The 288,358-nt window shown below is 43.9% G+C and overlaps 4 protein-coding genes and 2 non-coding genes across 10 annotated transcripts in view; 1 reads left to right on the forward strand and 5 right to left on the reverse strand.

The window, feature by feature from the left end:
- WWOX (WW domain containing oxidoreductase) overlaps positions 1 to 40,137 on the reverse strand; it is a 901,973-nt gene extending 861,836 nt beyond the window's left edge. For 2 of the 5 annotated variants that reach the window (XM_031458017.2, XM_064488936.1), the window contains exons 1-4: positions 39,652 to 40,131; positions 35,233 to 35,297; positions 34,334 to 34,391; positions 31,873 to 32,051 (exon numbers count right to left, since the gene is read on the reverse strand). In XM_031458017.2, coding sequence (XP_031313877.1) covers positions 31,873 to 32,051; positions 34,334 to 34,391; positions 35,233 to 35,297; positions 39,652 to 39,758 — 409 coding nt within the window. In that variant the 5' untranslated portion in view covers positions 39,759 to 40,131. Of the gene's footprint in view, positions 1 to 31,872; positions 32,052 to 34,333; positions 34,392 to 35,232; positions 35,298 to 39,651 lie in introns of all 5 variants that reach the window. The other 3 variants (XM_031458014.2, XM_064488938.1, XM_064488937.1) reach the window with 3 other exon arrangements.
- Positions 40,138 to 53,038: 12,901 nt separating this feature from the next.
- CLEC3A (C-type lectin domain family 3 member A) lies at positions 53,039 to 61,455 on the reverse strand. The gene is made up of 3 exons (XM_010983372.3): positions 61,268 to 61,455; positions 56,500 to 56,583; positions 53,039 to 54,668 (listed from the first exon to the last, which is right to left on the reverse strand). Exons 1-3 carry the CDS (start codon positions 61,380 to 61,382, stop codon positions 54,277 to 54,279), a joined length of 591 nt encoding a protein of 196 aa, XP_010981674.1. The 5' UTR covers positions 61,383 to 61,455; the 3' UTR covers positions 53,039 to 54,276.
- A 20,520-nt stretch (positions 61,456 to 81,975) lies between these two features.
- Positions 81,976 to 206,284, reverse strand: VAT1L (vesicle amine transport 1 like). Its single transcript, XM_010983371.3, has 9 exons — positions 205,945 to 206,284; positions 181,280 to 181,409; positions 176,661 to 176,876; positions 144,556 to 144,698; positions 138,698 to 138,801; positions 136,493 to 136,548; positions 132,754 to 132,948; positions 86,903 to 86,986; positions 81,976 to 83,181 (listed from the first exon to the last, which is right to left on the reverse strand). Exons 1-9 carry the CDS (start codon positions 206,175 to 206,177, stop codon positions 83,083 to 83,085), a joined length of 1,260 nt encoding a protein of 419 aa, XP_010981673.1. The 5' UTR covers positions 206,178 to 206,284; the 3' UTR covers positions 81,976 to 83,082.
- On the forward strand, positions 177,552 to 177,713 carry LOC116155005 (small nucleolar RNA SNORA15). Its single transcript, XR_004139040.2, has one exon. It is a non-coding gene; the product is annotated as a small nucleolar RNA SNORA15 (small nucleolar RNA).
- Positions 206,285 to 217,090: 10,806 nt separating the features above from the next.
- Positions 217,091 to 217,165, reverse strand: TRNAG-ACC (transfer RNA glycine (anticodon ACC)). The gene has a single exon. It is a non-coding gene; the product is annotated as a tRNA-Gly (tRNA).
- A 29,066-nt stretch (positions 217,166 to 246,231) lies between these two features.
- Positions 246,232 to 256,639, reverse strand: NUDT7 (nudix hydrolase 7). Its single transcript, XM_010983370.3, has 4 exons — positions 256,511 to 256,639; positions 254,262 to 254,415; positions 249,708 to 249,866; positions 246,232 to 246,912 (listed from the first exon to the last, which is right to left on the reverse strand). The coding sequence occupies exons 1-4, from the start codon at positions 256,543 to 256,545 to the stop codon at positions 246,544 to 246,546; spliced, it is 717 nt and encodes a 238-aa protein (XP_010981672.1). The 5' UTR covers positions 256,546 to 256,639; the 3' UTR covers positions 246,232 to 246,543.
- Positions 256,640 to 288,358: the final 31,719 nt, after the last annotated feature.

Raw genomic sequence — 288,358 nt, forward strand, 5'->3', positions numbered from 1 at the left:
AAGACGGCGTCGAGAGGAATGTTTAAAGCTAATAATATAAAGAAAAGGAAGGAAGACGTTTTAAAACGATGGGCAGCATCGGTACTCCAGCACTTGCTACGTCCAGTCCAATCGGGAAAATTAAGTGGCCATGGAGGCTTACTATCTCCCCAACTTGGGTTTCAAGCTTTGCACACAAACATTAAAGTACCAGAAAAGGGAAAACATACCGAAAAATACTAAATACCTGCTTATCTTACGCTATTTTTCATTCTCTAGAATAGAGGTTACAACTATGATCACAGGGTAAATCAACCTTTCAACTTGTTTCCTGGAGCCCACGTTTTGCCTCCCTCCCTCCCTTTCTTTTCTTCCTTTTTCTCTCTGTTCTTCCCTCTCTTTCATTCTTCTTTTCTCCCCTCCTTCCTAATATGAATTACTTGCCCACACTAAAAATCCAGGGCGATTATATATCCAAAGGTAGATGCTCAACTTCTCTGTAAAAGCTTCCAATCAGACCACACTGAGGCCCCAATCCCACTTGGTGAGACATGGGTTTAGGTTCTCCTGTTGGCCATGGTCACCACCTACGATGTTGACATCACCTACCAGGCCACTGCAGACATCTGATGTTCATCATATGGGGAAGATCCCTGCAGGAGACAACGGCTCAAGCCTCACCACAAAACCACCTCAGTCAGGACATTCACATGTCATCCACCCAACTGCAAAGAACACTTCACGCTGACCTGCCTGAGATCTTGTTGACGCCATGGCAAATCCCACTCTGTCAAGCAGGAGATCAGGATGCTAGCTATGCCTTGGAAGACCTGGCAATCGCGCTTGGCTCTACACAGAGAAATCCAACAGGGACCTGCAGAATTTGGATACGTGGTACAAGTGCCTTTAGTCACCTGCTCTGCATTTCCCAAACGTCACTGAGTGGTCGCAGGAACTCAGGACTGACAATTACAATGGGACCAAAGGAATAAAAAGCAACCAGCCAAGCAAAAAAAAGACTGGGTGCATGGCAAAGGACTGGCAAGAATTTGCACACAGAGTAGAAGTATGCTGCTGCTGCTGCTGCTGCTGCTGCTGCTGCTGCTGCTGCTGCTGCTGCTGCTGCTGCTGCTGCTGCTGCTGCTGCTGCTGCTGCTGCATCATCATCATCATCATCATCATCATCATCATCATCATCATCATCATCATCATATTATATCCATTTAAGATACCTCTGGGGGTCATGCAGAAGATGGACTGTCCAAAGATACTGAAACCTTGTGACCAGCCAGGAAGGATGAGGTACCTTCTTATACTGAGCAGCTAAGGGGAAAATGTGAAAACAACTGGGAAGCAAAAATCTACAAAGCGGGAGTCCAAGTTTGAGGAAGTATCCAAGGGATGCCTTCGGGGCCATGGGTGAGGCTGCTGATTGGTTTGCCCAGACAGGGAATACAGGGAGGAGTGGGTTTGCACCTGGTAGTGGATGGGGGTGGAGCAGGGGCCACACACAACGAGACTGTGTGGTAGGCTGGATGGATGCGGATGGAGCCCCAGGTTCCCCAGGCAGAGAGAACATCACGGTGGGAACCCCAGGCCCCACAGTTAGTGACAAAGCTCCCTCTGAAGCAGGAGCTAAGAACAAGGCCGTTTCTTTCTCCAGTGCTAGGAAGGTTCCTTCTGGTTTGAGTTTTTTAATTTTCTCCATATTGTGGATTTACTTGGGCAGTGTCCCCATTTACTGTAAATTATGGTTTTAATTATCATTTTTATTAAGATGCCCAAAGGAGCTGGGGCTTCCAACAACAGTAATTTCTAATGGTTGTTATTATTAATTTATAATTGTGAAGCACTGGAGACAAATGTTACTTGTAACTGCACACAATGAAAAGGCCACAGAGACGGTGATTCCTCCCCTCTGCACCATCCCCCCTCGGCCCCCAGAACAAACCATGAAAGCAATCTGGACAAACCAATCAAGTTGTGCAGTCTCCCAGTACAAGGCATCTCTCCCCATCCCTGGAGATCTGCCATCACGTACAGAGCAAGAAGGTGAGCTTAATGTCTTTCACGTCCCCAAGTTAGATTTGGGGACGATTCAAATTTGGGAACAATGTTTATGTTAATAAGCCACTAGCTTTAAGAATTCGAGTATCTCCTACATTCTCCTATACATTTTACAAACTGATCTGATTAACGTAAATGAAGTTATGATGATATGACATTGACCATGATACGGAAATCCAACTCTCCCAGGACATTTCAGATGAAGTTCTAGGACACGCAGTCACTATAACTCTAAGATCAATACCACAAATGCAGTAAACAGATAATCCAAAGGGTTAGAAGTCATGCTCACTGAACACCAACCACACATTCCAACTCTTAAGAAACTGCAAAACTACACACATCTCTCCAGAAGAAGGTAAGTCACAACCAGCCCTGCTTTTAAGTGTATGCATTACATACAGCTAGGGACAAGCATCACACAGCAGCTCCTCCAGACCCCTCACAACAGAAATAAGATCCTGAGCATAAATATTTACCAAAGAACAATGCCAATTCAAGAGATGAGAATAGAGAAGCAGGAATTGGCCAGTTCACTTGGAATTTTTTTTTTTTTGAAACATCAACAGGCTGCATTTACACACTCTGGGCAGTATAATGTGGATGCCATCATGTTTTGGAAGCTCTATTTTAAATTCCCAGTGACTGCCCGGGATCTCCCAAGAGGCAAGACTGACCCCAGGCTGCCTATGAGTGCTGCCACTGAGCTGGTTGAATAAGTTCTCATCTGACCTGCCAGTAACAGTCCAGATTCTGGTGTGTCAGGAATCACACTGAGGAAAGGCCCCAAAGATTACAGTTAACACGGTCCTAGGCAGCCCAGCGAAGACAGATTCTGTAAGGGCAACTGAACTGGGCAGTGTCCGTGTGGGTAAGGGTGTGGGGGGAAAAGGCAGCCTCATAGATCAACAGTGGGGCAGGGAGCAGGGATGGAATATAAAATGGCTCAATACCTTTGGGGGCAATTGGACTATACCTGCAAATATGCCCTTTCACCTAACTGTTCAATATCCAGAAATGTAACCTGTAAATGTACTTGCCCACCTGAGTGAAAATGTGGGAGGAACAGTCAATCAGCAGTGTGTGTTAACAGCCAAAAACCTGGAATCAACCTAAACGTCCATCAATTAGGTTAAATGACATGGCACACACACACAACATAACGAGGTGAAATGAGACAGAAAGACAAGTAAACGTCCACGTTTTGTCATTAAGGAAAAAAGAATCAAAGTACAGATAGGCAGGCAGGTATGATCCCCCTAGTGAAACAAAAACTGGGGGGCGTGTGCACTTAAATATGCAGTCACATTATTTCTGCAGAAAAGCTACCATTCATTGGTCAGGGGGCAAGGAAGACTCATTTTGCATCTGATAACATTTATGCTACTTCCATTTTCAACGTGTCTGTATGCCTGTTAGGGTAAGAACCAAAACACAAAAAACTGAATGCTACCCAGTTGATCATTTCTTAAGCCTATTTTATAAACATTAACATAGAGAAATCAAGGCAAGTGAGAAACGAAAAAGAAAAACCTACTCCAGTTGCCAACAATATGATTTCCGAGCATCCAGACTATCAGCAAAGACTGCAGAGAAAAGATGAGGGAGAGGGCCTGGGGGGGGGGGGGTTACGATGCACTGGGCACTGGGCCAGGGGCCTTATGAGATACATCATCTAATCAAAGGTTCACTTCACAAAAACCCTGTGAGGTGTCACCGTCATCATCTCGTAGATGAGGAAACCAACAGTCCCAGAAGCTAAGGCACTCACAAGATCAGAGAGCAAAAGTGGAGGATTCCCTGGTGGTGTGGCCTCAAAGCAGGTGGGCCCTGAAATCACGACACTCTGCACGAGGTTAAAGGCACAGACCAGGAGCTCCTTGAGGGCAGGAAAAACCAACTTGGAGCACCGCTCACCAGCCTGTCTGCCTGCTAACTGTGTCTGGTAAATACGACTTACAGAATAAGATATATATTCCCCGTGGCTATTATGAGGTATTTTTACATTTTTAGCATCTGCATAATGTAAGCTAAACTAAGCAGTTGTCCTTCTGAAAGAGACAGAAATGGTCCAGATGCCATGGGCCTCAATGTCACCAGCCTACCCACCACCGCTTATTTCTTTCTGTTTCATCGCATCGTGTTGAGGCAAAAAATTTAGGCCTCGTCAGCTACTTTATTAAATAAACGTACTTACTTTATGGAATCTGTCCCCAAACTGTGAGGCATTATCAAATTATCTTCTCTCTTATTTAATATTTCATCACAGGGCCCAGAATTCACAACATCCTTTGCTTTAACACACATTTCTCTGCGTAAGGCCTATGAGACGGGAAAACTAATCCACAGAAATCAAGTTTCTCTCCACGTTCTCCAAGGTCAATAACTTAAAAGTACGGACTTAATTTAACCTTCCCTTTATCCTTTCAACCACTTAGCTGTTTTACAAGGGACGATCTTAACACCATGGCTGTTGTAAGTTATGCTCACATTTTCTTCCTCATTTTTAAAAGGCTTCAGTGCCAGACTTTAAAGGACTATCCTTATGAAAGTCAAACATACAGACCACACCGTCGCCCCCCATAAGAAGGCAGCAACGCCAGGCTGGATTTCTTAACAAAGTACACGGCACTTTTACAAACTTGGCCCAGGTCCTTAGGAAGAAAAACAAAAACAGGATAAAAGAGAAGAAGGGAAAAAAAAATGCTTCCCAGTAAAAAGACAAACAAACAAAAAAACTTCCAAGTCCAGCTTACTGGATTACTGGACGTAGAGATCACTACGTATGTGAAAGCCTCTCAACAAGATAAAGTTTCTTTCACTCGCTGCCATTAACACAGGACAGAATACACTGGCTCTGTAATTCCATGCCCAGCATATGCTGTTTGGCTCAAATTATGCTCCTTGGAAGACAAGTCTTTTTCTGTAACTAACAAATCTTACACACACACACACACACACACACTATGGTGTCACCTTTTATAATTCTGCACTCCCAGCAGCATCTACGAAGACAAACCAAGTGTTTCTACGTGGTTACAAGTGGAAAGGTTTTACCCTGAAGTTTGGCCTTCTTTACTTTGATGGATGAATTTACAGCCACATCAAGAGGAGAGGAGGACCCAGCTCTGAATTTGCAAGCACGCTTGTATTATATTACCGAGCGCCTCGTTGTTTTCACAGCTGGGCCAAGATTTCCTTTCAGGACGGCAGCCGCTGTTACTCTGCCGTCTGCTCAAGACAAGGTTCTTTATGGTTTAGAGCAAACGGGGCGGCCGTGGAGGTTCTGTACCTGCACTTGTCCAAAAAAAGACCCCTTTCTTTCACTTTCTTAACGACCAAGTGGCCAAGATCAGCCCGACTCCCGACATATTTTCCACTCCTGTCAATTAAGAAGTGATCTGGATAGAATTGTTAAAAAACAGAACACAAAAAAAACCTCCACTCCATTGAGAGCTTCCAGAAATGCAAAGCCTGGTCCCTTCTACAACTTCAATGTGGCAATGTAACTACTTTCCTAGTTCTAGCCTTTCTACTTTTAATAATTCCTGATGGACCTTGGCTCTCACTTTCAAAAAAAAAAGTGGTATAGGACTTCTCCTCTTGCAAAGATTAAATTCTTTATGCTCCCAAAGTCATACGGAAGTGCCCAAAACACCATGCTGGGAAAATCCAGCACTTTTCTGAGGCTCATTTAGAAAGGGCCCAAATTGACTTTTCATTTATGCTCCAACACATGTAATTTTTTAAACTGCAACTTCTTAGAGTTACAAATTAAATTCGGTCATCAAAGCTAGGTGTGCGGAGAAAGGATTCCATTAACTTTGTGCTCTCTGGGTCCATCGGGATCTGTCCTGAAATTGGTGACTACTACAAAACCCTCTTACGTGGAAGCAAAATCTATACATGGACATTTACTGAGATTAGTTAAGAAGTGGTAACTACTGAAAAGATACAAGAAGGAGACAAAACATACAGCACTTTAAAGCAAACTGAGTTTAATGCAAAAACACTTCATGGAAGGGTAACCCTTACCTTGTAGTCATTAAGAAAAAAGGATCCCTGATAATCTCTGTAACGAGACCCCCCCCTTCTATGACACCCATAATACAATCACTTTTTTAAGTTTTATGACATCTCAGCGTGGCCTGGCTATGTGTGTTTCTGTTGTTGTTTTGCTTTTTTACAACACAAATGCTGACAGCATCTCAATTCAACTTGAAAATAGCAACAACAAAAAAGTAAGTTTTTGCTTCGGGTGAGTCCTCGCTCAATAGTTAGTCGGTCCACAATGATCCGAGGTGGAAGCTACTGGCGACACAGGCTCTCAGAAGAGGAAGTAAACAAAACCCTTCACTTCCTTTCACAAGCCAAGGTGCCCAGAACTAAGCACAGAGACTCATGACGGGTCTGATGCTTACGATTTGGTGCAACATACTCAGTGGTTATGATGCCTCGGTCCCCAGGGGACATATAAGTTGTAAGATTCTCCATCCCTTTTTAAGCTAAGAAGATCTGCCTCAACAAAATCAGACTCGCTGGAAGTAGGGGAAGGAGTTTTTCATTTTCAGGTTGATAGCATGTTGTTGTGGCATACCATGACGAGGGACTGGCAAAACACACCAATTCTGAAATCTACAGCTCTCAGGAAACATGTCATCTAACCATCGGCCATGATCAGGCACCTGCTTGGTATGAATGGCAAAGATGCGTGGAATGCCTTCCAGCTGGGGCGGATTCTGCCCGACTCCTGGAGGCACTGCAGGTTTGTGTTTGGCTCCCCACTGCAGCTGTGGCCTCTGGGCCAAGAGGGTCATGGTAGGAGTCCCCACACAGGTCATGTGCAGGGTTAGGGATTAAGCTTAACTTTAATTCAAAGACGAGTGAGTACTCTCTGAGTCGGAGAAAGGCATTCGAGCCCTAACAGAGGATTCAGGCTTGCACAGAGCTTCCGTTCAAACTGCCAGCACTGGTTGCTCTTGGACTTGGGGAGGTTTCCCTCCCAGATCACAGAGCGTGAGGGAGCATGCTCAGCTCAGTTTCTCACTTGGCTCAAATACGCAGACTGCCCTTGAAGCATATAATGTTTGGGGCTTTTGGGGGGGGGGGGGGCGGTTGTTAGGTTTATTTATTTATTTTTAATTTTTTTTAATGGAGGTACTGGGGATTAAACCCAGGACCTTGTGAATGCTAAGCACACACTCCACCACTGAGCTCTGCTGCATATAATGTTTTAGAGGTTCTATAAGGCAACATGGAGTAGATTTTCTTCAGTGCTTTGAGACATACAGAATAAGAAATAAACACATAATCAAAGAATTTCTTGGAGGAAAAACATATGAGGGGCCACACTGGTTGTTAGAGGACAAACTTTTCCCTTAAAATTCGTATGTGGAGGCCTAACTCCTGATGCGACCGTATTAGGACAGTGGGCCTTTAAGGAGGTGACTAAGGTTAAATGAGGTCATGAGGGTGGGGCCCTAATCCGATAGGACTTACGTCCTTCTAAGAAGAGACACGCCAGGGATGTGTGCCCACAGAGGAAAGAGCATGTGAGCACACGGCAAAGACAGAGGCCTCGGGAGAAACCAACCCTGCCGACCCTTGATCCCGGACTTCCTGCCTCCACAGCCCTGAGAATTAAATTTCTCTTGTTTAAGCCACCCATCCGTGGTGGTCTGTTGTAGCAACCCAGCAGAATGACACAGTGGCGCTTTCGACCAGATCAGCTTGGTCTAAAAGGAGAAAAGGCAATGTTCCCTCAGCTTGCTGGCCTCAACCACCAGGAAGTAAGATCAAAGTATTTACATCATCCCTGCATGACGCCAGTAACTGAGGTGGAGACTTCTGTTTGCATTCTAACTTCTTCTCCCGGGAGTTTCTCTTAAGAAAATTGAGAAGGAAAGAAAAAGGAAGGGAGGGAAGGAGGAAGGAAAGATAGAGAGAGTGAGAGAGAGAGAGAGAGGAAGAGGGAGAGAGAGATCCAGTTCCCTGCTACTCTAAAAGTGGCACCTGGACCACTGACCGCAGTGGCATCACCTGGGAACTTGTTAGAGATGCACATTCTCAGGCCCTGCCCTGCCCCCCACCCCCACCAGCCCCGACCTGCTGAATCAGAGATGCTGGGTGGGGCCCAGCACTCTGCGTTCTAACAAGCCCTCAGGGGTGTCATGCTTATTCAAAGTGAAGATTCTCTGGTCTTGTTAATGCCCAGGACTGACCTTCTCCAACAACACACATTGTCTAGCACTTCATATGCATATACTCTTTGTCCATCTGTCCCATTTACCCTCAACTCCACATATTCCATCCTGTTATCCCTACTGTACAGACAAGGAAGCTGAGGCTCAGGAAAAGGTGAAGTCAGACAGTACACGGAAGGGTAATGAGTGGACGCCAGGACCTGATGCCTCGCAAAACCCTTACAGCCTCCTGCTTGGGACGCTAGTCACTTTCTCCCTGAGGGCTCTCCCTAACACCATCCTGTAAGGGCTACTCTTAGGAGTCAGACAGACCTGAGTTAGCATCCTGTCTCTGCCACTCTCTGGTAAGTTCTGAGCCTTAAGAAGGATGCTGCGTGTTCTGGGTTGAATTCTGTCTCCCACCTCAAAATTCTTATGAAGTCCTAAGCCTTCAGAACGTGACCTTATTTGGAGGCAGGGTCTTTGCAAGAAGTTAAAGTGGGGTCACCGGGGTGAGCCCTAATACAGTATGACTGGGGTCCTTATGTAAACAGGGGAAATTCAGACATGGAATACACAGAGGGAGCACACCATGTGAACACGGACATGATCATCTTCAGGCCAAGGAGGCGTGGATCAGACCCTTCCCTCACAGCCCTCAGAAGAAACCAACCCTGCAAACACCGAGATCTCAGACATCTAGGCTCCGAACTGTGAAGCAATACACCTCCGCTGTTTAAGCCACCCGGCCTGGGGTACTTTGTTACAGCAGCCCTGAGAAACCAACATACACAACTTCTGTGAATGTCAGTTTCTTCGTCTGTAAGGGGGAATATTAACAAAATGTATTCTGACAAGGCTGTTAGGAAAATCAAATGAAATAACTAAGCTACGTTCTTGGCAAGTAGCAAGTTTTCAATTCATTAGGCTTTTTATTAATACAACATTTGCTAAAACGCTCTCCGTGTGATTTACATCTCAAACTCTCCTATGGAAATCTATACTCTGTGCAGGGCACTGAACAGAATAAAGGAATCTTTGCTCCTCTTGTGGCTGTGCTATTCAACGACTAATCACTGGTGCCCCAACTCCTCCCAAAAAGTCTTTAAAGCGCTGTACAATAAACACTCACATGCAACACAGAAATTAAAAATAACATGAAAATTGGTGGTTGCCTGGGGCAAGGTAGGGGGAGCCTGACAAACTGCCTGGGGCAAAGAATCAGGAGGGAAATTTCTATGGAGATGTAAGTATTTTCTATGTTGGTTGGGGGAATGGTTTACCTGGTGTACACATTTGTCAAAAGTCATGCATGTGAACAACTAAAATGTATGAGTTTTATTATATGTAATTTATACTTGAAAAAAGTTAATTTAAGAAAAAAAGGGGAAATATGTACCCATATTAAGAAAAAGAAGTTTTTTGATCCACCGGCAATCTGAGATAAGCTAGTTTCTTACTTGAGCATTTAAATGTTCCTTCTGAGCTTCCTGGCAATCCAGGTACAGAAGGGAAATAGAAGACTTTACAGTGCCCTCTTTATTAAATGAAAAAGAGCAGACCAATTCTTTAGGAAAGAGGAGCTTTTTTCCTTAACAACTCTGAAATTCTATCAGAGGAATCTCCATAAGAGAAACAGAGGTGAAAAGAATAAACCAGGGGTTGGCAAACATTTTCTGAACAGGCCCAGATAGTAGATATTTGGGGCTTTGCAAGCCATATGGTCTCTGTCACAGCTACTCAATTCTGCTGTTGTAGGCATGAAAGCAACCACAAATAATAAGTAAATGAGTGAATGTTGCTATGTCCCAATAAAACTTTATATACAAAACTAGGCGGGGGAGGGCTGGATTTGGTCCATGCACTGTAGTTTGCTGACCCCTGAAACAGAAAATGCACTTTTAACATTCAATTCTAAGCTGACCTGAAACCAAACAAGAACAAAGTATGGGAGGACACGAAGGTGACCTTGACCTGCAGATTTTCTATGAAAGAAAATGTTAATAATTACAACAGCCAAGTTCGGAACCCATGTGGATAACAACCACAGAGAATGTCATTTCAGACAGTGTACGAGATTCTATAAAAACATCTATGAAGACAATCTCATTTAAACAAATAAAAAACAAACTTTTTAAGTATTCAATTTGCATGAAAATCTTATTACACTGTTCGTTTCACTCTGAATTTCATTCAACTTACTGTAACTGCAATGGCTTTCCACTGCAAAGTGGGATATTTAACTATAAACTGCATCCTGCCTCTCCCTTTGTGTGTAAAATTGACAAATGTGTTGTTTTTGGATTCCAGAATTCTGGAGGAAGCCAACCTAAATGAATTAAGATGACTAATGTGTTGATTCTGTTTCCAATCCAACAAAATGTTAATGTAAGAACCCATGTCATATGATGCTCTGTGTTTTAGTTCAAATTTAACATCAAATATTGAATAAGGCAGTTTCTAAGTAAATTACTAAGCTAAAAATATTCCTTCAGCGTAGCAAGAACTCCATCTTGCTTAAATAAATGGAAATTTGAACATCTTTGCTCAGATCAGTCTAAGTAAGTAATTAGAAAAATGCAAACCTCCATTACAGTCAACAATATTGATTTCATCTTTCCGTGGAAAGTAGCACAAAATTGTGTAACAAGGAAAAGGATTTGTTTAGTGATTCACGCATAATCGTGACGTCAAGCAACGTCTTACATGCAACAAACACTTGGGCAAAATGATATTTTTCTGGTGTGCCAAGTAATGAATCACACCCAAGGTGAATGATCACCAAGACTCTAGGAATACAGCTGTGCAAATGACAACACACACGTCTTTGAACATCAGCTACTACAGGATATCCGGCATTCCTCGTTCTTCTGTAGCATGAAACTATTCTTACAAATGTTTTCATTGCATTCACTTAACGTGCGGCGGAGGAGTTCCTGTGGCTGTAACACACTGCTACACAGTTTTGTTTTAAGTAAACTAACATTACTTTTTCACCACTTAATACCTGAATAATTTTTTACTCCCACAGAGGCAATAACTATGATACATTTAAAAGCTGTTGGAAGCATTGCAAGGCCTGAATTCAATTCCATAAACATTTACCATGTGTCTGCCACGAATAAGATGCTACATGTCAGGTCTTGCATGTTCAGCTAATTCTAGTATCAAATCTTTCCAGTTTGCTGAAATCAATTACATTTACTGACCATTGAAAGAGGAGTTTTAATAATTATCTTCAGTGTGAAAGTCAAATCTAGGAAGCGATTATAAAAAAGAAGGAAATCAATAATTAGTGGGGTCCCATCTTTCAAAAAAAAAGAAATTTAAAATTTTAGAAGGGAAAAATTTAGAAATCCAGGATCTAGAAATGGAAACTACATAAAATATATGTATTTTGCCCCTAGGTTTTAGATTCAACTATGACAGCCTGTCAGTAACTGAATTTTTTTTTTCATTTCCTGCCAGTTATTTAGGAAATTTCCATTGTTTAGCAAAGAGTAATTCTGAAATCAATAATACTTCATTAATTACATGCTGATAAATTTCTATCAGAAAAGCAACCATTACAATAAAAAGTTAAACTTCTGTAGGCAAAATTTTATTTGTAATTCTACTCAATTCAAATTTTTTTAACAAATAAAAGCACTCTCAAGCAAGTATGTACATTTAACTGCTACTGATGATTATAATTCCTGAAAACTAACAGAACTTCTTAATTCAGGGTCCACGGACTATCCTTCCCTGCCCCGAAACCTGCACAGAAATGTCAGGCTATGAATACACTGATGTTCCCCCATGGAAGAGGCCAGAGGTCCCACGATATTCTCAAAGGAATATAAGGTGCAAAAAAAAAAAAGGTTAAAATCCAATGGCCTGGAAACACGTGGGGGATTTTTTAAGCAGAAAGCTCTGAAAACATTTTGTTTGCTCCTCTGAAAGACAAACAGAAAGAAGTCAAGTACTGTGTACTTGACAAAACACACAGAGTCTCAGAACAAGTCCATCCACACAATCCGACCATCTTGGCGTTAGAAGGAGACCTTAACCATTACGAACCCAAAACCCTGCCCAGCATTTAAACCTCCTGTGTAACATCATCAGCAAGCAGATACCCAGCCCACGTTTCACTACCTCTGTGACCGCGAACTCATTTGCTCAGGGCAGCCTGTTCCACTTCTGGAAAGGAGGCAATTCCCTGCTTGGTTTCTAACAGGAGATAAAAACAAGACAAGAGAACAACTACTGTGGAAGATCGTTCACCAGGAAAAGTAAGTTCCACAGGGGCAGGAATGTTCTGTTCACTGCTATATCCCCAGGCCCTAGCATGGTACCAAGTACACAGGAGGCGCTCATTAAGTGTTTGTTAAAAGAATGCCTTGTTGAATGACTGACGTTCGTCTGGGTAGCATCAATGATAGCAAGTAATACCACTTGTACAGCACGGTTCTCATAGTCTGAATTATGTCACTCCGAAAAAAGAAAAGTGGGGGGAAAAAAGGTACATTGAAGTCCTAACCCCCAGAATCTCAGGATGTGCCTTTATTTGAAAACAAGATGTTTACAGAGGTAATCAAGTCAAAATTAGATCATTAGTGTGGGCTCCCTTCCAATCTGATTGGTGTCCCTCTAAAAAGAAGACAGAGATAGATGGAGGGCAGGTGATGTGAAGAGACACAAGGAGAGAACCGTGTGGAGACGGAGCAGGAGACTGGAATTCTGCTGTCACAAACCTGGGCCCATGGGAAACTAGAAGAGGCAAGGAAGGATCCTCCCCTACAGGTTTCAAGGGTAATGTAGCCCTACCAACACCTTGTCTTTACACTGCTAGCCTCCAGAACTTGGCCAGTGGTAAATTTCAGTTCTTTCCACCACCCAGTTTGTGGTTATTTGTTCATGCAGCCTGCGCAGATTGATACAACAGTGGATGAGGTTAGAGCCCCAGAATTCATCCCCAACTGGGACTGATTTATATTCCTGACAGAGAGTCTTTTAACCATTTAGGGGCCCCTGTGATGGACCGTTCGTATCAAGGCATAAGGGACCTGAGTACAGTGCCAGGGACTGCCCTGGGCACCTCTCATACCCACTTCCACTCTCCCAGTCCATCTCACTCCAGTTACTGCTGCAGCCCCCATTCCATGCCGCGGTCAGCCAGCCTCCCTGGGGGCTGCACTAAATATCTCCACTTTCCTTCAGTGGGGCATTTCCGACACCACAGCATGGCATGCCTGCAGAAACCTGCCCATCCAAGCGCAACCCCAAAGGGTGGGGCATTAGTACCTATGGGGCTACCCTGATCTAATGGGGATGGGTGCCAATGGCTAAAGACGTTCCCCTCTCTTTCTGCAGGCAGGCAGCTCAGGGATGCATTTCTCAAGTCTCCTCCGAAAGCCCCTTAGACTGTGCACTAGTGGTCCATGGCACTGCCCAACTCAGTTTCAGATCACCTCACTGTCTAACCCTCCCTCTTTGTTCAATCCTCCATCCCTCACTCATGCTGAGATCACATCCCAACTTACCTACAAACAAGCCTTTGTTTCAGTTGCTGCTTTGCAGGGAAACCCAAGTTAAGACAAAAACCCTTTAAAACATTCTCAATACAGAGAACAATCTTATGAGCTCAGTTTTTACAAAGCTTGCATCGTTATAATAGATTTTCCCCACTCTACTCCCCTGAACACTGCTTCCTTGTAGATTTCAGTCCATTGGTCCTGCTCCCATCCCTTGAAGGAAGCCAGGTCCATCTCTCTCCTGTATAACTTTTCCAAGAACTGAAGTATGCCGACCTTCCCTTCCACCAGTTTACTAATAGGTGCTCCTAGGACGTGATTTGATGACTTTGCCAGCCCTTAGCTTGCTCATGCTCTGTCCAGAAACAAACACAATACTCTAGATGTAGTCTGATCACTTGCACTGTTTACCTTTCTTTATCAAAAAAAAAAAAAAGCTTCAACAAACCAAAGGTATAAAAAGATTACCTGCATCAGAGGCTTTATTGGGGCGAATGTTAAAGGTTGCAAGAAATGTTGCCAGGTGGAAAATTTTTGAGCAGCTGTAGGTAACAGAGATGCCAAATGACGACGGCAATTCAGAAGCCCTGTCTTCAACACGTGCCCCTGTTCACATCAGTGGAGGGCACATTAAGCACTTCACTGTGCTCCCCTGCAGTGTGGAGCACATGGTCTCTGCAAGCTTGATCACGGTCTAGGCAGTTGGGTGATAGCTACCGAAGGCAGGCAGCTGCCTGCTGACTGCTCAGAGTGGGCGCCCCCAAATGTGTTTTACTATCAGATGGGGAAAAAAAGGATGCAACCATTTTTTTAAATACCCAGTGAAGAGATAACAGATTCTTCTACCTGGATTTCTTGGAAAAGTTCAATTAAACCCAGAGACATTTACTTTTTTTTTTTTTTTAAACTTTTCCTCGCTCTCCTGTGACCAAGGCAGGAAGACTGACACCCATAAGGAATTTACCCTTGGGCTGTACTGAAGAGTAAGGGCCGGATTCAGGATTCAGGCATATCCTCCTTTCCCCTTCAGTGTTTCCATCCTTACGGTGAGCTCACCCTATCACACTCGCCCTAAATGCTCAACTGATTCCAATCAAGCATTATGAAAAATAAAACAAATTAGTTGCGTGCTGTGAACATTCAGTGGCAATACAATAGCATGGTTCTCAATATGAGTAAATTTAATAAAATTTTAAAAGAATACTTTGTCAAAGACAAAATAATTAAAAAGCCTCCTCTGCTGTCAACAAAACTGGGTTGGCTCCCTCGGTGTAATCAGATGGGGTGGTCTGGCTGTGTGATACTCTGTAATTCTTCTCCAGCGAGCACTACTAGCAGCATCTCTGCAGACGGTGGAGCCAGCCATTCAGACGGTCGGCCAACAACCATCTTCCAGACAACTTCCATCCTCGCCGCCACTGAGAAATAACTGCCCCCTCCCTTGAGCGAGGCACACTCTCCCAGTACCAATGACTCACTGACCTGCTCCAAGCTTTTCACCATGTTCACACGCTAGGGAAAAGGTTTAGGTTTGAACTGAATAGATATGGAAAAAGTGTGGATTTTTGTAAATCCACGGCTTTCTAAAGCTTCCTTCTGCTCTTCACTGGCAGTCATGTACACTGCCAAGGGCAGTCGAATAAAATCGGCAAGTATTCATCAAATGCCCAATGTGGAACAGAGACCATGATGAGCGAAGCCGTCCCTCAGCAGGCTGGTTCATGAATTTAAAACTCAAGGGAGTTTTCCTCCCTATTTCATACAAGGGTGCACCTTAAACTGGTCCCTCTTCACCTCTTAAGAAAAAACATATTTCTCTCTGTGCTGGCGTAGGTAGGAAAGTGCCCACAATAAACAGTTAAGAAAGTGAATTTAAAGCTGAGTTCTAGTAACAAAATGATAGATAAGGAAACTCACAGAGAACAATACAAGGTGACAGACATCGTGCTGGGGGCTCTCATTCTGTCTCACTGACGTCTCACAACCCTACGAGGCTGGTGTCATGGTGCCCCCTTCCCAGATGAGGAAACTGACACTCAGGGGTGAAGAACATGGGAGGAGGCCCCAGACTTGGCAGGATGGAAAGTATAGAAGCTAAAAGGAAAGGGGGGGGCTGTCTAATTATCTAAGAAAGAGGAAGGGCTCACAATCTAAAATAAAAAAAAATATAAAAATGTATATGGATAACTAAATCACTATGCTGTACACCAGAAATCAACACGACATTGTAAATCAACTAAACTTCGATAAAATAAATAAAACAAAGCTAGGTAGTGGAGCCCACCTGTGTTAACCCCTTCTTCCCCTCGCTCGCTATTTGGAAACACAGGGGTGAGAGGTGGGCACGCCCAGCCTGGCCCCACCTCTCCTCTTACAGAGAGAGCCACCCTGCTCTGCTCTGCTACTGTGCCTGCCTAAGGGGTGGGCTCTGCCCACAGGGTGGTCTGGGGGAACCCAGCAATGACCCGCTCCCCTCTCTAATGCTGGTGCTCAGGACCAGAAAGCCCAACAGCCTCCAGGTGTAAACCAGGCTCTCCAAGGTCAGCTCCACTAGTCGTTAAGGTGATGTTTTCGCCCTCCGTTAGCCTTGCGGTTTGTCCTGCTTCTCAAGGAGCTCACAACATGGAGAGGGGGAAATGTGTTATCTGCTGGACCTTCCAAGCCCCAGCACCTCCTTCCCAGGGATCTGACAGAGCTGAGCTCAGATTCCTCTTGTTCCAGCCAAACACTCTACGTACCTCGAGTCCCTGTAATTTCAGAAGAGTGTGGCGACACATTTCAAATCAGTTTGGAATTTATAAACAGATGGGCTATAACAGCACACTATAAGGTTCCGACCTCTAGACCCAAACAGTTCACAAGTCATGTGATTAAGGCTGCTCGTGTGAGGTCTAAAAAGAGCCAACACCCAAGTGTACACTCAGGAGACGAGAACTGAAAGTGGCCCCCCGCCTCCTGGGAGCCGAGTGAGCCTAAGTCTGAGTCTCTGCGACAAGGGAATCCCTTCTTTCGGCTATAGGTTGCTCCTTGTTTCACTGTATCACCGTAATTTTTAAAAAGCAGAGGCATATCATGAAATCCCATGCTTTGTAGAAGATTCCATTACAAGAGTAATCATTATTGAACCTTTTAGCCCAGATGTAATTTCTTACATGTTACAACAAGTTTGGCACGCATTGTGAATTTCAGCCAAGGTTGATAAAGTTCAATAACTTGGCTAACCAACCATGTGTACTACTCATTATAGAAGTAATAAATAGATTCATCAAAACGGACATGAAAAAGCCATAAGAAAATCGGGTGCCATTTCCAGCCTGCCATCATAAAAGCACCTCTTGGACTTCAATATAATTTTATATACAGTTATCACACCCCCCCATCATTCAATACCAGGCACATATAAAACAATCATCTACCCGCGTCTGCACGGGGAATAAATTCCAGTTACAAAGGTGAATTCTCTACCCTAGAGATCTCCAGCCTCATAAATGTCCACGTGCTGGGAGGTTCAGCTCCTAAAAGAATTCACATCAAGGAGAATCAGACATGCCCACAAATGTCATTTTCCCTCTTATTATCTTTTTGGATCAGTTTTAGTGGAAGGTTTTCTTTTTTTTTTTTTAACTTTTTCCCCCAGTAATACTTTGTCTAATTATTCTTTCAGCTTCTTGATAATTGAAAAATTTAGCAGAAAGAAAAGGTCTGATTTAGATCAATGTCATGGATGGAAGAAAGAATCTCGGTTCACAGAATGGAAGAGACTGCTATGATCAAACGGACAGGAGTCGACAGAGCTGGCCCCTAGTATCTGAACACAATTAACACAATTTCCTTTATTGGGATAAGAAAACCTGAGACAGCCTAGGGGAAAATCCAAGCTCTCTCTCTACTGCGGTTCTATTCTGTGCTTCTAAGAGGAAACTCAAACACTGTTTTGGACGTTCATTTTCAAGGAAATGAAAGCCACCTGCCCCCTTTCAGAAAGAAGGCCTCCCCCACATCTGGTCAACCACGCTGGACCTGGCTAGTGTTCGGCTCTGAGCTGGACGTTTAAAGTCATGCTGCACATTTCAAACGCTGACCCGTCCCTCCTCATCCTCTGCTGGGAAAATGACTACTTCTGAGTCGCTGCACTTCCAGGAGGAGCTTGAGCCGAGAGTCTGCACCCTCTGTTTCTCAGCAGGGGCGGATCCTCATCCAGAGGGCAGTGGAGCTGGGTGTGCCTACACCGCAGGGTTTGCGCTCCCCAGCACTGGGGTGTTTCTGTGTGTAGGCCACACCTCATCCCTCTATCTGCACATCACTCCGAGCCTCGTCCCTCTGGCTGGGCCAGCGCCCCGTCTACCACCAGAAACTGTCTCCTGCTACAGTTCAACGCCTTCTTCTGAATTTTCTCTCTGGCAGACGACTCCACAGTCGGATCCTTGTGTGACAGTATTATAAATATCCTCATACTCTCCTGGTTCTTTTCACATCTACCGTGGAGAAAAAAACATGATCGAGCTTTCTAAAACCAAAGTTACGCTCCTCACAACAAGGAAGCTAGTCCCTGCTATTAATGACAAATGGCACCTAAATCACCACGACCTGAGCCAAATGACGTGATTTTTTTTTTAACTTGGCATAAGTGGAACATCCCAATGGTGGAGTGCTTTATTTTCTCAGAAAGTTGGCAACTGCCAGACTCTTTTAAGAGCTGAAATACCATAATGACAGATACTGATGCACGGAGAGATGAAAGTAAAATATGAAACTAAACAGAGAATGGACACATCAGGCCAGAGATGGGCTTTGAATAACAGAACTGAAGAAAAAGAAAAATCTCACAACGACTGTCATAAAAAAAAAGGATTAAGGAAACGAAGGAAAGAGGATATAACGGCTCCACAAAGACGTAGGGATTAGGCAAAACTCAGCAAACATTACATGACTATGGGCACAGAAAACTGGTTTGCAACATCCATACTATAGTTTACTGCAATGTCCAGAATTAAAAATATGACTCCATTTCTCAATCAAGATTTCTCAGGGCTATAGAGAAATGCCACCAGGAAAAGCAGACAGTTTTCTATCACAGGCTTTAAAACCAAGCCATCCTGAGAGCATGCTGACTCTGAATTCTAGTATTAATATTTAAGCAAACGGTTAAGTCAACATGAACCATGTTTGCTGTTTCTTATTTGTCACAAGAGTTGAATCTCACAGCCAGCGTGAAAACACACACACACACACACACACACACACACACACACACAGAGCCATACAATATAAAGCCATTCTTAAAGGGAACCGTCAAGGAACATTTAAGAAAACACACAGGCCTCGCTAATACCAGGACAAGGCATACAAGATCTGTTACCTTGGAACCGCTTATTTCTGTATGTGACAACTTCGTCACATTTCATTCCCTTTCCAGCTCAGCTCAGCCTTGTAAGCACACCCCTTGCTTTTGTAAGCTCGCGTCCCTAAGGTGAGCCTCCTATGCAACCTGGAAGCTTCAGGAGTTCAAGCTTTATTTAAAGCCATCAGCATTTCTTCTTCAGGAGTTAGTTCAAAATTATCTAACTTTCAGGTACTCTTCTACAGACGGTTTCAACAGAACATATGGTAATTCGAGTGGTAACCTCTGAAAAGTTAAACAGAAAATTCTTCAATCCAAGCAAGACAGCTTTATAGTGCCTAACAGATGAGATCTACAAGTCACTCCTTGAAGACCAAGTGTGCCACTCCAAAATTTCAGCTAACATTTAAATTTTGCAGAATGAAAGATAAAAAATCTGCTTGGAATTTGTATATCCAAATACGACCTAAAAGTCTGCCCACTTTCCCTGCAGCCTTGACAGAATGTAAAAACCCAAAGTTCAGGTGGAGAGTCTTTGGAGACGATCCATCACCTTCTGTGGCAGCTGAGTAACAGTCCCCGAAGACGCCCATATCCTGGCCCCCCTGACTCTCACCCTGCACGGCAAAGGGGACTCCGCAGATGTGATAAGGATAGAGGTCCGGAGATGGGGAGGTGATGCTGCATTACCCATGTGGACCCCATGTTATCAGAAGGAGATGAGTCTACACGGGAGGGGCAGGTGATGCGAGGGTGGAAGCACAACGCAGAGGGACCCTCTGAAGATGGAGGGAATGGCCACTGACTGCGCTTTCAAAGATGCAAGGGAACAGACTCTGCTCAAGAGCCTCAGGAAGGAGCCGGCCCTGCCGACAGCCTGAATTCAGCCAGGGAGACCGATTTCAGACTTCTGACCTCCAGAACGGCAGGCAAGTCAGCTTGTGTTGTTTTCATCATCAAGTAAAAGAATATGTGTGTGCACACGGGTGAGTGTCAAAGCCCCACGACAACGGCATGCCGGCAGCGCTGGTCTCCTCTGGTTAAGTGCCTCCTCGGTCAGGCCACAGGCAATAAAAGGCAACACCGAGCAAGTAGCAATGGCCAGGCTTGGTAGAGAAAGGCCCCGGGGCACAGCGACCGACAGCTCCCAAGTCAGCTTTTTCGGGCTGGAGTGATGGTATCTGTTGCCAAAAGCCTGACTCTGCTCCCTGACTGAGATGTTCCCCCGTACAAATCTGTTAACAGCCTTCTCTGCCTTGTCAAACACTCAATCTGGCCACCATACATGGACTCAGAATGGAAACTTCCTTTGCTAACAGATAAAGTTATCGTGGCGGTTGTCTCTTTTTTTTTTTTTCTTTTTCTTCCTGTGATGCCGTTTGGAACATAGGGACGCTCTCTCGGCCGACTGAAGCTGCTCACACCTAGCTGCTGAATGCAGAAGCCAGGGCCGCCCTACGGGACCACGCAGCCATGCAGAAAAGCTGAAGGCAGTCAGGAGACCTTAGACTGAAAGATGCGAGAAGTTCTGAGATTTCATCCTTACAGCCCATTGGTGGCTGACAGAGCAGTCTCTCCGCTTGAAAGAGATTGATTGTTTTCATTCTTTTGCTCCATGTGATCACCAGGCAAACAGTTTTCCAGATTCGAGATGTTGCTGGCAATTTTGTGGCTGTTATATAAGCAAACAGCACCCGGTTCACTCTTCCCATTTGCATCTGTATCAGCTCCATCTGAGCAGCTGAAACTCAAGGCGACCAGAAAATGCTCTGTCCAAGAACCGACAGTATTTCCACCTATGAAACCTAAACGCTACAACCCACGGCCGTTTCTGCCTCCGCACAGACGGCCTTCTCGTCATCCCAGGTTTCTGCTCCTGAGTACCTGGCTAGAGTCACAGCCTGCCACCTCTGGGTGGGACAGCCTCCGTTAAAACTGTCTAGTCATCGCCACCAAATCAAGGGCCCCAGGCTCAACAAAGGTACCCGACGCCTGGTTACCTTTCTGAACCCTGGAGAAGGTACCTGCTGAAACCTCTCAGCGTGTCCTCACAAAAAAAGATCGAGAGATCCCACTTTATTCCATCCATCAGGGAATCAAGTTACTCCCTTCCTCCTCCTCCTTCTAAACCTAAAGCCTCCTCCTGTAGGATTCTCTTTTCTGACAACCGTAGCTGATTTTTTTCCCCAGCTGCAAGCAACCACATAAATCCTCAGTACTCTTCATTACCATATTTACACGTTGTGTTTTATTTCATCCATATACAAAATAGCGGGCGACCAAGTAAGATCCCCTCGATGTTACAGATGAGGGAAGGGAGGCTCTAGGCAGTTAAGTGGCCGGCCTCAGGTCACACAAGTTAATGACAACCTGTCTCATAGCCAGTTCTCTTCCTAACACGTCCCAGGGGTCTCCAATAAAATTCATCATACCTTTTCAAGTGCTGATAAAATTCTATTCAAACACGGATATGTTCTGCAGGAGGACCAAGCAAATGGGGCAGCTAAGCTGGACGTTTATATTGTAACACACCAGGCAGTTCTATAAACCACCACAACTCAAGTGGACCAGAGCTCTGAGGCCAAACTTTCGTCATAAAGATGCTATCGTAAAGCATTCATTTAAGGTTTAATAGTTGCCCTTCCTTTCTTACCCCCAAGTTTAATCTATCTTTTTTCTTTCTTGGCTGCAGCAAAAAGAACCCTGTCCTTTTCTTTTACTTTCTTTCATGTGATTCTCTTTTCTGGATGAAGCTACCCTGACTCCCAACCAAAAAAATCTCTAAAATGTTTCTTTTCATACCAAAGACAAGTCAATGCCTAAAAGTTATTTAGAAAGGTCATTTTAGGACAAACTCCCAGATATTACGGCTGCCTTTGGAGTAGCCGAGAACCAGGAAGCTGGGAAAATACCAAACTCACTTCGGTAACTCTACCGCCTCACCTCCCGTTTCTGAAATGACTCGTTTACAAAGTGCCTGCAGTGTGGAGCCGAGTTCCTGGGGCGTTCTGGAGTTCCCGACTTTTGCAAAGCAGGAACGGTATCCATGTTTCAGAGATGTAGAAGTGTTCAGAGGAGGCGGGCTCCTGAGCCCAAGTGCCTCACAGGAACGTGGTTGGACCAGGTTTCGAAATTAGGTCACGTCTGCCTCCAAGCCCCTATTCCGTCCCCTGCACCCTGCTGGCTCTCCAGATAGAAACCTGCTACCTATCAAGCTTCCCCGGACGGCAGAGCTATTTTCAGCAGAGGGACAATTTCACCAAGCAGGAGCCAGGCTCATCAAATGAGATAATGCATAGAAAAGCTCTGAAGCAGGGTGACTGTCATTAACAGAAGATCTGGGGGGAAATCTACGAAACCCAAAGAACCTACTGTCGCCTGCTGTACTAACTGGGGACTCAACCTCCACTGTAACCTGGCCATCTTTGAGTTTTCTGGGGTGCTCCCTCCTTAAGTGTAAGTATTAGGAGGCGGTGCCCACAATTTGAGTTGCAGCTGGTGTAAAAGACAAGACATATGCCTCAAAGTTTTTAGTAAAGCGAACTGGAGAGTGAGGCCAACTTCCTTCTCACAAATTCCCTCTTGATCACCAGATTGAATGTGTACTTAAAGTCATAGACACTTTATAAGACAAATTAACTTCTAAGAGAAAGGGACATTTGGAAAATTATATTATGCCACATGAATCAAGACATCAATTAGCAATCAATACATATCCAGTATTTATGCATGCAAGATGGAAAGGCAATTCATAAAAAAATAAATTCAAATGGCCAGGCACAGGAAGAGCTGATCACTCTTACTAATAATTAGAGACGTGCAAATTTAAGTGATACTGTTTAAAAGATGCTAAATGTCAAGACTGGCAAGGATGCAGGGTAAAGGAGCGTTTAAATTGGTACAAGCTTCCAGGGAGGTGGTTTGACAAAACAAATCAAGGTTTTAAGGTTAGGAAACAATTCCCCTGATTCAGCAATTTCACTTCAAAAGATAAAGACTAGAGAATAGTCACGGATGGGTATGAACATTTAATTACAAAATGTTCATCTCCATTCCACAGCAAAAAGCTGAAATGCACCCAAATGTGCCACAGAGGGAGAATGGCTAGAACCATGTGATGCTTTGTCACCACTTAAGATGTTGTAGGATATTCAACGGCAGGAAAAAAGGCTCATGACCACAGTTAAATAGAAAAATCACAAAAGGAAAGAAAGGGAGGGAAAAATGCTTAGAATCGTGTATGCTACTTATTAACAGCTAATTCTGGTTACTAAGAATTTCCAGGAGTTTTTTTTGTCAATGTTGTTAATTGCATTTATTTTTATTTTTAGTGATCTGCCTTTTCTACGTTTTCCATAAGAAACACATGTTTTTTAACAGTAACAAATAATTTCAGCCTGACACCTGGCATGTATGTGAACTTGACAAACACCCACCCCTGTTTCCAGTAATTTTTCCCCAACACCTAGTTTACATTAACACCAAAGAGGGAATTTGGGAAAGTGTCAGTGTACTAACCCACGATCGTAAAGCAGTTTAGAGCTCACATCGGCCACAGCCCTCCCTGCAGACACCACACTCAGCAAGCAGCCTGGCACAGAGGGGGCTTTCAGAGACTTGTTAAGATCAATTTGTTTATTTCAGATGGACTGGATAAACTGCTTGGGTAAAGCTTGGTCAGAACTATGCCTATCCCTCGGAACAGGGCAGCAGCAAAGAGAAGGAAGAGGGCCCCAGGCACGGAGTCAGAAGTTCCCTGGTTTAGATCTACAGATGCCCACCGCTCAAGAGCTGTGTGATCTCAGGCAAGTCACCGCACCTCTCTGTGCTTTCACTCTGACACTTTCAGGAGAGCTGTGAGTGCTGGGGTGAGAGTTAAGACAACAGGTACAGAGTATTCATAAATTCTAAAGAGCTATCGATATCAGACAGCATTACAGTGGCCAATAACTACTAATCCGGAATAATTCAGCACATTTCAGAAAGGAGGGTGAAAAAGAAAAGTATTTTACTAGTTTTAACTTCCATTTCCATCAACTACACAAGAAACTTCTTTGATTCTGATTTTGTTCCTCTTTCCCGGAGGTAATTTGTTCATATGAAAGGCCCACTGCCATCCACCTGGCAGGCCATCCCACCCCAGCACTGGAATGAGTCCCCCCACCATCTCACACACATGAGCACTCCTGTCCCCCCGCCTCTCACCCGCTCTGGCTTGAGCACACTATCTTAGGTCTCCTCTCCGAGTCTAGGGAGGAGACTTTGACTTGCTATCAGAGACAGCGCCACCTGAATATGGCTTCTAAAAGAAGGATCCAGAAAGCCCAGAAGCAGAGGCTGGCAAACAAACAACACAGACCCGGAGCAATGAGGTCAGACCCTGTCACACAAGACAGTAAGCGGGAGGCCCCTTCCCGGTCAGCTCCTTTAGGGAGGCCTGTGCAGATAAAGACCAGCCCTCTACGAAACCCAGTGGAATGTGTTAAACTAAAGGAAGAAAATTAATTTGGGCAAGAAACTCTAGTTTTTGGCATGTGCTTTTTGATAAATCTACCAGAGACTTAAGAGACCTCTGCAAGAGGGCCCTTTACTGACCCCCAGGCCCCGAGTCGTTCCTCTGGGGAAGGCTGAGGACTCGGCTCTGAGCGCCTGACTGAGGGCTGCAGGCCAGCAGGGGCCGGTGTGCGCCGTGCCCCTCTACAGGAGCGGCCGACTGTCATGGGGCTTGCAACCCTCGGCACGCCTCTCATCACAAAACCTGCAATAACTCCCACGACGGCCATCTAGTTGTAACAGTTTTTATTTGATACACAATGAACGACCAAAACCCCTTTACTCTAGCGAAGTAGCTTTGCAATATTAAAAGTATATTCAAGATGCTTTCTGCCTCCTTCGTTTCCAAAAGAGGAAAAGAGTAAGTTGCTGCGAAAAAAAGTAATGTAAATAAAAGTATGTAACATGGTGTATTCATTTCGTCCCCATTTAAAATTTGAAAATAAGTTGATTTATAAAGCCAAAAGTGTTTTCTTTTCTGGGCCAAATTTCTGTTTGAAAGCTGAAGCATACAATGAATGTGTTTGCGGCAACTTCAGTTAATAGAGTCAAAACACAAACCACCCTCCCTAAGATCTTGTATGTGCAGATACTGGCTATTTGCTTCATAGTTAAGTATTGGGTTTAATATGCTCTCTCTTAGTTAAGAAACATACACTAAGCCCAAAAGGACAGACTTTCTTCTAGTCCAAGAACATATCAGTATTAAACAACCTAACTAGAATAAGTTATATAATACTGGGTAGGTCGGGGGGGAGGCAGAGAAACTCAACATTCTTTAGAAAAAAAAATTTAGGATCACCAAGGCATTCTAAATGAACTTTAAACAAAGGTATTAATATTTAAATATTACAATTTCCACTTAGAAGAAAAAAATCACATTATTGATACGCCAGCACACACAAAACCAATAATGTCAGGAAAACACATCCCTTGTGTAATTTGGCAGAACAGGCTGCTCCTTGAATACAATGGGTCTTTTTATTAAATGGGTCTCTTTATCCTCGGTTTTTATACCAGGGGGAGAAAAAAAAAGAGGGGGGAAGAGAAAGAAAAAGAAACAGACTTGACACTAGTAACGGTCTTCAGTCTGAACTCTCTCACCAAGAAGTACGAGATTTAACAGATGCACTGGAAAAGTAAAAGGCAGTATTTAGCAAAAAAGAAAGCAAGACCGGAGAGAGGGAAAACTGTATTGAGAGATGCCACCACTTTTGTTTTACTGTATCAAAGGGCAACAGAGCCCTCTAGTGGAAAAGAGATATACAGCTCTACGAAGATACTGCTCCTTTAGGTTAATTTACAGAAAACAGGTAGAAAACCCTTTTGTGACAACTGTATCACGTGACAGCCAAAGACCAACTTATTTAAACTGGGAATGACGTAAAATAATGGCCAAAATTTTCAAATCTGATAACACATTTTATATGTCAGGGCATAAATATTTTTAAATATTCTTTTAAAATTATGATTCTGAACCACTCTGGCATGAACAGCAAGCAGCTTGTATGATCCATATTTGCTAAGCTGCTATTGTAGCAAAGAGACTGAAATCTAAATGTACATGCAGGTAGGAAATTCAACGGACTTCATGTGACAAAGAAGTTTCAGCTGAGATCTAAGGAGGCACGTACATTATTTATGCACCATTATATATTATATACACACATTATTTGTTTTTAACTAAGTTGTTTAGATGTGATTACCAAAATTATGAGATGAGGCTCATTGGAATATTTCAACTGATCTCTTCCTTTAGATACAGTGTCTCACTCTGATTAAGTGATTTCCCTAATAGTTAAACGTAGAATAGTTAGATGTAGAAAAGGCTGTTTAATTCATAAGGCACTAATTCTCAACTTTTATATAGTATCATTCAAAGACTTCTTCCAATTCTGTCCAAAATCTCAACAATTTCTCTGAACAAAATTATTTCAAAATCATTTTACTTACAGTATCTGGTATACTTTAGCATAAAAAGGAAGTGGTCACAAATGTTTTTAACTTTAAAAAATGGGAGTTTGAATTCCCAAAAGATTTCGATTATTTCAGAAAAGTTTCTTCTATTTAACGAGCACCAGGTTCTTAAAAAGAAGATAAATGTCCAGATCCCACGCATTTCAGTCTTGTTGGCAACCGGAAAGGCAGTTGTAATCAGGTGTTTCAAGATCCCAAGTGTAACGATCCCATATGAGTAAGTTTTAACCAAGAAAATGACTGTAAGTTAGCCTGTGGCCTTAAATTTACAGGATCTTTTGGAATAATTGGTTTTAAAAAAAAAGTCAATGGCATGGTTTAGACTAGAAGGTAAAATTTCGTGACAGTAGGTGTGGAAAAAAAAACAAAGGTCGGAGGGTGTGGAGGAAGAAAGTCTGGTTCATAGTTGTGAAGCAGGGGTTTAAAATCTTAAGAATGAATCCACTTCTCTACATGAGGAAGAGCACTTTCCCTGCATCGCTGTCGAAGCGGCAGAACTTACACCAGGTATGACTTCATCGCGGTGACGATCTGTAGGCTAAGAGAACATGGCAACCACGCTACACACTGTAATTTCAACGTAAGATTTAGGAACAAGACCCCAAGCTTTAAAAAAAAAAAAAAAAAACCTGCTCTCTAAGCCAAAACCACCAATTTCAACATGACATGACAACACTTTGGGATTCCAGCACGGAAATCCGATGCCTTCACTTTGTTTCAAGTATAAATTTGGGGTTGACTTTGATAGTTTGACCACACACTTTTTATATCTCGAAGTATATACATTTTGGTATTTAAGTGTGTGCATACATGCACACACATTATTAGACTCCCCCCACAATAAACCTTAGGGAGGTGATTATGTAACAGAAGTGCCAACAGAAAATTGAAGTGTCGGTACTAAAATACATTTTACTGGTATATTCCAAGGTGGCCACAGCTTGTTATTTGTTTGGGGGGCAAAGAACAGCTTTTTCTTGTTACTGGGCCCTCTGACTCAAAAATCGAAACCAGTCAAGGCTGTTCTAGATCTAAAGTCACGACACTGCGGCAGCCCAGTGTTAGAAAGGTTCAAAAGGTCAAAGGAACTTTTTATCCTGACCACACTCTGAAAGGGACTTAAGAACCAGATGTTAACGACTACTGATTTAACACTTGAAGCTAGGAAGACAGTTTTATCATCAATGCCAACGAAGATTATTAGACTGAAATATTTAAGTTGTGCGAACTTGTTGATAGCTTTTAAATGGATGCTTGGCAGAACCTGGGTTTCACTCCTGACATGCAGGGTTGAGAAGTCTGCTCCCTGCAGCACTCTGCGTGACTTTCGGCAAACACCCCCGCTCCCAGGAGACAGTGCACGGGGTGGGCACTGCCCCACGTTCAGGTGCTCGGTTAACCCCTCAGAGAAGGCTCCTGCCTTTCAGGGGCACGTGTCGGCCCTCAGAATCAAGAAGGCAGCATCTTACACTGAGCTATTTCTAGGCAGAGCTGAATCAGAAAAGATGTTACAGGAACTTCCACTGTGGGAAATCCCTTCGCCCAGAACCCCCTCTCCTGAGACACTGCAATCAGGTTTATATCTAATGATCACCATGGTGAAGCCACTTCCATTCTTTTTTTTTTTTTTTAACCAAATCAGAGCCATCGAGCCACTGATTCAGAAGAGTTGTGAACACCTGCCCCACCCTGCCCTGCCCAGCATTACACTGAGCACCCACAGACACGAACTCCTCCCTGGTCTCTATTGGGTGGCAGCCGGGACTGGTCTGTGAGGAGAGGTGCTGGGTGAAGAGGTGACTCCCCCGGATACCAAGATGCTGATCTCCACACAGAGAGAGGTCCGCAGGCTACAGCTTTCAAGCTGCCAAGCTCTCCGGGTTCAGAATGCCAGGTGAACAAAGGTCAGGGAGAGAAGAGAGTTGGTTTCTGAAGGGGCAACATCCTAAAGCTTGCAGCTCCCTAGACAGAGGGACAGAGTTGAGACAGGATTGGATGTTGGCGGGACGTCCCCAACAGACACATATAATGTGCTGCCAAGCCCTCCTGTGGCCCAGGGCTTCCAGTTTATCCAAATTTTGTCTAAATTCTGGCTGATTTAGAGAAAGTTGGGGTCACCTTACTTTGAAAGGGATTAGATCACCTAAACGCAGGGTTTGGCAGATGTTTCCTATAAAGGGCCAGACAGTAACTAGTTCAGGCTTTGCAGGCCACAGGGTCCCTGCCCCAATTATGCAATTCTTCTAGTCACATGGGAACAGCCACAGACAGAACGGACATATGTGGACATGACCAGGCCCCAATAACACTTTACTTGCAAAACAAGGTCGTGGTCACATTTAGCCCATGGGCCACAGTCTGCTGTCTCCCCCAGTGGACGGCTGAATCCAGTCAACAGCAATATCTTGCTACAAACATCCACGAACTCAAAATGCTATATTCTGACATCTCCTCACAACCCTTTTTCTACCAGAGCCACCCTGATCTTTTGAAGCTGAATTAAGGCCGCCTTAGGAATATGAAACACCCAAAGTTCAAAATACAGCTTTGGGTCACTTACAGCCGGGGAGGAAGGTGACAAGATGAAAACTGTGGAGGCCACTTCAGAGGGGGGTGGTGTCCCAGCACAATCCCCCGTCCATCAGGGGAAGGTGTCCCCTCTCACCACCCGATGTCCCCCTCCATGACAGGGAGGCTTCCAGGCGGCAAGACCAACAAAGCGGTGCCTTGTGGGGAATTCAAACCAACAAGGAATCACCGGAAACACCGCATCTGTAAGGCAACCTCTGAAAGGCCCGTTGGGTTCCTTGTGTTTTCTGTCGTGCGCTCATCACCCTCAAAAGAAGCAGCGGTATGTTCTGCTCCAGCCCACTCTGCTTCCAAGAGAACACTCACGGGCTGACCGGACAGCTCACACAGCACGCAGGGAAGTGCCCCGTGAGTGACAAGAGGAAAGGGCGCACCCACACCACCAAGGCCTCGCAGAAGATCACTCCCGAAGGCCGTGAAGCGCTGGAAACGAAGGCGCCCGATTCACTCCGCGCTCCGCAAGGGGCAGAAACGGGGTGGTGACAGCAATTTATAAACTGGCACGATTCAGAGTTCAAGAGCAGGAAGGACTCTACTGGGAGCCACAGCCGACTTGGGTGAGGACACTTTGTAAGGCAGCTGTTGGGACGTAAGAGCTGACAGTGAGGACAGAAGGCCATGTGCTGGTCTTCAGTTCTTTCCTTTCAGCCCGATGCCATGGCGGCAGACTCAGAGTTACCTGCGAGTATTTAACTACCTGGAATGCTCGGTACCGTATCATTTCAAAAACTAAGCATATAAATATCCAGTGCTCCCCTAGACTGAGGCTTCTCAAGGGGGTGGGCAACAGGGTGATGAGGGAGAGCTGAAGGCAATTTCTGAGGGAAGGTTGGAGCTGGGGAGATGGGTAGGGGTACCCTGAGACCTGCCCCTGCATCCCTTCCGGACAGAGCTTTAGGATTCGCCACCACGTGCGACTGGACCACAGGCACCAACTTGCACAGTCCACGAAACAGATTAAGGATCTCAGGAAAAGGCAGTGAGAGCTGTAAGGAGGTACAGAGGTTGATCAAAGATGTCCGAGGTCCGATCTGATCAACAATGCATTCACTCTCAGTGCCCCAGAGCCACCACCTCCTTTCTGACCATGATTAAACACCCAGCCTCACACAGCTCTCTGCACATGGGTCCTGGCTCACGGTCATCAGCCCGACATTACCCATCCCCCACAGAGCTTCAGCCAGACCCCTTCACATGTTAGACAGAGCCAGTCTGAACACTTCTGCAGGAAACCCTCAGTCGTCACATAATTTCCTAACAAGAGGAAAAAACTGTCCAGCCTGAAAGATGAAGGGAATGAGATCTTTCAGTTAGTTTTCTGGTTAACAGAGTGTTAAATAAAAAGAGATAGTTTACTTAAGTCCTTATTTGTCCTTAGTTATTCTGCACTGTCTTGGTCCACACCCTCACACGACAGTAAATGCCATCAGCACAACACACTTGTTGTCTGGCTGACTGAGGATCCAGCCAGTATTTTTAATAGAGCATCATCAGTTTTTTTCTGTCGACAATTATAGAGAATTAACCCCAGTGCAGTTCAGAAAATTGTACTGAACATATTCTGAGCCCAGGATGAGGTCTGAGAGTAGATTTTAAATAAACCTCTTTCAATTTTTAAAAAAAATCCCATGGGATTCTTTGCCTTAAAAGACAGGTACGGTCACAAGTCCTGCTCTGGGACTGCAGCTTGTTAGATTTTAGACCCTGTGCTATGGAACAGCTGATCCTCTAAGAATGCATTTCCCCTCCTGGACTTGCCCCATGAGACCAGGGAATGTTTCTGGAAGGTCAAGGAAGGGTCACTGGAAATGAAGAAAGACAGAGAGGAGGAGGACAGGAGAAGCACAAAGGGATGAGGAGACAAAGCTGGTGAGAGAGAAGGCCGGCGAGGGGGGTTCTGGAGGGGGCTGTGGTGCAGGGTCAGAAGGACAGAGAACTTGCCAGAAGACAGCTAAACGCAACGCCATTCTTTGTCTCTCTAAATTAAACTGAAAATGTGAATCCTTACTCAAAGCAGCTGGTTCTTATGGATTCAGAAACTGATGTAAATGGACCAAAACAATAAAGAATAAAATCATATGGAGAGTGACCACTCGAGCATCTGCTCTGTGGCTGGTTCCTTCCCGGCCCCCTCCGGCCCGCTCCCCCCGGATGGTCACCGGGGTAAACACAGGCAACCACCAGGGTTAATTCAGAGGTTACGACACGGACTGATTCTCCCGCTTTGTAAAGAAATAAGATCCTGTTCTCAAGGGAAAATGATACTCTCGGTGACCAACTGACACCTGCAATGCCCTCTGTTCCAAAGCCCTGCCTCGCTGCTGCTGTTCCCGACAGTCCATCTCCAATCAACACGGCCGAGTAACCCGGGTCCCTGGGATACGTCCACGCAGCACGCTGACCAGGTCAGCCTCTCCCCCACGGAGCTGCTGCCCGAACCTCAGATCCCAGCTCAGTGTTCAGCTTTCGGAGAATTCAAGGTGGTCCCCTCTGTGGCCTTCCCTTCGTGATAACACCAGGATGGGGAAAGAGGCCAGGATTTTAACCAAACGATAGCACAGAGGAGAGAATCACTAACCAGAATTCCATCAGAGCTCAACTGTGGGGGCTTCACCACAGCAGAGACAGAACTAGGACTAACAGTGACAATGACCGCCAGCTCCCGGCCTACCTATTCCTGAATTGGCTCCGGTGACGACGACCACTTTGCCACTGAAGTCCCGGCCCTGCAGGATCTCCATGGCAGTGGTGCTGCCGTCGTAACGCTGTCTGGCGGTTGGCTTTGTAGGGTTATCATCCACGGTGAACGCCAGCCTTGGGTCCAAATAGGTAGTTCTTTTATTGATGTGGCTGCAGAGAAGAGGAGAAGGCGGTGAACCTGCCGTCGTGGACATAGGCACTCACAGCCACGAGACAGTCTGAGAGGGCAGGCCAGGCCAACCCCGTTTTTCACGTACCAGAAAGGCTTATTCTTAACCCAGCGAAGACCTGGGGTCTGTTTAATCTGTCTTCTGGCCTCCAGAAGGATTCTCTTCCTGCCTAGAAAGGCAGGCATCGCATCCTTTTCTTCAGTACTGCCTGTAAAGCAGGCTGCAGCGCACAACAGGCACTGCCTTGTAGCCTCAGATCACAACAGTGCAGGAGGCTTCGGGGTTTTGCTTTTGTTTTTGTTTTTGTTTTTTGAGGTGGGGAGGTAATTAGGTTTATTCACTTATTTTAATGGAGGTACTGGGGATTGAACCCAGGACCTCGTGCATGCTAACTAAGCATGCACTCTACCACTGAGCTAGACTCTGCCCCGGGTTTTTTTTTTTTTAATTCATGTAAATGTGGCCATAAGATCTGTCAGGCACTCTCTTCAGTAGATTTCAATTAAATCTCTTACGTACAAGGGCCTGAGAAGACCGACAGAGAAGCAGAAAACTCAAAATGATAAAAAGTCCCAACAGTAAATATGAAACTCTCCTGCGACTAAAATTCTAATGATTTTCATTTTAAGACTGCACTCTCACACACACGCTAGTTTTGATTTGGAGTCACTATAAATCCTGTGGAAACAATACTAAAATACACTGGTACATACACATTAATAGGTTACACCTTATGTAACAGAATTTATTTTTTACATTTTAAATGTAACCCTGGGATTTGAGACAGACCTCAAAATCTCTTAAAAACTACTGAGAGCTCTTCAAAAAGAAAGAGATGCGATTTTATGACTTAAAATGTATTTGTAGTACGTGTGTGTGGAAAATTACATACAGTATCAAATCTATCCTCATCACCCCATAAATACTAAGACCCAAGAACAATCCAACTTTCATGTTGATTATGACCACAGCTGCCAGGTCAGCATTTTGGCTCCAGTGTCATGCAGACGACAGAGAGATGCCGGAGCCAAAAGCGCAAATCTCTTCTCAAGTCCTCAGTAGCTTGAAATAAGATATGGTGAAAGTATTTACACCCCGGCAGCAAATCCGGGCTTTTTCCCCTAGGGAAGCGGTTGTTAAGCATTTATCAGCACACCACTGTAACAGGGTCAGAGAAGGAGGTGACCGGCCAGGACTGTGCGTGCCTGTTCACCTCCCTTAGGGCATTCTGGGGACTGAATTAGCCAATACTGCAGGTCAGACTCACACCTGGCTCATGCTAGGTGCTAGACAGGTGGTTACCACTGCTGCTTGTTATTGGAAATTATTCTAAATTTTATAGAGAAGGATGCCCAAAATGTTATTTATCACTACGGCCTTCCTCTGGAGATACCACACTGCAGGGTCAGTTCCACACCAAAGCAATTGCACGGTAAAACGAGTCGCACAAATTCTTTGGTTTCCACACCAATGCAATAAAGTGAACATTGCAATAAACCGAGTCACACTTCTCTGGTTTCCCAGTGCACATGAAAGTTATTTTTACACTATACTGTCATCTATTAAGTGTGCAAAAGCATCACATCTAAAAAAAAATCCATGCCTTAATTAACAAATACTGTATTGCTAAAAAAAGGCTAAACATCGTCTGAGCCTTTGGTGAGTCACAGTCTTTTTGTTGGTGGAAGGTTTTGAATACTGTGAGAATTACCAAAATGTGACACACAGACATGAACTGAGTAAACACTATTGGAAAAATGGCACCAACAGACTTGCTTAAGGTAGGGTTGCCACAAACCTTCAATTTGTTAAAGAAAAAAAAAAAAAACCAAACACAGTACCTGCAAAGTGCAGTACAACAAGGTCTGCCTGTATGGATGCCCCACCAAGGGAATTTAACAACATCAAAGCCCAGGAGGTAATCTGATAAATTATCATATATCTGTACAAAATAATACTACATAGTTGTTAAACATCATTTTCTTGAAAAACTTATAAGGATGCGAGAAAATGCTCACAAGAATTATGTGGGAAACACATTTTACAAAACAGTTCACGCAATATATTTTGTTTTTTTTTTTAAGCATATATAAAGAATGGAAGGAAAAAAATCCAAAAATTGTTAGAAGGAGTTATCCCTGCTGTTACGACCACACTTACACACTATATAATACTTTTCTACAGTCAAGGTATACTCCTTTTACCAAAAAATTCCTAGTCAAAAGCAAAATGGTTGAGAATAGTTTCTTTGGAGACACTCACTCGACGAAAAACACTTGTCCGTTCTCATCGGTTTCTTGCTCCCATCCGTAGGGCAAATCTGAAATACAGGAAAGAGGACAGGTCAACATGGAGAGGGGTGGGGTGAACAGAGGCCTGGGCCCCAGGCCAGGAGCAGAGGCCTATCCTTCCAGCCGCAGCCCCAGGCCTCCCCCCACCCCCACCCACCCAGACCAATAGTCACGCGTCCCAGCTGCAGGAGGTTCGGAAGGCCCATGACCCAACCTGCCTTCTGCTTGGAAGTACAACTATTTCATTCCTGATCCTTCTTAAACCCTCCAGTCAGCTCCTGCTTTTGACAAAAACCTTACTAGCGGCTCCAATCAAGGTGAATTCTCCCTTGAATGAATTCACAGGACATATCTCTACCATAGCAGGCAGACAACACCAGGCACAGGCTGACTTGGGATGACTCTTACACGGTATTACAGAGCAGTTTCATGTTTTTAGCATGGGTACATGTTGTCTTTTCAAATAGACCCCAAACCTCTGGAGGCCAGGGACCTTCCTACGTGTCTACTCTGTGGATCACACACTTACTCGGAAGGATCTGTAAGTCACAACAAGCTTTAGGAAATTCTGGTCTGTTTCATTCCCAGAGAGGAACCAAGAACAACTTTATAAACAGTGCAACTACAGAAAAATCTAATGAACTGTGAGTGAAAGACCCCAATTATTTTAATACTTTTTAATTTAAGGCCAGCAGGAAGTCACCCTCACCACTCCATCCCAAGATCATGTCACTTCTCCCAACGGAATCCCATCCACTTCCCGGAGTCAGAGTCCGGTTCCTTGATGGCTTCTTCTCTTCCTGTGACTTTCCCCATCTAATTACTGCTTCAAATACAAGGTTCTCTGCTTTAGGACAACAACATACAAACCTCCTGCTATTCTCTTTCTTTTTCCAGTTTTCGGATGTTCCCACTGAGTCTTCTCCTCGGTATGACTGTCAAAAAAAAAAAAAAAAAAAAAACCCACAAAACAACAATAAGTAAAAGTTACACTTCCGAAAGTTATTCAACTGCATTAAATTTTCTCTCTCCCAAACAATCCTCTTCCTCACAAGTAGTAAAGTCAGATGTTCAGAAATATTCAGAACAGGTTACCGCTTGCATCAGATCCAATTCTCTGGGCTGGAAGAAACAGCAATATGTGAAAACCTCCTGAGAGCCTGCGTTTATCAGCCAGCTGTGCAACAGGAGGAAATGGACCTCCACCCCGGCTGAGGGTCAACTTGAGGAATCACACTGAATCACTCAAAACATCTAGAGATATATTCTCCTCTGTATTTTAGTCTTATTCTAGGAGAGACTGAAAGATGTCAGCCTAACTTATAATGCTGGTATGTAGAAATCCTCAGATAGAACCTTAATCTTCTTAAATGTTTATTCTTTCCACAGATACAACTTTAAAGTGTTTTTTAAGGACTGATTCCTAACTGTGTCCAAGAGGTCACTAAGAAAGCAGTCCAGCAACCCCATAGGTCACCTAGCCATGTGCCTTTGGGTCAAGTCACTCAACTTCAGAGCTGCAATTTCCTCATCTGCAAAGTGGAAATAATCCTAGTGTTGACCTCAGGAGAATATTATGAAGATACTGTATATGAAGGGTTGAACACAGTACCTGGCATATAAAAAGCCCTCAAAAATCCTGTTATTTTGAACAAATTAAATATACAAACTAGTCTGACTTCTGTGCCAAACATGCATTTTAGCTCCAAAGAGCACACAGTTATAATTAAAACCGTGAGCCAATAACAGACTAGAGACACCTGTCAACAGGTGATAAAGAGTTGAGAAAAACATAAAATTACGTAATCATGGGAACAGCGGGATGTTCCAAGAGGCAAAGGTCGCGTGCTCACGCCAACAGAGAAAATAATCTTTAATCACTGATGACCAGATTCCCTCCCTCTCCGTTATTTTACAGAGAATAAACACAGAGAGCATGTAAATGCTCCGGTAAAAACGTTCCAAGTCAAAAGTAGGGTCTTCCCAGGAACCACTGGCTTTCGGTGTTTCTGCAGACTCTCAGTGGCCAGTGCTGGGATGCCGTGGACATTGGACTCCAAAGGCCCAAGAGCTGAGCTCCCGCATGGCCTGGACTCAGTGAGCCAGCCTCCCAGGCATCATGCCCATCGCAGAGAGCAGCTGCAAAGAGACAGCCTCCCTGGGATGGCGGCTGTACAAACGGAGGGTATCCAGCAAGGACCAAGTCCATCTACCACCATCAAATCCTGCCTGCACAGAGAGAAGCCCTGACTCCCCAGGACAATCATCCGCCTCTCCGCACTCCAGTACGTGCAGACCATCCTAGGCATCGGCGGGTGATAAGCAGCATCTCTGGTCTCTACCCACCAGATGCCAAAAGGGCTCTGGTGACAGAAGGGGTCTCCAGACACACCAACCGGCTCCCGCAGGCACAGGGTCCCCAGGGAAGAACCCGGGCCTCGCAGAAGAAAGCACAACGTGGTAACGAGGGTTTCAGAGCCTGAGGCCCACGTTTCCTGGTTCTCTCACTCACCGGCCATGTGTCCTTGGAGAAGAAGCTGTTCAAACTCCCTGTGCCTCAGTTTCTCCATCCATGAAAAGGGGGTAGCAACAACAGCCCTACTTCTTGGCATAACAGAGGACTGAATGAGTTAACATGTGTGCAGAGGTAAAAACTGCGCCCTTCACACAGGAGCATTATTTTAAGCCAATTTTTATATAAAAATTCATTAAAAGGTGTTCCTTTTTCATTGTAACCTACGATGACTTTTTAATGAACAGAAAATTACACCACATGTCCCCAAACTGTTATCTTATTCTCCCTTAAATATAAGCCCTCTTTTATTTTTCTTTTCTTTCAGTAAGCGTTTTGTCATTTAAAGAGATAATTAACAGTGATTTTAATTTAAGCCACAGGGATCAAAATTAAATTCACATCACATTACACGGATATCACTTTCAAGTAAGCTCTTCTAAGGGTCGGTTTTTTTTTGTAGGGTTTTTTTTTTTTTTTTTTTCCGGAAGCCTAGTCTCTTGAAGTTAACTAGGAGATCCAGAGCCAACTGTGGACAAGGAACCCATCTCCCAATGGGGCCGGCCAGTCATCCCTCTGCTGCCAAGAAGCCTGGCCTTCAGAAGAAAAGCAGGTGCGAATGGAGGTCCCAGCAAGGCCTAGGTGACTGCAGCCACAGCCCCCAGCACCAAGACCTTGTCCTTCTATCCCCACCCCCTGGGTAAGGCTCTCTCTGGTGACAGGTCTGCCCCCAGCAGCAAGAAGGTCCCCTCCCTGGGAGCCCAGTCTGGGGGCCTTGAGTCATGTGACGTGTGCTCCTTTGATGTCTGAGTGTGTTGTGGGACATGTAGGGAAGCCCCACACAATAAAAGAGGGGTGAAGTCATAGGAGCATTTCCACAGGACCCCAGAGCTCTCATTGGGAGCTACAGCCTCTGTCCTTGGCCGTGACCCTGCCACAGTGGGAGGAAGACCATTTGGAAAAAAAAATCTTCTGAGAGCCCATTAGCCAAGTTTCCCAAACCCCAAGGGACAAGTGACTTTCCAGAATTAGGACAGAAAAGAAGGACCAGATACTTGCAGGTCAGGAATGATCAAGGGGGATGCTGAGAATCCAGGGTCAGGATGGTTCAGAGGCATCCTTCAACCCCAAGCCAGTAGGCTGGTAGGGCTGAAGAGAGTGTCTGGAGAGAGGCACCCCTCAAGCTGGGAGCCCACCAAGCCTTGTCACCACAGACAGTGTAAACGATGGGCCCAGACATTGCTGGGGTCAGGACTTTTCAGAGACCACATACGCACGACTGAGTCCCCGGCCATGGGCTCCCTGGAAGCTCTCAGAAGGGCTAGCTGGGGCATGCAAGACAAGCCCCAGGCCCAGACAGTGGGCACCACCTACGAAGGAAGCAGAGGGGAAAGGCCACCGAACACAAAGGGAGGGGAGGGGCAGAGTGAGCACAGGAGAAGGTGCCTCCAGCCCTAACTCAGGGCTCCAGGTGAGCTTGAAATGAGGTCAGGAGCTCTGAAGGCAGCGGCCAGAACAAGGATGGGCCTCACCCAGAGCAGGAGCAGAGGAGCCCAGAATGCTGGATGCAAGCCATGTGCATCTGCGCATCCCCAGGGCTGAGAATGCCGCCTGCCCAGGGAGCCCAGCAGGAAAACTTCGCTTGACGGACTCATTTACTCATTCCCCCATGGACTTGTTTTCTGGTCCTGGCTGCTAAGCACTGGGGATTCAGAGGGAAACAAGGAAAGGTCCCTGCCCTCCTGAAGGTGACAATCTTGGGAGAGACAGAGCGCAAACAGGGCAGAGGAGTGGGTAGATACCGGCAGACAAGGATGAGTACCACAGGGCGGTGAGGCTCTAAGAGGCGGGTGCAGGGCCGGTACCAGGGCACGCTCTCGTGGGCAGTAACATTTAAGCTCAGCTCTGAGAGCTGAAAGAGCCCTTAGGGCAAAGACTGAGGGACCAGCAAGTGCCCATTTAGGAATTACCCTCCTGGTAATCTGTCTCACCTGAAAGGCTTAAAAAGCAGATTCTCTATGTTGGATGCGTGCTGCGTGAGGGTCTCTGGGGAGACCCGAAATGGAGATTAGTATAGTCCCCAGGTGTCTCTAATATCTAATAACGCCTAGAAGGTGCCGTTAGAGCTGCAGAAAAAGCTAACAGCTATCCAGCATTGAGTATTTTTAGGCCTCTGCGAACTTTACATACAGTGCCTCAACTAAAGCTCTATTAACCGATTTTGCAGGTGGGAAAACCTTGACGGAAAATTTTTCCAGTGGTCCAAAGTCACACAGTAAGTGGTGAAAGAAAAGGTCTGCTGGTGTTTGCAAAACTTTCCCGAGAACTACAGTAAAGCTATATTAGCTATATTTTATATACAAGAACATACACGTGTACACACATAGCTATACCAAGGTATTTGTTTAAAATACGCACTCCTAGGTCCCCACTCCAGACCCCTGAGGAGGGAGCTGTATGTCGGCATTTTTTTGTGATTTTGGAGGGGGAAAGGGATAAACCTGGCCTGCCATCCCTGCACCGTGCAGCGCTGCATCCCAAGCAGCAGACCCGCGGGCCCGGGAGGCCGCCAGGTGACTCCTGCTGGACCCAGGCTCAGAGAGGGGGCCGGCCTGTCCTCAGGACCCCGGCAGCTCTTCAACAATTACTGCCGCCTTGGCCGTGCAGGCCAAGTCCGAGCAGGGGCCCACGGCCGTCCCCGCGTAGGTGGCATTCGGGGGTCAGGGCTCCAGGTGCATCCCACGCGAGGTGTGTCCCAGGCCCGGCGGCCCTCTTACTTGGCATAGTAAACCCAGCCGTCCTTGGTGGTTCTCTGCTCCCAGCCCGGGGGCAGCTCGTCCTCGCTGTCCGTGTCGTCCAGGCCAGCGTAGCGCAGGGCTGCCATGGCTGCAGAGGAGGCACCCGGTCACTCGCTTGCTCGGACGCCGGCTACCGCCTCTCCGCGCCCAGGAACTCACTCCCGCTTCAACCGAGCGCCGCGCGCCGCGGGTCCCAGACGCTCGCGCCTGCGCACTGCGCCGCCCGGAGCCGCTCAGCCGATTCGGCAGCTGGAATCCAGTCTCCGCAGTTTCGCAACTGCCGGAGTGAAAGGGGGCGGGACCTGAGTAGAACGGCAGGGAAAGCCCAGACGAGCGCGCACGGCCGCTCGGCTGGAGGTAAGAGCCGGTGAGCTCTCTATGGGTCTGGAGAAGAAGACGAGTTTCGTCCACCTCCAGGCTGCAAGCAAAGGGCGTGGACGTCCAGTCACGGCCCAGGAGTCCGCTCGTTGCTGGGCGACCCGTAACCACTTCCGCGTTTTCCTGGCCACTCCTGCAGGAGCTCCAGCAATGGGGCATTCTGGGAAGTGTAGTCCACACCTGACTGAAAAAGGAAAGTTGCGGACGCTGGCTTTCTATGTTACAGCCTCTCCTTGTTAGGGCATTACGGAGAGTGAATGTTCCTGCGCAGAAACCTTCTAGAGCGTTCCATGACCCAGGCTGTTTACAAACTTTACTGTGCATATAAACACAACGCAGCAAAACGTGGCAAACATTAAAAACCCAAATTCCCACATCTTCTGATGATCCAGTCCTGGAAAAGTGTCTCCCAGCCAGAGTGGTCTCTATCAGAAGGTTAAAGAAGAAAGACATTCAGGCATTTGGGGAATTGTGTAAGTAAGCCTGCCAGATTTGAGGATTTATAATCTTTTCGCTTAATTTAAACTAATTTTTTTTTAAGTTAGGCTTATTCCATTGCAAGCAACAGAGGTTTACTGAAAAGTTTATGATCAGGGTGCAAATGAGCTAAGTTAGAATGTTATCAGGGCCTGCTGGAGCCCAAGGACAGACCTGTGTTTGTTTTTTCTCTCATAGGTTTCATGGTTTCCTGCCCCCATCTCTGCTCACTGGCTACCTTTTTCTCTCTCCATACTGGTTTCCTCTATTCATAGTTTCTGATCCCTTGGACTTCAGCTTGAATGTGACTTTGACTTTGAATCTATCCGAGGGTGAACCCTGTTTAGCTTGTAAGACTCTTATGAGCTGGAGGAGTCTTAAGCTTGGGAATGAGCCGAGGTTTTTAACATGTCCTTATGGAAGCCCGAAGAATGATTTATTTTCGTAAAGCCAGCTGAACCACATTGATAATTAGGGAGGAGGTTAAAAAAAAAAAAAAATTCAACATGTAGTTATAGAACTACACACCAGATGGCACTATCCTCCCACAATGTTAAGGCTAAAGCCCAATTCCCAAAGAGGATTTCTGCATTTGAACTTTTCTTTTTGATTGATCACTTCTGCAATAACTAAAGATTTATGAACATAATATTGATCAGTTTTTTTGCTGAAAGCAGTTTGGCGTCACTCATGCGTGGCTACGTTTCTTTCGTTCATTGTCATTACCAGGATGCTGGTGGTTTCCCTTCCTCTCAGACACACAAAAGCCCCAACAATTCTGCAAACCTGCTTTAATTTAAGCCACTGTTCCTTGGGAAATTAAGCCTCATGCTTTGGTGTCAGACTTAACATGTTAAGGAGACCTGGGCAGCATCCTGGCTGATAAACTTCTGATAAACTTCTCATGGAAGGTAACCAAAATGAAGAGTATCAAACAGGTTTCTCTTGATCAATGTGGCCTTCCTTAGCAAGTGTCTTTGTATTTCCACTATTCATTCAAACACATGAGTGAAAAAAAATCTGTTATATTTCTGAGAAAAGCCAAGAAAAATCAAACACCTCCTGCATCAAGAAATCAATCAAATAGGATAAAACCAGTAAACACACAATAAACTATGGCTTGAAGGTTCTGAAAGAAGTTCTAACTAAGACCTATAGGTGTGCAGAGACAGAGGAAAGTTTTGGTGATGGGTTTTCCTACCATTTACTTGGAAACCAAACACAGCTAATGTCACTTACAAGCTGTGGCCAAGTCTCTTAACATTACTTTGTTCCATTCTCATCAGCCCAGTTTTTACAAATAAGGAAAGTGGGGCACAAGGAATTTAAGCAGCTTGTGCAAGTTCCCTCAGTGACCAAGAAGTAGCAGGGTCTGGGATGGCACCCAAACAAGGGCACTAGCCCCAAACTCATCCTCTCAACCCACTGCCCCACGAGCTGCCTTTCCAGAACAGGGCTCCCCAGTGCTGGGCCTCTGATGGATGCCCAGGGGTTTTCATTCCTCCACAGGAAAGTGAAAAAAAAAAAAAAAAAAGATAACTTAAGTTTTTTTTTTAAGTGAATTCTTCATAAAGTTAAATATTTTCCACTTAAAGTCCTGAGTTTTAAAAAAAAATTTCTATGAGATTACATCTATTCTTTTACTTATTTTCTGTTGATCTATTCTTTTCCTTTATCCCAACCTGTTATGTTTTGACATTTTTCAAACACCCAGAAAAGTTAAGAAAAGAGTACAATGACTAGGGAAATTTGGTTGCCTGAAACATTAGGAGAGAGTGATTTTGTTTTATTACGAAAATCCTCAGGACCAAGTAAGAATGCTCATTTTCACCTGGGCCACAGGTACGCCCTCTCCCCTGGTGAGCCCATCATATCCATTGCAATGACTTCCAGAAACCTGACTCTTACATTTGGAAACTTCATTCATTTCATTTATGTGTGAAGACCCAAAGCTTCCGTGTAGCTTTATTGTCTAGCTGCTAACTTGCTAACATTCACAAAATTCTATTTCAGCCTAACTGCATTCTTGGCTCCTTTCTGTCCTGCACGGAGAGGAACCACCCTCCATGGTGGGTAGTCACATTGTGGTGAGGAGTCCATCCTGTTTAAAGTCTTCCACCACCTGTTGAGAGGGTCTTATTTTGGTAGCCAAAGCTTCCAAGATGTCGCTCTGATCCACAGCTGTCGTGATCTTGCAAAGGAGTTCTTCTGAAGACTCAAGATCCTGAAGCCCAAGATTCACCGCCAGATCCTGCCAGACAGACGTAAACAGGTAAGTATATCCTGGCGGGGGGTGGGGGGGTGGAGGGAGGGGCGGAGTGAGGGGAGTGGCAAAAACACTTTCTTGGCTCAATTGTAGCAAGCCAGGCAGCTAAATTTCTCACAAATGGTGCTGGTTAGGAATCAATAAATGCTGCTTACATGTTTTTATATAACAGCAGTATGGATGACAATCTTTATTTGAAAATAAAAAACACACAAAGTGAAGTTTAAAGTATTATAGAGTTTCGTAGATGATGAAAAACAAGTTATTTCCCTACTGTGTTCTCCCAGTACTTACCAAGGAACTGAGAATGTGACAGGGAGCTCTAACTACTTTGCAGTCAGAAGCTGGGCATGTCAAAATGATATCTTAGGGTCAGGAGGCTCCATAGATTTTCAGGTGGAAGCTTAGCTGTTTGCCTGCCTGATGCAAGTTTGGAGATTCCTTCACTGCAGAAGTGACCTCCATCCTGATCTCGTAAGCTGAGGGGTCCAAGCACAATCTGTGGTCCTGGATTTCTGGTGTGGACACTTAGAGGGAGAAAGAAGGTTAGGAATGTGAATGAAAAATGTTGCCTGCCACATCAGTAAACAAAGGATGCTGCAGCCATCAATAGCCATCCCATTTCAGCCGCCTCTGACAGTGAGCCCTGAGGGAACTCAGGATGGAGACACACCAGCTGCCTGCTGCCAGAGGTGCTAGGAGGTGAGGACTTTGGGAGATGATTGTGTCATGAAGGCAGAGCTTTCCTAAAAGGTAAAAGATAGAATTCCCCAGAGAGTTCTCTAGCCCCTTCCAGCATGTGAGGATACAATTGAAGGGGGCAGCCTGCAATACAGAAGAGGGCTCTCACCAGAACCCAACATACCGGCACTCTGAGCTTGGAATTCCAGCCTCCGGAACTGTAATCAGGACATTTCTGCTGTCTGTAAGCAGCTCAGTTCTTGGCATTTTCTTATAACAGCTTGAATGGACTAAGATATCCCTGAAGTACATCCTTAGCTACACTCGCTCCCAACATCAGACTTGTGCCTCTGAAGCATCTTGGCTTAAGGCCCTGGGAGGGAGTTCTTCCACTGGGGTCTCAGGAGTCCAGAGTTTTCGAAACAAACTATGAAATGGAGGCTAAAGCTTCCCAGTAGTAACTCTGCTTGATGAGAAGTGTGGACTCTGTCCGGTGGTCTGGGATCACAGGGGGAGAGTCTTTCTGATGACCCTCCCTGGCTGCTCAGCTCACCTCACTGCCAGGAGAAGAATCTGTAAACCCTCTCTTCCCCAGCAGTTGGGCTGTAAAATGCAAAGGGTCATCTGAGCAGTTTAATAAGAACTTTCCTAGATTGTCAGCATGGCAAGCATATAAATCTTATCCTCTGGGAGTTTTAAGTTGCTTGTTAGGACATAACTGAGCCTTCAAAGATCAGTGCAATTGAACCATCTGCACATGTTTTGCCGGAAGTCCACAGTAAGTTGAAAAACATCTGATATGGCTACAGAGTTTGGATTTGGAGTCTAAATGGATTGGAATAGAGGATTCTAAAGTGGCGCTGACACTGTGTGCCAAGTGGTGCACACACCTGTTTTACGGGAGGAGGACTCATGCGTCCTGCTGGGTTTTGTAAACCCCATAAAATGCAGGACCACTGGTTTAATTTTTTTAAAAAAAACTTTCTTTTTTTCCTCTTTTGTTATTCAATGTCCTCCTCTTGTTCTTTCCTGATTAAAAATTGGTCCTGGGTTGATAGTTAATATGAGTCTGGGAACTCTGTTGTGTCATGTGGATAAGAACATGTTTAACACCACATGTTTGGCAATTAGACCGCACTTTGGTGGTCCAGTTCTGTTCTCTGCTCATCTGAGAGTTTTGTATGATGCTGAGAGCTTTTGCTTTGTTTTAAAATAACTGTTTGTGCCTTGATCCATCTGACAAATGTATTATACCAGGCTATGTGCAGGGTCTCTGGGGTATACAAAAAATAAGTTATCTATAATTTCAATAGACCTCCAGTTCCTTTGAGGCAGCGGAAGTGAACACTTACTGAGCAATTTCTTTGTGTCAGTCTCTTAAAAACATACGTTACCCTATGTATGCATCCCATCCTACGTTACCCGTTATCCTTACCTCTGAACATTCTGAGATTGCTATTCCATTCCCTCAGTTGACTTTAAAAAAATAAAATAAAACCAGGGAACAGAAACTCAGAGAATTTGAAGCCCGTATCCCTGGTCACGTGGAAAATCAGTGGTGAAATGTATTCAGTAAGTGCTGTGGGCACCCTTGTCCTTGTTGATATGGTTGGGCACTTCCTCGTTCCTGTCTTAAAGAATTCTCTGAATGGTGAAGGAAGACCCTGAAGACTTCTTTTAACTTTAGGCATTGAAGAGAGGGGCTGTCCCTATCTCAGGGAGAGAAGCATCAGAAGAGGATGAGGGGGAGAATAGAGGACTGAAGAGGGACTTTCTGCCCCCTCCCGCCAGCCCACCCCACCGACTTTAAAATGAGAGGTCAACTCTGACTCGCATGGCAGAGTTGAAAGATCTGGGAAGGCTAGTCAGATTTCCTTATTTTTTCTGGGAAGAAAAATGAAGCTAAGAGAAAGGGACTGCCTATCAGTGCCACTCGGTTAATTTAACAGTCAGCGTAGCTCCTACGCGTCACATTCTCAGCCTGCCCTGGTGTATTGACATATGTCCAAAGCATCTTTCTGCCTGTGCTGCCTCTTTAGTCCTGGACTTTCAAGCCTACCGCACTATGACTACATGATTACTTGCTGTGGAACAAGCACACATACTATGTTTGTGGGGATAAAATGACTACCTTCTGCCTGTGTTTCCACTTACTGAATTATACTGGGAGCACCCTAAAGGTGCACAGTCTGCATAGGAAGCCCTCAGAATAGAGATGCCCTTAAACCCAGTGCCAGGAAGTAAACCAGTGCTAACTAAGCACCTTCCTTGTGCCACACACTGTACTTGACACATCCACCCGTCTCATTCCATTTAACCTTCCCACAATAATCCTTTGAGCTTGGTGCCAGTATATCCCGTTTTCAGGGTTATCTGAAACCTAGTATCTGAGAAGTTAAGAAATTGGTTTAACCTCACCTGGCTGTTAGTCATTAGTAGAGCTTCTATGTGAACTCACATTGACTAATTCCTACTCGTTTGCTCTCCATCAGGCAACTCTCTGGAGTTTGTCATAGCAGGTGAGCACACAGGATTCAGACTCTGAGAATCTGGCCACAGGGGAGCTGAGAATTCCCTCCAGGGGCCTGGCTCATATGCTGGCCCCCTTGGAGAATCCAGCAGATGCCTAGAGTACAGTGTGTGTGTGTGTGTGTGTGTGTGTGTGTGTGTGTGTGTGTGTGAGTGATGGATAGGGCTCATCTCCACGGTTGAGAAAATGTGCTCACAATGGGGCAGCACAAACAAAGAAGAGTAAGAATAGCTGGCATCCATTGCAAACTCAAAGATATCTGGTAAGGAGCCTATGGACATTGCCTTACTCAGTTTGGTCAATAACCTGGAGATATGGGTACTATTATTATTCCCATCTACAGACGAGAAAATATGCAATGCACCTTGCAGAAGTTAACTTGTGCTGGTTAACTCAGACAGGTTTTCTAGTTAACTAGGAAGTAAGGATCCTTGATTGGAACCTAGGTCTGTCTCACCTCAGAGCCTTAATTACTTTCTTGCACTGCATCTCATATCCAGAGTGATTGTTCTTTCTGTGCCCAACAATTCAACAGCTGCTAAACCACAGAAACCTTTTATTTCTGGGAAGTTCAGCCAAGTAAATCTGAGTGTCTAATGACACAGCTTTTTTATTTAGAGAGATGCCAACCTGAGATAACCTCCCTCTCTCTTTTGTTGGTGGTTATTCATTCATTTGAGGCTACTGTTAATTTTAACGAGTTATTTGACTTTTGACCCCCTATAAAGTTCATCTGATGAAAAAACATTTTTTTTCCTTAAGATAGAACATTACCAACAAATAGCAAAAGCTCTAGATCACCAAGCCAGACAGGCTTGAATACATACCCACAGAGTTCAGGAAATATCTCCTTGTGCCCTTAGCATTTGTAAAGAGACATTTAAAACTCCAACACAGTCTTTACTATCATTAGGTTATTGCTAACACACCAATTTTAACCTGACTGACAGCTTTGATTTTTCTGCTAGCAAAAGAGCAACTTAAGCTTTTCACATATTCTGCATTACTGGTACTACACAGATCTCACTCCATCTCTCTCTCTCTCTCTCTCACACACACACACACACACACGCACACACACACACACACTCATACTTTCTCAGCAAAAGAGACTTTTAAGAGGCTAAAACAATTTTAAAAAAACCCACTAAATGCTCTAAAACACAGAAAGGCAACAGAAACCTTCCACAATGGACAGCGAGGGGTGGGGGTGCTACAAATACAGAGAATGTAAATTAGGTATAAAAGTGGAGTTGCCCTCTCTGAAGTTGGAGAGATGTTATTTGCCAAGAATGTCCTCTGAAGATGCCTATGAATAGGGTTAGTTTCTTCTCTGGTAATTTTTTGGATTCAGGAAAAGAATATATTGAATTTTTAAGTTTTACTTCCATAACTTTTTTGCTTAAATCTCTTGACTGAGCTTTTATTCTTTCATGATGAATGGATTGCTGGGCAAAAGTAACTTAGTGGAAAATATTTGAAAGAAGTGGGAGGAGGGATGTATAAGTATGATGCTGTTTTGCTTCTGGTCAGAATTTCCCTACAAGATTTGTACCTGAGTTCTTTTTGCTCCACTCTTCCTAGGCTGAGTCTCCACAGTCATAACCCACGCCCTACCCTGGAACTTGGGGTGAAGGCTGGTCTTTGGGTATCAGATCCATGTTACTGGCAAATAAAAAAGTTCTTAAGATTGAGTTTCTGCTTCATGGGACTATTTTTCTCTTTCTTTCTCTTTGCCCTACCCCTTTTCTTTGAATTGGTGGACATACTCTGATAAAAAAATGTCTGTTTTTCCTACAAAGTGGGCTGCAACTTAAATCAATGGAATGGTTACTGAAATATTAAGCTCTCAAGTGAGTTAGTAGGGCTGATTGTAAGATGTGTTTCACATACACCAAGGTATCAAAATTAAGTTGGTCCATTAAAATCCCCTTACATATACAAAACATTTTTCTCAGGTTAAAAGTAATAGATGCTCATTTTAGAAAGCATGCAAAATAACAAAAGGGAGGAGGAGGAGAAGGAGAAGAAGAAGAAGAAGAAGAAGAAGAAGGTAAAATTCATGCATAAAATCCTGTTGTCCAAAGGTAACAGCTACTAACAATTTAATACATTCTCTTTTAATCATGTGTTTTGGACAATGGCTGCATGTCTAAAAATCTAGACCAGAGCCCTATATGTTGTGAATTTAATAAATATTCATGGTATGTGGACAAAATGATTTGTGCACTTCATGTGATCAGAGTCTGTTTTGTTTCTGATTACTGTGAAAGTTCTATCAGTTGCAGCTATAAGCAACATTAATCTGTTGTAAATTACTCCTGCTTGATTTTGCTGGGTGTTTGACCTTGAAAGTCTGTTCTCTGACTTATCTACATAAGCCTGGTAGTGCCTGTTAATAGTGTTAATAGATTAATTAGATATTATAGCCACATGTTAATTTTAATTTTAGTCTATGGTATGCCACTGGAAGGGAGTAGTAGATGTGGTGTTAGAAAGAGCACTGGCCCCAGAGTCATTCAGACATGGATTTTAATCTTGGCTCTGCAACTTCCAACCTTTGTAGCCTTAACAAATTAGTTAATCTCTTTGAGCCTTAATTTTCTCATTGCTAAAATGACATAGTAAAAACCCACATCATATGGTTATTGTGAGATGAAAATATATACAAAGAAAAAAGGAACTAGATAAATTTGAGTTATCACGCAATGGGACTTGGAATTTTTTTTTTAGATCATGGCTTATCATGACACCTAAGTTTTTATAAGTGAAAAATCCATACTTCTATAAGTTTAAATAACACCCTGAATTCCCTCCCCCTGAAATGATTTCATGCTAAAAGATAACAGACATTAAAATTAAGTGTTCACTCCACAAAAGGAAACACGAGGGCTGATTTTACTTGCTTATTCTGGCTAAATTTACACTTCGAAAAAAAAATTCTGTCATTTTAATCGTCTTCTCATTGTTCTGTGAGTACTCATGAAATTTCTTTCCTTGGAGCCACCTGATATTTGATTTTTGAGCACTTGCTTCTAAAAAGATGAGGGCCCTTCTCTTGGAACTTCTTGGAACTCAGTTTGCAGCTGGAAATGATAATTTTCATTTTCTAAGCATCTCCTATGAGCAACAGACTGTGCACTACCCTTCTGCCTGCACCATCTCATGAAATTGTCACAAAAACTTTAATGAGTTGGGAATATTATTCCGCTTTCTAGATGCTCTCAAATATTACTCGCATTTTACAGACAGAGAGATGAATCAGCTTGTGAGTTCCTTGCTCCTCATCAAAAAGCTGGTTTGATAATTAACTTTGCCATTACAAGGCAAGGAGAGAGGACAGTCAGGCCCATCAGCTGTCACTGGACCCCTGTGGTTAGCTGATGTTGGGAGTTGGGAGGGTAAGAGAGGGGGTAGTCTATTTTACCAGACCCCTCCTCACTTTGGTGCCTAGAATGTGGAAGCCAAGCCGCTACCCCTTCCTCACCAGGAGGCTGAGCAGCTGCTTCTGGAAGACGTCGACCTAGATGAAAGAGTTGCCCTTGTGCCGGCAGCCCTCTCTGTTATTGAAATCCACTCCCAGAGGCCAGAGGAAGCTGATGCTTTCAGAGTCCAGCGCAAGCTGCTGCTGGTGCGCGCGCATCCCGCACGGTCAGCTTCAGCACCCACCCCGAGTGGACAGCGACCAGCGCTGCTTCCGAGCCCACCCGCCAGATGCCGCTGCAGCAGGTCCTCGGCCACTTGGACGGCCACTAGCAACAGCACAGCCAGTTGTGTGCCCAGCGCCGCCGCATCCAGCGCCAGCACCTAGGCGCCGTCTGGCCGCGCAGTCCCGGTGCCCGTAGCCCCGCGCTCCCTCCTTCCCCTGGCCTGCCTGGGGCTGTCTCCGTGCATTCTGTGCTGCAGCCACTCCCCGGGACAGGACCCAACCCTTCTGGCTCGCCTTGTCGCTTCTCTCTTGGAGCTCCTAGGGATGTCAGCGGGAAGGCAACCCAAACACATAAAAAATTTCCAGAAGTGGATGCTGATAAGTATACACCCTGCGAGTCTGCATTATACGTTGACCAAACCTCCCCCATCAGCAGGAATACCCGTTCAACCACAAAGAGCAATATTCTCCTAGAATCAACAAGACAACTTAAAAGATGACATTCCTCCTTGATCTTGTAAGGGGTCACATGACCCACCAGGATGCCACTTAGATATGGATTATGTAAACTGTCAATAATACGTCATTTGAGGTATAGCCCTCTGTCTCAAAAAAAAACTTGTGGAACTGTGCCTTGATTTCTAACCGATGGAACAGTTTTCAGAGCTTTCTGAGATGCTCTTCCCAGGTTATAATCCTCAAGTTTGGCTCAAATAAAATTTTCTGTTTCTTTCTTAGATCACCTAATTAATTTTTCATCAACAATATCTTTATTTTTAGTTTGAGAAATGTTTTCCAGCAGTGTTTTAAGGAAGATAAAGGACTCAGTGAGCCTTGAGATATGTTCTCCTTCAAATTACTAATTTGAGTCTCAGTTACTAGTGTTTCCTTTAAATAATTGATTTTTACTTAGCACCTTGTTTAATGATATGGATGGAAGCATCAGTGATGGGTAGAAAAATTGCTCTCAGTATTGTTCTTCCTGCAGATGAATTGTAGATCCTGCCCTTGACTTTTGAGTTAAAGGGGAACAAAACTTGGAATCAGCAGAGACTGTGGGCACGTTGCTACCACTTCAGACCCTTGCTATCAGACTGTGTGTGGTCCAGCCCTGTTGGTTTCCACTCGATGCCTTTAGAAATGCAGAATCTGGGGCCTCATAGCCCAGACTTACGATCTGCAATTTGATAAGCTTCCCAGGTGTTTTGTAAGCACCAAGAAGCTTGAGAAATGCTTTCTAGAGACTAGAATCAGCTTTCTGGTAAATCTTGTAGGGACTTGACTGTAGGGCTTTGAATGCAACTTATTATCTGCAGGAAGCTAGGTGTTTATCCAAGTGATGCAGGAAAACAGATGTGGGGTATGAGGAGGGCCATGTCCCAGGTCTTGGTGGAGCCCCAGGATGTGCCCCTCCTGGTGTGGGTCCTTGGCTTCACGCAGGAAAGAATTCAAGTGCTAACCACAGTTGAGTAAAGGTAGATTTATTTAGAGGGATACACACTGCATAGAGTGTAAGGCAAGAGAAAGGCAAGGAAAGGGATGTGGGAATTGGGTGCTCAGGTTAAAGTAAATGTAGGTACATACTCCATAGACAAGAGTGCGGGCCATCTCTGAGGAGGAGGGAGTGATAAACGGCCGCCAGGCATGGTGTTGCCAGTTTTTATGGTCTCAGTAGCTTCACAGGCCTACAGGTGGGACCATTCCAACTGCCCTGGGGGAGGGGCTGAGATTACCAGGAATTGGGCCATGGTCCATTCTTTAGCCTTTTGCAGTTAGCCTTAGGACTGTCGAGTATATTATGAAGCTCAAGGTTTACTAGAAGTCAAACCTCCTCCCATCTTATCGTCAAGGCCTCAAGGGAGTTGAATCTTCCACCATTTTGGTGTTAAATTGCTGTCATTCCTTGAATGGCTCTGCCCTGCCCTCTTCCCTCCCATCTCACTAGGAATGATGATTAGGTGGTAAAAATGTTGACATCCTCCTACCATGAACCTGTAAGAAACATTGCTAATTACTCATGGCACTCTTTCTACCAACCTTCAGGATGCTTCTCTACATTATAGTCTGGGTAGCTTTCATGGAGACAGAAGAGTTGGTTTAAGAGTTAATATTTATTTTGGAAATTAGCCCCTTTTTGGTCAAAATTTGCACCTCTTGGGGAGTGATGGAAATATTAGCTACTTGACTGTGGTGGTGGTTTCATTGGTGTATACATCTATCAAAATTCATCAAACTGTATGTCTGAAATATGTATAGCTTACAAGAATCATACAATAATAAAGCTGTTTAAAAGAAAAGAGCTACTATTTATTTATCAATGGTGCCCGAAGACCATTTTTTTGCTATATAGTGCCCAAGAGGTAAAATAGACCAAAGGGGAGTCTGGGTTAGTGAATCTTGTGGGTGGGGCTTTTAGCTGATACATTAGCTAAATTTTAAAATCAAGGTTATGAATCTGGCCCTGGGCAAACTAAATAATCTCTTAATCTACTCCTTCTATTCTGGCTCTGCCTCCCATCCATTTGCCCTCTGTCTTGTTAATTCATCTTGATTTCACCTCTCTAACCTTCATTAGTTTCTTTGAATTAAGCTTCTTTTCCTGAGCTTTCTCGTTGGGGCATTCAGGGGAGGATGATCTTATCTAACCCCGTCTCAGAGGGACCCAGACTGTGACCCTGACTTGTGTGTGAACCACAATTGTCTTCATTCAGCCCTTTCGAAGGAGCCTCAGACTGAATGCCTCATCAAGGTCAGCTTTTTGCCCAAGTTGTTACCCCCGATGAGGGAACCGGGAGAATGGATTGCAGTCCAATTCCCATGCCTATTTGTGCAGGCTTGACCTTGTCTCAGGTCCTCCAGAGTTGCTAAGGGTGTAGGATCTGCATCAGCTTGTGGCATTCTGGTCACAACTCCACTGCTTCCTGGCACGTGATTTAGGGTGAGTTACCGCATCTCTCTTCTTCAGTTTATTTTTCTGTGAAATGAAATAATTCTAGAGTCTAATTCCCTGGGTTGTTCTGAAGATAAATGAGAATTATGTAAAACTGAGCACATATCTGGAATATGATGAGAATGCTCTATTCATTAATGTCTACAAAATTCATTATTGTCATGATCTTTAAAGAGACGGTGGTTGTGTTGGACTAGGGAGTTGGCCAGAGTTGACCAAAAACAATTGCAGGTATAATTTTTTTTTAAAGTTCTCCTCCTCCACTCAGACTTTACTCTTTATTGTCAAGTAAAACTATACATCTAACTCACCAATTTGATCAAATTCAGGGTATTTCCCCCTGAATTTTGCCAACATAATTTGAATAACTGTAATCAATACCCACATACATCCATATTGATCAGAATTCAGGCTTTATTATTGTGCAACATAAAGAACTAAAACTTAATTCCAAGCACATGTAATTAGAGTGTATAGAGAAGGATTTTGTTCCCAAAACACATTCAACATTTAAGGAAGAGGGGAAAAAGACATTTATTTAAAGCACAGAATATACTTAGAATTGTTTGCCTTTAAAAAGCCCATTTCCCCGAAGTCTTAAATTTGTAATTTCATGGTAAGCCGTGACATTATTCTACACAATCTAGGTGAACAATTTAATGGGAACAGCATTCGGCAGAATGAAAAATAGCACAGATGTGTGACTCCAAAATAATGTTATTTAAATCCAATTTTCAACCTCCAAATACAGGTAGTTCCTAATAGAATTAAATATAAGATAGTTAATAGATATGTATGTAAAGTATGTTTTTTAAAAAGAAAATTAACATATGTAGTGTCCACCCTTGATTTCATAAAGGGGGATAAAAATGCTAAAGCAGGGGAAAGCAGACTTTTTGTTCTTGTTGTTATTTCTTTTCCATACAATCTGCGGCTCTGTTCTGCCTTAGGGGTACCCATTCAAGTCGGAAATTGTAACATAATGCTGGGAGTAAAAATTGACCAAATTACTGCTTTATCTTTCCTTTCAGATCTTAACTGGGAACTTCCAAAAAGGAGATGTGTATATGCCAGGGAGATGGGGATGGGGTGGGTTTGAAGAAAACAGAGTTTAATCAGAACCTGTCTGAGACAGTCATGTCTTAGGTGGAGAAGATGCAAGTCCCACCAGGGGATGCTGCTTCTCAAAGAAAGGCTGATGGACTAATAAGATACTATCCCTAGGATGGAACAGATTGAGCATCAGACTGAAAGGTTTCTGGATTATATATATAGCACCTAGAATCTCTGGTTTAGAGAATTCTCAGCAGTCAAATATATACTAAACTTTTAAGGGAAAAATCTTCCAGGTCGCCTAAGCTTGCATTTGGCCATTGTACTTTTAAAACGCACTTGGTCCATACAAATGAGAGGGACTAGGAACGAGAAACGTCTGATAGCCTGTTTTGCAGAAGCTGCTTTAACAGTGTGCACATGGCTGGATCCTTATTATCTGATCCCTCATACCCCATGGCGTGGGGCAAAATCACAATAAAAAGTGGTAGCAACATTGGCTGACTCTTGTGTTCCTATGGACACAGCCTCTCATGTGATAATTTTGACTCATTCTTGGGAAACATCAGCCTATAAGTCATGACTGATCTTGTCTGGAAGATGTATCCGAGGAGGGTCAATTAAGGGATGATGAACTCACATATGTACCTCTTGCTGCTACGACAGACCTCATCACTCCATTTGCCCTGAGCTGACTGGGAGAAGAGGGCACAATTTTCCCGCTTGCCACCGTTAGGCTGTGCACTGTCCCAGTTGAGGAAGGAGATGGCAATTCCATTGACGTCAACAAACTTGCCTTCTGTGACCATGTCGTTGATGCCTAGCCAAAAGTCATTGACACCCGGCAGGCTCCTTTTACCATAGTCTCGGAGGGCGTTGATTTCATCAGAGCTTCTGGGGATAACCAGGGTCCCTCCCTTGGAAATGCAGTCTTCATTAGCTTCGTGGAAGTGCTTCAAGCCTTCTGAAGCAAGGTAGCACTTCTTGTGAACTTTTGTGCCTCGGAGACAGACTGTAAAGATGGGAAATGTGACATAGTAAGATGTTCTTTGAGTGTAATAATCTAGGGCTGGACCTGGCAAGTAGCAATAAATAGTTGTGGAATGAATGACGTACAATGACAATGTGTTAATATGGTGTCAAAGATGTTGTATGAGTCAGACACTGTGCCAAGTACTTTATGTGAATAAACTCATAAAATAATCACAGCCATCCCATGAAGTGGGGTTTTATGACCCCTATCTTTACACAACAAGATAATGAAGCTTAAAGAAGTTGTTACTTATAACAACTTAGCATATCAAAAAGTAACACAGATAGGATATAAAAGCACAAGTACAGAAACCCAGGTCTGTCCCACCCTTACAGCATGGTCTGTAGACTCTTGTTGCTTAGATAGACACATGCTTGCTAGTTTGTGTAGCTCCATTATGTGATGAATTTCCTTGGGACTTTTGGAGCTGGACGGTACACAATCATTATTAAAAAAAAAAAATGAAAAAGTCTGAGTTTGCTAATGTAGGGACAGTGGCTTTTCTATGCAGGTAACTGAGCCCTGGTAAGATTATATAGGTTCTCTAGCATAAACCAAACATTCAGATACTTTTGAAATATAGCATTGGAGAGTCATGCTCCAGGGCCATAGTGCCTGGGCTTGGGTGTCAGCCTTGGACAAGTTACTTAATTTCACCGTGCCTCAGTTTCCTCACCTGTCAAATGAGGAGAATCACAATGATACCTATATCATAAGTTGTTGGAGGATTAGTATGTTAATGTTTATAAGGTATTATTATAGTTCTGAACTGTGGATAAAGAGTTAACAAAACTCTTTGCCCTTCTGCAAATTCATTTGACCTTCCTTTATTATTATTATTTTTTAATGGAGGTCATGGGGGTTGAACCCTGGACCTCATGAATACTAAGCATGTGCTCTGCCACTGACCTATACCCACACCCCCGACTTTCTTTTAACTTTCTATTTCTGTTCCCCTGGAAACCTGATAAAGGGACCTGTCACCAGTGTTACTAGGCAACAGTGCTTATGGTAAAAATGACCTAGGATGGGTAACATACGTTTAGCCTGGGAGTTATAAATACTTGATGGAAAAGCCATAATTTCAGTCTTCCCTGTAGGTGGTGACTCTTGCAATTGGCCAGGTCTCTTGTGGACCCTCAAAGCTCTGCTGTGAAAGGTTTGGTTCCTGAGGGTTTGAGCCTTGCAATCCAGAGCTATTCCTGAACCCAGTGCAGCTCTCCTTTCCCACCCCTGGGAGCCAAGGCCTCCCAGACTGCAGTGTGTACAGCTGCATAGGGAGCTCAGAGCTCTGCTCTACAAAAAAGGAATTCTAGATGCTGCCCTCTGTTGACAAGCTGTGGTCCTAACCACAGTTATTCTGAGTGCGTCTGATGCTCATTGTGGCTGGAGTGAGTCCTGGGACCCTGTGTTTAGTTCACCCTCACCAGATCTCCCCTTGGATGCTTAGTAAACATCTAATGAATGCTGATTATTTTAGCCAGTTAATACTTGCTTCAATTTTGTTTCATGGCCCATTAAAGAATTATGAACAGATTTTTTAAAATGTCACAATGAAATGCCTGTTTTTGTTTCTATACCACCCATTTATAAGAGAAGGGAGTGAAAAATCAGGCTGATTTCCCCAAAACAATTTTCTCCCCAGCTTTTGCATCCTTTCTCCGGGACACATCTCTGGTTTGTCAATATCTCTTTTTTAAAAATTTCACCTGGAACTCAACAGGTGCTTTCAATTGGTCTGAATGGCTGGCCAATCATAACTTCTTTTCCCATCTTTTTTGAGATGAGGATCAATGAGGTGGGGTCTCACCTGTCTGCAGGGCTTGAATTTCCTTCAGGACATTGACCTCTCTCCAGAGCTTTTCTACTTGAGTCTTCAGGTCTCCATCATTTTCTGAGGATGTTTTAGGGCAGGGGGTGGGGAGGAAGAACGAAAAGCACATAATTAACGTAAGATACAAAGAAATCAAAATAAGATAAAGCTTTGGAATCCAGAATCTAAGGTGAGGATGATCTTGATGCAATTGAGCCCAGTGTACATGAAAAATAATGCGTGAAATTAAATTGGCTGGGAAGAATCATAAGGGCTTGGTAGGGGTACTGGAAGGTCCTTCTGTGAGATGGGGCTCCTGTCTCTCTCCGTAGACCCATCCTGTGGGACTCTCCCTCTGTTACTAGACTTCAGACTTTCTGACTTTCCAAAGCATCCTAGAATGAGCTGTCTCATCTCAGCATCCTTACTTTGTGTTCTTTCTGCCTGGAACACTTACTCCAGCCCTTGTCCATCTCCTTATCAAGTGTAAGCATCTCCTCTTCTGAGAAGACTTTTCTGATCATCCTGTCTACATTAGCCTCCCTCTGGCTGAGTGCTTTCTTTGAACCTTTGATTTTTTTTTTTTTCCGCACACTTTCTCCTGTCTGTAATCACTTTACTTACTTAATTTCTTCTCTCATATTGTTCACAGTCCTCCTGAAGTTTACCAGGATGCTTGGCCCATAATGAGTCTCATACTATTTGTTGGATGAATAAACACTTTATGGGATACAAAATACTTTTATGTTATTTTCATGTATTCTTCAAAATATAGTTATGGATGATGGAAAATGAGATGTCCATTGAATGAATGAGAATGAGCTCAATGAGCTGAATGACTTGGCAGGTAAGTGGTAGAACTCACAGCCAGACCTATTTGGGTCCCCAAGTCCCCTGTCGCTAAATATCCCCACTCAACTGATGTCCGACTATGGTGGCTCCTAACAGGGTTAAGTGATTTTCAGGGAGAAGCAGGGAAAGGCAGTGATAAAGGGCCATGTAAAAATACTTCTATATCAGGGATTAGCAATTTATTTAGTCCTGAATGTCCCTGGATGAGGCTAATCTTCATGGCTGTCCTTTACCAACCATGGCTATAAGTAAGTAGTAGGAAATTAGCAACCTTGACTAAATGAAAATTCTGTACCTGATGGGGACTGTCTTAGAAACTGACAGCTTGTGAGCTCTTCAAAGGCAGGAATTATAATAAATCTTAATAAACATTAAAAAAATATTTAAAGCCACCATATGCTGTGAGCCAGGAACTCAATTCTTTCAGTATCACTATGAAATAGACACAATCCTTTCACAAAAGAAGAAAGAGAGGCAGAGAAAACTGAATTAACCTATAGAAGGCCACCCAGCTGGCAAGGTGTAGAGTTGGGATTTGAACCTGACTGACTTCAAGTCTGTCTCTTTCCACCCCTCCCATCTGTTTCTGCACAGTGACTGCTTTTACCTGTTTGGTCCCTAGTACATGGCCTCTAACAGCTAAGATCCTTAAAGCCTGATATGGCAGTTCCCAGCTGCCTCTCTGTGGGGATGCCATAAAGAGAATCTGCGTTCTGTCCTGGGTTTTTCAGGACAGTCCCAAATCCAAACATGCAGACTCACTGTCCTTTTAAACACATGCTTTGCAAGCCAGGTGTTTCCACATTTGGGTTAAGAAATGCCTTCTGGGGTATCTGGGGTCGATCCCATCTCTGCTTCACTTTCTGCAGCCCATCAATTCTCAAAGCATCCAATAACTCTGCTCAGAAGTACAATAACCCAAGGGTTTCCTTAATGGGACCATTCAATCCAGAATAAATATAAGGGTACATTCAGGAGGCAAAACTGTCAGCTGCTGGGGGCCAGACTTGCAAAGACTGCTGAAGTTTTCTTCCAAGTTATAAGTTGTGAACTATGCAAATATCATCCCCAGTCCCTCCTGCTCCTGCTCTGGCTTCCTGCTCCATTCTATTTAAATCAGTGGCCTCCACAGGGAAGGTGTAAACATTGTAATTAACACGAAGACACATGAATTACTATTAGGCTCCTGGGAGATCATTATGGAAGTCATTATCCAGGTGGCTTGGCTTCTGCTTCTATCCTTTGTGAGAAATGTGGATGTCTTTTGTCCACAATGAATACAGGCAACAACTATTTCACTATAAAAATTATATTTTATTCATCACTGCAACATCATTGGCGTTACTCAACATAATTTGAATACCAAGGAAAACTTGTTTTGGAGTTAAATCGCTCAATTGCCATTCTGATTTTTTTTAAAATGTGTCCTTTCATTTTTTTATTGGTGTTCTCCAAAAGTAGGTACAGGATAGGAATGCAAAAATAATTCCCAGAAGAAATGCCCCATAAACATATGAAAAATACTTCAGCCTTAGTAGCAATCAAAGAGATGCAAATTGAGAGATCTTTCTTTTTTTTTTTTTTTTTTTTTTTCTTTTTGTTAGGCTAGCAGGGCCTAAACTGATGATATGATGTTAGGTATTCAAGGTGTGAATGAGTGTTCTCATACACTGGACATGAGACCGTGGTTGATGCTACCATTTTGAGAAATAATTGCAAAGGGTGATGAACCTGTGATTTTACTTCTGAAAGTATATTATCACAACTTTCTAGCATGGAGATCAGGATCTGTGTACAAGCAGTTGCCTGAGGCATTGGGTCAAAAAAGGATGGATTTTAAAAAATTGTTTTGTTTTGTTTTTAAAATTGGGGAGGAGGTAGGTAATTAGGTTTATTTATTTTATTTATTTATTTTACTAGAGGTACCAGGGACTGAACCCAAGACCTCGTGCATGCTAAGCACACCCTCTACACTGAGCTATATACCCTCGCCCCAAAAAGGGATGGATTTGATGAGCACAAAAGTTCACCAAGAGAGAACAGATTAAGTAAATCATGACCCATCCACACAATGGAATATTATGCAGCTGTTAAAAGGGCTGAGGTATACCTTAATATTGATAATTATCCAAGATTTAATAGATAAAATAATTAATTTGTCTGCCAAATACTTTGAATAGCTAACTCTCATTTTGTTAAAAATATCCATTTTTCACTGGGCACTGAAGAAAACTCTGGGAATATTGCCTCCTAACCGTGAATAGTGGGTAGTTCTGTAGAAAGGACTGAGGGAGAGAAAAATGGCTTTCAATTTTGATTTCATCAACCTTGGCATTATTTCCAGGTACTTATAATATTTTTTTAGTGGATGGGGGGAAAGAAGTGTTTAGCAAGTTTAGGCTAATGGTTTCACTTACTATAGAATCTACTTTCTTGGACCTCATGGCAAAAATTAGCCACACTATTTTGGGAGGATGATATTTAAGATGTGTAATGTACTCAGTCAAATAAAAAATGAACAAAAGCACGCATGTGTGCTTGTGTGTGTGTTGGAGGGGAAGCCGTGATGACCTGAACTGCAGTTACTTCAGAGACATCCGCACAGCCCACAGACACACATTCACATACTCATACCCCTCCCCACATCCCTACTGGGTGGTCACCACTTCCCCACCCCACCCTCCATGGTGAAGAAATGCTGCCAACAAAAATTTGCCACATCGTCCAGTATCTTCTCTCTACCTCCTTCCCCTGCCCTTGTCTTCCATAATATACCTCATCATTCATGAGAAATATCTTAACCTTTCATTAAAAGAGGTAACAGGGAAGTGTAATATTTTATAAGGAAAAAAGATTCTGCTTAAGAAAGCTTGCACCGTACCTGGAGTGTATAAATCAATGTTCCTGCAAAAGGGCCCTTGATTGTCTTAAAAGCACGACACAGCAAGAAAAGACCCATTCGTGTTGTGTTAAATCAAGACTTTAATTTTGTTGGTATTTTGTGTGTGTTTTGTTACTAATGAAGTGAAATGGATAAGGAAATAGTGTCTTCATATTTTAGCTTGAAATACCCTGATATGAAAATGACTCAGGATGGGATAAAACATCGCCCCATGTCTTTCTTGATGCTTTCCCCTTTTGATTTGGTTTCAGTATATTGCAAATACATCGCTGTCATCTTTGTTCTTTGCAAGATTTAAAAAAAAAAAAACTCTTAACCCAATTCAAGCCACCCCAAATTTGGTGATTGCTTGGAGATTCAGTTTTGCATGAAAATGTCTTCAAGTGCCATATGACTTTGTCTGTCGAAATATTTTTAAGTGAGAGAGAGGTTCAACTTCTCTGTGATGTGAAAAGGCTTAACTATATAGTTTAGACTGTCCTATATAGTCAGGGATATGAAAATATGCCTCCATAGTAACCAATGATGAAACAGAAGTCACATTACCAATAGCTCTGCCCTCTCTTGCACATTTAATAAGATTATACTTATCTTACAAATATATTTGAGCAGTTATACAATATCTGTGAGTGAAATGGTGTACTTAATCAATCTGTTCTACCTAATCCCTTATTCCTAATACCAGATAGCATATCCAGGTTATCACCCTCTGAAAACCATTGTCATGTCTAAGCTCACCCAACAAAGGATATACAGTACAGAATTTTTTTTTTTTTTTGCAAGAGCCTCTCTTGTTCTACAGAAACAAAGCCCTAGCATATGGTTCGTTTAAATATCAAACTGTCCCAGAGAATTAAAAGGCCACTCAGTCCCCTGGAAATGCCTTGTCCCCAGGAAGTCATGGCACTGTCAGAAACAGTCTCTCTTGGAGGAGTTTGGAAATGAACATTGTCCAGCCCCTCCCCACACTGAGCAAGCCGAGAATTTAGCTGGACTGAGAAGCCCCGTTACCTTTCACTCGGCGTTTGCTGTGCTTCCTGGCTTTGAACTTGGACGTGTGACTGGTGGTCTGGTCCAGGAGTAAGGTGATAACCAGGATGTAAATTACAAGTCCACTCTTTGCCATGGCTCTTGGGTAAGTCTGACAGCCACTCTGCCAGCTCCTCTGATGTCCTAAGGGACGAGTAGACTTCACAGCCACATCTTGCTCTAAAATGCCTGGGGCCGGCTTTATAAAAGTGCTCAGTGAAGGTTGGCTGGAATCCTGCTGACGAAATGTTTGAATGCCTCTGCTGGCTACAGCATAAGGGGGCCCCTGTTCTCGTCTCATTTAGACTTAAAAAAAGTTGTTGCTGCATTTCCTACTTGACTTGCCTTTTCAGGGCATATTTAAGGACTAAGTGTTTCGCCTTTCTTTTCTTTTCTTTTTTCTTTTTTTCTTTAATTTAAAGTCCAGGAAGCTTGGGTTCTCTCTGTGAAGACCCCAATATTTAAGTCTTCGGTTTAGATGTCTGAAGTGAACTTAATGTGCTGGAAAATGTATTCAATGGCACGCACACAAATCTGGAAAGTTACTGTGTGTGTGTAAGATGCCAGAACAGTACCTTTGTGTCTACATACACTCATGCATCTGCACAGCTCAAGGGGAGCTTGGGGATGGCTTACTCACAGAGGGTAATTAGATGGTCGGAGAGGAGGGTCCATAATAAAGTATAAGGCCTCCTATTAGGGTTTTGTGGATTCAGCAAGAATTAGATTCTTGGGAGAACATAACTTAGAATGAAAAGAAAACAGAGATGGTGAATTTTTTCCATAAGAATTAATGTAAAATATCAACTATCATTATCTTGCAGATCTCCCCCAACCTACACCTTTTTCCTTTGAAATTATCCCAAACACTTAAAAATCACTCTTAAAGGAAATACAGAAATAACAGAGAAATATAATGAATAATTATAATCTTGGCGGGAGGTAATTAGGTTTACTATTATTATTGTTGTTGTTGTTGTTGTTATTATTATTTTATTTGACAGAAGTACTGGGGATTGAACCCAGGAACTCATGCATACTAAGCATTTGCTCTACCTCTAAGCTATACCCTCCCCTCCAACTTGATATAATTATTCTAACCTTAACAACGGGCTTTAAGGAAAAGTACTGAGAAACAAGTAGGCTTTTGTGTCAAAAGCAAGGGAATTCCATGGGTATGTCAGAGATGGAGTGAGTTAGACCTGTAAAGGAAAGGTCTCTATGGACTGACTCCATCCACATGGCTATCTGGATGACCATGTGCAGATGGAGGGCAGGGTTTGCAGATTTTGGAAAGTCTGAAGGACCAAAGCCCCTTTTTTTTGAAACAACACAGGAAGAATCAAAGGGTGGTGGATTCCTTCTTAATCTTAGTGAGGAGAACCACATTCTGATCCATCTTCATTTCTTTCCTGCTAAAGCCACTTTGTAGCCTACCCACATATAGACATCAGAGTAAGACCACTTATATAGGAAAATCAAATCTAATTTTGCAATGTAAGTGTGAAATAAAAAAATAAAGATTTTACCTATAATGTAAATTCCTTGTTCAGATGTAAGCAATCTGTATGTAGGCATCTTAGAGCGTTATGGAAGCAAACTGAGCTGGGTTCACATCCTACTTTCACCTGTTTAACGGCTGTGTGATCTTGGGCAAGTCACTGAACCTCTCTGAATCTTTTCTCATCTTATTAATGGAAATAGGAATGCTTACTTTACGGCACTGTTGGAAAGATTAAATGATATAATGGCTCTAAGCACTTAGCACACTGTCCAGTGCTTAATAATAATAATGATGATGATGATAGTAATAATATCTGTAATATCCTTACCATTAATTATAATAGCAGTGCCAGATATTTTTAGTCTTCACAGCAAGCCTGTGGGATAAGCATTTTCTCCACTTTATAGATGATTGAAATTGAACTTTAGAAAAATTAATTGGTTTTATTCATTGTCACTCAGATCCCAAGAGTGAGAGTAGAATTTAAAATCCTACTCTTACTGACCCCAGAAGATCTCTCCCTTGACCTGCACTATGAAATGTGCTTTGATTTGCAAAGGGAAAAGGATCAATGTTTTACAATTATCTTATGATTGATCCCATAAGCTTTCTACCAGCTTCTCAAATCCTTTACCCTGAGAAGAGATTTCAAGTTACAGAGGAGTAGCGAAAAGCTCTTGATTCTTCTTAGATCTTGATCTGGGCTGCGTTCAAACCAGGCTTCTGAGAACATGGTGTCTTTTCTCCAAAATTAATCTCTATTGTTTTAAGCTCTTTGCCCTTTCCAGGAAAGCCTCTGACATTTTTTAAATTTTTTTTTTCTTTTAGCCAGATCCTAAAGCCCATGCTTTCTTCTTTTGAAATTAATAGACTTTAATTTTATATGTTTTAGATTTACAGAAAAATTGAGCCAAGAGTATTAAGTTCCCATATACCTCCTCTCCTCCACCTTGCCACCCCTGCCCCCAGTTTCTCTTATTACTAACATCTTGCATGTGTGTGGTGTATTTGTTATAACTGATGAATGGATATTGATATATTACTGTTAACTGAAGTCTATAGTTTACATTATGCTTCCCGTTTTGTGTTATATAGCTCTGTGGGTTTGGGGAAATACGTGTATAATGTCACTATCCACCATGACAGTAGTACACAGAGTAGCTTCACTGAGGCCCACAGTTTTTGTTCCAGTTAAATATTTGAGTATTCACCTTCTTGACACCTCTACTGCTTGGTACTCCTTAGGACTCCCTCCTGGCTGCTCTAATCTCCTGTTCTCTCTTTAGATGGTCTTATTCCTTCTCAAAGCTTCACATTCTCTGTCTGGGACTCTCCCACCTTTACCTCCCAACTTGTATCTCCTCCTTCAGACTCACAGTTCCAGGTGCCCATGTGATGCTTCCACTTGGATGTTTCAGAGACAGCTCAAGCTTGTGATGGCTTAAATGCAGTGCTGGATTCTTCCCCTATTAAGATCCCATGAATTTTAAGACGCCCTGTTCCTCCTGAGTCTTCCCCATCACAGTTCATGTCTCCATCCTCCACTCACAGGGTCAGACCCAAAACCTGGGGGTCATCTGAGCCCTCAGCACCCACCTTTGCCCTCAACACCCCTCTCCACAACCTCGTCAACAGAGGATGCTGTGGTTTCTACCTCCCCATCTATTTGTCCTCTCTCCTGCCATCATCCCATCCTAAGTCACCAAGAGCTCCCATCCTAACCCATCTCCTCCCTGAGGGCAGGAGCCCAATTCAAACGAACAATCTACACATCACTGCTGCGGTAGTCACCTTCCTACTTAAAACACGTCAAATCTTTCCGGGGTACTTCAAACAAAGCCCAGACTTCTTATCATGGCTTCCAAGGTCCTCCTACCTGGTGAGACCTTACCTGGTTCTTGCTGACGACTGTCTCCAGTCATGGAGATCTTTTGTCAGCTTTGACTCATCTTCAGTTCCCCCCCCCCCAACCTGTGCCTTTCCACAGGCTTTCCTCCATGTCCCCACACCCCACCCCTTTCCCAAGACCTCCTGGTGTGTGCCCAAGTTAGGGCCACTTAGTGTATGGCTAAGTTCCTTCTTACCCTCCAGGTCGGAACTCAAAGAGCACATTCTCAGACGTGTCTTCTCTGACTGCATAATCTGGGAAGGTCTTATTCTGTTTTCTCCATCAAAATACTCTGCTTCCTTTATAGCCTTTGTCACAATTTTGTACTTGTTTTAAAATGTATTCACTTCATTGATTTACTTGCTGGATGTCAGTCTCTCCGGCTAGGCTGTAAGCTCCCCGAGGGCAGGGGCTGGGTTTGATGAGCTCAGCTGTTCATGTAGTACAGCACCTGGCACATAGTATTTGCTCAATAAATACTTATTCTTGTGGGGTGAGCAGTTTTGTTTTACTTCCCTCCCTTCCCACCTCTGCTCTGAGGCTCTAGCAACAAGGCACTTGGCCAGAAAACAGCATCTCAACTCATAGAAGAATATTAATTAATGATGCTTGGAGTCCCACTAAGAGGTTTTTCTCAGCCCTACGGAAGCTCTGATTTTTTTGTCAGTGCTTGGCCCTGAGGCCAGACAGGGATGGGAACTTTTCTTTCCTCCTGGAGTGAATCCAGGTCATCCTCCTTCAGGGAAAAACCGTGGAAACTCAATGTCTGTGTGACTGGCTAGGAGAGGACGGATGGGAGTCGGGGGGTAGAGTTGCATCTGAAAATAGTCTCGAGGTAAGGATTTTTGTTCCTGTCCCAAATGCTGATTAACATCAGCCTACTCCTTTGGGTGACCCCCACCAACCCCAAAACCTCAACAGGAAAGGCAGGAAAGGAAATAGCAGTGATCTAAATACAAACAAAGAAGAAACAACAGCAAGAACTACACATATGTCAAAGATAACAGGGAGGGGTGGGGACAGAGACAGTTAACACTTTCCCCACCTCACCCTTGGAGAAGGCACGCCTCTCTGGGTTTTCTTGGAAGCTAAACAATTCCTTTTTTTGTGGAGCAAGGATGATGTCACCAGCTTGTCTCCTGGGCTGACCCTGGGCTTCTGACAAGTCTATTTAAGAAGAAGCCCACATTTATAGCCAGGGAAGGGGAGCTATAAAAATATCGCTTTTCTTCAAAAAGTGTTTGGTGAGGATTTTAAAACTGTCCCCAGGATTTTATTTTCTTTAATAAATTGCTGTTTACAACACATCCCCTGACCACCTGGGTTAACTGCTGTGTTGATTCCACACATTGCTATTTTCATGTTGCTCCCGGCTGTTTTCCAGAATGTCAGAGTCAAACAAACACGTCCACCTGGCCTCGTTGCTGCTTGTCTATTAATACTCAGGGCTGAACACATTTGAAGGCTGTTCTCAGAGGTTCTGCAGCCGCATTCAGGGGAAGCGATGGGACTGACCTTGGAGACATCACATGAGAGGTTGAAATGTTTCAAGGGAAGACTGCTTATGATACATGTGCAAGTTACTGTCTCTCTACTTAGGGCTGTTACCTGTAGCTGTGAATGGTGGAAGTGTCTGGGAATTTGAAGAGAAGGCTGGGGACATGTTTGGGGGATGGCAGAGTTTCTTCTAAGATGAGGCAGCATTGAATAGAGGGAAAGAAGAAGGACTCTGATAGTTTTGGAGTTAAAACTTCAGATCTGTCACTTATCAGTGTGACAGTGGTCAGACTTGCCCACTCTCAGAACCTTGGTTTCTTCATCTGTCTTGCGGGATGATTAAGAAAACCAGCATGTGTGTAAAACATGCAAACCATATCTTGTCACAATAGGTGATTGATCAAAAGGCTTTCCTCACTACCATGATGCAGATGCATGAGGCATCCTACCCACACACGGTCCTCAGCCTCATCCCTGCCCTGAACCCAGCCCCACAGACTGGGTCCCATTTGTACCCACACTGAACGTACTTCTGCCGTAGAATTTCTACACACTTCATACTTGTGTTTGTCTCCCTCGCATTTATTATCTTGGGCAGGGATCTTGTCCTATTCTCTTCTGACTTCCTAGACCAGCTCTGTCTGATGGAAGTGTTCAATAGCCCCTTGTGGCTAGCGGCTGCCATATTGGATAGCACAATTTTGATGCCTAAGAAATGGTTAATGCTTAGTAGACATTTATAAATGTGTATTCTATGGAGCAGCTCAAATCAAGAAGATCTGGAGTGAAGAGTTTAGCTGACTTAGATTCAATTAATCTTATTCAAACTACTGTGCTGAGGTTTTTCATCTAAGTCTAGTAAGGAAGGCTTTGTTATCCTGTTTGACAGAAGATGAGATTTAGCCTTAAGAGAGTGAGTGATTTTTCTTAGAATCTTCGACTCCTAAGTGTTGGTTGAACTTCGATCCCCCACTCAGAGCTCAGCTTAGGGATGAGGCCCGCCTGGTACCGAAGGGGGATGTGGGGCTTCGTGGGCTTACCTAGGAGGCCAGTGTGAACATTTCTGTGGAATCTCAAGCTTAGGAGAGACATTCTGTCTTCCATTTGAACGTGATCCTTACATCTCTGATGCCATTTCCCTATCAAATCTGCTTTACACACTTCTCATGATGGAGCGTTCACTACCCAGCAAAGTAGCCATTTCTGCTGCTAGAAAGTTCTGCTGTCCATCCCTCCTTCTCCTCCATGTCTTTTCCCATCCTGTTGTGACTAGCTTTCTTTCTTGGCAGTCTGTCAGGAACGATTCCAGCTCCAGTTTAATTCATGAAGCCTCCCCACCCTCAACGTTGCTGTGTCCGACTTGCCCTGTTTCTATGATTCCTCCATCGTTCCAAGTACGGCTGTGGCCTCTGCCTGAGTGCCTCTGCTCTGCTCCAGGCCTGCAGTAATGACTCCTCTGAGCCAGTGTCTGGTGTGTGATCTCATCCTGAACTAGCTCCCTCCCCTCTTCTAGGACCAAGTGTTCTTCTGGCTCCATCCCACCCTGCCTTCTGGCGGGGCCTCTTGGACAGTGGCTGAGGCCACTGCATCCTTGGCCACTGAACACTCAGACACCTCACTTATGTCCTTGCTTCCCACGGCGACATGCAGTAGTGGAAAGTGCACAGACGGTATTGTACAGACCTGGGGCTGAACCAGGGCTCTCTCAATTGCCAGCTCTGGGGTTTGTGTAAGCTCATGAACCTCTCTGACCCTCACCTTTCTATAAATTGAGGATCATAGTAACTATTTGCCAACAACATTGGGAAGATTAAAAAGATGCCCTAAAAAAATCAATAGAGTGGTTGATACAGAAAAGATACTTCCTCTGTGGACTTACTATGAATAAACTATTCGTCATTATTGCCATCGTCATTATAATACGGTCCCAGCCCTTAAGGACTTCACCCTGAGGTCACTCCTATCCAGCCACCCGACCTGCCCCCCTCTGGTTACCCCTGCTGCCCCATCCTCCCAGCACTCACTCCAGAGAACTGCATTTTTCAAGGAAGGCAAACATTCTGTTGGGCTGTTTTTCCTAGGTGTACCGATGTTTCAAATTTATTGTGAGTTGTGCCTGGCCCTGCTGCCAGGAGAGTTCGAGAATACAAATAAGTCAGTATTCACCTCCCATCCACTGAGAACAAGGTCAGTCCACAGCGGAAAATTACTCTCTGTGGGCCTCCCAAGTTTGGACCTGGTGGAAAGAGTTTTCAACCTTCTGGTGACAACAGTGAGGTCCTTGTTCTTCCTCAGAATTCAGATGCTTGTGACTCTGCCTGTGCCCCCAGCAGGATCACTGCAGGTCGCAGAGTGAACCGTTGAGAAGGTCTGCCTTTCTGGGTATTAACTCATGTCCCAACTTTAAGTCCATGACCATCTCCCTGGTGGAAATTTAGTGGCAGATCTCCAGTCATCTTGTGTTCCCCTTGAGTGGGCTCAAGTAAACAGCCAAGTTTTTCCTTTTGGTCCAGATGGCATCAAAAGGATGGCCTTTTGGTCACCTTTCTAGCAAGTGCTTCCTGGGGCTGTGTCCCTAAATGGGGAAATGAGGAAAATGCCGTTAATGGGTAGACCAAGGAAATGTCCACAGTATCTGTTTCTCAGAAAGACTGGAAAAAGGAAACAAACAGTTACATGAATTAGATGTGAGATGCATTCCTGATATTTCTCTTGACTCTGATTAATAATGAGAAAGAGGAAGAGAAGCAGCGAATGGGGAGGATGGAGGGGTTGAAGCAAGTCTGACGTTGGACAAGTTGGTTCTCATGGGACACTCAGCTGTGTTTGCCTAGTTGACGACTGGAAATTATGGTTGGATACTTGAATTAGTTGGGTAAGAGAGTTCCATCAGCAAATCAATCATTTGTTAATAGAGAATCAATGACATATTAATAGTGGGAAACTGATGATGAGGATGAAGCCTGGATACTTCAGATGGTGAGAAGACAGGGATCAGAGACAAATCCATGAAGGGGAGGTCCTGGGTATTTAAGGGGTGGGTAGAGACAGGAAACAGCTTTAGTGGTCAGAAAAGCCAGAGAAAGACTGAATTTCCCTTTACTGGGTCAACAAACTTTTTTTTTTTTTTTTTTTTTTTGCACCTAAGACAGAGATTCTTAGGGAAGAAAGAGAAGACTGAACTGGCAAATATGTCAAAAGAAGTAAAATAGGAAAAAGGCTGAAATAAGCATTGAGCCTGAGAGTTAGAAAATGGCTTTAAGCAATTTCTGTAATGCATTAGACATGGAAGCCAGTTTGCAGTAAGTAGAGATTTTAAAAGTTAATTTTTTAGCAGGTGAGGGTATAGCTCAGTGGTAGAACACATGCTTAGCATGCATGAGGTCCTGGGTTCAATCCCCAGTACCTCCATTAAGCAAATAAATAAATAAACCTAATTATTTCCCCTCTAAAATTTTTTTAAAATAAAATTAAAAATTAAAAAATAAATTTTTAAAAAGGGTTAATTTTTAATAGGCTTTTTTTTTTAAGTGTAGTTTTAGGTTCACAGCAAAACTGAGCAAAAGGTACAGAGATTTCCCATATACCCTGTACACATTGTTCTCTGCTGGGATGGATGTTGGGGGCAGATGGGTAGGAGGTATTTATGTGCAAGAGGGTGGGGGATCTGTCCTTCCCTCCACAGTCTCCTGCTCTAGTCCCTGCTACTCCCCTAGCCCCTGGGCCACCCAGCTCCAGCCCCACAATCTTGTACATCCTCACTCTCGATGCAGGAATGTGCTGGCCACAGGGCCACACACATCCACATCTACATCCACACCCACAGGCTGGTGAGCAGAGGTGGCTCCCATCACAGGCTCTGTGCTGGAGGGAGGGGTTAGGTGGTTAAGGCCAAAGACTGGAACCAGATGACCTTGATATGAACCCTGACATTGACTTTTCAGCTTTGTGTCATTGCTGCATGAGAAGATGTAACCAGAGAACCTACCTCTTAGGGAGAGACTGAATCAGTGAAGACGCAGAAAATGCTTAGAACAGTGCCTGTCTAATGGCAAGTGCTAGCAATGCTTATTAAATAGACGGGGATATTGGGTGGTTCCAACCCTGAGTTGAAGTTTTTGTCTGTGAGGCTAATTGTCCACTTAGTGAGTTGTCTCAGAGCGTCTGCTGGGAACCTGGCCCCCTGGTTCTCGCCTAATATTATAGGGGCAGTAGGAGGCTGGCTGGTGGCTTGGAGAAATCCTGCTCTCTGTATCCTGTAGAAGCCTCAGGTAGGTCTGCAATAGCTGCAGGTTTGCACCTGTTAGCCTGCTGACAAGCCAAGTTATTACACGTTGTTTTAATGGATACACAAGATTTCCTGTACTTTGCTTTCCTAAACCTTCTCCAATTGTTTTAGTTTCCAATTTTTCCTTTATGATAAGATGAACATCCTTGTGTGTAAATCTTTTTCCCCCCCTAAACTCAGTTATTGTCTTAGGACACACAGTTGCATAAGTGCATTTCCTGAAAGGCAGCAGAGTCTAATGTTTAACAGCACAGACTGGAGTCTGATTGCCTGGGATCACATCTAGGCTCTGCCACCAGCTCAAGAACCTTTCCACCCTTTGGTTTCCCCATCTTTAAAATAAGAGACAACAGTAGTACTGAACATACAGGGTTATTGTGAGGCTTAAATAAGTTAATACTTGTAAAGCACTTGCTTAGAACGATGTTTAGCCCATAGTGAGCAATAATAAGTAATAATTATTATTACTGGACCAAAGGGGATGAATATTTTAAGGTTCTTGATACATGTTGCTAATTATCTTCAATGGGAAAGAGGAGAAGGTCTCAGCTTGTCTCCTTCCCAGGAGGAAGGAATAGTGGTTGGACTGGGTCCGTTTTAGAACACAGATTGGGCCAAGTGGATCAGCACATAGGGTCACTGATTCTTAAAAAGGTTCCACATGGAAATAGCCAGCTCTTTCTTTTTGCCTCTTCCCGTGAGCATCCCTTCTCATCTCTTTGCTCCTCTGTAATTTGCAGCTAGATAGATGGTGGTAAAGTCCTGAGATCTGAGTCTGGGCTAAGGAAGATAAAAAGGCTCCTAAGTTTGGTGCAAGTTTCTGTGTTTCAGCCAAGAACACTGTGGAGTCCTCTGTAGTGGAATCTGAGACAAAAACACTATACTAACCAGGTTGGTTCTTGTCCATTCACCATTGTCCCTCATGCACAGGGAGTAGGGCTGGGTGGGCCAAGGCAGGATTCCAGTATTTCTGTGCCACAATATCATCCAATAAAGCCCAATGCCATCATCGAGCATAATCCTACTTTAAAGGGATGTGCCCATTTTCCCGCTAGGAGAAAATATGTTAAGAGGCAGATTTCCATTTTATGTATTTTTTAGAGGTCTGAAGAGGTCCTTCAGGTTAGAGAGCAAGACGGCAGGCTTGATGGAGAGTCCTGTTGGTGTCTAGAAAATACTGATCTTTTTCTCAGTGGCCAAAGTCTTCAGGGACTTAGAATATGAACCAGCTTTTCTTTCCTTTCATGAAACCACTAGCACATCCGTTCTGAACGTCTGGTAAACAGCAGACGAGTCTGTGTTTTATGAGTGTCTAGTTTTCATCTCAGGAGTCTTTTTTAGCTTCTGCTTTTCCCTGATGAACAGAAGGGCCATCCAATTTGCACTGGATGCTGTTTCTTGCGGAACAGTTCCTTCCAGTGGAAACCAGACAGGAAATCTTCCCAGAGCCTGGCTGGGACAGCAAGTCCGGGAGACAGGCCGATGTCTTTGAAAGACCCACATTTACCACACCTGCTTCCTCCTCTAAGTTATTTCTCCCCAAGGTGACTAGGCCATCCTCCAAAATATATACCAGATAGCTGGGATTGTTGTTGGAAAACCCAGTGCTTGCTTTGACTACCCCTTATTGGGAAAAGAGGAGCAGAGTCTCTGACTTGGGTCTCCTGACAGTAGTTTAAGAGTAAGCAAAAGAATCATTTCTAATAACCAAAAATTGAAAGAGGATTACTCAAAGGGGATTAATCTGTTAGAATTCTAAGCCATCATTAAAGTTCTGCTGTAAGAGAATATTGACTGACATGGAAAATTCCCATAGTATGATTCCAAAGGGGAAAAAGAAGTTATAAAACGGAGCTTAAGGGGCGGGGAGAAACAGGTAGAGGGATGTGTGTACATTATCTGTATGGATTAGGAACAGGTCAAAATAGCAATCGTGGTTACTTGTGGGTGTTGCGATTTTTTTTTCCCTCTTGTTTCCTAAGTCTTCTGCATAAAATATATATCAATATTTGAAATGTAAACATTTTATTGACGTGTAATACACATACAGAAACCTGCCCAAATTGTGAGCATACAGCTTTCTGATTCTTCATAAAATTTAAATGTGGCTGTGCTGCTAGTACACAGACAAAACTAACGGGACATTCCCAGCAGCCCAAATGCTCCTTTGTGCTCAGTCCTAGTCACTCTTCCTTAAAGGGGTGACCACCGCAGTGGCTTTGGAAGATGTCAGCTTAGCCCGGCTCAGCTGTGTTTCCCTAAATTCCCTCCCTGAGTGTTTTGGGATGTGATAGGGCACCGGCTTTCCCTGCAAGACACCCCCATTGCCAAAGTAGGTGGCAGTGAGATATTGATAGGGGTTCTGGGTCGTCATCCTGGGGTCTACCTTATCCTCCTTCACTCCCGTTTTACCTCCATCTTCTCTTCCCTACGGCCAGCCCTGGGGACCTCAAGCTCCAGCCTTGAACTTGGAGACGACAGCCTTACTTACAGAGACGGTGTAACCAACTTCCACAATTGCATGGGGTTCTTTCTCTCTGAACACAAATCACTGTCATTTGGGTAGTTTGTTACTTAATAATGCACATATCTCTTGTTAGACCCCACATCTCATGATTCATGCCCAAGGTTGCAGGGTCTGGCACATGTGACCCCAAAAGGTTCATTCTCTTCCCTGACTCTGCCTTCTTGCTCGTTTCTGCTATTTATGATCCATAGAAATCACTGTGAGAAGTCAGATTTTTTTCCAGTTTTGCACTGACTTTTACTTATAAATCTGTCCCAGGGACGTTCAATTGACTTGTTGGGCATAACTGTTTAATGAAGCAAGATGTTGGACATTTAGCAAATGGAATGTTCTGCTACGAAGGAGAAGTCCCATGACAGGGGAATTGGCTTTCTCCTTTACTTTATTTAACTGTCTGACAGGGCTTGATTAAATATTAACCAGACTCTCCTGGAAAAGGGGCCTGAGTTTAGTGATATAATTGAGGCTCATCTTCATAACGTGGGATTCATGCTCCTCACTGCGTCCTCGGAAATTATAATGCCAACAATGCCCCAAGGCTTGTCAAGTCAAGAATAGATGGAGAGGGGTGGGGAGGTGACACGTGTCGGACCTGGTTTGCTGGACCGTGGATGGGAAAGACCACTGATTAGTCCTGACTGGAATATGGCACCTGTCTGCACACCTCTTTCAGATTTATCCATCTGTTACGTACAGGTTGGGCCTGCTGTGTGTCAGGAGGTATTCTAGGGGCAAAAATATAAACAGTAAACCACACAGACAAAAGCTCTGTCTGCAGAGAACTTAAATTCTACTGCTTCCTGATGCCTACTCTTTTGAGAACTGTTACATGTATTCTCAGTTAATGCTCACAATTACCTGTGAGATACAATTTGTTATCCCCCATGATGGACATACACAGATTTTTTTTTCCTGCCTGGCATGCTTTTATTCTCTTAGTTACAAAACCTCTGTGGCAAGAAACAAATTCTTTTTGGTTTGAGTGGAGATGAATGCTCCCATTCTCGTATTCCAGAATTAGACAAGTTAACCAGGTACCACCAACCAGAAAATCTTATCTCTAGGCCAGGCTAGAGTCTTCGCTGCGGCTTAACCACCAAAATTATTGGCAAGGCTTGATTTCTCCCTGTTGAGATTACTAAAGGGATAGTCAGTGGCAGACAAAGATTTCTGTGCTATTCCCCCTCCCCTCCCCCTCCCCCCGCCCCGACTGCACCCCACAAGAGTGAAGCAGTCTTACCGCCATCCTTTGAGGTTCTGTATTCAGTTGTGCTAAAGTCAAATATCTTCCAGGCTGACCTGCCTAATTATTGTTTTTGTCTCTCATTTCCTTTCCTTTCTCCTCCTCTCTCTCATCTCTCCAGTTTTCAGTAAATATTTACTGAAGACTGTTTTAGTTTCCTACAGCTGTGGGACAAATTACCCTAAACTTAGAGGCTAGGCTTATTTATTACAAACATTAAGTTTATTACCTCAGTTTCTGTGGGTCAGGAGGCTGGGCTTAGTTAGCCCTCTGCTCAGGGTCTCACAAGGCTGAAATCAAGGTATCAGCTAGGCTATGTGCTGAACCTTCTTCCAAGCTCATTCAGATTGTCAGCAGAATTCACTTCCTTGGAGCTGTAGGACCAAGGCCCCATTTTAGTGCTGACTGTGAGCCAGAGGCCATTCTCAGCTTCCAGAGGCCACGCAAAGCTCCTAGCCAGGTGGCCCACTCACAGACCCCCGCTCAGCATGGTACCTTACTTCTCCTAAGCCAGCGAGGGGGAAATCTCTTGCTGTAGTTTGCTAAGAAGGCGTCTTATACCATACAACCTAATCTTGGGAGTGATGCCATCAGATTTGTCACATTCCATTGGTTAGAAACAGGTGCCGCTCAAGGGGAAGGAGTGATACAAGGGTTTGACTCATTGGGGATCACTAATGAGTGTGTCTGCTGCAAGTTCCTACTTTGCATACCAGGCACAGTGCATCACACAGGGGAACACCAAAGTGCAAAGAGGAAAAAAAGACTTTCTGCCTTCTCGGAGCTTTCATCCTTCTAAGCTTGGAGTTTGTTAATTATGTGAGGCAACGAAATGTTCCCTATCCACCAGTTCTGTTTTGTTTGGTTTTTTGCTCTTAAGCTAACTTGAGTTCTTGGCAGCAGAAAGAATTCTGACTGACACAACTCCATGTTGTAGATGGGACAAGTATGTAGGTTGTAGAAGTCCAGGATCCTGTCTCTGGGCTCTTTCCCTGGGCCGCTAACCATGGAACGGGGTATGATTTGGGGTGAGGTTTTTTTTTGAGATTAATTGTCTTTTATCTTGGCTGCACTGTTTAGAAACTCTCTGACCTCAGGCAGACACTTCACCTTTTTGAGTCCCAACTTCCTCATCTTTGACATGAACATAGTTCCTGTCCATTATAGGCCTGCCTATGTTGAATGGTTCACATGTGACAGTTCTTCTGAGAATAGTTATAGACAGAGGTAAATATCGCTAATGGTACTTGGAGACCAGCATTAAGCTCACAGCTCTATAGGATGTTTCTGTGCCAACTGGTAGTTTACCTGGACTGTCCGAAAGTAAACATCTTGAGAGTGAGGACTCTCTTTTTTTTTTTTTTCAATATTTACATCTGTAATTCATTTTGGTTTTATTTATTTTCTTTTTTTCTTGAAGCATAGTCAGTTTACAATGTTGCGTCAATTTCTGGTGTACAGCATAATGCTTCAGGCATACATGTACATACATGCATTCCTTTTCATATTCTTTTTCATTGTAGGTTATTAAAGATAGTGAATATAGTTCCCTGTGCTCTACAGTATAAACTTGTTTATCTATTTTATATATAGTAGTTAGTATCTGTAAATCTCAGACTCCCAATTTATCCCTTCCCACTCCCTTTCTCCCCTGGTAACATAAGTTTGTTTTCTATGCCTGTGAGTCTGTTTCTGTTTTGTAAATAAGTTTGTATTTTTTTTTTTAAGATTCCACGTATAAGTGATATCATATGGTATTTTTCTTTCTCTTTTTGGCTTACTTCTCTTAGAATGATAATCTCCATGTCCATTCATGTTGCTCCAAATGGCATTATTTTATAATTTTTTGTGGCTGAGTAGCATTCCATTGGCTTATTAGTTGATGGTGGTTGAGCAAAGCACTCTGGAAGGCAACTTGACTTAGGTCTGAATCCTGGTAACACATAGCTGGTCATGGAACCAGGGTGAGTCACTTAACTTCTTTTAGCCTCAGTTTCTTCATCTGTAAAATGAGAGTGAACAGTGAGAGGATTAAATGAAATAATCCATGCAGAGTGCTTAGTGGCATCTGCCCTGTGGAAAATGATAAATAAGTATTATTGGGGTTGATGGTGGGAACCCCTAAAACCCTTCCCAGCTCCACAGTTAAACACTCGATGGGGACTGCTGTGGTTTCCTTTCCAACACCCTTTGGTCCCACTAGAATTTAGCACTTTCAGGGTACTGGGGCCATCTTGGGTGGCCATTTAGGGGGTTCTACCTCAATTTGGGGACTGCAGGTGCTTGACAGCTACAAATGGGCTGTAGGAGTGGCTGCCAGATGGTTTCTCTTTCCATCTGAGTTTCCTGGATTTGGAGGAAGCAAAACTTCTGTTGATGATTCATTGTTGAAGTTGGCTTTAGCCAGTATTTAAATAGAAACAGCTGGCTGTAGAAAATATTGTCACCACCCAGAAGCAAGATCAGTTTCAAAACCCTTGTGAGCAAAGCGGATTTCTCATAGGCGAAACCGAGGTGTTAAGTAACAGGCACTGGTGTGTCTTCTCAGCCAAGTGCTTGCAGGAAAATCAGACTGCCCTGGCCTCCCACCTCCCACCCCGCCTCTCCCTGGCTTCCAGCTGCCCAAGAGATCAAAGCTTCTCCAAACCTTGTTTGCTGAGAGCAGGCTTCCCTAAAGTTTCATATTCATAGCACTGGAGCACGTGCATTAAAGAAGGTTGAGTGACACAGTGAGAAAGCTTTCCAACTCCCTTTAAATCTTGATGGTGGTGTCCAGGAGACAGTTTTAATTTCATGTTGATACGTCTTGTAAAATCTTTCTAACACTCACTAATCTCTTTTTTGTTAACAAGAAGCTGGCCTCAAGCTCGGAGACATTCATAGACAAAAGTTTTTAACTGGACTCTACTAATAATGTTCCATTATATTAATTTTGTATTTTTCTTTTGGTACCTTTTTGTTTTGATATAATTTCCAACTTAGAGAAAAGTTGCAAAAATAGTGTAAGCAATTCCTTTATACCCATTACCCAGATTTACCTACTTGTTACACTTTGGTCCCTGTATGTTATACTTTTCTTTCTCTCTCTCTGAGTACTTTTCTTTTGATCGTTCAAGAGAATTTTGGAGGCATCATTCCTCTTTATACCTAGGGCTTTAAATGTGTGTTTCCTAAGAACCAGGACATTCTCTTGCGTAGACACAACGCAATGATCAAAACCAGACGACATGATATTGATGCAAACGCTTTATTCGAGGTCAGGCGGCTGATGACTGTAAGAGTCAGGATTCAAACTCAGGACATCTGACTTGAGAATCCCCGCTTTTGACCACCATGCTGTTAAGTAGGGTGCAGTCAATTCTCGGCAGGCCAGACCTAGCGTGTCCCTTCAGTGCATTCCATAGAGGCTGTCTTATCCCTTCCCTCAGTCTCACCTCTCTCCCAGTTTTGCATCCTAGAGCACATTGCCTCTCTCCTGTTTAGGCTGCTAGCCTTGTCCTGGTCACTGGTGTCCCTGTCTCACTTTGCCAGCAGTGGCCAGGCTGTGTTTATCTCTGAATCCTTCACAACATGTACAACAGGGCCATACAAATAGGCAAAGGCCTGGTAAATATCTGTAGAATTGAACTGAGTCACTTTAATAACACTTACCTTAGCACAGATAGGTAGGTAGCATAGATAGATAGATAGATAGATAGATAGATAGATAGATAGATAGATGGTAGATAGATAGAAAGAAAAATCCCTAGTGAAAATGGGAGATTTTGATATACTCTTAATCCATCTAATTAATAATTAAATACTCGATTTGATGGTGCACTGACTTCCTGCCCTGCTAGTTGGTTAACCTCAAAGTATCATCGGGGTATCTAGACTTCTGCCCCCAAAGATAATAAACAAACCCACTCTTAACATCAGCAGTCGACTGAGTGTGGGCCTGGGCTCAGTAAATAGGCATTTATGCTTTTTTTGCAAAGTATGAAGAGATCGGCTGCACTGAGATGGTGTGTGTTGGTCTCTCACTTGTTTCACAGCACAGCCCTTTGACGCATCAGGGCCACTGGGCCCATTCCTGCTGGCCTTGGGTAGAAGGTGCCAGGCTCAGGAAGACAGCAGTCATCCCTGCTCACTCTCAGGGCAGGCTTTTGAAAAACTGAGAAGGGCTGGCCCCAGCAGTCATTTTAACTGACACTAGCTTAGATTTTGGATAATTCTTTCCAACTTCTTAAGTGGCATTACGCATTTTTTCAGTGACGTGGGCATTAGAGAGAGTTTAGCCCAGATTCTGGAAGCTCAGTTGCTCTGTGTAGTGTAGGGGCATTATTTAGCTTTTCTGAGCTTCATTTTATCCTCAGCAAAGTGGGGATAGTATCACTTACTTTATAGGGGTGTTATGAGCATCTGGCGGGTTAATACATGCAAAATGCTATCTTCTTTTGGGTTCCCCCCAAGTGGCCCCTCAGATGAGGATGTGGGTGCAGGTAGTTTATTTGGAAATTGATCTCAAGCAGGCATGAGGGTGTAGGGAGAAGGAGCTAAGGAAGGAAGGAAAGCCATCTGTCCTGCCTCCCAAGCCTGGACCAAGTGAAATGGTGATGTTCATTTTGGGAAGATTTCCCCTGGTCTTCTCTTACTTGAGAACATTCTCCAGCAATTACGTGATTAATCCCTCTGCTTCTAGTACAAAATTCAGAACTTCTGAAGGGATATTCATGGATTTCTATAATCCAGTACTCATCTTTCATCTCCTCTCTTGATGCAATGGCTAAATGGACCATTTCATGAACCTACCCTGCACTTTCCCACTAATGTGCCTAAAGAAAGTTGCTTCTCCATGTACGCTTTCCTCAACATCGTCTTCCATCCCAGAGTTGGCTCCTCCCTACTCTGTACCCCAGTCCACCCCTAACATTGCCTCTTTGTATCCATGCTGCGTATCTTGGTGTCCATTTGTGCCCTTCCTCTAGACCTGCCTGTCCAAGATGGAAGCACTAGTGAGCAGTGCTCCTGCGCATCTGAAATATGTCTAGTCCAAATTGAGATAGACTCTAGGTGTCAAATACATATTATTTCAAAGTCTTGGTATGGAGACTAGAATGTAAAATATCTCATTCATCATCTTTATGTTGACTCTATGTTGAAATGATAACATTCTATATATATATATGGGGTTAAATGAAATATTACTAAAATAAAATTTCTTTTTACTTTTTTATGTGATTAGTAGAAGATGTAACTTTGTATGTGGCTCATATTTATATTTTTATCAATAGCACAGTTTTAGACTGTGAGTTTCTTGAGGAAAGGTCTGTGTCTTACAGGCAGATCTCAGAGATATTGTGGGTTTGGTTCCGGACCACCTCAACAGAGCAAGTATCACAATAAAGCAAGTCACATGAATTTTTTGCTTTCCCAGTGCATATAAAAGTTATATTTACACTATACTGTAGTCAGTCGAGTGCACAATAGTGCTATGTCTAAAAAAAAGTATCTACCTTAATTTAAAAATAGTGCTAAAAAATGCTAAACACCACCTGAGTCTTCAGCCAGTTGTAATCTCCCCACTAATGTGAATTCCTCCTTCGTGAAATCTTCACCTTTGGAGATTCACTTTTGTGCATCTCTTTGATAACCTTGAGGATATTGGATCGTGAATATGAAAATGGCTGAGATATGTGAGTTTTAAAATCAGTACTTCACTGAACATTTGAATGGATTGCCATATTTAAAAAAAAAAAAAACTTCTTCATATGCATATTATTTGCTACAAAGCCAATTTACAAACATCCTTGAAATCAGAGGAAAGAGGATCCCTGAACAATTTCTAGTGAGCAAGGGATGGTAATGTAAAATGCACTGTATTTTACACTTATTTAAGCCAAGAAGCATGGTGGGATGGTTAAGAGCATGAATTTTAGCTTGGCTCCAGATCTTGGCTCCATCACTTACTAGTTGTGTGATCTTAGTGTGAAACCTCAGTCTTCAATGCTGTCACCTATAAAATGGGTGTAATGATAAACCCCACTTCTCGGGGCTGTTGGGAGGGTAAGAGAGTCTGTACATTCCATTTAATAGCATATCATAGGTATATCATAAATGCCATTTTAATTATTGTTATTATTATTGTTACATGATGTCTTTAACAGTTCTTTCATTTAGTGATTTCCCTTTCTTGCATGAGGGAAGCCATATGTCTTCTTAAAGACTTGTCTCTTCTCGACTCCCGTTTTCTCTATGTAGCCTTTAGTTTCTCATTGGCAGATTCTTCTATGACACATTTTTCATTTCTCTTTCTAATCACCCATTTCTTGCATTTTAATAGTGGGGCCACTTTTCCAACAACTATTTATGTGGAGTAACTGATGCCAAGCGAGGTTATGCTATGCTGAATACTTTATTTATATTTTTTATGTAAACATAATTTGCTTTGTAGGCACAATATAACAAAAGCTCTAAAGCCACGAATACATTAGACAATGTTTCAGTTCACTCCAATCCAGCTTAAATTACAGAGAAGCCTTCACAGTTCCTTTAAGGCAAACTGAGACAATCTCTACCCTTCCCTCGGAAAAACAATCACATGACAGCAAAGGAGATGCTTCAAACGAGAGTGTGCGAAATGGTTAATTTTGAGATTTTACTTTTTTTCCTAGTCTTCATGGCATAAATTGATCTCACTGGTCAAACTCTAGTTTTCACCTCTCATTCTGTATCCTGAGGAAACAAAAGGGTTTCCTTTACCTAACTGGCATAATTTGTGATTACTGTCTTAAAGTTATAGCTGGAAAGTGGATTTGGGGAAGAATGCTTTTCCATGCTCCTCCTCTGGACATAACAAAGGCCACTTGGATTCTGAATGGAGGGCTCCCCCTGGAAGAGGAAGGCCCTGATATGGCCAGTGGGTCTTTGCTCCCTCAGCCCTAGAAAATGCCATTTCTGTCCAGCTTACCAGGAATGTCACTTGGGTAGTGGTTCTTCTTAAGACCTCACTGTCATCTTGGTTATGGGCAAAACATGACCAATAATGCAGCGTTTAGCAAAAGTGTTGGGGGGCCTACAACCTCCACATTATCTTCCTAAATGGCCCTGAACTGGAATATCGGCAAGTCCCGGGGTAGGAAGACACATGGATGTTGGTGTCATCTTTTGAGATACTCTCATCCCTTTGCTCATCAGGTGGCTTCCTTACCTTCACAGCTTACAGGTACATTCACAATGAGGACACTTCCTTCAGATAAATATTTGGCATAAATAAGTCATCATCACAAGCTTAGGATAGGGAAAAAAAGACCATGATTAATGAGGTGACATTGTTATAAACAGACTTAGGGACTAAAAGAGGTCACTACTGAAATGCATTCCTTGCCATCACTTGGGGGAAGAGTGAGGTGTACCCTGAGGCTCATTGGTGGAGAGATCGGGCAATGCAGGAACTGTAGGAACCCTCCGATGTCTTCTAGAACGCAAGTGAGTTAGGGTGCTAACCATGCGTGCTCCTTGTGTCTCCAGCTTGCCTTATGAGTGATGGAGTCCACCCTCTGGGCCAGTAGGACTGGGGGAAACCTCCATGGAGACACTGGGCCTCTTTCTCTTCCTCCAGAGGAACTGTTCACCTCAAGCCACGTCAAGTAGGGTGGGAGTTGGGGGTGGGATTCTTATAAGGGTTGAGGAGCTGGAAAATTAATCAAGGGTGTACAATCAAGTAATCTGGTCCCTGATTTCCAAAAAGCAGGGCCTTGCAAAGAGTCTGCACCATAATTTTATATTTCAGAGGAAAGGAACTGCACATTGGGCATCAGACACTAAACATCGACCTTCTGTATCATGAGAGTTTGTTACATGTTGGAACCTGCTTTGGCAAGAAAAAGAGATACTCATTGATTTTTCCCCCCTCAAATATGGTCTACAAAGGGGGAGCCAAGGTAAAGGTGACTATTCAGTACCAAGAAATGAAAAGAACAAAATTGGTCATGCCAATGGCAAGCAAGCAAACATAGGCGTGTCTTGAGTAATGACTTCTGAAATAGTCCCACACCGGGTGAGTTTTCTTAAAATGAAAATAGACTATATATGGCAGAAGGGGGACTTTGCTCATGAGACATGGTTTCAGAGGAGGAATCTCTGGGGCTGGTCCTCACATGTGGGTAGTTGACCCATCTTCTATCCTTGAAAATTCCACATCTCTTTCCCCAATGTTTTTGGCTAAGAACCAGTGAAGGGATTCAGAATCAGAGGTTGAGAGGAGGATGCTTCAACCTTTTGACCATGAAGCAACTGAAGGACTGTAGGGAGGTTGCCTGTTAAGTGGGAAGAAAGGAAATACTGCTTGGAGAGATCCTAAACTTAAGGGCTCGTGGAAACATCTCCCGGCCTACCCTCTTCCTGCCAGCCAAATTGGCAAGTGCTCTTGTCCAAAGCATGGGTGGCTGGTGGCAGAAAGTGTCATTGGCCTGAAGAACTCGAGGATCTGGACAGTGCTCTGTGATAACACCTCTCCTTCCAAACTTGTCTCTGCCCGGGTCTGGCCTCTTAAGCACTGGACCTGTGGGCTCATATTAATTTGCAAGGCTGTTCTGGAACTGTCGAGAAGGACCCAAAGATGGACGGTTTTGAAACAGGGGAGCAGGTAGTGTCACACACAGATCAGGGAGGGACATAATACTGCATGGAATGGGATTGGCACTTAATTTCAGAAACAACGGTAATCAACAGCTTTTTAGCTCAGCTGACTGCAGACAAACACAACACTCACTGGACTACAACATTTGTTCACTGGGGCACAGGAGAGCTTTCTCAGCCAGCTCCTCTTCCTCCAAACCACCCTGCATGTCCTCCTGCCGAGGTCCTGGGTTACTGGATGAAGGGCATCCTTTCCTTGTTCTCGCTGTCACCCTCATGGTCCTCCTCCTCTTCTCCGGCCTCGCTGGTCTCCGTGCTGTCATTGGCCATCTGTAATTCAACAGAGGATGCTTGAGAGGGCTCTGCAGTCTGTCTCCTACCTTCTTCAAGCATCTGATGAAGCCCTTTGGGTAGGACTTCTCTGAGGACTAAGCCTAGGGTCGCCTGCTTCCCCAGGAAGGCAGTGTGGTACTAGCTGACTTATGTTGCGCACCCCCAGAAGCAAACTCTGAGATAGCATTTGAGTGCAAGTATTTAGAATTAGGGAGATGATTCCAGGACTTGGGAGATGACCCCAGGGAGCACTGGTCAGGAGTAAGGAAAGGAGACAGAAACGGCAAGGAAGCCAGTACAGGATGTGTTAATACATAGCTCCTGCCACAGGCAACTGGGCTCAGTCCTCCGGGGGACCACTAGGGGGCAGTGAGGGACATGCCTCTCGGTTGCCCCACATGAGCCAGGAAGGAGCCAGGGAGGGCTGAAGGTGGATTATCTCCCTGGCATTCTGGCCAGTTCTGTGCATAACCCAAGCATCTCCTGTGGCCAGAGGAGGCTCTCAGGCAGAGAGGGCCAGGGGCCAGGAGTAGCATACCGCCAGTGTGCAGGGGAATTGTGAGTGCTGAGGGGCATGGGGGGTACTGACAGCATCCACTGAACAGACCGTCCAGGGTTTAAATCATGATACTGTCACTTGCTACAATCCGGAAGAGCAATAGAACAATGTTAATAAATGTGTATCTCCTTTGCTGTCTATATTTCCCCACTGGTACATCCTTTCTGTGAAATTGTGGGACTCTTTCTGGTCCTGTCTATCTATCTATTCATCCATCCGTCCATCCATCCAACTATCCATCCATCTACCTACCTACCTGTCCTCACCAGTACCTGGCACAGCTCCATTTCCTCCACTGTTACAATGGGGATAAACCCACCTTGTAAAGTTGTCTTGAGAACCAAGTGAAACAGGTAAATGATGTATCTGAAGCATCTGACAGATGCTTGAAACATCCTGGTCCTAACCATTTACAGCCCCCTCTATGAACGGTGCCTCAGATTTCTTTTCTGTTCCTGGGTCCTGATCTAGGTAATTTACCTTGACCCCCAGACCTCCCAAACCTGGGTCCCTTCCTGCTCTCACAACTTATTCTTACCAACAGGAATCAGCCCCTGAACCTTAGTCCCACCTCCCATCCTCCCCACCCACCCACCCACCACCAACCACGTGTCTGACCTGGAGCTGGACCTCCCCTCTTGGCCACTGCACACACTGTGCCTTCTTCCTTAGGCACCATCTCTTTATCTTCCTGCCTACTGAATGCCTGCTTGTCCTTTAGCACTCAGCCCACTTCCTCGGGGAAGCCCTCCCAGACTTCCCTAGTGGGAACAATCCCCTACTGTGAGCCCTTCTTTGTGGCACGAATCCATAGCTGCAGTGCCCCATTTATCTGTCTGGTTTGATGACTGATGTCCACCTGCCCCCCTGTGGGAATGGTACCCCATGGGAGATGACCTGGTCTCCTGTTTTCCTCCAGTTTTAACCCTGCAACTAGCACAGTGCCTGACCACAGTAAGTATGCAATGCATACTTTTAGAATCATGAATACATAGTCATAAGAGCTCTCCCTTATTAGCATGTATTCCACATTCACCAATGTGCAGGGTGGGTCACGCCCATCCCTCCTTGTTCTCAACACTTAGGACATAGTAGCAACAGTAACCACTACTGCTGTTTGTTCTATTTCACAGCAGTGCAGAGGGAGACTCAGGTGCTGTAACCGAAGAAGCTGTGGGGCAGCAGAGGTCAGCAGCCTGCGGAGAAGGTCACCATCGTTCTCCCAGGCACTGGTCAGATGGCCGGGACCGGGGCAGGGCTGCCCTCTGATACAGTGGGGTTGAGAGGAAGCAGCCTCTTCTCGGCTCTGACTCCATGCATGTTATAAGAAGAGCCCAGCTCTGCTCTGGCCCAGCCTCATCCAGAGAAAGCCCCAGGCTGAAGAGATGCTCGGGTGCCTCCTGGCAAATCCACTTCCAGAGCCGTCAGCAGCAATTACCTTCCCCTTCCCCTTATGCTGCCCCCACGCCTCACAGCCCAGAGAGTTTCTAGAGGCGGGTGTGTGCCCTGCGGCATGTTCAGTTTTGCAGGTTCAGGGCCCTTGACTCAGCCTGAGCTCTGAAAGTGGTCATTCCAATGGGAGAAAATGCCTCTGGGAGCCCCTCGCTGCCTCCTGTGCCCACATCTGCTCAGTGGGGAATGACATGTTCCTGCAGAGCCTTGACCTTGTGCCTTGACCCTTGCCCATTTGCTGCTCACCCTAGAAATGATCTGACTACCTGCTCCCTCTCCTTTGAGCCTAGTCTTCCAACCAGATGGGATAGGGTCCCTACCACCAAGAAATGCTCCAAATATCACAGATCTGATTTGGGCCATTTTCCATCATCATTAAGTACCAGGGGTCAAAGCCTTCCTGAGATCCAGGAACAAGGAAAGTGACATATGCCAAGGCAGGGTCTAGACTCTCACCCTGAAAGGTGGGCTTTTCAGCTCCTGCTCTGTTGAGAATCCCTGTGTGGTCAAAAAGGACTTCCTACCAGCCCTCAGGTCAGCAGGACCTCATGTGTAGCGGACAAGCAGGAAGCCAGTACCAACTATTTTGTTTGGAAGCAATAAGCTGTACAAGATGGCTCAAGACCCTGTCTACTGATGGGGCTGAAAGAGACTTGGTCACAAGAACAGAATGCAGGTGCACAGAAGATCCAGGATCCCAGCCCCCTTCTCCTCCCTAACCTCGACCCCTCATCTGCCTTCACACATTTGCTGGCCCAGTCCTGGAGCCTAGCAGGCATTACAAAATGTATCCATATTGTTACCTTACTTACACTTTGTAAAACATCCTTTCATTAAATCGTCCTTCATTGCGTAACGTGGCCATAATACCCAAACCATATTCTGGTTACAAAAGCTAAGGGACACTTTTGAAAAATTACACACGTTGGCCTAAAACAGGCCAAGATTATAGTTCTTCCTTTTTTATCAACCACTGATTCAGCTCTAAGACTAAACTTGTGAGAAAACAAACCAAAAAACACTTCCTAGGTATTTTCTTGGTTAAATCTTTCCTAGAACTTAGTAAGTAGGAGACAATGTTTTGTGCATGTCATTCTAAGTGATTTATGAGAATGTATCCATCTCCAATTTATAGACAGGGGACTGAAGCCAGAGTGGCAAAGGAATTGCCCAGGTCACACACAAGGGCTCGGAGGTGGGCTCTGGACTCATGCAGTCTGTGTATTGACCGCCACACTGCAGAGCCCCCTCACGGGACCTTTGCAAGAGTGTCTGGGATATGAGTGCTACATTCCTCACTCCTGGTGTGGGTCCCTGCATGTAAGGCTGTTATCCTGGTAAGACAAAAGCAGGAGGCATCTCAGAGGCAGTTGGCATCATTCTGTTAGGTACCTAAATATGGATTTATTAAATTTCACCAGGAATCGCTCCCACTCGTGGCAGCCGAGAGAGCGTGTCTAATAGTCATTGTTTCTGTTCTCTCCCGACTGCCCCCGGATTGTTCTTGAAACCTTCTCACTGAAGCATTTTCCTTTCCTTCTTAGTGTTCATCCCCTTTGTGACTAACCCCTCGTTGCACAGTGGTTTGATTACCGCTGGTCTCCTCTAGCAGCCCTGGTCCAGCAGAGACATGCCTGTATTTCTCTCTGTGCCACCTGATGGACCCTCTGGTGTTGAAATGAACGGATCCCTCTGCTTTTCACTCACCAGTGGAGTCGGGGTCTTTTCCACGTCCAGAATTAACTTGCCGATGTTTCCTCGGTCGTGAATCCGCTGCATGGCCTCCTTCACCTGAGAGACAGGGAGAGAAAAACAGTAGCACCGGTTAGGGGAGATGTCGCCCAGGTGAAAATAGGGCCTGGAAAAGTCAAACCACCTGCTGCCCACCAGGGGGCGCTGCGGTTCAAGTTTAGCAACTAAGCTGGCGGTGCTTTCCAACAGCGGGTGCAAATAAATTCTGGTTGTCACTCACACTCTCTGATCTTATGCAAGCAACTTGGTTCCCTGGGTCTAAAAAATGAGAGTGACAGCTGCAGAAATAAAAGATGAACATTTCTTTTAAAAAAATATCTGGGAGAGGAGGGTCCTGCGGCGTTCCAGGAGTTACATGCTGCTGAGAGGCAGGACACATTAGCCAGCGTAAGTTTTGAACAATAAAATTATTTTTCGAGGGTCATTTGTCCTCAGCTTACCTAAATGTTATATAACTCTGATTCATGGTTTGGCTGAAATGACCCATTACCCCAGCTGAACTACATTCAGGAAAATTCCCGTGGTTCCTGGTTGTTGGGTGGAATTCTGTTTTTCCATCTAAGTAGAGATTTCCCCAGAAATAGCATTCTCCCCAGTGAAGAGGACCTTCCGCTTCCTTTTGAATGATGGGAGTCTGTCAGACCAGTACATAGACGCCTCCTGGGACTTTAAAATAAAAAAAAGCAAGTGTGTAATGTAATCTAATTTATGCTTTGAACATTTCATTCTGTTGCTGTGTGGAGAATGAACTGTAGGGGGTGCTATGAGGATTAAATGAGATAAGGAAAGGGCAGCAGAATGCCAGTGCTTGGCATGGGTAAGTCCTCCACATCTCTTCGTGAAATCTACCTGGAAATACAACATCCCTTGCTTAAAAAAAAAAGTAATAATAGATCTAGTAGAAATATTTTTCCCAAAGTCTCAGAGTTTTAAATATTTTTGTTTACGCATTCATTCAGTCCAAAAATATTCACTAAGTGTTGCTTATAGGCTAGATGCCATGGTTTAAATTTAAAAAAAAAATTTTTAAATAAGCTAAGGTGTGCATTGAGGAACTCAATCTGGGGCTGATGGATCAGTGTTTGCTTATATAAAAAACAAAGCCATCTTCTCATTTGAATAAAAACTTGACAGAGCCATTAAAATGTGCATACTCAAAGTGCTTTTCTGGGACTTTATCCTAAAGACATAATTCAAGTTATGGGGCAAAAAACTAATCTGACAAAAGATACTCAGTCGCAGCGTTGCTTTCAGTGACAAAACATTGATGCATCTTGTATGTCACTGAAGAAAGGAATGGTTAGGTAAACCACAGCTCTTACATTTATCTACTGAGTGGAAATGTTATGTAGTTGTTAAAGTGCTAATTATAAAGAATGTACAGCAGGATTAAATGCCTTTATTATATTGTTAAATGAGAAAATGGAGTTTCATATTCCTATTTACATCCTCATAAAAACATGGACATCCTAAAATAACTAGAAAAACATTGAGAGATGTGAAGAAACATTATGTAGGGGAAATGGATGCCTTTTCACTCTAAGGTCCAAACATTGTTATTTGGTAACATGTTATCAAACCAGTATTTGATATAAATTAAAAGTATCTTTAAACGCAGTCTTCAGACAATCTGGCACTGGTTAGAATGAACCTCCTTATAGAGTGATAGTGTCATATGATTGTTAAATTTCCTGACCCTGATGCATAATCCAGGAGATTTCTTCAGTTTCTGTGCTGAATGTCACTTTCCAAGTGCTTTTGTATTTGGTCATAACAATAGCTTCTATTGACTGAGAATCTTTAAATATCATGGCAGACAGCTTCTAAAACGGCTCCCAACTACCTCCTGATACTCACACCCACGTGTAGTCCCCTCCCCTTGAATGTGAGCTGAACACAGCGACCTGTTTCTAACCAACTGGATACAACCAAAGTGACGGGTTGTCACTGCCAGGATTAGATTATATAAAAGTGTGACTTCTATCTTGCAGTCTCGCTCTTGCTCTGACTCTTCTTACCTTCTTAATCTGATGACACAAGTTGCCATGTTATCAGCAGACCAAGGAGAGGACGCATGGCAAAGAATGGAGGGAGAACTCCAGCCAACAGCCAGTAGGGAACCAGCATCCTCAGTTCAAAAGCCCAAGAGGCACTGGATCCTGCCAACAGCCAACGAGAGCACTTGGAGGCAGGTTCTGCCCTAGTCCAGCCTTGAAATGAGACCACAGCATTGTATGACACCTTGACTGAAACTTTGGGAAAGACCCTGAGCCAAAACACCCAGCTAAGCCCTGCCCAGAAACTGAGATCATAAATGTTACTTCAAGCCAATAAGTTTTAGGGATAATTTGTTATGCAGCAATAGATAACTAATGTGTTCTTACCCTGAATATATTGTTCTTACCCTGCAAGATATATATTGTACCCATTTTACAGATAAGGACTTTGAGGCTCAAAGATATAAACAATTTGTCCAAAGCTTACATGGCTCTTGGCAACAGAATTGTAGTTCAAACTCAGGGTTGTCTTGAAAAACCGATGCTTTTTCCCAGTTCTGCCCAGACTGTGCTGCTTCCTTTGGTTCTCACATAACACTTTCTCAGAATTCAGTTGTTTATAACCCTGGCAAGTTATTAAGCACCTGGTAACTCCCTGGAGATTAGGAACAGTTTTTAAGCTGCTTCTCCAATAAGGTAGAGCCCAGGGTAACAGAAAAGCTGTTTTCTTACCAGTTAAAGCTTATTGTGATGCTGGAAAATAATCCCCTGCAGGGCTGGCTCTGATCTGCATATTTTTTAGACATTTCTTTCTGAAATGAGCTGACTCCTTGAAGTTCCTTACGTGAGGGGTGGAGAAAGGGTTAGGAGTCTGATCCCCAGTTATGCTGTTTGAGTTTATATCCTCTTGGGCTGCTCTTGGAGATGTGAGAGTCTTTTATGACAAGTCTTAGAAGGAAAGAGACTACCATATTGTGATCAATTCTTTATGAGGCACAGCATGAGGTGTTTTACATGTGTTGCTTCATTTTATCTGCACCTCAAACCTCTCAGGTGAGCATAGGCATCACAGTTTCAACAGATGAGAAATCCAAAGATGAAAAATCGAATGGGTCTGTCACAGGTTGCAGTCAGGACAGTGTGGGAACCCTGTGGGAATCACGAGAGCAGTTTGCCCCTTTCAGGACTCTGGAAAAACCCAGAATGGGGCTCTGCTGTCTGTACCCCCAAACTCCCCTCCGATAACATCATCAAAGGGTCCAGTCTGCAAAGAGAGATTTGCTCCCAAGTTACCAGTTTATAAACTCAGGTGCCTGGGTCGATGACAGCACCCAGCAGAAGGGGGGTGACAGCCTCCAGAAAACTAGTTGTCTCCCTTGTGGCTACCAGAGAGATTTTTCTAAGGCACTTTTCTGCTTGGAACTTTTTCCCATCGCATTCAAGAGAAAAGTCGGTATCGGCTGCACCAATTTTACATACCCACAACAGTATGGAAGTTCCTTAAGAAACTACAAATAGAATTACCATATGATCCAGCAATCCCACTCCTGGGCATATATCTGGAGAAAACTCTAATTCGAAAAGATACATGCACCCCAATGCTCATAGAAGCACTATTTACAATAGCCAAGACATGAAAGCAACCTAATGTCCATCAAGATGACAGGATAAAGAAGATGTGGTATATTTATACAATGGAATACTACTCAGTCCAAAAAAAGAATGAAATAATGCCATTTGCAGCAACATGGCTGGACCTAGAGATTATCATATGAAGTGAAGTAAATCAGACAGAGAAAGACAAATATTATATGATATCACTTGTATGAGGAATCTAAAAAAAAATACAAATGAACTTATTCACAAAACAGAAATAGACTCACAGACATAGAAAACAAGCTTATGGTTACCCAAGGGGAAAGAGGAGGGAGAGATAAATTAGGAGTTTGGGATTAATAGATGTGCAATAGTCTATATAAAATAGATAAACAACAAGGACCTACTGTATAGCACAGGGAACTACAGTTAATATCTTGTAATACTCTATAATGGAAAAGAGTTTGAAAAAGAATATATATATGTATATATCTGAATCACTTTGCTGTACACCTGAAACTAACATAATATTATAGATTAACTATACTTAAATTATAAAAAAAAAAGAGAGACAAGTCTAGCAGACCTAGCATTGCCTAATATAGTTGCCACCAGCTGCACGAGTTCACAGAGGAGCAGTAGTGGTGGTCATTCTTATTTTTCTTATTTTTGTCTGTAGTGGAACTCGGAGAGGTGGGTTTCTAGAAGACCAGGAAGACGATGGCGAGCCAACACCTATGAGATCCTCCCAGGTTTTCCAGGAGACTCAGACTTGAATCATCAAGGAATGACTCAAGTAAATGTAAGATTGCCGTTTGAGAATTCTAAGATGGTGTTGATGGTGTTATGAGGACATGAATAGGGGACTTGACCTGGCTGGGAAGATCCAGAAACACTTCTCTGAAGAAGTGATCACTGGGCTGGCATTTAAAGGATGAGTAGGATGTAGCTCAGACAAGAGGGGAGAGAGGACCATTCCAAGCAGAGGGAGCAGAATATGAAAGGGCATACTGCAAAAAGGCTAGTGGGCGTGAGGAAAATGAACGAAAGTGAATGTGGGGCAAGATGCTGGGAAGGTTGGTTGGAGCCATTGCTTCTACACTCCAAAGAGTTTGCAAGGATGCAGTTGCCGATAGCAGATCAGACAAATCTAGACTCTCCAGTCACCTTGTAACTGAGTGGTCAGTTACTTCACACTTGAGTAATGAGGGTTAACAGTGCTCAGCCTTTGTTTGGGGGGGTCTCATTTAACATTTCACCATACTCAATTTCCTTTTGAATGGTGTGAAAGGCACAAATTCATTAGGGTACAAATGCTACCACTTAATAACCAAAGCATTTGGCTTGTGCTCTGAATAGTAATAAGCCTAGCCACCTAGAATAGGAAAAAAAAAATAAAGACGAATTATTTCACGGATCACTGTACCTATTAGATGATAAATTAAAAGCTTTGAAAAAGAAGAAATGAGTAATACTCTAATAAAGAAGCTCCTCTACCCAAGTCGTCTCTGGAAGATGAATCATATTAACGATGTCCATCTTTGGGAGGGATTGATGATTGCTTAAAATCCAAGGTGAGTGTTGAAAAGTAACACACTCATTGCAGGTAGATGTGAAATCTGGAACTTCTGTGCACTAAGTAGCTGCAGGAGTCTAGAGTGAGAGAGCCCCGAGATTTTGATCTACGTGGAAGAATGATGGAAAAAGTAAAATGTCAGGGACCATGGATTGACCCACTGAGAAGGTAGACACAACTTCTTTTGAGATTAGTTGCCTATGGGTCTTTGCAATCCTGTACAGTGTGGACGAGAGTGGGGCATTTAAAGAGGCGATCAATCTCAGGGTCATTCCAGTGGTGGTTCAGCCCCTGAGAGTGAGCGTCTCCATAAATTTTGTACCCAAGTCACCTCTCTTGACCCATTCTAGTTCTGGCCCTGCATGGATAGCTGATACTTTTAAAGGAATGAAACAGTAAATTGCTATTTTAAGAGAAGTATCTGCGTGGCCACAGTACGGCCAATGGGGATTTTTTTAGGGGCAAGGGGTAGGAGCGCTGGCTTAGGAGAACAAAGAACAATCGGAGAGTGAGGAAGAGGGAAGGCAGAAAATCAAGGCAATAGAATCTGGATGAAGTAACTGGTCCTTTTCCTCTGGGTACTTGGATGACGCTGACTTTGTTGATTAAATATGTATCACGGTCATGATGAGTTCAAATGAACTAAGCACTGAACCAAAAGCCAGAATGTTCAGCAGAAATCTACAGTCCACATTTAAGCCAAACTATATATTCTTGTCCAATTGTATTTCGAACTGAAGCAAAAGATGAAAAAAAAAAATCTAGTGAATTGCCTCCAGTGTGTGTTTTACTTTATTTAACAATAGTCCCCAGTATTGAATTTGCATGATAGAGTAGAATTGAAGTGAACACTCTGTGGATGCTTATTCCAAAGTGTGAGTTCTGAGGGGGAGGATTAGAAAACGCGTGAGAGGGTGTCCGTTCCCTGCAGAAAAATGCATACGGTACAGTCTTTAAGAGAGATGTCTGAAGTGTGATGGACACAGAAAGAAGCAGCTGGGGTTGGGAGAAGGATGAAAACCAGGGAAAACTACCAGCAGGAAGTAACTTTGACATGGAGGCTTGAAGCTCTAGTAGAAGTTAGTCACTCAGCAGTAGAGAAGGACGTAGACATAATCTGAGGAAATATTGCTCTACTCAGAGAATGAGTCATCGATGCCACAAGAGCACAGAGAGTGATGATGGTCATTACGCTTTGAAAATCCTCTTGAATTGCTGAAGAGCCTCAGGTCCACTGGAGATGGGTTACATCCTAACATGAGCTCCTGCCAGGTGACAATGGTGGAACTTACAGAATATAGTTTTCGGCTGATTCTTGCCTTCAGTCCTTTAGCAAAACCCTCCAACCAGGGAGAGAAACTCTTATTTTTGCTTGGAGGACTCCAGTTCCTTCCTAATGATGTAACTCCCCTGCTTCCAGACAATACTGGTTTTATTCGTTCCCAGACTGATAACGATTCAATTCCACGATGCCTGAAGGTTTTCACCTGGAACTGTCAAACATGAGAGCTATGCAAAATGCTTAGAACGGTAAGGAGGTCAAAGACTTTCAAAGTGTTGAAAGTTCTCATCTTTTCGAAGGGATGACAGCCAGACCTGCTGACAATTTTGAAAGTACGGTTAAGAAGGCAGAGGTGACCTTTCCTTAGGCTTCGAGAGAAAGAGCTTGTTTGCAGGTGTTTGAGGGTATTTTTTAGTGCCTAAGAGAACTGAGATAACATTGACTGTGTCATGTAGACATAGCTGTAATTTAGACAAGGGTTAGGGTGCCTTCGGTGCAAAATCAGAGGTGGCCAACAGAAGAAGATCTGCCTGGGACAAGATGTCTGGGGACTGTGGGATGCTCTTAAGTAAGGAGTGGAAATAACAGAGTGGTTGTGTTTGTTTAAGAGACATTTGCAAAGTGCTCCTACAGAATGCTGGTTCTCCATCACTTTGACTGAAGGGGGGTTTCCTGTGGATCCTCCCACTTAGACAGGAAGGAAGGGGAGGGCGAGAGGCTCCGGACCTAGGACCGTAGTGATTTGAGAGTCACCACCTGCCTGTAGGTTCTATTAGAAGAAGGGAAGTGTCTCAAGGAGAGAGCCGAATCTAAAAATCAGGTACATTTAAAGGAAGAGGCAGAAGTGGTACCTCCAGGGGGTGGTGGGGGCCATTGCTCATTATCATCGCAGCAGCTAACATGTGACGCAGGCTTAGCAAGTGCCGGCACCGAGCCAAGCACCTCCTCTGTATGATCTCATTTCATTACATCAACCCTGTGAGGTCAGTGGGAGTTTGTCAGACTGTCAATCAGGGCCGCTTCAAAATATTCTACCCTTTCTTCCTGAGTCCCTGTTGCTCGTGGAGAACAGTGGAGATGAAACTGAGGTTTAGCAAGGTTAAGTGATTTGCCCAAGGTTAAACAGTAGGATTTGGAGAATCCAGGCTGCAAACTGATCTCAGTGGAACTCCAGGGCTTCGTGCACAGTTGCCAAGCATGGAGCCAGGGAGGGTGCGGGAGGTGGAGAGGTAGGGAGGTATGGGGTCCTGCGTACTGCTTTGTAGAACTCAGAATGTGTGATTTCCTCTGTACCTCCACACACCATGACTGTTCCTTGGTTATAACACTTATTCCATTCTCTCTTGAAGAGTCGCTCCACCTAGGAAGCGTGGACTTTTGGGTCAGCTAATTCTCAGTGGGGGAGTATATCTGTGGTAGCGTTATGGCTAGTTTTTGTTTTCTCCATTACACTTTAGTCTATTGTTTATTTTATTTATTTTGAAAACCACTTTATTAAGGTATAACTGTCATGTGAAAAGCTGTACCTAATTAACGTTTAAAACTCAGTGAGTTTGGAGATAAGCACCATCACCAGCAAGGCCACAAATGGATCCATCACCTCCCAAAGTTTTCTCTCCCCCCTCCTTTATTTTAGTTATTATATTGAGGTAAGAACACTTCACATAAGCTCTGCCCTCTTAGCAAATGTTAAGAGTACGATACAGTATTGCTAGCTATGGCCACTATGCTGTATAACAGATCTGCAGAACTTACTTACCTTGTATAAAACTTTGCTCCCTGTGACCATCCCCTCCCTCGTCCCCTCCCCCCAGCCCCTGGCAACCACCATTCCACTCTCTACTTCGGTGAGTTTGACAGTTTAGATTCCACATAGAAGTGAGACCATATTTCTCTGTGTTTTCAAAAATGTCCAGACTGAGCATGTGTTCATGCAGAGCAAGCTTTAACACTGATGGCGGTTAAAGCACCAACTCCACTTTGATCGTCACAATAGGGAAGGAAGGTCACAGAGCAGGGACAGGAGGAAGCTCGTGGGGGGCTGGGGACTGGAGCCTTTCCCAGGGTTGTGACTTTAAAGTAAAGCGAACCACCAGCTATACAAGAGAAGCCCTGTGCTGTCGACCAGCAGCCAGGTGTCTTTCCTCGGATGCCCCATCAGAGGATGCCTCATCAGAAGATTCCTCATCAGAGAGAGTCCCATCAAGGACAGTCCATCAGAGGACATCCCGTCAGAGGACGTCCCACCAGAGTACGGCCCATCAGAGGATGCCCCATCAGAGGACGTCCTGTCAGTACTGTAAAGACAATGTCTCTAAGAGGAAACTAATTATCTCACACCTCCTCCCCTCCATTAACTTCCTCTCTTCAGGCCACCAAAATCTAAACTCAATCTTTAATTGTAGAAAACACCTGCCCCGCTACAGCTAGTCAGTCAGAGGAGGTCTTTGCTATCTCCACTCTCCATTACTGTCTAGCTCAAGACATCACCTCCCTCCAGAGTGATTTTTCCAGCCTCCTGTTTCTCTGGGGCTCCAGTTTATTCAAACGCCAGTCTGCTCTCTTTCTACTGCCAGAGCTATGGTGACTGATGGATTTACTTCTATGTCTTTCATGTCCCAAATGCTTGGGACTGTGTTATAGATTCAGTAATAATAGTGATCTTAGTGGCTACCACTGACCACTTAGCACACAAGCTGGGCACATGCCAAGTGTCAAGTTTTCTGTAAAACCGTCCGTTTTCACCTCTTTAGAACCCTGTGATGGATGTGCTATAATTATTCTCATTTTACATAGAGAATGCAAGGATCAGGGAGGTTAATTAACCTGCCTAAGATTACAGACATAGTAGGGAAGTGAGCTAGGATTTTCAACTAGACTGATATTGAAATATTGACAGAAGACATGATATCATGTCTGGAATTTGCCTTAAAATATGCCAGAAAAATAGTGGGGGAGGGGAGTCAACAAAGGAAACAAATTGGCCAAATGTTCATCATTAGAGAGGCTGCGTAGGATGGGTACGTGGCGGGGGCGGGGGGTGTCAGCATTCTACTATTGCTACTTTTGAATATGTTTGGAATTCTCCAAAAAGGTTATAAAATAAGAACTTTGAGCGTTATTCCCCAAGCAACAACTGTAACAACAATTTCAGCCCCCAAATGCTCAACTGTATATGTTTGATGCTAATGGTATCAATGAGAGGTTTGGGTTCCTTAGGAGTTTGGTGCTGGAGGCCAAGGTGTTATTCCATCTTCCCAGATGGAATAATGTACCTGTTTCAGCAAATAACCCAGCTTTGCGAGGGCCATAACTTCCAGTACTGGACACCTAGCATGGACCAGGCAGCATTCAGGGAGGTGAATGCACTCAGCCCCTTCCCCAGACAGACCCCCAGGCTGTCAAGGTGGGAAGACACCTCCATCCAGGAGGGAGAGCGTGGGAAGAGCTATATTCTAGGTGTGAATGGAGAGGCAGGCAAACCCAGGGGAGGAAATGACTCATTTTAGAGAAAAACGGCATTTGCCCAGGGCTTTTAAGGGTGGGAAGCGCTTTCCAGGAAGAGAAAATGCAGTACAGGGTCCTGAAAGGGGAAGGGCGGCTCATGAAGGGGAGTGAGCATTGGTGTGGGGCGCATTGTGCGCAGGAACGCTGTGGGCTGGCTGGGCTCTCTTCGGCGGGGTTGGGGCTAGGAGATGTCTTCACTTGGATGTAATCAGAGGCGTGTCTTGAGAGGAAGGCCTGGAGATGGATGCCTGCAGGTGGGCAGGGGACAGGGAGAAACAGGGAGACCATGGAGAACTGGGATTTAGGGGGACTGTGGAGGGGGAACTGACAAGCTTTGATGATGAGATACCGAGAGAGGCTGTCAATCCCACTGGCTTCTGAGATCATTTCAGGCTGTTTGGAAGCTATATAATTCCCCAAAGGGTAGAAAGCGCCTCTAAAAAGACCTATGTTTTGCAAGATTCTCCATCCAGCAGAGATAAGAGCTGAGATAATTTGATTTATCTTCGTCCATTTTAATTAGCATTGGAAACTGGTGACTTTGCCTGCCCTGGAACCTTCCTTCTGTCAGCGTCTGTGTGACTCTAAAGTCGAATTTTTAATTATCTCTGCGGGTTTACAGCGGCGCGGAGGGGCTTCGGAGGCTAACCTTTTCTTTCCTGCATCTTCCTCGCTGTCTGTCAGCTGAGTTTTTTCCTCTAAGCACCAAGGAGTATCTATTAGCCTTGAGGTTATGTTGCCATGGCAACGAGACAAAAACAGGCTCAACACAGAAGGGAAAAAAAAAGTCAGTGGATGAGGGAGGTTTTTTCTTCCAGCCAGTTTCCTGCTCAGGACCCCTCTGCCTGAGCCGTCAGGGCCACGTGTTGGGGATGGAGTGGCTGGGCCACTCTTGTTCCAAACGGGCTCACAGGGTGGTCCTACTGGACTGATCCTGGAGGGGCCCCTCTTGGACAACTCTGGAGTCATGGCGGAGGGTAGACCTGGGAAGGTCCCCAAGCAGACAGAGTTTGGTAGAAGTTGGGGAGGCAGTTCACCAACATTAATAAAAATCTGAAGTCATAGCCACACCAAGTAGTGTAGGAAATGTTTGCAGAGTCTTTATGAGGTCTTTAAAACACCTTGCAAAGTCTTGAAAATTCTCTGACCTAATAACTCCACTTTTGAGAATATAGCCTAAAGAAATAATCCTACATCTGGAATACTAATGGGAAAAAAAGCTTCATATCCAGAATATTTATTGCAGCTATCACAATAAAAATTAAAAAAACCCCTGGATTCCAGGGGAACAGTTGAGTAAACCCTGACATACTCATTTGTTGGAAGAATACATGGCCATGAAATTTAAAATGCTGAAAGGGTCTATAAAACAGGGAAAAAGAGCAGCTTGCAAAATTTTTTACAGTCTGATTATAATTTCTACAAAATGTCAAACCCTCAAACAAAAGAAAATAAAAACAAACCCCCAAATGCCCAGAAAGAAAATATTGGGAGAAAAAAAACAACAAAATATCCACAAGCATTATGGTCAGGTGATGGAAAAATAGATTTTTTTACGTCTTTTTTTTTTTTAATCCATGACCAGTGATGATGAGACAAATCCTTCCTTTTGTTTTAAAGCAACTCACCCTTTCTACTTGGGGAGGTGGCCCTTTTTTCAGCCTTCTCCCCTGTGCAGAAGCTATCTTTTAATAAAAAGCTTTAAGAGCGGGGGATAAGTTGGAAGTTTGGGATCAGCAGATACAAATTACTATACACAAAATAGATAAACAACAAGGTCCTACTGTAGAGCACAGGGAAAGATAGTCACTAACTTATAATAACCTATCATAAAAAATATGAAAAAGAATATGTGTATAACAGAATAACTCTGCTGTACACCAGAAACTAACACAGCATTGTAAATCAACTATACTTCAATAAAAAAATTAAAAAAAAATCTTTGCTTGCCTAAAAGTCTTGTGAAAAAGATATATTCATTTCTATGGTATTGCTGTCCGAGAATCTGGAAAGGACCTGGTAACAGAGCCAGTCCTTGCTGGTCCATGAAAGCTGACTGTGTGCATTTCTGCCGCAGTCTCGGCTCAGTGATGTCTGCTTGGTTGCTTGAAATTGGCCATGGTGGGAATATTTACAGCATGGACATTGGCAACTGCTACAAATCAGCGGGTGATGGCACATACTGCTTGAATTTAAATCTGTTTGCTTTAGCAGCATGGGAGTGGGAGCTCCCACAGGAAGGGAGTTAACTGCTAATGTTGCCTCTGGGCCTTTCTGCCCCCAGAAGGCCCTACAAGCCTACCCGAGAGGCTGGGTCTCATCTTCTGAAGATGCTTAATTGCAAGTGACTTTGGCTTCATCCAGGTACCTCCTCCTAGTATAAAGGGCATATTTCGTAACACGTTTAAAAGAAAACTCTGCACAACTTCCATAAGTAGAGGGGGCGGGATCAGTATTATTTGCCATTAAAAGCTAAACATAGTAAGTAACATAAAAGGAAAAAATCTTATTACATACCAGCTTGATGCCATTGCCTGCCTGACCACCTGAACCTGAGGTCTGCTCTTTTGTTAAAAAGGGAGGGGGCGAGTGATCGAGAGGTGTTAATGGGTATTAGCAGCCGCTGACTTTACTCTTGACCTAATCACAGGATGAGAGAGGAATGCAAAGGAAATACGTTTCTCATTGTGTGACTCAATGTGAAGTGATCCCATATTCAAGCCCTGCCCCACGTCATCACACGTGAGAATAGAGCTCTCTTGGGAAATACTGTACTAGATGATGCTAGAACATTTGAAGGCAGAAAGAAAACTATTATATTTTTTCTAATCAAGAATGGATGTATCATTGCGCTGAACGCAAAATGCATATTAATTTTAAAGCTAACGTCATGTTGAACATCTCTTATACCAGTTCTTGAGAATTCTTGGTTAAATTTTCAAGAATTTAGCTAATCAGTTGACAGCAGGTTCTTCACGGCCAGGGGGTGGTGGGGGGAGCTTTTACACCGGAGATTAGCAAATGCTACAAATCAGAGCTTTCAACCCTCCCAAGATCTGACTGTTAAAACGTTCATAAGTATGTCACTAATTAATGCTTTCCATGCCATTTTGAACTTGTTTAAACCTCTTCAGACTACAGCCTTAGACTGCTGAGAATGTTCATTCCCTGTCTCCTGCCGTGGAGAAGTCGTGTGGAAAAACTTGAGATGCACTGAGCAACGTCCTTAATTCTGATGATCTCATTTCCATGACTGCATCTTAAAGAAGAGGGATAGAAACCACTGCTGAGTACACTGGTGATCCTTCTTTCCAACCCACGCTCTTTAATGAGCTATTTTAGTGCTGGCTCTGCTAAATACTTGGAATTTATAATGCCCTAGAAACTCACCGATTTCTAAGAGAGTGATGACTATTAGGAAAAAACAACACCCCCCTCCCCGCCCCCAAGATACAAGACAGTAAATTGAGTGCAGCAATGTTTCACCCTATGTAATCCCTGTATGTCACCACTGTCTGTATTATTCCAAGCCTTTCCGTGTCTCTTTTTGGTCCAGAACCTCAAGTCCTTTGGTTTGCACTTGTTGCAGGAAACAAGAGGGGGACCACACCCAGGTCACCAGGGGCTGGGGAAAAGGTGGGGGCTTCATAATTAACCTTCTCTGTGGCGCGCCTGGCTTGTGTTACCGTTGGTGTGATGGTAAACATTTGTAACGAATCTCGGGAATGGAGGGGAGGGGGAGCCCTGATTGGACAACTTGCTGATTTCTTGGTGGAAGGACTCCCACGACAGCTGATTCTAATCTACCAGGCAAACACGTACGTACGTAAGGACGGACGCAGGGCCGGACGCGCTTGCGTAACGCTGGGCGCTCCGGAGGGCGCGGGTGCCCGCGGGCTGCGCCGCACACCAGGCCGAGAGCGGCTCCGATAAAGCTGCAGTCCTTTCGGCAGTCCGCAGACCTGGTAAGTGCTCAGTCCCAGAGAGAGGTGCAGACAGTGTCCACCTCGGAAACAAAACAGCCGGTTATTTTACCAGCAAAATGGGTTTATTCAGGAAGAGCTGAGAATTGCAATTTGAGGGGATCAGGCGGGCTGAGGTGAAACACAGGCAAGTCTGAAGAGACCGTTCCTCCTTTTTAGGAGGGAATTGGGGAGGGTTGTTTTGAAGAAAAGTTGACTGGACACTCGGGTTGCGGGCTCAGAACCTGTGGCCAACGCCGCTGCCAGGACCGGGGGTGGGGGCGGCCTCTGTTTTCCTCTTTTCAAAGCTGTTGGTCTGATTTAAAAGTTCATTGTAGAAGAATTTGACGTTGTGAGCGCTTCTCATTGGCTGTAAGCCGGGGTTAGAGGTTGTTGGGGGCAGCTTGCTGCTTTTCAAAGCAGGAGCGAAAATTCCCAGGTGAAAACTGTCGTCCCTGGTCGAAGTAATTCTCATCTTCCTTCTCCCTGCTGGTGAGGCCGGTTGAGTGGTACGTGTTGGGAAAGAGCTCTTTCGCGTCTTCCTGACTACATTTAAAACGAGGTTTGCTTTACTTATTTTCCCAACAGGCACTTTGCCAGTTAGAAGCTAGGAGAGGTGGTGACAAATTCCAGCCAGCAAAGGAAGGGTTACTCCCCTGTCCTCGGTGGGCAGAACCCTAGGGACCTAGAGGGGCAGCGGTGCCTCAGGCCAGGCAGCCTCTAGAAGTAGGAGGCAGGTCTGAGCAGCCCTGGGTGGAGAGGGGGCAGAGGTCTGAAGCCTCAGCACCCAGGGACACACCTGAACCCACTCACCCCTCTGCCCCCATCTGCCACTCCTGTTCCCACTTTCCTCGTCTCTCTTTTTTTTTAAAGCATCTATCACCTTTTAATATAAAGTGGAAAAACCAGTTTATTTAGGTTTATTGCTTATTATTTTCCTCCCTGACTCATCCACCCCACACAGTAGAATGTAAGCACTGGAGTTTTTGTTTTTGTTTTTTTGGTCAGTGTTTTGACGTGTGTAGCTCAAATGCCTAAAACAGCCTGGCAAATAATTGGAACTCAATAAATGTCAACTGAATGTGGATCTGGTAGGCAAGAGAGAGTCAGAAGATAGAAATTAGAGCAGAGGTTCCCACCTTGCAGTGGGTATGAAGGTCGCCAGGGAGCAGATCACGTGGAAGACCCCAGACCCTTCTCCCATCACCTGTGATGTGCTGGCTTGGAGGCAGGGCTCAGGAATTGGCCCCGGGGGTGGGTCCACACCTTGAGAAACCCAGCCTCCGTGTTCTAGAGGGAGCAGTCGTGGCTCCTGCTCATAGGAGGAAGGCTTCTGCCCTTCCTGCTCTTACAGTCACCTTTCCCAGGTGTTGGCACGAAGTTGGGTGGACCTGCCGGCTAGTGCTGGGGCAGGGAGGTGTGAGCCAAGCTGTGGTCTTCTCGCTGGGTGGGTTCAGGTTCACTTCAAGTATCAGCGGCTTTTCCAGTGCCTGACTGGGTCATGAAATAGGTAAACATCCCTCCTGTTCAGAGCTTTGCTTTTTATTTTTGCACACTTTCCCAGTTCCTAAACTTTCAATGACTTAATATCTTCCTTCAAGAGATTATAGTTTTGTCTCCTGTGTTTGGGCTGATTTCCTTAGGTAAGTGTCAACTCTCCTTAACCTTTGTCTTAACAGCCTCTTTTGAATCCTCACCTGGTAGGGGCTTCGGTGTGTCTCCTCGATTCGTGTGAATCTAGAGACCCAACTTACCCTGTCCAAGAGGTTTTTCTCCTGGTCTCAGAACTTCGCTTCTTCTCTTTTGGCTTTTACCTGAAGGTGGGAGGTAGGTTCTGTATGGCAGAAAGAGCTGCTTGCATCCTAATTTGGGAAGATTGACTCCTTTTACTGAACTTTGTCATTCTGGGCAAGTCAGGAAGCCACTCTGAGCCTCGGTTTCTTCATCTCTAACATGGGATATGTATTGTTCTGGAAGATTTTAATGTGGAGAAAGTATGGCTACAGAAGTACAAGTGTTTTATAACCTTAAGTCTCAGGATATCCCAGTAACCGGGAATATCCAGGGTTTGGAAGCTCCCACCCTACCCATGACGTCTTTCCCCCATCAGTCCAGGGACTTAACAAGAAAAGTCATCAGTGCTGCGATCTCCCTACATCCTTACCACACTTCCTACTTTCTTCTTACCTGCCTTCCCCTCACCCAGCCCCATGTCACTGACCCTTGGAGGAGGAAATCAGGAGGGGTCAAGAAAAAGTGGGAGAGGCAGAATGCTCTGGAGAGTGACCTGAATATTCATTAGGCATCTTTGATACTTTAGACAGTGCCGGGCACTTTAGACACAGCATTAGATCAAAATTCTCAACAGCCCTGCAAACAGGTATTGTTAGAGATGGATTGAAACACTGAAGCTTCAGTTTCTGGTCGGCTTGATTTCACAGCCAGTACTGATTTCACTGAGCGGTTCTGTCCCCAGCAGTGATGACTGTAGACACAACTCAGTAAATCTGAACCTGTTACCCATGCTTCCCACTTTCCTTTCTGAGCCTTATTCTCTCTCTCTCCCCCGCTTCCCCTCTCCATGTCTCTCTGAGATTTGGGATAAGGGTAAGGTTTTCTTATAAACATTATTGAATGACCAGTGGAGGAAGGACAGGGTTCCAGGGTCCTTCTGATTAGAAAGTGTTTAAAAAAAAAAACTCCTGGTGCCTGGAAGATGTTGCTTACCCCCGACTTCCCAAAGAGATGTCATTCTGTAGAACATCATTTCTGTTACCTGCCAATTTACTTCATTATCTGTAATAAGCAGTAATGACACTTCTTAATTGCACTCCATAAAAATCTCGGTTATCACTTGAGAATTCTACCGGATTAGACGAAGAGACATCTCATACCACTGAGAAGAAATTTCACTCTTGAAATGAAACTTTTATCATTTTTTTCAGAGATGCCATACACTCTGTGAATCATTTGGTTGGTTTTGAATGAGAGTCAGAACCGAGTGAAACAATAACCTTTGTTGGGGCAGAGGTAAGAGAGAAAAAAAGTTGGGCCTAAAGAAATGTTTTGTGGCCATAAGGAAACAGAGCACCTTGATGCATTTTTCTATCACTCAAAAATGAAAGCTAGATCAGAGTCCCTTTAGAGGTGACGTGAGAGGTGGGTTCATTAAGCTGCCATGAAATTGTTCCCCAGCTTGTGAGTTTCTCCATGAGACCTGGCCCTGCCTGTTGCTCAACCCTATACCTCCATCGTCTGATGCAGGACCTGCTGTAAATTGGTACCTTCTGCCTGGCTTCGAAGCTCTAAATCCCACACAATTAAGTACGCTTCCATTTGACAGTCCCCTCTGCTGTCATTCCTGGTTTTTCATGGTGGTTAATGTTTAGTGTCTTACAGGTTTCAAAGGACTGTTCCACACACCACTACATTAGTTTCCTCTTTCTGCTGTGACCAGTAACCCCAAACTTAGTGGCTACACCCAACACAGATTTATTATTGTGCAATTCTGGAGGTCAGAAGTCCAAAGTGGCTTTCACTAGGCTCAAATCAGGGTGTCAGCAGGGCTGTATTCCTTCTGGGGGCTCCAGGGAGAATGTGTTTCTTTGGATTCCACCTGCCTTCCTTGGCTTGTGGCCTCTTCCTCCATCTACAAAGCCAGCAGCATCTTCAAATTTATCTGACTCTGACCCTCCTGTTCCCTCTTATAAAGACCTTTATGATTACACTGGGCCCACCTGGATGATCCAGAAAAATCTACCCATCTTAAGATCTTTAATGTAGTCACATCTGCAAAGTCCCTTCTGTCACAGAAAGTAACATATTCACAGGTTCCAAGGATTAGGACATGGACGTGTTTGAGGGCCAGGATTCTACCCATCACAAGCCCTCTTCATCTGTTTTTCAGGCCAAACATCTAGGAGTTTTTTTTAATTATTATTCTCTTCTTCCCCTCAGTCTTTACATCCAATCTGCTATTATGTCTGGTTGACTCAATAGCCAGACCTCATCTGACCATTTCCACCTCCCCTTTTTGACCACTGTCATCCTTGCTACCATCATCTTCTGTCTGAAAGACTTCCGGAGCCTCCCCATCACCCTGCCCATATCTACTCTTGCTCTCCTCTTCTTGACCGTCTATTCTACACGAAGGACCTTTCAAAATAAAAAAATCAGACTGCGTCATTCCCCTGCCTGCAGGACTCTACTGGTTTCCTTCCCATCAGAGCTAGGAGACTCCCAGCTTCCTACTGTGCCTCCCACCCAGACTACACACCCTCTGCCTGCTTCTCTGAGATCCTCTGCTGTTCCTCCCCTGTCTTAGTCCTTATGGGTTGTGATGACAAAAATACTGTAGACTGGGTGGCTGCTAAACATCCAGAACTTCACTTCTCACGGTTCTGGAGGCTGAAAGTCCAAGATCATGGTGCTGGCAGATCGGTGTCTGGTGGGGGCCCACTCCCTGGTTCATGGATGCTTTTTGATGTGTCTTCATGTGGTGGAAGGAGCAAGGGAGGTTTCAAGGCTTCTTTCCTAAGGGCATTGATCTCACTTAATGAAGGCTCTGCCCTCGTGCCCTAAGCACCTCCTAAATGCCCACCTCCTAAGGCTATCACATTGGGAGTTAGGTTTCAACATCTGAATTTTGAGGGGGACACAAACATTCAGACCACAGTACTCCCTGACTTAATCTGCTACACCAGCTGTATTTGTCTTATTGGTGCTTAAAAAAAAAAAAAGGTTCCCTTCTGCTTCCCACCTCAGGGCCTTTGCACTTGCTGTTTCTTTTTCCTCCAGCTCTGCTTAAGATTGCCTTCTCTCTTCCTCAGATAGGTGTTTAATCAATATGTGAATGAATGAGTGGGTTTATAATTTAAACAGTCCTCGCAACAGCCCTGTAAGATACAGCTTTTAGAGTCAGGCACATACGGGTTTGATTCTAACTTTGTCATTTAGGTGCTGAAGGACCTTGGGCAAGTTACTCAACCATGCTGAGCTGGAGCTTCCCAATTGAAAATAGGAATTAAGATATATTGCAAGTTTCTTATCAGCTCAAAGGAGATAAAGTAATGACACAGCAGGATGTGATACCTGAAATATTCCTTCACATTCATTTCCTTTTTTTCTGTTGGCCCCTAAAGTTTTTGGGAACTTAGGGGCTTGAGGTAGGGACACGTGTGCTCCCCACATCCAGTTCTCCTCTCTTTGCTGGACACTCAGGAAAACATTTCCTGGCCTCTGTGCTGTTAGGTGGGACCATGTGACCAGTTTTAGCCAGTGAGATTTGTGTGGGAGAACACCCCCAAGTCCTTGGGGTCCCACCACGTTGTCTGTCTGTGTGGAGTCCTAGCATGATTCCGTCCTAACAGTCATTCTCCTATATGCTAACTCAGCACTCCTGGGTAAGACAGACCCCCTTTGTGTTTTCCCTTTGGATTTCTGTGAATTCATGGAAGCAAACAGGAATGCAGGTTTGTGGGCAGAGCAGAGAGAAAGAGAAGCCTGGGGCTGTGGCTGCACAAAGAGTAAACCATGCGATCTCAGGGATTGTTTCATTGGTAGGAGGCAGCATTCTTTACCCCGGACACCCTGTTTCTACTGGGGGGTCTAAATGATGAAGCACTGTCCTATTCTTCCCCCCAGTTTGAACTATAGCATCGTGAGGATTTGCCAATCTGATGATGAGATGCACCTCTATGTTTGCAAAGAAGTTAGTTTCTCAGACTGTGTTCCATGGAACATGGGTGCTTCAAGAAATTGTATTAAGTGATGGTATTAAGTGAGCTACAAAGAAAAATGTTTCCCTAGTCCAATAAGGACAGTGCAGTCTCCTTATCAACAAGGAGTCCTGCAGGAGAGAAACCTGTTGAACTTTGTTTCACCCAGCATTACTTACTCTTACTCTGTTTCAAACATAGAGGATGCATTTCCTGATTTCTTCGCCCTGCCTTGCAGCAAAGGAACAAGAATCCAAAAATTGCCTTGCATTAAATGCCCAGGTGTGGACATTTGTTTTTCACATTAGATCGGAAGTTTTCTTATCAAAAAATAGCAAGTTAAAGTCCACATAGCTGCGTAGGTGTAGAAGTTGGCTTTTTCCCCCTAACATTTTGAACTTAAATGTATGACTACTACGCCTGCCACGAGTCAGCGTTCACACAGCTGCATGATTTCCGTATCCCTGCAGGGGCTTGTAAGGTATTACTGCATATCCAGACTTCACGATTTCCACCAGGATTCCATTATATGACATTCTGCATTTGCATGTATACATTTATTCCCTCTATGAAGTCACTTTCTAAAAAGTGGTGAAAAGTACTATTTTGCACAAAATTTATGACACTGGCTAGGTCTCATATAACCCGTGAATTCTGCACACCAGCAAATATGATATTAGACCCCAGAACCCTTCTCTCCCTCTTCCCTGATCCACCTTTTCACATCTCCCCAGTCTTACTCCTGGATGGACCACGTGGTGGAAAATCTCATGTATAAGTTTATTCCATGTAGGCTGCTGTTTGTTTCCCAGGCATAAAATGTGTGGTCTTGGCCAAGTTACTTCCTCTCTCTCAGCCTCAGTTTCCTCCTCCATAAAAAAGAGCTATTGAAATAATTAAAGCTTAGAACTTTTTGCTTCCAGCATCCTGTCATTCTGTGTGTGCTGATGTCATTTTGAATGAAGCTAAGCTACTTAACGCCTACTCACCCCCTCCAATAGAAGAATGTTCTTATGAGGCAATAATTCTGATCTGGGAGGCAATCTAATAAGAGGATTAAGCTGTTGGTCTCTGGGGTACAATGACCTCAGTTTGATTTGCACAGGCTGTGTGTTTCTGAGCAAGTGACTGATTTTTTAGCCTCATCTGTAAAACAGGCAATGTCATTATCCACCTCCAGAACTGTGAGGTTCAAGTGAGATCGAGTTTAAGATACTTAGTCCAGGGCCTGGCACATGACAAACGCTCCGTAAATTACGTTGAAGATTATGTCTTACATTGGGTCAGCGTAAGCCAGACAGAATGTGTCCAGAGACCAGCCCACCTTTCTCGACCTGCTCTTTCTAAAAGGACACACACACTGGGGAGGAGAGAGAAGAGCACGCACCTGCATGTTGCCTTGGGCAACTCTGCAGTATCGGGGGGCAGGAGGAGGTGTGCTTCTCCTGGGAGCAAGAGTGAAAGGTTTTCTTAACAGTCAAGGCTTTTGATGCCCTGAGAGTCATATATCATCCAAGGACCAAAGAGTGACCCGTGCCTTATACAGGATTTTATTGGTGTCAGGGAACTCACCCTGAGATGCAAGTGAGGCCAGAGCCCTGGACTCGTCTAGAATACTTGGTCAGAATTAGGCATGAGTCACTGGATATGACTGAGCAAGTTGGCAGCTACATGATACTCCAACTCCTTCCACCTCCACCCCAGAACCTGTCTCACCTGCCAGGGCAGAAAGGCATTCAAAGGACAAGGTCAGACTAAACTCCTGCTGGCCCTCCTCCCTGTGGTGAGAGACATGACCCATGGATTGGGTAAGGGGAAGTGGCCACTGTGTGGGAAACGACTGAGCAGGGCACTCCAAAGAACCCCGGTAGTGGTAACAGTGAGGGAAATCTGATGGCTACCACTGAGGCTGTACACTTCTGGGAAGCAGAAAGACTATAGGCTGGGGGCAGAATTAAGTGGTTCATTCCAAGAATGACCAGGAAAATGGGCCTGAGGATGGGTTAGTGATTCATCGCAGGAAGAAAGTGAAAGGAATGTGAGCTGCGGGTATTGGTATCAGTGATTGATTCCAAGGAAGAGAAGGAATTTGGACTTGGGAGGGGAGGTGTTGGTGGCTCATGCCAAGAAGGATAAGGGCTGTGGGTGGGAGGAGGGGCTGTGTTGGTGGTCCCTTCCAAAAAGGAGAGAGGGTATGGGCTTTGGGTGTGGGTTGGAGGGTCGTTTGGAAATATGGTGCTTTTTCTGGAAAGGCATGCGGGAAGGAGAGTGCATTGTGCTGGAGAGGATGGTGGCTTGGAGGGCAGATTTTGAACTCATTCTGCTGGCTTGAAATCCCAGTTCTATCGCTTGCCAGCTGGGTCTTCTCAGACAATGTGAATAACCTCTAATTCCTTAACTAAAAAATGAGTATGATTACAGTCCTACGTCATGTCACTTAGTGGGGGTGAGGGTGGCCTTCGCTTCATTCTGTAAGGGGTCTTCATCCACCAAAGCGTTCCCTTCTGATTCCCTACCTACCGCTGTCTGCATTCTGAAAATGTCAAGGGGTTGAGATATATTAACTCCTTGGGAAAATGGAGCTCTTTTCCTCCATTTGAAATTTCCTTTTAGATTTTAAATGTTTTCTGGAACCCATCTGCGGTTTGCTAGAGCTGAGACTTGCTACTAAGGCTTTATTCATGAAGTATTAAACACTGAAAGAAATCCAGCATGTCTGGAAACTCCTTAGGGAAAAACGCAAATAGATGTTCTTAAAAACACATGCACAAAGAGGTGGTAGAACTCTTGCTTCTACCAAAGTAGAAAAAAATGTTGCTGATCCTTTCCTCACTAATGATCGTCGTCTGGAAGATGTTGAGGTGGCCCTGAGCCAAGCAACTAATAATGGAAGGAGAGGGGATGATCTCTGGAGACAAAGAAGAACGTCATATTCTATCCATCTAGAGAATTGAGAGCTCAAATACAAAGCATTCAAAGTACGTCAGTACACGCAGCATAAAAATAACAGAGCACCCTAGCGCAGCAACCTGCAAAGTTCCAAACACTCGTTTAAAAGTAAATTTCTTGCTTTCCTGACTTGTCTATCAATCCACATAAGATGTTTTGCACCACATTTGGTTTTATAACTGACTTTGGTGAGTAATATGAAACGAATCATTGAAGAGGGTCTTGCTTTCAGATCTTATTCCCTTGATCGTAACTGTTTCTTTACTTGTTAATATGGTGGGGAGAGTGAGGTACAAATGCTTTAAGGGGAAAAAGTTGGATGTAAGAACCTAAGATTTTCCAGGTTTCCGAGAGGTCAGTAAGGGAACACTTGGATGTGACTTTTGTCTCACATGTAATACGGTGTTATCAGAAGTCTCAACACTTGACGCGTAAGCTTTTACAAGCTGAGAGACAACCTCCCTCCATCCCTGAGTCCTCTCCCGTCCCTGCTGGAATAATAGTAAGGGAGAAATGTTAGCAGTTACAACAGTGGGATGAGTGGACAGTGAGTTTTCATAAGTGCTGGGCACTGTGCTATGTGATGATATAGTTTTCCTCAGTTAGAATGATCTGACACTCATTTGTCAGAAAGGAGGCTGGTGCCTGGGGAGATGATGGCTTCCCCAGTGCCTCATGGGTAACAAATAGTCCAGAGCCAGGTCTCGCTATCCTCAAGCCTTCACAAAGGGAGGCCAGCTCTGGGATTTTTGAACCTAACATTAAAATGACCTTGTCATTAAGTACTGACAGGAAAATGTTCCTCTTGAGTGAAACAGAACCCAGCAATACAAAGTGGCTTTATTACTCTGATCGTGCAAAGAGGAAGCATCTCATTGTAAAGGGAAGGATTGAGCTAGAGGTCAAAGGACTTTTGATTTTCGTGAAAAGAGAGGAGTCAGAACCATATATCAGAAATGCTAAGAATTTGAAAAGAATTTTGAAAACTAGTGGGCTGTGGCAATTTTATTTTCTGAACTGCAAATTAAGACAGATGGCCTAATGGGAATTCATGGCCATACCTAGGGCAACCACAGGGAGATGGCACATATTTGTGGCTGAGAGTGCAAACTCCAGAGATGGACTCATTGATTTCGATCCTGGTTCCACCTCTTACTCACTGTTCAACCGTCAAGTTACTGAAACTTGCCGAGCCTCAGTTTCTCCATCTGTAAAATGGGGATGATAACAATACTCACTATATGCAAAGCCCACCAAGCTGTGTGATGGGTGTCAAGTTCTCAATAAATAGCTCATGCCCGTTACATTGTATTGCACATTCCTAAGCAGACAGGTAGAACATGTAAATGTGTAAAGGTCCTCGAAAGTCTGGAAGATGTGATTGGTTGATTTAGAACTTCAGGGGCAGCCAGCTTGGCATGGCCTAAGGAGACAGAGTCCCGTTCCAGGTCACGTGGAGTGAGATGTACCCCCGCAAGGGAGACTGCACGGAGACTGAGGCAGGGCTGTGTCTTGGGGCTGAAAACAAAGGCTCAGCCAGGGCTGTAGGTTGGAAATTGCACAGTCAGAAAAGCCGTTGGGCGTGGCGGGAGGAGGGGATGAGGAAGGCTGTGAAGCCAACTTTATTTTTTATTCTGAGACACTTTTTGAAAGAAGAAACCTGGCTGCATTTCCGTGTGCTTAATCAACCAGCACATCTTTGAGTGTTCTACTTTTTCTCCCATTATTTTTAAATGATGAATCATTGGCAGGAAAGGATCAAATGAATGTGTACCATTGATCATCAAAGGACCAAATAAAGCATCTAGTCAGTTTCATGGTCAAGGACTTTCAGAGCAAGAGGTGGGGGAGGGAATTCAAGAAAGATGATGCTTCCGGCTTTTTAGTGTTGTCTTAAAGATTTCTCAAAGGGCACCGTCTTGTGATCCAGCAATGACTCCTTAAGTCCACGATCTATTTTATTTCACCTTTTCAATTTCCTTTAGTCTCTCCTCTAGACTTTACATCATTCGCAGTGCTGGGGGAAAAGCAAAATTGATTTTAGGAAGGGAAACTGAAAAATGGTATGGGTTAGTCTCATCTCCTGCTGAGTTCATTTTATTAAACGAAGCAGAGCAAACACTGGAACCTGGGAAGCTGAAACGGTCCCTTTTTCTTATATTCACTCTGGGCAGGGAACAGCAGCATTTACTGAGTCAAGCACTCTGCTCATATGGACACCAATAATCCCCTCCACAACCCTTTACATTAAGGGGTTGGAGCCCAGTTTTATAACAAGGAGGTGATCCATACCCCCACCCTCAAGTGCCCCTGAATCGCAATCAAATTTGCCACAGTTCAAAATGCTGAATGTGTGTGTGTGGTGGGGCAGTAGGGGGAATGGTGGGTGTATTGTGGAACTCAGTGACAGTGCGGAGTTGATGCCTGCGTGGTCCCTAGTGAAACAGAGACCCTGCCCACAGTCATGAAGAAGACTACCGGGTCAAAAGCTCCAGGAAATAGCCAATATTGAAGAGTTTCAGATGTTAGCTAACCACTGGGTTGGTTGGAGGGTCTGAGTCAATATGGCTCCTGAAGGGGAAAGGGGGCCTCAGTGGGCATCCGTCAAATGTACAAATGGAGATAATGAAGTTCAGAGAGGTTGAGGCAAGTGCTCGATATCACACAGCTGGTCAAAGGGTAGGATCCAGCCTCTGGTGTGTCTTGTTTATAGCTACATGAACGGACGTCCTCTTGTGTGCTGGGGAAAGGGAAGGGGGGAGGGCGGGACCCAAACCAGGAGGGAGACAGCAGGGCTGGAGGTGAGACGGCCAGCCTGACAAACAAGCCCAGTACAGGCTAGCTGTGGCCACTAAGATCATAGTATCTGCTCCAGATGGTTTTCTTGGCGGTCATTTGTTTTTTGTTTTTCAGTGAAGTCAGTGTGTTTTCAGAAGCTGCATCTGCGAGGTTGGGTAGAATCTTTGAGTGAGAAGGAGACTTGGAGGATGTCCCTGCCCATTGCCCTCATTTTACTGGTTGGGAGGTCAAGGCCCAGACCAGGTGGGGCCTGGGAGGATGCCAAAGGGATTCTATAGAAGCCCAACAGAAAAAGCTGGACAAGTGAGGAAGTCTGCTTGATTTTGGTAAATTGATCCTCCCAGGGACAGGGATTTGAAGCCCTGATTCTGGGCCCCTGAGGCTGCTCCTTTTAACGCATGCTGTTGGTCCCCTAGCCAGTCCCCTTTCTCTGGCTCCCTACTGTCAGCTGAGAAACTCACAGCTGCCCCTTAACCAGGGAACTGCTCTCCAGAAGCTGAGGTCCTGAGAGTCTTGAGACTGCACGGCCTGCTGCTGGAGGAGGGCGTCATGAGCTGGGGGAACTTTCCAAAGCCTCTCTCTGACAAGACAGTGCTAGCTCTGAGCAACCACCAGGTCTGGTGCAGTGGTTCTCAAGATGTAATGCAGGTAGAAATCAACCAAGATGTGTAATTGATGGATCTGGTCTGGGGCCCCAGAATCGGCATCACAAAGCTCCTAGGAATTTCAGCTCAGGTAGTTCTCAGACCATGCTTTGAAGGGTGTGGGTACAGTGCAAACTGGATGGGCTGGGAAGCCAGGTAAAGCTAGGTTGGGCTCTGCCTCTGACTTCGAAAGTCCTTGACCATGAAATTGACTAGATGCTTTATTTGGTTCTTTGATGATCAATGACTATCATTCATTCATTCATTCAGCTCCTCCTTCTCCTTGGTCTTCCTCTCTCCCCCTTCCTTGTTCTTCTTTTTGATCCAATTAGAAATCCAAAATTTGTTTATTTAATTTTTTTATGGAGGTACTGGGGATTGAACCCAGGACCTCGTGCATGCTAAGCATGCGCACTACCTTTGAGCTATATCCAACTTCCCCAAATTTATTAAAAGAGTTGATCCTACCAAATGAGAAAAGGGTGCTGACTGTGTGTAAGCTTCCTCACCCATCACACGGGAAGTGTTTCGAGATGTGGGAGTGTAATGAGAATTGTGGAAAAAGTGCCCAGCACAGTGCCTGGCACAGGATAGGCACTTCCTGACCACGAATGCTCTTCTCCATCTTGGCCCCTATTTGAGAGGCTGAATCCCTTTCTCCGTCTCCCCTACCTAAGGCTCATCCCCGCATCCCAGGCCAAATCACCACTCTCCTCCACGCACTCCCAGCTGCGACAAGCCACCAGCAGCTGCCTGTCTTTTCATCCTAAGGAATTAATTTCCTTTCATTCTGAGACCAAGGGATAAGAAATGTTCCCTTGCAGCCATTAATAAGCAGTGCATTTCTAACAACGGCCCAGACTCTTTGTTCAGTTGAAACATGTCTAGCTCGGCTGCCTTGATAGAACTGGCCTTGGTAATTACTATAATTCCGTGGCTCTGAGTAGCTCATCTTGAAGACTGTGCCTTTTAATTCCAAGACATGATTAGAGCCATGTGTATTTCGCACACACACAGCCACATGCAGACAACCCCCCACCCCCGCAACACTTTTTCTTTTTATCAAATACAGTCTTCCACCTGCTTGAATTTTCTAGGTAGTCACGACTTGTCTCAATAGGAACTAATCCTAAAAAAAAAGTTTTTCTAAAATCTGCGTGATTCCCTCATTGTTATTTATTCAGTTAGGATTTGGGGGAAGTTAGAAAAATGCATGCCTTAAAGTCTCAAAGTGATCAAATTAGGACAAAGTGAAAATATTAATGGAGTTATAAAATTAAGTTGGGGGTAAGATGAGCAGGTAAAATACATACAAAAGGCCCTGTACAGGTTTGTGGGAGAGCCCACATCTGGCTCCCGCAGCCACTGCAAGAGAGGCAAGTGAGTCATTATAGGATTTCATAGGATTTGTGGTCCCGGAAAGATCAGAGCCGTCTTAAGAAAAACAGAGTTCTGTTTCCCACTTGGATATATTTCTCCCAGGTGTCCTCATAGAGGGGAATCTGTGGAATGGATAAAGATCTTTTAATACCCCTGTGAGAGACACAGTAGAGTATCTTATTGTAACATCTCCTGGTGCAAGATAGGGAAATGTCAGCACAATTCAGTAGAAGCAATTCAATGAAGACTTGGGCAAGAGAGTCTGGATTTACAGTGTTCTCCAGCTCTGACTTGCTCCAACTGAAAAAGAATAGGAAACCTGTCACCCCTGGCTTCCCTCCCAAGTCCAGTGATACACGTATCACCTATAAGTACAGCCTTTCTTTCTCCTAAGATAAGATTTGGGCTCAGAATCCTTCCTAACACAGGTTTTCAGGTAGCTACTGGCAACTCACTGAAATTGATAGATGAAATAAAATTGATTTGCCACTGCTGATGTAGAAGGATGGATATTTGAGTTAACTTCTGATGGATTCACTGTGTATGTGTGTGTGTGTGTGTATACACACTATATATACATGCACACATTCATATACATACACACATTATATACATAGAATACATACAGACATGTATACACTCATATATTTAGATACTCAGTCTTCTGAGGCTCTAATACATACATTTAGATACTGTATTCAGTCTTAGAAGATACAAGATCATCATTATGATTGTCAGGTAAACTTTAACTGTAAGTCAGGGGGGATTTTCAAGCACTAATGAGGTCCATGGAGTTACTTACTATAAGTGATGTCTCTGTATTGGGGAGAACTTTGGGCAGCTTTTGGGGGGGTCTGCTCTGCTTTTTCCTCCCCCATTGCTTGGAACAGGCTATCACTCTGGCAGTTACGTGGACCCACCTCTGTCAGGTTCCTCCACCTTTTGAAACTTCACATCCCACAGCAGACCAGATGAGAAGCAGCCAAGATGTGCAGTGGTTAAAACTGCATGAAAAGTTGAAGTCCGCAGGAGCTGAACCAGGTCTTGCCTGACTAGGGCGTATGCTTTGGACACCTCTGTGTGGTCCCAACAGGGATCACTTTGTCCTTCCTTCTGGACTTATGGCTGTATCCGGGATACGGTTTACTTTTTAGGTAAACAGTGAATACTGAGTACTGAGCCTGACTTAATAGTTCCACATATTTCTTGCTTTCTGCACTCTTGCTCTGCGCTTCCAAGAGCCAAGGAGACTTAGCTATTTAGGGATATTTCATAATATCTTTCTCTCCATCACAGTGGCCTTTCCTCTTTTTCACATAGGGGCTCACTTCAGCTCCTGATACATCAGAGCCATCATTGGAAGCACTGGGATCCGAGAAAGCAGCTCAAACTCACCTGAGAACACTCACGCAGCCCCACATCTGTTTACTGCATCCCAGCCCTGTGAAGCAGGGAAGTGGGGTATTATGGGGTGCCACACATCCACACCTCTAACTGATTTTAAACAGGCTGCCTGGCAACGCTGTTGCCGAACACTCCTCTTCCCAGCTCCAGACTCTAGTTCTGTTAATTAGAGAATGTTTTGTTTCAACTCATCAGCCCAGCATCCTTTACAATCAAAACAGCATTCTGGTCTAGGCACAACACCCATCAGCAGAGGGCCTGATTGGGCTTGCAAATCGGGAAACAAGCGGCTTTCTGTTTTCCTCTGGATACCCAGGTTGTAGGCAAAGTGCGCGCCTGCGCGCGCGCACACACACACACACACACACACACACACACACACACGCGCGCGCGCGCGCGCACACCTCTAGAAGCTCTGAGAGACTTTTGGCCTTTAATTTGCGGCTGGTTGGTTGCTTTCAGCGCTCTTTCTGTTCCCTGTTGGCACAGCCTCTACTGTGAAAGGAAACGGATGCCTCAGCATTGTTTATCCAGCCAGGGATCTCTTACATAAACAAGGAGCCAGATAGGCAGGAGTGATGGATGACACTTATTTCCCAAGCAACTTCAATTTTAACTAATAGCCATGTTAGACGGGAGAGAGAGAGCACTTATTCCACTGAGCAAACATTTAGCCTATCCTGGGTCAGATACTGTGCTATACATTCTGAACCCAGAGGTGAATAAAGGAAGGTTCCTGCCCCCAAGGAGCCCAGAGTTGGATGGAGGATAAAGACAAGCAAAGTCGGAGTTATGTAGCATGGTAAGAGGTGAAGACAGAGGAAACGGGTCCTGGGAACATGGTGGTAGGATGGTTGGCTCTTGTTGGGGAGAAAACAAGGAAGGCTCTCTGAAAGAGGTGATGTTTGGTTGGAGAACAGGATTTTCTTTCTCTTCTTGTGCCCTTTTTCCCTACCCCTCCTCATCCAAGGTGTGTGTGTGTGTTGGAGGGGGGTTGCCTCTGGGTTAGAGAGTAGAAAGAAACAGGCACCTTATTTGAATGGTAATAGATTGAAGTTGTATTCTGGGGAGGGTGTCCGTGTCAGTAAGTTTGTTTGTCAGTAAGTGTGTTTAGCTTGTGGATGCCCTGTTTGTAGAGTGGGCAAGGCTATATGCCTCTTTGACAACACAGCAGGATGGAGCTGGGGGTGATACGTAGGGGTGCTACTCCAGGACGGAGCCAGGGTCCTGGAGGGTGTCAGGAGAGGGGAGTGACCAAGGAGACTGTGCAGTTGATGGAAGACAAGGAACCCCTGGACGCTCATACCAAGGGGACCATTTATGGACTAGAAGTTTAAGGAAATGTGTCCGCCATGCTGTGAGATGCATGTTTGTGACCAGCTTGGGAGGGCTGACACACTTCCTCCCCATTCTAAGCCCATATTTTTGGGATGGAGCTGGATGTTGAGAAACAATTGGAAGAGGAGATTTTCCATCCTCCCCACAGCTCAGGTCAACCAGGTGCACCAGCGGTAGCTCCTAAACTCCCAGCCGGCATCTGGACCAGACATTCTTGTGTTGGCCACAAGGGGACCAGAGGTCAAAGGGACAGAGGCGGGGAGACATGTGGCCAGTGAAGTAGTCTAATTGAGGGGTAATGGCAGGTGGGATTACAGCAGTGGCTGTGAAGAGAAAGTACCAGATTCTAAGAGAAATTTAGCAGGAAGAATGGACCAAATATGTGTTTGAATATGCCTCTGTGGAGGAGAGATTTCTACCAGGGCCACTTGTGTGGACGGTAGCACCCTTAACTGGTATATCATGAGAAAAGCATTTCCAAAGGTCTGAACCAGGAGCAAGCTTCATAGAGTCACTGTATCACCTTTTCCTGGCCTCGGAGACAACACAGGATAAACAGTTTGCTGGGCCAGCTGGCGTGGGGTCAGTGAAAGAACCTTCCCATTTCTTTAGCCAATTAGCAAATTCCTTAATGCTTCCACTTTGCATCCCATAACTCCCCAGTTACATGCTTGCTGGGCCATGAAATTCTTCAAGATAGGACTTTTTGGTAGAAGAGATTAAGGCTTACGTCTGCTCTTTATTTCCCTGACTGGTTGGGTGGCAAATAATTGATTGTTTCCTAGGATGATGGGAAGGGGCTGCCTAGATCTCCAGGGTCTTATAGATTGAGAACTTCAGTGTCCAGCTTTAGTTGATTTCCATTCCCGGGGCTCTTCCAAGTGTGAAGATGGGGCGTCTGGGAATTCAGACTCCTTCCCACCCATGCGTCTCCCACTCAAAGGCAGAGCAAATCATATACCCTCCTCATGACTTCTTAGTGTACTTCTATAATAATGCCTCCTACAGTCCAGGAAATTCATTGGAGCCAAAAAAGCAAGACAGCATGGTGGAAAGACTCTTTGATGAGACAGAAAGGATTGCAATCTCCCTCCACCCTAGAGCCAGCTTTTTGAGCCTCAGTTTTCTTATCTCTACCCTTGGGAACTGCCTATTAATGGAAGCTGCAAATAAAACAAAACAAAAAGAAAATGGGGTTACATCTCTGAGCTGGATGGAAAAGTGCCTTCTTCATTGTGATGATTTCAAGTCAGACAGGGGTCTTTGGGACTGCATTGGGATGAATTTCATTAGCTCTGTTAAAGCTGCAGTGGGGCCCACCTAAGTCCCTTTACAATTTTTATTATCCAATATTAAAGGTGATGGGGTTCAAGGAAGTACTTTAATAAAAGGTAATATCATTGAAATTACAAAGCACAGATACGCCGTTCCCCATAATAGCTGCATCTTAGGCTTCAACATGGCTATACCCTCCCTTTTTCATCTTAATTCAATTTTTCTCCCCTTTTGATTCCACCTCCCATCTTCTGTCTTAATACTAGAAGATGAGCCTAGGTTTCCTCTAACCCCGTTCCTTTATTTCCCTCTCGTCAGCCCTCCATTAGTGAAGTGAGGTTTCCAAGGCGACTCTGAGACTCAGGTGATTTTTCAGAGGCTCCATTAAGGCCAAGGAGATGAATTACTCAAGAACGTCTCTTAGCTAAATCCTTCAAGTGCTGGTGGATGAATAATAAACTTTGATTCACTGAAGTAATACACAGAAATGATTTTTTATCAAAGCAGCATCCGTTAGAGCTCGCTCTTCCATGACTGTGACTGTGAGAATGACTAATGTCAGCAAAAGTGCAATCACCACTAATCATAGGATGCTCTCTGCACAGTATGCCAACAACAAAGTAAGAAATGGCAGGGGTCACTGTGAAGATACGCTTGTCTTTAAAAAAAAAACCAAAACAGAATCCAACATGTCATAAGAAGGATCCCTGTAGGTGTCAGTAAAAAAAAACAAAAAAAACCCTAAAAAAAAAAAAAGCCACAATAGTTGCCCCCTAGGATGATCCCTGAGGGAACTCAGGATGGAGACATGTGGGCTGCCTGCTGCCAAGCCCACAGCCTCTGCAGCCACCCCCAAAGGTGCCCCAGAGGGGATTCAGGATGGGGCACTGACCATAGAGAGCTAAGGTGCACATCAAAGGATTTCCGTAATTTCCATGAGCCCAGACTCTTGCATCTTCCTGTACAGAGAAAAGCGCTACGTTCCTTAACTTGGGATTTTCTTTAATTTACAGTCATCTTTTGATGTCCCAACTACCTGGCTTTTGTTGCAAAAACTCCTATATATCCTGGCTCCTCCCCTCCCTCTTCAGAGCAGTCCCTCAGAGCGATCTGAGAGGCTACCTCCCGGGCTTGAAGTCCTCAGAAAGTCCACTGAATAAAACATAACTCTCAACTTGTAGGTTATGCATTTTTTTCGGTCAGCGGGTCCCTAAGTTAATCCACCCCCAAGCGATCTTATCCTCTCATCATCCAACCCCTGGAACTTGGCACCAGGGGATGTGTCCCAAGGGAGTGAGCTCTGACAGCTGGTTGTATGCGTCTCTTCCCACCTGTGTGTGCATGTCAGTTACTTGACGTTGGTCTTCACAGAGGGCGTTTAAAACTCAGAAATGGGCAGATGCTACATATCAGGGCATTCTTTTCCGAGGCCAGTGAAACATTTCCCAGCATGCCACTGTGGGCACCTCCATCTGGGAGCTTTCCATGCTGCCTCTTGCAGGATGTACCACTTGCCAGGTTCTCTATCTTATTTGTCCAAAGGAACTTCATATCCATTGGGTTGGACACCTCTTACCCAGCACTTGAAATCTGGATCGCCCTCAGTCTCTAGCTACTGCTGCAGGCACCTGGACCACGCACACAGACCAGTGTACTAGGGTACACCTGACAGTGCCTTGGGCCCTGCCTATACCCTGTAGTGTCCCTGATGTGGAAGCGGGGGAGCCCATTCACATACGTGCACAGCTCAAAGTACTGGGGGTTGATGCCGGGGATGCGGGGCATGTGGACTGATGGGGAATGACAGTGCCAGTGCTTCCCTCTTTGGTTTCCCAGGAAGACACTTCTAACATGCATTTCCTGAGTCTCCCCAAGAATTGAGCTCTCTACCTGTGTTTTCTCATACAGTCCATCGACAGTCAGCCTGACTTCGGCAGGTAAGGAGATGAAGGCTCAGAGAGTCAGTGACTTGTCTAAGATCATGTATTTTGTTGGTGGAGGAGACGAGATTTGAACCCACATCACAGGGACAGTGCATCTTCCCATGCTGCATATTGCCCCTGCCTGTCAACCCAGTCCTGCCAGCTCACCCTCCCCTCCCTTCTAGGAGTGGCTCCTCTGGATGCGACTCAGGCTCTTGGAATTATACAGCTGGAAACCACTTACCATAGTAATAGCTGCCTTTGATAACAGTTCTTTCTTCGTGTCCTAAATGCTCTCCATCTCTCTAACTTTTCCTCCCTCGGATCACTTCTCATGGAAGTTCTTGCCCCTGAGCCTGTATCCCAGCCTCTGCTTTGAAGGGATCTCAGCCTAACACATCATCTCACTGTGTCTGCTAAAGTCTTTCCATCACTCACGTGACTCTCCTGTCATCATAACCACAGCGATGAGCAGGAAGTAACCTGGTAATGGAGGACCAGGTCAAGTGCGGCCAGCCTCCTCTTTGAAGCCTTGCCCTGGTTCCCCCAGCCCCAGTCTCACTTTGCTCCCAAGGGAACTGCGTCATACTGGAATTGATGGATTTGCTTATCACACCTCTCTCCCTCCAGACTCTGGAAAATGATACATTGGGACATTATTTTCTTCCTCTCATGACATCCCCCAGCAACAGAGTAGGTAACAAGAAACTTTTTGAAGAGTGAATGCAGAAAGCATTTTGTTTTTAAAGTTTACTGTTGAGCACACCTGGAAAGAGTCATTCATTCAACACTTCTTGTTGGTGGAAGACTGGGGAAAGGAATTCATGATGTGAGCCTAGGCCATCCAGAAATCATGGAGCGATGGTGAGAAGAAACGTAAACAATAGGCCAGGACAAGTGAAAAATTAAACCTGTAGTAAGTAAGTGAATAGGAGCCTGAACTTCCTAGATCCAGTAAAAATGCTTGGAATATCAGTAAGAGACCCAGTAGCCACTGCTTTTGACTAATTTTTATGACTGTTTTTTAAAAGGCATGTTTCTCAACACTGCAGCAATAAGCTTAGGAGCACGTCGGGGGCAGCCTCAGCATGGGTGTGGAGAGTTCCGGCAAGTGAGTCATGTTTGTAGTGCCTTGAGGAGGAGCCCGTAGCACAACAAACCTCAATTGCAGCTAATGATATAAACAGAGACTAATGATTTGGGGAAGCCTGCCAGCCTAGAAGAGAGAAGAAAGTCAACCTGTGGGTGAATAATAAGCAGCTGAGGACACTGAAAAATGGCCACCAAATGGAAACCAGGAACCAGAAAACAATATAGAAATGGATTCGAGCAGAAGAATGGTGGTAGCGGGGAATAGGGGCATGCTCCCTACTCACTCTCAGAAGCTTTCTCCAAGGACAATCTGAAGAAACCTGGTCAGATTTTTCAACACGAAAAAGAGAGTCTTGGACAGTGAGAGTAATTTCAAGCGTCTCATTTTAGCAATTCCCTCTGCCCTGATTCTCCCTCACCTCTTTCCTTCTTTAGAGACAGTGAAAGACAAATTTAATGCTCCCTTTCTGTTTTTCATCAGAGGAAAAACATTTCAAGATTTAGAGCACCTGAACATTCAACTGTCTTACAAGTTGCCAACCAGAGGCGGAGAAGTCAAGCCCTGAATCCTGCCAGGGAGGGTGCAGTTTATGAGGGTCTCTCCCCACCACAGGACCGGTCAAGCAGAGCTGAATTCCTGTCACTGGCCGTCAGTATTTCTCACGGACACTTCTGTAATGGAGCTTGCAACACGCTATTTTAATCGTCTGTCTCCATGTCTCCCACCAGCTGGTGTTCTCCTTGAGGGCACTCTGCTGCTCTGTCTCTCCAAGGCCACCCTCTGGGCTTGGTCAGTAGTAGGTGCTCAGTAAATAAAGTCTGTTTACAAATGAATGAAAAACTATGACGTGCAACCACATGCATGTTGAAAAAAAAACTTAAATAAAAAAATAGATCAAGGAAGGAGTCCCAAACAGCACTGAAAACACACTTCTTTACTCCCAAGTTCTGACATTAGCTAGAAAGAAAAGAAAATGATTGAGCTAAGTCTCTCTAGGGAATTTAGGAACTGAATGTTTGTGTTCCCAGAAAATTCATAGGTTGAAGTCCTAACCCCACAGTGGTCCAAAACCAACACTTCCTCCATTTGTTGTGGTCCCATGTCCCTTCTTAAACAAGCATGACCCACTGCTAATGTGCTCACGCGGGCTCACAAGTGATCTGTGCACTTAACCACTGTTGGGGGGAGGTGGGGTGTACAGGAATAAAACCTGGAGTAGGGTACATTAAAACTGTTGTTTCAGGTGGTGCAATTATGGGTGACCTTTTTCTTTTTTTTTTTTCTGTTTTCTAAATGTTGTCTCTTAAAAATGTGGTTCTATTTATGTCATTTATTCTTTTACTTGTGAGAAAAAATTATGCTGAGGAAAAAGGCAGAACAAACACATAAGCGAAGTACACACATGACACACATACAAACACACAAATATTTACACACACACACACAAGCTCCAGAGTAAAAACCTCACTTGGACTCCTGGTTCTACCACCTTATACAAATCACCTTCTTAGTCCCTCCTTTTAAAAATCTGCGTAATGAGCACTGCCCCTCACCTGCCTGTCCCTGTGCTCTTACCGTGCAACTCAGTTCTCACAAGACGAGTAAAACTCCATGCAGAAAGAAGGGGCCTGGTGGGTGCAGCCTCTGGGAATTGTCACCTCTGCATGTCCCACCACAGCCTTGGATGCAGTGACTTGGTTGGGACAGATGAACATCTGAAACATGTCCAGTTGCCAGGAGGAAAAGTGCAGTGAAATTAACCCAGCTAGCTCATGATTTGTAGCCACTGGGTTAAAGCAGGGCGGAGGGTGGAGGGGCTCAAGTACTGGCCTGGGGGGTCAGAGAACTTGTGCTGCCTTTTGAACCCCGTGTTTTGGAAGAGGCTCGACTCTCCTCACCTGAGTCTTCTCATCTGAACTGTGGGCGTTGCTACAGCTATCCCTGAGAGCTGAGGTGAGCATCCCAGGGCTGTCAGCTGAGTCACCACAGCCCCATCCTCACCCAAATGCTGCAGGACAACGCGTGGGAGTGTGCCAGGGAGCAGTGAAAATGATACCCGTTTGGGAAAAGACTCGGATAGGAGGACACAGACTCAAGTTGTGTTAAGCACTCACTGTAAGGCTTTGTACCCAGTGCACGGTTTACAGCTCACACACAGCTACGGCCGACTTTAACACGGGCAGGAAGAGCAGAGGGTCATTAGCCCCATTTTACAGAGACAGAAAACTAAGGCTTGAGATTTAGAATCACCTGTCTGCACTCAGAAGTTAGGGACAGATGGACCTGTGTTTGGAAACCAGTCTCCTTGACCCAGGATGCCTCCAGTCAGGGAAATGGGGCAAGCAGGGGGTAGGGTGGGGGACACTCCCCAACCCCGTTCCTGGAGGGGCTGAGGTTTTGGTTATGAGCTCAGCTCTAGGAGAGAGTCAGCCTTAGAGTCCAGGTTAGGCTCCCCCACTTCTTGGTGTGTGACCTCATCTAGGCCATTCAACCCTCACTCTGAGCCTCAGTCTCCACATCTGTAAAATGGAGAAACAATAGTTCCTTAACAGATTGCTTGAGTCTAGACAAGCCAGTGCTCAGTAACTGTTCAGCACAGCCCCTGGTTCAGTGTCAACAGCAAACTTTAACCACTGCTGTTACTTTGTCATTTGTCCAGGACTCCCAGCAGCTCATTTAGAGTTTATTAAATAACTAATCAGAGATGGCACTTTCCTGGCAACATTTCCCCAAACAAGCTGACAGTTTAGTAATCTGAGACTTAGTGGGTGGAGACTTGGAGGATCCAGACACCAGCACATGTTGATCATTTGTGCTGCTCTGAGCTTCTGTTCCTGGAAGCAGCTCCCACTAAGATCTCAGTGTGTAAGGAGAAGCATCAGGCAAGGGCGTCCGTTAGCCTGTCAGCATCCCAAAATGGCAAGTCAGGGAGGAAATTGACCCTGGGGGGGTTCACCTGCCAGAGAACAGAAAGACTGGGCCCCAGCATTCCACCCCTCAGAGATGATGACAGAGGCCGACTTTTTCTGTGGGCCAGGCCACACACCCCGCTCAGCCCCCTGACATTTTCACAATGATTGACCCCTTAGAGGAGGCACTGCTGTTACCCCATCTCACAGACGGAGAAAGCACGGCCTTAAGAAGGGAAATAACTTTCCCAAGGACTTGCAGCTGTAACTGGAGGACTTGAACTTTTTCTGGAACCTGCTCTTCTAAGCCTTATGCTAAATTTTGTCCCTTCAGCCCTTCATGGTTCAAAGAATATTTTCTCTTGTGATTTTATCTGACTCATCTGCCATGGATTAAACTGTGTCCCCTCCTCTCCTCCTCCCTCCCTGTGAATTCATATGTTGAAGTCCTAAGCCCCCGAACTTCAGAATGTGACCTTCTTTGGAAATAGGGTCGTTGGAGATGAAGTTGATTGAGTTCACAGTGGAGTAGGGCCTTCGCCCTAGATGACTGATGTCCCTATAAGAAGGGGAGATTTGGAGATAACGCATACACACAGAGAACACCATGTGAAAATGAGGGTAGAGGGAGAGGGTGCTGCTTCCATAAACCAAGGGTCACCAAAGATACCCAGCAAACCACCAGAAGCCGAGGGCGGGGCCTAGAACAGCCCTCAGGAGGAGCTAACCCTGTTGACACCTTAATTTCCGACTTCTGGCCTCCAGAACTGGGAGCCAATAAATGTCTCTTGTTTACAACCACTCAGTTTGGGGTGTGTTGTTATGGCAGCCCTGGGTACAAATACACAACTGCTCTGGGAACCTGGGTTATTTGTTCCTATTTTGTAGGTGAGGAAAAGGAGGCTCTGAGAAATGAAGTGTGAGAGGCCAAACGGCCAAGAAGGGGAGGAAGGTTCAGAAACCCAGTGCATTGGTCTCCTGTTCAGTGCTTGTCCCATCTGACTGGAGCCGCTCCTGCACGTTGTAATATGCCTCTTATTGGCAGAGTGGTTTACAGTTTACAAGGGCTGAACACATACGGCCCAATCACCATAAAATACTTTGCGCTAACAGGGAACGTAGGAGTAGCCCCATTATCAATGGATGAAAGGGACACTGAGGGAGGAGGGTGGATTCCAGAAGGTAGAAGCGAAGCCAACATCCACAGCATGTTTACCTGCTAGGATGTGACCTTTGTTCACGCATTCTCTGATCTGAGTGTCTGTTCTACTGTTCACAAGATCTCGGTCTGCAGAACCGTCATTTATCCCTCTTATCTGGTCTAGTGAATAGGCCAGAACCTGTGATGAACTCATCAGCCCAGAGGCTTCGGAAAATATTTGACAACAGTCCTTCTGATGCCACCGTGTAAATAAGACGTATAAAGGGATTTCTCCATCGCCTAGGAAGGCAAACGGAAGCAAATAGACATTTCCACTTCCAGCCTTTGGAAGCAGCAGAATCTTGTCTGGGTCTTTTAAAAACACAGCCAAGAGCAGCCTGTGCTGACTCTGTCCCTGGCTCACCAGGAAATCCAGTTTTGTGATGAGTTTTCAGCCAAATGACAGGTGTAAAGGTGAGGGCGATCATTTTCTTCACAACAGAGATGTCTTCAGAGCTGAGCTCCTGGACGTATAACAGGGAGCCCTGAGCTGGGAATGGTGCTCTTCCTGCAACTGCCATGGTCTCTGGGGAGATGGGTTTGTCTGGGCAGGGCCCATATGGCCGGTGCTGCTCCAGGCTGGTTGAAGCGCCTGCCCTGAGGCCCGGAGAACCTTCTGCCCGGAGTACCCTGTGTTCCCTTATTTGGTATCTTGCCCAAGAGTCCCTGACTCCAAAGACCTCAATTCCATAGGGGACACATTGCAACACGCTGTAAGAACAGCTAGCCAGCTCTGACTGTTGGTCCAGCATTAGGTTCAACACCTTTGTACATTAGGTCATTTAGTTCCTCCAATTAGGAGCTGATGGAAGGTACCATCATTTTCACCATTTTCAGGGGTAACTGTCCATGAACATGTCAGTGAGGGCAGCAAACCCATGGGACCTGAAAGCAGGAGTTCCCAACTGGGGGTAGGGTCATGGCAAGAGAGGGGGTGTCAGGGATGCTTTAGAGGAGCCAATGCTGTCCCTGAGTCTTGGCAGGTGAGTAGGAACTTTGCAGGCCTACAAGGACAAGGGAAGGGCACGATAGGTGGAGATAACAGCACGGATAAAGGCACGGAAGCAACAGACTTAGGGTTTTGAAGAACCACAGTGGGTCCAGTGAGGCTGGAGTGATGGGTATAGTTGGCAGTTGGTAGGGGTTTCTAATGACTCTACCTCATGCCAAGGCCTGCCTTCCTGGCCTCCCCATCATTCTGTGTTCAGCCTATGCACCTTTTTCTCCCCCCTAGGCTTGGATGTACCAACCTCTTGTGTCTCTCCAGGTCCCCAGCCTTTGCCTGGGATATGGTGCACAGTGGGGTCACACCTGCACCCAGCTGTCCTCCTCCAGGGTTCACTTCCCGCTTGTGTAACTGTCTAGCTGTTCTTTGAGAACAGTCCCAGCTCTTCTCACTTTTTAAAGCCCAGCCTCTGTTAAGTATTTGTTGAATGGATGATGTATTAGTTTCTAATAGCTGCTATAACAAACTTGGTAGCTTAACACAACACACATTTCCTTTTCTACAATTCTGCAGGTCAGAAACTTGAAATGGGTCTATCTGGGTTAAAATCAAGGTGTCTCCAGGACTGGTTCCTTCTAGAAGCTTCTGCTTCCTTGCCCTTTCCAACTTCTGGGGACCACATGCATTCCTTGGTTCATGGCCTCACATCACATCACCCTTTCTGCTTCTGCTTCCTTGGTCACATCTCTTCCTCTGAGTCTAGCTCTCCTGACTCCCTGATAAGGATGCTTGTGATTACATCAGTCCCACCCGAATAGCCCTGGGTAATCTCATCTTCAAATCCTTAGTTTCATCATATTTGCAAGATCCCTTTTGCCGTATAAGGTAACGAATTTGGAGACTTCAGGGATGAGGGTGTGAACATCTTGAGGGAGCCATATCTAGTCCATGACAGATGAATCTGTTGACCCAAAGCTGTGACTAAGTTTGCTTGATCTGTCAGGTAGCTGGAGCAGGTGAGGGCAGGGCAGGGCAGGGCTTGGGGGCACGATGTTCTGACGCTGCAGGAAACTCACGTGGCCAAGGCATGCTGGGAGAATGTGCATGGAAATTGGGAATGTGTGTAGAGGGTTGGTGATTATGTTGAACTGAAAAATCTAGGACTCCACTTGAAAAACAAGGGGACATACAGTGAAAAAGAATGAAGGCTGAGGACATAAAGCAAACATAGTGGTCATTTTGGAAGCCTCAGTTTCCCCATCTGAAAAACTGGGAGAACGGACCAGCCTGAATGTGTGGTTTTACAAGGCCAAGCAGCAGGGAATAAGGACTGAGGCCAGGGATCTGAGTTCCCAAGCTGTAGCTCCTCCCCGTCTCCCAAGTCCCATTATCCCAAACTTAAACAGTGATTTTTCTCTCTCTCTCCCTCTTTCGGTATATGTGTGCAGGTGTGTATAATTTACTGAGGTACAATTTGCATAGCATACAACTCACTCATTTAAAGTGTACAGTCCATTGGTTTTTAGTGTATTCACAGAGTTGTACCACCATCATGGTCATTCATTGTAGGACATTTTTTATCTCTAAATAGAAATGCTGCCCCACCCCAGGCCCTAGGCAACCACTCACCTACTTTCTAAATAGCCCTTCTCTGGACCCTGCCCCTCCTGGCTATTTTCGAGATCTTTATTCTGCTCAATGCCAAATAGGAGGCTTATGCTGGCTGTCAGCCTGTCCTCCCCACGCATTCTCTTCCTGACCCTCTGCATTCAGACTTCTGCCCTCATCATTCTCCTGAAAGCCTCTCTGAAAGGTCGATGATCACCCCAGGGCCAAATTCAAAGGCTTGCCTTCCAGGTCCATCCTGATTTGTCAGCAGCAGTTGACATGAATGACCTGTCAGATGGTCAGATGGTCATAGTGCTCCCTTTATGGCTGCCCTGTCCATCAGTGCCTTTTCTTTCGCCTGACGGGGAGGGGTTGGGGGATAGTGGGTTCTGCCTGACCCTCTACCTTCTGCAGTAGAGAAGTCAGTGCCCATGGTCTGAACGCCAGCTTCACCACACACCAGCTGGGAGAGCTCAAGCCCCTTATTTCATCTCTTTGCAAGTCCATTTCCTTATTTGCATCACAGGAATTGTAACAGTACCCATCACTTGGGGTTATTACGGAAATTGAATGAGTTAATTAGTGGAAAGTACTTGGAGACCCACTGGGTGCAGAGAAACATGCTATGCTAAGTGTTTCCTAATATGATTATTTTGTTTATTATTTTGTTCTATGAGTTTATTCATAGCTATTTCTTCAATAACTTCTAGACATCAGACTTCCCTGGGGTTCAGATTCCATTCAGTCATAAGCGGGGACTTGGGGCAAGTATAACTTCCCCAAAGCCTCTTTTTTGTGACCTGTCAGATGGAGATAATAGTAGCTGGGTCTGAGGGTTGTTAGAGAGCTGAAACAAGTTCATGCGTGCAGACAGGGAGAACAAAGCCTGGCACATCCAGAGAATTTATATCCAAAAAAGACTCGCCTCATTCTCAAAACCATCTCTGAACATTGATTCTTCCTTAACATCATTCTGTCTTGTTTCCAAATCCAGTAGGACTTGAAACCAACACCACGTGATCGAATATTTATTTCCTCGTTTCATAGGTCTTAGTGTTGTCTCAGTAAGAAAATTATAAAAGCAAGGCTCAGGATATGCATGACTGGGACATTGTGCTGTACACCAGAAACTGACACATTGTAATTGATTGTACTTCAATAAAAAATAAAGTAAAATAAAGACAACGGACAGAAAAAAAAAAAGCAAGGCTCAGGGAACACGTGATCTATCCTTTCTGTAAGTTTGACATCGTAACATAGTACAAGTACATAGTAGGTGCTCAGTAAAATCACTGCTGCTTTGTTGACAGGTCTAAGTATTTTTTGTCCCTTCCCCACATCTGAACTGATTTTCCAACTTAATGTACAGCTGCACATTTACTATCTGGAGCCAAACCTGAGGCGGCAGGGTATCATCCACTCTGTGTATTAAATTTACAACAAAGTCAAAGATAGATGGCTTAAAAAAAAACCCTAATCGCCTCTGATATTATTAAATCTTCTGGTTTGAGTTCTCAGAGAGCCCATGAAAATTTTCTTTTAATCCCTGTAGGCTTTATATTCCACAGATGAAGTTATAAAGCTGGCCTGAGAAGCAATTTTGTGAAATCATTTACCAGAGGGAAGAGGGGAGAATCATTACAGTCGCCCTTCAGAGGTTTGCAAGTAATAAGCATGCTCTCTTCTCTTCGAGCCCAGAAGAGCTGTGTGGGATTGATAAATAGCCGAGTTTGGCCCAACCGCAGCTCCAAAGAGATGTCAGTAAATACTGCAGAGAAGAACCATCAGAAAGTTGGTGGGTGTTCCTGACGAGTGGCTGTGGATGCTTCTGTTGGCAAACAGGATAGCAGCCGTCTGTCTCCCCTCCGTGCTGCTAGGACCTGTAATTCCTTTGTTTTCCTGGCGGCTGTCTTACCAGACACGGATTCTTTTAAAGCAGTGGTTCTCAACTAGGGAAGATTTTGCCCCTCCCGCCAGCCCACCCAGGGACATTTGATGATGTCTGGAGGTATTTTTTATTGTCATAGCTGACGGTAGGGGATGCTACTAGCATTTAGTGGATAGAGACCAGAGGCTCTGCTTAACATGCTGCTAAACATCCTACCATGCGTGGGGCAGCCCCACTCATGCCCTCAACAAAGGATTAGTCAATCAAAATGTCCATCGTGATCAAGTCATCTTACAGTGTTTTAGTATAGCTTGTTAGTTCATTTATTCATTCATTCAGCAAATATTTATTGGTAAACTTAGAAAGCATCCAAGTAGTCATACGTCTGTGTGTTGGTGAATTCATTAATTCACTCATGTGATGCATGTTTATTGAGCTTCCTAATTCTGTCCCTTGAATTCACCAAGATCGTCTTTCTTCATCCCTTTGCTTTTGAGGGTCTCTCTGCCTTGCAATGCTCTTCTTCTGGTGCCTCACTCCTTTCCTGTCCCAGCTCAAACAGCACCTAGCCTGCCTTCTCTCAAGTCACTCTGCAGCATGCATTCTCAGTGGGAGCAAGACCACCTCCAAAGGGTAGAAAAAATTGTTCTTGGAGGATTTTTAAAAAATCTCACTCTTTTAATGTATATGAAATGCAAATATACATACAGAACAAACAGATAGATGATAGGTAGGTAAGTAGGCAGATGGTCTATCTATGTTACTAAAATTGAAGAGAAAGTTGATTAAGGGAAAAAAAAAAAGTCTAAAAAGGCTCCTTAGGGGGCAGTCATGAAATAAGGTTGAGTAACACTGCTCTGTAGAAACTGCCTCCCCGCTCCACAGATTTGCCAGTATAGACCCTAATTTAACTCCTTCCAAGAACTTACTGCAGTGGGAGAACACCCTGCTTATTTTTGTTCACGTCGGTATTTTCTGCTTCTTCTCACCCCTTTGAATGTAAGCTCTTTAAAACCCAGGGATCTTGGCCATCTGTTTGGCACTGTATCCCCAGGACCTGCACAGTATTGGGCACAGTAGTTACTCAGTCCCTTTTTGGTGATTCAATTGCACTGTGACCAAGGAACCAGTTAAAGTACTAGAACGAGGGACCACTTGGGGACCCCTCTTTCATTTCAGCTCTCACTTTGGTCTACCAGATGTGTTGGGTCCTTGTGGGCACTGAGTTTAAGTCCCCTTTGCTCTATGGTCAAATTAATCTCTTTGCCCTGGTCTTGACTGTCCCTGGTTTTCTCTCCTCCCTAAACTCTGAGAACTGGTCACCTTGCAGTCCAGAGCCCTTCCCTATTCCACTAAGATACAATGAATACCATATGGATGTCTGACTCATTAAATTCAAAACACTTTCAAGAAAAGGATTACAGTAGGCTCGCCATCTTGGAAATTACACAGCAGAAGGAATGCATGTTACTGGATTTGATTTAGCAAAAAACTGAATTACTGTGAGCATCTGTGGTAGAAAAAAGACCGGAAGGAAGCACACCAAAGTGCTAACAACGTTATCCATCTCTGGAATGTCGACTTGCAGTTTATTTTCTCCTTATGTTTTTGGTTAATTTCCTATAATAAGCGTGTCTCTCTTTTACCATAAGAAACAAGGGGTTTTGGTGGTTGGGTTTTAGAAAGCTCATTCGTCGTACATGATACATATACAGGCCTGAACCGTGGATCCAGGACTCGTCCTATTCGATTACATGGTGACCCCCACAGAGCTTTATGGGGGATTTCTGTGCTTAGGAAATCCACTGGATTGTGGCCAACGTAATTCATTAGGCAAAGAGTGCTGGCTTTCTTGCCAGGATGAGAGCTGCCATCTGTTCCACAGAAGTTTATATTTGTTCGATTTTTCAAAGGTGTCCATGACTCCCAAAAGTACCAAAACATACTTGAACTGTAAGGCGCTTACCCATGCAAAATGCAAAGACCAAACAGCAAAAGTCACACTCCCACATCTTTTACCGTATTTCCCAGGGGATGTCCAGGTCACGACATCCTGACCTAGGAAGGTTTCTAAGTGAAATGCCTTTTGAAACCTAGACCACATGTCTTCACTTTCTCCTAACAGGAAGCTCCAATGACAGGCTTCCCAAATGTCCCAAACTTCCCTTGTCCTGAAGGACTTTCTAGACCCTGCCTCCTCCTAGCACATCTCACTTGAACCACTACAGCCAGTATCCTTAAAGAGGACCCAAGGGGTTCTTAATTGTGTCTGATCAAGGAATGCTTTCAAATACTAGAACTTTGGGACAGATTCGTTACTGAAAAGACTCCGTCAAACACTAGATCCAACAATTTGTTAATAATTACAGTGCGCATCATGACTGCTCACGCCTGAAAGAGGCCCCAAGCATCTGGGCTTTGCACACAAATCACTTCTACTCTGAGCCATTTGAGCCATTTGAGACCTTGATCTCACATGCCCACAGGGTGAGGATATCACTGATGCTGCCGCAGTGTCCGCGCGCTCTTGTAACCAAGGTAACCAAGGCAACCCATCAAAATTTGGTGACCTACCTGGGAAGGGTTCCTGGCACAAATGGCACGGTGAGGCACATGATTTGAGAACCACCATGCAACTTAAAGCATTTCTTACGGCCAAAGTGCTGTATACTATAGGACAATGACTTTTAGGACCCTCATTGAAAACAAATAAGCCTGGAGAATAACCACCGAATAAAAGATTGGAACTGGCTGCTCAACCTGCCAGGACTAAAAAGAAGAGATTGTTTGCTGGCGGCATACACCGTCCTTACCTCCTCCAGGGCCCACAGGGAGTCCACCACGGGCTTGATCTTCTTCTGGGTGTAAAGCCCAATGAGTTTGTCCACCACTCGTTGAATGAGGCCAGCACGGCCCTGCTTGAAGAGCAGATTTAAAAGGGAAAACCCAGCGATGACTTTGTTCTCTTCATAGAGCTTGATGGGGTTCACTTTCTCGACCTGCCACCACTGGAAGGAGAGAAGGTGCAGGTTACAAGGAATCAGTGCAGGGCCACGTTTGCAGCATTGCAGGGAGAGAACGGGGCTACAGTTGGGTGGATGCCAGATTGCCAGCTGGCAGCTCCTTTTGGTGTATTTTCCTAAGCGTCTGTTTGGCTGAGTGTTGCTAGGAGTGCACAGTGATGCTTCTAAGAAGAGCTCAGGGTCCAGGTGGGGGAGAGCCCTTTACTAAAACGACTGCTAAGCCATGTGTGATTGGAACGTGAAGGCATAAGGTTATGATCATGAGACCGGGAGTTGAATCCTGGCTCTACGGTTTGTTCCCTATTATTCTCTGTGCTTCATTACTCTTGGAGACATACAGTAGTAGGACATTGCGTCCAGGGTTTCCTGGGAGAGTTTAGTGTCAAGCACTCGGCTTGGCGAAGAGTTGTGGTGATAATGGGGCTGGTGAAGGCAGCAGAGGGGTAGAGAAATTTACCAAGGGACAGGGATGCAGTGGGAGTGATGACTCTGACTGCAGGCGTGGCTTTCCTGGGGGAGGAGCGGCACGACTGGAGAGGTGGGTGGGAATGCATCAGATGAGAAAGAGTGAGGAAGCGTAATATAGGAAGAACGAACAGCATGATGGAGCAGTGAAGCCGCAGTGCTGGTACTAAGTCTGTGGTTCTCAACTGTGGGTTCTTCCCCCACTCACAGGACACTTGGTCGTGTTTGGGGATGCTCTGTGTTGTGATCACTGAAGAGGGAGAATCAGCTGGCATCTAGTGGGAAGAAGCCAGAGATGCCACTAAAATCCTGCAGTGCACAGGAGAGGCCCTCGAAACAGAATTCCCCAGCTTGAAGTGTCACTAGCACTCAAGTCCTGAGTGTGATACATACACCTGGCAGATATGGCTGCCCGACTTCCCGTCTCTCGTCTCCCGCTCCAGACATGCATATAAGTAGCTAGTCCATTAACCAACTCCAGAAATGGTTATGCACCTGCTTTCTTCTGAGTTCATTGTGTTTGCTTTGGTGCTGGTTAGAATTTGGAAATTCAGAGTTCCTGTCTCTAGAGGGTTCTAAGAGATTAAAATGGTTGATAGTTTAATGTAGAAGGCAAAGAGGAATGTGCTGGCTACTTAGAAACATTTATCATATTTATGTTATCAGTGTGTTTCCTTTATATCTGGCCTCCTTCCAGGATTGAGGGAGCTCAGAAAAGTAAAATGTCTTGATTTTTTTTTAAGTGGGGAAACCATATTGTTGGAAAATAAGTGTGAGAAAGGTTGAAAACAGGGATACATTCCATGCACTATATATATATATATATATATTTTTTTTTTTTTACCAAAATACGTTCCCCAAGGGTCGGGGGGCCGGCGATAGGAGAGATGGATTTGGCCATGAGCTGTTTCACAAAAGCTAAGGGAGAGAAATGATTAATAACTTGATTCAGAGTGTACTTGCAGTGCTTCCCCAAGTGTTTGTGAAATGAATGCTTGCTGAATCTACAGTTGCTGCCTAGTTGTGGCTGAGTTCTAGAGCTGAACACCTGGTTTTGAATCCCAGTTCTACCACTTACAAGCTGTGTACCTTTAGGCAAATCACTTAAACTTTCTGTGTTCAGTTTCCCTACTGTACCCCATGGGGTCGTCATGAGGAATAAATGTGTAAATTCGTACAAAGTGCTTAGCTCTATCAATACAAAATACTTTGATCACCTTAAGTTGGAAGGGATGTTCTGGATTTAATGAGTAAGAAGAGCTCTGAATTTGCTCTCTAAATGTTGACTTCATCTGTTAATATCATCATCGTCATGATCTAAAAGCAAATGGCATGTGAACGCAGGGGTTTTCGTGGGAACATCATTAAAATGGCTGAGTGAGTAATTCCTGTTATGATTCCAAATATGCCTTTAATCTCTAAGCCTCTCTCCAATGTATAGAAGAAAATCCCTTTCTAGAACCTTCCAGAATAAAGTCATCATTCCACTCCTCAGCAGGCCCTGCCTTCAATTTGCTTCTAACTGACCAACTAATATTGCACCCGGCATCTGAAAGGAAGCAATCTTCATTCTTGACCTCCAACTATAAAGCACCCTGGTAATTGGCACCCTTGCTTTGGGCAAGAGAATCTTACCCACCACCACCCACCATCCTGGCTGTTTTTAAGAGTGCCTTCGTTTGACCTGGGTGCACTGCACTTATTTCGTTAACGCTGTGTGTTGTGAGTGTGCATTTAGAGGAGAAAGGGAAAACACTTCTTACAATTGTATGTAATTTGAGACCAATCTGTTTCCCCACAGCAGGCTGTCAGCATCACATTAATTACATCCCCAGCAACAAAACAGCTGTGAGGGACACAAAGCCTGTCTTCAGGGGACACGCTCCAGGCAGCATCCTTCATTGGACTCCATTCTTGGTCCCGTTTATCCCATAGCTGTGATGATCCTTGACCTGAACTTTAAAGTTCCAGCGCAAACAAAAGCACTTTCATTCTAATCTCACAGGCAGGGTAGTACTAATCATTCCAGAATCAGGGAGTGTTTGGAGATGAAGCCTCTGGCCGCAGTGTTGGCACTTTGGGGGCATATGAATACCCCTTTCCATGGCTTCCCCAAGCACCCTATTCACAATGCCTCCACTCCATCCTGCTTTTCAGAGATTTTATGACGATTTATAATCATCTTAATATGTGTTACTAATTTCAGTTCGTCTCCCTTGTTAGAATGTAAATGTCTCAGGCCCCTCACATACGCCAGTCTCATTCGCTGTGGTACCCTGGTGTCTGGCATGATGCCACAGATAGTGCTCAGAGATGCTTGCAAAGGTACTGAATCCATCAGTGCCTCACTGGCTGCTTAGGAGGCTGAAGAGAGAGGACAAAGGCTAGCTCTGATGAGACGCAGTGACCCCCTATTGTGGGGAGAGGGGTCAAAATGGAAGTTCAAGCCCAGATGAGTTTAATTCTAGCAAGCGTGGCCCTAGGTGGGAATGTGGCCGGAGTAGGTTTGTGGTGGGGTGAATGAGTAGAGATGCGACTTCTCAATTGCAGACAAAATAACTACTGTATGCAGAGCATGAGTATCTGAGTGTCTGTGGCTTCACAGACTTGCCCATGTCTACAGATCACCCCGCGAGCTGGCCATTTGTGTCTCTAATTCGGTAGGATGGGGATACAGAGAAATCTTAAGCAGCCCTAGAGGCTTGGTCAGAAAGTGGCCAGACTGAAAAGATGGTCTCTCCATGGACCAAATAAAATGCATTAATGCTAAATTTATTTCTGACCAATGATTAGAAGCACCAACACTTAAGCAATCTCTGCTGAAACCAAAATAAAGCTTTCTGGAGTTTCTCTGGCACTCCCACCTCCACTTCATTTAGAGAGAAGCAGCCTATGTCACAGTCTTATGCAGATGTAGTGGGGATGCAGGTTTTCTGGAAGATAAATGAGGCAGGTGAAGGATGAACAAGTCTCAGGTTATCAGATCCACAGGCTTAGATGGAAGAACTTGCAACATGCCAAACACTGCACCATCAGAGAACATTAGACGTGCACAGATACTTACTGATTTTGCAAAGCTAAAGAAGCTCTTGGTCTCTCCGGTCACCATGTTGGATGAACCTGCAAATGGAAGATTCCCAAATCAAGCTATTGCTAGTGAAAATCACCTTCTCTTGGTACACATGGAAGATTGGCAGTTGTTTGGCCCAGAACTGTCAGGAGCTTGAAAAGAAATTTAATTCAGCCCTGGAAAAAGGAGGGCAATGGAGGGGGTGGTTGGTGTCAAGTTGACTTAAAGTTAACTAAGTGCCACTGGCTCAGAGAGGAAGTAACATTTCTCAAGGTGACCATTTCATCACTTTGGAAAGTTGGTCATGTGGCAAAAATGTGATTTAAGCCAACATTCTAATAAAATAATGAGTTGCTCAAATGTCTCATTGGTTCTGTTCTTTGAGCTGGAGAAGGGATTCGTACGTGAGCTTGTTTTATTGTTTGAATTTGATTCCTCGGCAAGTGAGGGGCTTGGAACTCTGACCTTGGCTGGGCATTTAAGTCGTGGAGAGGTGGGGCTAAGCTAGCATTTAGATGGATGGAAAAAATGGGGTACAGAGGAGCAGAAGAGGAGGAAAAGATGTTCAGATGCCATGGAAATGGTATGCCCTTGTGTTGGCTCCAAAGAGGTCTGCACAAGAGGGTGGAAACCACTTGAGACCAGCGATACAAGAGACTGAGCTTTGCTAATCAGAACAAGCAGTATCTAGAGGGAGGTGGAAGTGGGAAAGATGTCTAAGATGCTCTTACAGAGAGAAAAGACCCCTTTCTGGGCTCCTGGGTTAGGGCACGGTGAGAGGTGCTATACCATATGGTGCCTTTCCAACGACTTTTCTGCCTTGTCCCCAAAGATTTGGGAGCAACTTCCCCTCAGAGAACTGTTATTTAATGGAAAAAGCAATGGCTATTTTAAACTTAATTATTTGGCCTGGGTACACTAGTAGCCAGTTAATCATTGCTCCTACCTTTATAGGGCGACTACCACTAGGCACCACGGTACTAGGCTTTGATTACTTAGCAATCAAGTAATCAGTGTAATGAATTAGATACTTGTGATAAGACTGAGCTGTATTATGTCAAAACGACATCGTGGATCTGGGGCTAAAATAGAACCAGTAAGTAAGAAAGAGGGAATAAAATGTTCATCTGCATTTGACTCCTTTGTTAGTCATATCCAGTATCCCTGTGTTGTCTCTTGACGTTTGTAACTTCTCTTATCAGTGGTAATAATTTTAAAATTATGCACCTGCCCCCAAAGACTTTCAAATATGTGGCCACTAGTGACACTGCCTGAATACTCCAACAATGAAAGCTTATTGCTTCTCTTTCTGTCATAAGGATCTGATGACAACAAAAAGATGCTTGAATATTTATATATACCTCTCAAATAACCCTTTTATAAGCTTCTAAGCTAACAGCAGGGAAATCAGTTTTTTCTGAGTTGTACAGAATTAAGGCTCAAGTTTGTTTTCCTTTCGTGTGACAGAGATGCCAGAAATCTCAAATGTCGAATAACCCCAATATCGTTTGGCGTTGGAACGTGACATCTGGCTTCAGATATGCTTCTTGGACTTTGTGGAGACTCATGTTTAGATTGGTTTGCATTCCTATGACAGGCAGAAGAAGAAAGTGAGGAGGCTCTGGGGTCTCATCCTGCTGAGAAAATCTGCTCCTGATGTCTGTCATAAGCCCCTCCAAACCCAAGAGCATCAAAGTGGACGTGGAAGCAGACAGGGGCTCCTCCGCCCAGGGCTTCTGTCTTGGTTGGGACATACAGGAGTAGTTTACAAGACAGAAAATGTGCACCTTGCAACTTCATCTCCCAGAGTGAAGAGCCTCCCTGTTAAAACCCTGGCACCCTAGCCACTCCCCTCCATCCTCCTGTGGGGCCTTCATTCCTTCATTTTTGGAACTTCCTTTGACACTATTAGTATATCCCACCTGTGCACCTTCTGTGGGTCAAGTCCTGTCCCATCATTATATTGGCTTGGCCTTGCTTGATTTTTTTTATTTTTAGGATGAGACATGCTCATGGGAGTCTAGGGCAGTAGGCACGTGTGTTACTTTTAAAACTGAAAACAATGACAATAGCAACATTATAGGAAACATTGAAAATAACCCTTATCTCTTATCCAACATATCAACACATCTCATTTTTCAGAGCCTTTGTAAGCTCTCTGTCACTGATCAATATCCTCCACTTCTGTTTGTCACTCACCATATAAAATGTAGGTTCCCAGTGGTTTGAGAAGGCTGAGACCTTTTCCAGTGTTGTCCCCACAGAGGCAATCCAAAACAATGTCCACTCCTTCAGCAGAGATTCTAAATGGTGAGAAGATAAAATAAAATACTGTAACTTGTCAGGGACCAAACTGTCAGTTCCTTCCCCTTCTTGTGTCTTATTGTTTACTCCCAGAATCGGGATCAAAGAGAGCTCTGGGAGTCACAATAAATAGGCCAGAAGCCAGGGAGGTCGATGTCTCCCCCTGAGTCCAACTCTAAGAATTTCACAAAGCTGGTGGTGCAGCTAAGAATCTGGCTGGTGGCTGATAACAGGAAGCAGCCCGAGATGGGAGAGCCAGCATGGAACCTCGCAGTCAGTTCCAGCTGCCTCGCTGAAAGATCTGTTTTCTGCCAAGTTTGTTCTCTTCTGTGGAAGTGCTTCTACTAACCAGCCCTCCTGGACCGTGAGGTCTTCCCTGTGAACTTCATTTCCCCATGATCCCTCCCCTTGCCTGCAGAATGCCTCCTGTGCTCAGGGACAGCCTCCCTAATGCGAGGCTGTGCACACCTTCCAGGACACCCCCGATGGCCCAGTCCTACTCCTCACTTCCTGCCTGATGCTCCTCGTATCCACAGTCTGCTTCTGGGTCCACATTCTCTCCTGCAAGCTGCCAATCACATCTCCTTGCATGAGCTGCTGGCCTTGGCCTGTTGCTCTATCCTCTAGACTCTGGTTCTGCAGAAATTCTGGGCCAGTCCACAGCAGCAGGTGACTGTAAGCTCTGCCCACTTCCCCATCCTCACCTCCCACTTAGCATTCCAGACAGTCTGACCTTCTAGCTATTCCTAAAGCTGTCGTACCTCAGGGCCTTTGCACCTGCTGTGATTGCTTCCTGAACAGCTTTTCCTTAGGCCTCTGTAGAGCTGGCTCCTCCTCAGCTTCAGGTCTCACTCCCGTGGGACCACCTCAGAGAAGCTGTAACTAACCTTGTCACCTGAAAAATGGCAGCCCCGTCCCTAAATTATCTCTATTTTAGCTCATTTTATGCTTTAGTGTCTATATAAGAGAAACAGGATTTCTTTTTAGTATCTATCATGGGCTATAATTATCATACCTATTTACTTTGTCACTGTCTCTTCTACCCAAAGATAAGTCCCATGAGACAGGGATTATGTGATCATGTTTGTGCTGCTTATTTTTGTACCCTCAGCTCTTCTCATCATGCATGACATAGCATTGACTTCAACAGATATTGATCAGTTGTATGAATGAATGATTAAAGGAATGAATAAGTGAATGAATGAAAGAGAATGAAGAAAGCATTCTGAGACCGGTATCCCACATCCTTATATGTGTGCTTCCTTCAAAAGAAACTCACATTTTCTAAGTTCTACTATATTCCAGGCATTTAATAGTTAACCTTCACCAGGAACCCATAAGGCAGATGTTACAGCTCCACTTTTTGGATAAAGAAGTGGAGGCTCACAGATGCAGTTCCTTGCCCAAGCTGATTTAGGAAACTAGTACAGCCAGACTTCAAACCTCAATCTGGCATAATGCCAAAGCCTTTTTAACCACTTTGAATTTAAGACTTAATAAATGTCCTAACCAGTATAATGATGGAAACCCTGGTTGAGCAAGCAGCTCTGGAAAGCACTCAGTGTAATTTCATCTTCAAAGAATTCAGGCTTAAATTTTGTCTTTCAAAATAACTATCCATGTATCCAGAGGAAGGCCAGGTTCTTCCAAACAGGCCAAGAGCTTTCTGTTTTCAAGCTGTTTTTCCCATCCTAGATCACAGGAGAGGCCCCAAGTTCAAGGTCCAAACATTGGCCCTTAATGTCCAGCCAGGGTGAGGACACTTCAGCTGTAGAAGTGAAACCTTTAAGCAAACATTATCCCTTTTGTGGCTAGCAACGTCCCTTCAGATAGAAGTTGTAAAACTGAAAAGCTCTCCATCCCACCTCCCATTCAGTCATTATAAGCCCAATCAATGGACTAGACTGAACTGAAAACTTTGTCTATTTAAAATGCTGCAGGCCCCACAAGGACCCTTGGGGAAGGTCGTCCCTCAGTCCTGCTCACATTGAAAAACACCTTTGCAGCATCTTTTAATAGTATAATCGTGAAAATCACAAAGCTAGGGAGCCCATAGCGCCTCCCCCCAATTTCTGGGGGTGTCTGCCTTGCCTGCGTGTGTATAATCATCATTACATGAAAGCAGAGAGGGTGAGGGCAGAGGGTTAAAGGCAACAGGTCTGATTTTGCTGTCTCCTGCTGTCATATCTCTGCAGACTTAAAAAGCAAATACAAACAGCCCCAGCTCAGAGATAGATTCTTTGGGCCAAACTGGGCAGCAAGATATTTAGGAACTGCTGACTGGAGATTTTAGTGTCTGTCCTTCCTCAGTCTCCCAGTTCCTTGTTCCCGTATGGAGAATGCTGCCTCCTTGCTTCCTGCCCACATGGATCGGTGAAGAATTTCTTTTGAGTGGTGATAGGTCCAAACAGAGCCATTACTTATTGGGAAACCCTTTGACCTTGTTGAGAACTTATCTCCCCTTTATTGGAACTTTCATTGCCAGTTGGATCCTTGGCTGTCCGCGCACTTCTCATTCTGAGAACTTGTCTGGACCGCTGCTTTAACCATCACCTCCAAGCTCGTGTCGGAGGGAGAGGTGATTTCAGGGAGCCTGGGGTACAGTGGCCTTCTTAGTAAAAGCTGACCATGGATGGCTCCACATGCTCTTAGCAATGCCACCTCCCGATCCTTTCTTGATCACTTTCTCTCTGTTCTGTCCTGGTGATGGAACCCTCATTAATTTCTACTAGGTCTCAGTTTGGGTTTTTTTTTTTATCTGTAAGATGAGGCATTTTTGTCTTGCCGGATGTACACACAACAGTCTAGTGAAAATGCTCATCAGAGCAAGAGGAGACCAACAAAGCCTGGTGCTGTTACCACCTTGCCCTGTGCCTGCTCACCTTGCCCAGGACTCACTCCCTACTCTTCTCTGTTGACTGAAATCGTTCCCACTCTTCAAGCACCCACTTTGGGACTGTCCACCTTGGCACCTTCTCTGGTCTTCCCCCTCTTTATTTTTTAAAGCCCTTGCAGTCAGATCCACACAATTCAAGGCTTCTGACCCTTCTTGGTATCAAGCATACTCTTCTCTCTCCTCCCAAGCAGAGATGGGGTAGGTGACATAAAGTTTAGGGCTGTATCATAAATATTTTTTCCCTCTTCCTTTTGTAACGTCTGGCTCTTGGCTGCATGCATGTTCAAAAGAAGCTTACTGACTGGTTTTTAAGAGAATTTTCATCTCAAGAAATTTGTTATTTTTTTTAGTTCATGACACAAAATACTGTGTTCAAAATACTGTGATCAAAAAAAGGAAAGAAAAATCACTCTGCATTCCACTCCTGTTGCCTGTTAGTGGGCGGGTTTTTTCCTTGTTCCTTTCATTTTATGTCCTGACGCGCCAAGAATTTATACAAAGCTGTGATCGCAATGTGGCTGGAATTCGACATTCTGCTTTTTTCACTCAATATGTTACCATGGGTATTTTTTCATTTTCCGCCAGAGTCTTCGTAATTATCATTTTTTTTAGGGGCTGCATAATACTCAAGTGCGTGGGTGGAGCATAATCTACCAAACGGTCTCCCTTCTGTTGATAAAGGGGGCTGGTTCTGAATTTTCGCTATTACGGACAATGCTGTAATTCACCCTGGCGGCATATGCTGAGCGCCGACAATGAAGCAGAAGCAGTGCTTGGCTCTACAACAGGCAATGTGGACCTGTTGCTTTTATCATCTCTTGGATGCTTTCCTGAGGGTAGGATTAGTGGGACAGAGTATAAACATACTTGCAGCTTCCTGTCATTTTCAGGCGAATCCCAGGATCTGTATTTAGAAACAGAAGGGACCAGTGGAGGTCATACTTGCAAGAAGGTGATGGGGAGGTGGGTCTCAGATGCTGTGATCATCTGCTCTTCTGACATCAGCAGACGTCACTGATTCTGGGGCTAAAGGCAGTGGGTCAAGGACAATCAGGACAAGGGACAGTGCAGCCACGCGGGAAATGGGGAAAGAGGCTCCCTGGTTATGGAAGGTCAGTTTTTCAAAAGAGCTGCCACCTTCTGGTCCCACTACTTCCCACAGCTTGAGACCACATCCTCCAGCTACACTGGTCTCCTTTCAGATTCTTGAATTGACCAAGTCTTTCCTGACCCCAGACCTTAGCACCTGCCATTCTCCTTGGTCTGAAATTTTCTTCCTTTGGCCAAAAATGCTCTTCCTTTGGCCAAATTCTCATCCCTCAGTTCTCAGCCCAAATCTCACTCTTTGATGGATGACGCCTGATTTCTCCATCTCCTGTGTTCACTAGCATTTTGTGTTTCTCCACCAGAGCAGATATCAAAAGTGTAAGTCAGGGAATTTTAAAAATATTTTTCTATCCCTTATTCCCCAACAAGACTCCAAGCTCAATGAAGACAGTGACTCTCAAGGTGGTTTTTGCTGGAGCTCCTGCTCTCACAGAATACCTGGCCCATCACAGACACTCAGTATTTATGAAGTGGGTCAGATCAGGGATAGAAGAAAGGATGCTTGCAAAAATATCACTTAAAAGGATAAAGCAAAGATTGCCAAAGGGACAGTGGTGGTTCATTTTTCAGACTGAAGCTTGAGAGATGAGAGTTAAAAGAAGGAAGAATACCTGAGGGTTATAAAAGTAGGCAGTCTGGAAGTCTTTAATGTGCCTGCAGTCTCTGGACAGCTGAGAAACAGGTGGTGATTTTCTTATATCTAGCTTTAAAACTCTCTGTTCACATCCCACAGGAAATACTGGGGCAACCTTAAATTATATGCAAATGTCCACATTCAAAATTTAAAAACATCTGCAAATTCAGACCATCACAAGACACTCCTTTCCAAGAGACTTCCCACGTTTCACCTAATCTGGTCTAAATTTATCAACTCAAACAACCAGATCTCCCATCCTTCAGCCCTTTGATTTTTTAATCTTAATCTGCAATTTGAAAAAAATTATTTCCTTCTTAAGATGCTAGCTGGATTCCTTTGTACCTTACAGTTTTGTGTTGGAGAATGAAAATACAGAAGTAATGGCTCTGGGACATCCCTGAATCCTCCCAGGGGCTGAGTGCAGCAGAGCCTGGAAATCAGCCTTGAACTCTGAGAATCAGCAGTGGGGTGAGACACACAAGTCATCTGAAAGTGTGGTGGCAGCTGGGTGTTCCATCTGTTGTCCTGGGTTGACGTACACATATATATGGCCACGATCAATGGCTTTAGCATCCCAGGTGGAATACGGATCAGGTTATAAGCCACTATCTCCCCAGGTGACTCCAGTGCCAGCAGACTGCTGTCCTTGTCTCCAGCCTCACACCTCCCATTCATTCTCTCCACACCACCAGTGACTGTTGACAGCCCAGAGCTGATCATGTCATTGTGTCACCACTTTGGTCCTTTGGTGGCTCTTGGTCACACCCAGTTTGGAGTCCACATTTCCCTGGGCTGTTAGGTGAATGAGTGAGAAATCAGCATCTTTGTGTTAGGGGAGTGTTACAGCAGTTCTCACAATTTAGCTCTGCAAGTTACTTAACTGCTCTGTTCCTCAGGTTTATCCTCTCCAGGATGGGGATAACAGTAAGGTTGTTGAGAGGATTAGATGAGTGAACACAGGTGAAGTAGTCAGCCCAGAGCTAGTAATCCTAAGCCTCCAGCACATGTTTGCTACTATGACTCTTATTAACCCTCCTCTAGAAGGATGCTCCTGTTCTCCTAGAGAAGAGGAAGGATTAGTGGGACAGAGGCTTCTTAGAGCGAACACCTTACCTTTTCACTTCCTGCACATAGTCTGCATTTCTGTCAAAGAGGTGGGTCACGGAGTCTTTGATGGCTTCATGTTTGAAGGTAGAAGCCGTCCCAAAGACAGTCACATTGGGGATGGTGGAACACAGCTGAGCCACAGCCTGGCCCTGGAAGTGAAATATAATAGACAAGTCACACAGGAGAGCAACCATCCGACAACCAGTCTGGCTGGGTGTAGAGCAGGAGCTCTCAGCCTTGTCACTATTGACCTTTCGTGGCTGGATTAGGTTCGTTGCAGGGCGCTGAACTGTGTGTTGAAAGATGTTTAGCAGCACTGCTGGCCTCCACCCACTACGTACCAGCAGCATACCCGCAGCTGTGATCACCGAAAATACCTCCAGACATTTCAAAATGTCCCCTGGGGAACACAATCCCTGTAGGTTGAGAACCATTGGTGTAGAGGAAAGCGATCCAGCAAAACCCCAGCGTGAAGACATAACAACTGTTATTTAACCACAAAGAGCCTCAGTTCCTCATTTATAAATTAGCACTAATAGTACTTACTCCCTAGGGATCTTGGAGGATGTCAGTTTGGATTCCCCAGAAGCAGGCCCTGAGGCAGGGATTTGAGAGTTAAGTCCTCTATATGATCACGGGGACTACAGGGGTATCAAGACAGAAACAGAAGGCAGCCAACAAAGGGTGTATTCTCAAGTCAGTATCCACCATGGTGACTAGGACTCAAACCCCCCAAGGAACTCCACAAACAAGTGTAGAATACACCTCAGAGTCATCCTGAGTGGTGAGGGAGCTGGAGTATTTATCCACCCAGTTTCCATCTGATACGGGTTGAGGGTTGTTTCTGCAGCAGTAAGTCTTGTGCACACCTGGCTGGTCCTTAGGGGCCAGGTGTGCTCCCACAGCTAATCAGAAGCCCTAAGTAATCATATTGAGTTGTGTGCAGACAAGGTAAGGTGTGACTGACAACATCCACTACAGGGTATGTTAAATGAGGCATGATGTAACACAGGCCCAGCATCTGGCACAAAACACGACACTTAATACTCTTAATCATCTGTACCCCTTACTGGCTTGTTATATCCAGAGCTGAGATGAGCAGGCATATAAAGAAAAAGCCAGTGCATGAGGTTGAAATATTAAATGATCTAAGAGAAATCACAAGCATAATTATGAATGGGGAATTTTCCCATGTTCTTTTTCAATATAGTCGGAAACTTAAGTCCTTGGACAAAATACCGTGACCATGTATATTCAGAAACCTTCCAGGAAAACCCACTTTGCTGGTAATTCAGCTGCATTCTAAAACCAAGCACTGTCTCTTTCCAGTGTTCTCTCTACCACCTTCAGGAGGCAGAAATTATTAGGGAGGGAAATTTTTCTACCCAAGGCATCTGTGATATTAATTATTGCCTCTCACTTTATTTATGTGTCTTTCTGTGGGTGGACTAAATCAGGTTGGCAGGTCATTTGTGGAAATGTGATTCTTCCCGACATTTGCAATTAAAGACAACATTGAGAGAATCAGAGAATGTCAGAGTTGATGGAAGATCATCCAGTTACCCACTCCTGACCATTGTTTTGTAGATGAATCTGGAAGAGGGAACTCTGAAAGGTTAAGGTGACCCAGTTCTTCAGAGGCAGACCTGAGATTCGAAGCAAGGACTTTCAGCTGCTGCCATGTTCTGTTCTGCCATGCTGTCTGCTTATTTTGACATTTCAAGCCAAGCAGACATTTAAGTTGCTGCCTAAAATAGACACATCACTGACATGCTCACTTGGAGGTCAACATTTCAGAACATGGGCGTGAACCTGAGACTTCAGACAGGCTGTGGTTTTCTATTCTAAGAATTGCTTGAGTATTTGGTTAATTTTTTTAGCTCCTGATTTTAGAGAATCAAAAAGGAACTATCCTTCCTGGTGAGTGTAAATATCAGTAGCCAGTGTGCCACGATCCTCTGAAATTCAACAGGGCTTGAGCTAGCCTTGCCTGTGCTGGGGCGGGAGCTTAGGACTATTTCCAATAGTCCCTTTCTCCCTCGATCCTTAAGCAAATGTGACATTTATCCACTCAACTCTTTTTCGTATTCCTACTATGTGCTAGCTAGTCACACTGTGCTATAAATGCTGGAGTGTTAGAAATGATTGATACATCTTAATCTCTTATCTCTAGTCCCACCAAGTTCCAGACTTGTGTATCAAACTACCATTTTGGTGTCTGTCTTTACCTGGCTATCTAGAAACAACCCATCAAATTCAACTGATCCAAAACATAACTCATGGCTATCTCCAAACGAGTCACTCCTTACATTCATTTACTAAAGCTGTTGTAACAAAGGACCATGGACTGGGTGGCTCACACAACAGAAATTTATTGTTTCACAGTTCTGGAAGCTAGAGGTCTGAAATCCAGGGCACGGCAGGGTGGGCTCCCCCTGATGTCTGTGAGGGCGGGATCTGATGCAGGCTTCTCTCCTTGGCTTTTAGACAGTGGTCTTCTCCCTGGCCTTCCCTCTATGCCAATCTCTGCCCAAATGTCCCCTTCTTAGAAGGACAGCAGTCATACTGGATTAGGGCTCACCCTCATGACCTCATTTTAACTTGATGACTTCTGTGAAGACCCTGCCTCCAGATAAGGGTACATTCTGAGATCCAGGGGTGAAGGACTTCAACACAGGAATTGGACAAGGGTCGGGGAACACGATTCAATCCATATCACTCCTCTGACTACGTTTCCTACCTCAGTGTATGGAATCGCACTGTTCACCCATCACTAAAGCCAAGAATCTGGGGGTCAGCCTGGACCCCTCTCCCTCCCATCCGATTGGTCAGCAAGTATGCTGTTTCCATTCAGCATCTCTTATGACTGTCACTTCTTCCCCTGGGTTATGACAGCATTCTTCTAACCAGCCTGGCTGTTTCCATGTGTACATCACACTGTGGGCAGAGTGATTTTTCTCCAACACAACAATGAGCATTTGACTGCGTGTTTCAAAGCTTCCCAAGGCCTATGGTGGCCTTCAGAATGAAACATAAGTCCTTTATCACACAAGGCCAGCCCTCTGGGATTTGACCCAGTCTACCTCACTAATGTGAGTTCCCTTCACTTTCCCAACAGCCCCCCACAACTACACAACAGACAAGTCGTCACTGATACTCGCTGTGACCCTCATCCCATGGTGTTCTCAGAATGAGCCTTCTTTTCCCCACGAAGGAGCTGAGGTTTACGGCGGTTAGATGCCTGGTCCACGGCCACTAGGGTGCGATGTGGCAGAACTTGGTCTACTTAGCAGCTGAGCAACCTTGAGTAACAAATCAATTCCTCTGGTCACGTGTCTTAATATGCCTTGTGTATAATACTACATAAACTCGAAGATTGCTGTGGGATTATATGACATTAACACGTCCAAGGGCTTAGAGTAGTGAATGGTCAGTGAATATTTGCTCTCGTGACTACTGTGATTCCTATCACTATTTTTCTTGGTATTTTTATCATTATATCAGCAGTGGGAGCATATCCGTTCTCCACTCCCCTGAACGTATCATGCTATTTCACATCTGTGCTGATTTTCCCACATGCTTTCCCCTACCTCTCATGCCTGGCCTTCCACTCTCTTCTTCAGATCCCATCCACTCCCCCTGAGGCACCTCCAACCCTTGATCTAGAAATCCTTCCCAGTGGCCCAGGCAGAGTCACTTGCCTATTTTTGGGCCACTGTTGACCTTCCTCCAGGATAGTGGTCACCATGGCCTTCTGTGGCTGCTCCTTGACCCATGTGTGAGCTTTATGGGGTCAGGGATGGCTCCTCTTTTGGCTCCATCCCCCAGTGCCCAGGGCAGAGCCTGGCACAGCACAAGTGTTTGTTGAATGGATGCATGAGGAACTAGAGGGGGCTGATGTCATGGGGAAGCACCCCACCCCCATCATTTTCCAGATTTCTGTTCTTGAGCTTTGCAGAGTGGGAATAAAACATAGATTTAATTAGCATATCTAGTCTCTGCCCCAAGCAGAACTTTATCATTTTCATTTTAAAGAGAAAGATACATGTGGTAGTAAAATGAAGTGATATAAGTAGCTTATACATGTATGTTCTTACATAATATATGTAGTATATGAGCAATGTATGTAGTATGTAATACATAAATATAGTATAGAATATAATTACAGTTGGCCCTCCATATCCGTGGATTCTGCATCCATGGATTCAGCCAACTGCCATTCTAAAACATTCAGGAAAACATTCCAGAAAGTTCCATAAAGCAAAACTAGAATTTGCTGCAGGTTGGCAACTATTTACATAGAATTTACATTGTATTAGTTATTACAAGTAATCTTGAGATGATTTAAGGTGTACGGGAGGATATGCATAGCTTATATGCAAACATGAGACCATTTTATACGAGACTTGAACATCCTTGGATTTTGGTAACTGCTGGGGGAGGGAGGCAGTCCTGGACCCAATCCCCTGTGAATACTGAGGGATGACTGTATATATAATTAGAACAATCTATAATTAGCATTATAGGTATATGTGTATAATTAGTATTAGATATACATCTAGAATTAATAATGTCTAGTACATAATATTCCATTTATAATATATAATTAGTATAATAATAAAATAATATGGTTATTATATGTGCATATATATGTGCACAAATAATTAACATAATACATGAGTAGTATATGTGATTTATCATAATTTATATTATTTATGAATAATGGTCAGTGGTAAACACAAGTTCAGGGCACATCCATTCTAAGGACTCCCACCCGCTCTTTTAGCTCTATTAATTCACTCACACAGTGAGAAGCCCTTGCAAGATCCTCAGTGATTTTCTAGAGTACATAATGCTCAGGATTCTGTATTTAAGCAGAAAAGCGCTCTCCCTCCCATTTACAGAAAACTGGTATCCTCCCTCCTCCAACTGAATGAGAGATCAGCACCTCATTTACCCTCGTTTCTCCCACATGCCTGGCAAATAGCACGGACTCAATAAACATTTGTGGAAGATGGAGCGAATTTTCAGTGAAAAGGATTCTGCAGTTTACCCGTAGGTCCCAGAATGTAAGATGAACAAGACAGTCGGTCTCCCAGCAACAGCAGTAAATGGAGATTTGCACGCACTTGTTTTCAATTGATTTTTCCCTTCCCTTTTTAGAATGTAAGAGCCTCTGCCTCTCTTCTCTGTGGCTGATATTTCAGCCGTAACAGCCCCTGTATGTCCTTTCCTCTCGCTGTGTGCCAGACAAGTCCGTGCTGAAGTGCTTTGTGAAACCCTTCAACCATTTTTAAAGGACATTTTTTGGTTTCTTTTTTATACCAGAAAATGGGGATTCAGAGAGGGAAAGGAACTTGTCCAAGGTTACACAGCTTATAAGTTATTCGGGTGGCCCTGACTTCACGGCCACTCTGCTATGAGTCATCGTATCCATCCAGCTAAGCACCCTAGTTGCTGACATGGAAATCTTACAGAAAACTGTGGGTCTTTGACATCTTTCTGGCAGCCTTCATTGATCCACTCTGGACAGCTTTGTCTCAGGTTTATATGGGTGAACAGACTTCAGCCAGCTCAGCCCCAGTTTCAGGGCTGCTGGGGTCCCCTCAGACAGAGCATAGACAGTGGGAAGTCAAGGGCCAGTAGTTACAAGGGAGCTGTTTGGACATCCTTGAAATCTTCATCTCCACAGACTGGCAATTCAAAGTATGATTCTATTCCAGAAAACCTGGGCATAGTAGACAGACGATTAGAGAAGATGTATCTCGTAAAAGGCTTAGTACACTGTCTCAGTGCTCATTGAACGGCAGTTTTTAACTCTAACTGCCCTGGAATTTGGACTGAGTCTGGTCAAAATTCTGGTTACCCATTAAATGGGAATGTAGGATAGATGCTCCTGTCCAAGCACTGAGATTCAGGATTCAGCCTCAGAGACCCAAGTAAGTCTGAGACAAAGAATGAGCAGCTTAAAAGGGCCTCTGTGATGCAGATACTACCAACTTCCTCAGCCTTGTTTCTTATATACCAGAACCCTAGCTTTGACAGTATGGTAAAATGCTGTGTCCTTCCTAAGGGCTGCCCTTCTCTCACCACAGGACCTTTGCACACACAGTTTCCATGGCCTGCCATCCTTTCCCCTGTCTTTTCTCCTGGTTGACTGCCAGTCATCCTTTTAATCTCAGCCTCTCTGTCACTTCATTGGCATTTGTTTCATCATGATAGGACTACCTCATGAGTGCTTCTAATAGATTAGACACTGTGAGAGATGCTGGAAAGATAAAGATGAACAAGTTATAAATAGTCCCTGTCATCTTGGAGTTTGCATTCCCCTAAAGGCAACAAATATTAATCAAATAATTTACCAATGAAAGTATAGTTATACGCTTAAACCAATAGGGTGAAAACGCCAGTTCCAACCACTGAACCACTGGGATAAGACCACGTTGGTGCACTGCAGTCTTGCAAACGTACGGAAAATGAGAGGCGTGCACTCAAGTGTGTGTGGACACATGGGGGGACAGACTAGATGAAATGGGAACTTGGACTTGACGATCCCTGTGGTCTCTCCAGTTCCATGATTTCTAGGTCACACTGACTTGCTCTTAGCTGGTCTGAAGAAAATCTGTTTGAAGACACCTCCCAAAGAGAATGAAAGTTTACTCATTACCCTAAATGCGGTGAAAAATGGAATTTTCTATCGCTAACTTGACCATTTCCGAGATCGCTTATGAGGGAGAATTAGGTTTATCTCTTCCAAAAGTGGTTTTCGCTTTTAAACAGCTCCTGGAAACCACAGACCATTCATGTGGTCCAAGAATGGGAAAGAGTGAGCTTGGGGTGGACCGAGAAAACACAGGGAGGAAATGCTGCGGTGAGATTGTTTTCTTCCAAAGAACAGTCAGTTGACCTTTTCATCTTCATCGATTCAGAGAGGTGCTTGGATAAGGAAAGGTAAACGAATGTTATCGCAAAATCTCGCACACTGGATCCTTGAGCCCTCCTTACGCTTTTCATATGACAATACGACCTCCCACGCTGGAATTCAGACACAGGTTGAGAAACTTTTTTTCCCCCCAGATCAAAGCTGTCAATTGCTAGCTCAACTATTCAGTTGACTCAGTTGTAAGGAGAGGAAATTCACCTCCCACTGTGTGGGCTGTTCCATGTGACCCGCCATCCAAGGCAGCAAAGAACATTCTGTGTTCTCACCTGGTCTGCTCCAAGAATCAGTCAGTTTCTCTTTTTCTTTATCTTGTTTGTCACTGCGAAACTCTTGAACTACACATGACACTCCCCATTAATATGCATGTGCCGAGCATTTCAGCAATGAGATGCTTCAGGGGCACGTGGCCAAGGGAGGAGGGGGACAACGGAGGGGAAAAGTGGAGATCAGGACAGGCAGTTTTCAACTGCTGAAGGTATAAATATGGAAGTTTTTTTTTTTTTAAATCCCCAAAGACAGTCGACACTGTCTTTAGGAAGATTTGGTAGAGAACATCTTTTATCTGTTTATTTTTATCTTGTATATAGGGCAGTGCTTCTCAGGATACGGTGCCAGCACCAGCATTACATCAAGTTGTTAGAAATGTAAGTTCTCAGGCCCCACCCCAGACCTGCAGAATCAGAAACTCTGGGGGGTGAGGCCTGGCACGCTGAGTTTTAACAAGCCTTCCAGGAGATTCCAATGCAGCTGAAGTGGAGAACCACTGATGTAGCTTATCCTTAACTGCACCGCTCCACTCCACATGGTTCAGATGCTAAGGCCCCCAGGATGCTCGGAATATCTTCATATCAGATGTTTTATTTCAAACCAGGGTAGGGCCTGGTTATTAGCATGTACTTCATAAGTTCTCTGGGTAATTCGAATGCACAGCCCATGCTGAGATCCAGCACTCTGTAAAGTTTCCTTCATCTGAGTTACGGCATTGACCGTAATCCATTTCCTCCCTTCCTAGTTGAGGTTGACGTCAGAACCTGTGGGTTTAGTACGTGGGATCCTGTAGGGATCCTGTAGATCAGGGCATGACTAACAGTCTCCTGTGAGTCAGAGATGCAAGGAGAGATAATAACCATCACCCCCGACCTCACCGTCCCCATTAGCAGGTCCTAAAGCTCTGGATGCTTGGAGAAGTTCAGCCTCCCTGCTCCGTGGTTTCATTTAAGCTGCTGAACACCCAGGTTTCCCAGCCACTCACAGCTTGGCCCATTGGTTGACGGCAAGGTGAACATTTAAACCTTTCCTCTGCTCAGGCTGTGCGGAGCTCACTGCAGGGGCACTTGGGGAGAAGCAGCCGGGCAAAGTCAGGGAGAGTATAGGTTGATTTGTCCAACCTCATCTGCACAGAACTTCCTGTGTGCCAGCAGGGTTCTCTGTGCTCTCCGAACAACAGCTCATTTGATCTGCACCCCGGCCTTCACCAGGAGGGTACTGTTTTATCCTCATTTTCCAGAAGAACGAACTGAGGCACAAAGAAGTTATGTAACTGCCCAAAGTCACACAGGAAGGGCAGAGACTAGATTTGAACCCTGCATGGCCTGGTTCCAGCATCTATCATCTTAAACAGTGTCCCGAGCTGCAGGATAGTAGTGAGTTTGGAGGATAAAAGGAGAGAAGGAAGGGGAACCGTCTCTTAATGGCCCATTACTCTTTGTCAAGGACTGTGCCAGGCACCTTACGCATGCTGCGTTTCCCCCTCCCAACATCATATACCCATCAGGAAGACAGGCTCAGAAATGGAGGCTCAGAAAGATCGAGGTTATTTGCCAGAAACTGGACACTGAGGCTCAGAAAGGCTAAGTACTAGCAACAGGAAGGGATGAGATTTAAACCCCAGCCTCCTTGTCACTAAGCCCAGCTTCTCTGTTCCTGACAAATGCAACAAAACAGAACTGAGACACAGCTGAGGCTGCAGAACAAGCTAGAGCTCCCAGACCCCATCCCTGCTTCCGTTCCAGAGCTGTTACCTAAGTTGGTTAAGCTTCCCATTTCTCTTCTTTAAGTCAGAGATGATCATGTCTACTCCACGTCTCCATGTCGACCCCAAGGTCAGGTGTGGGTCCAAGGAGGAGGCATGTGTGATGTGATTCATCAGGGATGACTTGGAGCTGGTGCTCGATAAGTAGGCTTCCAAAGCCACCTCTTCCAGGAAGCCTTCCTGGAGGTCCCCAGCAGAGTTAATATCTCCTGCTTTGCCCTGAAACTCACACACATCACTCCTCCACCGTCTTTCATTCTGTGCTGATTCTTCTCTCTGCCTCCCTCTTCTTCCTCCTCTGTCTCTCACTTTTCCTTTTTCAAAATCTCTTTTGTGTCTCCTACTAGCCTGTTAACTCCTTAAAGGGAGGACCACATCGTATTTGCCTTTATCCACTGCGGTGTGTCCCTGGGTGTAGGTCTCAGTTGCTGTGTGTTGAATGGATGAAGTAACTGGAGAGACACGTTTGGTGAGCAAAGAGCGAGGTGGTCAGAGAAGACCCACGGGGTCAGGGGGTGGCTGAGGGCTGGGACTGGCATGTGTGCCCTTTCTAGAAAAGGCGGGGGGCTTGGGAGGCAGGTGTTGGCTGTGGCTCAGCCATCTTCTTTGCTTTATCCTTTTCTTGGATGCGGACAAGGTCTGCCCCACATCCCTTTGGCAGTTACAACTTAACATCAGTGATGGGGGGAAATTTATGGGCTGGCCAAGAGTAAATATTTGCTTGTTTTTCTTTTAACAATACACATGGAGTGGGGAGAAGGGTAGGAGGTGGGTCATAACAGGGGGAGGAATATAGGAAGAACGTTGGATAAAATAGGTTTGGGCATAGAAATACATTTCTCAAAGAGCCCCCAGAGCTGTATCACGGTTAAATGGTGACACTGGTTCCTCCTAAGGCCATTTGTGGATGCTCCTGAGCTGGGTGGATGCCTGCCCTGTTTTGGCCCTCCCACACGTGGACTCCTGCCCACAGAGGCCACCTTCCCAGCATCCGGTCTGGTCCCCTGTGGGGACAGAGGGATGTGTTTTTGAAGGGGTTTGGCCAGAATGACTCCCACTGACCAGCATGAGCCCAGCTCCCCTCATGGTGCCTGAAACACCTAGTCTCAGCACAGCTGGGTTTCCTAAGCCCCGGTCGTCACCCAGACAGCTTTGGGACAGAGGGCAGGAGAGAGGTGACTCTCGCTTTCCCAAAGCGTCTCCTAGGGCTTGGTCCAGGGAGCCCTGGGACCTCCTGGGATGATGCACTGGTGACAGCTCCGCCTTCTGCTCTGACTGGGAGGGTGGCCAGTCCAGTTTTACTTCATGGTATGTTAGAGGGTCCGACAGCTTGCCATATTTTTGTTGAAGAGGCAGCTCTAAGTCAGAATGGGAGGGACACTGAGGTGGGGCCTGAGGGAAGCAGACTGTAGCGAGGCCCTTTTTTCAGAACACGACCCAAAGCAGGCTGGCTCTGAAGAGAGCCTTAAACACACGGGAGTAAAAAACCAAGTCCTGATCCTCTCCCTACCACATCAGCTCTTCAGGTGGGGAAAGGAGAGTTCGGACTTTTTATAAAAATTGAGGTGTCACTTATACAGAAAAAGGCTGTGCATATTGAACATATACATCTTGACGAGTTTGCAGATAAGTCTGTACCGATGAAAACATCGCCTGAACAATGCCATAAACTTAACCATCACCTGTAAAATTTCTTTCTTCCCTCTTTTTTTTTTTTTTTTGGTGACAAAATGTAACAGAAGATCTACCCTCTTCACAAAAGTGTAAGTATTGATTGTAGGTACTGTGCTGTACAGCAGATCTACAGGACTTTATCCTGTATAACAAAGCTGTGCCCCCTTTGACAGACACCTCCTGGACCCCCCCTCCCCCGGCCTCTTGTAACCTCCATCCTACTCTCTGCTTCTGTGAGTTTGACTATTTTAGATTCCCGACATAAGTGGCATCAGGCAGCGTCTGTTCTTCTGTGTTTCGCTTGTTTCACTTAGTATAATGTCATCCAAGTTCATTCATGTTGTACCAAGGACAGAATTTCCTTTTTTTTTTTTAAGGCAGAATGATATTTCATCATCTGTACCACATTTTGTTCAGCTGTTCATCTGTCGATGGACATTTAGGTTGTTCCCATGTCTTGGCTATTGTGAATAATGCTGCATTGAACACAGGTATCTCCTCAAGATCCTGCTTTCAGTTCTTTTATGTCTACCCAGGAGTGGGGTTGCTGGGTCACATGGTAGTTCAGTGTTTCATCTTTTGAGGAACCTCCATACCTTTTTCGCTAGTGGATGTACCAATTCACATTCCCACTGACAGTGTACGCAGGTTCCCTTTTCTCTACATCCTCGCCAACACTTACTGTTTCTTGTCTTTTTGATAATAGCCATCCAGCAGGCGTAGGTGACATCTCATCGGGCTTTTGATGGGCATTTCCCTGATGATTAGTGATGTTGAGCACCTTTTGGGTCAGGCAGACCCGAACTGGAAACCTTGCTCCCAGACTGATGGGCTGTGTGACTTTGGAAAGATACTTCATCTCTCTGTGCCTCCCTGGTCTCATCTATAAAATGGAGTGTTGGTTTTTGGATCAGACACAGACTGGAGGAGCCAGTACAGTGCCAGGCAGAGAGCAAGTGCTCAGTACGTTCAGGGCTCTTTAGCTCTTCTTATGCTCAAGAATGTACTTACTGCATTATTATCTTCTGCCTCCTGGTTCCAGGTGAAGTAGCTTTTTCTCAGGTGCGCTGGGACTTAGGATTGTCAACTGTGGGGCAGGTAGCTGAGTGGGAAGGCTTTGATTTGGGGCCACCACTCCCCACTCCCCTGCCTCCACTGAGCAGGCACAGCTGTGAGCCTTGGCAACCAGAATGTGTGCATCTGTATGGTAAATATTTAAAGCTTTCTGTCTATTATATGGTGTTTTGACATCTTAAAAAATCTTTCTGGCTGGGGAAAGACAGCCCCTTTCTGGGCTCACCAATTCAATGACCAAGCACTCCACTGGGAGCAGTACAGTCTTGGATGTGCACACTAACCAGTCTGGAGCCCTCCCTCCTCTCTCTGGTCCACACATACCCCCAGACAGTACTCATCTGCCTGATCATCCCAGTGCCAGATACCAGGCAAGTGAAGACCATCTGAACCCCCACTGAAATTATTGAAAATAGCCAGTCCTACACTGACCACTCTGCCCTGCCTTGCTTTTCCCACAGAAACCCCAATAAAGTCTCCCCCTTCCTCCACTCCTGTTTTCTGTCTCCTAACCACCCTGATGTCTTTCCCTATGCAGTGTGCCTCCTGTCTCTAGGACTAGAGAGTATAATAAATTTTGTTTTCTGGAGCCTTCCTCTGTCTCCTCTTGTGGCCACATCTCACTGACCATCTCATAAAATAAGACAGAACAGCATCCCTCGCTTGCCCCAGGGGTTGAGTATTTTTGTGCAGTAGACAGCCTGCCCAACTGTGCATGACAACTCTTCTAACCAGCCCTTGTGGGGATCATCCTCAGTCTGTGTCTCTCATCAGGACTGTTTTCCAAAAGAGACCACGTGTGGCCACAGGACAACCCATCACCCAGAGACTCCCACATTGCCTGAGAATTGGACTCCAGGAACCAAGTGGCTGGAATCCTGGCCAGGGAGCCAGTCCAGGCTACCAGATGGACAAGTCCCCTTCGTGGGGCTCTAAATCATGGTGGGTCAGAGCCACTTCCAAGCTGGCTGCCTTCCATGGAGTGCATCTGGATACATTTCCTGGATGATTACATTTGCATCGTGGGATGCCGGATTCACATTTCCAGCCAAATTATAATTTGTACCCACAGTTTGGAGCTGTGGTTTTAATAAATGTGTTCTATTTCAACAGAAAACTTGTTAGGTAGGGTGATCATGTAATTTATCATCTATATTGGAAGACTCTGAGAGTGAGGGGGGATGCTGTTATTAACTTTGCCCCTTCAAAGGGCATAAAATAGTGCCCGAGGCACATTGGGTCCCCTTACCTGTTATTGTGTGGCCACCCTAATAGCAAGTCAAGGAAAGGGGGGTGGGCATTGGGAGAGGAGGGCAAAGGTGTAGGTATCTGTGAGACTTGGATTTTGACCCTTGATCTACCACTCATCACCTGAGGGACCGTGGTCCAATTATTCTGAGCTGACAGCCTGATCTCTAAAGTGGGGATAAAGATACCCATGTGTATGTGCTAAATAGACAGAGAAAGCTGTGCACAGGATCAAGCATAAAGTGGGGTTAGGCAGTCAAAGCTCACTTCCTCTACTTCCATCCATCTTCTCTGCATTCTAACCACAAAGATTTGTGAAACCCATGTGTAACAGAGCCTGGCCGGAAGTAAGTGCCCTTGCTTGGGATGATGGTTTTCACAACTCAGCCATCTGCCTTCGTGCCTTTTTCTGAGTGTCCTTGTCCCCTGACGGCGCCTCATTAACCAGGCCTCTTGACAGGACCAAGCGCTGACCCTGGTTTCAGCCCCTTCTGATACGAGCAACACCTTCATAGGAAAGCCCCTGCCCTGGGCGTGAAGTCCCTGCTGTCCCCTGCCAGCCCTCAGGGATCAGACCTCCGGACTCTTTCTGCACCTTCAACTCCCTCGGCCGAGGTTCTGAATGGGGCGGCGGTGCAGGGCCCATCACCACTGGAAGGTGGCATTGGATGCTTCTGGGTGAGAGGACCTTTAAGATTCAGTCCTTCAGGGAACGAAAGTGCAGTATCTCCAGACAGGAATTCCCATGGGGATGTCGAGCCCTGTCTGCTGGACCTTTTCTACCTTTCAGACTTGCCCTCTCGAAAGAGCAACTCACTTCCCAGAGCTCTGTCCTGCCATTTCATATTAACAACAAACCTTCCAATTAACTGACTTCTTCATAAATGCATCAAGTGGAAAGTTATTTCACTCTTAATCTTCTTTATCAGCCACCTCCCTTACTTAAACACTGACACCACCAGGTCCAACACTGTGCCTTGAATCACCTCTTCATCTGGAGCCCCTGCATAGCAACAGGCATGCAGGTGTTCATGAAATGTGGGAATGAATGAATGAATGAAAATCTCTTCACTTTTTTTTTCCTTCTTTGACACATCTCAGTAAGGGAATGCCATGTTCCATTCATGGTATCCTTTTCACTGTCTCATTTATTTTACATACTTATTTATTGTTCTGTTCAGTGAAAATGGGTGTGCAGTGGACATAAATCAATGCCGTGCACATGAATCAGTGTGCTCCATGCACACTTTGTGCCACACACTCTGCCAGGTTCTAGAAATCCTAAGTGGCAGGTCCTGGACACAGATGGCCTGTGGGCCACCCCTGACTACACTGACTAGCCACCTGGAATTGGGCAGGTCCTGTGAGCACTCAGAACCTTCATCTCACATGCGTGTGTGGTAACAGTGCCCTCCTCGAGGTGGGGGTGAGGAGTGAAGGAGGTGACCCTATAAAGGGCTGAGCATCCTGCCTGGCACCAGCTAGTAGGATAGTTAAGGATTTTGACTCCTGTTCCTGCAGCCAGATCTCTGACCAGGCGATGACAAATGGTGGGACAAGAAGAGGGCCGCCGGAGGAGCTTTGAAAGCATAGCCTTGGAGATTCCTAAGACCTAAAAATCTGCTCCAATCATCTATTTTAACCTCCTACCTAGTGTAGGAAGCCTGATCCAGCCACTCCTGTATACTTCCAGGGTGAAAACTTGTGAGCTAGACATGGAGAACAATTACCTTCCAGCTTCTATTTGGGGGTAGCTCTAATGGTCCTAAAGGTCTTGTTTCTATTGTGTGGTGGGTCACCCCCTGTAGATTTTGCTCCTAGAAGGCATGGCACACGAAAAAACAGACTCATGTGTCTCATACTCCTTGTTGTTATGTGGCTCTGGCATCCTGAATCTCCTTTTTTCCAGCCTCATCATGCTCAGTCCCTTCAACTCTTCCCTTTGGCAGATGGGGTGATGGTCCAGTGGACAATGGCCTGAAGGATGAAGGTCCTCTTAAAGGTGGCACTGTGGGACCACCTGCCTCCACTTGAGCGCAGGTGGTTCTAGATATTTCTGTGTTCGCAGCCTACTTTGATGTCACAGAATTTCGAGTGGCACACTTGAGTGGATCAAAAAGACCAAGATAACCCTAAAAACGTCGAGAGAATTGCAGAGGTCTTCACAACCACAGTATAGCCACATCTCATATTGTTCAGTATCTCTGAAAGTGAAGACAGTCATTCTGCTGTCTCCTTGGTTTTTCCACTTGATTTCACAACCCCTTAGTGCTCTGATCAGGCTCTTTTTAAAAAAAATAATTAATTGATTAATTTTATTGAAGTGTAGTTGATTTACAATGTTAGTTTCAGGTGTACAGCAAAGTGATTCATTTATGCATATACATACATATATATATCTTTCTTTCTTTTCAGATTCTTTTCCCTTATAGGTTATTACAAGAAATTGACCTACTGTGCTGTAAAGTAGGTCCTTGTTGTATATCGATTTTAGAGATAGTAATGTGTGTCTGTTAATTAGGGGTTGGGGATTAACAGGCTCTTTTTACTGGTATGCATAAGACAAATTTCCTGCGTGGCTCAATAAATAGGTAGTCTTCTGTGGGCAACAGCTTCAATGTAAACTGCTCCTTTCCCTCCCTGCAACTTGTACTGCATGCTGTGATGCATTTTAGAGCTCTCGGGCCCACACTCTGATGGCCAGGAAGGATATGTATCCTCAGTTGGGGCAAAATTCAAGTGTACACAGGGGTCCATCACTGCCAAGGTTGGAGGTGTGTTGCTGGCAAAGCATCAGGGCAGCCTGATTCAAAGACTGCAGGTTTGCCTGTGAGAAGCATGGGGAACAGAGAGACCAAGGGCTAGTTTGGCTTTTGTCTCCCCCACACCCTGCTTTTGGCCACTAAATAGTTATAGGTTGCAGTCAACAAAAGAGCTCATCAAGATAAACCACTTGCAGCTCCGGGCTTTCCTGTCTGCTCCCTCATTCCCAGAAAGCTTTTGGCAAAATTGAAGCTATTCTTTCCCCAAGCCTAGCACAAACTAAACATGCTAGTAAGCTCTCCAGATACACAAGAGGATGAAATACCACGCTTCACAGTTGAAGGATCTACTCTGATTTCTACTAAGCTCTTTTTAATAAAGTATTATTATGCAAGCAACACATGTTGATGTCCTTGTAAAGAATGAAATTTGGAAAACACAGAAAATGATAAAAATGTCAGTCATCATGCCATATCTCAGAGGTAAATACTCCACATAATTTGGCTCATTTTGTTCCAGTAGTTTTCCAACTTGTATTGATCAATATTTGGTTGTCTGAAGAATTGTAATCACACTGAAGACCACTGCGTACCCTAATTATTACTGTTTTTCTTTCTAAGCTTATATGAAGAGCATGTGCATGGGCCACGAAAAATCCCTGCACATCATTATTTTGAATGGTTGAGGGATAGTCTGTTGTGTGATATACTGTAATTCCTTTCAACCAACCTCTATCCCATAGGAAATTATAATGCTGTATTATTATAAGCCATGTTTCAGTGAACATCTTTGTACGTAGATCTTTGGCTGTAAGTTTCAGATGGCAGAGTCGAAGTCTGTTTTATCTGCTACTGCATATTTTGTGTCTAGCACGTTGTTGGACAAACTGTAGATGCTCAGTGTTTGAATACAGACTGGCCGACTGTTTGGCTAACTCCTTGATTATTTTAATCCTTAGGAGACATTGCCAATAGATAGGTTACACCCTGTATTTTATATGGCACCCCTGCTAGTATAAAATTATAAGATCAGACAGCTTTGTATAGTTCTATAGAGAAGATCTGGGAGGCACAGCAGGAATTCCAGACTCTGGTCCAGAGTGATAACTGAGGACTGTTTCTGCTTTGAAGAATACATTTTGGTGTTGGGAAATCAAACGTGGTCCCTGGCTCAGTAGCTTACAAACTCTTTTAAGTAATGAAACTGTGTCTACATGTAGTTCGCATGCTGAGAACATACTCATTTATAATTCCTTGTGCTTCATAAATTTATCCTTCTCTGTGTAATTAAGAACCTCATTTTCATTAAGCAGATGCTGTCTGCCTGGAACAGATGAGGTTCATCAGTTTAATTTGATCAAACAATTGTCAAGCATCCACTCCACCTGGACCCTGCTCTATGCTTTGGAAGCAGAGAGGTGCCTAAAACCCACTCTGAGCTCAAATCTAGACAGGAAGACCCGTGGACAACTGCAGCATGCTAGTGCCCAGCATATGGAGGTCAGTGATACATATCTGTTGGATGGATGGATGGATGCACTCTGGTGAAGGTGTTATCTGTAATACACTGTTGAGGGCGTAGAGCTGGAAGAACAAGGAAGGCTTCCAAAGGAAAGTGATGTTTAAATGATGAATAGGAATTTGCCAGGCGGAGAAATAAGGGCAGCGAGCATACTGTCAGGTTGAAATGTGCGTGGTTGACAGGGGAAGAGGGACAGACGAGCATGGCTGGAGATGAAGAGGTTGGTGGGCAGGAGCTGGTGGGGAGGGGTGCTTGAGTTAATCTTTGGCTGATCATGAATGCCTTGTTCAGAGGGTTTCTCCAAACGAAGACCCCAAGATGAAAATATCTGTGCACGTGATTTATTTGGAAATTGATTCCAGGAAGTAAGATGAAGTATGATGGTGGCTGGTGGTGCAGTTGGTGGTGGGGTGGTGGGGAGGGAAGTCTATGAAGTGGTTTACCCCAGTGACCTCCTGTAGCTCATCTCTAGCGAGGACCTTCTGAGAGACCATGTAGAACACACCTCATAATTCTCCCATTAAGGATGGGGGAAGCGCTGGTATTTATCCCTCAACCTCTGTCCCTCACTTGTTGAGGATACTCTAAGGGGCATGAACTCCCAGACACTTTCAGCCTGCCCCAAGCAAGGCCAAGTTGCCAACCAGAAAGTGACCTCAGGTGGAGAGCCACAGGGATCTACCGGCTGTGAACTGGGACCGTGCACTGATCTTAGGGATGGGGGTGCATGGCTGGGCAGCCAAGGTGTCTGCCACAAAGCCTGGTGGGTAACAGGCTAGATCTCGGCAAGCCAACCCTGTGATTAGACAAGGGAATAATCCTATTCCAATGACTTAATACCATCAGCAGTTCCTCCTTGGGGTGTGTGCTGATTCCTAAGGCCTGCAACGTGCTTCTTTCTTGCTTTTCATGTAATTGCCACCTTGTCTCTGCTTAAATGTCACCCACTCAGCGAGGTCATCTTTGATGATTCAGTCTGCCATGTGTCTTCCTGTCTATTCTCTGCGATGGCATCTTGATCCTTTCCATATATTTATTATATATGATATATATACATATACAGATATATATGCATGTCTGTAAATACATAAAATAGGGATAGATATTTGTTTGATCTTTGGCAATGTGCCTACCTCCTTATTTGCCATTGCATTCTAGACACCTAGCATGCTGCTTGGCACATGGTAAGTGCTCACTAAGGGTCTGTTAGGTGAATGAATAGGGTCCCCCATCTGCCTCATGTGCTTTCCGCCAGAGGAGGTCTCGCCTCCTCTGTTGTCCCACTCCATAGCCCAGGCTTCAGGGTCCCATTATATGTCCATGCTAGGGGGCTGGGGAAGAGCTCTGAGCAGCAGGGAGTCAGACTGGCGTCTGCTTGGCCCTGGGGAGGGGGGTCCGGGTCCTGGCATTGAGCACGTGGCCACTTTCTCATCACGGGGATGGACTCTAGAGTACAGGGCGCCTTTCAGCCGCCTTTCTTAGGGCTTAAAATATTTGCCCTCCTTAACGCATTCCTGTCTGGACGCTACTCTTAATCACCTCAAATCCAGGATTTCAGCCTCATTGGTGTAATTAATGCCCTGGAAGGTTTAGAACTCTTGTGGGAGAACTCGGGGGCCCCTGGGAAGTAAGGTTTGCCAGATAAAGTCTGTATTTTGCCAAATCTAGCAACTCTATTGCGACTGACCTTCTGTTGGGGCTCCAGAGAGGAGAAGTGACGTGCCCACCCCTCTAAGCTGGCGGGGAGCATACTGCCCCCTCGCCCTGCCTTCCCACGGCCCACCTGGCTTCTCAGAGGCCAGACTGACCCCAGGTACTGTCGAAAAAGACAGCTTGTAGCAAGGTTGCCTCACTTGTCCAAAAATAGGTGAGTAGGCAGAAACTAGGAGCAGATGGGGAGACCTGTACCTGCTGTCTCCTTCCTCGTTTCTGACCTGCCTTAGTGGCTTACAACACAGGCTTTGAGAAGGATCCATCTGAGTGTGAATTCCGTCTCCATCTTGGTCAACCGCGTGGTTTTGGATAACAGACTTCACTTCCATAAACCTTGATGTCCTAAATCTCATAATGGGCTGATAATGATGGTCTAGACTGTATAGAGTTGCTATAAATACAAAATAATGAGTGCAAGGTCCTCGGCAGCATGTTTTTAAAAAAATCAAAACATACATTCCTGTGCTGAAATACACACACATATAAATAATAAGTATGTATTTAAAATTCACAAAATTTGAAAAATTGCAATTTTACAATTTAAAAAAACTGCTACTAGATATTATCTTGGCTCTCATCCACTCATCAGTTTATCCATTCAAAGAGTTATGAATAAAATTCAAATAGTAGTGCTGAGAGGAGAGAGGGGAAGACTCTTGTGAAGCCAACATCACAGACAGATCAGGGCCCTCGTGCAGAGCCCTGCCTACCATTCTCGCTGGTCGCCACCTACCCAGTACTCGCAGCTGCATACTTTCCTTGGGCTTTTGTGCCATCTTTCCTGGCAGCCTGGGAAACTCCTCTTTATCCTTAAGAATTCTGCTCCCATATCATCCCTTTTCCATGAAGAGTTAACCGCTCTTTCTCCCAAATTCCTTCCATTGCTTCTATGAGCGCAGGCTCCATACTCTAGTTCCCATGTCTAGGTGCTTATCCATCTCCTCCAGAGAACAAGGAGTCCTTGCAAGGCAAAGACTGCCTAATCCATGCGCTGTCCAAGGCCAAGGACTGAGTGGGCACCTGTATACATGGCTCTATTTCAGTGGTCCCTCGGGTTCATTCAGCCCTGGAAAGAGTTTTCAAAGTTTCCTATTGGGAAAGAGCAACCAGCCTGATTTTGAAAGCCCTTGGTAGCTTCCCCTGATGGATGGTCTTGGGTACCACTACGGCTTTCTGAAAATATGCAGACTTGTCCTTGCATAAGTTGGGACTCTTATTTTGACAGTGCATCCCAACATCATGCTGAGCCCAGGACTGTCACCTCCCTAGGAGGTAGCCTCCAGGCTCTCCAGTCTCCAAAGAAGTCTTCCGCCTTCCTCCTCTTGTCAGAAACAATGAAGCCCCAGCTCTAAAAACCAAGGTGTTCGGAAGACAGGCTGACAGCCTGATAGAACTTGCTGTCAGCTCTCTGACATCCAGGGCATCTGTGGACCCCTGACACAGCTTGACTGTGGTCTAGACGTTCATAAGAGAGAACTGGAGGCAGCAGTGTGTCCCTCCACTGCCCCAAGACCACCATTGGTGTCATGTGCAATCGATCATCAAGGAGGGAACACAAAGGGATGCTCCAACTGGTGTCAGAGCTACAGATGAGCATTTAGAAATGCTGGAGGAAATGGGTCATTGTTGTGCACAAGGGCATTAACTTTCAGATCCATATACCTCGCTCCAGGTTTGAAACTGGAGTTCTTGTAACCCCAATTTAACCTGAGGGTGGACAGGGCAGAAAAAAGTGCAAGAACAAGTATGCTTATGTAATCTGAATAACTTCCTCCTCAAATCCATGCTGGACAGTCTAACATCCTTTCCAATAGTACAATTAAAAATAGCGAAGTGGGTACCATGTGCTGTATTGACACCTTGTCTCTATCAAATGAGTTTTCTCATTTAACAAAGAAGAAAAATGAGACTTGGAGAAGTTAAGAAACGTGCCTCAGGTCACACAATCCGCACATAACAGGGCCAGGATTTGAACCCATGTCTGCCAAGACCAGAGCCCTAACCTCTGCCCTCTACTCCCACCCGAGTAAATGTATTCTTTCCTAAGTGGCTGTGCATCTGGTCAGAACTTCCTGTCCATGCATTTTCTGCTGGCACGCAAAACTGAATGCCTGCTTCGGGCTGAGAAACAGGACATAAATGACAGACAGATTTTATGGACACAGAATAAGAAATCAAAGCGAGGAGCACCAAAAGCATCCTCACTGTCCACCTGTTCCTTCTGCTTTGGTTTTTCTTGTCATTGTACACGGAAGTGTGTTACTGACATTCTCTCACTGTGAACTTCCTCCTCCATCAGTTAGTCAGCCCTTCCACCAGCCAGCTGGGCAAGCAACCAGAGAGGCTGGGCATCAGAAAAGCTCAAAAATGGAAGAGTCTGCGGATGTGAGATTTTGAAGATCGTTCTATCCAGTGTGACACAGATGGGTACCACTTTATGAGGACTTTCCTGCTCACCTTCCTCCCCACACAATAAGCTGGGTTGCATGTCTGCTTTTATCAGTAAACACTAACATGTGTACAAGGTAATTATTCCATTACCTCTTCTCTCTGAGGTAGGGCATGATTTGGACATAATCACAGGTACCATTTACTGCACTCTCACTTGGAGCTGGCATTATACTAAGGATTCTGTTAGCTTGTTAACTGCACAACCATCTTAGGAGGGTGGTGCTATTAGGCCAGTTTTACACACAAGGAAATTGAGACTTAGAGAGATTGAGATCATCCAGTAAGTTGAAGCTGGGATGCATATACAGGTTGGTCGGACTTCAACGACTCTAGACCTCTGTGCCGTAATGAACATAAACTAGCATATCCTAATACCATGGATTGAAATGAATACTAATACAGTCCTCAATGTGTTAGATTTCACGTGTATTACCCATTCCAAAGCACAATCATGCAATGACAGTGCTATCTAATTCCTAGTGAACTTCTTCTGAGTATATGTTCTCTGTATCACTGCATCGCAAACTTAACCATGGATTTGAGCCTCCCGGTGGACTTGTTAAAACACAGACTCCTGACCCCCATCTGAGAATTTCTAATTTCAAAGTAGGTCTAGGGTGGGAGCCAAAAACTTGCATTTCTAACAGTTCTCAGGTGATGCTAGTGGTCCACACTTTGGAAATCACTGCTTTCTATGAATTAACTCACTGAATACTCCTCTCAACATTTTCATCCTCATTATGAAGATGAAGAAACCATGATCCCGAGAGGTTAACTAGCTGGCCCAAATAAAGAGAAATAAACCTTTCATCTTTTATTTGAGCTTCTCTTCTTTAAGCTGAGCCCAGAATAACTTTACTTCTCTCTTCTTGATACTGCCAGCAAATCCCACCACAGGAGACTAAAAGCCCAGGGCCCATTTGACCCAGCTCAGGGCCATATTGTGAAGTTATTGTGATGTTTTGGCTGGCATGTATCTTGGGCTTATTAATATCAAGAGGAGCCCAAATGGTTTAGGAAGAAACAAGTGTTCACCAGCTCCCTTGTCTACCCACTTATTCAACCCACTAGCATTTATTAGCTTCTTTGGGGTTCTAGACAACAGGAAGGATTCTCAGAAAGAAGAAGATAAGCTTCCTGAGCTCAGTGGGCACAGGGCTGCGAAACAAGGTCTAAATGAAGGCTGTCATTGGGAATTCACCCAATGGGCCAGGCAGGCAAGCAGGTTTCCATGGGCTACAGACAGGACACCAACAATCATAATGGACATCACAATAATTGTTGTAGGCCAGATTCTCTGGAAAAGGACTCTGAGTGGAGACCTGCATGCAGGGTGTTTAATAGGTAGGACTCTTGGAAACAGCACCTGCAAAGGAGGGAGGGAAGCAGGATTGGGCAGACTGAAAAACTGAGCTGGGGTGCAGCTGGAAGCGATGTTTTAACCAGTCCTACAAGGAGTTCCAAAGCTGGGCTTCAGAGTCATTTCCATGGAGGCAAGGGGACTGGGCTTCTTGGGTTCCTGCACCCAACAGTAATTAGATGTGGGCCTCCCCAGCAAGGGGCAGCAACCTTGAGTGAGGCAGCTCCCTTGCCGTGAGGGCAGTGACTGGAGAGGGATACAGGCAGGAGTCATCAGTAGCCAATGCTCCTGGCAGCTAGGGGAAATGAGTACCTCAGTCCTAAAGGGTATTCTAGCTGGCAGATCCCAGCATCCACTACAGTTTTATTAGGTAACATTTTAAAGTACTTACTAGGTTGAGGCATTGTTTAAATGTTTTACACACATCGGTTCATTCAGGCCTCCCAAATACCACGAGGTAAGTATGATGACTGCCCTATACATGAGGAAACTAAAGCACAGCTGAGTAATGAGTCATGGAAATCGGTATTCAAACTCAGGAAGTCTCTTCCAAAGACTGAGTGCCTAACAACAGTTAACTGTTTCTCTGACTCTAAGAATTTAAAGAAGGGGATCATGGTGGGAGCGAGGAGTTACGGGAGTTGGTGCTGGTGAGGAGGGTGATAGGCGAGGAAGTTTTCATCTGAGAGGTGAAGACTGGCAGCATCACAGGAAAAGACAGGATTGCCAGTGAAGGTGGACAGGGCCTTAGAAACCATGTGGTCTATTTCATTTTACTGAAGAATGACTGAGTCTAGCTCATTTTACATGAGAAACATCTGGTCTACCTTATTTCACAGATGCAAAATTGGATCTACCCACTTTACAGAAAAACAGGAGGCACAAGATGGGAAAGGGCTTGTCCAGGGTTACACGGTGATGCTGTCAGACTGAAGGATAGAGTCCTGGAAGCCTGAATCTCTGGGTACAGCCCTTCCTCTAATTCCTCTAATGAGAGAAGTTGAAGGACAGTCTGGAAAGCAGCCACCTCTCAATCACCTGCCTTCCACAATGACCCACTCCAACCTTTCACCCTCCAGCAACACAGGATCTTTTAAAAATGTCAACCATGAGTTCAATCTCTGCTCAAAACACTCTTATGAGTCCCATGGCTTTTAGGATAAGGGTAAGGATAAAACTGTCAACACGGCTGCCATGTGATCATTTATCTGCCAGTCACTCCCTGTCCCTTCTTTCTCTGTTCTCCTCTCTTGCCACACTCTGGTCAGTTTCTTGGACATACCCAGATTCCAACATTTTTGCCCCTTATAAACTCCTATCCCTCCTCCCTGTACTCTTTTCACCTCTGCATCTCGTCCTCATCCTTAAAAACCAGTTTAGTTCCTAAGCACAGTCTTCTCTGATCCCCTAGACCAGGTGCTTAGGTCCCGTGTTCAACAGTCACAGACCTTTTGTTCCTCCCCGTAGTACCTATCACCACTGCCATGGATGGTTCATGTGTCTCTGGGAAATGTGTATTATATCCACGAGACTGCAGGCTTCAGGATGGTGGGCTCAGGCCTAAGTTGCTCACTCTGAAATACCCAGAGTAACACAGTTATCTATCCCCAGGGCTTATACCAGATGAAGGAACAGGGAGGGAGAGGGAGAAAAAGAGAAAGGAAGGAAGGAAGAAGGAAGGAAGGAAGGAAAGAGAAAAAAGAAAAGGAAGGAAGGAAAGAACGAAAGAGAGAAGGAAGAAAAGGGACAGAAACAAAGAGAAAGAGAAAGAAAGAAGCAAGAAATAGAGATACACACAGAGAAACAAACAGATAGACAAAGAGATAGAAAGAGAGCCAGGAAAAGAGAGATGAGACACAGATAGGCTGGGGTGGGGAGGGAGGGAATTTATGACTAAGTTTGGTGGGAGCTGGTGGGAAGAATGAGGGGTGGGGTGGGAGAAGGACTCCAGCTTGTGTGAGGAAAGGTGGGGTTCAAATTTCATCGCTGTATCCAGGCATACAGTTGAGAAGCCTGAGCGCATTTCCAACGGGATGGATGAGGGATCCTGTTGAGTTTCTCAGGGAGTGAGCTGCAGGATGGTCATGATCAGAGTGACCAATGACCAGCCTTGGGGGTGGAGTAGCCAGGACCACGGCTGACAGCCTGGTGGGCATCCATGAGAACAGACGAGGCTGCTTCTTGCTACACATCTCACTCTTCCCTAGATGAACTAATTTTTCATCTTAATATGGTCAATAATATTCTGAAAAGCAACTGTGGCTTTTCAAGTTTGTCGCTGGGGAAGTGGATGGGTCCCTGGGGTTATATAAACTTGGCGAAGACTAGTCAGAGTGGAGTTCTTGGCGTGTGTCCAAGGGCTAGAACGATGGATAAATTTTTCTTAAAGTCTAATTATGTCTTACGTGTTAGAGTAAAGTGATGTTTGACAAGGGGCTTGTGTGACAACCCCACTAATTCATGAGACCACTGTGCAGCCACCTGTCAGGGAAGATAAACAAAGGATGCTGAGATAGGCTTTATCTGCTCCTTGCTCCAAGTTTCAGCAACCAGCTGCCAGTTGACTGTCCCATTTGCTGCTCTCTTCCTTCTGACTGTAAGTGCCAGAGTAGCACTGAGTAATATTTTTCTAGCCAGATAGTGATAATAATAACATGGTGATAATAATAACATGGTGATAACAGGAATAGTAATAATAGCAGCTGACACTTGAGTTTTCTATATGCCAGCCAGCATGCTAAGCCCATTACATAGTCCTCTTTTAAAGTGCCATACAGAAACTATGAGACAGGTATGATACCCATTTTTACAGATGAAGAAACAAGGTCCAAGGAAGTTAAAGTACTTGTTCAAGGTGTCTTACCTGGAAGCCAGAGAAGCTAGGACGAGAACCAGCTCAGACTTTGGAATCTGGGCCCTTAAGTTCCATATAGTATCCGAAAAGAACTTAAATACTGCCTTTGGCCCCTACCTTCATTCCCTCTATAAATACTTATCAAGCAACCCCATATGCTGGGCACTGGGCTCCGTGTTAAGAATACAGGGATGTCAAGATTGCACCATCCCTGCCTTCACAGACGTGGCAGCCTGGGGCTTATTTCCAGCTGGATAGTTAACGTCAAGGGACGCTCCAGCACTAAATCTGCCTGACTCTTTGAAAGGTTGGTCATGTCAATGGAAGATGCTCCCCTCCTCCTGAAGATACCTCAGCTCTCCTGGGCAACCCTGGGTTGTCCTCAGCTCCTGGGGAAGGAAGTCCACCAGCCAACCCTTGAAGTGGAATCCATTCCAGCTCATTCTAAGCAGAAGAAAATCTTCTCTCAGCACAGCCTCCCAGTTCTTAAAATCATGGGTGCTATGTTCAAAGAGATCCAAGTTGACAGGCCAGCTCTTCTTCTTCATAGCTGTGTGTCTTGAAGCAAGTTACTTTCCCTCTCTGTGTCTCAGCTTCCTCTGTTAAAATAGAGATGTAATAGTATCTACCTCACAGATAGTATATGGAAATTACTGGACTCAATCTCCAGTATTCCCTCATGAACTGATACATATATATATATAGTCAACTAATATTGAATGGATGAATCCTGTCTCAGAGGCCAGATTTAACCTTTATAATATTTATAATACAGATAGTTTCTTTGGATCAATCATGATTTACTGTAAAGGAGTTAAAAGCAACTAGAGTAAAGATCAAGTGAGGCTTTTGCAGACATGACCTAGCTTGGAAGAAATGTTTTTTGATACATCTTTTCTTAACCTATGGCCTACTGCTAACTTGTGAGGAGCCCAGGCACTGGCTGCCAGCATCACTGGCTTCTGGAAGCAGGGAGGTGGGACTTTGCTCCATGACCCGTCTCTGCAGCATCTTTGACATTTAGGAGGGTGAGGACCTGATTCTCAGGGTCAGCAGTTACAGAATGAGGGTGTGAATCATTCCAGTGGGTCCCCAGGCCACAGTCCATCCTGCTGATGCCAAGCTGCAGTTAATCCTCATCCCTTTGATTATTCATGAAGGATATGACAGGGGCACTTTGTTCTCTTTAAATTTTCAGAGGTTCTGCTTCCTATTGTTGTAAGCCCCTGGGGGCCAGGCGGTCTTGCCACAGTGAAGACCCGCTTATCCAGGGCACAGGGTGGGGCAGGCAGAAGACTGGAGGGGAGGGGCAGACGTTCCTGAGGCCACTGCAGTGGGGCAGTGCCAAGAGCACTGGATTGAGAGTTCCTGGTCCCAGATTTGGAGTTCAGATTTGATCCTTCTGACTAATTTATTTTGCAGCTTTGGAAACAACAAAGAAACTCTGAGTCTGGGAAATTATAATAGCTGCATTTCACTGGGTGTTGATCATGTGCAAGCACTGCTCAAGTTCAAAGTGCCACCTGAGGCTGGCCCTAGTATCACTGTACAAAGGGAGTCTTAGAGAGGTTGGGAAGGCAGAGCTGGGATTGCCCAGGGAGTCTGGCTCTAGGGCTCACCATCTGAACCCTCTACTGCCACGTACTACCCAGTGGGGAGGGTGGTTCTGAGGGCTAGATGAACTAAGTGTTCAGAGTCCAGTACACAGCCAGTGTGATAGTGTGCAGTACAAGTTGGTGTCTGTTTTCTTCCCGTTCTGAGATCTCACACATGGTCCTGCTGGTTGGGGTGCTGAAGGATATGGACTGAGCATAGCTGGACTGTGGGATGATGGAGTTGGGGACAGGTGAGGCAGACACATGGTCTCGAAAAGGGGGCCTCGTTCAATTAATAATGCATGCCGGATGCAGACAGAAAAATCTGGGAACAATATTCAGAATGAGGGATGGGGTGAGCTAGAGTGCCAAAGATTGCTTACTAGATGGAAATTTACAAGATCACTAGGCATGGTGTTTTGTTTTTTTTTTTTTCCCTGAGATTAACAAAATGACAGGGTCCTCCTTAGCTCAGGAAATAACTTTCCTAGAACATAGGAAAATGGCTGGCGATGGCTTTTCGATGCTCAGACGTTTACTGAGCTTATTATGTGGCAGGAACGCATCACAGGATTTCAAACTTGTGGCATGTTGAAGAAGAGTTAACCACGATTTGGGGATTGCTGGGTAGATGTTGGTGCCTTTCGTGATCAACAGTGGTTTTGTTTTCAACAAAATATTCTATAGTGATTTTGCAGATGGTCATGTCTTTTCTGCTGAAATGGAATGACTATCCAGTATGTCCAAACCCTCCACCACACTGGGGATTCCTACTCCCCCTGTGCTCTCACAGTCTCATGTTAGAATGATGTACGGCTGATCGGTCTTTCAGGGAGGACCCCCAGCACATGAGCCCTCATATACAGGTGGGGAGCTCATAATGCCTCGCCTATATTTTCTGGCCCGCCCTTCTGTGCTTTCTCCTTTGAAGTGATTTGAATGACACTGGGCAATTCCCCATCCAGAATCAACAGAATTTCTACGAATTTAACTGTCTGAAAGCTAAGTTCTGCTTTCCTTTCCAAGATCTGTGGCCCGTCTCAGGCTGCTCTTCAATCTTTTCCGATGAGATGATGAAAAAGGTAAAAGGACTTTAAAAACCAGAAAGCATCAAATGGCAGAGGTAGAAGAAAATAAGCAGACAGTAACAGTTGAGTTACTGTCCTGAAGTTGAGCACATCCTCAACTGAGATGCTCAAAGTCATGGCAGCTTGTGTATGGGATTGGCAGCAAAACTCTCTCTTGAAGTTCCTAACATGAACCCCACTTGGTGGCTTATTTTGTTACTTTTCCTTTGAGGTATTGTAAGCCCATTTTCAACCAGGTTCTAAAGATTTGATTAGGGGCGTTATCTTCTTAGACCATCTGGTTTTGGAGGAAATCAACACCTTCAAAGATGCGACAGAACAGTGTAGATACTTGGGCCACTCTAATGACAAAGTGACTTGCTCTGGATCGAATTATTTTCCTACACTGTATTAAAGTGTCCTTCCAAATTACAGTGTAGGCTAGCATGTCTCACTTTCTGTCAGCAAACTCCCCATCACAGCCTTTGATAAAAATCAGACAGAAGTCTTAGTGCTGTTAGAACTGCACATTTTATATCAACTCACTTTAGGAAACTTTATCCTAATTAGGTTAAACTTTCTCTATCATCTCAGTATCATCAAATTAGGAAACATGTCCCCAGGCCCAGTCTTCTGGCTCTTTGAAATATCTATAGTTAGCACTGGGTAGAAGTTGAACAAGTATTTGTTAACTGAATGAATAAATGAAAGAAGGAAGGATTTGGGTCCTCTCAATATTCTGGGTTGTCAAGTGGAAACAGAACAGGATTAGAATCAGCCAGATTAGGGTAGGAGTCCTAGTTCCACTACTTGCTGCTTGGGTTTTCTTCAAGTCTCTGTGGTCTCTCCACAGTGACAAGGGAGGCAGCCCAGAGAAAGAGGCTGTATTCATTCCCTGTTGTGCTGTGATAAATTACCACCAAGTCAGTGGCTAAAAACAAACAAACCAAACCAATAACAACTGATTAGATTACAGGGCTGGAGATCAGAAGGCCGAAATGGGTTTCACTAGGCCAAAATCTGGGTTTTAGCAGGACTGCATTCCTTCTGGAAGCTCTAGGGGAGAATCCATTTCCTTGTCTCTTTCAGCATCTAGAGACTTCCCATATCCCTCAGCTCAGGGTCTCTTCCTCCATTGTCAAAGCCAGCAGTGTCTCATCTTTAAATCCCCTTCTACCTCTTCCGTCTTTCAGGACCCTTGTGAGTACACTGAACCCACCCAGATAAGCCTGGAGGGTCCCTCCATCTCAAGGTCCTTTCCTGAATCACATCTGCCCCAATTCCATTTGCCGTGTAAGAGAATAGGACATGGATGTTTGGGCGGGGGTGGGGGGCACTGTCCTGCCTGTGGCAGCAGCCATGCAGTCAGTGGCTGCACTGACCAGCTCTGTCCAACAGGGATGGGAAGCACCTCCGTTCCTCTCCAGGGTGTCACAGATAATGCATAAAAACAATACTCCCCGGGGAGCTCCCTCCATGAGCGCAGTGGTGACTTGTCTTCTTGGGAAGAATCTAGTTCTTTGTCCTCCCTGGGGGTGACTTGCTGGTCTTCCCACTGTGGGGTGGTGAGATGGTCTGTGCTCTCCTTAGAACTTCTTGGTTTTTGTAAGACAGTGTCAACTCCACTCCAGCTTGGTTGAGTGTTCACACACATGGATATGCACTTGGCCACAATTCTTTCCTCTAACAGTAACCTTGAACTCAGTGCTGGACATCACTACCTATCAAATCTTGGTTGGGAAAAACGCTATTGAAGGGGACCCACTCCCCTGAGAGCTGGGCAGTCTAACCGCACCTTAAACTGTTCATGGATTAAGCCAGACCACATCCTTTGGCCCCAGAATATTTGCTGTCACTAAATTTTGGTTTTCTTTGGTGCTACTAGACTACATGAGGAGCATACCGTAAGAAAAAGCATCACAGAAGTAGTTACATTTATTATAACCATTTTGTTGATGGATTTTCATTGCATGTCAGTATACATTTCTTATGTGAAACCACAGAGAAATATTCCTCTGGTCTGAAAACCCAGTACTAGTCATGGTTTCCCTAGTAACTGGTTTATTTCCATCAAATGAACACAAGCTCACGTGGCTGATTGTTTTTCTCTCTTTGCACAACTCACTCTTAGGAAGCAAGATTCTTGAGTGAAGCTTTAGGACATCACAGCCTGCATTATATGCACCAACATCTTTAACTACCCTTATTGTCCCTTTTCCCCAGTTCCTTTGTCTGTTTCACATTTTAGTTACTATTGTCGTATTGTCTGTAAGCCCAGAATAAGGCGTGGTAAGAACTTTTGCTATTTCCCAAGACTTTTTTCCTTCTTGTGAGACACAGGTCCCTGATACATTTCTCTTTGTTCCAAGAACAAACTCAAATGAAAAAAAAAAAATCAAAACATGAAATGAAATGTCGTCAGTGCCAATGTTTAAACACAGACTCTCGGCAGAACTGAGTTAAGTACCGCTGTAAAGTCTGGCGCTTATGTTGATAATATGAAACAAGTCTCTAATGCTTTGTATGCGAAGCACACCAAGCTCATAAATGCCAGCATTCTTAATGGCCTGCTTGCTGTCAGTAGATTCACTGGCACTGAAATCCGTTTCTTTTCTAAGGGGTGTTTAGCTTTTATTATATCTTTACTCATGGTCAAAGGACATTGGCAAATTTGCTAAAGTGATTGAAGATACTCCTCTTAAGGCATCACTTAAGTTTCGTGTTTTTGCCTTCACATTTGTCTATTGGAGTTTGTCTTCTTGGAAAGGAAAACCAGAAATGTGCTTTATGCTACATAGGGAGGTGATCACTGTAGAAAGCCAAGACGGGAAAAAAAAAAAAAACAAAAAACTCAGTGTGAGCAGACCCTCCAGGGAAAACATCTTCAAGAAATACCCAACCTCAGAGCTCACCTCTGAGTTCATCAGACCACAGAATCACCAACGCCAAGAACCTCTCACGCCCTACTAGCTGGTGTATCTGGACCTTCTCTTTTTACTCTCTATCCCCGTAGAGTCTGAGACGTAGTATATATTCGATATATAACTGTTGAATTAATAAGTAATATCTCTCACTCTCAAAGATTAGAGTTCTACTCCAGCCCCAGTGGACCATGATGGGGATGGAGTGCTTGCCATGGGACAGGTGTGCAATTTGTATGAGTGACTGGTGCCGAGACTCATCCAAGTCACCGAAGAAATCTCTGCTGTCCCTGAACTCTAGAGCAGCAATTTTAATTTCTATTATTTCCCCCTTGTCAAAGAAACACCTTACAGATGACACTCGCATATGCAACCGCTCTCATGAGTGTACTTCGGTTAAAGTGTAGTTCCCACTGTGCTAGTACAATCTCCATCTACCTCTGTCCCACTCAAGAAAAATATATCAGAACACGAATAAGGGTGTCATTACTATGGGAACTATCATGAATTCGTGACAACTTATTGAAAAATAAATCATCCACCATTTTGGTATTTTGGGTAATAGGAGTACACGCCTTATGAGACATCTCAATGATTGACATAACAGTTCATTGTGACACCAAGACTGAGAATGCTTCTCTACAGAAACCATCTCTGAGACACACACAGTCCTAACATGCCATCTTGGAGACCTTTCCAAACTCCAGAGACTCCATCACCGTACCCCCAACGCAATCATCTGTATGAACTCTGCCATCTGTGTGAGCTTCACCAGAACCGTAGAGATCAACCCTCATGGACATAGTTCATACAGGAATCTCACTATCACCTGGGTGTCATTCCACTTTCCCCCATGCTGACCTTGGGGAGGAGGACTTCCAAGCAGCCCACTTACCACACCACCGCCAGCCGAATGTACGAGCACAGACATCCCTTCTCGGAGGTTGGCGACTTCAAAGAGCATCATGTAGGCCGTGACGAAGTTCATGGGGAATGCAGCAGCCTCGGAGAAGCTCATGTCATCTGGGATCTTGTAGACAAATTCCACTGGTGTGCAGACCACCTCGGCCCAGGCATTGTAGTTGACAAATGCCATGACACGGTCCCCAATCTGGACATAGGGAAGCACGTGGTTACTGGAGTTTTCTTAATCTTCTTTGAGACATTTCTCAAATACTCTTAAGGATCTGATAAAAATAATAGATTCCTTCCCAGGGGATAAAAATTCCCACAAAATCCTCAAATATGCACACCATCCCCTGCCTCCCAATTTCAAGGCATCTGTGGATGCTCTGAAGCCCATCAGTGCAAACTTCCCAGCAGCCATGGAAGCCAGGTTCTCTCCTCCTCTTCTTGAGCATAAATACACAACATGCATCACTTCACACACTGTGGAATGTTATTGTCGGAAGGTCATATTACTGATTCAACCTTTCATTGAATGTCCCTGTTTTGGAACTTGGAAGGTCAAAGGGACAGGGCTAGGAGTAAAATCTACCTCCTTTGTTTTGTACCTCCTCATATAAATTCCCTGCCACACTAGTTCACTGTGGTATTTGCCTCAAAGGTTAACACTGGATTACCAATTGCATTGGTTGTGAAACGTGGTTCACCAGAGAAGCCATGTAAATCTAAGTGCAGGGGACTGAACAAGAGCAGCGAGGCTTAGAGTGAAATAGGAGAATGCCACCAGGCATGAGGAACAGCAGCTAACATTTACTGCACACATATTATATGGAGGCATTGTCCTAAGGGCGTCACATATTTTACCTCCTGATTAGATGAGGCATGGCTGAATACTGTGTTCTTTTTATCAGTGGTTTACGTAGCCAGACACCATGCAAAAAAAAAAAAAAAAAAAAGAAAAAGAGCAGTCTTCCCTTTAAAGTGGTTATAATCATATGCTAAGTTTTTTCATAGCATATCATTATTCAAAGGAAATACAAACTAAACTAATGTTAATAGCTTACATGAGCTGCCAAGTGCTAGTTAAATTGAACCACTCTGCTATTTGATGTTAGCTGCTTGTACTGTGACTTTCAAGAGCAATATTCAAATTGCTGTGATCACAGTGAATTCTCAATACATTAATGGCTTTCATCTATGTATGTGTTGGTTTATGTATACTTTTATAATTGATTCTACTGTTTTATTTTCTTTCTAGTTTAGCATTTCTCTTTTACCCACACTCAACAAATAGCAGCCAAAGCCTCCTATGAGATGGGTTCCATAAGAGCCCCATGTTACAGATAAATGATCATAGATTTTACAGACATTTAAACTGAGGTGAAGAGAGAGCAAAGCATATGCCCAGAGTCATATAGCCAGAGAGTAGCTGGGCCAGGATGTGAATCTAGGGAGGCTGAGTCCAGGTACAAATGATTCATTCATTACACACGAGATAAGTTCTACAGAGAAGACATGGAGTTATATAAGAGTGTACGACAGGGGAACCTACCAAGCCTGGGAATATTAGTCTAATTCTTTAGGTCTCAGTTTCCTCAGCTTTTACATGAGTATAGTATTAGGAAAAGGTCTTTATGAAGATGAAGTGACATAACATGCATGCAGTGCACTTGGCATGGTGCATGTAAAACGAGGAAAGAACAATCATTGCTAACTCTTAAAAAGAACAGATTGGCTCCTGACCTCATGGAATTCACAGTTGAATGATCAAAAGCTAAAGATAGACCCACTGTATTTTATGAAGCAGAGAAATAGCTATTTAATGAAGAAACTGACGTACAGGAGAGACTGTCTCATTGGCAGTGAGTGTCCCAGTCCCTGGAAGGGTTGAAAACTAAATGATGATGTCAAGAATATCATCTCAAATGCCATGGCTCAGACCTGAAGATCACTAAGGTCTAACGTGGGCATCTTCTTTTGCACAGAATCATGCAAACCCAAAGTTACGTAACACCACAGAGTAGCTGACGGCCTCCAGGGTCAAGAAAGTGTGTGAAAAAGAGTATTTCAACCACCTTGACAGTGATGGTCATGCCACCCCAGACCAGCCTGGCAGCCCAGACCACCTTGACAGTGGTGGTCATGCCATCTCATCAGGGCTGGCTGCTCCAGGCCTTTCATTTCATTATCAAAATGGCAGAAAGAGGATCAGCTGTCAAAGGAGCCCTAGTCTTAGAGTCCAGAGGTGGGAAACTTTTTTAATATTTAGTTCACCTCATAATTTGATTCCGTTAAGCAAAAGAAATTAGTCCTGGGCGACTAAGCCCAAATTATTCCTTTACTGCTGTGCCTCTGGCAACAACTGTTCAAGCCTCCCTTGCAATCGATCAAACCCAGGGAGTTATTCAGTGCGCTGCCGCGTGGAATTCCATCTCCAACATGATTGAAAATCTTCAGTCAGAATTATAGAGTGCGTATTAGTATTGGTTTTCTCCTAAATCACACCCTGACTGGAAGCCTGTAGGTGGCTTCTTTTATTTGTTTGTGCAACTGAAAGTCATTGGAGGGGAATGGGGGGTGGTGAAAATGTTTAACAATAAGCAAGCTGGGGCCACTTAGCAGAAGAAAGATCGTATACAGAGGAAAATATATATAATCAAGCACAGTGATTCCTCCCTCTCAACCAAGGCCAACAACATCCCTATCTACTGTTATATCCTAAAATAATGGGTTATTTATCCAATGCTTAGGGTTAATAGAGCAAACAGTACAGTCTTTTCCTTTGGGGCCTCGTGGAGGAGCGAAGAGCAGATCATCTTTTTTAAACGCAGCACTTTCAGAGAGAGAGATGCTGCTGCCTCTGGTTATATTGCTTACCTGGGGACAGAAAATGTGAAGTCGTAGGGAAGGAAAGAAAAGGCGCATTTATTTCTCCCTCCACGTTTTTCTGCTGTGTTATCTGGAAACCACCATCAAAAAGACAGATGAGTGGGATGAGATTTCCAGACGTTCAGCATCATGAATTTGGCGCATATTGATATTTTCAAAGTATATTGAGGCTCCAGTGCACTGAGACTAAGCAGTAGGTTCCAAATCAATCCCAAGGGTGTTTTGGCACTGTCTTTTATAGGATTTTTCTTCCTGTATTTAGTGTCGCAACATCTGCAGGTGAGGAGCAGGGGTAAAGATCACTGGATTGTAGGAAGAGCGAAAAGTGTCTGGTGACTTGAATCTGGGTTCGACTACTGCTTCCTGCCTTCTGACCTCACGGAAAATTACTGACCCCTTCTGAACTTCATCTCTAAGGGGATAATAACAATCTTTATCTCGCAGGGCTCTGGCAAGGCTGAGAAACTCACTTGCCTGTGCTTCTGGGTATGGTAGATTTTTGAGTGTGAGTACCCTTCATTTCTCCCCAGGAAAGCACTTGAGTCGAGGGAGAGCTCTCGTGCCTGATTACCACTGGTTTTTCTCACTGCAAACTACCACAATCTTGTGTGACCGATTTGCCCACAGTTTTTCAGTTTTTCAGTTTTTACATACAAATCTTACTTGATTTGCATGATAATGGTAGGAAGGGTCATATATCTTTTCAGTGATTAAAATACATTTTTATTATGGGGATTTTTTTTTTTTTTTGGAGGTGAGGCAAGGAATAATGACTTTACTTGGAAAGCCAGCAAACCAAGAAGATGGTAGTAGACTAGTGTCCCGAAGAACCATTTTGCCTGAGTGGGAATTCAGGCTTCCGTTATACTGAAAGGGGAGGGAGTCAAGTCAAACATTTCCTGGTTCCGGTCAGCATCTTGGAGAGGATGTGTTAGTTTTTTCCTTCCAGCAGTCATTTACAGGTGGGCCTGGTCAGGATGTTTCCTGTGAGCTAATCAAAGGTATTTTAGCTTAATGCTCACTACCTGGAAAGCAGACAGGATTCCCAGAGATGGCTGTTATGGGGAATTTTTCAATATGTACAAAAGTAGTCAGAATAATATAATCACTGCTTTTATCCATTGCCCTACTCCCCAAGCCACCAACCCACAGCCAATTCTGTCTCCTTGTCAAGTACCTCTACCTTTGGCTTTAGAAGTGTTGTCCAAAAATGCCACCTTCCCAATGTATGAAGTAATGATTTATAAAAAATCACTTATATGCATCAGTTAAGTAGATATTTAAGGGAACCAAGTTGTAAAATATATAGGCTATTTCTCCCCAACTTTTGCATTTTATAATTGAATTTTGAGCCTAACGTGATGGGAAAGTAGGCGCTGTGGGTAGGGGGAGGAGGGATGCACACTTAGTTAATCCAAGGCCAGATTAATAGCTGTATTAATTTTAATCTTATTAATAACAGTATAATATGAATAAAGGGAATGACGAGGTTTCCCCCGACCACTTCACCAGACTGTTGCCAGGAGCGACCAAGATGGTACATGAGAAAGGCATGAGACATTTGTCCTATCATTTATAAATGCTGTTAATAAAATCAAGTAGTAAGACAATCATAATAATACATGCATAGATTATTGCACACTTTTTTTGCATAACCTTCTGTTACGTCAGTGGGTGCCAGACAAATACTGCTCTTTCAACCAGAAGTCAAAACGTTACCTCGAATCCTTTCACGCCGTCCCCCAGGGCTTCAACAATCCCGGAACACTCAAATCCTGGCACCAGGGGAGCCTTAGGAGGATTGTCAATATTCCCTTGTCGCACCATCAAGTCAATGAAGTTTAAACCACTGTGAACAGCAAATGTGGAAAGAGAGAAATTCAAAATGAGATCCGAAAGAAGGTGCCGACCGGCCTGACTTTCCTTTTTTTTTTTTTTTCCAGTCCCATCCCCTCCTTTCCCTCTCTTCATTTCTCTCTCCCTTCTTTTTTATTTTCTGACAAAATGTGCCTAATAGTCACATCACTTAGATAGATGTCACCAATATAACAAAACAATGATCGCACTAGACAAGTAATGTTTTCCTGGCTGTTGAAATAGCAGTGGCAGAGTTCATACTCTGATTTGAAAGAAAGCCCCTCTGTCCCCTCTGAGAGCCTACTTACTCTTAGTTTAAAAATATGTATCGACTAGCCTGGTCATTAACCGTTCTAGCACTTAGTCGAGGGTGAAAAAACATACTAGGAAGCGGTTATAAGAAGACACATGGAAAGCAGCCAGACACAGTGGCTGTCAGCCAATCTATGAGAAAGACAGAGAAAAAAGACCTGACTTAAAAGGTCTCAAAACAGCTGTCACACCTCAGTTATCACATCAGCCTACACCAGCGCTGTGCCCTAAACAGCACCCATAATGCTGACTGTGAGCCAGAAAGAGACTACAGTAGGTCCAGCTGCAGGAGGGTGATGCAGAAAAAGAGAGGTCAAAGGAATGGACCAGTGGGTAGGGAAAGACTGGTGGATTGGTTTTAAAAGTCTTAGTTATCTATGAATGAGCGAAGTTATTAGGTATTTCCTATATATATATTACTTTTGAAGTAAGAAAGTTATCATTAAAATATTTCAAAGTCATTGCCTTGGAAAACTATATACTTGATGCTAGTGATGCTACCAATATGCTGAACTGTTGTTTTTTTTTAAAAGCTACAATTGGGAATTGCATTTAACACCCATTTACTAATCAACTGAGAAAAATATATCCCACTGAACGTGTATTTTTTTCCCACTAGATGTGGTTCTAATATACTTCCTGTTTTCGGAGCTGCTATCTAAGAAAGACTTGAGTTACAGAAACCAAAGTCCTCAGTCTGGCCCAAGGTTCATTAATATCTGGCCATAGTTTCTTTTCCAAGCAAGAGGCTTCAACTGTTTCTTAAGCACAGCTGGCCCATTTCTTCCGTGGCCTGTTTGGAGGCAAGGAAGCATCTAACTCTACCTCCATCCCTTGTTCTCATCAGTCTTATTCATAAAGAATGGATAACAGCAAGGAGGATGACTTCCTTGAAAGGTGGGTTAAGAGTCACCCCCTTCTCAACATTTTTCTGGCCACAAAATGAGGCAAGATTCACGTATCACCCCACTGAAGTGTCTCTAACATATGCCCTTCTGAAGGCAGCTGTGTGCCTCATATTTCTTTGCTTCCAGATTACCTGGCATGCATCATGCCCATAGCGACACAAGAGGTACTCAAGTAACATTCACTGAAAGAAGGAATATCCGTGAATATTCAAAAATACGTGTTACCAGTTTGAGTTCTAATTCCTTTTAAAAAGCAGCCAAGGGATGCTCAGAGTAATGGACACATCTCTGAAATGTATGTGTAGACTTCCCAAAGTCCTACTTTAATGGTTAATGGTTCTTAGGGTAATTTATTAACCAAAATGTTGTCCAATGACATGGCCAGTTTCTTAAGAGCTTCGGGAGGTCTGGGCACAAATCCCAGTTCCACTTTGCCCTGTGTAACTTTGGATCAGTTATTCAACCTCTCTAAGCTTCAGTTTCCTTATCTGTGAAATGGAGATTCTTCTGGTACCCATCTCATAGAGTTGTCAGGAAAATCAATGAGAGTTTAGCACTTAAGCCCAATGCCAGGTACACAGTAAGTATTCAGTAATAACATCTGCCTTTTCTGCAAGAAATCAGGAAGATGAGATACATTTTAGGAATATTCCCACTGAACAAGTGTTAAAAATCATTTCAGAGCTGAAATGGGAGAACTTCAGCTATCTGTGAGCTTCACTTCTGTGAAATAGCCCATTTTCCGACATAACCAGATAAATGAAGCATCACTGTATAACAATAAAAGGAATTTCTACGTCTCATATCAAACACTCTGTCTCATTTCATGCATATTTTAGCTCACCATGTTAGCTTCTGTATGGAAACTTATGATTTCCCAAGACCCTGATGGAGAAATGCAGAAGGAATTACTTGACAGTTCTGTAAATGTGCCAGCCCTCTGGAGAAGCCTTCATCCTAGATGCTTGTTACTGTGCTCAGTAGGGCTGCCTTCAGTCTCCATTCCAGCATGAATTGGGCCCGGTGATTGTAAACAGAGAGCCAGCTACTCTATTCCAGTGAGAAGAGCTAAGGCTGACTGGTAAAAGCCTGTAGAATCCCATTTTCTCAATGAGACATGCCATGATTCCGTCAGGACCATGGACAATACCACCCTTCTTTGGAAGGGAAATGTGAAGAAAGTATATCCCAGGGGATGGGGGACAGTTCAGTGTTGTTTATCTCAACACAGCAAGGAGTTGAACCTTTATGTGCTATACCAGATCTGTTTCATGGTGCCTGCCCACACACCTTCTCCTGCTAGGGATACAGGTAGCATTGACTGAGGGTTCAATTTGTGGCAGGAACTGTGCTAAACCCTTTATTTTTTGTTACTTAAGACTCAATAATACTCCTACGAGGCATGCGCTATCATGCCCATTTTTTAGGTTAGGAAACTTAGATTCAACAAGATGAAGTTACTTGCATAAGGTCACATCTTTAGAAACAGTCAATGTCAGGATTCAAATGCAAGCAAAGTCTAGAACCCGAGCCCTCCCAGATGACACTCTAATACTGCTTTACAGGAACTTCACCCACCCACATCCCTGGGGCCATGTTTATAACTTATCTCTTGGACAGCTGATTGCACCAGTGGTGGGCCCAGTGCTGAAGGAGTGGCCATTCATAGTCTAAGCAAGAATTCATTCAGTATAAAATATATGAGCTGGTCTAAGAACTGAATGTTCTCTCAAAAACTATAAATTGGGAAACATGTATCAAAAGAACAACTCAGTATCAGAAAGGATGTCGAAAGGTAGAACTGAGCTAGATCACAGAGCCCACCCAACAGCCTGCACAGGGTGAGGTGTACAGACCTCAGTGCTGAATTTCTGAGGAGGGGACGGTCCAGTCTCTACAGGTGGTGAGGCCCAGCCCCACGTGCCCCTGCCCACTGATATCCAAGAGTTCCTTTGTTTCTTCACATGCATCTTTATAATAGAGCTCTTTGTTTGGGTTACATGTGTGGGCTCTGTCTCATGGAACCAAAATAAAAATTAAAACAAATACCATAATCAATATCCCTAAATCACCCACTGGACAGACGCTACTGACCTCATTTTTTTTCTTCAAACAAAACCAGTAGAATGTTGTTTAGAGATAATAAGTTCTTTGCCCCAGGCCACAAAGACAGTGAATGGTGAGCCCATGGCCTTCAACTTGGGTGTGTCACACACTTTTATTTTTCGACTGCCACAGGAAAATACAGGGGCATCTCAAGCCATGCATTGTCATAATTATAGTTTCCAGTATTCACTACGATAATTTGATTTTCACCTGGAAATTTGTGGGAGGTGGCAATGACTGTGCCTGATGGCTCAGGCCCACATCAGGGGTAATCTCAGACATCTCTCTTACCTAATTTTTATATGGCTCTTAACCTTTGAGAACATTGCAAAAATAATAATAATAATGCTGCAAAATCCTTGACGTAATGGTCTGCTAAGTAACCCTATATTTCTCAAAGTCTGGTATAATTATAACAAATAAGGCTGGTTTTTATTTTCTCCTATACTAAATTATTAATCAAAGCCTAGCCTTAAAGGCTTACTACTGAGAGTTAGCATCCTGAAGGAATGAAGGCAGAAGTTTGAGAAAGAGACCTGAAAAACTCACAACACAGAATGAGGGAGGTGACAGAAGATACAGGGAAATTTGAAGACAGTCTCTTTAAAAAATCTCTTTCATTTGCATAGCATAGTGCAGTTTTTAACGTGCTTTTATACAAATCTCATTGAACCTTATAACAACCCCAGAAAGGCAAGGGGTGCAGCTATTATTATTATTCCCATTAAATAGACGTGAACACTGGGACTCAGATAAGAAAACTGACTTGTCAAAGACAACACAATTATTAACATGGCAGAGCTGAGTCTTGAATCAGGGTCTTCAAACTCCTTGATTGTTGCATAGCCTATGACACCATGAAAGCTGAGTAAACGTAAATACAAAGTTACTAAGATCAATAATTTCAAGATTCAGAGGTAAGAAGACTGGTGGATACATCTGTAGGGTGCACGGATTCCAGTTCCTGCACTGCTATCAGTGAGCTGTGGGACTTGGACTGGGTCTTTGAAACTCACTCCTCCCATCAGCCTCTGCTCCAGATCTCATGCTTTGTTAGTTTTGATGGTCCGTTATCCTGTGGGCAGTGCTTAAAATATTATCAAAATCAAAGCTGAGGTAGAGAGGAAGAGATGCTTGGTGGTCTTTGTCAAAGACACTGACTTGGGATGATCAGATTCTATCTCGAAGATGAAGGAAGGCAAGCTAGCCTTGGCTTCTATACTTTATTTTCTATTACCTATAAAGTGATGGATGTCAACCCTGTGAAGTCTCATGAGAGGTGTTTAGCTGTCTTCATTTTATGTTCTAATAGACTCAACAATGTTGCCCCCTTGATGATGATGCTACAGGTTAGGTATTAAGGTATGGAGCATTTTAATCTCCATTTTGTGAAAGAGGAAGGTTAAACCTAGAGAAGATAAAGTACCTTGTCCAAGGTCGCATTTTAGGTACCAGAACTGGAGTACAAGCCCTTTTCATGTGACTTTAAAGCCTGAGTTTTTGATCATTAGGCTGTCATTCTATGATCTATAAATCATGGTAGGCTGCTGTGTACTCTTTTCCCCAAAGCTCTGGTTTTGGATCTTTTAATTTCCCTTGGATATGCCAATAATATCAAAGAAGTCAAATTACTTCTAAAAGGACACTACTAAGTGGATGACAGAAGAATCAGCCCAGCTATAGTTTATTAATTTTCCAATTTGAGATAAAATTGGCCCAGAGAAGGAGTTTAGCAAAGAGACAAGTGGATATGGAGAAAGTCCCCTTTTATTTTCCAGGTGGAAGGAGGGCAAGGGTTGCTCATGGGAAAGGATTTTCACTCTCTTGTCATCTTTTTCCTCCCTCTGGTCATCAGTATCCTCGGCATTGACTATAGGAATCCAAACACTCAGACTATTACACAAAGAATACTATGATGAAAACCCTCCTTTTCCAGAAGACTCCTTGATTCATGCAGTTCAGTAGAACCCCGTCATCTGTTTTGGTCTCACACTCAGTAGGAATCCCAATTCTTGCCTCATCATTGGTTCAATTAAGAGATACGTGGCTAAAGAAATAACCTTCAGAAACCTACTGTTTTATTTACTGAAGGGATATTGTTGAGCATATTATTTGTTACAATACACATTCACTAATTTATAAGAACAGGAAAAAATTTTAAATTGAAGTATAGTTGATTTATAATGTGTTAGTTTCAGGTATACAGCAAAGTGATTCAGAAATATATATATACACACATACATATACATATATATATTCTTTTCCATTATAGGTTATTACAAGACATTGAATATAGTTTCCCGTCCTATACAGTAGGTCCTTGTTTTTTATCTCTTTTATATATAGTAGTATGTATCTGTTAATCCCAAACTTCTAATTTATCCCTCCTGCCCTCTTTCCCCCTTTGGTAACCATAAGTTGTTTTCTATAAAACAGGAAAAAGTTTCTCAAATCTCAGCACAAATATTGGTTGTATGGATCTTACAGATCCCATACAGTATGCAATATAGAAACTGATTATATTTCTTTCTTTGCATTGGCTATTAGGAAGCTCTGAGCCAAATTTGTACCACCCTCCCCCCAGACTGCAGGGCTTTATAGCATTCATTCTCTATGTATCCTAACACTCAACATCATCTTAACCTTCTCAATGCTTTGGAGTTTCCCTTTAAAAAAATCTTAAACTCTGTTTAAACTTAAACTTATTGTGCATCAGAATTTCCAGGAGTACCTGTTAAAACACAGATTGCTGGGCCTCATCCCTGAGTTCCTGACTAAGTAGGTTTGTAGGGGAGGTCCAAGAATTTGCATTTCTGACAAGTTTCCAGGCACTGCTGCTGCTGATCTGGGGAGCACACTTAGAGAATCACTGCTGCATCATTTCTTTTTAAGTGAGTTCAAGTTGTTTTCAGAATGAGACCAGGTAAAAATTAATAGGTGATGATTAAATAGATAAGAAAATGAAAAGCTCCCTCATTGTCTTCCAGGGCAGTTGAATTTTTTGATCCTAGTCCAGAGCATTATATTTACTCTTGTTAAATGTGGTCTTATTAGATTAGGTTCATCATTCCAATTTGTCTGGCTCTTCCTTGGATCCTAATTCTTTTAACCCCAAAATTGGCTCTTCCTCTTGGATTTCTGTCCTCTGAAAATTCAGTTACCACACCATTGACTTTTATGTCCAAATTGCTGATAATACTGGACAGGCTGTCATATTCCTGGTTACTAAGATCACAAAAGATGTCATGGAGGGAATTCAAGACATAGGACTAGTGAATATGTTTTCCATTTCTTTATATCATGAGCTCTTATGATTCTCTGAAATATCTCCAAGATACTTTGAATTTGTGTGTAATAAGTACTCAAGACTATGAGCCTCACTCTTTGTGGGCAACAGTAGTCAGTGCCTTCCCCTGATAGCAGTAATTGCTGACCACAGCATGCAGACTGACTGAGCCTCCAGTCCAGTCATTTTGTGGATGCATGTCAGGATCATCGTGATGTTTTACATATACATATATATTTTTTCTAAATATGCACATCCTGGCCCCAGCTTTGTGAGTCTTTTTCACCCTGACACATATTCTCATGTGCCATTAGCACTGAGGAAAACTGCTCTAGTAGCCCCAAATCATCTGTTCCCACCAAGAAGACTGTCCAAGAAGAGATGGACCCTTTCTGAGACGGGTTCTCATGTAGGGCTTTGTGATGGTTGGAGTGGCCCCCAAGAAGCTAGCAGATGTCTGGACACCTCCATTCTCATTTCTCAGGTGATGGGGCATGGGGAGAAAAGGAATTATTTGTGGCTAGTAATTGTAACAGATAACATTTATGGTGTGCATACTAGGCATCAAGTATGGTGTTGTGTTTTTTAAGTGTGATCTTTAATTTTTACAACAACCAAACCAATGCTAAGAGATAAATGGCATTACCCGCATTTTACAGAGAACAAAATCGAGACACATGGAGGTTTACAAAGTCAAGGGGTGAAGGCAAATGATGTCTACAGAGGCTACTGTACTTTGCTTTCCTTTTGAGAGACCATCGCTTAATTTTCCCAGTTACAAAGTGGGGACTTCCCGACTCATCTGTCACATTATATACCAAGCAGGCACCTAGTATTGGATATCCAAAGTTAACAGGGGGCTCAGCTTCTCATGGGGAAACAGAATCATAAAAGCTGATCACAGTATGGTGTAATGAGTGGTTTTACAGAAGTGTAGGCAGAGGGCTCACACAGTCACCAGGAGATGTGCTAACAGACCAGATAACCATGAAGTCAAAACATTGACCCCCTGCCCCCCGAAAGGTTTTCCCAAAGAATTGTTCTAGGGGGTCTTTGCAATATTTTTAAATCGTGAGCTTTCACTTTCTGACTCCTCCTCAAGTGGGATGCTGCTTCTCCTTGAAACTTAGTTTTTTCATCTCAAAAGTGGGTCAGTAATACCCTCACCCTCTCAGGTATTGTTGTGGATTGCATGTGACAGTACACATAAAATAGAGTGTCTCGCACACCAGAAGTACTCAGTAGGTGTGAGCTACTGTCATCATCACTGCCATCATCACCACCATCATCATCACACAAAGAAGGTGTCCCATGTCAGGCTCCCTGGGAAGCAGCCCCAGAGTCTGAGATTTGCGTGCCAGAGGGTTGATAAGGGAGTATTCCAGGGAATAGCGCCTGTGTGGGTGTGAGAGAAGCTGGACCGGGTAGAGGGAGAAGTTGAACACTGATGTGATAGTAAGACGACTCAATTTATCCATGGAACATTCAAGAGCTAGGACAGCCCCTTGAGTCACTGTGAATCAAAGCAAGGGGACTGAATCTTTTTAGCCTTGCATCAACTGGTCATTGGATGAGAGCTGCCTCCAGGGAGGGCTTCCAGTCTGGGGCAAGGATGCTCCCTTCAGCTGAGGGAAATCCCTCAGGAGGGATGCAGCTATGAGCCCTCAGCAGCCATCCCTCCTGGTTGCTGGGGGAATGAGCGCCTGGGGGTTGGGGTGGACCCCAGTGTCCACTACATGAGGGGTGTTGTAATCTTCCTTTTTAGGTTTTTTTTTTCCCCTCGTGGGTACAGAGCAGTTGTCACTGATGGTATTTACAGAGGTGTCGTTTGCATGGTAGTCCCTGAGGAGGAAAGGTCTAGGGGTTCTTATAACCAATGCTGAGAAGGCAGAAAAGAGAATGAGGTCTTTAAATTTGGACCTGAAAGATTGAGAGGAAAGGGAAATGGAAGATTTGAAGAGATCAAAGCATCAAGGACCAGATGAACTGTCAAAACACAGGCAAGAGTTGATCTTAAATGCTCTCAATACAAAAAAGAAACGGTAACTATGTGATGGGATGGAGGTGGCAGCTAATACTTTGGTGGTAATCATTTTGCAATTTATAAATGTATCAAATCAACACTTTGTACACTTTAAGCTGACACAGTGTTATGTGTTGGCTCTATCAGTCATGCTGGAGAAAAGAACAGAAGAGTCTCTTACAGGATTTTATAGACAGGTTTCAGCTGTGAGAAATATACATGCAGGGATGGTAAATTGCATGGGGAAATCCACAAAAAAGAGTAGCTCAGGGCCTTCTATGTCTGAGGGGAGTCAGAGATCACCGGATGCTGGAGGAAACTGGACGTCAGGGGGAACATTGTCACATTTCAGATGGGAAGTCTGGAATCCCCTGCCTGGGTGAGCATCAGGACTCAGGATCCGCGGCAGCCTCTGCTGGCTCTAGTAAGAGCGAAAGGCTCCTAATGTGAGGCTTCGAGCAGAAGCAGCGCCCAAAGCTGTGCCCTTTTGCCTTCATTCTGCTCTTGCTGCTGCTGTGTTTATTAAACCATTTAACTCCATATCCAAGTGGGGCCAAAGAAGCGCATGTTTGAGTCTTTCCCTCATTTTCCCAGAACTGAAGTTCTTGTTTTTTGTTTCTTCATCACAGCTGTTAGCTTGAAAATGTCTAGGACAATAGGCATTGATCTCAGAAAGTCTTGCTCCCAATTCTTTTTTTTTTTCCTTTTTTTTTTTTTCTTCTTGGCTTTAAGTACTTGGTTTGTTACCTCAAGACTATGAAAATAGACTAATACAGATCTGCTATGGAAGGAGAAAGCACTCTTCGTCTAAAACAAGGATACCTTTTATGCGCAACTCAAGTGGCATCTCCCCTTTGAGAACAGCCAGAATGGTCCTGGATGAACCTCAGGAGACAGAAGCCACCTGTGCTCTGTCAGAGGTTGGAAAGACTGTGTCATGACAGATGAAGAGAAGAAACTAGTAGTTACCAGTGGGGAGAGGATCGGGGGAGAGGCAGGAAGGGGTGGGAAGTTGAGAGGTACAAACTACTATGTATAAAATAATTAAGCTGCAAGGATGGATTGTACAGAACAGGGAATATAGCCAACAGTTTATAATACCTATACATGGAGTATAACTTTTTAAAATTGTGAGTCACTGTGTTGTACACCTGAAACTTACATAATATTGTACATTGACTATACTTCAATTTAAAACAAAAAGAATGCAAATACGGCAAAAAAAAATTATAGGAAAGAGGAGATAAACCCTGAATGAATTATTTTGCTTCTGCTAAGATCTTCATCAGCCAGCATGCACGCTACTCTTCAAGTCCTTCAGCCAAGAATAAATAACTAAAAACTGATGTTAGAACTGATTAAATAATTTGAAATGATATGTAAGCAAAAGAGACAGGAGAGAAATTTTCAACTCAAAACTTTTCATCTCCACCATATTTTCTAACAGACTGTCATGTCTGATGCTAAAACATAGCATGGGATAGTGTTGAGACTGAATTCTTTAAAAAAATTGTTTCTTAATTTAAAAAGACTTTATTGAAGTATAGTTGATTTACAATGTTCATTTCAGGTGTACAGCAAAGTGATTCAGTTATACATATATATTCTTTTTCAGATTCTTTTCCACTATAGGTTATTACAAGCTATTGAATAGAATTCCTTGTGTTTTACAGTAGGTCCTTGTCGTTTATCTTTTTTGTATATAGTAGTGCTTATATGTTAATCCCAAACTCCCAGTTTATCCCTCCCCACCACCCATATCCCCTTTGATAACCATAGTTTGTTTTCTGTGCCTGTGACTATTTTTAAGTTGTAAATAAGTTCTTTTGGATCCTTGTTTTAAAAGATTCCACATGTAAGCACTATCATATGATATTTGTCTTTCTCTGTCTGACTTACTTCACTTAATGTGATCATCTTTATGTCCATCCATGTTGCTTCAGGAGCCTGTAGTCTAAAGGAAACTTCCTGGTTTAAAATATGACTTCCCCACTTAAAACAAACCAACCCCCCAAAAAAACCCAAAAAAGCTTTCTGGTTACAAGTACACTGTTTTCCTTCTGTTCCCAGAGAAAATAAAATATAAATAAGATTTAAACAAATAAAAAGAGTGCATACAGGATGCTCTGATTCCCTTCTTCCCGTTAGTGGCTGCGGCTCCTGACCCCCGTCCCCTCCATGTCTGGCTCCGCGTGATCCTGCTCACCTTATCTAATCATTCTTTTCAGACGTGAAACATCAAGTTCTCAGACACGTCTGATGTTTTTCGTTATCTACCACTTTACTTTCTAAGTAAATAATGCTGTTGTTGCCCGTCTAGATCGTTTATCCATCACCTGTGGACAGAGGATGAGGGCAACACAGCCTGAGCTATCCTTGTCCAAGTGTGTTGTGCCTCTGAGAAAAGAAATATACTCAGATCCTGTGTCCAAATAAGGATTCAGAACACACCTCAGTAGTAGTTCAAATGGAACAAAATGGCCAAGGAGATATACTGAGAATCTACATCTCAGGAGCCATTTTCAACAGAAACAGAAAGCACGATACGAATGGGTCCAAACCAAGCTGCACTTGATGCCAGGACTAACCCCTTGATTTCTGGACCTGGGGTTATTTATTTATTCTCAGCTACTCCTGGGGACACAGCAGGTATTTATTCCTAAGAAGGTTCCGGAAAAGGTTAAAATCTCCGTGTTAGATGTTCACGGAGTCATTGACTTCCAACAGGTGCCCGGCGCTAATTGGTTATGTAGAACATTCAATCTCATTTAATTTAAATTCAACAGACCCTCCATGGTTTGGAGCTCGGGGCACTAAGGTTACAACAGTGACAGTGACATCTCTGCTTCCCAAGAGTTCAGAGAGCAACAAAATAAATGGCTTCACAATAGGACAAGTCCCCAACAGGAGGTGGGACCAGGGTCACAGCTAGCACAGGGAGGGCAGTTGTTAACTGACTTTGCAAGTCATGGAAGCTTCCACAGGAAAGTGTCACTTAGGAAAGGCTGTGCCCTCTGCTCCCCTTCTCTCTACCTCTCCAGCCTCATTGTTATCCGATAGGGCCAAGTGGTTCCTACTTGACTTCTCACTGGAGCCCCCGTCAGGCAGGGTTCCATAAATAGTCCATTTCAGCTATAACATGACAGTTACCTCCTAAGTTATTGCTGTTGATAAAAACAATGTTTAGTAAAACAGTTGTTTCAGTAGGGAATGTGGGATGAAGACCAGACCAGCATTGTCCAGTAGAACATTCTGCAGGGATGGAAATGGCCTATATCTGTGCTGTCCAATGAGACAGCCACCATGTGTGGTTACTGGACCCTTGAAACATGGCTAGGATGGTTAAGGAACTGAACTTTTAATTTTAGTTCATTACTATTGAAATTTAGTTAGCCTAAGAAGGAAGCAGTAGCAGAATCACTACCTTTCTGTCTTCCCCATAGACTGTGAACAACTCCAAGGCGGAGAGTTTGTCTGAAAATCCATCTTTTAGTGTTCATTAGCACAGGGCATATTCTAGCCTCACCAACGATTCCTCCACTGAAGCTGTAAGTAGGAAGATACCTACGGGTGATTCAACCTCCTTCCTTCCGTCTTCCTGCTCAGGGGAATTACTGGTTTGCAGCCTTGTGTAGTAAGGGGGGAAATGAGAAGATCAAAGACCTGCTTGATTGATGTGCTTTGGGAAGAGCAAATATTTATTCTGGAAGATAAAAGAATTGGTGTGGAAAGGTGAGCAAAGAGAGATGCAAAAGACAGGAGATCGCAAGGGCCGGGTTGGAGTCTGGGAGAGTTTGAAGAGCTCAGGGAGAGTGTCTGGAGGGAGCAGGAGGCACTGAGGGCATGTAAATGGAAAGAGGGATTTTTTTGAGAAGTTTTTCTCCATAGCACAGGTGTATCCAGCTTTGGTGTTTTCTAAAGGACTCAAGAGAATTTGACAGTGCTTCTCAATTATGTTGGAAATCGGGCTTCTCTTCAAGAGCAAAAGGGCCCAGCTAAATCCAGGATAGGAAAGGGGCAAAAAAAAAAAAAAAAAAAAAGAATAGGAAAAGGAAAGAAAAATGTTAAAAGAGCAAAATGAAAAAATCTCCCACAAGTGCTGCTGGATGAGGGCAGAAATGTGGACTCCCAAGTAGGTGGGAGGGCGCAAATTGCCTTTGCTATTTACTTCCTACGAAGTAGCAGTCCCAGAGGCATGGACTGTCTCCTCTGTGGTCAGACAGAAAGGTTCCACAGGATCTGAAAGCAGGTAGATAAACCTGAAAGGACTGTTTAGGGAGGGTAGGTGTGGTTTTAGCTGCATTATGCATCCCCAGTTTGGGCTGCAAAACACTGAGTCAGAGTTCATTACAAGGTCCCCAGTCGGAACAGTTTTAGTGAGTTTAGCTGGAGGATTAAAAGAATCCAATTATGGAATCATTGAGACCAATCATAGGAACGGTGGGTTTAATAGCTCCCCATTAGCTGATTGAACTAGGTGTTGCATAGATAAATAAAATGCAGTTCTTTCTGATCTTAGGCCAGAATTTTTTTTTTCTTAAAGAAAGTCTGTAACTTGAGAGATAGTCTATTTAAAGAAGCAAGTGTGTCTGAATAGGGAGGAAGGGGAGGGGCTCTGTAGAGTGCAGTTTGAAAGCCTCATCAGAGTTTACTATAGAATTTAGATTCTGAGCCAGTGAGGCTGCCTCACTCTGTATCTATTTGCAGGAAGGGCAGATAAGCCTTCTAGGGAAAAGAGGAATAGTCACCCTAGGAAAAGGGAGTCGGAGGACACAAGCCTGGATGAAGAAGCCTGTGGCACTAGAAGACAGATTGCCTCTGAATGTGGTCGGTGCTGCTCCTCAGATTGCCCTTCAACTTCAGGGGCTTGTGTCTAGGATGGAACTGGAAAGAGTGGATGCAACATGCATGGAGTTAAGGCCTTGGAGAGAGGTAAACTGTGACTCAAATCCCAGTTCTCTTTGTCGTATTAGTTGTGTAATTTTAGTTCCCTTACCTCCTTGATCTCATTCCTTCATCTGGAAAATGTTTGGTATCATAGGAATTTCTGTAGAACACTTAGCACGGTGCCCGTGGCACACAAAAAGCACTCAATAAAGGTCATTATGGTAATACTGATGATAAATAATGAATGACCAAAGGGTCATTATTATTAGCTCCAAACAACAGGAACATTAATACATAAGGTGGCGGCATATGCTATTTCTAACCTGTCTTGAGTGGAAAGGGGACTACGGCCTAAGCAGAGGGCCAGGCTCCTTCAATTGAGATGCAGAGAAAGATGAGGAAACATGCTGCATGGATTCAGTGTATGTTAGGACCAGGACAGGGCAACAGAAGAGGGCCAGAATCAATGGGGGAACCAGAGCTGTGTTTCTGAGGACCCAGACAACACCCCCTAAGAAACCCTTGCAGCTATCTGGGAGGTGTTGAAGGTGGGGGTCCTGATACATATGACAGAGGAGAGGAACAGAGTCATGGACATACTATTTGTTTTAAAAGGTTATTCTTTTTTCACCCCCAGTAGTTTTAAATATTTACTCATTTATTTTCCAGTTTTATGGAGCTATAATTGACATTGAATTAGTTTAAGGTGTGCAACATAATAATTTGATGTATGTATTTATTGCACCATGATTACTGCAATATGTTGCTTAGTTAAATATTGTAACATCCAAGCTGGTGGGGCCTGGGGTCCCTAGGTGTACAAGCATTGCAGGAACACTCGAGTAAGTGCTCTTGGAATAACTGTCATCAGAAGCAGCATGCTGGCTTCTCTCCAAGAGCCCTGGCCTCCAGCACCCGATGAAGCCAGATGTCAATAAGGAGGAAATTACAGAGCATCTTGGGAAGTCAGAGACCCACATTTCTCAGCCTTAGGAAAGTAGTTATTAGTGCAAAAAGTGAACTTCTGGTTTCAGGAGAACAGAATGTGTTAGGTACAATTCTCCAAAATCATAGCTCCTTTGGTGCTCTTTCAAGTCCTCCTCTAAGACCTGCATGCTGGAGAGAGGTGGTGCTCTGGTCAGAGACAGCTGAGGTGACAGAGGGAGCCTGAAGGCACACTGGCTTGGATGGGCCACTGTTTGTGTGAGGAAGGTCCTATTTACAAGGGACATGGCCACTTCTGCACACATGCACACCTAACATTTGGGGGAAAGTCGGTAACATACTCACTCATTCCCCCAAACATTTATTGGCTGCCTACTGTTAACCAAGCACCAGGCTGGGTGTTCACCAGTTAAATGATAATAGAAGTTCTGGAATATCCAAGATGACCAGAGATTTAAAAGCTGATGGGCCTCAAAGTTGAAAATATTGTGTATGTTATTTATTAATGATTCAATAACTTTGTGCTAAGAAATGTAAGGTCCCCAGAGAGGGAATGGAGCTGCCTTCTCCAGTCCCCTCTCTGAGTTGTCACTTTTTCTGGGTGAAGAGTCTCCTAACCCCCATGCTGGCTGCAATCTTGATCCATCCACTGTGCTTCTTACCTGTGAGTTGTCTGATAACTGCCCTCCGTTTCATTGAGAGTATCTACCCTGCCCCCCCCCCCCGCCCACATACACATATACACACACCACACACACATACTTCATGAGTTCCTGATGGAGCCGTCAATCATGATGCTCCATTCTTCTGGCTCAGGGTAGGAGGGCATGAGGCACCAATGTGGCCCAATCACAGCACCTCATCCCCTTGGACCAGACAGAGAGAGAGAGAGAGAGATTGATTCATGAAGGGCCAATCAGATTCCTTCCCTGATACATGAAAATTGGGAGAAGAAAGTTCTCTTTGCACTGGGATTTGCTCAACTTACAGAAGGCAGCTGAAGCGAAAGGCCACCATCTTGCCAGGTCTCAAGAAAGCAGCTCATTGCGGTAGGAGCACCTGGGAAGCAAACCCACGAGGAGAGAAAAGATAAAAGATGGAAGGAGAAGGAAAGGGGAAAGCCTAGAAGTCCAGGGATAAGTTCATTGTGATGGTCAGCATGGCTGAAATAAAGGAAAGAGAAGTCAGAGCAGAAGTGACCAGTCTTCCTCTTGAAGATCGTTAAGCTTGGCCTAGCTTCTGGAACATAGTTGGAGCACAGTACATTTTGGTTCCATTTCCTCCCTTGTCCTTCAGGAATTCATCAGGATGTTCTTCTTATGTCATACCATGGTGGCATGTCCAGTTTGGGCTACTTTTTGTTTTTAATATTTTATTTTAATTTTTTTATTTAAGTAGAGTCAGTTTACAATGTATTAATTTCTGGTGCACAGCACAGTGGTTCAGTTTATATATATATATATATATTCCTTTTCATATTCTTTTTCATTATACACTATTACAGGATACTGAATATAGTTCTCTGTGCTATACAGCAGGACACTGTTGTCTATCTATTTTATATGAAGTAGTTAGTATCTGCAAATCCTGTCTGGGTTATATGTGATGTTAGGGCCTTGTATCCTTTGGGGGAGACATGTGGATTCTGAATCCAGACTCCATTCAGAAAACTTTATGAAGTATGGAAGGACTTTCTTGTTTTTGGGTTTTTTTTTTTTTAAATATAGTTGATTTACAATGTTGTATTAGTTTCAGGTATAGTGATTCAAATTAGTAAAATTTCAATTATATATGTGTATATTCCTTTTCAGATTCTTTTCCATTATAGGTTTTATATGTTCTTGAATATAGTTTCCTGTGCTATACAGTAAGACCTTGTTGTATAATAGTTTGTATCTGCTAATCCCAAACTCCTAATTTATCCCTCCCCCACCCTTTCCCCTTTGGTAACCACAATTTTGTTTTCTGTGTCTGAATCTGTTTCTGTTTTATAAATAAGTTCATTTGTATCATTTTTGTAGATTCCATATATAAGTGATATCATATGATACTTGTCTTTCTCTGTCTGACTTACTTCACTTAGTATGATAATCTCTAGGTTTATTCATGTTGCTGCAAGTGGTATCATTTCATTCTTTTTTATGACTGAGTAGTAGTCCATTGTATAAATATACCACATCTTGTTTATCAGTTCATCTGTCAGTGGATGTTTAGGTTGCTTCCATGTCTTGACTATTGTAAATAGTGCTACTGTGCATTTTGGGATGCAAGTATCTTTTCAAACTGGAGTTTCCTCCAGATTTATGTCCAGGATTAAGATTGCTGAATCATATGGTAACTTTATTTTTAGTTTTTTAAGGAATTGAAGGGACTTTCTAATGTCCTTTTTTAAAAAATATTTCTTCCTTACCATTTATATATATTACACATATACTATATGACAAGGACTTCATTCACTCAACAGATATTAAATGTGCCAACATCATTGCTAGATACTTTAGACATGATATCTCTTTTTATCCTGACACAAAATTATCCCATTGGTATTATAATTGTACCCATATTACAGATAAGAAAATTGAGGTTTCAGAAGGCCAAGTTATTTCCCCAAGGTTATGTAGGTTACCAACACAATCAGATCCAGCACTGGAATCCATATCTGTTTCCCTTCAAACATTAACTCTTTGATAAGCAAAAAGCATCCTGCCTTCCATCCAGTTTGGGTGTTCAGTCAGTGCCAACCCAAGAAATGAATCATTATCATTCTTCTCACAGAAGATAATTATCCTGCTTTGGGCTCTGAGGATTCCAGGTGTTTGGAGAAGTTAGGAGTAAAAGGACACAATGCTTTAACCTGCCAAGGGGGTTCTGTTTGGGAAAGCACTGGTTGGCGTATTCCTGCCTCCAGCATGATGCTGGGGAAGAGGCTTGGCTGCACAGACAGAAGGAGATGCAGGACAAATCTCACTGCGTACACATCAAGAAAACAGCACATTCAAAGATAAAATTGCCCCTGTAGCTGAAGCATCTATTTTGTCCCTTGGGCCTTCAGATATTAAATGTACTCATTTTAGTACCATGGCTCCAACTGATGTTCTGCGTGAGATGGCACACAGAGGAATTGAACTAATTTGAGATTACATGCCTGCCGCCCTTTCCTATGAAGAGTCTCTTCTTGTATCTAATTAAACTTTTTCTTCTGTGAAAATGCCAAGGTGCCAAAAAAGATCCATATTAAGAGTAAGAAGTAGCAGGAACTTGGAGTCATGGAGGGGTGCTCTTCCCCATGCCTGGATGAGCTTTGTTGTCAGCGTTGGATGTCAGTGATTTGCCCACAGTCATGGGATTTGGGTTCCTTTGAAGGAATGTGAACCAGACTCCAGAGGTTGGGCTGTTTTGCACACCCAGCTGTTGGAGAAATCCCTGCTGCCAGCCACAGATGGGTACACACGGAGCTGGTGTGAGGGGAGCAGTACATCAGTCCACGTCCATCCCCAACCCTGGGAATCAGACTCAAAAGCCAGCACCCTTCTCCCTCCTGCCAATGTAGTTTGGTAGGAGACAACCAGGACAGGGAACCAGAAGATAGGTTCAAGTCCCAGTTCTGTCTTTTGCAGCCCAGGTGACTGAGGGAGGGAATGAATGTTTATTGAGCACCTACTATGTGCAAAGAGCAGTCAGAACTGTCACAGGCTCTCAGCTAGCCTTCATGACAATATGAAAAAGTGAGTGTTATTACCGAGGTGATGATCCAGGCAAGTTGAAAATGCTGTTTGCTTAAGATCACATGGTGAAGTAGGGTTAGGGTCTGCACTCAGATCTGTTGTAGCTTCTCTCTATTTCCCTTCATCTCTGAGTCCCTTTTTCCTCTCTTAGAAAGTAAGGATGGTAGCCTTATGGGTTCTAAGGGTCAGATGAAAAATGATGAGGATGGTAGGCTTTATGGCTGCAAAGATGCTACAATGGAAAGTAGGATGAACTTGAGTATCAGTCATCACTCCCTTTGCCCATCATGAGCCACCTGCCATTGGCTTCTGTATAATTAAGATCAGGCTGCTGTTTATGGGAAACTGCTCTATGTCAGATGTTCTGTAAGACATTCTGTAGTTCCTTTTTCTATGAAATAGAAGAATGACTGATTTTGGGCTTCCTTTCTTCCTCAAATTGCTGAGGAGAAAAGAAGTGCATTCCATTATTGGATGAAGAGCAGACATTGTCACCATCATGAGCCCCCACCTGGGAGGGCACAGCGAATGGAGGAATACAAACTTCAGTGAATAATAAAGACCCCTGAAGTGGCATCTCCATCTTTTCATCACCAAATGGGGCTCAGTGTGACTCAGCAGAGTCATCCTCTCCTGTCGAATCCTGATTGCTCCATCCAACACAGAGTGATTTGAGAACACTTTATTCCAGTGTCTGTGCCCGAGTAGCTCCTGGCTTGAGTATTAGAAATGCTCCAAGCAATTTCTCAGTTTTACAAACATCTGTACCACTTAACCACGTACACCCCATTGGTTTATTTGAATAAACACAGGGAAGATCATATTGGCCATATTTTGCATTGCATTGACCTTGTCAGGGACAGTTTAATGCTGTGTTGTTTGGGGACATTCTGCACTCAAGTTGCCAATGTAGCATAGCCCAATGGAAGCAAAGGAGACAGAGGAAGGAACCCACGTGCCTTGAGTGGATCCAAAGAGTGGTGACTGCGTTTAATCAGCATGGGTATTCTGGGCCAGTAGTCATAGCAGTGTGATCCTAGGTGGATCCCTAAAGCATCCCATACCTCAGAAATGGAGGGAAAGTAGATGTGGTTCAAAACACAATGGCCATTTTTGGGGGGCAAGATGGCCCCATGCACCTTTGAGTCTTATCAATTACACTTTAAACCAGTCAAGTGGATTCATGGTTCTTTCTCTGTATTCCTGTTTCCTGTCTTTGTGTATGTCTGCCTCTCTGTGTCTCTTGGTCTTTCATTGTCTGTCCGCTCTCTCTCCACTTTGTGCTTTGTCACTGTGCCTCTCTGATAATCTGCCTCCCACATGTAAAGAGTCCAGGAACAAGGCAGACTTGGATTTTTACACTGCTCTTGCACTCCGCACATTCTGATCCTCACTAGTCTCTGAATGTCAGTTTCCCCATCTTTAAAATGGAGATCGCAACATTGATCTTGTTGAGTTGCCATTAGGATAAAATGAAACAAAGAGTATATAGCTGGCAACTCAGTTTCTGGCTCTTAACAACTGCTTACTAGATATTAGCTCCCTCCCCACCTCCAGTGCACTTTCCCCTTGTGATCTATTAAGATCCTGCCAATCTGTTGGCTTTCCTCTAGTGTGGCCTGCCCTCGGCCCATTTTCAGATCAGCCAATGGAGCCACGACTTGCTGGTGCTATTTTTCATCCAGTTGGTTTCATTCCAGCAGTTTCCTGTGGCCTCTCACTGTAAATCAGTCTGGGAAAATAAACGTCCCCAATCCATTAGCGCCTTTCCACCACAAACCAATCTGAGCCACAAAACAGACAGGCTTGTTAATGGCTACTTAAGTACATTCCTGTAGCCCAATCTGGAGACCCTCAGCCTCGAGTCCTACCAGCTCCTGCGCAGGAGAAGCGCTGCGGTGACAAGACCGCCTGCAGCAAAGGCAGAGATCTGACCTTCTCATTTGAAGGGGAGGATCCACGAACCCTGGTTTGCCTAGAACAGTTCCAGTTCGTCCCTGCTGTCCCAGAGTAATTATTAACAGTGCCCCTTTTACTCTCAAAAGTGAAAAGTTCTGGTATGAATGGTAAACGAGAGAGCGTATCCATGCAAACCAAGAGTAACACTTTAAACAATAATATCTAGCATTCCTTGACCACCTGCTTTGTGCCAGGCATCGCCATAAAGGTCTTTGTGTTCTGTGTCTCATTTAAATCCCCTTACGTCACTGTCAAGAAAGGGCCATCATTATCCTTATTTTATAGACTAGGAAGTGGAAGTTTAGAAGAGTCAGCAGCATGTTCAAGGTCAACCAGTGGAGAGGGCGCTGTTGCACCTCACTGAGATCCCTTTCACTGGCCAGTGCACCCATGCCCCAGCTGCTAGGAGAGCTGGCTGCTCAGAGCTCAGAGCAGTCCCTGTCTCTGCTTCCATGGGGAACTGCCCTCAGTCAAAGACAAGCCACCTCTGCTGGAGAGGCTCCACGCCCCCACTCAGGAAGCAGCCCAGAGCCCATAACTGACTGATGACCACCGGCAGGACCACACAAGGCTGCCCCCATTGCTTCCTGGTCAGATTGACTCTCTGGTACAACTCATGCTGCAGAACTCAACTCCTGGTGGGATCTAGCCGAGACCCAACCCTTGCTCGCTCCCTCCCCTGCCCTGTCCTGCTCCCCTCGCTCCTAATCTCCCAAAAGCAGCCCTTCCATCAACCACTTAAAAAAGCATCCCTTGCCTCCAAGGAATGAGACCTAAGATGTCCAGTTAGCAAGTGGCAGCCCTGGGACTCACGTCTGGGAAGGTCTCAGTCTTCATCACTAAGCAAATGTGATATAACATTGCCTCTATTATATACATGATTAAAAAGACGGCCTCCAAGTTACCAAGTCACCAGGAAATATGTCATATGGGCATAAATGTGACAGCAGTCACAATAGCAACTGCTGCTCACTTAGTGCCGATGTTGGACCTACCTCTTTCATGCATCTGATTCTCTCAGCACCATGATGTTCACTGTACTATCTCCATTTTGCAGTTGAGGCATGAAAAACTTGGGAAAGTTAAGAGATGGACCCACTGAGGTTGTTACACAGATCCATCTTTCTCCAAAAATGCAACATGCTTTTTCCGCTGGGCCACTTAAATCGCTTGCTGTGTAAGTTGTTCCATAAAGGGTGTTCTTGTAACAATTTAGATAGAAGACTGGGCTGTCCCTCCCACCCGCATTCCCCACGTGGTGCTTTCTGAGCTGCATTTGACCATCAAGCCTCCACTTTGGGGGAAAAGTCATATTACTCTGGGAACAGCCAGAAAATGTTTCCTTAAGCCAGACATAAACAGATCAAAGGAGCCATATTCACGGAAGAAAGGAAAGAAAGCAGGCTTGAACGCCAGAGGTCTGAAGAGGTAGATCACATCTCTTGTGGCTTTTCCACAGAGGCAGACAAAATAGAATAAAAGGAAAACAGCAAGGCTTTAAAGAGAGACAAACCAGGATTCAGATCCTAACTACCTGTGTGATGTTTTTAGCAAATTACTCAACATCTCCAAGCCTCAATTTGCTGTACCATAATACTTCTTTCCTTGGACCATAAATGAGATTGGCAAATGAGATAAAAAAGCTATTTCCCCTGCCTCTTTTCTTCCATTTCCACAAAATTTATACATTAACCAACTTGGACCCTCATTCCAGGTCTGAATAATACTGGCTCAGATGGACTGTGCTTTATTATCAAGTGAAAAGCATATCCTATTTGATGATAAAAGCTTTCCATTAAAAATGGAGAATCAAAAAAAAAAAAAAAGAGCAAGAGAGAGAGAACAGATAAAAGGGGAACCTTCAAGCAGGAGGCCATCAGCTGATTCATAAAACTATAGAATGAGTCATCCTGGCTCTCAAGGCTAAACTTACAATCAGTGGGCATCTTTGGCCAGCCAATCCTTGCCCAGTGGAGGAGGAAGGGCCCAGTGGGTGATCTTCACAAACCTATTTCAATCCCCCCTTGCGAAACTGATGAACTCCGCTTCCAGCTTGGGGAAATGAAAATCAATCTGGGCCCTTTGCAATTCTGTATTCCAAATGTCCACCCCCACTCCACCGCCACACACACACACACACACACACACACACACACACACACACACACACACTCTACAGCTCCAATGAAGAACGGGCTTGTGTGTCTGGCTTTGAAAATCAATCTCCTGCCCTTCTTCCTGACATTTATTGTTTCAAAATGCTTTAGTTCCCATCAGCATTTATGCAGGAAGGGAAAGGCTGGTGAACGCAGACAGACCTATTTGCACTACAGATGATGCTCTTTTCTTTCAAAAGTAGCTTCAACATTTTCACTCTCGGAATATACACTCTGACAAAGAGTCCTAGAACCCAGTCCTCTATTTGAATGGAGGGCCATAAATTACACACACACATAATATTTTTGACCAGAGGTCGAGGAACAAGAATTATCTATACATGGTTCTAATCTTACTGGGTAGATGGTCTTCCACCAGCAAGTGAAGAAAAATAATGACTCAAAGCATCTTTCCTCAGTCCATTCATTCAACCATAACTTGTGCATTCAAGCCATAACCTGGATGTACTGGGTGCCAAGCTCTGTGCTGGGAGTTGGGGACTTATTGGTGAGCGGGGCAGACTTCAGCTCTGCCTTCTGGGATCTAGCAGCTTGGTTCAGCAAGAGTTAACAAAACAGAACTGAATAGGATCCCCCAAAGCCTCATCCCCTGCCTTGAATTCCCCAGAGAGAGGCCCAGTATTTAGAGTCAAACATGACCAGCCCCACAGATGAGGAGCGAGCCAGAGACCAGCGCCCCCCTCTCTCCAGCTGCCTTCCAGTCTGGCGAATGAAACCCGCGCCTGCTCTCAAAGGGGAGGTGGAAGCTCCTTGCATTTTTTATTGCCTCTAGATAGTTCCCAGATTCTGGGTTTGGGAGTCTAACCTGGGAACCAGTGAGCTCGCTGCTGCTTTAGGGAGCAGTGTCTGTTGAGGGCTTTTGAAAACAGAGATGGCAAGTTCTAGGCCCATCTCACTGGGCTCCCAGCAATTTCCCCCTAAAAGCTTCCTACGCTGCAGCATGTACAACTCAGAGCGCTGGTCCAGTGAACCCCGGGGGTGAAACCTTCCTCCCCAGAACTCTGGCGAAATGATTATAAAGTGACAGCGCAAGAGCTCACAGCGAAAAAAAAAATGTGACAATGAATATATATATGTTCATGTATAACTGAAAAATTGTGCTCTACACTGGAATTTGACACAACATTATAAAATGACTATAACTCAATTAAAAAAGTGGTGGGTAAGAGCAAAAAAAATGAACAAATAAATAAAAATATAATTGATTAAAGCAAAAAAAAAAAAAAAGTGACAGCACAAGAGAGGCTTGAACATTCCAGGAGGAATCCCAGCTGGGCGTGGGTCTGAAGTTCACCGGGGGTAAAATGGTGCTCAGACTGCTGAGCTCGTCCTGAGATGGGAGAGGGAGCTCGGAGATAGCAGTTGTTTGGTTGGTTGGTTTGTTTTTCCTCTTGGGAGAAACACCGAAGATGCTAGTGGGGAAGAGGGAGGGTTAAGCAGCAGCCACGGCCTCACCCTTCACAGAGCTTAGTTGCTGGGTACCTAACGCCCTGCTTCGCAGCCCCTCTCCGCTTATCTGGAAGGAAATGTAAAGGAGCGAGGAAGAGGAAGGACGTATTTCCCCAGCCCTCCACCCTGTCCCTTGCCCCACCAGGACAACAGCCTTGAGGTTTAAAAGATCGAATGGCACATCCTGGCCATGCCATTTAGTGGTAGCAGAATGATCTTGGGCAAATCACTCTCGAGTCCTGGTTTCCTCACCGGTAAAGGGGGACAATGAAGTACCTAACTCACTGGGTCCCTGGAAGTATTAAATAAGATCGCACACATAAAACTCTAAAAAAAACGATGGCTGGTACACAGGTAAGCCGACGGTTACTATTATTTTTGAGGCATGTTGTCATCAACTCCACTCTCCTAGCAGCTGAGCTATCCTACCCCACCGAGAGCGCCCGCAGCGCAGTCTTCCAGACCCTGAGCGCTGGGCGCCGCCACCCACCCTTCCCCTCCCAGGAGTTCATAGCCTCCTCTGGCCACCCCTACATCCGGCCTGGGGAGGGCGAGGGCCACCTCTCAGCATCCTCCCCAGCACCAGCGGCCGCGGGCCGCGGGGAGGCTCTGAGACCCGGGTGACGGCGCGGAGGAGGGCGCCCACGGAGGCTCTTCCCTCGGCAGCGTCCCCGCGGAGGCTCTGCCACCCGCTCCCCCGGAGCGCCGAACGCGCAAAGAGAGAAAGCGAGGAAAGCGCGGATACTGGACCAGGCTTTGACGCGGATCTTGAGCTCGCCGTCCTGTGGCTCGGGCATGGCCTTCCTGGTGACCCGCAGCTTGTTGAGTCCCCCAAAGCCGGCCAGCACCACGGCGCGCATCTCCTGGGCGTCCCCCAGGCGGTGAGAGCCGCCGCCGCCGCCGCCTTCCGCCGGCTCCTTGCCTGCCTCCTTCTCGATCATTTGCTCCGTCTCCTCCGCCTTCTCCACGCCTTCCTTGGCCATGGCGCGGGGCGCACGGGCTGTGGCGGCTGCGGCGCTGGGGTCTCGGGGATCCTCTCCCGCGGGTTCCTCCTGTTGAATGTGGGATGCTCGGCGGTGCAATGGCTGCAGCCTCCGCGAGCGGCGACGAGGTCCACAGCCTCCGCCGTAATCCTCCCAAGAGCCGCGCTCACGCCCACCCCACCCCGCTCCCCACCTCTCTTCCCTGCCCAAGCGAAGCCTCAGCTGCAGTTTCTGAACCAGTTTCAAATCAGACTTTTAATCGAAGACCCAGAGCCCAGATTTTCGCAAGACTTGTGAATTAAACACGCAGACAGGACTCTGTGTCCTCTGTTGTGGGCGCAGTACTTCGTTATATACGGCGCAGGCTGGGCGCCTTGAAATGGACAGAGATGAATGTCTGTGCCTGGAGGATGCCTCCCCGCCCCAAGGTTGCCTCCTCTCCCACTGATCTGCGGGGGCGGGTGGGATGGACGGGAAATGGGGCCGTTTCCCAAATCACCGGTACCGGCGGCTGGGAGGACAGAGAGGTTCGGAAGGCAGGAACTGGAAATCCCACTCACTGTCTTGAAGAGTCCAGACCAGGGTTTTTGCACTCGGGACCCCCAGGGTTAGCGCAGATGCTCTTAACCTGACATCGCCAGAAGTATCATAGGATGGCTAATTCTCACCACCCGCACCATTTTGGGCCGTAAAGAGGCTCCAAAAAAAAAAAAAAATCTGTACTAGAAAAGGGTCTTGCTCTTGTTTTGACCCCCCCCCCCCCCGAAGATCAGATCAGTGTGCACTCCCTCCTCAACACAGGCCTCCCGACACACATACACAGCAGTAACTGGTTTTTCATTTTTCGTTGTCTAGCCCTTTGAAAAAGAGCTCATAGAAAACCTTAGATTTTTGAGGAAAAAAGATGGGGAGATTGCCTTACAACAGTTTAAAGAAAGATGCAGTTAAGGAGTGATAGGAGTATATTCTAATTACTGTGCATCCATCCTTGGGATCTTGGGTGACTCTTTCAGTCTTTCAAGCCTCAACTTCCTCATCCTTAAAATGGGTACATTAAATTTGCATGTTTGCGTCGTGCTAAATGTTGGGTTAGATATGACTTTTGGTGACTCATGGTCCTGATCTTTGAGGAGCTCATTCTTGGAGCATGAGGCAGGGAGGACACAGACAACAAATAGACAGGACACAGTGAGTGGTATTGGTGCCTCTTCTCCCTCCCTTCTCCCTAGGCCTCTCTGCTTTAACATCCTGGCCTTCTATTTCTCAAAGAGTATTAAGTTCCCTCCTACCACCTGTAGTCCCTAGATCTGGAATTTATGTCCCACCGCCTTCATCTGGTGTTGACTCCTACTTCACTCCCAACTCAAGTGTCCATCCCTTGTGAGAGGCTCCCAAACCCCAGGCTGTGTTGACAGCCTGTATGGTAAACTCTCATGGCAGTTTGTAACAGACTTTTATATGACTGCCTGAATGTCTTTTCCTTTTCCAACTGTGATCTTCATGTGAGTAGGAGCTCTTTCTGTGTTTATCCAAAATGGTTTCCCGCAGGGGCTTAGCATATGATTGGTATATGGCAGAATATGCTCAGAAAAATGCTTGTTGAATGAGTGAATGAGTCTGTGAATGCAGATGCTACCATGGGAACCCAGGGGAGGGAACCATTAATTTGCTCCAGGGCATTGGAGAAGACCTCATGGGGAGGAAACTTGAGCCAGACCTTGAAAGTGAGCCCAGTTCCCCAGACAAGGTAGATCACCAGCACCTTCAGACACATAGAAAGGTGACAGGTGAAAGAACTCTTGAGAAGACACTGTCTTGTTCTGTGCTGGCTGAGCATCGGCTGTGTTTAGCAATCACTGGAGACTCGGCTGAAAGGTTGAAGATTTTTACAGACCGTGTTATAAAATGTAAGAGATAATCGTGGAGGCAATGAGTACCCCTAAAGACCTAAAAAACAAAAATAAGGGAATGGCATTACCGGACTGCATTTCAGGACAATCACTTTGGCAGTAAGTGGGTGATGGATTAGATGATAGAGTTATTGGAGGCATGGAGATCTGTTAGCGACTAGAGTGCAGACAGACAGTTATACTAAATAAGAGCCTCAGCTAAGCCAATGGCTGTGGAGTGGAGGAGAGGACATTGAAAGGAAGCTGAACAGACAAGGTTTGGTTGGTGAGTTGAATATTTGATTGTATACCCAATTGCCTAAATTATTAAGCATGTTTACGTTGTGAGATACAGTGTTTAGGCTGGATTCTATTCTGAAACAAGAATTTGAGTTCCTGTGGTTTATTTTGGAGGTAATCCCAGGATGCTCCTGTCAGGAGACAGGAAAGTGAGATGGGAACTCAATAAATGCCAATATGGGTGCGTTAATGTGCAGATTACCACAGGGACCAATGGGGCTTAAATGCACAGGAGACCCTTAAGAGACAGTGTGGAACAATCCTCAGAGTTGCCTTCACTCAAGGAGTAAGGACATGGATATTTAAAACTAAAGTTTTCTGCAAATTGGCTAAGGGCTGTTCCTGGAAGTGTTAACTCCCTCGCATGTTCCATATACCTGGGCTGAGAGATCTCCCAGGCAGGATGCTCTCAGTAGGAAGCCATCATTTTATACAGGGAATGGTGAGTTCGAAGGGGATAGAGGTTTGACGCTGACAACATCTACAAGGTATGTTATTGTTTGGGGGTGTCTACTCTTCTAGACACTTTAGGGATGTGTTGTAATTTGATTCTCAGAATAACCTTATTAGATAAGCATCATTATTTCCCCTTTACAGAAGAGGAAACTGAGTCTTAACCTGGTGAATTATCATGCTCCAAGGAATGCAGTGATTATGGTCTGATACACAACCGACTCCAAATTGATACTCTTAACATCTCACCATGGACGTTCATTTGGATGGGCCAAACGAGTTCTTCCCCTGATTGATAATACTCCATGGCATTTTTATATTCTCTGCTCTTGATTGTCCTCCTAATATTTCTGTCTGGCTAAGACTCCTTGCTTTGATTCTGAGGGTTTTCCTTTAGCATTAGTAAAGTTAATCTACTTTGCACTCAGCACACAGCATGTTTAAGAGAAAGTGTTTGCCTTATAGAATGTTAAAAGGAATATAATTACTGCCTCCAAGGGAATCTTCTCGCTGTTTACAAACCCCGGATTATAACTGGTATGCAGCCAATTGTCACAACAACTAAGAGGAGACACACCACATTCTGTGCTGCTTAGGGAGGAATACCTTCCTTTGAGTCCTGTATACTGCCATCTGGATTGTTAAGTATTCCGAAATGTTGTCCTCTCTGGTGGAATGTGACAAGAGCCTTGCAGCAAGGCATCTCTCCAAATAAACACAATAAATCTATTTTTAATTTATAAAATTGATTCCTTGGGCACTCGCTCATTTAGAGCTTCACTTGTGAAATAACTTATGTTGGGCAATGTCATACAGCGGCCACTGCTGGTGAAATGCAGTATTATAGCTCAGTGCTATTGACTAGTGTAGGGAACAGGTTTGTGCACCTGGGAGAGGTGTGTAGAGAGTCACCGTTGGGAACTCCTCAAGACATTAGCTGTCTCAGAGAAGTGTCACACAAAAGAGGTGAGATCTTTGAGCCAGAATGTATGGGGACAGTATTAGTATGATTTCAGAATGGCTTTCTAAATAACTTGGAATAGTTCAATAACTTTTCAAAGAAATATGTTACTGGGGCAACTAGTCAGTATCTTCAATTATATCCTTTAATAATATTTCTTCTGTTGTATTTTCCTCAATACAACTAGAATCATTTAGTATAATACATTATTTAATCTACAGAATAATCATGTGTCTTAGGTACTATTATCCCTATTTTACATGGGAAGAAATTTAATAGAAACTGAATAACTTTCCCAAGGTCACCTACTTAGTCAGTGGCAGAGTTGGGATTTGAAGTGAGAGCCATTTGAGTCTAAAATATGCATTCTTAACCGCTAAGCTATAATGCCTGTGGTTTTATGAGCTGCTGTGTGTTTTGAAAATGCCATAGAATAGGTTGAGTGAAAACAGACATAGTTAGGTCAGTGGATGGTGGCCATTGAAAGATTTTAGTAAAATCCAAGAGGTTGTATTAAAGGATGTGTGCTATAGTGTCTTATAGTTTGTGTTGATGTAATTCAGAAGATAATGGAGCGTGATTGCCACGAGCACAGCATCATCTTCAGAGAAGTACCAGATATGTGTGCAGCCCATTCTGAAGGTGGTAGAATAAACTTCCTATTTATATCTCGGAGAACGAGTCATAGGTGGTTGACCCTAGCTATATCAGAGGGGGAAAAAGTGAACTGATATTTATTCATCACCTTTTGATTGCCGTCCTTGTACTATTGCTAAATACTAGAGATAGAACAGTGAGTGAGATGAACATACTCCCAGTCCCAGTGGAGCTAGCATTCTAGCCAAGGAGACATATCTTGGCTTAGCTTGGGTTCTCCAGAAGCATATGTTTCTTAATTTAAATATTTAAGTGTAAATGGCTTAACTGAGTGGTGATTCTAGGAAGTAGGGGGTCAGTGGAAGTGAAATAGGGAAGGGAAAGAAGTCAGTACAGGGTACATTATCTAGCAGGTTATCACTGTCATTAACTCAGGTTAAATCCTGCCGGAGAACTCTAGATGACAGTGTGGAACATATCTCAGAGGTGTCGTAATCAAGAGGTGAGGTAGAGGGAGGATCCATCAACTCCTGACAGTCCTCTGTCAAAAGTTGTTTTTTTCTTGATGGGGGGGGGTGTGGGGAGTGCCAACCATCTACCCATTCTGGTCTGCCCTGTACATGGGCTGTTTTGGAAATGGCAGCTAGACCAAGATATCCTATAAGAGTTTCAGGTGTTTCAGTTTAAAGCCATTGGCTCATTGTGCATGGCAAATGTGAGTTCCAACATCAGTAATTTGTGCTACAGCTATTAACCCCCTGCCCAAAGGCACATAATTACTCATTTACTAGTTTGATAAGCACAGTAAAGAAGACACAGAAGGTACCATCTGGAAGGTCAGAGAAGGCTTCACTATGAAAGTGATGGTAAAGTAGTAGATTCAGCTGTGAATAACAAAAAAACTCAAAAAGTGGCTTAAGGAAGACAGTATACACATAAGGATGGTGTGGAGTCTCCTCAAAGTCATGAAGGATCAGTGTTTCTTCCAGTGCTATACTTCACCTAGGTAAGGGGTTGGCTCTCATTCTCATGATTCAAGATACAGCCCTCACATCCATGTTCCAGGTAGCAGGATGGAGACAAACGGGAGGGGGAGAAAGGTCCATATCCTTCTTTTTAAAGAAGCTTCAGGAGACCGCCAAAATGCATCTACTTACTTCTTATTGGCCAGAGCCTAGTCACCTGGTCATATCCTGCTGCAAAGGAAACTGGGAAATGTAGTATCTGCTGAGTTAAGTGACAGTGCTGGAGGTAAAAGTCAGGGTTCTGTAACTGATGGAGAGAGGAGAGATAATATTGGGAGGCACAGCCATGGTATATAGCACATGACACTGATGGGTTTCAAATAAATGAATGATAGAATGTATTGAAAATGGAGGCTAGTCTTCATGAATTCTGAAAGGGCAGTATTACCCAAGGATCTCAGTCCCTGTGACTCAATGCTGCTCTCTCAATAACTCCTTTAAGGGAGTGGTGAGAGACCCAAGTCTCTCTTTTCATAACCAAAAGATGCTAGTCATAAGACACTGAAAACCATTTTAGCTCTTTATCAACCCAATCATGTACAGATACAATTAGAAACATTTCACCTGCTTATAGTCTTTTACCCATAAGTAGCTGTTATCCATGGAGACATGATCTCATCAATCATTTAGTATCATTTGGTAAACATGGTCAGTGGAATGACAATATACTACATAGGACTGAGTAAGGAATTTCAATCAAGTAGTTTATGGTTTTAGCCCTGTTCATGCTAAAAGATAATTTCTGAGTGATTTCTTTTTCTCTTCCCCTAAATTTTATCTAGGGTTTTCCCCCTAGTGTAAGGCCATAGGATTTTTTGCATGAATCATCACTACAATGATGCTTTCTCCTTTCAAATGCCGCAGAGAGCTGTATTTTCCCCAGAGTACTTAGCTGTAGATCATTGTGAATAACGGTAATGGGATGGGGATGTAAAATTTAGGTTCAGAAGTAAACAAAGCATTTACTTGTCAGACAGAGTCCCAGAGAATCCAGAAAGGGGGAGTATCCTCTCCCTCAACCCATCATCATTTCTTTTCTTACAAGCTGAGAGCATCATACTACAAATCAAGATGAAATAAGCCTCCAGCTAACTCAGTCTCTTATTTCCCTGATGTCTCTGGTTTGGGCTAAGAGCTGATTTCTCTGAGAGTTTTGTTTTCTTTATTATTTGATAAGCCCATATCAGGTTGGTTGGGGCTTTCTCAGAGTAATGACTGTGAAGCTACAAGATCTTGACGTACACTGAAAATGCTCAATATGAGAAGGGCACATTTTGTCTTTCCTGTTCTGAGATTAGAAGGATTGAACCCCAGGAGATAGGGAGCAGCTCTTCAAGAGGAAGCATCCTACCCTATTCCTTTTGGGATGCCTCTCCTCTTCACCAAGTCTAGTGGAGTATTTTACACAAAGTAAGTGGGCAAGAAGTAATGTCCATCCACCATCCATCAACCATCCATCATCCATCCATCATCCATCCATCTATCAACCATCCATCCATCATCCATCCATGTATCCATCCATGCACCCACCCATCTACACACTTCCTGTATTCTTACTAAGCAGTAAGCAAAGTGGAAGGAGCACATACCTTGTTTCAGGACTTGTTTATCCCAGTTTTCTGTTTACTAGCTATTGGCTTCTAGGCTCCAGGAGGTTAAGAGAGTTGCCCACATTAAATGAGAGTCAGAAGACCTAGTTTTCAGGCATGATTGCAAAGCACTGCATGAGATACCGTGCCAAATGCTTCCAAGTATTGTTTCCCACACATAGCATTTGATGAGTCGACTATAATCTCCTCTCTGCTTCCTTTATGAGTAAAGGCTGGCACATGTCCTGAGAGGGTAACAGACATGTAAGCAACATGGCACAGTGTCCCAGGGAGGCAGGACAGTGCAGATAGAGGATAAGTACATAGGCTCTGGGATTGAATGGGCTGTGTTCCGGTCCTGGCTTGACCACTTCCTACCTGTGTAACCATTAGCAAATACCTTAGTCTTTCTGTTGCTTTATTTTCTAATATGTAAGATAGGGTGTTGATCACACCTATTTTACAAACTTATGGGGGAAATTTAAAAGAAGTAATCCAAATACATATCTGTGCTTGGAAAAATTACTCTATGTTAGGGCTTTGTAGCTGCCTTTGCCTTAGCATTTGATATTTCAACAACTGTGATCAATTCGTAAAGTACAGAATTCCAATCTAACCCTTTTCTTAGTACATTCAAGAGAACAATAGTTTCTTGGGGTATTAGTTGATGCTGGGGTAAAAGGGAGTTCTATGACCCGGTTTCATTAGGTCACTCTAGGTCGTGCAGTTAAGCAGATTTCTTTGACGCAAGGCTTTTTAGAGATGTATGGAAATATTCTGAGTCTCTAAACAGGGATACAGAAGGCAGCTTCACTCCAAATTCTTTGACTTCCAGCCTTTTTCCATTGAAGACTAGCCTTCTGTAGGATATCTTATGGGAAAAGCTGCCCTAGACAAATCAGTGGATAGCGATTTCTGAGTGATTTCTGCACAGGGAGAGGCAGGGCAGAGGAAACAAAAAGGGAAAATGGCCTGATCTGCCCGCATGAGCTGAGAAGCTTACTGAAGGGAAAATAAAACTACAAACAATTTTGAGAACCCTGAAACATGAAACTGGGGCCCAGGAAGGTTATGGAACAAATACAATGGGTCAGATGTGGGGCACACTATAGGGAGTGGTGGGGACTGTGGCAAATGGGAATGCAGACGACCATTCTAAAGGCCATCCACTCAGCTTCAATCCATCACTGCACTGCCAGGTGAGAATGTGTGGTCAGGGTTGCCAGGTCTTCCAAATGTTCAAGAGAAGCCAGAAGTCTGGATTTTTGTGTGCCATCTCCCTACTTTTTCAAATCCTGACAAATACTACACAAGACGAACAAAACATATCTGTGAGCCAAATTTAGCCTGTGTGGCACCAATTTGCAGCTTTTGCTCTCAGCTAGTAGTTCTCAGCTGGGGGGGTGATTTGCCCCCCACCCCCCCCAGAACATTTGGCAATGTCTAGAGACCCTTTTTGGTTGTCACAAGTGGTGCTACGGACATCTGATGGGTAGAGGGTAGGAGACTGCTCAACATCAAGGCAGAGAATGGCCCTCACAACAAAGAATCATTCAGCCCCAAGTATCAGTAGTGCCAAAGTCAAGAAATCTTGCTCTAAGCCATGGATCCTGAGATCCTGCAAGTGAGGAGGCCCGTGGTTTTGACTTGCTGTCTGTGTGACTTTGGAATTGTCCTTGTTCCAGTTGGTAAAAGAAGATGCTTGGACTAATTGATGCTCCAGGGACTTTCCAGCCCAGGGGCTGAGGTCACCATCCGCCATCAATGTTGGCAGTGGCCTGGCACACAGTCTCCCTCTGTGGAGACGACACTGATCAGAAGTGATAGCTACTAAAATGATAACACGCGCTAGGGGACTGTTTCCAAGCTGGAACACTGTTTGTCCTTTTGATGAGTTCAGAAGCCTGCTTCATGCAGGTCTCACTCCAGACACTTGAATAAATTTGAAGCCAATGTTAGAAGGCTACTAAATCATCCCAGGTAATTTTGTTTTAGAAACCATTCATATTTCATTGAGGGAGAAATCAAAGGACATGCTTTAATTGAATATACCACTGCCTTTCCAAACAGAGAGGGCCTCTTGGATATTGATTTTGAGTTTTGGCATTGCATGAGCCTGCTCATCCAGTTGGTTAACAAGAGCAAAGGTATTTGGTTCTTTGTTTTAGCTTAAGGATATAATTCAATCGTGCCACAGTGGAATTGAGGCCCGCTGCAGGATGAGGTTCATGGAGCGGGGGTTGATGGTTTGACTGGTGATGGGTGGGGGAGGTGGGACAGAGAGTATATGAAGGTAATTAAGGCTGGAGTCTCCAGTAATACACCCAGCACATCACAGCTAATGTCAACCCTGATCCCATCTCCAGGCACTACTCAGGCTGCCCTCATGTGACGTCATTCCTCCTTTCCTGAACAGGCTGCTTTATCAAACTGGGATAAACTACTAGGGAGAAAGGGCTTTCTGCGATCCTGGAGAAGTAGAAGCAGGGATACTGTTTAGGGACTCCTGGTCCCTGACCCTATTCCCCAGATCCCTAGAGAGGAGGTTGTGACCTTGGTGATGCTGAATTTCAGGAATCAGGAGAGCCACATGTTTGCCACAGTTGCTTTAACAGCAGCATGTCGATTGTTAGGGTAGGTTCTTCTGGAATGATGATACGAGCTTGAGGATACAAGAGCAGTGGCAAAGCCAAACCCCACGCTGTGTGGGTGATGCCATCGCAGCTGTGCCCCTGGTAGGAGTTCTGGGGGCCAGAGGAACTGCACCTAATGTGCTACATCTGCCCCTTCTCTGGGTAGCAGTCACTCTTCCAATAACGTCCTGTATCCTTAGCTTATTGAGTTGGGAAATCAGTCTAATTGCATGGTAGGAGTATGAGTGAATGCACGTAAGCCCTGCCTGTCCCTACTTGAAATGCTGGTCCAGGTACGATGGTGCCTGCTGTGCACGTCTCTTAATTATGGTTTCCCCTAAAGCAGACCCCAAGACTAGGGTTGGAGTCCAAGCAGTTTATCTGGGACAGGATCCCAGGAAACACTGGTAATGGAGTGGGAAAGTCAGAGATTGAAAGGAAGCAAGTGGTACCCAGCACATCCCCATTGGGGAATTACAGGAGACAGCACAGAACATGCTTGTACATTATTCCAAACGGGCATCAGTGAAGCTGGGGTATTTACATAGCTGATAATTCCTCTTCTGTGATTTGTTGAGGGCTGCTTTCAGGAGTATTAACTTTTCAGAACTGCTGGCCTGCCTTGCTTTCAGGCCAAGTAGGCTCCCATAGCAAAAGCCCTCCAGCCTAGAGTAGCAGGTGTTCACTGCTAGCAGCTTTCAGAGTGCAGAGCTCAGTGTTAAGGGCACAGCATTGGGCAGAATTGGCAGCTGCTGTAGCATATTGATTTAAATTCTTATTATCACCATACTGTGTATATGAATGCAAGCCAGCTGTAATATCCTTATGCTTATTGCTCTTATAAACAACTCCCAAGAAGCAAAGTGTGCTTACCTGTTTTATTTTTAAGCAGTAAAAAGCGATATAAATCAAAATGACAACAGTAACTTAATGTGATGGATGGTGTTGTTTGATCAAATAAAATCAGGCTTTGTGATGCGAATGTGATCCTGACCACCAAGGGGCAGGTTATTTTGAAGCCAGAATTCCGGTTCCATCTTGTGATAACTAGATTTCCTTCAATTTTCTATATTCCAGCTGCGGCAAAAAGTCAGCCCTGCAGCTGTGAGGTCATTTGGTCTTTTTTTTTTTTTTTTTTTAAGAAAGAGGCTTTTATCATTATTATTATTATTATTATTATTATTATTATTATTATTATTATTATATTATTATTATTATTATTATTATTATTATTACTACTACTACTACTACTACTACTACTACTACTACTACTACTACTACTACTACTATTTTTTTTTTAGGAGAGGTACTAGGGATTGAGTCCAGGACCTTGTGCATGCTAAGCATGCACTCCACTACTGAGCTGTACCCACGCCCCCTTTAACACACAGAGTTAAAAAAATTTTTTTTGTTGTTTTTTGGGGGAAGGGGTAATTAGGTTTGTTTGTTTGTTTGTTTGTTTTTAGTGGAGGTACTGGGGATTGAACCCAGGACCTCGTGCATGGTAAGCACACACTCCTATCACTGAGCTATACCCCTCCCCCCATTTTGGTCTTCATGTGACATAAGTGCGTGATTTCGCTTTGCCTTTTTATCAGCCAAGGCTATTACTTGAAGCTGATTTAACATAGCAGGACAGAGGTTAACTGGAGGGTACTGGGCAGCTCACAGGGTCCTTGGGAAGACTGAAGAATCAGGCTAGGGGGACATACTGGAACAGTAGGGGTTGGGAAGCAGGCAGGACCCCAGCTAGAATCAGGCCACAGAATCTTGTCTGGTGAGGACACTGCTCCCACCATTTCTGGCAGACACTAGACCCCTTTGCTTGCGTCACCACCACCAACAGTAGATATTGGGGACCATTGCTGCTCCATGGTCCTGTTGTCACTAAAATCTTGACATTGTTGCTTCTGCTCCAGGCATTGATCATCAGAATCCATTCTCTGCTACCTTGTTTCAAAGCCCAGGTAGGGTGTCAATCTGATTAGTGGAGCTGGGGCTATGAGCCTGCACCCTCATTGGAAAGGAAGCTAAAAAAACAAACATCTTATGTCATCAGGTTCTGGAGTGGGATTCAGGGTTGGTCGACCTACAGGGTTCAAGGTGAAGGTATTCCCTAAACATAGGAAGAAAGTTCAGATGCTGGGTAGCCAAAAAAGTGACTAATGTCCACTACAGTTTTTCCTTTTTCTTTTTCTATTAGTGTGTCAGAATTACAGAGGCCAAAGAAAAGCTTGGTGAGCTGGTCACAGTCCATTGAAAGTATCCCAAAAGATTCTTAAAGTGGTCAGATTTTTTTTTTTTTTAAGTTCCCAAAACAGAGAAATGGGAAATGCTCAGTACATGAGGGCAGTATAGTCTTATCTCTGCATCTGTTACTACGTCTCGTCCTGGAAGGCAACGATTATGTCTTATTTATTTCTTTGTGGCTTGGAATAGGTATTGAATGAAAAGGGAAAGGAGGTGGCAAGGGAGGGAAGGAAACAGTTTATATTAGGTTTTATGCTCTTAAACATGAATATATTGGGGCGTTAAGTAAGCAGGAGCAAAAAGAAAAGTGCAATTTTTAGGACAGAGTGGAAAAGAATTCCACTTGGTTCAGGGAAAGAGACTGAGGAAAGGTATTTTGAAGCCTAGGGAACCTCAGCTTCAGTTTGAAGAAAGAAGCATGGGTTAAAACCCAGAGAGACCAAAGAATTTAAATGAATACCGAATGTTCTAGAGAAAAAAGTGCTTAGGGGAACATTCAGTGGTAACTTGGCTTTCCATAGTGTTTGCCCTGGAAATAAATTTCAAAGGAAATCTACTAATCAAGACCCCTTGAGCAGTAACTTTTGATGACTTCGGTTAGCAGACTTGAACTTCTAGGGGGGAAGAAATGAAGGTTTTGTTATTTTTATTAAAACATTCTAGGGTCCCCAGTCAATTTACTTTAACAACTTTCTCCAATTATGTAGAAATAAATTTATTCCCATAAGAGGAGTACTGGAAACAGATGGGCTGCATAATCTACCCAAGATTTTTCCATCTGTATTTTTGGGCATCTGGGTATTAACTTGGGATTTCATGGAAAGGCATATGCTCAGAAATGAAAGTAATTTTTACATAAGCATAGCTCAAGGGAGCAGACCATCCCTATTCATGGAAAATGCCCAAGACAGACAATCTGGACAGGGCAGTGATTGATTTAAGAATGTTACAACTGGTCAGGTATAGGGCCAAGGATCTACCTGGAGTGTTTTTGGAGTTGTAAGTGGTACAAACATTTGAGAGGGGAATTAGTGCATATGAAACAAAAGTGTTTAGAAGATGGAAACTTTTGACTCAGCAATTCCCTTTTTAGAAAGATATATTAGGAAAATTATCAAAGATGTATGCAAATATTTCAGCTCTAAGCATTTTCACTGTGGCATTAATTTCAATACTGCAAATCTGGAAATCTCAACTTCTACAGCAAGAGTCAAAATAAGAGATTTGTCTCTCATGGCCATACAATTGGAAACCGTGAGACCTTTGAAACTATTATCAATGGAAGAATATTTTAGGCAGGTTGCAGAAGCACTGAGATAAGTGATAGCTGTGTGTACATGTACGTACTTGATATTAAGAAGATGTGAAAATATCAAGGAAGGTCTTAAAGATGATTATCTCTGCTTCATGACTTTATGAATATCCTGAAAATTGTATTCTTTATGCATATCTGTACTTTCTAATTTTTCTACAGTTAACATATATTACTTTTATACTTAAACATTTTAAAATAACATCTTATTTTAAGAAACATTTCTTACACATTTAAATAAGAAACATTTTCTTATTTTAAGAAAAAAATATGCATTACAGTGTACATCTTCCCTTCCAGTACTATTGATGGGAGAAGGAATTTTTAATAAGTAAGTGACTATGTGGTGCATGATGTTTTCATATACATCATCTCATTAACTGCCACAAGACCCCATGAGGAAGAAAGTACTTTTATCTGCATTTTACTCCTGTTTACAAGAAACTGAGGTGTACACCACTAGAGAGTGGAAATGCTGTGTTCAAGCCACGTTGGCTGGCTCTGAAACCCACATATGTTTGTCACGCCAGCTTTCACCCAGGTCTCAAAGGATCTTCCTGATGATTCTTACCCCTTCTTTTCATTTCCCAGAATTCTGTCCTCAGATCATCTTTGAGAGGTCATGTTTCCTTTTCGGGGATAGGGGCAAGATTTTAGTCTATCAGATTTTAAATACCCAACAAATATTTACCCTCAGGGTGGGATTGTTTCCTCCTTGCCACTCTCCCTGGGACAGAGGGCATACCAAGTCTAAGAAAATAGACAGATTTGGTAATAGGGCACAAGAAAGAGGCAGCCTGTCTGGAACAGTGCAGAGGAGAGGTTGTGCATGGCAGTGTAGAGCCCACCTGCCTTGTAGATGCTTCACTGGCAGGATCTAAGAAGACCCTGCATTGTCATCCCCAGGGATCCTGCCCAGAAGAAACACAGTGAATCAGTGGATGGGAGGTGGGACCCCATTCACCCCTGGGTGGGGAAAGTTGGAAGATTAGAGGTACCAAGGGCAGTAGAGGGAAGGAACAGAGAGAATTTCCAGAGGAGGAAAGTGTTTTTTAACCTTCTACCTGCAAAATAAATCATGCTAAGACATGACCTCAAACGCTTAGATGGAGTGTCCCATCTCTACTCAGCTGCTGGACCAAACTGATGAGGTAGGGAAGCCACTGGCCCTAGGGTTGGTATGTGTGGATGGTTTAACTCAATCCTCTGAGAAAGGACTGTTGGCACCTGTCACACCTTGTCGCACATTGGCCCTGAGTGTCTAAATGACCGACTGACATTAGGGTGTTTCACACTGGATCGTACCACTTGGTTTAACTTTATTTTTTGAGTGTGTGGAGCGTCAGCATGCTTCCAAAATCAAAACTACATGAAACGGTTTACTCAGAGAAGTGTTTCTCCCTTCCATATCCCTTCCACCCTGCTCCTCCTACCTCCTCCTTGTAGGTAACCAAGTTCATGGTTTTGTGGCTTATCCTTTGTGTTTCTTTTTGAGAAACATTTGCAAAAGGTAGCATTCTATATATGCCTTTTTGCCCTTTTTGCTTTTCACTTCGTCTCTTCTAGAAATCTCTCTAATCAGTTCATAGGGACCTTCCTTATTTCTTTTTCCAGCTGCCTAGTAATCCATTGTGTGTAAGTACCAAGGTTTATTCTTCCCAAGTTGTTAAATCTTGACAACTGAATTCGAATTTCAAAATAGAACACATCTGTGAACTGTGAATCTATTATCTCTGGTCTGTGCCCTTGCATAGAGTTAAAAAGTATCCCCAGGGTAAGGAGAGGACTCTGGGGTTGGGAGATTGGGGATGTAGAAGTAGCCAGCTGTTGGATGGGTGCTGAGAACCTTTCCTAAGACTGAGGGAAGGCTGCAGGTTCTACGAGGGAGGGAGATCCACACCCCACTCCATCACAGTGCACCAGAGAGGTGACAGACATCAGAAGAAAGTGGTTGTGGGGAGGAAACTCATAAGGGGCCAAGCCCCACATACGAGGACCCTCAGCCTCGTCAAAGCCCCTGAGCTCACACCATGCATGGAAGCAATGGAGAAGTTCTTCGTCAGCATGTGAGTAAGGACCAGGAGTCTCCTGAATGACCGCTCTGCTATTTGGAAGACCTCTAGGACCTTCACAATTTGGACGGAGTCTTCTTATTTTATTTTTGCCATCCTCATAGGATGGAGGATGAGCATAGATCTTTTCCTCTATGTATTTACTTACTTGTTTATAACTGAGATGTAGGAGGCTGTTTGTAGCTTAAATTTCATTCAGAGAAACAAATGTGACATTTCTTACACCCTACATGTTGGAACTAAATTTATTCCTGCTTCATATATACTGTCTTACTTGATTCTTACAAAACTCCTGGCAGGAAGATATTAATCCCACTTTGTAAATTTTAAATTTTATAAGATCCGAAGAGACTAAGGTTCTTGCCCAAGACCACCCAGCAAATAAGTGGTAAAACTGGAATTTGTGGCCTATGTCTGATTTACAATTCTCGAGCCATCTTCTCTAAGGAGTAACACTTCTCAGTAACTGAGCCCCCAGTTAGTTCATGATCACAATCTTTCAGAGAGTTAAAAGATACACTTTGGTGTGTTTCGTTGCTCTCTTCAAAGCTCAGGAAGTACAGGCTCAGGAAGTACAGGCTCAGGAAGTACAGGCAGTCCAAGTATATGCTTGACGGTCTGTCCAAGTAAATCTGTAAATATCCCGGAGTGATCCTGAATAAGCAGATGAAGTAGTGAAGGAGACTTATTTGGCATATTTTGTGAATGGCGTGATTCAATTTCGTCTCTTGGTTGGGAGATGGGAAAATTTGCCCCACCAAAGAGGAGAAGCAGTGAAAAGTCCAAGAAGAGTAATAGGTGAATTAATTACATTGCCTGTAAAAGTAGTTTTTGCTTTCTCATGCTTTCTCATGCTTTTGTCTTTGGTTAAAAGCAAAAGAAAGCCTTCAACAGTGAGCTTAAAGAAAAAGCAGCAATTCTCCAATGAAGACATACAAATGACCAATAGGTACATGAAAAAAATGCTCAATATCACTAATTATCAGAGAAATGCAAATCAAAACTGCAATGAGATCAGAATGGACATCATTCAAAAGTCCACAGATGATAAATGCTGGAGAGTATGTGGAGAAAAGGGAACCCTCCTACACTGCTGGTGGGAATGCAGTTTGGTGCAGCCATGGTGGAAAACAGTATGGAGATTCCTCAAAAGACTAGGAATAGACTTAACATATGACCCAGCAATCCCACTCCTGGGCATATATCCAGAAGGAACTGTAATTTAAAAAGACACCAACACCCCAATGTTCATAGTAGCACTATTTACAATAGCCAAGACATGGAAACAATTTAAATGTTCATCGACAGATGACTAGATAAAGAAGTTGTGGTATATTTATACAATGGAATACTATTCAGCCATAAAAATGACAATACAATGCCACTGGCAGCAACATGGATATCTATGGAGAATGTCATTCTAAGTGAAGTAAGCCAGAAAGAGAAAGAAAAATACCATATGATATCACTTCTATGTGGAATCTGAAAAAAAAAAAAGACCAAAGAACTTAAATATGAAACAAAAACAGACTCACAGACATAGAATATAAACTTGTGGTTGCCAGGGGGGAGATGGGTGGGAAGGGACAGACTGGGAGTTCAAGATTTACAGATACTGACAGGTATATATAGAATAGATAAATAAGTTTATACTATATAGCACAGGGAAATATATACAATATCTTGTGGTAGCTCATGGGGAAAAAGAATATGAAAATGAATATATATATATATATATATATTCATGTATGACTGAAAAATTGTGCTCTACACTAGAAATTGACACAACATTGTAAACTGACTATAACTCAATTAAAAATAAAAATAAATAAAAAAGCTAGAGAAACAAGTAGGTAGGCTACAAAAGGCAAAAGGGACATTCATTTCTCATAAAAATAACTAATACCCACATTAATAAATAAACAAGAAAGAAAAGCAAGGTAGTGTTTGGAAGGACACTGAGGGCAGATGGGGAATCTGGACAAGAAAGAAGTTTGGAACCCACATTGCCCTTTTCTCAGTCCCTGGTGCTGTGTGCCTGTTTTCTCTTTGCTTCTCTCAGAAAATTTGCTTTTTTCCTCCCACTTTTTTTTCCCTTCTCTGAACCTAAGTTGTTCAATGATGGTTTTGACCCTCAGTATCTTTCCTCCTCAACTCCTTTCCTGGATAAGAAAGGAAATAAGTCATCCAGTAGGTGCCTTTTATGGTGAATGACAGTGAGTAAGTTTAGAAATGGAAGAGTCTGGAATAGAGACTTTCTCCTTCTAGGTTCTAGAAGCGCCTTCCAGCGGGCGCCAGGCAGGCTCTGCGGTGGGGGGAAGCGTGCAGGAGGCAAGGGGGAGATGAAGGCCTGGAGGCTCCAGGAAGGTAGATTCACAGATGTTCCCACATTATACCCTTTGAATCAGCAGATACAGACTTGAACCTAGGTCTCTCTAACACCACCACTCTGTGACTATGAAACAGAAACGACTTTTCCTTTTCTGGCTCTCTCATGGATGGCTTGGGAACTTCAAATAAGATGCTAATTGTGTCTTCGGAATTAGAGTACTCTTCGAGATGTGAAAAGTACCGGGACCACCCCACCCACCAAGTGCAGAGACCATCTACAGATCCCAGGTGGGACAAATGAGGTTGAGTTTTGCAAAGGTACAGATGGATCTTGTGTTTATGAAAATATTGATATTTCAGTTATCACGGATTTTTGCATTCATTTTGATTTCTAGAAATCATGTATTTGAATATTATTTACCTGACTTACTTTTTTGCCATCCTCTAAAATTCTGCGTTGGAGGTGAGTGCCTCATTGGCTTGACCCTAGTGATGGTTTACCTACAGCAAGGTTTCCCAAGGTGTGGGACACACAGAGATAATTTTAGGTGGTACATGGCCATGACATTAAATAACACTAGTCACTTCATGAGAAAGGGATTTTTCCTTTTTCCCATTCTTTTCCAAACCTGACCAAGTTAAGTAGAAAGTAACAGGTTGGTTGCTGGCAAGTATTTGGTACCTCTCTAACACTTGCTAATCTTTTACCAGTAAGAGATTAGACTTTGGGCTCAAATACCTGGAGGTATGCTAGCATCTTCTATTCACCCTCCAGGTCCACTCTTCTCCTTTCTCCAGCCGGCTCTGTGCCCTAGGAGGCTGATCTTCATGGAAACCACTGGAAGGCGTCAACAGGCTTACTTGACTACTAGTTTCTAATAGTGGGAAATAGTAGCAGATGATAGTATAGCTGGAGGAAGAGAGAGAGGTCAGAACCTTACTCCCCGAGCCCCATCCCTGCCCCGCTTGGCTGTTTCTCTGACAAAGGCTACAACTCTCTCCAAGCATCCACCCCTTCTTTCACAGGTACTGCTCTCCCTGTGTTCCAATAACCGCTTCTTCTCCTCCTCTTCGTCCTAGGGAAGTATCACCAGGAAGACACAGGATGTCCAGTTAAATTGGAATTTCAGAGAACAACCAATCATCTTAGCACAAGTAGGAGCCAAATATTGCCTAAGACAGAACTATATTTAAAAGTTATTTGTTGTTTTCTGAAATTCAAATTTAACTAGTCATTTTGTATTTCTATTTGCTAAATCCATCACGCCCACCCTAGTGGGTAATTGTTCCCAACTGTTGCCAGCCCCTTGTTAGTTTCCCTTAACCCTGCCAACATCTTTGTTAATAGTTCCTCCATTAAACTCTCCTCCGTTTCCCCATTCAAGGGTGTCCTCTGTTTTCTGATGAGCCCTGGGCTCAGACCAGTAAGCACTGCTCCCTGGCTGGAATTTTCTACCGTTGTTTTGTTTCTCATTTTGACTTTATCTTCTCTTTGCAGCAAGTGGTATTGATTTTCCTCCCATGGTAATGAAATATATTTTCCCCTCAAGATAAGTGTATCTCCGTTTGAAAATAATAGTAGAGGTGGGACACGGCTATGGCAAAAACCACAGAGATGGTACGCAAGCTGACTGGCTCGTGAGAAACACTCAGAGCTGAAAAGCCTGGCGTCTGGGGTTTGACCATCTCTGGTTGGATTCCCAGTGACACAGGGTGGTTGTGAAGATGCAATGAGATCAGGGATGCGAAGTACTGGACCGAGGCTGGGGGCTCAGTTCATTACCAGTGTCGTGTTTACATATAAAGAAGCATGCATACCATTGTTTCCCAGAGAGGTAAAGTGACTCACCCACAGGCACACAGCAAGTGGGAGAGAATCTGGGGCTGGAGGGCCAGAAGCTGGCTTAGTGCCCCGGCTTTTTCCACAGGACCACGGTCTTAACTGCATTGTGTGCTGTGGAAATGCTGCGTCAGCTCTGGCCTACTCATCGCTCTGCAGTCTGTCTGGCGAGAGCGGTCAGTCCTCATGACTCTGGTTTTTTGGGAAGGCTGCAGTGAAGGCCCTTGAGTCTGGCCAGGTTGATGTTTCAGAGGGAGAGGCTGAAGATGCATTTTTCGTTGGGTTTAGTAAACGCAGGGAAGGAAAGGCGTGGTCCCATTCACTAGTGAATAAATGAATGAATGAATGAATGAATTTAGAGAAATGTCAGGTGTGTCTCAACCTGGATGTAGTGCCTTGCCCTTACATTTCCTGAACATTCCTCAACCAGCTGTAAGGTGTCTTCCTGGGGCATCTTCTCCCCTCCTGAAACCACCTTAGGAGACTAGAACTGGCCTGATCTTGGTTAACCTGCTCCTAGAATGGTACTGACAAACACTAACCAGGACCCTTCTGTGCAAAGCAAATCACTGCGCACAGAGAGAGCCCCCAATATGAACAAGAAGGAAAGAGGGTTTCTCTTTTCCCCAGCCGAGGACAGGGGTAGCAGATATAAACCACTCACAGTGAATGGGCAGCCCTAGGGACCCCCCACCAGCCTCTCCTTCAACCTTCAAACAGTCCTGAAATGCTGAGACAGCCTCAGATAGTGATGGTGTTATCATGCATGTCCTGTGCACTGGCTGGTCCTCATGACGACACCAGGAAGCAGGTACGAGCATTTCCTCAACTTACAGGTGTGCATGCTGAGGCTGAGGGAGGTTGAGGTCTTGCCCCCACGTGCCACAGGCTATGTGCTGCTACTTGCTGAAAGTCAGATCAAAACCCTGTACCATGGCCCCGTCTCAGATTTTCTCCCATCACAACCTGTGTGGAATGGCAGTTAGGGGATTTGCTTACCAAGCTTGTAGGAGGCAGAGATTTGAATCCATGCTTTAAAAAAAAAACAATTATATTTCTTAAGGAATTTAGTGTGTTGCAATCTTGGAAACTGTATTTCTGCTGAATTGAGTTAAAGTACCAGAAAAGTGCTATGGGAACAAAAGAGAGAATGAGGGAGAGAGAGAGAGAAACAGAGTGAGAGAGAGAAGGAGAGAGAGAGAGAGATCCAATGTGAGTGTAATCAGAGGTAAGGCAGCACTGAGGGATGGCCAGGATTTGGATGAGATGGTTGCATGGAGCAGACATCACAGGGGAGGGTACAGCACGGACAAGGCTGGTGCTAAGAGGACAGCGTAGGGGCACGAGACTCTTTAGTCTTGTTTTCCTGTGCACATTGACCTCGGCTGGCTCTGTTGCAGTTTCTGGTGTGTGTCCCTCTGGGGCCCTTCTTCAGGATTCTGCAGAGATCATCCTTCTAATATCGAACTCTGATATTTCTCAATACATAGCCACCTGCCACACACATCTTCTGCCCTTCGTCCTCTTGATTTTCAAGACAGAGTGCTCTCTGGGAGTGCTAAGAGCCGGCAGAAGTCACGTGAATAGAGAGACAAACCTTCCCAGCCCAGGAGCACTTGGTACCTAACATTCGCATCCTTCCTGGGTGAGTGGTGGTGGGATGGGTGTCCAGGGCCCATCACTGACATCCCCAGTGGCCCTGGAGGTGACAAGCTCCTTCTTGCAAGCCCCTTGTCAGCTAGGTGACTAGACAGCTGCATCTCCTTTATTGGAAAGAAATAAGGTTTTTTTTTCTTTTTTTTTTGGCAAAATGCCTTGTTGTGTCAGTCCCTTTTTTTGAAGCAAGGAACATCATGACTTGCCTATTTGCCTTCTTTGATGAAAGGACAAAGCTAAGGGCTTTGCATTTTCCCATCTTCTTTGTAAAGGGGGCCTTTCAAGAATAGCAGATAAGTAAAAACCTAATGTTTGCACAGTTTACAAAGGGACTTAGCGCTTTTAATCCTTAACAAAACTAATAGGAGGGACAGATGTTTGCTGGCATCAAGTGAGTCACTGAGCCCGGGTACAGTTGAGCCATCTGGGCTGGAATCAGTTAGTAGGAGTCAGGGATGAGTATTGAGCAAATGCAGAACTTCCGGTGCTCGGGTCAGTACATGTGCCATTACAGGATGTCATCTCTGTGGTGCTATTTCTCCCTCACTTAAATTAGGTCGCACAGTACTCTTCCACTTTGCATAATGGCAACCACATCATCTGGGCTTAAAAGATGTTAGCTCTACAGTTGTTTAAGTCACTGCTGTGGTTGTCATTGTCACTTCTCCGCTGCACCGAGGCACGTGTCCCGGTGGCAGAGGCTCTGTGACTTGGGATGCAGGATGACATGATGGGAAGAGTGTGGAGTTAGCAGCTCACTGGGAATGGTGTTGCTTTGGGTGTGTTGCTTAATCTCTCTCACCCTTGCTTGTTTTGCTAGGATAATGCAGACAGCCATACTCTCCTTTTTGTTCTTGAACTACAGATCATTAAATCAATTTCATGCGTGATGACCAACAATTTTTAAAAAAGAAAATAAAATAAAACAGAATGGAGCAGAAAATGCCCTAGTGCACTACATGCGGTATGTGGTGTGATGGAATGTTTCCACACATACATGTGTATAGTGCATTGCAATGTGAAATGAATTTCTTACTGTGAGTGATACTTGAAAGTTTTTGGAACACTGTTGTCAAGATTAGAGGTAGTTAAGGTAAATTCAGTGCTGAGCACATAGTAAGTAATGGAATCATTGTCCTTCTTCATCCGTTCCATCTCCAGAGAAGCCAGGAAAATCTATGGCTGTCTGTCTACATTGAACCATGTAGTCTGCTGATCTTGAACTAGCAAAGGACAGCTCAAGTGGCTGGGACAGTGCTCCTTAATCCTGTTAGCCATCAGAACTGCCTGGAGATGCCCATTCAAAAGGCAGATGATGGAGATTGGCACAAACCTTCTGAATCTGAGAAGCACCAGGCTTGTCTTGAAGGAATTAATGCCTTCCAGGCATGCTGTGCCAAGAGCTCCTTCGCAGGTTAATACCTGGTGTCCCCTCCTTGGTTAAAAAGGATTGAAACAGCTACTGGCATGTTGATTATCACTGAACAGCTGTGCCCCAGCTCAGATTAGAGTGGCATCTGCTTGGAACAGAACATCTTGTTATTCTGGGTCACTTTTTCTCCAGCAGTCCAAGCGTGATGGGCGTGATGGTGCATATGAGACACTGAGCAGATACTTATTCAGACATCTACCGTGCACTGAAACGTTAATTTAATTGTGCTGAGCTTTTGCAAAATGGCCTCTCCACTGTCACCAGAATGACCTTTCTTCAATGATGCTCTGATCTTTTCAGTCTCCTGATTTTAACCCTTTAATGGTTGCCTTTTCTCTAGAGGATGGACACCGATTTCCCAAATGAGACATTCGAAACCCTTCCAGATCTGCGCCTTACTTACTGCCTTATTTCATCTTCTGATGGCCTGGCTTCATGCTTATCCTCTTGTTTCCCTAATACTTACAGCTCCTTGAATAGGCTATGTTGTTTGTTGTATGTCTCCACACTCGTTCAAATGCTTTTCCCCCTGCTTGGAATATGTCTCCCTGTCTTGGTCACCTGCTGAAATTCTTTTCATTTTTCAGGGCTCAGTTCACCTCTTTGGTGAGCCTTCAAGGTTAATTACCTCTTCCACTGAAAATCCAGGAACCTGAGGGATATATTCATAAATACTCAAATATGATAAATTATAGTCAATTTATTTAGTTGTCTATCTCCAGGAAGTCATCTCCCGGCAGGCATATAATAATTATGATATCCACTAAATGAATAAAAATGTCTGCCCGCTTTTATTAAAGACCTGCAGAATGCCAAGCTGGAGACTCAGGCACGGTAGACTGTGTAGCGGCCCCGCCACAATATCCACATCCCAATCCCCACAACCTACGAATATTACCTTACATGGCAAAAGGAATTTGCATTGATGATTAAGTTAGGGACCTTCAAATTATAATTCAGAAGATCCTGGATTATCCAGCTGAGTTTTATTTTCATTTAATTTAATTTTACTATTGTATTTTTAAATTTTATTTATTTTTATTTAATTTTATTTATTTATTTATTTTTTAAGCAAAGCAACGATGTATTAAGCAACAGTACCCTCTCAGGAGGGGAGAGAGGGCAGGCTCAGCTGAGCAGCTACCTGGCTGGGTTTTAAATGCTATCATAAATGTCCTTATAAGAGACAGCAGAGGAAGAGATACCAGGCAATGTGAAGACTGAAGCAAGATGCTACAGTGCTGGTATTGAAGAAGGAGAAGAGGCCATAAGCCAAGGAATCTAGAAGCTGGAGAAGACAACAGAACAGATTCTCCTCAAGAGACTCTAAGGGAAGCACGGCCCCACCAACACTTTGGTTTCAGCCCAGGAAACTGCTTTTGGACATCCGGCCTCCCAAAGTTCAAGAGAATACATTTGTGTTATTTTAAGCCACTGCATTTGTGGTAACTTGTTACAGCAGCAATAGGAATCTAATACATCAGATAACATGTATTATGGGACAAAAATAATAGATGGTACTTACAGGGGAAGAGTAAATTAGAGCAGTGCCTCTCAAATTTTAATATGTACAAGAATCACCGGGAACGTTACAAAGCAGATTCTGATTCACAAAGTCTGGGGAAGGGTCGGGGAGTCTACATTTCTCACAAGCTTCCAAGTGAAGACCATGTTGCTTGTCCAGGGATCACACTTTGATCACATGGACCAGAGAGCAGTTGGGTGAACACAAACAAACTGATCAAAATGAAGAGTCTTGGAAAGGTAGCTGTGGACACAGAGTTCTAGAGACAAAAATCTGATGGGCAGGAGTTAGTGCAGTGATGGCCCTGGAGTGGGTGTATGATTGTACCAGTTATCACTTAATGCCCTTCTTGGTGGGGAGTCTGGAGGCCATTCACTTTCATTGCCTCTAGTACTTCCAACAACCTTGCAGACTAGGCACCTTAATGCTGCTTTGATGGATAAGCACGTTTACAGGTCTAAGGATTAAAGACTTTGGCCACACCCACAATGGACAGACACACAATGGTCCAGAAGCATCTAACTCCAAAATAAGTGGGTTTTTCCCCCCCTACTTTCTTCCACCACTGTTTCTCTGTAATAGATAATATGCCTGTGCTAGGGGGCTTTTCAGAGAGAGCACTGATTTTCTGTTTTCCTGCAAAGTCCAGAGCCCATCTCCAGTGAAACAGGCTCATGTTAACAGGAACTGAAATTGAATTTGCCAAGATCCATGCTGAGAAGGAACCTAAGCTTTTGCCAGGGCATCCTCTTAGGTCAAGGGCATCCAAATGCTGGCAGAGCAGCAGGGTAAAGGGTGGAGAAGTACCTGGCATCCTCTTCCCTTTGGTGGATAGAGGAGAAAGTGGACGACTGAGCATGAGCTGGCCCTTAAAGAGGGCCATCCCCAAGGGTGAAATTAGAGAAGCCACGGGCATTCAGCAAACCAAAGGAGCGGGAACAGGGCTAAAACAGGAGGAGAAAGCACAGATCCAGGACTAGAATGGAACAGCAGTGGCATCAGGAACCAGATAGGGGTCACAGAGGGAGACTGTGTCCTTTAACTCGCTCCAGGTCTGTGGCTTGGGTGGGTCTCCTCATCTGTGTATGGGGATGGTTATACCGATGCTGTAGGGACAGTCACGATCAGAACAAACCTACATAAATCTCCAGTCGTTCTCAAGCTGTTGTAAAAAATGACTGATTCCTTCAAGCAGCCGGGATGTCTGTTGATCTTTCTGTGCTGTTGGTTTTATAGCCTGAGATGGGAGAGAATGACCTAACATACGAGTCCCCCACAGAGTTCCTCCAAGTTCTGAATGGCCAAGCCCTGTGTTAGCAAGATCTATGTGTGTGTGTGTGTTGTTTTTGTGTTGCTCAATGGCACAGAACATATGGGAAGTCCTTGAATTTTCTCCAAGTTATTCAACATCATCTGACGTTAGGAGGAGAGAGAAAGTACATTTGGGCAGGCAGAGGAGTTTTAATTTTGCAGTGACTTCTTTGATGGCTGGCTGATATCTATGTAATAAAAGATACAAAAGGTCTTTTCCTCTAATTCTTCCTGCACCCACTCCCTCAGTCTACCATTTAGAGGCTCTAGTCGTAACCCCCAAAGCTACTTTTCTTGCCGGGGCTGCAGATTTTATGGATTTTAGAGGGTACTAGTGGAGGACAATAGTATTGTTAGCATTCAGGAGACAGCACTGTGGATTCGTGAACAATATAAGTCTTATAACTAGAAGTGGAAGGAGCCCCGGCTTTACTTGGGCAAGTTACTTAATCCGCTCTCGGTCTGTTTCTTCATCTGTAACGTGGGATTGGAAATAGCAGCCACCTGCCTCCTGGTCTTTGTGAGGGTTATTTAGGAAAATGCTGGAAGAGCATTTAGACCAGGGTTCAGCAAACTTTTTCTATAAAGGGTCAGAGAGTAAATATTTGGGAGCTTTCTAGGCGGTAGGTCTCTGTGGCAATACTCTATCAACGCAAAGCAAAAGTAGCCACAGGACACATGCAAATGAATGGGAGTGGCTGTGCTCTAATAAAACTTTATTGACAAAAACGGCCCTTGGACCATAGTTTGTAGTTCTCTGCTTTAGAACAATACCAGTAAGCCTTCAAAGGTGGTGATAGTAATTCTGATTCTTTGGTATCATTTGTTAGAGCATCCTCATATGCACCTAACCCTTATTCTTTCAGCTACCAGTTCTCCAAGACTGGGGCTGGTTCCTTTCATTTGTATCCTTTTTGGAGGAATTGTTTTTGTGGAAGTGCTGGTGGGAGAGTGGGGTGTCTTTCCTCTGGGCTTTAAATCTGATGACAGAATCCTATCAGCCAAGTGTTTTGGGCATTGCTTTTTTAATATGTTGGCCCCTTAATGATTTCATTTTTATTGACCAAACCTTAGAGTGACTGAGGATAATTTGAGAAATAAATAATAGACAGAATGGCTCATTTCTCATAAACACAGCCAAGATTCACCTGCAGAAATGGAGAGGGGAAATTTTATATGGAACAATTTACTGCAAAATGTGAGCAGACCAAGATAATCTAATTGCTTACTTTTAGATATCCCTGAGGTCTGAGTACTTAAGGCCAAAAGAATTTATTTGATGAGTTTAGTCCAAGAAACACAGCTTTTCTGGTCCTACTAGCAAAGCATAAGCATTTATTTCAGTGGTGCACACCCTCCAAACATTGACAGCCTTATGTTCCAAATGAAAAAGTATGAAAAAGTTCATCAGTATGCTTATCTCCTGATGTGTTATTAGCTAGAAGCCAAAATTGATGAGTTTTGTCAGGTTGCCTCAAGTAGAGCTAGAAAAGGATAAATTTCTTTGGCAGTCAGTTTCCACTGTCCTCTGCTTCGCATTTTTTTCTTAACATTATTTCTAAGGATCGCCTGAACTTAACCATTGCCTAGAATTCTCAGGACGCAAGATTGAATAGTATTGTATTTCCCCCCTCCCTCCATAATGTCCTTTAAAATGTCTGTAAATTTGCTGCCCAAACAGAAAAACAAACAAACACACACTAGGATCTAGGACAGGAACATCAAAAAGAGTGACTGGAGAAAGTTGCTGGTAGTTCATGCATTTGATGTTAGGGCTCCTTTGGTTACAAGAGACAGAGACTCGATTCAGTCTAGCTGAGGCAAAAAATAATTTTGTGGACACATGTAACTGAGATGCTCACTAATGACTGAGGCCAAGGGTGACAGGAAAACGTTGCTGGGCAGATCACAAGCACAGCTATTACAGAGCACGCCCTACGGTAATATGATATCCCTGACTTCTCTCCCTTTGTCTTTCAGGAGAACTCAGTTAGAGGTAGAGCCAGAGTAGAGGTTCAGTCATAGGGATCCTCATTTAAATAGCCTCGTTTTCTTAGACAAACATTGAATGTCACCAAATATCCTTCTTCACGCCGTACAACAGGGGTACCCATTCCAGCCTGGTACGGAGGATTTGTAAGGATGACTAAACGAGGAGCAGCATGAACGTGTTCTGTACATACACATAATTTATTCATTTCATTTGTTATTTGAGTCCTTTGAGATTCAGCTCCTTCCCAGAGGAGTGGATGGAAGAGGAGGCCATGGGTAAAGAGTTGCCTGATCAATGTGGGCAGAGGAATAAAAGCTTTTAAAATCTGTGATCCCCTGAAAGGACCTACTCTTAGTTTTATTTTTACTTTTTTCATGTTCAGTTGATTAGTGCAATTTTTTTTAATGGAAATATAGTTGATTTACAATGTTGTGTTAGTTTCAGGTGTACAGCATAATAGTTCAGTTATACGTATATATATATATATATATATATATATATATATATATATATATATATATATATATTCTTTTTCATTATAAGTTATTACAAGACATTGAACATAGTTCCCTGTGCTATACAGTAGGACCATGTTGTTTACCTGTTTTATATGGAGTAGTTTGTATCTGCTAATCCCAAACTCATAATTTATCCCTCTGTCCCCTCCTTCCCCTTTGGTAACCATATACTTGTTTTCTATGTCTGTGAGTCTGTTTCTGTTTTGTAAATAAGTTCGTTTGTATAATTTTTTCATATGATATTTGTCTTTCTCCTGTTTTATGTTAAGAATTTGTGGAGTGAGAAGCAAGTGCCTTCTGCATGTGAAGGCTGACTCTTTTTTAGTCACAATATGAATTTTTTTTCTCAAATAATAATGCACACCTTTAAGATTATTATTGGCCATAATTTAAACTCACATCCTCAGTTCAGGGTGCTGGTGATCGTCACATGTCCTTGAAATTTTGCATGATTACAAACTTTTTTTCCCCCATCCTGGTGGACTATTTTAGGGCATGGTTTTGTAATAGAGATACCTCTACATTGTTTAAGACATGTGAGTTGCAAGAACCTCAGAGCCCTTCCAGCCAGGCACGTGCTCTCTCCCCTTAGTCTGCGCCAGGGCACTGCCGAAGGGGCCGGGGGAAATAGCAGGCATCAGTGTCCATCTTGTACCATGATTTCCCTTGTCCAGAATTCAGAAGAACTCTCTGGTTTGCACAGTCTCAGTCTGTTACTCTAGACTTTCTTCCCTGCAGGTTGATTTTTTCCTAGGGGCCCTGGGGTTTCTTGGCAACTTGATCTGTTCCACCAGGCTCTGACGTGCCTGTGCATTGCTGGACCCCATTTCTGTCAAGTTTCAATTTACTTTCCCAGGACATGGCTCAGACCCCATGTAAATTAGTAGATGGAAAGAGATGCCCAAGAGAGGGAGCAGTCCCAGCCTCACATAGAAAACCTCAAACTTCTCTGAGTGTTTTATACATGACCAATTTGTAATGCTGATTGATACATGAATATAGCACACTGGGGTCTAGAGGGATGATGTCGTGGGGCATGCAAGGAATGGAGTAGGAGAGAGAACGAAAGGGAAGTGGTCTCAAGGCCATCAACGTTCTATCGTGGTATTGCGTGGTCAGTTAAACCAATGCCTGCAAAGATGTGCCAAGGAGTACCGTTATCTGAGCATCCCAGCAGAATTCAGTAGCAAAAAAAAATCTTGGTTTCAGGATTTGAATTTTTACTTCCTGTCTTTTTTTTTTTCACTTACGGATTAGTTTTTTTTTTTTTTTTAAGTAAAAAGCTCTCTCCTCCTACTCCAACATTACCAGTCCTTATGTTTTATAGCTTTTTAAAGTTTTCTTTAAAGGACCAGCATAACCCCAAACCCTTTCTCTGAGAAGAGAATTTTAAACACCTTGGTGAATATCCTTATAAATAGAGAAGTATTGGTAAAATTATTTGACAAAAATGGATTTATATATATTTCTCTATAACTTATAATTTATTTAAACAGTTCATAGATTATTGGATGTCTAGATTGTCCTCATTTTTTTCCCTAATGTATACATACATAGAGCTGAGCTACTTACGTAAAGTCAATTAAGTATTTTTTTAAAAGAAAAAAACCATTAACAATTACAAAACATAATTAAAGGTGCATAAATGGTTACAAAATCGTCCCAGACTGAAAAAAATGATCAATATTAAAAAATACTAAAAATAAAAACTGAAGTGCTGGGGAAGATTTTTTTACCTAATCATTGAGATGATTTTATTATTGTGCTGACCTACTTCTTTATGGCAAGAATGACTTTATCATCTCATTTTCAACAGAATTAATTCATTTTATCCATTCAAGATCTATTTATTGAGTTCCTGGCAGAAAATAAAATTTAAAAAAAGGCCCCACACTTCCAGAGCTTATGTTTGGAAGAGAGGAAGGTGGAGGGAAACAAATACATAAATACAAAAATGTCCGATACAAATATGGTGTGCAGAAAATTAAAATATGATTGTGCAATGGAGAGGAACACAGGGTGGGACTCTCCCAGGAAAGGACAAGCAAAATGAGAATTGATGACAAACTTGGGCCAGCCGTGCAAAGACCAGGGTGAAGGCTGTTCCAGGGAGAGGGGACAGCTAGTGCCAAAGCCCTGTGGTGGGAATGAGCTTGACATGTTTCAGGAAGACAAGGAAGGTCATAGACATTTTAGGTCATTAGTGAAGCAGAAAAAGTGGCCCAGGATGAGAAGGGCCAGAGGGTTGGGAGGGGTCGAGGGTGCACCAATTTTATCAGCCAGGAAATAAGGTTGAAATTTATTATCAGCACAATTGGAAGGTACTAGAAAGTTTTAAGTCAAGAAGTGACATGATGTTACTCATATTTTCAAATGAGACTCTAGATGTCCCATGGAGGATGGAGTGCAGAGGACAAAAGTAGGTATAAGTGGAAAGCCAGTTAGGAGACGGTTGTAGGTCCAGGTGGAAGGTGACGATGGCTGGACCAGCTGCCACTGGGGAAGTGGGAGGACTGGATGGACTGGGGATATGAATTGGACACAGAATGAACAAGATTTGCTGATGGAATGCAAGTGAGGGGTGTAGGGGGAAAAAGAGCCACTGAAACTACTGAGAATAGTTATTTTATCTGGTAAACATGTTTTGGTTTTTTTTTCGAAAAATGACATGTTTGGGCATCTATTATAATATCACACATAGGGTGAATGTTTTCTCTCATGGCAATAAACAGTGCATTTCATTTGTTAAGGACCTACCATGTGCTGGTCACTCTTTTCCTTACTGTGTGTGTAGCAGGGATACAGATACGTATATCAAATTAAATTCTATTCCTTTCACTTCACTTACTAAACTACAAAATGACCCATGTGTTCCACATGACCACTGCCTCTTTGAGGATTGCATTGCCAAGGAAACAGATTGTTAAGCAGAGGCACTTTAGCTAAATCCTCTTAAACATGCAGTAATTCAAAGTGCATAAAACAACCAGCACTTGGGTTTGCAATATTGGCTTCCAAATGTCCCCCTCTGAATGCCTAACTATATACCTAATAAGGTGCAATGTTTAGATGCCTAATTCTGCCCAGAGTTCTGGATTTGTACATTCCTGACTCAAATCCTGCTCTGAATGTCAGAATTTTTAATTAATCTCCCCAAACGGTATTTTCACATAATGAACTCTCTGCATGCTGCTAGCTTCAAACAGTAGACAAAAAGCCATTCTTTTCTTTCCCTCAGTCAGATTTTTCCTTTGTAAAACATTAAGCAAAACCACTTAATTTACCTGTATGTGTTCAAATATAGCTGGAGAGAGTCCATAATTGGAGATTTCAGAAGGAGATGTTGTTTGGAGACCAACTAGCTCAATTGTTTAATACACAAGGAACCCAAGGTTCAGAAAGATTGATTTATGTGTCCAAGGTCCCACAGCAGGTTCATGGGCAGTGCTAGGGCCAATGCCCACTTCCCCTAGCTGGTGACCCAATGGTGTTCCTCTTTGTTTCCAGGTTGTTCCTCTCACCATCTCTCTCCTAAAGGTCATCCTGACTACTCTTTCAGTATAAATCTTCACATCTGACTCTCTGTCACCTACATCCTTTGCAACTCAGTCTCATTCACTGATCCTAATTACTTCTCCCTGTTCTCCCCTCACCCCTTCCTCAAAGGCAGCTTCTTACTCCAAGTCCTTCTGACCTTATCATTCACTCCCATCACCATTTCTCAGGCTCATCGATCTCCTTACAAGATCAATGCAGTTACCCATCAAATGTGTTTTGCACAAATGGATTTTTTTTAAAAATCCAGTGCCCATGGATTGTGGCCATAAGACTGTCCTCGTTTCACTCTGTCATTTCATTAAAACAAAAAAGGAAGATCCAGTGGAGTAAAAAAAAAAAGGTGTTATTGGAATTAATGTACCATGTATAGATAAATTCTTCTTATTTAGGAAACTCCACTGCTAAGCTTATTGGAAATGGAAGATGAGTCCTTGTGAGCATGAGATGCAAAGAATCAAATAGGTAGATACAACCTTTCTGAGAAAGACATGAGTACCTCATTGGTGGTGTGACTGAAGAGGAAAGACGAAGGCCAGGGCAAGTGTACTGAGAAATACAGAATGAGCCTGGAGCCTGATTTGGCAGAAATGGACAGGACCTTTAAGAGCAAGAAAACATGACGTTCAAATTTAAGTTCTGCCGTTTCAGTTGACCTGGCTAATACCCCTGTGTCTCCAACTCAGGTGACTCAGAGATTTTATATAACAGGATGTCTTGGGAAAACCACAAGGGGTCCTCGTCCTAGACTTGGGTTGACACTCAGGGTAATGGAGGTGGGGCAAGACCTCAAGGTTTAGGATGCGGAACTAAGATTTTCTTACACTAGGCAATGAACCAGAGGTGATTAGAAGAAATGTAAACCCTTAAGGGTTTGAATAAATCTTGGGAGAAAGTTGAGCTTTGCCCTGGAATTACCATGGGGATTAAAGTCAAGTTTATCTAGATCTGAAGGGGCATGAGCCTGAACATATCCAGGCATTGGGGATAGAAGGAGGAAGAGGATCTAATTCTTCTCCTCTGGTAGCTCTTAGGAAAGTATGTCAAATCAGCTCAGTATGGCAATAACTAAGGAACAAGGCAAAAATTGGTTAAAGATAGGAGCTTCTTACTCACATCCACTCTTGGTAGGACCCTTTATATACTTTATGCAGTAAACAGAAGATGACTAACGACAATGTTGGGCCACCTTAGGTCAACCTTTGTCAGGTAGACTATTGGGAAGAGACTGAATTTTTTTCCTTGGCCCACAGAATTGGCTGTTTGGTTAGAAATAACTACCTCTTCACTTATTTAGTTGTATTCTTTCATTTAATGAATATCTATGGAGCATCTGGTCTTTGCCAAGCATTGCAGGAAGTGCTTGGAGTACAATGATGGACCATAACGGAGACATGATCCCTTGCTATGGAGATCAGAGTCTGGAGGAGGAGAGAGGCATCAATCAGAGAATCAGACAAAGCAATATAGTGTTGTACCTGTGATAAGAGTCATGAAGGAGAGGTACATGGTACCAAGAGAACATATAACCAGGGGAACATATCTAGGTAAGGTGCCAGAGGCAGCTTCCCTGAGAAGCTGATCTGAAGGATGAGTAAGAGTTAACAATTGGCAAAGGCAAATGAGAACTCATTCCAGACTGAGGGATCAGCTTGTGCAAGAGTCCTGTGGCATCCATGAACAGAAGCAAGGCCAGTGTTGTAGGAGTGGCATGAACATGGAGGAGGCATAACACACAGCTGGAGAGTTAGATGGGAACCAGAACACAGGGCTTAGAAGCTCCACTCCTCTTTCTCATAAAAACAATGAGAAGCCATCAAGTTGTCTCAAGGAAAATATGATCATATTTAAAGGTTGAAAAAAGATAACTCTGACTGTAGAGGAAAATGGTGCAGAGAGATGGTTACCAGCTAGATACTTTGCACAGATCTATGATGGGTTGAACTGAATTGATGCCAGCAGGGATAGGAAGAACTGAATTTGACAGATATTCTGAAGGTAAATTCAATAGAGTTTGGTGAAAGTTTTCTTCAGGAGTATTTTAGTTTGGGTTTACCTCCAAATAAACTTTGAGCCAAAGACTCAAGTAATTTATTGGAATATACAGGGCACATTGGTACGAAAGTGGGAAAATGAGACCAAGGAAGGGAAAGCAGCCACTAAGAAGTGAAGTATTAAGCCAGTTACCATAGTGACAACCAGAGCTTAGTTCATTCTGGGAGCCAGGGGAGAATTATGCCTCAGAATTACACAACTCAAGAGGCAGAGAGGCTAAGCTATTGATACATATGAAATTCCACCAGTTACTGGTTTAGATCTGATGTGGGGGCATGAGTTTTTGGGTTCTTCCAATCTGCTTGCATGGATTTAGAAAAAGTCTTCAGGAACAGAGATGTAAACACTGACTGTTGGAAGTGGTCTGAAGCTCACTGCAATGGGAGGGCCCAGGGGATATGGGGTTGTGGGTGGGACATGGACTGTGTCTGCTGTAGGGGCCGGGGTGAGTGTCAGAGGCAACTCAGACTTCTGGGTTGCACTGTTGAGATAAGAAACATTAGGAAATGTTACATGCCATATCCTGGGAACGCCAGGTACAGCCTTCATAGACTTTATAGTTGAGCAACTGAGCTAGGTAGTGAGAACACCCAAGGCAGTTCTCCAGGGAGCAGGCAGACAGACTCCGGTGCCACTTGGTCCTAATCTCAAGGAAATTACTGAGGGAATAAATCTGATGAACTGAGTTTGGAGTGGGCGCCAATCCAGGACAATCAGCAGTGGAGTGTTTCCATGTTATTCCTGAGACAGAGAGGAGAGCTAGTCCTCAAAAATGGTGGGTGGTTTCAGAATTGGTGGGTTTTCATTTTCTAGGGCTGGTGTAACATACGATCATAAACTTGGTGGCTTTAAACAACAGAAATGTCTTCTTTCTCAGTTCTGGAGGCCAGAAGTCTAAAATCAAGTTATCAGCAGGGCCACACTTCCCCTCACGTCTCTAGGGAAGAAGCCTCTCTTGTCTCTTCCAGCTTGTAGTGGCTCCTGATGTTCCTTCATCACTCCAACCTCTGCCTCCATCTTCACGTGACACTCCCTCCCTGTGTCACTACCTTATGCCTCTCTCCCCTTTCATTTATAAGGACACTAGTCATGGGATTTAGGGTTTATCCTAAATCCAGGATGATCTCATTTCAAGATCCTTAACTTAATGACATCTGCAAAGACCCTATTTCCAAATATATCACCTTCATAGGTACTGGGGGATAAGACTTGGATATATATAAGACTTTTGGTAGTCATTATTCAATTCACTCTGGAGGGCTAAGATAGATCTGTATATGTTTACAACAGTTTAGGAGTTCTCGGAAGGCTATTTTCAATTAACCATTTGGTCTAATGTTAAGCCATACAGATTAATAGTCAGGAAAAAAATGTAAGCAACTTCTCAGAATGCTTTATGGGCTCCGTGGGATATAGCAGATTTGGAAGGAAAACTCCAGGTTGGTGGAAGGAGATGAAAATGAGCCCAGAGCAGAATCTGTTCATAAACTAATAAAGCACAAATGAATTAAGAAGGTAGAACCAAATAACCAGAAGAAAAACTTCAAGTTTTACATGGGTAATAAGTGAAAAAAGAGAATAAAATAGAAACAGAGGTACCATTGACAGTCATGATGAAGGAAGGAATAAAGGCTTGAAGATATACAATGAAAAATGAGGAAAATCAATGAAGTATCAAATAAGGCTACATCTATAAAATAAAAATTTATGGACTGGAGACCATTAAAAAGGATCTGTAAGTCGCTCTAGGAAATATTTCTTCTTCTTCCAGTTGTTGCTAGTGGATTCTCTGACATGACAGCTACTGCCTAAATCAAAGACATTTCCAACAACTATTGGCCAACTAACCTTTAAAATCCTACTTCTTGAGCTTACTCCTCAGCATTCACTCTGGAGGGCTAAGATAGATCTGTATATGTTTACAATAGTGTAGGAGTTCTGTGCACCAAAATAGTTTTCAAGCATCTATTGCCTTCTGGTATGGTTCATACTCCTTGGAAAATCTAATAGACTTAGTTCAGCTATTTAAGTAGAACACACAAGTCATAGATTACTGGCCGTCAAATTAGATGCTCCATTTGGGTTGACCATTGATCCCTGGTCCATTTACTAGAGGCCAGGGGAAGTCAGACTGGAGGGCTCTTACCATATGTGGATCTGTCCCTTCCAGAGTCATGGCTGGAATCAGCACGAAGATACACATATATTAAATAGGTGCAATGAAGCCATGCTCATGCTATGAAATAGAGGTGATTGAAGGAGTGGGCATAGAGGCATTGACTCTTAAATCTGAGTAGTGGGCAAGAGTGAGAAGGCAGAGGGAGGTGGGCTGAGTGGTGATGGGAGGGCAATCAGGAATCCTGAATGGAGTCTATTCACAGACCCCAGGAGGGACCCCAAGTACGCCAGTCTAAGACAGCTGGACCAGGGGAAGATCACTCCAGCAATCTTATCAAAACCTCATGCTACTCTCAGATAAGAAACCAACTAGAAACCGGCAAAAGACTTGAATTATATTTAATCATCTTCTTTAAGGGCTGGAGGAATGCTGCCCCATCTTAGGTCTTTCACCGGAAAGCTGGCACCAGGAAGGGTGTTGTTCAATTAACAAGGATGCCAGCACTTTCATTTACTAATTGATATGTTCCATGTTAATTAAAATCATCATAGTTAATTACTCATCTCACTGTGTGCAACACCAGCTGAATAAGCTGCAGGACGTGACGAAGGCAAACTTAAACACGAGGTGATTCAAGGGAAACGTACATTTAACCTTCCATTGTTGCCTCTGCCTCCAGGAAGGGAGCCTCGTCTTGGAGTCAGTGGGTGTAGCAGGAAGAGTACAGGCTTTGAAGTTCATACGTGTGGGTTTGGATGTTGGCTCTGCCGTTTGTGAACTGTGTGACCCTGGGTGAATGTTTAATTTCTCTGACTCTCAAATTTTTTCATCTAAACATGGGAATAATAATAGTACCTACTGCAGGGGTTTGGTGAAGGGTTAAATAAAATAATCAAAGTGAAGGGCCAGGTATATAATAGGAGCTTAATGAACATCAGCCCCCCCACCCCCACCTGGATATTATTCACCTGGTAGCGTCTCCTTATCCATCAAGGCTCAGCCCAGCTAGCACGTCCTCCAAGGTGGCTTCCCTGAGTCCCAAATCTTGTCCCTCTGCTCCGTGTTTGTGTATTTATTCCTATCCTATGACTGTATTTGAATCTTCCATTTACTTGGGTGCCCAACGGGTGCACACATCCCATCAGGAAGCAATTGTGGGTTTTTTTAAAGATTGAAATGAAAATAGTATTTTTCTTGTATATTGTATATTTTCAAACGGCTACCGAGTTAGTAGGACATGAATACTTACTACATTGTTTGCATGTAACAACGTAACAAACAAAATTATTAGGTGTCTCTTTTGGCCTAGACGTACTGTGAAAAAATTCCTGAGAGGCCAAGGGTACTCACTGTGAACCAAGATAATTCAGGAACTTCTGGTATGGGAAAATAGTGATATTCAGAACTAGAGAAATAACAATGCTTATTATTATTGTTATAATATGATGTGACCATTGTAATAATGCCATGATTACTAGCTAGCAGGTAATTAGCCCTTACTGTTTCCCAGGCACTGTCCTGAGCATTTGGGTGTGCTTTAAGAGGTATGTGTTCTAGCTCTTTAATTCCATCAACAGCCCTAAAATAAAGTTCATCTCTCCCACATTACAGAAGAGGTAACTGAGGCCTAGAGAGAATGAGTTACTTGCTGAAGGTCACTGAATGGGCTGATGCTGGAGCTAGGATTCACCTCTAGGTATCCTGACTCCAGACTCAGGGCTCTTAACCACCTGCTTACCAAGGCCGCAGATGCAAAGAAGGGGACAGAGTCGAGTTGCCTAGAAGGCAGAATCCACAGAATTTACAGACTTCTAGGGCCTGGAGGCAGTCGATATTTGGGGATGTTTATCCAGCTCACTTTCTTCAGAAAGGCTCCCACCCAGGGGTTATAGGGAGACACATGTATTGGTGGCCCCAACTCTGATCCTTGCCCTTGAAAATGTCTGCAGGTTTTTGGAAACCTGCTGGGTGACTCAGGTGAGGCCAAATGGAGCTTCCTTTAAGGAATTATGGATGGAAGAACTTTGTTTCTGTTGCTTTTCTATGTCAGTATCAATCAACTCAATAAGACGGTTATTGTCATACTAATAACAGGTTGCAAAAGTGAAGGCTCACATCCTCTTGCTTTTGAGGTAGCTGGCTGGGGTCGGTCCCCATTGCTATGTTTCTTGAGGCTGTTTTTTTTCAGTGGTTTTGCAGATTCTGTGAGATCAGTATTCTGCCAATAACTTCTTTCATTCGACCCAGATACGCTAGACTTCTGTCCCTTTTAACCGGAAGATATTTAACTAGAACCCCGAACACAGATGCACCTAAAATACACCACCAAAAAAACAGGGTGGAGGCAATACATCCATCACTAGCTATTCAGCCTCTTAAATTGGGCGGCCATGGGTGTCACTTAGATTGCAGACTTCAGCTGGGCCACCACTTCTTAGAAACTAGGCAGTTCTGGGGAGTTCGCAGAAATAAAGTTTGGGAAGGTAGCTTTCCACACTGCCAGAGAGGTCAACAATCTACCTGGCAGTTACACCGCTGTCAGATTGTAAATACACATTTGCAAACGCCTCTATAATTGTTCAGAAACAGTTCAGGCCTGTTCACGCAGGGCTAGTTACAGAATGTTAGTGGGGAAGCTCACCCAACACCTGCTTTCGTGGTCGGTGCCAGATTTGCACCATTTCAACATCTATGGGTATAAAGCAGCAGATCGAATATTTTCCTCTGCCAACTCTCAGGAAATACAAACTCCGCAGAAATGGACAGTTGTGTGGCTGGCTGATGGGTTTAGTGTGGGCATCATATTTTCAGCTATATGAAATACAGTCTTATTAAAAATGGTCTGGCTTCTTAAGAATCTAATAATACTCATCACACAATTGAGGTTAGGTGACTTTCTTCATGACCCTCCCTGACCTGGGGCAGGATGGCTAATGCCATAATTAAACAAAGAAATCCCTGCTAGCCATAGACAATATGTAGACAAGTGGGTGTGGCTGTGTGCCAATACAACTTTATTTACAAAGATTTAAAAAAGATATCCCTGCTAACTCTAAAGCATGATATATGGAGATGCCCTTGTAAAAGTGGTAGATTTCAAGGCGTGCGGTTCAGAACGTTTGTCTCTTTGACTTTTGATTTGAGGATCATGCTTGAAATCAGTGTTTTTCTGCTGTCGTACTGAGACAGGTAACATTCTCTCTCCTGACTGTAGGCATATGGGCCTCTCATATTCCTTCCTTTCAGCTACCCTGGATGATGACTGTCAAACTCCACCAACACCCAACGTCATCTTGCACATGTCCCAGGACCTATATGATAAATGTCAGACCATCCTAAATTCTAACTGCTGGCGACCTCTCACATTTGGGTGAATATCTGTCTATTTTCAAGTGTTCTGATATATGGTCGAGGTTACAGCTCTGCTCTAAAAAAGCAACCCCAAATTACAGTGGCAGCTCTGCCTTCCCCTCTCAGCCTCCATCCATCCACCTTCCCTAAATAATCCCTCCTTACTGTGCAGCAGTCAGCTCAAGTATTGCCTGGTTCACCCGTACGGGGAGAATCCTCTTCTCAGCGCAGTCTTAATTCCAATCAACTCTCTCCTAATGTTTGCAGGGTACAGAGCAGGAATACAAATGGAAGCCCACTTGTTATCTACCCAGATATTTTCAGTATCCATCATGTGTATTTTGTTTGTTTGTTTTTATTGAAGTGTAGTCGGTTTGCAGTGTTGTATCAATTTCTGGCGTACAGCAATAGTGATTCAGTTATATATGTATTCCTTTTCATGTTCTTTTTCATTACGGGCTGTTGCAGGGTATTGAGTATTGTTTACTGTGCTGTGCAGTGGATCTTGTTATCTGTTTTATATATAATAGTTAGTATAGTTGATTTACAATGTTGCATTAATTTCTGGTGTACAGCAAAGTGATTCAGTTATACATATACATATATATTCTTTTTCAACTCCAGACAACCTTGTTTTTTATCTATGTTGTATACTGTAGTTTGAATCTGCTAGTCCCAAACTCCTAATTTGTCCCTCTCCCCTTTCCCCTTTTAGCTACCCAAATATTTAAAAGTTATAAGTCAAACTGACAAACTGTTAAGTAAAATAGATTCTGTCCTCTTGCAAAAAATGAAAAATAAAAAATTACAGAGGCAGCAATGACAGAATTTTGTTCTGCTTTCATGGAACAGCCTCAGGTGAAATTCCTAGGATCGTGGGTTGCTTTCCTCCAGAGGGTCACTTGGAGATCCCAGCTCTCATCATCTTTTGGTCCTGCTATTCCTGCAGGAATTGTCTTCATCTGTATAGTCTAGGCTGGGTTGCAGATAAATCATGGAAAGGGAAAGAGAATCCAGGGAAGCTGGTTTCTCTCTTACACTGGAGATGACCTGCAGGGATGGCTTTCACTCACACCCCATTGGCCTAAATTAAGTTTCAGGGCTACATGTAACTGTAAGGGAACTTCGGTGATGCTGTTTCTACCTGGGGAGGTTCCAGGCTCAGTTTCAACTTTCCTGCCATCAAAGAAAAGGAGGAGAGACTTTGATGGCTGGTCAGAAGATTTTGTCACAGGTAACAGACCAGAAGAGATATTACCTCTTACAGATAAGATAAATGCCACAAGGTCACAGAGTCAACAAATATTTATTAAGTGCCTGCTTTGTGTCTGTTCCTTTTCCTTACATGTATGAGAAAAATATTGTTAACAAATTTTGCGTAACATTCTGCAACACGATCAATACATTTTTCCACTTTGGAAAGACTTTTGCTTTTTCAGATAATACAGGGCAACTAGGAAAAAGACAAGGTTTTTACCTTCCTATTGCTGGAAAAATACTCTGCACCTGTCAAATTCCACCAGCCGGCATGATTGCTGTTCTGTGGCTAAGCACACACAAACACTTCTTAAAGAGTTGTTTGGATGTTGGTCTCATAAATCATAACTTACTTGTTGCACATTTATGAAGCTGCAGGAAGGACTTTTCAGAGGATGAGGTCAGATTGTTGAGATCAAATTCAACCTCAAAGGCGGGTTTTTTCCCCAAAATAATTAAGGCCACAAACAAGGCACATCTTGCAGTTAATCCCCGGATATGATAAGTCACACCATCTTCAGGGTTTGTGTACTGAAAGCAATGAATAATCACATCCCGGCCAAAACGTGTCAGGTGATTCTGATGGTAGACGCGGGGATGCAGGAAATATTCCAGAGGCACCAGGAACACATTCTTAACTTCATCAGGATTAGGCTTGGCCTGGAAGTTGTGGTCTATAAATCCTACAACCGGCGTTACTACTGTATCGATCTGAAAGCAGAAAACAAAATCCACAAATCGAGAAGTGAAGAGATGCTGTTTCTGATGCTAAAATTGTGCCCCTTCTATGTAAGCTGAGACGACAGGCCAAAGCAGTCAGTTACAGAAGGTGGGTAGGGAACGAGGAAAAACGTGCTTGGAAAATGCTATCTTTTCGCAAACGGAAACTGATACCTTATTTTGGAATGGTGATTTGGTAATATCATAAAACTGTGGTCCCTTTGACCTAGCAATCGCATTTGCCTGAGTATATCTGTATGATAAATTCCTACCAGTGAGGAAAGATACAAGACTAGAGCATGATTTCCAGCAGCCCTAAACTCTAAAGTTGTCCCTCCTCAGTTGGTGGTGGATCAATGATGACTATAGCCATATAAGAGGGTACCATGCAGCCCTTAAAAAGACTGTGATGGACACCTCTCCTTATCAGTAGACACAGGTACGTACCATCACATCAACAGAAAAGTCACATAATGGTCATTGTGGCATATTCCCACTTACGGGAAATTATATACATATCTATATAAATAATTATACATGAACTATTTTCCATAACATATATGTACATAGGTTGGGGGAGCATTTCTATTTACAACCACTGCTGCTCACAAATGAATCTAGGGTGCTGTTAGGTGAAAGATTCTGCTGGGAATCGTGATGGGGAAGCCTGGGGTTTACTGTAGGAGCTAAGAGCTGCATGACCTAAAGTGAGAAGAATCTAGACTTCCTGGGAGGACTCCCAGGGGAAAAGCCAAGGATCCACTGTGAGGCTGGGATACTACAGGAAGATACACAGGCCTGGGGAAAGTTCTGAGGAGGGACAGCTGAATCATGCTTAAGAACAGTGATGGCTCAGACTATTAACCTAATTAATGATGAAAGTCAACCTGTGGACCAGGAGTAGAGGATGGGAGCATAGACTTTTGATATCCTCGGGGTGAGAAATCTGGGTCATGAGTTGCCTGAGGCGGGGGCTTCATCCCAGCAGCACCCATCACTATGCTTGGCCCTCAGTGAACGCTCAGCCTGCTGTATCTTATCCCCATCGTGGGCAGGACTCAGTCGCTCCTGGGGACCTTGGAAATGGAGTTCCTCTCACTCTCGGAACTTTTAACCATGATGCGTTTTGTCAAGAGAGTTCTAAATAAATCCCTAAAATGTGCCGGGGGATTTGCAGACATCAAACTGAAAAGGGCTCCAATTAGGAAACACAGTTGAAGAGGAAGTAATTGACACATCTGGTCCTAATCCCATGTTACTTTCCTCTCTGCCTGGTTTCTTTCTCACTGAGGATGTACTGATTGAGTGGCTAGTAGCTTCTTCCAAACTAAATCTCCTTTGAGTGGTGACTTTTCTATTTTTAAAATGGGCCCAATTAAGACCTATGTCAGCATCATTGATCTTCACAAAGGATGATCTAATCCACTGGTTTCCTAATTTTCAGGCATCAGTGGAATTCTTCCTTTGAAGTAAAAATTTACCCGAAAGTCTAACATTATTTACTATATAAGAAAAATGTATACCTACCTCTGATACGTGATGAGTCAACTTCACCTCTGTGGTAGCCTCCCCTCAAACCCATAACCCTAGCTTAACCAGGAGAAAATATCAGATAAATCCAAACTGAGGAGCATCCTACAAAATCCCTGACCAGCACACCTCAGAATATCAAGGTCATGAGAATAATGGAAGTCTAAAAAATGTCACGGATCAGAGCATAAGGAGACTTGACAACCAAACACAATGGGGTGTCCTGGATCAGATCCAGGACAGAAAGGAGGAGGTTCGCAGAAAAACTAGTAAAAGACAGTAAAATGTGACGTTTAGATAACAGTAATGCACTAACATTCGCTTCTTAGTTATCACCAATGGACCTAACAACGGGGGAACCCAAGTGCGGGTCCGTGAGAACTTTCTGCAGTATGTCTGCAACTTTTCTGTAAATCTGTAACTATCCTAAAATTAGAAGTTTGCATGAAAAATGTTACACCAATAAAATACTTCTGTTATCCAACTTCAAATTTACAATATTTACTCCTCCTAAAGTCAGTTAGTACAACAGTGTAGTTGTAGTCAGCTCCTGCGAAGTAAAATCTGGCTAGAGCAGCCCCAGAATTCACTTTGTGGTGATGTTTGTTTGCTTGATGTGCCATCAGGGAAGTCCTGCTTCACACAGAAATGCAGTTACAGGTAGTCTTTCTTTTTAAACAGCTTCCCTAGTGATCTCAGGATACAACTCAATCATGGTGACGTGGAGAAGCTTGGTCCCACAGTGTGTGTGAAAATGAGTATCTTTAGGGCAAAAGTGATATACTGGTGGCCTCTAAGGAGCTAAAATTTGGTATGTGGCATGCCTAAGTACGTGTTATTTTTTCAATAGAATTCTCAAAAGAAATGCATACTGGAACAAAATAAACGTGAACAGAGTGTTCATGAAAGAATTAAGGCATCTACGGGGTTCCACAGCACCCAGTTTGAAAACCACTACAAAAAATTAACAAAAGAAACAAAGATAACGAAAAGAAAGAAAGGAAAGCCAGCAAGCAAGAAAGAAAGGCAACCACTGATGGAGTTCAGCCCTTGCATATCTGGGTGGGGAAGGGATGGGAAGGGAGGCTTGCCCCAGGCCTCCTAGCTCACAAGGGGCAAGGTCCACACGTGAGTCAGTCTCTTCACTCTGTGGACAGCACTCTTGGGGGACATATTTGGCCAAACATGGAATCCTGAAGCCAGTGTATCCACTGCGAGCTCAAGAGAGTCTAAGAAACCCAGTTTCCAAGCCTTACATCAAACAGCAGTGGCGCCAGGCAGCAGACGACCTCCACCTGATGAGGACACAGTCCCACTTCCTCTTGGGCCTCCCGGAGGGCTGTGGCCACGTCATCTATGTCCGTAGATTCGCGCTTGCCTCCAGGAAAGCAGACTTCTCCAGGTGACCTTCTCAGCTGGATGCGGAAAGAACAGAGCTGCAACGTGTGATTCCAATTCTGGGACCATCCATTCATTCAACACGTATTTACTGCATTTCTGTTTTTGGCCAGAGACCAGGCCCACACTCGTGGTAATGAGTGGGGAACAAGACCGAAAAGAAGAGGGTGTTTTTTGGACTTGGATCCTTTAAAGAAATGAATTTTGAGGGGGAGGGTATAGCTCAGTGATAGAGTGCACACTTAGCATGCACAAGGTCCTAGATTCAATCCTCAGTACCTCTGTTAAATTACAAAATAATAATAAATAAATAAACCTAACTACCCCCCCAAAAACAAACAAAATATATATAAATATAAATGAACTTTGAGAACTACCCTCACTTAGGATTTTTCTCCCAAAGATACCATACACACAGATTTATCTCAGCAGGGGAATTAAAAGCTAAAAGCTAATGAAAAGGTGATGTTATCACTAGATAACCTTTATAGAGTGCTTACATGAATTTCTTTTCACTGGGTCCGCACAACAGTTCTGTAAAGGACTACTTTTTAAAGTCTCTTTCTCATTGAGGTAAAATTCACATAACATGAAATGAACCATTTTAGAGTGAACCAATCAGTGGCACTGAACACATTCACAATGTTGTACTACCACTATTTCGTTCCAGAACATTTTCCTCACCCCCAGCAGAGATGCTGCACCCATTAAGCCGGTGATCCCCATTCCTTTCTCCTCTCTGCCCTGACTCCCTGTGTCTGTGGATTTACATATCCTGGATATTTCATAGAAATGGAGTCATACAATAAGTGACCCTTTGTGTCTGGCTTCCTTCACGTAGCATGATGTTTTCGGGGTTCTTCTGTGTTGTATTATGTATCAGCATGTAATCATTTTTATGACTGAGTAGTATTCTGCTGTGTGTATCCATCACCATTTGTTATCCATCTGACCACGGATGGATATATAAGCCGCTAATGTACTGTTAACATTTCCACTTTTCGATAAAGGAACCAAAGCTCAGAGAGGTTCAATAAGCTGGTTAACACAAGGGGAAGAAGTAAAGCTGTAATTTCCGCCAGTATTTAATTCTAGACCCTGTGCTTGTAATCAGCACATCATACGTTTATTAAGCACTGACTAAAACACCGCACATATGCTCAGTGGAGCCCTTGGCATTGACCTATGCCGGCAGCTCCGTTATCTTTGCACTTGTCTGTGAAGAACAGGAGCCTCTCTTGTCCCTGCATTGCCCTTTCTGTCAGTATCCTTGATTCTGCGCCCTGAATGTGTCTCCGTTTGTAGCATCCCTGATATTTTTCCCTTTCTTATCTCTGTCTTATAATGACTCCTCTCCTGTCTTGGGCAGGACTGGAGGAGCACCAGCCTTCCACTCTTCTCTCCTCTGCGGGACCAAACTTAGCAAGTGAGATCCATTTCTTTTACCCTGACCCCCAACCCCAACCAATGCTTGCCACGCCATCCTCTCTCTGCTGAGTTGTCAAGGAGACCTCAGGCTCAGCAGGAGACCCGGGTCTGCCTCTTCTCAGTTGTGTACAAGGGGTCATGGGGTAATACCAGTGTGCACCTCTCAGGGACATGGATCTGGTCACATGAACTGATGGCCAAAGTGCACGGCTCAGTGCCCGGCCCACATTAGATATTTATCAGTGAGGACTTGTAAGGTCAGTTCTTAATATTTAGAAGCTAAATCAAGAGGTCAAGGTAGCATTTTTAGCACCGGGGCAATATATCTGTATAAGAATAAATGAGATGCTGTTGTAAATTTTGTAGTGTTTTATAGTTTAAAGTCCCATTTGGGGAAGTTTTATAGGAGAAGAAGGAAAACTTTCTGAAGTTCATCTCTGCTAATAAATTAGTAACACTGCAGAGTTGCTACAATATATAGAAACCTCACACATCTTTATGTCAACTCGAGTTACGAGAGTAGGTTGATGGATGTGCAGCTACTGTCTTGACCACTCATCACCCAAATGCATAAGAAACAAACCTCCTGTTACATCACCTTTGAAAAAGTACTCGACCGTGTCAGGACGTTTAGCAGCCAGGCCTTAGTGACAGAAGGCACTACAGAGAATCACCAGGCTTCACAAATGCATAGACCTGGCTTACTGATGATTTCAAATGTATTTTGAAAGCTTTTCAAAAAGATCTCCTATTCCAATTAACAGGGACGAAAGATCATTTTGGATGAATGAGAATCTCTGCTCTTAAGAAAATGATGTGCTGTTTTGGAGAAAACAGACACATTCATTAAAAATGATTATTCACAAACTGTGAGCACCAGAAGGGCCTAAGTATAGAAGTTTTCAACCTCTTTTATTTTTATTTTTTTGTAAATAGCATAAAACGGTTATTACATAAAACCTTATGGAATTCTATGCAGAAGCAAATAAGGTTGTCGCGTTTCCTAAGACTCCGATCTATGTTTTGTTCTTGAATTTCCTCTTGCTGATTTCAAGCCTTTGAGAGCTGGGAGCAGAGGTCGGGGGAGAGGGGAAGAAAGAAAGCAGAACAGCTGATTCCGGAAAGCCACTAGGTGGAGGGAGGTCTGCAGGGTCTGAAGGTCTGTGCCGCAGTGTGTGGGGCTTGGGAGGGGGGTGCTTGCTGTCTCTCTGCTGGGCACCAGGGCTCCAGGGCTCTGAGCTGAGTGCCCCTGGGTGAGGTGGGGCCAGACAAGGAGAATTGAAAAATACACTTGATAGCCAGTATCCTGGAGCACTGACTGCGTGCAAGCGGCAGTGCCAGACACTTCACAGACATCCTTTACCCTCATACCAACCCTCACACAAGGCACTGTTTTCAGTTCCATTCAAGGAAGGAGAAAACTGAGACTCTGAGAGATGAACTCTGTGCCAGGGTCCAGAGCTCACAGGAGAGGCCACACTCGAGTGGGAGGGATGGATGACAAGCGCCTCCCTCCCCACTGACTGGAAGGAAATCTACAAGTCCTGCTGTGTGACTCTCGGGAGGGACAGGGCTCCAGCAATGCCTGGGAGAATTTCTTGCCCCCACAGCCAAATAGGGCCTCGAGTCAGATTTAATTAGATTTAATTTTTTTTAAACAAAATGTGACCTTCGCACCTCAGAATTTATGGTGTAAGATGATTCTCACATAGTAATCAACAGGCAAAGCTACTCTGAGTGGAACAGAGACCCATTTTGGTGCTATCTAGGTTTTCTACATTATATTCATCTGATCATTTAAAAAATATGTATTTAAATGCTTCTTTTGTGCTTTTTGACAGAGCTGGGAAGAGACCCTGGCCCCCAGGTTCCCAGTGAAGTATCTCCCCTGGAACCTGGACTTTCATCACCTAATGTTTTTATGTTTTGTTGCCAGTCCCGGACCACAAAGAATCCATACGTGTCTAATCCCAGATCCACAAAATTCTGATTGATTCCTCAGCTTTCCCTCCCTTAACCCTGCCCAAGGGATACTTCTTGTTATTCTGCTTGTAAAGCCAAGTTATTGCGGACCATGTTCTCTTTTGTACTAGGATAACGTTTAAATTACTGCTTGCCCAACTTTTCCTCAGAAGTACCCCCAATAGCAAGGAGAGTGACGGTACCCAGGGGAACTCCATTCCAGCCCAACATGTCTTTAAAGTGCAACAATATATCTTAAAACCTCAGGCCATGTCTGCTAAGACTTACTGAATCCTTGCCAGTGCCAGGGCTGTTTCAGGTGCTTTACATTTGTTCCTCTGTGACATCTCCACAGCAGCCTTATGATGCAGGTACTAATATCTTGTCCTCATTTTGCAAGTGAAGAGATGCAGCACAGAGAGGGTAAGTAACTAGGACGAAGTCACACAGCTGCAAGGACAGACTCTGCATTCAAACATGGGCAGCCAGCTTAGGGCCCAGGCTGTTAACTTCAGTGGTTTAGAATTTTCACATGATACCTGGGATGGGGTTAGTCTAAAACAGTGGCTTGCTGTAGGGGCAATTTTACCTGCCCCATCTCTGCCAAGACAGTAAACAATGTCTAGAGACATCTGTGGTTATCAAGAAAGTGTGTGTGTGTGTGCACATGTGTGCGCTACTGGCAACTAGTGGGTCGAGGCCAGGGATGATGTTAAACATCCTATAATGCACAGAGCAACTCCCACAACCAAGAATTCTCCAGCCCAAATGCCAGTGGCACCAAGGTTAAGAAACCTTGGCCGAAAAGTATTTTAAATTACTTGCTAGCCAAGTGACTTACTTTACTTTCCAAAATTTCTCCAAAAAAGCCATGTTATCCTGTGGTTTCTTGTCCCCCTCGAACATCACAATTTACAAAGTCCCATGTGAGAATCTGTAACCTCAGAATATGCGCCAGTGACATTTCATGGGGTTTTCTGATGTCCTAATGCATTAATGGCAGGAGTCTTTCTGTCACCTACCTTCTCTGATCGGAGGGTGAACAAGAGGTAGAGTTTTCCTTCTTTAGCCAACAATGGTAAAAGGATGGAACATTTTTTAGACGACAAGTGAGAATACTTGGTCCCCACATCATGCTTTTTTAAGCGGGCCTTAGTGTCAGTTAGCAAATTGTCTCTAAAATGGAAAAAAAACAGTTGAGTCACCAGAGTTAGGATAAAAAGCTCCTAATCCCAAAGATGTTTCTGCTTTTTGTATGTCCTGGCATTTACTATTTTTGAGTCTTGGTGCGCTTTCTAATAATATGGTGGGAATAATAATACCCAAATCACGTGACTAGTGGCAAGCTAAAATAAGGCCAAAAACTGCTAAGAACACAGTTCAGTACCTGAGTTTCTTTAAAACCTTAATTAATTTTAAATGATGGGAAAATATTCTTTCAACAGTGCAATAGTTAAATGTTGAAATCAATGATAATATTCAGGAAGACAAGTTTGCTAAACAAGTCACTGTAAAGTTAGACCATCGTAAGGTTAAAGACTTTCTCTTAGCCTGGCCCTATGTCACATTACCAAACCCTTGTCTTCAAATCCCTTATCACAGTGGTTCCCAAACTTAAGCAGCAAATAGAATCACCCAGAGGGCTTGTTCTAACCCAGACTGCTGGGTCCACCTTTGACTTAGTAAAATGCAAGTATTTAGACTTACAACCATAAATGGTGCCCTGAATCCATAACTGTGGGTTTGTTTAGGTCCCTCTGACAGGTGTATTTTATTGTTGGTTTGTGAGGTGGGTTAAATAGTGTTGACCCCCCCCCCCAAATTCATGTCCACCTAACACCTGAGAATGTGACTTTATTTGGAAATAGGATCATTGCAGATGCAATTAGTGAGGGATTTGAGATGAAATCATTCTGGATTTAGGGTGGGCCCTAAATCCAGTGACTAGTGTCCTTATAAGAAAAGGAGAAGACAGAGAGAGACACAGATACAGGTTCTGCCAAGAACACTAGAAGCCACCAGAAGCTGCAAGAGGCAAGGAGGGCTCCTCCCCTCGAGACTTCATAGGAAGGGTGGCCCTGCTGACTCCTTAATTTTGAACGTCTAGACTTTGAACTGTGGGAGAACTCATCTCTGTTGCTAAGCCATCAGTTTGGGGTACTTTATTATCACCCTAGAAGGAAGCTCTAGAAACTTAAGAATTTGATTTTAACTTTTCTATGGTTAAGGTACTTCTGCATCATGGGCAAGGTCAGGTGTTTAAGTTAGCCAGAACTGGTTTCCAAGTGGTAGGGATGACCTCTGTAAGCCCCCTTTCCTCATCTGTGACATGTTGAAGATACTTGTGAGGCTTACATGACATGGTTCATATTCTGTGGCTGACACTCAGACAGTGCCCAGCGAATTACCATTACATGTTATCATAAATGTCTCGGTTATTAGATACGCAGTTGTCTGCCAAAGACGTTTGTGACTTTTTGCCTCTTTCTACAAGGCAGGTTGCTCAATTATGTGGTTGGGTAACAGCAGTGGTTTTCAAAAACGACTGGCCTAAGACTCACAGAATGCTGGCACTGGAGGGGACTCCAGAGAAAATCCCATGCGCACAGGCCCGCATCAGGAAAAAGAAACTGGCCCTACACAGAGTGCGAGGGACTATTTAACAGTGTGGCTTTTAAGAGGCACCGAGAACTGACTACAGGGACCAGCAGAAGCAAAAGTCTGCAAAACGTGTCTGTCCATATCAGGGGCTGGTCCTTGGAGTAATCACCATAAAAACACCAGCAGTAGCAGCCACCCCATAGGCATGGGTTCATCCCTCCATATTTTTTCTCACTGACTCCTCACAACAGCCCGGCCAGGTGAGAACACGGCCAGGCTCAGAGAGGTTACGTAACTGAGAGACCCAAGTCCACGACTGGAAGTAATCCAGGGCTGCCTGGTGCGAGCTCACGGTCTCTGAGGTCGGACTGAGGACAGGGAGGGAAGCCGGCTCCGCAGTAGAAACGCTTCGCCTTTGGGGAAGAGGTATGCACCCATCAGGCCAAACTCGTCTCTGTCTTTGCGGGAGAAGGTGCAAAGGCCTTAGGACCCTGCGAGCGGCCGAGGAGGTGAGTGTCCCGAGCGCTGGCTCGGAGGGTGGGCAGGCGGGCTCCGCGAAAACGGTCCCAGCCAATGCCCTGGGCACCCACGGCCCGTGATCTGGTCAGCCTCGCCGTGATCAAGGCCGGGCCAGGCCGGGCTTGGGGTGCCAGGGTCGGGGAGGCTTTACCTGACTGGCTCCTGGGGAGGACAGGGTGGCGACATCTTCCACAGCAAAGTTTGTTTCCGGCCACCGACCCCTCCCAGGGGCTTGGCCGGACGGGCATGCGCAGAGCAGCTCTGGGCCGGCTGCGCGGGGAGAGGCGGGGCCTAAGGACAAAGGCAAGGCAGGACCTGTGGCGGGGCGAGATATGAGGGCGGGGCTGGCGAGGCTTAAGGCCACGCCTTCCAGGTCCCGCAAAGCAGCTCACTTCCTCAACTGCAAAAGGCAAATGAGGCATTCGCAAGTTGATGGTTAAAAAAGGGACGAAAAGGTGAAAACGCAGTGCTGCTGAGTTGAGAGGATTCTGACACGGGCACTCAATGTTGCTAGGAGGTCAGATTGGTTTAACTTTTATGAAAAGCAGTCAACACATTTTATCAAGCGCCAACTTTGTGTGGAATGCAGAGCCCACAGGGCGCGAAAAGACAACGCAGGGGTTACAGTCAAATGGGAGAAAGAGATATGAATCAAGAAATTACCTAGATATAGCAGAAGCCCTTAGTCCCTGAAGAGCATATGAGGGCGAAACGTGACCGAATCAGATCAGAGAAGGCTTAACGAGAGAGAATGGGAACGGAGCTGACCTCGAAAGCCGCTGTTCTCCCAAGTGTGGTCCTCGGACCAGCCGCAACTGCACCACCTGGGTGCTGTTAAAAATGCCGATTCTTGGGTACCACGCCTGAGCTACTGGATCAGAAACCGGGGGTAGGGTCCAGCGATCTGTGCTGTAAGGGGATTCTGATGCTCTGAGAGAGAGAAGGGCAGGGAGAGAGTTCCAGGAAGAAGGACAAGTCTGTGCAAAGACCCCAGAAGTAGCTGGAGAAGACTGAGTGAGAGGGAGCCTGGTTCGGGCTGACACACAAGAGGACAGACTTCAGAGACTGAAGGCCAGGCTGACTTCTCCATCCTGCACAGGACGTGCAATGCCTGGGCCCTCAGTAATTCCAGGACCCTATGAAAAATTTTAAATTTTAATTTGTTTTGAAAGAATAAAATAAATATAATAATCAGCAGTATATAATAATGAATCCAGCCTGGGTTATATTCATCTTTATAGCAATGCAGTCATAAGATAATTTTATTATTTATAAATGTTTAATAAGTTTTATTATTTATATAAATTTATAAATAATTCATGTAAATTAAAATACCAATGCAGCCATAAAGTAGTTTTATTTATAAGTTATAAATAATTTATATAAATAAAATAATAAAATTATTTATACTAATTTTATTATTTTATGGAGGAAGTGGTCCATAAACCAAAATTACCTAGCACCCGTGAAAATCACAGTGTGGCCCTGGGTCATTGAGTAGTTGGGCCAAGGTTTCCCAAGACCTCTAAAACCCTTGAGTTCAGGTGTTCACCTGGCCAGTCTGCCAAGGCTGGAAGAGCCCAAACCAAAAGCTTAATGACATCCTAGTAATAGTGATGATAGCCTTTCACTCACATTAATGTACTTAATCCTATGAACATCCCCGTGAAGTAGGGTTATTTCCAAGGAGGTATTAATGTCCTCATTTCCAGATTAGGAAATAAAAAATGTCTTGCTTCGGGCCACACAGCTAGGGTTCAAGGTTAGATCGTTCTGACCTCTGAGCTCATTCTCTGAGCTCATTTATTTTGACAGTCTCTCAGAAGCAATTGGCATGTGAATTGTGTGGATCTGATCATGAATGAGAAGGAGCTAAATTAACCCCTCGTCTAGTACCTCTTGCATAGGAACTATTTGCTGGGCATGTCTAAGGTGCAGCCCCTTGACCTCTATGAACATGACTCTCAGCTCTAAGAATGTGCTTTCAGGTGTCTATCAGCAGGGAAGGGAGAGTGGTTCAGAGGATTGAGTTGGGGGCTGAAAATTATCATCTTTTAAAAGTCTTCTCTTCTTTCAGATATCCTTTAATTGACTCCTCCTTTTGAAGAGGAGCAAAGTGAGGCTCAGTGGGCAAGTGCCTTGCCCACAGTCACACAGCAGGTAGCTGGCACTCGGGGAGATTTTGAGGATAGGTGGGGTCTAAAGGGGCCAAAGTAAGGGAAATGGCATTCTTGGCAGGGGGAACAGCAGGAGCCACACTTGAGTGAAGAGTCTTATTCGGAGGGTCAGGCAGTGCAGATTGGCTGGAACATAGAGGGCATTTTGCAGAGTAGAGCCCTGGGAACAGAGGAAGAGGCTTTGGAAGCCACAGTGAGATAGCAGTTGACCTTTTTAAAGGGAGAGGAAGAACAGGTCTGGGTTATCAGGAAGATCTCTGTGGAATCAGGGTGGGAGATAGATTGAAAGTGAGGAGAGACTGGAGGCAATTCCTAAAGTCTGGGCTTAGGGAACCAAAAGAAGGTGCTTCAAACCTTTTGAAAAATCCCCATCCGTATTCCTAATGTCAGAAAGTCAGAGTGTATCAGAGGTTTGAATCACTTTAGTGTTAAAAGGAGCATCCTGAGAGATGCTTTGCTGTATATTAAGGCTCTATGCACAGCATCTGCTTTGGATCAGAAATACTACTGAGCTTTTATGGCTTTTGTAATGCTGGAAGCCTTAGCACAGGGAACATCACAAAGTAAAATGCAGCATAATGTGCAAAACAATACAGGATTCAAGGTTAATGGGCAATGCCTTTTCGGGGAAATGACTTGTGTCTAGCTTTTGCACACACTTATTGGTAGTGACATAATTCTGGAAAACGTATTGAAGAGAAGCAAAACTATAAAAGGGTTCAGGCCAGCCTGCAAAGGCAATACCTCAATCTGCAGTTCTCTTGAAGAAGCACATCCAGGGACCAGGGTAGACCTTATCTGCAGTCCACCCACTTGGAAACTTTATTTGAGTAGCACCTTACGGCCAGGACTGGGTGATGCAAAGATAAAGAAAATGCCAACCAGCCTTTGGAGCAAAAGATGTCTGGGGAAAAGACCTACAACAGACAATTAGCTTTAATGCCAGATACGTGCTTCAATCTGGGGCTAAAGTGCTCCGAGGAGTGAGGAGCAGCAGGGAAGCAATTAATTCTGCTTGGGAGAAGGCAGTGGGGGCTAGGTAGGCTGTGGAGAGAAGATAAGATAATAAGGAACACTTCGCACTTAGCATTATTTTCCTAAGATAAAGCTCAGGAAGTGTTAGTTTCCTCCACTCCTTACTCAATCCGCAGAAGGTCTCTAAACTCTTGCAGGGGATTCTCAGGGGGAGGGCTTTCAGATTAGTTCTCACATATCCATCAGACGGTTACAATTGCTGGTTTGGGCATTTGAGAAGCAGACACTTCCCCCTCTGACCTCCATCAACTCCCCACCCTCCTGCTGGCAAATCAGAGTTAAGGAGGCAAAGCCCCCCCCCCCCATTTTTAGGAGAGGAAGTTGACAATGTTCTTTGAGGATGTTTAAATAGAAATTCCTTTATGAATGGGTGAGGGGTCCTCAGCATCACAGCCATCTGGGGTGAGGATGCTGCGTGGACTTCTAAGTGCCCCAAATCCCACCCCACAGGTACTTATCTCAGGGTGGAAATTCACCCAGGAACATGCATTTCTGAGTACGCTTCTAGGTGGTTCTGTTGTAATGGTGAAGACGGTAGTTTAAGGGCTCCAAAGGGAAACATTTGACGTTGAGAAGATAAGACCAACTCCTTCTAACGCTGGGTGAGGTAGCAGCCCCAGAGGGGAGGCAGATGGTGGCCACTAGAGCCGGGAGGCACCATTCCTGTTAGCACTGGAATAATCTTCCTTTCTGGGCTTGGAAGTTGGCAACTAAGGCAGGTCCATCTGAGGAGAGGCTCCAGGGAAGTTGAGTGGATTGTTTATTTGTATAAACTTGGCTGGGATGAACAGATCCCTACCTAATGTGGTCCTTGTTTTTTGGTAAAAGACACATTAAAAAGGAAAGAGCTTGTGAATTTGGTTCAGCAAATTTTCAAGGTTGAGTACCCATTCTTGGGCTAGGTGTCCAGTTGTATGCTGGAGACACGTGACAATTGGTCCCTGCTGTTGAGGGCTCTGATGTCAAATATGGCAGTGTGAGTAACTTTAGTCTGCATAAGAATCTCCTAATTAAACTCGTAGGTTCTTGGGCTGCAGCCTCATTTGTAATGTAAATGCACCTGTATTTGCAAGCAGACCCTTGGGTGATTGTGATATGTCTACACTTTGAAAGGGGGAGAAATGGAACTTGAATCCGAAAAAAAATAAATAAATAAAAGAGCCTAAGTCAGCCAGGCTCAGGAAGTCTGGATAGGTACTTGAGCCAAGAAGTCAGTGACCTGAGACAGCTTTTTGATTTTCTAGCAGCAGGTGTGGACTGGGAACTAAAAGTTAGGTAGAGATTATTGGGGGAAAAAAATGCTTCTGGAACTGCCCTGGATTACAAAAATCTAAATTGCTGGGAATTTACTTCCCACTGTGGCAAATGTGATTTTTCAAAGTAATTCATGGTGTTTTCTCATTTATGTTTAATTTTCATTGTGTAACAATAAAACAGATATATGCTTGTGTATTAAGATGCTGCAAATCTCTGAGTTTCCATAGCCCAGCTTGCCAAAAATTGACAAAAACTGATGGGTGCACATCTTTCACATATTTTATGTCCTTGTTGGGTCTCGTTCCCGTCCACCTTTAGAAATGAGATAAAGATTGGTTATGTTGATTCCTTTACTGTCATGTAATCTTTGTGTAATGGAACAATCAAGGAGGTTTAATTACCAGTAACAACTGTGCTGGGAAATTTGTAATCTAAATGAAGGCTCGGCCTTGGATGCATGGAATGGCGTGACTGTGCAGCACATTGAGGAGCAGTCTGGTCTCAATTAGCTTGTGAATTACTTGTGAAATTGACTTAAGATGTTCCGGTGTGTGTGGGAAGCTCCGTGTCTGTGGAGGAAACACAGACTGCTCCACAGGGAATTCGTCCCCCGTGTCCTCACCTTGGCCTTGGGTCTGCCCACCAGGAACTCACAACTCAACCCTGGTGAAACTGTTGCTTCCACAGGTGGGCGAGAGGAGATGGAAACTCCTCCCCAAATCCCTCCCTGAATCCAGACACTGCTACTCACCTAGCTTGGTGCCTTGTCCAACCCAGCGTTTCTCCCTTAGCAGACACCATGCTGATCTGCTCTCGGGGACTACACTCTGGGGTGCAGCCTCTGCTGGTGTATCTGGGATAATAAATACTGCCAAGTGGGCAGAAAGACAGGTGGACAAATTCTTTGAGAAGGATGCCATCCGTTTGCTGCTGGCCTCTGGTTTGTCGACTGAAAGAGAATGCATAACCTAAAATTTGAGAGTTGTGTTTTATTTGCCAGACTTTTGGAGGACTCGAATCCAGGAGGCAGCCTCTCAGATCACTCTAAGAGACTGCTCCAAAGAGGCAGGGGAGGAGCCAGTATATATAGGAGTTTTGCCACAAAGACCAGGTAGTCAAAACATCAGAAGATTACTGTTAATTAGAGAAAACCAGATATCTCAAATTAAGGAGGTTTCTCATTGGTTGGGCTGCTACAGTCTCTGATTGGCTGGGCTGTTGGGCCAAGAGAAGTTTTCTTCTTCCTGCTGGTTAGTAAGGTAGGCGACACCTTCCTGTGGGAGATGCAGGTGGCTGTCCCATCCTGTCTGGAGTAACTGGCTATGAGTGGCAGAGGTGTGAGACCTTCCCCTACAGGGCTGTCCTGACTCTATTTTTAGGCTAAAATTTCTTTAATGCTATGCATGGTAAAGGTTTCCAAATATTCGGGTGTAAAGAAATCTGCTTAATTTTGTTTAGCCCAACTTTTCTCTGATATATTTGGCCACGGAGTTCTTTTTGCCCCCATCATACCTGCTAACATTGTTCTGAGCTGGTGTTTTGTTGTGTTTTCATGTAGTCCTTTGGGTGGTGTTACATTAGAGTGGGGAGTAGGGATATAGGGGAAGGATGATCATTTCCTCCTGAGGAGAAAGGAAGACTTCCTGGGCAAGCCTTATGATGCTGCCATTTTTAATTCCCTTAACCTACTTTCTTTTTCATAAAAGCATTCATCACTGGATAATATAATACATATTTAGTTTTCCTTAATTCTCTGCCTTCCTCCACTAAAATCTAAGCTCAAGGAGAGAGGGAGCGGTGCATCTTTTCCCCACCACTGTGGCCCTAGCGCCCAGGTCATTAATGCATATTTTTGAGTGAATATGGAAATGAAGAAAACATTTTAAGTGGCTTTGATGGAAAAGGATTTTGAGGGGCTAGACATTCATTCTAGAAGGAAGGAGAGGCACTGAAGAATAAATCATTTGGCCAGCCGTGGAGAAGCTGGCTTTGTTTGAAGATAGAGAGCTACGTCCCAGAAGCAGGAGATAGCATTGCAAGGATTCACTGAAGCCAGTGCATGGAGGGAGAGAGAACGAACGAGCGAGCGAGCAAGAGAGAGAGAGAGAGAGAGAGAGAGAGAGAGAGAGAGAGAGAGAGAGAAGGGCTGGCTTACTTGTAGGAGCATCTTTCAGAGGGGGTGAGATGTAGGAGGTGCCTCTCTGTCTCCAGAGAGTGCTGGCTTCTCTAGTGGGGAAGAAGCAGTGCTGGAGGAGTGAGCCACTCTGTTTTCTGGAATTCTGGCCAGGTTACCGGCCTCCAAACAAATCCATATGTGCAGATGATACACATGCATGATGTATGCATGGCATCTTTTATAAATTTTTATAAGATTGTGCATTTAAACTGAACTTGCTCCAGTTTATCTATGTGAAAGCAAAATAACATAACATAAAACATGCACAACCAGTGGCTCTCAAAGGTTGCCATCCTTATAAACATGTCTCAGCTGGGCAGTCATTGAAGAGATGACTCATCCTTCTGGGAAAGAGCATCGGGCTGTCGGGCAGTATTTCCTTTCTGCTCGGTCATTCAGAATACAGATGTGCTTTAGAGGCAGGGACAAAAAGCAGGACATGTTTCTTTTAATGGTGTTTGTCTTTCTTCATAATTGAAAGAAATGTTTTTTTCCCCAAATAGATGCTGGGCAGCTAACTAGGCTAATTTGTACAGCCTCGTGGGAAATGAGATGGTAATAGTTTCAACAATGTGAGTCTTCCCCTGACCTTGTGTAGTGATTAAAATGTACATCCTGCTCGCTAGAGGTCAGAGTGTATTCCCAATAGCATCCTCCTCTACCTTGGCAGTCCTGGGTTGCTAGTTTTCCTTCCTTAACCTTTTGCCAAAGTCACGTTTTATGCTCCTACTCCGACTGAAGGATGAAGTTAATAGTAACACATCATTACCAACAACACCCACTTATGATGGAAGTCCCATGTGTGAGGCGTTGTAGAAAAGTGTGTTTGTTGCTTTACATGGTTGGGCTTCATTAAGCCTCATAACCACCCTCTGAGATAGAGATGCTTTTCTTTATTTTTGCAGACGAGTGTGCTGCGGCAGGGAGCAGATAAACCGCTGAGCATCGTAGAGCAGGTGGAGATGGAGCTCAGATTTCAGTATAAGCCATTTCACTCCAGTGTCAGTATCCACTCTATGACATTTCACTCCCTATTAAACATGGTTTTTAGACTTTTTACGTCTACTTTTGTAAGTGTCCATTTGATTGCTACTTAATGTATACAGTGCATATATGTACATGCATGTGAGTATCTATATGCCCTGAGATGTATACTCTTGCCTATTAGAAAACAGTTTAAGCTGATCTGCTTGATATTAAAATGAAAGACAACTGGAGAACATGAATCATACAAATGGGAAAGAGGAGGACCTTGTCCCACCAAATGGAAGAAATTAACTACTTGATGACCATGAGCACGTAGCCCCCAGACCTCCTGGTGCCTAGGATTGATAATGTTAACTTCTGTGACACCACCCTATTTCCTCACCATCAACCAACCAGAGACTTGTACACAAGCTGATCACACCCTGGGACGCCCCCCTTTTACCTTGCCTTTAAAAATGCTTTGCTGAAACCCATCCAGGAGTTCGGGTGTTTGGGATGCTAGGTGTCCCAGACTCCTTATTTGGCAATAAACGCTGCACTTTCTTTCACCACAACCCATTGTCAGTCGCTTGGCTTTACTGTGTGTGGGTGAGCGGCCCCCAGTTTGGTTTGTTAATGTTTGCACAATACTGCAGTAGAGGTTACAACTCAGTGTGTTGCACATGGTGGTGTGGTACTGGTGTTGAGTTTCAATCACTGCTTCCCTACTTCATTGTTCTATGACTTTGGACAAGATAATCTCCCTAAGCCTCCTTTTAAAAGGTGCCCAATAACAGAATTGACCTCTTAGGATTGTTTTGTGTTGTTCATGTGCATACAGTTCTTAGAACAATTGTGAGCATATGGCGAATATTTCCTAGTTATGGCTATATTCTCCTGTGAAGCTTTTCAGGTCTCAGCTTCTATCATGATTTCTTAGATCGATGTCTAGGCACAAACTGGGCTGTGCTAATGGCAGAACTTGGAAATGAACGTCTCATTTGTCTCTATCTTGGCACGAGTCCTTTCATACACTAGATGCTCAGTAAGGCTGCATGGGTGAGCATGCAGGTGTCTCTGTGTTGTCTGTGTGTTCGCGTTAGCGTTCTGCAGAAGGAGGGATGCTCACATGAAGGTCCTGAGAGCATGGGCAGACCCTAGAGAAGACTGATCGGGGCGCCGTAGGCAGTGGGGGAGAGGCCGAGGGGAGAAGTGTTCAGAGACGTGGGTAAGGCCAGATCGTACAGGGCTTTTCCTACCGTATGAAGGAATTGGGAATTCAAGCCTCCGTGTCAAATTAAGCATTACGAGCGCTCTAAGAGTCCTCTGAAGATTGTCTCCTGAAACTGCCTCCGAGCAGCCATATTTTTGCAAACTGTGTTTATGCGGCAGCTGCAGCGATGAAGCTTTGTGTTGTGTGATTACTTGTCTCCCTAACAGCTGTCGGTTCCTTGTAGGACTCTGTTCACCTAATTTGGTTAGGCTGGTACACAACAAATGGGCTTTGATATGATAAATGGTCCATGAAAGCGAGAGAAGGCATACCACACTCATTTCTATTCTATCCAGGAATAAAGAAAAAGGTTACCAGCTGTGAAAAACCACCAGATTCGAAGCAGCTTTCTGATTGTCAGCCTGCTGGGAGATAATCTTTTTCAGCATGACCTGCAGAAGTGGTAATAATTTGCAATTATGTACCAGCCCTTCTCATAGGACACACAAACACTTTCTAAATATTTCCCTAAACTCGGTGAGAGGCAGAGATGCTGGGATATGATCATTTTGCAATTAACAAGTCATCTTAAAAGAGTCACTTTAATAATCTTTCTCAGGCTGCACATTTGGGAAGCTTCTCAAGCCGATGGTTTCAGGAGGAAAATGGGTGCCTGCTCATGTTCCCTGAACACCTAAAAGCTTGGTGCTTGCATGTGTGTTTCTACACTGGCCTCTTTGTTAAATTCTGGAGCATGCAGCTTTGGCTTCCTTTTAGATGCACCATCCAATGCGTTGGAGCAAAAGGACTTGAACCCATGCATCCTTGAGAACCAGCCATACCTTGGCGAGTACTAAAGGTCAAGAGAAATAATGGTGGTCAATTCCTTGTTGAGGTCCCTCCAAGAACTTCCTAGAAGCTTGCTTGGTGAGTGTATCCTACTCTTGGGCTGCTGAGCAAAGTGTTTCCTTTTTGTTTTGTTTTGTTTCAAAAACCTTTCTAGAACACAGACCAGGAGATTTGTGGATCACTAATGAGCTCCAGATCTCTGTGCCAAGGGTTATGGTAAGGGCTTCTGCTAGCAGCCCTGAGAAAGGTAGGTTCTCATCCTGGCTTTGAAAACAACTCACACGGCATGACTTTAGGAAAATCGTTTAACTCCCATGAAACTTTCTTTCCCTTATCTAAAATGCCTACCTTCTAAGAGTGTTTAGGATACCAAATGAGCTAACATAAGTAAAAGCAGTTTGAAAACTGTAAAGGGATACACTTATCTGGGGAAGGATTTTTATCACGTTATTTGGGACGGAGTCCAAGCTGAGGCATTCTGATCTCTTTTCTATGCTGAATCAGAACTAAGCGTTGCCCCATCATCCATGCCTGTTCCCCCTCAAGCTGGAGGGACAAGTCCATGGCTTACATACTCTGTTTCTCTCCCATTGTTCACCTGTCACACTGCTATCAGTCATCCATCCTAGAAGCCATGCAGAGCTGTCTGTGTTGGTGCAACACTCTTGACAGCCAATTATAATGACAACAGTTCAATTACAATGGTCATCTGAAATGAAATGAAACCTTCCGTGAAGTTCTAGTACACCATGATATCTCTGCTAATGCCCCGAAACTTACAAGGGGGCAGACTGGAATGACTATGTGGTTACCAACCAGCAAAGCATTATTTTGCTGAAGCATTTTAGTCTCTAGGGAGGGTCCCTGGTGTGACAGGGGGGAATAAATCTGACTCCATATTGGGTCTGTTTCTTTTACTTTAAACGTTGTATCGCTTGTTAATCAGTAAGGGCATGTTGCCTATAAGCTTAAATTCGACATAACAGCCCATTTGATGAGCGTTAAGCTAAAATAGCTTTGTTTAGCTCACAGGAAACCTCCTGACCAGTCCTACCTGTGAATGACTGCAGGCAGGATGAAATTAACACATCCCCTCTGGAGGCTGACCAGAACCGGGAAAGGTTTGACTTGACTCCCTCCCCTTTTGGTATAAAAGAAGCGTGAATTCTAACTCAGGCAAAATGGCTCTATGGGAGACTTGTCCACCATCTTCTTAGTCTGCTGGCTTTCTAAATAAAGTCAGAATTCCTTGCCCCAACAACTCGTCTTTCAATTTATTTTCCTGTCTTGCAGTGAGCAGTACGAGCTTGGACTTGGTCACGTTGGTGGAAAGGGTGCCAGAGAGGGATGGCTCACCAAACATTGTCCCTATTTCTCAGCCTGGCAGTCAAACAAGGAGGATGAGCCTTTAAACAGAAGTAGCCTGTGTCGCTTCTGAGCCAAAGTGCAGAAGATCCTTTGGCAGCTGTTCCCTGGGTCTTACTGCTGGGAGGGCCATGAGTCCCACAGGTTACAACTTCTAGATGGTCAGGTCTTCATGACCTCAGGCTGGTCAAGGAAAATTTGCCTGGGCTGCTGAAAATGAGATATCACAAACTGAGTGGCTTCAGCAACAGAATTGCATGGTCTCACAGTCCTGGAAGCTAGAAGTACAAGATCCAGGTGTTCTTGGGGTCTGTTCTTTCTGAGGGCTGTGAGGAAGAATCTATTCCATGCCTCTCACCCACCTTCTGGTGGTTTGCTGGTCATCCGTGGCTTTCCTTGGCTTGTAGAAACATCACCCCATCTCTGTTTTCATCTTCACTTGGTTCTCTCCCTTTGTGCATCTCTGTCTCCAAATTTCCTGTTTTTGTAAGGACACCAGTCACCTTGGATTAAGGGCCCGCCCTACTCCAGTTGACCTCATTGTAACTAGTTACACGATGACCTTACTTCCAAATAAGGTCACAGTCTGAGATCCTGGGGATTAGGACATCAGTATACACATTTTGGGAGACACAATTCAATCCAACACAGTGTTAATCCACCTTGGGTGTATGAAAAATACACCTTTGTTATAAGCAACTGAGATCTATAGGTTGTTATGTCAGCATTGTCTATCTTGTCCTAATTAACACCAGATTATACGCACACTCTCAGTAATCAGCTTGCCCACACAGGGCATGAAGTTGAGAGCGGCATTTCTTCTGAGAGGCGGGCACTCCCAGATGTCAGGGCCTTGTAGGTTGGTGATGATTCACTTGCGCACAGCCTCACACAACTGGAGCTATACCTAGCTGGCTATTTAAACCAGCTCATGCCTCAGACCGTGCCTTTAGCCTACTCCCAAACTAGGTCCTTCAAGCCTCACCTTTAACTTTCTGAGAAGCATCAGGAAACCAAGAAAGGAAGAAAACAAAAATACACTTTTCTTGGGGCCAAAGGGCCGATGATCCATTTGTTAGCATTGCTGAGCCAAAGAGGGTCTCCAGAGATCTTCTAGTTCAAGGGACTCACAGATGAGGAAATTGGCGTCTTGACAGGTGAAGAGGCCACTTGTCCAAAATCATGGAGTTAATATGAGACAGAACTGGAGAGGGATGTCAAAGGAAATGATAGTGGCCAGATACATATTTTGGCTTGAGCACTGCTGTGGTTTGAATGTTTGTTTCCCCCCCAAAATCATATGCTGAAATCCTAATTTCCACTGTGTTGGTATCAGGAGGTGGGGCCTTTGGGAGGTGATTAGGTCATGAGAGTGGTGCCCTCATGAATGGGATTAATGTTCTTATAAAAGAGACCCCACAGAGGTCCCTATTCCTTGGGCTTTGTGCAGGTAATGTTGAGAAGTCTGTGACCCAGAAGAGGGTCTCCCATCTGACTGTGCTGGCACCCTGATCTCAGACTTCCAAGCCTTCAAAACTTTGAGAAAATAATTTCTGTTGTTTTTAAGCCACCCAGTCTGTGGTATTTTATTACAGGGGCCTCCACAGACTTAGATAAGCGGCTTAAGGCCTTAAGTGATGGGAACCAGTGTAAGTATGACTTTCCTAAAGATGAACCAGAAAGATGAGTCTCTTGAAATAACAACTGAGCACTTGAATTGTGGCTATGATGACTTGAGGTATGCTCTCAGTGTAGAATACACACCAAATTTTGCAGACTTAATAGGGAAAACCAATAATTTTTGCTAATAAGGATTACATGTTGAAATGATAGCTATGAGATTAAATGAAGTATATGATTAAAATTAATTTCTTCTGTTTCTTTTTACTTTTTAAACACGTGGCCTCAAGAAACTATAAAGTTACCTGTGTGGCTTGCAATTGTAGCACACACTATGTTTTTATGGGTTAGTGCTGACCTAAAGTGGTGGTTCAAATGCAGGTTCCAGAACCTTGATCTAGACCAAGTGAATAGAATCTTTGGTTTTGTGGCTCAGGATTAATTTTTAAAAGATCCCCAAGTAATTCTGTTGCAGACTAAATTGTGAGGTAGAATAGGACACCAATTAGCTGGAGACAGCTGGTGGCTGTCCCTTAAGTTCACCACAGTCTACACCATTCCCTTATTGTCTGTCCTTCTGACCTCAAAGCTGAGCATCCCTTGCCGGCTACCATAAGACAAACATCAGCACAAGTGAGAGAAAGAGGAGAGGGAAATGCTTATTTATTTACATCTCAAACTTTGGGAAAAAATAGGAATCATCTTCATTTCCACAAACACTCCTTCCCATTTTCCTTGAAACACAGAACATGCTAAGTGTTTGTTGGGCAAGGCACAGGAATTATGGGGATTTCATCCATCCTACTTCATGATGAAGGCTGGAGGACGGCTGATCTGCTTGACCCCCCTGGCTACGGGAGTTAGAGTCCATCCCACCAAGGTCCGATGCGCCCCTCTATCTCTGATGCCCATGATTCTGTGTGGAGTGGTGAGAAATTATACCTCTTATTTCTCCTTCATGCTATTCTTTTTCACACTGGAATTCTGGAAAAATGAGAGGAAGCCTTAAAGCATGTTGGTGTTCCCTCCCCCCTCCCCAGTGTATATGACTCTCTGGCTTCAGGTTAAGGTCATTTAACTAGAGGAGAAAAGCCTATTTCGCCCTCTCTTGGAACTAGGAAAATAACCTTTCATCATATTAATAAAGTAGACTTAATGGATCAAGAAGAAATACTATCCTTGGATTTCTTGATTCTTCAAAATATTAAATGACTCCTATAAATTCAGAAATAATCTGTGAATAATAGTATAATTTCTACTTGACTTTTAATACTGTGAGTAGATGTGTGTGTATGTGTGTAAATTTTGAGATTAAACTTTTTCAGGTAAAGGAATACTGTAAATCTGCCTAGAAAAGTTGGAAAATAAAAGATAATTATGGGAGAAGATAGAAATAACCGGAAATACCATCACACAGGAATAACTATATATTTACATTTGTATGTAACTTTTAAAAAACATATTTTAACTCATATAGTCTTAAAAAGGTGTTTCTCTACATACAAATAGGAGTATGCTATAATACATAATCATTTAATATCCTGCTTTTGTCACTAAACATTGTATAGCAAGGACTTTTCCCCAGATCATTTTTTTTCAAAAATATAATTTTAATAGTTGAATCAAATTTGCATTTGTGCTGGACTAAAGTTTGAGTCGGTTCTTGTTTTGTCATTGGAGGTTAAGAATATGATGTCATTAAAGTCATTTTCTCTGCACATGATGATGATGTGGATGACGACATTGATGCTAATTATAATCCCTAAAAAAAGTGCCTTTTCATCTCCCTTTCTGCCAGAGAGTAGGAGTCTGTCTACTCCACTTGGTAGGGCAAATAGCTGCTGGCTTTTCCTGTATTTAACGTAGAATATGAAGCTGCAATTTACACTCACAGATATTTTCTCTGTCAATCAACTGCCCCCTCATTTATGTGATCAGCTAGAACAGCATAAAACAGAATTTTTGAGTACTGGGCTACAGAGGTTTGAACCCCTGCTCCCCTTTTGTAGGCTCTGTGACTTAGGGCTAGTTTCTTACCCTCTCTGATCCTTACTTGGCTCATCTGTAAAATGTGGGTAAAACCAATGAGTTCCTCATAGGGCAGTTGTGTGGATTAACTGTGATGATAAATATAAAATTTAAGTGAATTCTAAACAAACAATAAGATGTCAATCAGTGGTGGAAATTCCCCTCCTCCTCCTTCTTAACATCGTCATCTTCATGATCTTCACATTTTACTTTGATATCTTCTCTCTCTCTGTCTCTCTAGTGTGAAAACCTTTCAAAAAGCAAATGTTATTCTGTGACATAAATTTTGTCTGATTTTCATCTCACATACTGCCCCATCCTTAGTTGCAGTTGCTGAATAAATGTTAATTGTTTGTTTCCTAAGTGTTTCCTCTTCTCTCTAAATAGATGGTAAACATTTTTACTCTAAAGATTGTGCCCCTAGCATGGTTGTAAGAAAGAGCCATTTTGTACACAGTAGTTGTACAGTAACGCTTTCTTACTTTGCTAATTTATTGCTCAGATATACCCATAATCTATTTTCTCACATCATCACATGCACTAGGCCTGAACCGGACACTGGCGAGTCAGCCCCTGCTACCCAGAAGCCCAAAGTCTAACATCTCTTTTGTGTTTGTGGTGTGCTCAGCATTGTGCTAGTCTGTTTTTAACACAGAGAAATCTCAAAAGACTTTTCCTACCTGACTGTGTTTGTTGTTTGTGGCTGGTAAACCTCCAGTCTGAGGACAAGTGTTTTTCTGGTCTTAGCAATTCCAGAAATATCTGAGTGAAAAGGAACTTTTATTTTGTAGGGGAGTTCTGAATTTAGTTATTCAATAACATAAATCAGACATTTCAGGTATGTTTGTTAAAGTAAATCTGTTAGCCTGATCAGATTTCCTCTTCACTTCTTCCTCCTTCTTGTTGAAATTGAGGAAAATGGGTGCTCGGGTGTCTGTAAGAAAGTGCTCAGCGACCCAGTAGTCAGTGATGAGACTGGAAAAGTCCAGTGTTGAGACCGGGCAGTGTCCTTGCTGTCAAACCCAAGTTTGTGTGCCCAACACACAGTGAGACCAAACAAACTGAAATGTCGGAGTTTGTAGTGGAAGAAGGATTATTGCTTGCAGCACCATGCAAGGAGTACCAACGGCTCAGGCTTAAAAGACCAGAACTCCCTGATGGGCTTCAGGGAAGAAGTTTTTAGAGGCAAAATTTCGGGGGAGGGCTGTGGCGTGTGTAACTCTCCCCTGATTGGTTGGTGGTGAGAGAACTGGGTGGTGTTTCCCGAATCTCCATCATCAGCCTTCTGGTTCCAGCCAGTCTGGTGTCTTGTGCTTGTGCCCTGCCTGAAGTTACCATCCTCCGCCTGGATGGGGGCCTTCATTCCTGGAGAAGAACTCAGAAATTTGCATCAAATTGTGATGCACGTCCCTGGAGGACGACTTAGGACCAGGTCCCATGACTGCACCTTCGTTTCTTTCTGCATTCCCTTACTCTGCTAAGTAGTAACTGTTCGAATCTGCCCTTTGGAACTCAGGGAGCATCTAGGAGGCTGAAATCTTTTCCTATAAACAAGAAATGGGGGACACTTTGTACTTAGGAGGGTCCTGCTCGGTTTTGCCCTTCCCATTTCTTTTCCTCTCCCTTCTCTCCAACCTTTAATTGTACTTTTCTTTCTTTCTTTTTTTCGTTTGTACTTTTCTATCTACTTCTTTCCTTCTGTCAGTTAGAAAGGCATTCTCCATGGCCCAGTTCAAGATTCACCGCAGAACACTTTTTGACAGAAAAAGAGGTAGCTGCCTCAGGGCTCCTGACAACTCCTGTTTGCAGTTATTACTAATTATCTTAACCATGCAATTAACATCTTTATTTTCTGTTTCCTAATTAGACTAAACAATGAATTTGTGATTTCCATGAGTTAGTCCGGATTCCCATCCTACCTGAAGTAGCAAGCCCCTGCTTTTTTTTTTTTTTAATAGACCATAATTACCTGAAATTTTATTATACATTTTTACATTTATTTGTTGTCTGTCTAACTCACTAGAATAGAAACACTATGAAAGAAGGGCTTATAGTGAGTTTACTGCTATATCCTCAGTACCTATTGATGAAAAAAAATCAATTGACAATCTATATTAAGAATAGAAAAAAATTTTATTTGAGCTAAAACTGAGGACTCTAGCTGGGAAGCCAGTCCAGATTATTCTGAGAAACTGCTCTGAAGAAGCATGGTTTTCAGCACAGTTTTATATCTTGTCAGAACAAAGAACATTAAACAGATCAGGGATATATTTCTTCGAAGTTTAAAAAACAAAACAAAACAAAAAAACAGACCAGCGCATACACAGTGAGTCAGTATGGCCTTGGCGTCTAGGAAGGAAATCTTACCATCAACAGAGGACCAGCATTGGCGTCCCAGGAAGAGAGGCATTTAACAGCTTTATTTTTCACATGACACTCTTTACTTTCTTTAATAATTAAAGCAGATGTACACTGTGTGTTTGATAGGCTACAAGCAGGCTGGTTTAGTTAGCATACAATTCAAATTAGCTCGTGTGTAAGCTAGAATGACTTCCCCAATATATGAACATTTATCATACCTAAACAGCACCTGGTTCATAGTCAGTACTCAATAAATACATGTTGAATGAATGCATATACATGCAAGAATTGACTAGTATACAAGAAAAAGGTGGCACCCAGCCTCTTGTTAAGAAAACAGTAGCAGTGACAACAAAAATGAACAGAGAGGTGCTATGGCTGCCTCAGCCTTTACTTCTCACAGGTAGAGCATCAGCAAGTCTCTAAGCTCTATTTTCAAAACACATCTCGGACCTGACCATCCCTACCTCCACAAGCCACTGCCCAAATCGAAGCCATGTCATTTCCCCATGTGGAGAATGGCAGCAGCCTGGTGTCTCTGCATCTGTTACCGGAGAGTAGGTTCTTGTCTCATCGCAGAAAGAATTCAGAGGCAAGACATGGGGGTCAAGAAAGTAAAGCAAGCATTTATTAAGTGATATGATGCTCTCGAGGGGAGAGCGGGCCGACTTAGGTGAGTAGCTGTGCTGAGTTTCTTTGGCAAGCTGGCTACATAGCATATGAAAATGAATAGGTGGAATATTCATTGGGGAGGGAGGGGTTTCGAATGGTATTCCCTGATTTTCACCCCAACTCCACCTTCCTGGGGGCAGGAGGGATTTTGTCCTTTTTCAGTCTGGATCAGAAGTGTTATGGCATCAGTGCATGATGGTTCCTTCTTATCTACAAGGCTAATTTTGTTGCGATGAAGGCATAATGAGCAAGAGGTTACGTTTGGACACTGGATATTCCTGCCTTTTCCCACCTTTCTTTGCCTGCCTCCAGGACACTTGTCACCCAAAATGTGTGGTTTCTTATCAGTCTGGATGTTCCTGCTTTTCTTTGCCCAAGGAATCCCATTGTTCACAAGATGTATGGTTTCCGGTCATTTGGCCTGTGCCCTTCTTTCTCTGCTCATATCTAGATATCTGCCCCTACTCTCACACATCCTTCCATTTCAATCTGTTCCTCTGCACAGCAGCAAAAGGCATCTTCTTAAATTGAGTTGCATCACATCAGTCTTCTACTTAAAATCCTTCAAACCCTCAGCAGATAATCCAAACTGGCACCAAGGCCTTTGTGGCTGAGCACAACTGGCCCTTTCTTTGCTGGTCAGCATCATTTCACACTTGTCTCTCTTTTTTTGCCTCTTGGCTCCAACCATATTGCTTTTCCATTAGTTCCTGGAATGTGCCAAACTCCTTTCCACCTCAGGACCTTTGCATATGCTGTCCCTGCAACCTGGAATTCTCTCCCCCCTCAACTCCTCTTTAGGGTGAGATGTCACCTCTTCAGAGATACCTCTCATCATCCCCATCTAAAGTGACATTCTGTTAGTCTATCAACTGCTCTTTGGTTTTTCTTCATTGCCTGTGTAATTATTTATTTTCCCCTCTTGTCTGCATTACCAGGGTATAAACTGCAAGAGAGGAAAGGCAGTGGTCATAGTTTCAGTGACGTCTTGCCTAGTAATGAACACTGTACTGATAATTAAGTACCAAGGAGGTGCCTATGTCCGTTTCCTATCACTACTGTACCAAATTGCCACAAACTCTGTGACTTAAGACAATGCAAATGTGTCACCTACAGTTCAGGAAGTCAGAGGTACAAAAGGGGTCTCACTGAGATAGAATCAAGGTATTGGCAGACTCCAGAGAAGTCTAGATGCTCTAGAGGAAAACTGTCTCCTTGGTTTTTCCATGTTGTAGAGACTAGACTGCCTTCATTCCATCTTCAAAGATGGAAGTAATTAACATGACCAGATCTCTTCCCTAGCTTCCCCTTGGGGCCCCTTTTTCCATCTTCAAAGCCAGCAATGTTGCGTCTCTCTGTGCCTTTCTCTTCTAGTCATTTATCCCTCTGACTCTTCTGCTGCTGCCCTCTTCCACTTCTAGGAACCCTGTGATTACACTGGCATGCCTGGATAATCCAGGCTACTCTCACTATTTTAAAGTCAGCCCATTAGCACTTTAAATTCAATCTGTAACCTTAATTCCCCTTGCCACGTAATTTAACATGTTCACAGGTTTTGGGGATTCAGAGATGGACATCTTGGGGGGCCACTCTTCTGCCTTGACTACATAAGTGGCCAACTGGTTTAGAAGTGCTTTTTGGGCAAATGGCTGCATTTAAATTTCTTTTGTTGCTTCCTGTGCCAACTCGAGCCAGGCCAGTATTCAAGCTTAGTAATTACTGTGGTGGGCACTTTCTGATTCCCACAAAAATACAGCAGGCTAAGTAAGACAGGAGTTCTTTTAATTATCAGCCTCAGAAGAGGACCCGGAGACCTTCAAGGTACTAGGTGAAGAGGTTTTTCAAGATCTAATTAAATATCTAATATTCTTTGGAAGGTATGAGATTTATAGTTGGTGCCACTGTAATTGGCATGGTCTCTCCTGGAGTGACAAATGTAGACATTATAAACGCTTGCACCGAAGGCAATTCCAACCAAGGTGATTAATTTCTGGGAGATTAGTACAGGGAACCCGAAGGCCACGTTTTGCAATCAAGTAGGCTGCTCTTGCTTCGACCTAGATTGAATTCCAGCTTTGGAGTGGAAAAAAATATGGAGGTAGATATTTCATGAGTCCTTTACATGTGGCAGCACCCTCCCCTCCGAGGTGAAGGGATGGAAGGGAGTAGTGTGTTTGCTGGGAAAAGCTGCTGATGCCCAGCCTCCCATAATATCACACACTTTTCTCAAGGACAACACAGCGAAGATATTCCGTTGCAAGATGGGTTTTCTTGGAGGAGACCTCGTGTTGAGCTGTCATAGCTCAGGCTATTTTTAGTGATGGTGCTTTAAAAACTTAAGGAGCCTACCTCGCCTCACAGGCTCAAGCACAGGGTTGCTATGCAACAGGCCCATCTCCCTGGTGGTTCTGACACTCTTCTCCCAGATATTCAGTCAACTGGACCTTGGCAGAAACCAAACAATAGGGTGAGGCTGTCTCCTGCGAAGAAAGAGCAACGACTTTGGAATCTTTCAGACCAGAGTCCTAGCTTCGCCTGCTCCCAGTTGTATAGTCCTGGGCAAGTCTCCTTTTCTCCTCAGGCCTCAGTTTCACCATGTGTAAAATGGGGATGTTATTAGTATCTAACTTACAAGGTTATTGTGAGAATCAAATGTGATTCTGCATGTAAGGCACTCAAAACATGACAGTTTTGTTCCAAGTCCATGCTTGTACTGCTTGCTGTATGACAGGCCAGTAAACTGAGAGATGAGGTGTTGGGGCAAGGAATAGTAACTTTATTAGGAAAGCCAGCAGACTGAGAAGATGGTGGACTAGTGTCCCAAGGAACCATCTTCTCTGAGTTAGAATTTAGGCTTTTCTTATACTAAAAGATAAGGATATGTGGCTGGTTGTTGTAAACTTCTTGGTGCTGGAATCCTTTGTTCTTAACAGCTATCCATGTAGGTGAGGTCATGATGTACCTGTAAACCTCCAGCAGGACAAGTATTATTCTCTGTTGTGCAACTTTTTAACTCTATATGAATGAAAAGTGTGATACCTTTAAAGGCCAAGCCTTGGAGGTAGAGTCTCGAGGATGGGCTATCATGTATATTTTAGGTTTGTTCTTCTCTGTTACAGTTTCACAAAGCAGCGATCGGTTATAATTTGCAAAAAAATTGTTACCGAACTCAGGTCTGGCGGCTCGCCACTTGAAAATCAATATATGACATGCAAGTGTAGGTAGAAATGGAAATTGTTGCTTTTAATCAGAAAGCCAGCCACCTAGGGAGAAGGTGGACTCATTGTCCCCCTAAACCAACTCTGAAGATTCTACTCAGCCATGGAAGTTTTTAAAGGGGAAAGGGGAAGTAGCCTCAGTTAAGCATGGAGATATGGGATAGGACTTGACACCATCTCCCATTTTGCGGGCTTGTTGACTCCTTGTGATCTTTCTTTAAATGCGATCTCGTTCGCACAGTTTGTTCATGAGATTACTGAAGGGGAAGCTAGGGAAGAGATCTGGTCATTTGTTAATTACTTATTCTTCATTCCTACCTCTTTCATCTACCAACCCTTTAGGCAAGGTATGGTGTGATCAAAAGATTTGAAAAGTGTGCTTGGACCAGAGATGAATAAAACATGGCAGGGGCAGGAGGGTCTCCTGATTTAAAAGGTGGTTACAATGTAGCTTTGCTAAAGTGACAAGAGAAAAGGGCTTTCCTGTTGAGGGCAGTTTCCTGCAAAGATCTGCTTACAAATCCCTCCCACCCCCAGCCCCATCAGGTATCGCTCCACTTATGTGGGATTAGGGAGAAAGGTCTGTCTTCTGTACCTGCTTCATGCTGAGAAAGGGTGTTGAGGTCTTAGCGTGGAAGATGTTGACATGGGTCTGTAGCATCTCTTTGTTCACAGTTTCAGTTGCCCACTTACATGTATGGGCAGAACAAGCTACAATTATTGTGATGCCTACAAAGATATAGGTTATTACGAGCAATAGTGTTAATCCCGTTCTCTTGAGGCCAGTTCTTGGTATTGTGCTGGCCATTGATTCAGTGCTGCTCAAGACGGAGCAGCTTATGTCATGGCTGCAGTCTGGTCATCATGCAGTTAGCTTTTTCCCTCTGGTGGCAGTTAGAGTATGTGTAAAACGACTCAGGAATATGCATCAGACAGTGAATCTGTGACTCTCCTGTCCTAATCATTAGCTGCTTGAGCCTGCTCTTTTGTGACTCAGGGAGGCCTGGGAGACTTCAGATTTTCTACAAACAAGGGGCAGGGGATGTAGACAGGCCTTTGTACTTTGGCAGGGGGTGGGTTGCACAGGGTTCTTCTCGGTTCCAAAATGAGTTTGATGAGATCATGTGCATAAAATTGAAGAAAGCCTATTGATAAACCCTTTGGTGCCCCTCTACCTCTTATGTTTATTAGAATCTATCACAAGATAGTTTTCTATGAAACTAAAACAAAACAACATCAGCAATGTTAGCAGTTGACATCGGTGAGCATACTGTGAGTACAAATGCTCATAATTAGACACTGTTTCATAGATTTTTACAAAGAGCCCTGAGACTTCATGGCTTTGCTAGCTGACCATTGTGGAGATGCCTGAGTTACTCTGCAAATATGGTCCTGGTACCTCTCTATGTGTTTTTTAGAGCCACTGGGACAGAGATCCAGGAGATGCCTGGGTGATCCACGGGTGACATCTTTAATTCTCATCTAAGGCTGATAGCCTTGCATGCCTGCCCACCAATAAAAATAAGCTCCCTCATCTGTAGAGCTCTTCACAATTTATGAAATACTTTCACACAGGTGATAACACTTTCTGATTGCTTACTATGCACCTGCAGAGTGCTGTTTGCTTTTTAAATGTTATAATGTTTAATCTTCACAACCATCTTATGGGAGAGGCACTATTATTGTAGAGAGGGCAAGCTATTTACCTAAGGTTACTCAGCTAAGCGATGCTAGATAGAGACTTTGTAATTGGGGCTGTTTCAGTCCAGGGTCCATACTCTTAGCCATGATCCTGCACTCCCTTCTATTTGACATTCACAGAAACGCTGCCCCATGGACAGGAAAGGTGATATTCCCTCTGTTTTGTACCAGAGAAATAAAGTGATCTGAAGTTAAGTGGCTGGATCACAATTAGAAGTCAGGTTTTGAACATTTAGAATAGTAGTCCTTTTGTTCTTTCATTGTGCTCCATTAAATGTACTAGAGAGGGACCATTTTTATACTCTTTATAAAGGAAAAGGGACACTCCATGATCTATAAAGCTAGTTCACAATGAGCATTTGAGTCTTTTCTGGTTTCTCTGATTAAATTTAAATAAGTGTAATATCAACTCCTGGCCAGTGAGGGTGCTCTCACCATCAGCTGGGCTGTACCTTTAGAATGCAGTTTTTCAAACTGTAATGTGCACCTAATCTTTCGGATTTTGTTAAACGCAAATTCTCATTCTCTAAACCAGAGGAAAGGCCTTTGAGTTTGCATTTCTGTCTAGTTCCCAGGTGATGCCAATGCTGCTGGTCTGGGACCACGCTCTGAGGAGCAAGTTTAACTTAGTACAGGAGAGAGGGTCCGACAAAACTTTTGTGGATTGACTGATAAACAGATTACAATCTGACGGGTTTTTGTTTCATTTCCATTTTTCCTGTCTCGCAACTTTGATAGAGACTCATTGATTGACCAAAATTCGGGTTGTGAAGTTTCAGACAAGGTCTGACATCCAAAAAAGGCCTTTGACTCTTTTCTTACACTGTATTAAAAACTAAACTCAAAGAAGGCTAAATATTTACATATAAAACCTGAAACCACAACACTTCTAGAAGAAAATAGTATGCTTTTTGACTTTGATCTCAGCAATTTTTTTTTTGATCCGTCTCCTCAGACAAGGGCAACAGAACAAAAAACATAAACAAATGGGACTATATCAGAAAGCTTTTGCGCAGTCAAACAAAATGAAAAGGCTGCCTACTGAATGGGAGAAGATTTTGCAAACTGTGTATCTGATAACAGGTTAATATTCCAAAATATACAAAGAATTTATATAACTCAATATCAAACAAAACAAAACAAAACAACCCAATGAAAAAATAGGACCTGAACAGACATTTTTCCAAAGAAGACATAGAGACAGTCAACAGACACATGAAGAAATGCTCAATATCACTAATTATCAAAGAAATACAAATCAAAACCACACTGATATATCACCTCACACCTGTCAGAATGGCTGTCATCAAAAAGACAACAAATAACATGTGTTGGTGAGGATAAGGAGAAAAGAGAACCCTTGTGCACTGTTGGTGGGAATGTAAATTGGTGCAGACACCATGAGAAACAGTATGGAGGTTCTTCAAAAAATAAAACATGGAACTACTGTATGATCAACAATTCTACTCTGGGTATTTTTCTGAAGAAAACAAAAGATCTATGCACCCCTGTGTCATTGTAGCATTATTTACAAAAGTCAAGATATAAAAGCATCCTAAGTGTTCATCAATAGATGACTGGATAAAGAAGATATGGTGCATGTATTACACAATGGAATATTACTCAGTCAAAACATAGAATGAAATCTTGCCATTTATGACAGCATGGCTGGACCGAGAGAGTATTATGCTAAGCAAAATTAGTCAGAGAAACATAAATACTATAAGATTTCTCTTACATGTGGAATCTGAAAAACAAAACAAACAAAATAAAATGAAAACAAACTCATGAATACAGAGAGCAAACTGGTGGTTGCCAGAAGGGAAAAGAATGAGTGAAATAGGTGAGAGAGATTAAGAGGTATGAACTTCCAGTTAGAAAATAAATAAGTCATGGGGACATAATATACAGCATATGGAATATAGTCAATAATATTGTATAACTCTGTGTGGGGACAGCTGGTAATTAGACTTATTGTGCTGATCATTTTGCAATGTAAAAAATACCAAATCACTATGTTGCACACCTGAAATTCATATAATATTGTAAGTCAATTATACTTTAATTAAAAATAATAAAATAAAAAGAAAAAGGTCTTTGAAATCACAGATGCTCAAAAAATGAAAAAAAAAAAGAGCAAGAAAAGAAAAAAATAAATTGAGGGTATACAATCACTCTGACATGTGGCCCTGGCCTAGGAGAAGATCCAGGGGCAGAAGGCCACAACTGGAGAAGATGTTTTGCTAGGGTTTCTCTGATTAAGGATGGAACAAGAAGTGTGTGTGTGTGGGTGGGTGGGTGGGTGGGTGGGTGGAAGAGGGGCTGTTCTAGAAAAAATACAAGGGGATGGAGTTATGGAAATGCCACTGCAAAGGATGATAAAAAGTCCCAATTCTAGTACTGATTTTGTCAGTAACACTGTGGTCTTCAGGGCAACTGCTTGTTCCACCCAGTTTGGCATGGCCCTTGGTAAACCACATGTCTCCAGCTCCCACCACATCCTGAAGACCCTGTTTCTAAAGTGACCTTATGTCTTGTGTTTTCTGGAACAATCCTTATTCTTAGTATCCTATCTTGATTTCCAGCTATGTAGCCAAATCTGCGCCCCAACTTTTGGATTTGAACATATGGTCATTGCAAATCTGCCCCAGCAAGAACATGTAAACAGTTGGTTCGTTTAATTGGTATCCTGTCTGTCTCAGTGATTCTTCAGTTTTGGGGGTGAGGAGTCATGGGCCTTTTGGTAATTTGGTGAAATCTAGGGATTATCATCTTAGGAAAATGCATGAATGCGTAGATGTGAAAATTTGCATTTTTTAATTGATGTGTAGTCAGTTACAATGTGTCAATCTCTGGTGTACAGCACTATGTCTCAGTCTTGCGTATACATACATATATTTGTTTTCATATTCTTTTTCATTAAAAGTTACTACAAGATATAGAAAAAATTGCATTTTTCTAGGATGTTTCAGACACCCTCTCAATCCCATTCCATTGCAGGACCTAATTGGATCCATGGACTCCAAAGTAAGACTTCCTGCAATAGATGACGGTTACTGATAGACATATACAGAGATGAACTGTTTTTCTACATCCAGCTTATCAGTATGCCACCACCATCCCAGAAATTTTATTTCTGCCCCAGCTGCAGAGCATAGGTTATTTTTTACCCATGGAAACAGAATATATATGGATGGGCTTGTGTGTATCCTGAACGTAAGCAATGTTTCATTTTGTCATGTCATGCTTTTCCAGTTAATATGGTGAACTCCTCTTCTCCAAAGACATTAATTTGTGTGGTATGTGAGTTACTCCTAAATGGCAAGAAAGAGAGAGAATCCTAAAAGATGAATGGGGGAGACTATAGCTCAAATGGTAGAGCACATGCTTAGTTCAATCCCTGGTACCTCCTCTAAAATATAAATAAATAAGTAGAACTAATCACCCCTCCCCCAAAAAAAAGAAAAAAGAAAAGATGAATAAAAGGCTTTTCTAACAGCAGGACATATGTTTTCTTTTTTTAAAACATTATCTCATTATCAACTTAATTTCAATTTTTTATTTTTAATTAATTACTTTTTTATGTCTTTTTTAACATTTTTAATTGATTTATAATCATTTTACAATGTTGTGTCAAATTCCAGTGTAGAGCACAATTTTTCAGTTATACATGAACATATATATATTCATTGTCACATATTTTTTCTCTGTGAGCTACCATAAGATCTTGTGTATATTTCCCTGTGCTATACAGTATAATCTTGTTTATCTATTCTACAATTTTGAAATCCTGTCTATCCCTTCCCACCCTCTGCCCCCTTGGCAACCACAAGTTTGTATTCTATGTCTATGAGTCTATTTCGGTTTTGTATTTATGCTTTGTTTTTTGTTTTTGTTTTTTAGACTCCACATAAGAGCGATCTCATATGGTATTCTTCTTTCTCTTTCTGGCTTACTTCGCTTAGAATGACATGCTCCAGGAGCTTCCATGTTGCTGCAAATGGCGTTATGTTGTCGGTTTTTATGGCTGAGTAGTATTCCATTGTATAAATATACCACATCTTCTTTATCCAGTCATCTGTTGATGGACATTTAGGCTGTTTCCATGTCTTGGCTACTGTAAACAGTGCTGCTATGAACACTGGGGTGCAGGTGTCATCCTGAAGTAAGGTTCCTTCTGGATATAAGCCAAGGAGCGGGATTCCTGGGTCATATGGTAAGTCTATTCCTGGTCTTTTGAGGAATCTCCATACTGTTTTCCATAGTGGCTGCACCAAACTGCATTCCCACCAGCAGTGTAGGAGGGTCCCCCTTTCTCCACAGCGCCTCCAGCATTTGTCATTTGTGGATTTTTGAATGATGGCCATTCTGACTGGTGTGAGGTGATACCTCATTGTAGTTTTGATTTGCATTTCTCTGATAATTAGTGATACTGAACATTTTTTCATGTGCCTATTGATCATTTGTATGTCTTCTTTGGAGAATTGCTTGTTTAGGTCTTTTGCCCATCTTTGGATTGGGTTGTTTGTTTATTTCTTATTAAGTCGTATGAGCTGCTTATATATTCTGGAGATCAAGCCTTTGTCGGTTTCATTTGCAAAGATTTTCTCCCTCTTCTGTAGGTTTTTTTTTGTTTTACTTCTGGTTTCCTTTGCTGTGCAGAAGCTTGTAAGTTTCATTAGGTCCCATTTGTTTATTCTTGCTTTTATTTCTTCTAGGAGAAAAATTTTGAGATGTATGTCAGATAATGTTTTGCCTATATTTTCCTCTAGGAGGTTTATTGTATCTTCTCTTATGGTTAAGTCTTTGATTCATTTTGAGTTGATTTTTGTGTATGGTGTAAGGGAGTGTTCTAGCTTCATTGTTTTACATGCTGCTGTCCAGTTTTCCCAACACCATTTGCTGAAGAGACTGTCTTTATTCCATTGTATATTCTTGCCTCCTTTGTTGAAGATTAGTTGACCAAAAGTTTGTGGGTTCATTTCTGGGCTCTCTATTCTGTTCCATTGGTCTATATGTCTGTTTTTGTACCATTACCATGCTGTCTTGATGACTGTAGCTCTATAGTATTGTCTGAAGTCTGGGAGAGTTATTCCTCCAGCCTCTTTCTTTCTTTTCAGTAATGCTTTGGCAATTCTAGGTCTTTGATGGTTCCATATAAATTGTATTATTATTTGTTCTAGTTCTGTGAAATATGTCCTGGGTAATTTGATAGGGATTGCATTAAATCTGTAGATTGCCTTGGGCAGTGTGACCATTTTAACAATATTGATTCTTCCAATCCAAAAGCATGGGATATCTTTCCATTTTTTAAAGTCTTCTTTAATTTCCCTCATCAATGGTTTATAGTTTTCTGTGTATAATTCTTTCACCTCCTTGGTTAGGTTTATTCCTAGATATTTTATTACTTTGGGTGCTATTTTAAAGGGGATTGTTTCTTTACTTTCTTTTTCTGTTGATTCATTGTTAGTATAAAGAAATGCCACTGATTTTTGAATGTTAATCTTGTAACCTGCTACCTTGCTGAATTCTTCGATCAGCTCTAGTAGTTTTTGTGTGGACTTTTTAGGGTTTTCTGTATATAGTAACATGTCGTCGGCATATAGTGACACTTTAACCTCTTCTTTTCCAATTTGGATCCCTTTTATTTCTCTCTCTTGTCTGATTGCTGTGGCTAGGACTTCCAAGACTATGTTGAATAGGAGTGGTGATAGTGGGCATCCTTGTCTTGTCCCAGATTTTCGTGGGAAGCTTTTGAGTTTTTTCACCATTGAGTACTATGCTGGCTGTAGGTTTGTCATATATAGCTTTTATTATGTTGAGATATGTCTCCTCTATACCCACTTTGGTGAGAGTTTTTAATCATAAATGGGTGTTGAATTTTATCAAATGCTTTTTCTGCATCGATTGAGATGATCATGTGGTAATTACTTACTTATTTTTAATGAAGGTACTGGAGATTGAACCCAGGACCACATGCACACTTAAATACATGCTGTACCCCACTCCTCCCGCCAACCAATACATTTTCATAGACTGAGTTTCTAGAACTAGAAGGAGCCCTTGAGATCATCTCATCTGAGAAGTGAAAATTCTAATGTCTACGTTGTTCAATGAGTGAAGTCAGCCTATTGCATTGTTCAACAAGGACACACCCTGTTTGCATATGACACGCTTAGAAATAGTCTTCAGTTTCACAAAGACATGTTCTCTTTGCTGCTCTTTTTGAATCAGATGGCTTTCATAGTCTATCTGCCAGTACACATTTTTTTATATTGTTACTTGGAAAATGAAATAGTTCTTTGCTATAAGAGAACAACAGAGTAATGTGAATATAAATGAGAAATAACTTCTGCTTCAGTATCAGACCAATAAGGGGAGAGTGGCGATGGTAACAGCTGGGATTGCTAGAGCCCCATCTAAAGTGGGTAGCAGCTACCCAGCTGTAACAGCTGTGTCCATGAGAAATGCAAGTGTATGTGGCCAAATCTTCTAATGTTTTATTAGAAGCTAGAAATCTGGAATTTGCTTGGACATCTCTTGACTTTGAAAATCTTGACTCTTGTTGTTTTTTTGGTTTGTTTGCTTTTTTTTTTTAAATACCGCACAGCCCAAAGAAAACCTGTTTGCAAGCCAGATCCTGCCAATTCGCTGCCAGTTTGTGATTTCTGTTCTCGCCCAGCTACCTCATTTGACAGGTCACGATGTTAAGGAGAAAAGTGACATCTGTGTATACTTAATGAATGGAAGTGTTAAGGAATTGAAGCCAGGTATCCTGACTTCCAGTTTATTTCAATTCCTATTCTGCCATGCTGTTCCGTGAATTTCATTCTCTCTAGCCGTTTTGACTATGTTGAGGGCAAGCAACATCCCTAAATTTTAGCTCTACTCGTGGAAATATGAATACTGAAGACATCCTTCAATCAAGTGCCAAAGGGTCTAGGATCTCTTAGGTGATATTTAAGTATGTGGCAATCACACTATTTCTGGAAACAAGAACAGGCACTAAGAACCCTTAACTCGGCTTTCTTCTATACTCAACCACAACACACCGTTCCCTGCAGATAATTTGTCTTAGAACATACTGTGTTTGGAAAGTCATTAGACCATAAATCAGTTGCTCTCCAGAGCATCCTCTCTTGGATTTATTCAAATAAAATAGTTTCAATGATCTGAAACCAGAAGCTCTTGCAGGCCGCAGGGTTGTATTATAGCAGAAAACTTACCAAAAAAGCTCTTTAGCCTGACAAAATCCTTGAAAATGGGTAAGGATTTGTCAGTATTTTGACTTAGGCTTTAATGTGGTTGGTGAGTTGACAGAGCATGACCTCCTTCGAGGACGCTCGGAGCAACAATGCATTGATTTTTCATGTCCTGTGTGATGACTCCAGCCAGGCATTCAGTCCTAGAAGGGATAAACAATAACAACAACAAGAAAAGAAGATTGTAAAGAATATTCCTTTCAAACGTCAGAATGGATGAGAAGAATTCGTACAAGAATTGAGGTAAAGGAATAAGGACCTTGAGTCACTGTTCTTGGGAGAGGATTAACATAGGGCTACAGAAACAAGGGGGACAATCTTCCCTATTGAAATAGTTTGTGAAGATGTTTGGTTTGTGATCAGAAAAGTCCTTAACTGTAAGATCTCTGGGTCCAGGCTGATCTGCTGCATCAGTGTAATCTAGTCACTCAACATAGTACCTAATAACTTACTAAGTGCTCGATATATTTGAGATATTTTATTTTTAATTTATTAAGTGCTTACCATGTGTCAGGCACAGTGTTAAGATTGAGAAATATATATACATATATACACATATTCCCATGAATCCCAGGGTTTTTGCTCCACTGTGTTGCTGAAGCTTCTTCAGTGTACTCCTGAGCTCTCCAAGAGTTATTTCCACTCATGCGTAGGTGTCTACTTGTTGTTCTTTGTGGGCGGATGCAGGCTGGGGTCTGCTACTCCACCATCTTGGTTCTAACCACCCTATGTTGAGTATACCATCTGTTTCTGTTGAGATACCAACAGATAAATAGGGGGCAAACTGGGAAATCTGCTCAGAGAAGACTGTTGTTAGAGCTGGACAAAATATCTATTTAATAGCTTGCGAAGTAAAAAAAATATATATACAGCATAGCAATTTTTAAGTGATGTCTTCTGAGGAATCATAATGGATGATGTGGAGTGGTGATTCAGAGATCAGGAGATGGCTGCAATTGCCCAAGCTAGAAATTCCTGGAGGGAAACTAGGAGTGGGAGGTATTGGTACCTCCTAGCATTGGTAATGATGGGGAGAAATGGGCAGGCTCCGGAGATACTTAGGAGGTCAAATCTTTCATGCTTATGTTGGATAAAATTGGGGAGGAGGAAGAAGAAGGAATTGCGCAGGGGCCTCCTTGGTTTCTGGCTTGTGCATTTGATTGGACAGCGCAGTCTTTTGCTGAGACAGGGAATCCTGGAAGAGGATATGTGGTAGGGCAAAACTCATGCGTTCAATTTTCGATATATTGAATTTTTTGTATATAATGGTGATGTCAAGTGGTATATCCAAATGTGAGAAAGTTATAAAAGTCAAAGAAGAGATCAGGGCTAGGATTTAAATTCTGGTATACTCACAGCTATGGGCATGGATAAGGTCTCCTAGCAAAAGGTTACAAAGTGGTATAGAACAGAGCTTCTCATCCTCAGTACCCTTGACATCCTGTGCTGCATAATTCTTTGTTGTAGGGGATGATTCCATGTTGTACTGGATAATTCTTTGTCCTGTGCATTATAGTGTGTTTATTAGCATTCTACACACTATATATGCCAGTAGTACGCCCCACCAAATTGTAGCAATCAGTATGTCTCTAGATGTTTCCATCTGTCCCCTGCCTCTGGTTGAGAACTCCTGGTATAGAGTAACGGTGATGAGCTGAGGCTGTGGTATTGCCTGGCTCTGTCCAAGACTTGCTGTGAGGCCCAGGATGGGGTAAGTTATGATTTCTCTGGGTCTCAGTTTTCTCTGTAGAGTAGAGGCAATAGTAAGAGGTAATACTTCAATAGCTTTAGTGGGAAAAATGAGAAAGCTTGAGAAAATTGTGGAGAAGATGTCTGGCTCATGTGAAGTGTTTGTTGTTGTATTCCTGGTGTCACCGAGAAGTGGACAGCATCTAGAAGTGAGCCTTGAAAAATGCCAACGTTTAAGATTCAATAGAAAAGGAAGAGCCAGCATCAAAGACAGAGAAAAAGAATGAGAAGCTAGAACGCAGGAGGAAAGGTGAGGTGAGGGCGATGGCACAGGACTGAAGGGCGGATGGGATGTTGGTGGGGGAGGCTCGTGGGCTTCTCACCAGGTCTGGGAAGTTTGAGCTCCCAAG

This window comes from Camelus dromedarius, chromosome 9 (genome assembly GCF_036321535.1).
Source record: "Camelus dromedarius isolate mCamDro1 chromosome 9, mCamDro1.pat, whole genome shotgun sequence".
Lineage (NCBI taxonomy): Eukaryota > Metazoa > Chordata > Mammalia > Artiodactyla > Camelidae > Camelus > Camelus dromedarius.

Excerpts from the sequence above, each read along its gene's own strand:
- VAT1L (XM_010983371.3), bottom strand. The coding sequence starts at position 206,177 with ATGGCCAAGGAAGGCGTGGAGAAGGCGGAGGAGACGGAGCAAATGATC. Across the intron at positions 144,699-176,660 it reads ATTCGGCTGGCGGTGGTGTG|GGCCAGGCTGTGGCTCAGCT; the intron begins GTAAGTGGGCTG and ends TTTCACTTCCAG. Across the intron at positions 136,549-138,697 it reads GGGAACCTACATTTTATATG|GTTCATCCAACATGGTGACC; the intron begins GTGAGTGACAAA and ends TTCCATTTGCAG.
- CLEC3A (XM_010983372.3), bottom strand. The coding sequence starts at position 61,382 with ATGGCAAAGAGTGGACTTGTAATTTACATCCTGGTTATCACCTTACTC. Across the intron at positions 56,584-61,267 it reads CAGCAAACGCCGAGTGAAAG|AAAATGATGGAGACCTGAAG; the intron begins GTAACGGGGCTT and ends AAACATCCTCAG. Across the intron at positions 54,669-56,499 it reads AATTCAAGCCCTGCAGACAG|TCTGTCTCCGAGGCACAAAA; the intron begins GTGAGACCCCAC and ends CCATCTTTACAG.
- NUDT7 (XM_010983370.3), bottom strand. The coding sequence starts at position 256,545 with ATGTCGCCACCCTGTCCTCCCCAGGAGCCAGTCAG. Across the intron at positions 249,867-254,261 it reads TCACCCTCCGATCAGAGAAG|CTGAGAAGGTCACCTGGAGA; the intron begins GTAGGTGACAGA and ends TTCCGCATCCAG. Across the intron at positions 246,913-249,707 it reads TGGCGCCACTGCTGTTTGAT|ATCGATACAGTAGTAACGCC; the intron begins GTAAGGCTTGGA and ends TTCTGCTTTCAG.